This window comes from Passer montanus, unplaced genomic scaffold (assembly GCF_014805655.1).
Source record: "Passer montanus isolate IOZ18808 unplaced genomic scaffold, ASM1480565v1 scaffold40, whole genome shotgun sequence".
NCBI classification, from domain to species: domain Eukaryota; kingdom Metazoa; phylum Chordata; class Aves; order Passeriformes; family Passeridae; genus Passer; species Passer montanus.
This window is the reverse complement of record NW_024368819.1, coordinates 286604-571930: the sequence shown is the minus strand read 5'-3', so window position 1 is coordinate 571930 and position 285327 is coordinate 286604. Positions and strand designations below refer to the sequence as shown.

At 47.1% G+C, this 285327-nt stretch overlaps 5 protein-coding genes across 31 annotated transcripts; 3 read left to right on the top strand and 2 right to left on the bottom strand.

Annotated features, from left to right (window-relative positions):
- The first annotated feature begins 85899 nt into the window (after positions 1-85899).
- Positions 85900-207456, top strand: SLC8A1 (solute carrier family 8 member A1). Of its 9 annotated transcripts, none has more exons than XM_039718904.1 (13): positions 85901-85978; positions 101357-101460; positions 102474-102542; positions 113555-115390; positions 193159-193265; positions 195808-195828; positions 196571-196588; positions 196698-196712; positions 197348-197416; positions 198230-198360; positions 198970-199069; positions 202629-202904; positions 204951-207456. In XM_039718904.1, the coding sequence occupies exons 4-13, from the start codon at positions 113562-113564 to the stop codon at positions 205325-205327; spliced, it is 2943 nt and encodes a 980-aa protein (XP_039574838.1). In that variant the 5' UTR covers positions 85901-85978; positions 101357-101460; positions 102474-102542; positions 113555-113561; the 3' UTR covers positions 205328-207456. The 9 variants fall into 9 exon arrangements, with proteins under 9 accessions (XP_039574843.1, XP_039574838.1, XP_039574840.1 ...); XM_039718905.1 differs by lacking the exon at positions 85901-85978 and adding an exon at positions 99649-99665; XM_039718909.1 differs by lacking the exons at positions 193159-193265; positions 195808-195828 and adding an exon at positions 193608-193711 and having other exon boundaries at positions 85900-85978.
- A 10846-nt stretch (positions 207457-218302) lies between these two features.
- GINS1 (GINS complex subunit 1) lies at positions 218303-220531 on the top strand. The gene is made up of 7 exons (XM_039719039.1): positions 218303-218502; positions 218591-218655; positions 218759-218854; positions 219021-219111; positions 219287-219403; positions 219764-219838; positions 220097-220531. The coding sequence occupies exons 1-7, from the start codon at positions 218428-218430 to the stop codon at positions 220163-220165; spliced, it is 588 nt and encodes a 195-aa protein (XP_039574973.1). The 5' UTR covers positions 218303-218427; the 3' UTR covers positions 220166-220531.
- A 745-nt stretch (positions 220532-221276) lies between these two features.
- LOC120506911 (ninein-like protein) lies at positions 221277-234944 on the bottom strand. Of its 11 annotated transcripts, none has more exons than XM_039719029.1 (15): positions 234900-234944; positions 233862-234036; positions 232958-233199; positions 232646-232782; positions 232430-232567; positions 232070-232208; positions 230864-230974; positions 230257-230346; positions 229800-229808; positions 228207-228303; positions 227570-227637; positions 224012-224263; positions 222769-222981; positions 222000-222116; positions 221277-221907 (listed from the first exon to the last, which is right to left on the bottom strand). In XM_039719029.1, the coding sequence occupies exons 3-15, from the start codon at positions 232994-232996 to the stop codon at positions 221719-221721; spliced, it is 1599 nt and encodes a 532-aa protein (XP_039574963.1). In that variant the 5' UTR covers positions 232997-233199; positions 233862-234036; positions 234900-234944; the 3' UTR covers positions 221277-221718. The 11 variants fall into 11 exon arrangements, with proteins under 11 accessions (XP_039574963.1, XP_039574965.1, XP_039574964.1 ...); XM_039719031.1 differs by having other exon boundaries at positions 233710-234036; positions 234849-234935; XM_039719030.1 differs by having other exon boundaries at positions 233800-234036; positions 234849-234935.
- Positions 234945-235463: 519 nt separating this feature from the next.
- Positions 235464-242003, top strand: EIF4A3 (eukaryotic translation initiation factor 4A3). The gene is made up of 12 exons (XM_039719002.1): positions 235464-235680; positions 235853-235925; positions 236683-236749; positions 237609-237671; positions 238056-238188; positions 238872-238952; positions 239242-239383; positions 240161-240299; positions 240758-240873; positions 241377-241484; positions 241564-241691; positions 241806-242003. The coding sequence occupies exons 1-12, from the start codon at positions 235515-235517 to the stop codon at positions 241820-241822; spliced, it is 1233 nt and encodes a 410-aa protein (XP_039574936.1). The 5' UTR covers positions 235464-235514; the 3' UTR covers positions 241823-242003.
- A 2507-nt stretch (positions 242004-244510) lies between these two features.
- On the bottom strand, positions 244511-284764 carry ATL2 (atlastin GTPase 2). Of its 9 annotated transcripts, none has more exons than XM_039718803.1 (15): positions 284246-284764; positions 264706-264983; positions 260086-260220; positions 258405-258509; positions 257628-257678; positions 255554-255610; positions 254878-254970; positions 254477-254615; positions 253510-253637; positions 251346-251402; positions 250452-250523; positions 248292-248723; positions 247031-247045; positions 246815-246925; positions 246269-246405 (listed from the first exon to the last, which is right to left on the bottom strand). In XM_039718803.1, exons 1-14 carry the CDS (start codon positions 284373-284375, stop codon positions 246818-246820), a joined length of 1800 nt encoding a protein of 599 aa, XP_039574737.1. In that variant the 5' UTR covers positions 284376-284764; the 3' UTR covers positions 246269-246405; positions 246815-246817. The 9 variants fall into 9 exon arrangements, with proteins under 9 accessions (XP_039574738.1, XP_039574736.1, XP_039574737.1 ...); XM_039718809.1 differs by lacking the exon at positions 284246-284764 and adding an exon at positions 282134-282158; XM_039718807.1 differs by lacking the exon at positions 284246-284764 and adding an exon at positions 282017-282096.
- Positions 284765-285327: the final 563 nt, after the last annotated feature.

Sequence of the window (285327 nt, the reverse complement as noted above, 5' to 3'; positions counted from 1 at the left end):
TCCTTCTGTCTCCCAAGGAAGTGGATGGAAGATTTTAGTACTCTCTAGATTCAATTTTAAAAGATGGTTATTCATGGTAGATGCTAACAGGCCTATTTTAATATTGTTCATAAAAGCAGAGATGAAACTTTCATGAAAATATTAGAAGGAAAGTACTAAAAGGGAAGAGACTAATGCTAATTAACGCTAAAGCTTTTTTACTTGCAAACAAAACTTGAAGAAAAAGTCTCATTTACGCACAGGATTTAATTTCAGCACAGACCAGGAGATCATCAAGTTTGCCCTTTTCTATAACCAACCCCAGGTCATCACCCAACTCTGCCTGTGCTAAAATAACTTGCCAGAAGGAAGCTATACAGCTGTAATAATTTAAAGGCATCAAGAGCTGAAGGAGCTTGGAGGAGGCTTTCCTACAACACTTACTCAGTACAGAAGATATGTGTTCAGCACCCAACCTGAATTTGCATAGCTTTGATGTTAGTCTTGCCTACTAATTTGAAGTATCATAATTTCTCTGCATTTTCTGCCTGTAATACATATCCAATACAATAACCAAATTTTAACAATGTTTGGTCAGAAAAAGAGCTGACTTACTCAGCTCTTGATATTTCTTCATGAAACACCCAAGACATCACCAAATCAGAACACAAATGTTGATGTACTCCATCAACACTGATACTCTGGGATGAGAGGCTAAGATTGAAGTTCCTAGAAGCTGTCCAGGAGATTTTAGACACAGGTCTAATTAAAGCAGGAGAGATACTTCTTTTCTCTCCCTAGTCTTCTAACTTGGAGGATTGACAGATTCTCACAATTAATATTAATAGTCACAGAGTAGCTTGGGGTAACTCTCAACTAGTCTTCCTTCAAAGATAGTTTTGAAACAGATTTATTTAAAAAAAATCCAAAGGTCCATTGGTGACTTAAATTTTTAATTCAAAACCTGATCATGTTTTAGGCATGAGTCATCCTTCTACCCTACTGTGGCCAAAGGCTGGCAAAATCCTGATGCATCCCACAACAACAAAGCAACAGAAGTGACCAGGGTTTGCACAGCTCCTGCATAATTTTGCATTTCCAGCCACAAACCTCCCATTTGCTGTGTGGCTTTTCATTCTATGGTCACCCAGACACATCTCCATAAGCCCCTCTGTGTATTCCAAAAAGGAACCCCCAGAAAAGGGGGGAGGTGTCTTCTCTGGAGCTTGTAGTGACCCTGTGGCCACTTAAACCACGTGGATCCAAGCTCTGTCTCACTGCTGATGATCAGTGCCTGGCAGATTCTCACAGACATCCCTTTTCAGCCTCCTCACACGTGTGTTGTTTCACCTTTGCCCTAGCAGGTCTTCACCGATTTTGAGAGGTGCCAAACCACCTCTTCAGATCCTTCTCCCAGGGAATGCTCCCCAGCACCAGTTCCCTTTTAGCAAAATTTGGATGTGCTGTGAAACAAGGACAGCCACAACGAGAGAGAGCACAGGGTCACTCTGCTGTAAGTCACAGTTTCTGTTGTGTTTGTATCATCTCTGGTGGCACTGGACATGTCAAGAGAGGACAAGTCCCACAAGACAGAGGGTGACTACACTCTTCCACATAGGACTAGAAAGTACTTGGACAATGAACAGGAAAGGTGCACATTTTTGTAGGGAATTCTCCTCCCCGTTCTGGTTCCTTAACAAGCCAGTTTGCCAATTAGTGGAATTTCTCCCAGCATGTTTGTACTCTTGAACTTTTTCTGTTCTACTTTTCCCCACTGCAATACTCACAAATTCTCTCTATGTTTCACAAGATATTTGCTGCTAATCTCTCCTTTCAGCTTGCCTTGATGCTTATTTGGGTCAGATGCAAGCTGAGGCACCAAACTTCTGAGTCAGTCAGGACTGTTCCTTTGACCAACAATTTTCCCAGTATTTGCAGAAAATTCAATAACTCTGGGAACACCGCTCATTCAATAGATTGATCAAGTTTGTCAGCCAGGGTCAGGAATTACTGGGAGTGGAAGAAAAATCAGACAGAGGTAATGATCGTGCAAACCTTATTCCAATAGGAAACTACAGTACTGCTAAAGCTGGGGAGCTCTGCTAATTAATGTTATCCCATTAAACCTCGAAGTCCCTCTGCACCACTGCAGGAAAATACAAGGCTTGCTTCTAGCAATGTGCTGGCAGGGGTACCCTGGGTGCCTGATTCAGCAGTCCTGCTGCAGAGAGCCAGCTCCAGCAGGCTCAGTGCATTCACTCAGGCTGGGAGAGCAGCGAAGGACTCGCTCACACCTCTCCTCACCATCCATCCCATCACCCTGCCAAGCACGCTCCAAGTGACAGCTGTGCAGGCATGACACAAAACAAGAACTGCTGTGTCATTCTTAGCTTCCAGAGGCAGATCTAAAACATGGAGAAAAACCTAAGGTGGAGCTGTAGAGAGGTTACCAAGCACCCTCTCCAACAGGTCTGCCTTGGGTTGCCTCCTGAGAGGACAAACACTCCATGAGAGACACACACCCCTGGCTATTGGGGTGACCCTGCCCCGCTGCTCTGCCCTGGTGAGATCCCACCTGGAATGCTGCATCCAGCTCTGGAAGCCCCAGCACAAAAAAAGGCACAGAGCTGCTCAAGCGGATCCTGGGAAAGCTTCAGAAACCTACATGTACAATCTACTGTGGTGAATAATAACAATGCAATTAAAATAAAAACCTAGTCATTCCTTCATCAGAAGCTTCAGGCCATTTTACAGAGTTATCCTGTTTTTTTGTTAAATTGCCCTTTCACATTTCATAAGAAGTTTATTTACCCATTTTAACTGTCACAATGTGACAGGGTACTTGGGTCCTGGCTGAAGACCTTATTTTTCATCTTCAACTATTTCATGCAATTGCAGCATATTTGAGAAAGGGGCCAAGCCTTGCTAACACTTATGCACAAATTCAACAGGATCCATTTCTTCTTCTGCTTCATTATTTACAGAATTAGATTGCAAATCCCACTGTTTTCACTTTCATAACCCTTCCAGTTTGCAAAACATTTTCCATCCCATCCAAAAAATTGGGAGATTGTTACAGCAGTAGCTTAATTTCCTAATTCAGCAAAGGACAAGATTTGATCTACTTCCAGCACTTGATCTTGCAATAAGTGTTATGTTTTTATTAATCAAGGATATATTTTAAAAAATATTAAATCCTTAGTATTCCTTATCACGATAGTGTCCAGTGGCTGGAATGGTTATTACATGTTCTGCTACAATCTAGGCTCACACAGTGCACTGCAAAGCACCAAAATTCTCCTTGAGAAATTATCTGGATCCTGGAAGACTGCCCAGAAGGATAGTTTTGTATGAAGAATACGCAACTGCCTAACATTAGTACCTTTGGGGTTTTTTAAAACTCTGCTCATACTAAATCACTCCGGAAACAGAACGTGCAACTGCTCCACTTGCCAAAAAACTGACTCAAGAAAGGAGCAGCCAGAAATGGAAACCAAATTACAACACAGATTTTGCGCCACATTCTGATCAGAAGTACCACACCACAACACCAAATCCTTCCCAGACGAAACACCTGCACAGAAGTCAGCAGAGAGCTGAGACAGGGACAAGCATTCCTCAGAGAAGAAGTCTTGGCTGCTCCTAAATTTCACAACATGATTTCGAAGCCTCTAACTGAAGACCTGGACCTAGCCCATATTGTCTTCTTCTCCCTGCTCTGCTACCACCAAAAATATTCATATTTGTTTTCTAAAACCTGAAGGAATGCCCCTGTGGAAGGGACCCTCACTGTAGGATGACCATAGCCCATGGGAAGGACTCCTGTTGGAGAAACTGGTGGAGGACTGTCTCTCATGGGAGTGACCCCATGCTGCAGCAGGGGAAGGACACCTCTCCCTGAGGAGGAAGCAGTGGCAGAAACATTTCATGAACTGACTGTTCATTCCCCATCTTCCTGTGCTGCTGGCAGGGAGGAGGCAGAGAGTCAGAAATTAAGTTAAGCCTGGGAAGAGGGAGGGTTGGGAGGATGATATTTTTAGGATTTGTTTTACTTCTCATTATCTGACTCTGATTTTGATTGGTAGTAAATTAAACTAATTTCCCCAAGTTGAGACTGTTTTGCCCATGACAGTAACTGGTGAATTATCTCTCCCTGCCCTTATCTCAACTCATGAGCCTTCCATTGTCTTTTCTCTCCCCTGTTCAGCTGAGGAAGGGAGGGATAGAGTGGCTTTGGTGGGCACATGGCATAGAGCCCATATCAAACCACCACAATCAGATAAGAGTCATACAAAAATACCTGCTCCACACTCAAAATCCCCCCAAATGACCTGACTTCTTGAGAGCTCTGGGGTTGTTTTCCACAGAACTGATGAGCTGGCAATGAAGATTATAGATAGGAGGGGGTTTTAGTCTCAGGCCTTCAACAGGATAAATCAGAAGAAAAAAACTACCGAGCAACTGTGCTGAATCAGCTCTGCCTGGGTAGAAGGTAATTCTTGCAGGGGAAAAGCAGATGCCTGCTTTCCCAGCCCTAAAATGGCATGATCTTCTCAACACCAGTCCCAGTCAAAGAGGTCCTGATGATTCAAACTGCTTGCTTTCCTCCTCTCACCCGCTCCCTCCCCCCATTAAGGGCTAGGCACTGTTACTGCTCACACTTAGTTATCAATAATTAGGATAAAGTGCATAAAGGCACCCACCATATCACAGAGCTACATAATTTGTCAGCAGGGCAATGAACAAATTAAATCAGGCTGAAACATCCTTCAATTAACATCAAAACATTTGCAGCTTTCCCTGCTCAAACACGACTTGTGCTTTTAAAAGTCTCTTAGGACACTAAAAATCGCTGTCCCCCTTTTCTTCCAGAGCTAATTCTGCCAGTGTGAGCTTTCTGAAGAGGGAACTAACAGGACCAGCTCATTAGTCCAGCTGAGCAGCCAGAGCTCCCCATGCACCACTGCCCTGCCTTGCCTGCAGCCTGCCCTGGCTGCTCCTGTGCTCATTCCACAGCAGCAGCTCTGCACAGCTTTTGCCTTGATCCACACATTTTGTCTTGCACCTTGGCCATTCCTGAACCTGTTTACTGAGTGGTTCTCAAAAAGCATGTTCTCAGTAAAATGTGTGTCTCTGCCAGCAAACATCTGGGCACCAGATGAATCTCAGCGATGCGAGGAAAAAAAAAACCAAACCAAAACAACCCCAAAACCAAGCCAACAAAAGTAAAACAACAACAAAACAAGGAGCATGGGGAATGTCAGGTTTTGGCTTTTCTGCCTGTAGAAGCAGCTGATCAGCCACACTCTTTGGTGGATCAGTTCTGGGTAATTTGCAGTTTCCTAGATGTCCCAAAGCCCTGTCACTGGCCTGTCCTTCCCACAGCTCTACATTGCTCTGTTTCCTAGAGGTCAGGGCAAGGGCTGTCCAGGTCCTGCTGGCAGAAAGCCCTGCAGCTCTCTGGGACACCCAGGCACTGCCAAGGGACAGGAATTTCCCTCTCCATCTTTGTGCTGCCAATATGACAGGACCAATTTTTTACCCATCCTCCCTCTTCCCCAAAATGAAAAAAATTGTTGAGACTGAAGAATTCCATCGGTGGACTTCAAGGGGGGAAAAAGGGATTTCTAGATCTTCTCAAGGACATGTCCCGAAGCAAGGAACAAGTCCAAATTTACTTTTATTTATGCCCATCTGGGGGCAGGCAGAGAAGAGACATTTTAGTGAGGCCTGGCTGGGTGATACACAACGAGTTTTTGGAAAGACTGTGGATCTGACTTTCCTCACCAGCACAAGGTAACAAACCTGTCACACACATGGGAGTACATTGTTGACAGCACTCTCTCTACAGTGTGATCAGGCTCATGAAAGATCTTCCAACTTGTTTCTAGTCAGCTACAAGTAGATTTAGCAGGTGCCTGCGTTCTGCCTTCCTGCAAATTATAGCACACATCAGAGGGTGCAAAATCAGGCAAAGCCTGCAATATTTCAGTGTTAGGCTTCACGCCGCTATATTTCAAGCTGTGGCAGAATTGCCTTCCCTCAGCATCCTTATTCTGGGTCTGAACTAATAATATCTTGGTCATTCCTGCAAACCCATGGAGCAGGAAGCATCAAAGCAAGTCGTCAATGAGAGCATTTTTGGAAAAAAACAGGGATAATTAAGTCATTCATTCTACCTTGAGTGGCATATTCCACACTAGCCCAAGCAGGACACTTCCAATTTAAACATTTCTGACTCCTTATCCTTTAAAACATTTACAGAAATACAAGACACACTGACTAATTCTGACCACTTTCCTTAACTGGTCTGCAGTATTTTACATGTAATCAACAACCTATCTTTAAAATCCTTACAGAACCCCTGGAGACTCTCTGAAGATGTGTCTATAACACTTTTACTTGGAAAAATCTACACATTAGCATTCAATGCACATTTCTATATTTAGTTTTCAGGAAATATGACATTCATTCCACAGGAAGATCGGTAAAAAATATAACAGCGACCTATTTCTTTATAATAAACGTGTTGCCAAGGTATTTCCATTGGTTTTTCTCTGCACAATATCTTTCTAAAGCACTGTAGGAGTAAATTTAGGATCCAAATAAAGAAGAAATAGTTTCTCAAACAAACCTGAGTTTGGCCCATCAGTCATTATGAAATAAAACAAGGAAAATAAAGTGCCCCCACAGTCTGTCCTTGTGTGTTGTCCACAAAAATAAGATTCACTACCTGGTGTGCAATAAGCCAATTATTACACACTTGAGAGAGACATAGATTATTTATTTCAGAGTTGTGCAGGCCTGGATGCTCTGTGGTATTCCACAAATCAAGCACACCAGCTATCAAAATTTCTTACTATTTATACATTTTAGCAAACAGAGGGGATAGGCTACAAGTTACAAGTTCTCTTGTTAATTAGTGTTCTGTCTTTGCTTAATGACTCTCTTGTTTCTCATGCTAATTAGTCCCCATGCTCAGGCTTTCTCTTGCTCTGAGCTGGGTTTCTCAGGTCAGTGAGCTGGTGCTTGTGATCTGCCCCTGCAAGAAATACCTCCTACCCAGGCAGAGCTGATTCAGCACAGTTGCTTTATTGGTTTCTTCCTTATCTTGGGAGTTCTGCTCAGTGTCCTTGGGAACCATAAATTCTGCATTCTTTGTGTCCACTATCAGTGGTGCATCCTTCTCCCCAAGCCTGGTTAACCTCCCCCTGGGTCTGAGATCATTGAAGCAAGTCCAGCCCTAAACCTTAACGAGGCAATTCTACTCACAAGTAATTTGTTTTTCTAACACATGAACATCTCTCAGAGCTTGTTAGCTGCTATCTGTTTCACTGATTAAATCTCCTTGTTGATTAGGCTTGAGAGCATGCAAAGATCAAACATCAAAGAACATCCTTTCTTAAAAAATTCAGTGGCTCTATCAAAAAGGTTTACCTACAGCCTGTTTCCAAATCTGAATGTATGAAAAAAGGTGAAATTTTTGCATCTATCCCGTGTAATTTTTGATTAAATCCCATCCACTGTTTCAAACATTGAAATTCAGCCTATCTTAATTTTACTTAGTGATTAATTGAACGTATTACAAGATAACAGATACAGCCTCATTAGTACTGTTTACAGTGCCCATCCATAACATGACAGAAGGGAGCTAGGAAATAATTTAATCTCATGTAAATGAGCAAAAATAACCACATCTGAAAGTTCAGCATAAAATCCTGACCTATGAAGCAAGCCTGTTTAGAAATCACCATAACAGAAGGTGACCATTTGACAAATTGCATAAAGTTCAGTTTTCTTAATAGACAATATTATTCCAACAGCTTTGCTTCTCCCCAGATGGGTTACACAAACAGCTTCCCTCATCTTCTCTATCTGGGGCAGTGGTTTTCCATCCAATCCCAAGGATCCATGGGTTTCTGAGGGATTGCAAGTGGTAACTAATAAAGAACTTACAAAGTGTATACATGATTCCCAATATTCCTGAGTGGTCTGGCCCTCTTCTGAGACACATTTAGCATTCCAGCAATTTGGATTATTTGAAAAATCACCTGTCTAAAGGGAAAACTATTAGGAGCAATGACTATAGTTTACACTGAAAATGTACCACATGGCATTTTATTGACTGTAAAGCAACAGAACAGAAGCAAACATGAATAATGTTGCTGGACTGGCAAGACCTGGTTGGAAATCATACATATAGTTTCTTTGCTGATTTCCATTTTAAATAAACAGTCCCACATTCAGATGCCCAGTCCAAATTCAGCATTTAGCAGTTTACCAGACCAAGTAAGCAAAAACTGCCACCCTTTCCCACAGAACTTTTATGCTGACAGCATCCTTCCATTCCCCTGAAAGTCAGAGTGGGAATAGCTGTCTGTTGATATTACCTGGATTGTCAAAACTGTATCAAAGCAAGAAAAGGTGTGGTGGGGGCCAGATGCTGTGGCTTCCTTGACTGTCCAAAGGGGCTGGTTTCCAGTAAAACGCTCCATCTTGGACCTAGTGGTCCCAGTCCCAGCAGAGCCAGACCAGCCTAGCATGAGCCTTACTAAGCCACTGATTCCAGAGCTTGTTTCAACTATTCACCTATTCTCAGTTGCCTGGAGGCTGCACCCTCACCTTCAACTCATGAAAATCTAATATATATCTCCTAGCTTTAAAGCACCTCATTAAGTCCTGGATCTCCTTTTAACTACACTCCTGTAAATCAACAGGCTCTCTGCTGCAGTCAATAAACCACATGAGCAGGGGTTAGTTCTTAGCATCTGGCTCAAATCCACCTCGATTTCGCCTAATTGATACATCTAAGTGAATAACTGTGTAGAAATGACCTTTGGTGGGAAGAGACTTAAATCTCAGAAAAGTGTTCTTGATTTTACTAACCCAGGCTGCTGTCTTCCCAGAAAAGCCAGTCTCTTGTTCCCAGCATGACTAAGAGCAGAGGTATCTTTCAACAACACTATTTTCTGGTTCCCTCTTTTCTATCAAAGCCTATTGCCTGCCAAAAAAAGGCTGGATGAAGTTAAACAGATTTTTTCTTTGAACAAATCTTAGCAAGCATCAGGCCTGAAACTCAGCAGCATCCTAGAGATGACCTTGAAAGGAAATAGTTTTGCTTTGCCCAGCTTTGATAGAAGCAATTAAAGCTGCCTACACACACTGTACAAAAGCTTATTAGCAGGCACAACAGAGCTGAGCCCCTCAAATGCCATGTTTTTGGCTTGCTGCAGACATCCACCAACACCACAGCACTGCACGAACACGTGACAGCCTGCAGCATGTGGATTGTCAGGACAGGTGACTGGAAAGTTTCTTTAGGCCTTAGGCCCTGTGATTGAGAAAAGCTTCTTCCAAAAAGCAGGCAGTCATAAATCAAGGGGCAGCTTTCTGACTCAGCAAAGACAGCATCACCTTAAGTGACACTGATAAACGAGGCTGAGAGGTTTGCTTTGCTACGCTACCTTCTGTTTAGCTTGCTCTGAAATTTAAATGCATAAAATAACGTTAATATAAAGAGGAAGCCAGGTGTGAAATGAAACAATTCAGATGCAGTGCTTCATCACGGAGTTGTTGGTATAAAGTGGAGAATAACAGAATATTCCAAGTTGGAAGGGACCCACAAGGATCATTCAGTCCAAGCCTGAAGTGAATGCCTGTACAGGGATCAAACCTGTGACCTTGGTGTTGTTAGCACCACGCTCTGACCAGCTGAGTCTAAAAAGTCATATCAGTTGGGGAATAAGTAGGTGTGATTTATTTATAGATCAGTTTGTTCTGAGCCACACCACCTCCCCTGCAGAGAACAATTTACTTGTATTAATTGTCATGAAACACTTGGGAAATCTTCTGTGCTGAAAGTCCAGCCCAGGCCCTGATCTCAGCAGAACTGAGTGATGGCCACTGGTGCTCACCTTTGCTGTCCCTCAGCTGGGAGCCACCTGGAAACAGCCAGACCCCTAGGGAGGGGTCAGTGGGATTCCATTCTGGCTCCTGGCAGCTTCCTGCGGTCACTCTGGGGAATCACAGGGAAAAATAAGTCACTGTTCAACTCTGGGGTTCAGTGGAAGAGAAGGAAGAGATGGAAATTGTGACTGAAATACAAGGAGAGTATTCATTAGCACTACTGCTAATAAATGCTGGAATTCTTTGTAGGTTTGAGATAAGCAGGTGAATAACCATGTCTCATTTTAAGACTACTCTGTCTTAATGAAAGTAAAAAAGATTATATGAAAGATTTTACCAAAATGCTTAATTTTAGGGATAAAAACTAAGTAGTGAGTTGTGTTGTAAAGGTGTCTTGGCTTTTGAGTTAGAGAGATATAAATTTGGGGAAGAACAAACAAAAAAAAGGAAAACAAAAATCTGTATTGAAAACGGGGAAATGAACTCAACTCAGAAAGCTTAAATGTAATTTACTTACACTAGAAGTAAAGGTTACACAAAGATTTAGAGAAAAAAAAAAGTCTTCAAAACATACATGAGCTTCTGATAATATCCCAAACATCTTGTAGTGGCAGCAAGCTGGGATCTCTGCCCAAATTCTATCTTTACTCCTTCTTTCTTCCATCTTCCTGACTCTTCTCTGGTAGCAGTAATGCCTGGCCATTATATCTTATCTTTGTGAAAGCAAAAATTCAACCCTACTTGCCTTACTGTGTTAGACCCTTCATCCAAGTCATTGATGAATAAGTTAAACAATACTGGGCCCAGTGCAGAGCCCTGGGGACACCACTAATGATAACTGGCCCCTGTGCCACTGATAATGACCCTCCAGGATCTGCTGTTCGGCCAGTTCTTAATCCATCCACTCATCCAGACAGGAATTCCTGAGCTTGCCTGTATAGGAGTGCCAAAAGCACATCTGAAGTAGAGTTAAACAATACCCACTGCTCTCCCCTCATCCATCCAGATGGGCTTTCATTGTAGAAAGCAACCATGTTGGTCAAGCCTAAGATAACTTTAGTGAATCCACGCTGACTACACTGATCTTGTCCTCCTCTATGTGGATAGAGATGGCCTCAAAATGAGATGTTCCATCACTTTTCCAGGGATTGAGGTGAGACTGACTGGCTGATGATTCCCTAGGTTGTCCTTCTTGTCCATTTTGAAGGCTGGGGTGACATTTGCTTCCTGCCAGTCCTCAGGCACCTCTCCTGATCACCACAGCCTCTCCAAGATCCCATCAACGCCCATGGATTTGCCTGTGTGATCTCTAACCCAATCCTCCTTGGCCAAGGGGAAGTATTCCTTCCACCAATCCTTTACCCTGGTCTCCTGGATCAGAGATCCGCAAGGGCTGATTTTGTCAGGGAAGACTGATGCAAAGAAGGTGTTCAGTAACTGCCTTCTCTGCATTCCATTTGCCTCTTACTTGTTAATTCAACAGCGTGACTGCAGAGGAAAGCTACAGGCCCATTGCTGGAATTACATCAATTTGTGAGTTCAGTGGTGTCTATTTGGAGGGAGCAAGCAACTATTTTAAGACTGCTGGCATTCTCAGAAACAATTTCTGGAGAGAATTTCTATTTACATTAGTGTTACTACTCTGCATGATTACTTCCCACAAGAAATATGGACTGTTTAACAATAAACCAGTCACCATTTTTCCACCAAAGGAGTGCTATGCAGTCATTCGAGGCTGATTCCTTTGGACCCATTTATTTTCTGGGTTCCTTGTTTTGTACCAGAGTTTCATTTTTCTTCCAGTTGAGCTCTGTGTTCCTTCTTGGCACTTTTAAAGATCCTTATAAAGTATTTTTGTACTGCACAAATTAAATCAGTTTTTAGAACAAAGACATGGAAAAATCAACTGTGGCTGGTTTTGTCCAACAAAGGTCCATGACAGTCTCCAGCTGCCTCTTCTACAATTTAGAGCTTCTTGAGATGAGGGTAGGGTGGTGGTTTTTTGTTGGCTGATCTACTTCTTCCCCCTCCAAACTCTTCTCTGTTCTGTGCCTGGTCTCTGGGTTCTCAGGCTGGACTGGGCAAATGAAGAAACCTGTGGAACAGACCAAGGAACGGTGGTGGAACAATGTTGAAAGAACAAACACCACTGTGGCTGGTGTTTTGGCTGTGTCAGGAGAACCCTGGGACACAGAACCCTGCCTGGCAGCACAGATCAAAGGGACAGTGACACTTGGGAAGCCATTGGCAGCATGCAGCCATCCTCCCTTGCCTGTGCAGGCCAAGCAGGTTACGGTTTATAACTTGTAAAATTATTAATTGGGGTATTCCTCTGTCCCCCTTTCATACAAACACACTCCAAACTCCAGGCTAAGCAAATCAAACCCTCCTGAAAACAAGGAGCAAGATGGGAGAGCAGAAAAAGGAGCCCATCAGAGCAGTTCAGCAGGCTGTTTGTGGTTATAAAATCCTGACAGTACAGGCTAGAAGCACCTTGCTTTCATTCTGTGGCCTATCTTTAATTCCCCCTTATACAACACAATAGTCCAGCCCCAGCAGAGAAAATTGCTGCACAGACAGTGAACTCCCACAAACAATAAAATGCAGCTCAGTCCTGCTTATTCATCATATCCCCATGACCTTGAGATATTTTAAAAGACAATGAAAACACCTGAGACCTTCAAGTCTGAAAAGCTCTATGCACATAGGAATCACTTCTTTTTCAAGAGGGGCTTTGTTCAAAATTAACGAAGTGTCTACTAGGCATACTAAAAAGTGAGAGCAACAGATAAGTAGCAAAGAACATTTCTTATCATCACAAAGTAGGTCACATCTAGAGTATTTTTCTTCCCTATCTTGAGATGCTTCTGTTCTCCTCCCTTTCTTCTCCAGATCTTTCCCTAAATAAACTTCTTGAGAAAACAAAAATCTCCTTTTCCTTCTCTAAATGAGGGAAATACTTTTCCCAGGTCACTCTTTCTCTGCAGATTGTTTAAATCCTCTACTGTTTGCAATGTATTTGACAAGAAAGACAGCATGCAGCAGCAAAGGTGATATAAATCATATTGCATGAGGTTGGAAAGAACAACACCCATCATTGCTGCCAGGGAATTTCATGGCAATCCACTCTTGCCCATCCTCACCTTCAGCTCTGCCAACAGGGATCTCCATGGCTAAAGAGGGATGCCCTTAAAGGTGGTGACATGAGTAAGGCTCTGGCAGAGAGGGTTCTGTTCATGCATGTTTTGTCCTTTCTGAAAACGTAAAGACATGAAAATGGTTTTGATTTTGAGCAAAGGCTGGTTTGTGTTACATGGCATGTGGGAGCACCTGAATCACTGGATTGGCTCCTGGGGACTGCTGCAGTGAAGCAGCAATGGATAGTTTCTATCTAGGGACTGACAGGAATGGAAAAGCCTGTCATTTAGGAGGGTGTGCTAATTTATGTCTACTGGATTTCTTCAGGGACCAATAATATTGATTTAGGACTTTGTTCTGACGACAGCTGAAAGGTGTGAGCTGGGAAAATTTCCGTGCCTTGCCAACTACTTCCCCTAATTACTTACTACCTGCAATAGCAGCCTGGAGTCCTTGCTCCTTTTTCACCTTGACTCTTAAGACAGGATGCTGCCAGGGACTGAGCCATCCCTCTTGGTATCGTGCACCAGGACCTCACTATAGGTCTTGACATGTTCTGAAAGTTAAAGTGGAGCTGCTTTCAGTGTAGAACTGAATACAAACTTAGCATCTGGGTTTTGCACAGCCTAGAGTACAATGTAGATGCTAATTGGTGGGCTGTGGGGGAAACCACAAAGAAACACACCAAAAAAAGAAAACCAAAACCAAAACCAAAACCAAACCAAAACCAAAACCAAACCAAAACCAAAACCAAAACCAAACCAAACCAAACCAAACCAAACAAAAAACCCAGCCCAAACCAAACAAAAAAACCAAAAAACCAAACCAAACGAACTAAACAAAAAACCCAACAAAAAACCCAACCCAAAACAAACCAAGCAAAAAAACCCCAAAAAACAAAACCAAAACCAAAACCAAACCAAACCAAAAACAACAAAAAACCCAGCCCAAACCAAACCAAAAACAACAAAAAACCCAGCCCAAACCAAACAAAAAAACCAAAAACCCAAACCAAACGAACTAAACAAAAAACCCAACAAAAAACCCAACCCAAAACAAACCAAGCAAAAAACACCAAAAACAAAACCAAAACCAACAACAACAAAAAACCACCCCAAAAAACAAACCAATCAATCAAATAAAAAACCCACCAAAAACCCCCAAATCAAAAACAAACAAACAAACACAACCCCAAACCCACCAAAATAAAAAGCCCTGAACCTCGTATTTCTCCTTTGGGCACAGAGAACTCATCCAATGGGTAGAAATAGCCAGAGACACTACCTTTCAGCACATTAGGTTGAGTTATGTCTGTTTGTGCCATATACAACCACACAAATTCCCTCTCTCCTTGCAGTTAAATGGGTTGATAGCTGTTCCCCTGCTCCTCTGAAACTTGTGGGCATTTTTAGTTCCCACCTGTGGTAAGACAGCACTGCCCTGGCTCCCCTCTACAGCCAGTCCAGATATTAATTGGTCCAAGGAAGGTGTCCCACTGAGAAGTCACCTGTGATAGAGCCTGAAATACAAAAGATGCCTTTCTTTCATTGTTTTGTTCTTTTGAGTTGTTTTGTATGTGAGAGCACAGTGTCATCCCCTTATGTTCCATTTTAATTATTCTTTTGTCCTGTGAAATTCTTGCAGCAGGAGCATTGGACACAGCACACCAATTTTCTCTTAGAAAATGAATAATCAAAGTTCCTAAGTTTCATCCTTTGTATTTGTAGGCAGAACTGAAGTGCATGGAACAGACACACCCACATTTTCCTGATGCTTTGCAGTGGTCCACCTTGCAAAGCACCCCTGAACCACAGGAGGCTGATCTTACAGCTTAGGAGGCATTGTCTGAGCAGAAGCAGCTACTGCTTATTTTGAGGATGGGATGGGGATGAGGCTTGATATTATAAACCTTCTCCTTAGGAATTTTTCAGATTTGTAGTATATTTTTTCCTTCTGAAATGAGAATAGCACAAAAAGAAGGCATCAGATCCTCTGCTAATATGTTTGATGTTTTCTGCTGCTCTTCCTGAAACTTTAACTCTTTGGAAATGGGAACTGTGCAACCCTATTGCATAAGAAGCACATCTTGCAGACATTGAAATAAGTGTAACTGGTGCAGTGCTACTTGGTTGATTCTGAAGAAAACCAGAAGCAGTGGCTTGCAGACAATAAATGCTCCCCTTTCATCTCTACTCAGAGATCTAAAGCTGATCTCTTTAATGCCACAATTGCTGACTGCTTTCTTCCCAAAGAAACCACCTCAGGGAGGAGAAAAATAAAATTTCCTTACACAGTGTGCTGCCCACAGAGGTACAGACACTTCTGATCACACTTTTTAAACCTCCCTAGTTGGTTGTGGGCAGCTCCTCTGATTTTAACAACAACAACAACAACAACGCTTTTGCCTTACACCATATAATCTTTTTAAAGACAGAGATGAACAAAAATTGGCTTTTTTCTTATTCTGTACAGTTTTGGATGGAATCAGCAGGATCCTAACTCTCAGATCTTCCTCATCAAACCTTCCTCATCCAAGATTCACTGATGATTACTCAACCACCTGCATTAGCTGGTGGAAGCTGTCTTTGCTCTAGAAACCCTCCAGAGCTGTACTGAGATACTGAGAAGGTGACTGGATTGTGATTGTACTGCCTAAAGGGGACATCATGGAGAACTTTCATGACCAAAGAGACAGCAGGGCTTTGTCTTGCAGGGCTCATGAGGCATCGCACTGACCATCAGCTGAGGAGCTGAAAAAGACAAGCTTCAGTTTTCCTTTGCTGTTGTGCAGAAGGTTGTAGAGTTTTATTGCAAGGCTCCCTTCTTGTTCCTGTCAACTCTGAAAAGTCATGAAGAGAAAAGGTGCTCAATGAGTGGAGAAAAGCCAATGTTATTTCCATCCTCAAACAGAGCAAGAAGAAGGACATAGGAGATTACTGGCCAGTCAGCCTCACCTCCATCCTTGGAAAGGTGATGGAGCAGATCATTCTGGATGTCATCAACCAGCATGGTTTTGAGAGTCCCTGTTTTGGCTCCATAGGGAGTTAGGGCTGCCCTATGAAGCAGAATTTCCTCCTGTGAAAAAGCGGAGTGTCACCAAAGCTTGAGAAGCAGTATGCTTGGGTTTATCTGGACCAAAGCAAATAAAGAGATTAGAAAACAATCCTAGATTTTCTCACTTTTCCCACGGTACTCTTTCATCATCACAGCATCTGGAGTACACTTCAACTCTTGAAGCCTTTCAGATTGCTCCATTGCTCTGATGTTTCACCATCACTCTTAGAAGTGATCTTGGTAGTGGGTCTTTGGTATAAAAGGCATTTAAGGGTCCATTTGAAGCTGTGGACCTCAGGATTTCACTGTAGAGCAGCAGAGGCAGGATGGCCCATGCCAACCTAGACTCTAAATCAGTGTGAGTGTTAAATCACCCCCCTAGGGGGGCCAATTTCCAAGGTATCAGGGGCACGTCTCAGGCAGGGTCAGGCACTTTGCTGGTGGGAACAATACTGCAGCCTTTCAATCCTGCACTCCATTACTGTGCTCAAAATCCAGCCTGAGCTCCCTTCTGCATTCTGCTAGGAAAGCAGCTCAGAGTCACTGCAAAATTGAAACTGTGCAACTACAAAGCTAGGAAATTAATATCTGGAATATCCCTTTAGGCTACTGGGTGCCTTTGCTTAGCTCTGCAGTAAATGCAGGGGAAAAAGAGAGGGTGAAACTCACTTCACTTACTTGAAAAAGTTCTGAGTAATTTATTTAGTTGAATGTTGCGTTTTGATGAATAATGTGCCTGTCTTGGTGAGAGAAGCACAATCACAGTCTGTGAGGGGAAGCCATGGAGCAGAATTCAATCATTACACGGGGTGCCAGCAGGGAAATTAACTACAAAGAACGGATTTTTTTTCAGCGACCCCGGTAAATCTGCCTGTACCTTTCAGTCTGTAACCACCCCTGGGTAGCCAGCCCAAGAGCATGGTGTGCCAGTAAACAGGGAACAATGGCAGCCTAAAAAGATAAATATTGCACAGTTCAGGACCTGCTGGGCATGCAGGTCCTGCCAGCCATGTCCTCATTCCAGGAGCAGCTCCCCATCCCACCTGCAGCCAGTCCTCCCTGGCAGCAGGGAACTTTGTGAGATGTACCTGCTCAAAGGGAGAACTCACACTGGGCCCATCCTGATGGGAATATTTACAGAGTGAAGTAATTGGCTGCTAATCAACAGCACAGACAAGAGAGATGTGTCTTCATTTTGCACCTTTGCTCCCCTCTCTGCTAGCCAGGAGCTCTCCAGGTTGCAGGGCATGAGGCCTATTGTTCCTTAGCCAGCCTAAACCAAAGCCCAGCCTGGGACAAAGCAGGGGCTTCTGTCACATCACCCCAGCCATCCAAAGGAGCTGTGCATTGCCCACATAGGCACAACAGGGACACAAAGGGTTTTTCATGCTCATGCCTAGCAATGAGCATTTTTCAAGAGCAGTCTGCAATGCCCTAAACTCTCCTCTGACTGACAGGGGGCAGAAGGTCTATCAAAGGCATGGCTGGAGCACACTGGAGCCCCACAGAAGGAATAGGGGTGGCATGTGGGGGCTTTTTCTCCTCGGTGTCATATCTTGATTTACAGCCAGACCTGCAAGACAATCCAGTTGATCACTACCTGACAAGTGTCAGCAGTTCTTGTCTGTGACCATTATCCCTTTAATACAAAACAGTGGGGACATTAAATAACCTGAAAATGCAGCCAGGCTTTGCTAGGTCTTGGAACAGCCCTTATGATGTCCTGGCCAGCTCTGCTTTATTCCATTTCCTCCACTGGCAGACAGCACAGTTCATTGTGCATGCAAGCATGTTCAAAAGTGTGACATAAATGAAATGCACTCATCTTGATGGAAAATATAAGAGCCCAGATGTGTCAGGGCCTTCAGATGTTTTACAAGGTCCAAAGCAGAGGGAGGAGGTGCCAGTCAAACCCTTTGGTTTCTTCTGTCTCTGTCTCTCTCATTTGCTCTCTTTTTTAGAGGTTTCTTGGGAAATGAGGTAAGGGAAACACTGAAATTCCCCCTTGGATCAGCTCAAACTCTGCAAAACCCCAGAGATCCTCCTGCTGACAGTTTCTCTCCCTGCAGATGCTTCTCTTCTGAAGCCTGCCCTGCAGAGCTGTGCTCTGCTCTGCTCTGCTTTGCCTGGCACAATCCCTGAACCCCCCGGGCGCCTCGGCGCTGGCACGGGGTCATCCAGCAGGACTCCCAGAGCCAGTCCCTGGCTTTCTGAGGAATAATCTGGCACGTGTCAGCATTCACTCAGCTGATCTGCTCCTCGTACACAACCTCACAGACCTACTCTGGATTGCCATGGCCTGCCAAACACCCACAGGGATGGATGAAGGTCACCTGCCAGTCAGTCCAGACTGGAGATGAGGAACAAAGGGAGGTTAGCTGCCACAATGATCCAGATGGAAAATGTTTCAGCTAATGTATGTTACCAAGGCGTCATACTTCTAAGGGTTTATTTCTTTTTAGCAATCATCTGATCACTTCAGGGCCTCGCTGCAGCACAGGTTTGGTAACAGGCATCTGTAGCTCTGAAAATGGTGTGACCTAAATATAGCAAGCAGAGAGAAAGAGGAGCAGGAAGCTGCTAGAGAGAACTGGACAATGTTTTGTTCACATTAACAACTACAAACAAAGTCTCATAACTCCTAGCCAGGCTCCTCATCCATGGGGGCTATTCACACTGCGCATCAGTAATATTTTAATTCAGACTTTTTTTATTTTTTAAATTTTAAAAGCAGGATCTTATCTAAAGTAACTTCATTTGTGTGTCATTTTTTTCAGAGAATCACAAATCCACCAGGTTTGTTGCTTGTTGCTGGGAAGAGAGGACCTATATGTCATATACCAGGGAAGTGCAATGTTACTGGAATGTAGAGTGTTTGAAAGTACAGACAGTTTCAGTTCTTGCTAACTCTGTTAGATACATTTTCCCTGTGATCATATGAATAAGATTTTCAGCTTGGAAGCTGTCACAAAGACAAGGGCCTGTAAATGAGAATATCTGCTAATGGAGCACATTTTTCTACCTCTCCAGCCCGCACTTGAGGATGCAGTTGCCTCTTTTGTCTTTCCTCAGCCTAACTGCTTCTCCAGTAATAAATCAACATCTTCTGCTATCTATCTATTTTTGCCTCTAGGATCTTGGTGTTGTGAGCAGGAAGGAGTGTATAGCTTTGTGAGCCCAGGTATAGGAATCATAAAGGAATAGGATAGAAAGTTCCTGCTGAAGTTAAAACTAAGTACAGATGGACCCACACGCCAGTTTGTCATCGTGAACAAAACCAGCATCAAGAGTGAGCTCTCTTCCTTTGGTTCCAGCTGACTCAGGAATTTCCTGAGGGAAAAACCCTCAAACATCATAACTTAGCTCTTGGAATTCATTGGATATTCAGGAATTAAAATGAGAGGTGTTGTGGTTTAGGAATGGTACTCCCCAGCTGATGTTCTCTTTTGTGGTGGGTTGACCTTGTCTGGACACCAGGTGCCCACCTAACCACGTTACCACTCCCCTTCCCAGCTTGGACAGAGCAGGGAAAATAAGGTGGAAAAATACTTATAGGTTGAGATAAGGCAGTTTAATAAAGCAAAAGCAAAGGTTTGCACATACATAAGCAAGGAGAAAAAAAACAGTTTATTCTCTACTTGCCATCAGCGAGCAATGTTCAGACACTTCCCAGGAAACAGAGCTTCAGCCCCTGTAGTGGCTGCTCTGGAAGGCAAACATTGTAAATAACAAATGGCCCTCCCTTCCTCCTCTTTCCTTGGCTTTTGTGTCTGAGCTAATGCCATATGGTACAGAACATCCCTTGGTTCACTTGGGTCAGCTGGCCTGGCTGTGTCCCTCCCCAGGATCCTGCTGACCCCCTGCCTGCTGAGGAGGGGAATGTTGGAAAGGCAGAGCGGGGTGCTGTGCCAGCACTGCCCAGCAGCAGCCAAAACACGGGGATGATATCAGAACCTTCCTTGCTGCCAGTGCAGAGCACAGCACTGGGAAGGCTGCTGTGGGAAATGAGCTCCAGCTCAGCCAGACCCAAAACTCCACTGAAACAACCCAAACCAACTCACTCACTCCCTCTCCCACTCCCACCCTTCCCCCCATGGGCTGGAGAGGAGAAGTGGATGCACAAAAGGTAAAGGTCAGGGGCTGAGATCAGAACAATCTGCTGGAAACAGCAGTGAAATAAGAAACAAATGCAAACAGCAGCAATATTAATAACAGTGTACAAGAGAGGCACATGATCCTCGAGTGCTCACCCCACAGAACATGATGTTACCCCAGCTTCTCACTGCCCACTACCCCACCAGACTGGACTCCTTCCTCCTCCAGCTGGGCATGATGTGAGGTGGTTCAGAATGGTTCAGGCCATGCTCCTCCTGGCTACTGCAAAAATTAACCCTTGTCCTGGCTGGAACCAGAACGAGATGTTGTATCTTGTATCATTGTGGCACTTCCCAGAACAGCTACCACATTGTAGGGTTTGTCACATGAATTAGCACCAGACAGATCAAATCAGGTAGACATCAAATAGCTCTTTTTCCCTCTTCATATGTTTCCATATGAACAGTCACACAGAGGAGTATTTATTATGGACATATATTTGTATGTGTAGTTTGCTCTATACATCTCTTTTTAAAGCCTCCTGAAATATTTGGAAACCTTACTTTTAAAAAGTATCCTTTTGCACCTCCCCATTAGAAAGAAAAGAAGATAAATTGCACAAATGTTTGTCATAAATAAACAAAAATTTCAAATTTTTTCCATGAATATATTACTTAGTTGGCTAAATAGAGACTGTCTCTTTCACCAGTTGTCCTTGAAATAGTTTTCAATGATCTGTCCAAAGTTTTCTTCAGTCTCTGTTTCTCCTTGCTGTCCCTCCAGCCTGCTTGTCAGCGGTATTTTTGCACTTTACTGGTTACAGTACAAAATTGCTGTGAAGTACAGCAAAATTTTATGTGTCAATCAAAGCTGTGACATTTTTGGTGTGGTAAGCTGGAGGGGATAGCAGTATTAGTTCTGGTCTACTCCCTGTTCTCCTAACTCCTGCATTTCTTCTGACATTTTGGTTTCACTCACTTCTTTCCAATGCTTTTCTCTGCGGAAAAAATTATTTTTTAGTGAAACATCTCCAACCTAAGCCTGTCTGTGTAGAATGGCTCATGGAAACTTCAGCGAGAACTTCAGCACAGTTATTTCTTGTGACTATTCCCCTTTTTGGGGCTCTCCCAGGCACCCATCAGACAGGAGGACACATCACTTCACCCTGGAGCCTTGTCTGCAGAATGAACCTATGAAGGTATCCAGACTGGAAAACCAATGAGTCACAGAGGTTGTGTTTTCAAATATTTCCATTTTCAAAGCAGTTGGGTTTTGCAAAAATCACCCCAGAATGTATCTTGTAAAAGCACATTTTCCCTTCTATTCAGTCCTGCAAAGTCCAGATGATGAGGTGTTTCAATCTGCATGAATTGAGTGTCCAAAGGAATGCTCTCCAAACCCATGCAAAATGGGACTTCCTGTGTTGCCCCCACTGGCAGAACTGAGAGAGAAAAGTGGATTAGGACTCATCTCAGGAGTATGTTTTACAGAATGTAGCAACTGTAAGATGTAAAACATACCCTAAATCATTATTTTAGCATTAACTGGCATCGGATGAAACTACAGGACATGAGTATTGCTGCATTTTAGTCACATAATCAACCAGAGAAGTGAGAACAGCAGTTAGATCATCTATATTGTAATAAGAAACAAAACAAAACCAACAACAAAACAACAACAATAACAACAAAAACCTAGAGAAAAAACTGGGAAGCAGAGTTGGTTTTCTAAAATGAGTTCCTACAAGGAGCATTTAGCTTATAAAGAGAGATAAATTATAGGTGTGTGCTGAGTGTGTGTTTATGGCTTAGCCCCCAGGAGACAGAAGGAAGAAAAATGGTCTCTGCTTTTTTCCATCTTTTCATCTAAGCTGCAGTAGAATGAGCAGTTGGGGCTGGTCCATAATTCACTGGGAAGTGGCTGTACAGAAAACCTTCTCAACATCTGCAAAGCTGCCAGGGGAAGGAAAACACCAGGATCCCTGTGGTGGAGTCACTGCCTGAGCGAGAGGCAGCGGGACGGGGACGACCCACAGCCAATAAAGGAATGCCTAAAGCCTTCTCACAACAAAGCCCTTGGATTTGTCCCGGTCTGACAGAAATTCCAGAGGTACTCCATCCCTGTTGTGGGTGTCTGGCTGGTGTGGTTGGCCTGCACAGCCCAGAGGAGCAGCACTTTGCTGTGGCCAGCTGCAGGGCTGGTGCTGTAGCTGCACACAACGGAGCCCGTGGTCCTGTTCCCCTGGGGCTGTTCCCACCTGGGCTCTGGAGCTGCCCCAGGATAACCAAAGGGCTTGTTCTGTTTGTCAGGTCTGGACCTGGGGGAGGAAGATTGGTCACTGCTGGTGAGAACAGGCACCTAATGACACTTTCAGGGGTAGCACATGCTGCTGACTAAAGAAATAGAAATAGATATGGGGAAGGCACAGCCTAGCGACGTGTCACAAATGACGTGGTTCCCAAAGACTTTTCCCTTCTGAAGATGCCTGCCCTGGCTAGCAGCATGCCTGGGGTGAGGCCTGTGTCTCCCCTGATGTCTCTCAGGGCCTGACCTTCTGGTGCCATGGTAAAGACTGGTCATTCCCTGCCCAAGCTGTTTCACAAATTCTGAGATGCACAGAGGCATCTGTCATGGTAAAGACTGGTCATTCCCTGCCCAAGCCGTTTCACAAAATTCCAAGATGCACGGAGGCCACTGTCGAATTTGGGTAAGACGGGTCAAGAGAGTTGAGTGCCTGACAGGCAGCAGGATCCCACGTGCCAAAGCCAAGGCTCCAAAATGGATAGATGGCAGCAGGAGCAATCCAGATATTCCTGGAGCAACACTCTTGCTGTACTTCAGGATGCACCAAGGAGAAAATGAAGGTTTTTCAGTCTGATGCTGCAAAGAGGATTTACTCCAAGCCAAGGGGATGTGCATGTGGCTGCAGGCTCTTGGAAATATGTGAGCAGATACTGGTTTTAGGAACATTCTGTAAGGATTCTTCTGTAAGGGGTTTTGAGCTGTTGAAGCTGAGGGTCAGGTATGGACACAAACAGGGGTAATTTAACTTACTGCTGATTACATAATCACACAAATACAGCAGTTCTACAGCTACATGTATAAATTGAGCCACTGCACTCAGCCAAGGACCACGGATATATATAAATATCTATCTTTACACAGATAGATTGTATCTTGCTCACTGGCATCTTCCTAGAAGCGAAGGTTTGCATAAAAAAAGATGGAAAGTAAGTAGGGGGATCTAGGGTGAAATCATTGTGAGGCAGCAGGAAGTCAATTTTCATGCTGCAGATGGAAAATCTGATGTATAAATGTATCTTAATGAACATGTTAGGCTTATTGCCAGAGTGGTATAGCAAATTCCAAATTCTGACTTCCAAATGTATTAAGGTCTGAGAAGTTTTAAAGCAGAAAGACAGAGACAAGTTGCTTGTTCTAGAATATAGCAACATTAAAATGGAGTTCTGTCAACTCAAAAAATATAACCAATGTATTTTAACCCAAAACATGAAGGAGAGAGATGGTGGAGGATAGTAAAAATATTCCAGATATTTCTCATTTCTAGAGAATTCTATCCTACATCTCTTTTCCTGCAGTGCAGAATATGAATGTAATGAGAGCTGTGTGCCTAACCCCTTTCAGCTGCTCTTATATCCCTGTTCAAATACCTTAACCACTAATATTTTCCCAGGCCCACTGATCTGACTTGGAACTTAAAACCTGAGTGAAGACAACAAGATAGAATCCAAATCTAGTTACGTTGTTGTGACACTAATATAATTCCTTAGGGGGGAGGGGATTAGAGTCTTTTAATACCCTGATTTTATAGGTTTGTGCAAAACACAGCATCAGTTTAGCTGGAGACATCTGGGCTCTCACTCTTAAATGAATAAAGGCTTTTTTTTTTTAATGCAGTGGATGCTCAGAGAAAATAAGTTCACTGCTCAGTGAATAAAACATGGAATAAATTTAAAATGCTCATGAGGGAAAGAAAAGCACTGCATAAAATAAATAAAAAAGATGTGAAGTTCTTGATAAAAGAATAAATAACAGAATATAACATGTGAAAGGCTAGGCAGCCATGAGTAATGACAAAAGGTGATATTAAACATTGCAGAACCCTGATTAGTTTTGTAATAGTGTATAAATCTGTGAATGTGCAACTTCAAAAAGAAGATTTAAATGTTCTTCTCTAAGCTGCTTACTAGAGCTCCATTTTTAAAATCTTCATTATTGTTTCTTGCTAATTTTTTTATTCCAGATTCTCCTGCTACCTCCTGTGCACTCTGATTATGAAGCGTTAAAAGGATTAGGAGGCCATGGATTTCAAGAGCAGTTTTCTACACATTCTATCCCAGGAAACAAAAGCTTTGTTGCTAACTCAAAACTGTCTAACACAGGTTATCCTTTCAAAAAGTTGGGGAGAAGATGCAGGCAAGCAGCTTTCTCTGCTGCTGCCGACTTTACTCCAGGGTGGATAAAGAAGAAATCAGAGGTATGGCAGATTCACCACTTCAGCAAAAATGCTGCCCTCATTTCAGGATTACTGTGAGATCAGGATGCCCACCAGCACTAGTCGGTTGCTTGACAAGGAATATCAGAAAGCAAAATAATTTCATTCTGGAAAAGCAAAATTTAAATCCCAGTTGCCTTTATTATAAAGCCTGATGCCACTTGCACAGCTTCCAGTTCTGCTCTGCCCAGGTTTTATATCTGAGCTCACAGCAAGGAATGCTGTTTCCCACAGCACAATGACTCCCTTGGCACACATGTGGGTTGAAGGACTGCTCCACATCTGCTGTGGACCTTGGAAATTTTCTGCTGGTTACTGAACCTGCAAAATCAGGTTTTTGCAAATGTGGTAATTAGTTTATGACATACACCACCTCCACAGTCACATCAGACCCCAGACTGCCAGTCCATTTGTGTCCTACCAAAATGATCCAGGCCTGGAATACATGAAATACAAGGATCAGTGCAGGGCAGTGGACAGGATTAATCTGGAAAAGCAGGAGCCAAAGGGACATGTAGCTTGAGTGGACAGCTGCAGTTTGGGTGGAAGTACCAAAACAACAAAGCCAAGTTGTGCTTGGCAGGTCCAGGTGGTGGAACAAAGGCAAAGGCCACAGATGCAGTTTGGGATGTTCATGTTGGGCTTTGGAAAAACTTCTTCCCAGGACGGTGGTGCATGCACAGACACTTGTAAGATGAGGTATCATCCTCCTGGAGTGTTTCAAAACTCACATTAGTAAAACCAAGGCTGCCCTGTGAGAATCCTGCTCCAAGCCCATCCCCTCTGACCAGCATCTCTGTGAGTCTGTGAATAGCTGTTTCTTTTTCCGTGGTGGAGCAGATATCCACCTGCAGCCCACAGAGTATGCCCTGATGGAGGAGGCTGTGAGCCCATGGGAAGCCCAGGCTGGAGCAGGCCCCTGGCAGGACCTGTGACCCACACTGCAGATTCTGGAGGACTGTGCTCTGTGGAAATAACCCACACTGCAGCAGTCTAGGAAGAGCTGCCGTCATTGGGAAAAATGCACATAAGAGAATGTTGTGAAGGATTCCATCTCATGTGTAACACTCTGGAACAGGGGATGTCCTGCTGGAGCAGGGGGAAAGCAGGAGAAGCTGAGGAAGCAGCAGAGACAAAGTATTACAAACAGGCCATAACTCCCATTCCCCATCCCACTGCGGGGTTTGGGGGGAGGAGATGAGAAACTGAGAGTGAAACTGAGCCCAGGAAGAAGGGAGGAGTTGGGAGAAGATATGCTTATATTTATTCTTATTTCTCATTATCTTATTCTGCTTAATTGGCAATAAATTAAATCAATTTTGCCCAAGCTGAACCTGTTTAGCCTTTTAAGATCCTTGGTAAATGATCTCTCTCTGTCCTTATCTTGACCCATGTCATCCCTGTGCTATATTGTCCCCCTGTCCTGCTGAAGAGGTGAGTGATAGAATGGCTTGGTGGCAGCTTTGCTTTCAGTTCTGAAGAAGAGCTTGCACACCGCAAATGGAGTATGTTTCCTCTGAGAACACTTGCTAGTCTGATAGGACATATTTGTTTCCATGTAAAATTTTTATTCACTCTTGTGTTGGCTTTGCAGGGCCTGGTTTTTTGGTAGCTTGGGGAGGACAGAGGTGGCTTCTGTGAGAAGCTTCTGAAAGCTTCCCCCACGTCCAGGAGAGCCAATCCCTGATGGCTCTGAAGATGGATATGCCTCTGGCCAAGGCTGGGCCAAATAGAGATGATGGCAATGCCTCTGCGATGACATGTTTACGAAGAAAATCAAAACAAGGTTAATTCCAGCCAGAGAAGAGGAAGAGGTGAGAACGTGTGAGGAAAACAACCTGGAGACACCAAGGTCAGTGGAGGAGAAGGGGCAGGAGGTGCTCCAGGGGCCAGAGCCAGGATTCCTCTGTAGGCTGTGGTGATGCCCATGGTGAAGCAGCTGTGCCCTTGCAGCCTCTGGGGATCCACGGGAATGCAGAGATCCACCCACAGCCTATGGAGATACACAGGGGGATGCAGAGATCCACCCACAGCCCATGGAGGAGGTGCCCTGCAGCCTCTGGGGATCCACGGGAATGCAGAGATCCACTCACAGCCCATGGAGGAGGTGTCCATGCCAGGGCAGGCAGGTGCCTGGAGGAGGCTGTGATCCAGTGGAAGATCCAGTGGAGGGAGAGGGCCCTGCTTCCAGGGTGGAGCAGCCTGTCCTTGAAGGACTGCACCCCATGGGAGGGATTCATGATGCAGCAGTTTTGGGAGGACTACTGCTCGTGGGATTGGAACCATGCTGCAGAAATTCACAGAGAACTGTCTCACATGGGAGGGACCCCACCATGCAGCAGGGGAAGGACTCATATTCCAAGTGGAAGAAAACCTTGGGTGATGAACTGACCCCCAGACTCCCAAGCTCTGTCTCCCTGCACTGTTGGTGGGAAGGAGGGAGGGGCTGGGGAAGAAAGGTGTTTTTAAGAGCTTATTTCCCATCTCATTATCCTGCTCTGATTTTGTTAGTAATAAATTCCCTTTGTGTCTCTAAGTTGAGCTTGTTTTGCCCTTGGAGTGTTTTTCTCCCCATCCTTCTCTCAACTTATCAACCTTTCATTAAATTTCTCTCTCCTGTGTCCAGCTGTGGCAGGGGAGGGTGAGTGAGCAGCTTTTCAGGATGCCTGGAGTTTGGCCAGTGTTAAACCATGACAGCTTTTGGTGGAGATACTGGTGAGTCATGAGGACTTTGAGATAAGGTATTAATTGGGAGAAATACAGGCAAAACAAGTATTAAACCATGTTACCAAGTGGGATGATAGTAGAGAATTTGTGCTGTAATTGTAGTGATGAGTCCAGCAGCAGATTTTGTGTAAATTGTCCATTTTTGTCCTGTATTGTGATTATGTTATTCTTGGATTTGGTGTGGGCACCTTTTCTTCTGTTTAGTTCGGTTGTTTTTTGGTTGTTCTAAGTGAAGATTGTATGCTGAATGTTGATTTTAATGATAATTCTTAAATATGTGATTCACAGCAGCGAGGAGTGGAATGGCTCTGGTGGCTTATAAACTCCTGGGTAAAGAAACATGGCCTTGAGTAGATATATCACATTCTCTGTCATCCACAGGCCTCTGGGAGGACTGAAAGATATAATGGGCTGCTGAAAGCTATGTTAAGGGCATCAGGTAATGGGACATGGAAACATTGGGATGCAAACTTAGCAGAAGCCTCTTAGCTGGCCAACACTACAGGATCTGGTGAGAGCCCTGGGAGTACTTAATGTATATTTGGTGTAGAGAGGGATTAAGAGTGTATTTTTAGCTGTGTGGATAAGAAAGGATTCCAGTAATGAAAAATAAATACAATGGAAGAGTTGGAAGGTACATGGATGATGTGGGTTCCACACCATTTGTGGGATCACACAAGAGTTGGAAGGTACATGGATGATGTGGGATCTGAGTATGACACAAATGGTGTGGAATAAGGGGTGGAGCTTGCCTTGGGCCTGACTGAGGCATGGTCCACAGCCCTCCCAGGGCTCTTCTTTGCGTTGGTAGCTGGAATGGTGTTGATAACAGACCAGTTTTTGGCTAGTGGCCTGACTGAGGCATGGTCCACAGCCCTCCCAGGGCTCTTCTTTGTGTTGGTAGCTGGAAGGGTGTTGATAACAGACCAGTTTCTGGCTGAGCAGTGCTGTCCCTCTGACATTCCTTCCCCATCAAGGGGCTGGGAGTGGGCAGGATCCTGGGAGGGGGCACAACCAGGCCAGCTGATCCAAATGAACCAAAGACATATTCTGTCCTGTAGTGACACTGTACTGTTTCTGGTAATGCTTGAGCATGTTCAGAGGAGGGCAACGAGGCTGATGAGCGACTGGGAACACAAACCCTGTGAGGAACGACTGAGGGAGCTGGGGGTGTTTAGCCTGGGGAAAAGGAGACTCAGGGTGACCTTATCACTCTCTACAGCTCCCTGGAAGGTGGTGGTAGCCAGGTGGGGGTTGGTCTCTTTCTCCAGGCAGGGCTGACAGAACCAGAGGACACTATCTCAAACTGCACCAAGGGAAATATAGGCTGGATATTAGGAAAAAGCTTTTCACAGAAAAGATGAAAAAGTTCTGGAATGGCCTGCCCAGGGAAGTGATGGAGTCACCATCCCTGGATGTGTTTAAAAAAAGCCTGGATGTGGCACTGGGTGCCATGGTTTAGTTGAGGTGTTGGGGCATGGGTTGGACTCCATGATGGTGGTTTTGATCATGACACCCCCTTCAATGATCTTGAAGGTCTCTTCCAACCTAGTCATTCTGTAAATTCTGTGAATTCTGTGAATTCTGTGAATATGGCATCAGCTCAGATATATAAGCTAAGAGAGTGAGGAGGAAGGGGGGACATTTGTGATTCTTCAATGTTTTTCTTCCAGAGGAACATTGGAAGAGGAACATTACACCTGCTGAGGCCCTGCTTCCCAGGAATTGTGCGAATATCGCTGCTGATGGGAAGCAGAGCTTGACTTTTCCCCTCACTTATGGATGCCCAAACTCTCACTTGTTCCTTTCTTTCACTGTAATAAAACTGCCCTATCTCATCCTGCTAGTTGTTCTCCATCTTATTCTCTCTCCTGTTCCACTGGGAAAGGGAGGGATGGAGCAGCTTGGTGGTATCTTAGGCTGGAAATGGGTGCGTGTATTCTATTCTTATCTGTGGAGCAGTTATCTTCTGTTAATTGGGCAGATTTATTTATCTCTTCCACAACCAATCCTCCCTCCAAGAGATATCTTCTGTTACTGGGCCACTGAGTGTCACTGCATGGCTGATAAAATTACATCCTCCCATTGGGAGATGCTCCACCCAGAGGGAGGAGCCAATCATTCCTACCTGGATATAATCAGAGATTTGGAACACCACAGGCAGCTTTTTCCCACTGTGTTCCCAGAGGAGCAGCTTTCTTCTCCACTGTATTCCCAGGGGAAGATCAGGCCCATCGATCCCACCACTGGACATTCAGGGGAAAACTGCACCTTTCTACAGGATCACTGCTCCAACAGAGCCACACCTGGCACTGCAGGAGGGCTGCAGCCACTGCTGCTGGATAGGACTGTCACCAACACTCTGACACACAGGGTGTCAGGTTGTATTCTGACTCTGTCAGTGTTTGTTTTTTTTGTTTTTTTTTTTTGGTGGTTTTTTGTTGTTGTTGTTGTTGTTGTTTGTACTATTGCATTTGTATTTTTAGTTTTCCTAGTAAAGAACTGTTATTCCTAGTCTCATCTCTTTGCCTGAGAGCCTTTTAATTACAAAATTATAATAATTTGGAGAGAGGGGGTTTACATTTTCCATTTCAGGGGAGGCTCCTGCTTTCCTTAGCAGACACCTGTCTTGTCAAACCAAGGTGGGCACCTGGCACCCAGCCAGGGTCAACCCAGTACAACTCTTCAGCAATCACTTCCTGAGACTCTAAAGGCTCATCCACGCTGGAATATCTTCAACATGTTAACCTCACAGGGGTGTTGTTCAGAGACAAAAAAAAAAGTGTGGAGTTGCAATGACCTTCCAGGCTGATCAAAGAATAAGCAGAATAGTTTTTTTCTTCCATCTAAAGGCTGTATGATTGAATCTGACAACTTCATACTGAATTGAAGCATGTCACTTCAGAAAAGGTCAGATCCAAGATTTCAAGTGGTACAGATCTTCCGCTTTGCCTAAGAAGGTCAATGCAATGTCTTGTTATCCACCTCAAAATCAAAAAATGCTCATTTCTTGCACTCTCCCCTGTGAGTTGAGCAGACTCATACTGCCAGATACTTCCCACATCTGTAAATTTATACAGACCCATTTTTAAAAGTGAAAGAAAACCCAATTTTTCATTAGGTAAACTGAAGTCTGTCAACTGTTGTTTTTTTGAACCTCATGTAGCCATGTGGCTGGGACTTTCCACATCAGACACTTCCCTTGTCTGCTGAGATCAATGCACAGATAACAAAAGAGGTGTGAAAGGAATCTGAAAGGTCCTTTTTCTGAGTGACTTCTGGAGACAAATCCTGGCAGCCTTTAGAACAGCTGGGAGCTGCAGAAAGAGCTGCTTTTGTCATGACTACACTGGGTGGCATAATCAGAATTTAATAAGAATTAACTCAGTTATTAATTAGCATATAAATCCCTTAAAAGTTTTATTTCATCAATAATTCATCCAGTTTTCATAAACTCTGATTCTCTGTCTCACTGAGGGATTGCAGACTCTTTTCTTCTCTCTCCCCAACTCTTCATTCATTTATTTCTTCCCTCCTTTTTTTTCTTTCCTTCTCCTGTCCGTCTCCTTGAATTTTATTTCTCATGGTTGGCTCTGTTGCTCTCCATAAACAGTCAGGAAGTATCACTGACTGTTAGTCAGAAGGATGACAATTGAGCTTGATTTCTGAAATTTGTTTGGAGGCACTTCATCTCACTCATGCACATTTAGGCAGAGACAGAGAGAGAACAACAGCACAGCAACTTGAGTAGAGCACATAAAAATGCAGCAGGATGGTTAAAATATTGATTGGGGTGGAACAAAGGGGATTCAGAGGGAAAGACAGAGAACTACAAGACCCATAAATAATCTCTGCCAAAATAGCTTTAATTTGCCAAGCAGAGGAAGACTTGCACAGCCAAAAGGAGCTTTTTAATGGATGAACGGGACTGAAAGAAGAAATACTGGAAACAAAGAGGTCTGGGCCAAATAAGACTTGCAGAGCTACAGTTTGCAAAGAGACTGGAAAAAGATGGAAATGGTATCATCTGCTTTGGAAAACCCTTCAGCAATGCCACAGGGTAGGAATGAGCCTTCATTCCAAAGGGAAATTGAGCATTTGTTTTAAGTGAGTTGGTAGCAAACAATACTTTGGGAAGATAGACTTAGTGAGATTACTGGGAAATGGTGGGAAATGATAGGGGGGCAGGGTCATGTCAAACATTTGAGGCAGATGAGCTTTCAGTAGGTTCCAATTCAAAGCCTAGGGGGCCTTAACCAGAGTTTGGAGCTCTGGAAAGAATCTCTTTGCTCTTTGATTATGTTGGTGTCCTTTTCCTCTAGAAGTCATAGGAGTAGACAAATAGGCTGTCCTCACTGTCTCCTGACCCTGCTGAACTTGCACAGATTTGTCCAAAAGGGAAACAATCTGCTTATTCCAAGGGAAGGAATTTTGGAAAGGTATAAATTCTGGGCTGAGAATAAACTTGCCATGGCAATTTACATATCTGGGTGTGTGCAGGGAGCTTAGCAAACCCTGGGCAGGCCGTGACACAAGGAATGGTAGCAAGGATGTCAGCAGTGTCCAGTGGGAAAGCTGGGCTTGGCTCACATCCTGCACCAGCCACTCAGGAGCAACACTTGCACACCCAAGGGCTGTGGGATGCCAGATTAAAAGAGACACCAAGATGCCAAAATAAAAACCCCTGATAGTGTGGCAGGGAGGTTTAAACTTGCCTGCCAGCTTGAGCTTCACAGACACTGCTCATATCTGTGCAGCTCTACACACCACAGGTAGGCAAATGTTATCCCTGCTTGGCCAGGTTGCATCCCCCACGGGCACAGAAAAAACTCATGGTTCTCTGCACTAGTCTGAGCAGCTCCTGCACCTCAGGGAGGGGCCTGCCCTATTTCCAGCTCTGGGACTTCTCAGCTGACAGCCCAAAGGTGCTGTCCTGCCTAGCCAAGCCCTGTCATCTGTATCAAACAGAGCGTGGCATTTCACCCAGGCTGCTCAGTGCAGAGAGGGGCTGACCCCTCCCCAGGGAGCACACAGGCTGGGACCCAGCCAAGTGAAACTCCAGTGTCTTTGCAAAGGATATCTGCCCTGGCTCTGAGGGAGTGGCTCTTCCAGGGGCCACACTCAGCTGGTGCAGAGCCCCAGCTCCAAGGATTCACTCCCAGCACAGCTTTTCCCTGCCTCCTGCTCAGGGTTAACCGGAGCAGAGCATGAAGCCTGCTCAGGGTGGCTTTGGGAGCACAACACACTGTGAAGAAAGGGCACCCAGGATGGAAAAACCCTGACTATAGCTGAGAGGATCCATCCCTACTTTTTCCCTGATTTTTGGCCGGCTGCAGGCAGGAAATTTCTTGTTTAAATTCTGACCTGACAAAATCACTTTGGGAGTTGTTTATCAAAAGGGATTTTTTCTCAGGAGGAATTTATTTTGCAGTGACAGGAAGATGCCATTGCATGCCCAGCCAAGTTTATTTGGAAAGGTTCATTTGCTATGAATCAAAGCATCTTTTTCTCTTACCATAGGCAGAAAAGTCTGTTCCAGAAGCAAACTGAAGCTTTTTTTCTCTTTTGCACTACAGCTACTCTCCTGACATCCATGCCTAAGCTCATTAGACAGGCATTATGAATTTCAGGGCAGAAAGAAAAGCCAGAAGTCTGAATTGCAGCACAGTGAAGTCCACATTTGTAGGGCTGACAAATCAAAGATCAAAATTCAGCTCATAAATTCAGGAGAGATAGATGTGTGAATTTGCCTTCCTGTCCTGCAGAACATCGTTTTGTCACTCTTAGAGGAAGGATAAGATTTAGTAGATCTAGATATGTCTGTGTGTGTGTGCTGTTATCAACTGCTGTCCTCCAAAAGACTGAGCAAGGACCAGTACAAGGCTCCAGACAGGCTTCACAAGAAAGACATGTCCTCTGAGCCTTTCTTTGAATAAGAAAAGTGAGTTTTAGAGAAAAACCTGCTCATCAACAGCATGCATGTGCACCTCTAAACATGTGTTCAAGACAGAGAGGGATGTGTACCTAATGTCAATACACAGGACTGCCTCTGTTGTCTAAAAGTTCCAGCATCACCTTCACAACTTTGGGAATATGGCTGCTGCCTGAGATTTTTGGGAGGTAAGTGCTTGCTTGATACAGAACACAGCTACAATTAATAGAAGTTGAATGTATTTTTGTGGAGGAAGAAATGGTCTGGGAGTTTTATGTGTCCCAGGAGGGGCAGGTGAGGATGTGCTGGAGCCACTGGCACTGCGTGGCTCACTTTGGACAGTGCTGAGCCCAGAGTACTGACAGCAGCTTTGTACTGTTGAATTATTCAGGAGTCCTTCACAGATGGCTGCAAGCAAGGGAGATCTGGGAGAAAGTTTAGAAGAAAATTCTCAGTATTCAAGGAAAAAGTTGAGGATAAACCAGATTTTCAAAGGACTTTGGGCCAGTAAAGGGTGGAAGACTCTTGATGGGTACATGGGCTGTACAGGGAAGGCAACTTTTCCTGGTTACTGAAAGTCATTGCAAGTGAAACTTTGTGAAAATGAAAAACCTTATCCATAAATTAACCAAAGCAAATAAGGTGGACGAGACCAAGTTAAACATTGGTGAGATCAGAGCAAGGCCACATGTTGTAATATAGCATTTATGTGGCACCTGGGATAGTGTTATGGGGCTGTTCAGACATCTCTGAAGAGGTGACATTTATTTATCAGTATAGCAGAGCTTCTACACAGGTTGCAGATTAGACACATCCCTTCCTTCAGACACATAAATTTTCCTTTCAGATGTGTGAAAGAAGCAATAGCAATGTACCAAAGTTACACTCAGCCTGCTGCTCGGACAAAGGCTTAGAACTGAATGTCCCCTGGAACTTTCCAGAGGTGTTTCCCAAGAGAAAGCAAGCTTTTAAGTCCTAAAAACTCTCAGAGCTGCTAGGACAGAGTTTGTGTACAAACAGTGAAAACACAGTGCTGGGACCTCAAAAAAAAGACACCTTTCCCAGAAGCAGCTCATCATCATCATCTTCCTCCTCAGGAGGTACCAAGACAGGCAGCAGTGCAGAGCACGGAGTGGCCCACAGCTAACACAACCCCATCAATGCCACCAAAGCTCCTCAGGGACACAGTCCAGTGGGCCAGGGATGCCTCAGCAGGGTGTTCTTGTCCCCTCAGAAATCCAGAGGCCCCTCCAAGGACAGGTGGCAGGAATTTAATGGTAAGTCAAGTGTCAGAGATAACCTAGGAGTGAAGCACACAATGGTTGAGGGTTATCCCATCTGTTTATCAGGATATCTGCTCTCTGCCAGGAGAGATTGGGAAATCTGTTTGGTTCTTTTTTCACTATTGTTCTTCTCTATTATCCTACTTGGAGCTTTTGCTTCTCCTTTTTTTTCCATCTCTGCTGCTCTCAGGAGTGAAAAAGCTTAAGAAAATCTGGCTTTAGGGCTAGATCTGGTCATCAGGACAGGGAGCTGATGTTGGAGAAGGCAAAGCATTTGTTACATTTTCTCTGAGGCCTTCAGGAAAGCAGCAGCTCTGTGTTGCCAGTGCCAGAATTATAACCTGACAGTACAGATGCCAGTAAAGTCTGGCAGGGAGCTGAAAGCTCCAACAGCCTGAGCTGGTCTGGGATGTGCAGGGCATATTCATCTTTGAGAAAGAGCCACTGAAACATGTTCACACCAAATTCGGTCTTGATGAACAATGGATTTGCAGGCAGCAAGCACAGCATCCAGAAGTTCTCAAGCAGCACTAATTGTAATAAGCTTTCTTTTCTTTAGTCACCTGGTGTTTTTCAGACAGAGCATTAAGGAAACTTACCCTGTGACAGTGTTCCTGCTGTGACTATAAATGTCCTCATTATCCAAATGACAAGAAGGGTAAGAAATTGTGCTGCACCTCAGTATGCCACAGGATGCGTTTATGCCTAATTTTATTTTATTTTATTTTAGTTCTCAAATTCAAGTAAGCCAACACCCTCCTGGATTTTCTTGTGTCTTGAATATGCAGACTGAGAAGACACATCTGAAAAGTGTCTTCTTTGTTAACCAGCTCAAGAAGCAGGGCTGACTTTAAGAAACAGCTCAAGCAACTTCAACAGGGACTACATCATGTTTAGAGATTCCCAAGCCAAGGTCAAATCTTGGTGCTGTGCAATAAAACACAGCAAGCTGGCTTCAATTGCCTGAGAGATGTGAGGCTGCTGCAGCTCCACACCCTCAGCTCCAAACTGCAGCAAGGCTAAAAACATTTTTTGCAGTAGGCACATGCCCACAGACCACGTTTCTGTATCACAAAATCACAGAATTTCTGAGCTGAAAGGGACCCCCAAGGATCTCAGAGTCCAGCTCTTCAGTGACCCCTGGTCCCACAGCTCCCTGTCCTTGCTCCTGGGGACACAGAGGTGCTGTCACAGCCAGAGCTGACCCCGGGGACACACACACACACACACAAACCCCTTGCTCCCAGTCCGTGTGCCCAGCTCCCAGCCTGTTTTGGCTGGATCTGAGCTCAGTATCACCCACACTCACTGCAGTCACAGCCTGAGCCATGGCCAGCTCCAGCTGCTGCACTCACACCCTCACATGTGCAAGTGCCCACAGGAACATTCTCCTGCCTAGGGAAGGGCTAGAAAGCCATTTACCAGGGGTAGAGGCAGGCTGTGCTGGCTGGGTGCAGAGCACACCCAGAGCAGTGCACTGAGCAACAAACTGTTTCCATGATTGCCCCTTTTATTCCCTTTTATACCCCTCTACTCCCCCATTCCTGCTCCTCCTTAAATCCCGTAACCACCACCCTGCTCCTGCCTCTTCCTCCCTTTGGATGCCACCAAAGCATCCCACAAGCCTTGTGCAATTCCAAAACCCTTCTTGCTTTGCATCCCATAGTGTGGCTGCCTTCTTGGAGTGGGAGGTGATCTGGAGAGCTGCTGGGTTCCACCTCTGGACACTGGGACTGATGGCAAACACCCTTCAGGCCTTGGAGGCTTCCTGGCATCCTGCAATGCATTTGGGACCAACCATATGTTTCGAACAGTGCATCTCTGGTGCTCCCCAGGCTTTTCCCTTGTGCTGCAATGGGAAAAGGTTCCACAGCCTTGCTGCCTCTCTCCCCACAGCCCCTCATCCATCTCCAGCTTGCACAGCAGGGCCCCCAGCAGCACTGCCAGCATTAGCCCATCTCTCCTGGCCAATGAATTTGGTGAAGCTGGCATCAAATTTGATGCTGAATTTGATGCTATTTAGGATAATGTGGAAGATGGATGTGTTAGTCCTGCTTGGAGCCAGGTGTTGGAAAAACCAGACTCAAGCAGCTTTTTAGCAATGCCATCTCCCTACAGCCTAAATTGTGAGTGCCACTGGATGTGGCTGCACTGCTCCCCTCTGCAGAGCCACCCAGGCAGCTCCCCTGCTTGTTAAGCAGCCATATCCTAGTCCATGCTGGTTTTACCCCAGGGACTTGGGGTGCTCCTGCCTTGCCTGCAGGAAGGAGACCCACCAGTGGGGTTTCTGTGGCACCCACGTTGGTATTTCTCTGGCTGCAGAATAATAAAGGTTCTTTTCAGGCACTGAGTGCTTCAGTGCCCTTTTGGGACACAATACTAAAGAGCAATGTTGCAGCCACAGGGGACAGAGCAAAGCTGATTAGATGGCCTAAAAGCCAGAAATGTGCAGGCTTTGTTTTCAAAGTGTGGCTGTTCCATCCCTGCTATTCCTTATTCTTAGTTTTGATGTCAAGATTTAATGTCCAGGGTTTGTTTTGGTTTTTTTTTGTTTTTTTTTTTTTTTTTTTTTTTTTTTTTGTTTTTTTGTTTTTTTTCTTTCCCTCAACAAAAGCTCTGCAGAAAATACTAATCTTGCTCTTACCCTCTTACTAAATTTTATTGGAGATAAAACTTAGCTCCTCTGCGGAGTTTGCTTCTCTGGCACAGAATTTTTTTGTGTTTGTTTTCTAAAAGAACTGAGCAAGGATTTTGTTGGATTAACTGGCTTTATCACAATAAAAGCCTTGAGTAGCTCTAATTGTATACTTGGCTTTGTTTACAACAATTATATCAGCTTCTCTTTTCTCTGTAATTTATTTTCAGTGTTGTTATCCAGCACACGTTTATGTGATTTTTTTTCTCTAAATGGGCTGAATGTTTCCCAAATGCCTGAAGTTGTTGCTGTGCTAATTCCTTGGCTCATTTTTCTGTGTCCTGTGCTGCTGTCCTTCTCACATCCCTCAGTAAAAAGGTGGAGAAGCAGAGCCCTACCTGTCTGTAGAGCTCTGAGTGGCAGGTTGGAAGCAGCACAAAGAATGCAGAGGATGGATTTCCCAGATTTTGTGGTAGCAATAGCCCATTCTTTTTTCTGTTGAAATGAAAACTTTCCTCAGACTCTAACAGAGGGCTTCCAGGAGTGGAAACCTCTGGATACAACTTTGTGTTTTTGTTGAAAGACCAACATTGTGGCATTGCTTTAAGCCTAGAAATATGTCTGGAATTACGAAGACAGCACAGGTCTCTTTATTGTGGCATTTCCCTTATCTCATATACTCATGTGGGTGGATTAAGCTTAAATATCTGGGTGCTATTTGAGTGTGTAGTGAAATGTATGATAGTGTCTATATATAGAGGGACATCTGTAGGTACAGATGCATAAATATATTTTTTTTTTTGAGTGGGGAGGAATGAGAATGAAGACATTTGACTTTCCTGTTCCACTCATAAAAACCCACAAGGCCATATTTTAGGCCTGGTGGTCTGGATAGTGTCAGTTTTACGAGCAGAATTCAATTTGATGTGTTTATTTCTGTCCCAAAGATCAAGACCCTAAGAACACTGCAGGTCTGAGCTCTGAGTCAGCTCCTCACACAGGAGATGTCTTAGCAGTACAAATAGCTGATAAAGACTGAGACAGGAGTAGGAGGAAAAAAATCTCCTTGGCAGAGAACAATTAATGGCCCTTCCATGGGAAAAGAGAAGCTGTTGCACGAGTGTAAGGCTCTTACCAATCCTCTCCAGTCTTTTCTTTTTGAAACTGTGCCCTCCCTGTTGAATTCTTGCACAGATCTCTAAATTCTCTAAGACGTTAAATGAAAATAGCACCTAGATACTTCCCCACAATTTCACTGAGTGCTCCTCACCAATTTCCAGTTCTGTACTAAATGCAAGAGGTCTCTGGAAGAAAGTGTTTCTCCTTGTGTTTATTCCATGCCCTGTAATCCCCATTTCAGGGTTCCTATCCATCTAACAGAGCCTAAACACTCCAGATCCTGACTGAAGGATCTCCTTTCCTGGATACAACTACCACTTTTAGTCTCAGACTCAAACAGGCCTTGTGGAGTTGGAAATGAGAAGAATGGGATGAAAATCACTCCAGATGGTTGGGAACACACAAAACAGACAATCCTTAAGCAGTCAGATGTCCTCTAAGGATGTTGTTTAAACAGCTAATGCTCTTCTAGGGCATTGAGTCCTCTTCCAAAGCTGGTTTTCCCTGTGGCACAGATCTTCTCTTCCCCCTCCAGCAGCACATCTTTTTACCGGATGAATTCCAGGATCCTCTTCCACAAAGCCATGGAGAACGTGAGCTGCCACAAAACTTTAAAATAGAGATAAGTGCTGGGGAAAGCTCAGGGGAAGATCCCTGTGACTCCTGCCCTTTTGAGGTGACAACCTTGTGTGTTTAAACACTCCCAGACCTCCTACCTAATTACTCCATTTTCTCATGCAGACACGTAGACAGGATTTTGGGTGACGCACAGGCACAGAGTAAATCAGAGGGCAAGACAGACTCAAGGCTCCATTTGTAGAGCTGGATGAAAATCCAAGCCTGGAAGATGGATGAAGGACACTGCACTGCCTTTCCCTCCTCAGCCTGGAAGTATCAGGCTCATCTCTGTCTATGAATCAAAGTAATCAGTACATGAAAAAGCCCCAGGATTGTAGCAGAGCAAGTAAATATTGCTGTGAAGGTTGCTTACACTTAGAGATGGTCCCAGGAAATGTCAATTCCAGTGTGAACTCTTATAGTAGTAAAAAAAAAAAAAGCATAAATAATCACTCATTTTCTGGAGAAAATGATAGGCAATAAAAATATTCCCAAAGCTCACGGCACACTGTAAAAACTGACAGATAAGAAAATGGGTGCATTAATCTGTCAAGCAACTCATGTTAACAGCAGGGAGAAAACATCAGGCACAGGAGCAACTACCTCAGTACTTTGGGAGAAACAGCAAACACATGCAGTAGGAACTTCAATTACCCTGCAGCTTCCATGAAATCTGTTCAGCTTGGTGAACCACGCTAAACACAGGAAAGGACTGAATGAATAAAGCTGGACAGAGCGATTGCAGCTAAATTCAAGAAGTGCCTGAGCCTGAAAATATTTATGCAGGTTTACCTCTTTGCCTACAAAACTCCTGTGAATGTTATCCAGTAGTATTTCCTGCTTTTAGCTTTTCTGGCAAGGCTGCAATCATAATAGAAGTTTCCATGTCAGAAGGAAACAGAATAGTAGTGAAATATGCAAACAGGGAGAAAGAACAATAATTCACAAGTTCATTTTTAAGTTCATAAGTTCATCCTTACCTGTTTTTTTTGGTAACAATTTTAACTATTTCCAGTTTATCTGATCTCAAAACTCATTTGGCAGCACAAATACTATAATCTCAGAGGGGGAAGAAAGCAAAAAATGAATGGTTTTAAAGGAAGAACTGTTCAAGTACTGTGTTCTGTCAGCCTGGCCACAGTTGCATTGTTACCTGGGGAGGGGAGCTAGGATGTGTGTGACTTCTTTCTTCCCCAGCCAAGTTGAGAGGGGATCAGAAGAGAAACTTTCAGAGCAGTCAGGGTTCCCCCATGCAAACATTCAGAGCTCTGAGCTCAGATCTCAAGGGAGAACCCCCAATGACAGATTGCAGAACAGCAGAGCAATTCAAGAGTTGGTTCCTCTAATTAGCAAACACATATTTCCCTGTAGGGCAGAGGGCCCAGGGGCTCTGCTGGTTTGCACAGACATGCTGGCTGTTCTCATTTGGGAACCCACTTGTCAGGTAAGCCCCAGTCTGGCTGATCTGAATTTCAGCCCTGTACCTCAAAACTCCTGCACTCAAAGGATTTACTTCCAGTGTGGGGCTGCAAAGCACTTGTTTGGCTGTTCAGGGCTGAGCTCTCTGAGGAGGGAGAAATGGAACCAAAGAGAAGATTGTGAAGGACACAAGCTCACCCCTCAGCTGCAAAAGAAGCCACTTCAGCCTCTGCAGAGCCCATGAGGCAGAGGTTTTCATCCTTCATTGCTGGAAACTCCCTTTACTCGCTGCCATCTGTGCTTTACCTGCATTGTCTGTAACTCTTCCTCCACAGCAAACTGGATGACGCCGCCATTTCACTGCACTGCCAGTTTCTGTTGTGTTATTTATCTCTCACAGATGATGCATTCGTGTGACCAAGGCAAACAGAGCAGCACAAACCTCCTCTTTCTGCGTGGTGCCTGTGCCTGGCTGCGGATGGCCACACGTTGTACTGAGCTGTGACAATGCTGAACAGCAAGAGCCGCTGTCTCTGCCTCACACACTCCAACAGAGAGGATCAAAAGAATGGCAACTAAATGGAGTTTGTCCTTTTCCAGTCAAAATGACTGCTTGTAGGACTCTGCCTCACTTTTGTATTTCACCTTTCACTCGACCACAAAAGCCACTTGACTTCTGTGGTGCAAAAGTTGGCGCCATGAAGGCACTGCAGTGAGGAGCCCTTTTTTTGTACAAGCTCTGGAAAAATCACTCACCTCTTCAGTCAACAGATGAGAACCAGGCATCCAGCCCCCAGAAACCTGCTACATGCAATTCTATCCATGCATCCTGAAAGCCAAGGAGGGTGGAGAAATGCTGGGGAGGAGCAAGCACCAAGACCACCAAGAGTGATCCAACCTGAGCGCTATGTGGATGGCTGCTCTGCTGTTATCAGTGACTCTTGCACAGCACGTGCTTCCTGTGGTGTCTAAATGCTCTTGACAGCCCACCTTGTCAAGATGTGATGCTGTTTAACGTTGCCCTGACAGCTCCTGGCTTTGCCTTCTCTCTATTTTCATTTTTGAGCATGTTCTCACTAATAACAGCGGCTGAGATATGTGTTCTCATTATGAATGAAAAACTGCTCTCCAAAAAACTAATCAAGCAATGCATTCTTGCCCGAAGCAGCATTTTAATGGAAGAAAAGCTTTATGTGCTTGTTACTAAATACCATCTCTGTACAGTCGCATACTGCTTCCATTAATAGACTTCCCTAACACCCAGCCATGCTGATAAATGTCATTTTTTCAGTATAATGAGAACACAGGGACAATTTGGAGAGGTGTTGGTCTGTTTCAAATGCCTATAAAATACATTGAAAAACAAAAAAAAAGGAAATCCCTTCTATTCCTTATCACTGTACCCTGGTCCTTCCACCACAGAACACAGGATTTTCCAGACTCATATCCTCACATTCACAAACCTGCTTCCTAATTAACACTCAGAGAAATGTTAAGTGATATGGTGATGCTGTCTGCAGAGAAGCTCATCATCTAGGGGAACTGAGGCTTGTTTCCAGCTGTGAATAGAAATGCATCAATCTTCTTCCTAACACCAGCCAAAGCTACTTGCTGGCAGGATAGTTTTATTTATAGCCATTTTGTTACTTGGAATGTGCTGGAAGATAGTAAAAGTGTAAGAGTGAAATACTTGAGTCCCTCTAGTGAAGCCCTGATTTTGTTGTGCTCCTTCCAGTGAGGAATGGGAGAATTCACTCACCCTGCCACATGCACCAAACTACACTTCTTTCTAATTCTGGGCACGGTTCCCTCCCTCTTCCACACAAGGAGAGAAGTGGTCCTTGGCCCTGGCACTGAACAGGAGTGTGTGTTATGGCCCACAGCATCCCCTCCTCTCCCCCAGCCCTTGGCTCTCTCCCAGCTACAGACAGAGACCAGAGCTACCCCAGGAGGCACTGACAGGGCTAAATTTAGAGCAGCAACATGCAGCGAGGTACAGTGGTGCTCCTGGTGCCCCAGACCTTGGCTTGGCAGCTGCAAATGGCACTGCTGCATCTCCTGTTCCCAGACATGGAGCTGTAGCTCTCCCAGCTCCAAGGAGGGGCAACCTCTCCTCTGCAGCCAGCCCTGTGGCCCCTTGTTCCTGCACAGGACACTGTCATGGACTGGCACAGGAGCTGCACCAAGGGGTCCCTCCTCCTCCCCTCTGTGCTCAGCAGAGAGACTTCAGTTCTGTGAAAAAAGAGAATCAGCAGCTCCCAAGCAGTGAATGTGATGCCTTGTGAAGGCTGACCTAGAACAGGGACTAGATAGAGCTAAAGAATAAAGCAGGGATTTATTAGAAGACCTCAATGGATACACCTTGTGCAGTACAAGAGCCCAGCCAGGGCTACACAGCAGACAAACCCAAAATGGTCACAAAATGCCTGACCAGTCATGGGATCTCACACTTTTATAAGTTTTGGTCCATTAGCATATTGGAGCTAATTGTCCAATTACAGCTTTAGCCCATGAGGTCCCACCCTTGTTTTCTCTCTTCATTCCACCATTGTTTATGCTCTTGGGCCTGAGATCTGGATCAGCTGTCCTTGGTCCCCAGCTAGAGAAGGAATTGTTTTGCCTACCTGCTCTGTGAAGAGAGCTTACTGTCCCCTAATATTAAGCCCAGACTCACACATTAAAGCAGCACAGAATCTGAAAAACAGAAAAGCCAAAACCTGAGGCATCAAATGCCTTTTTCTTCCGGCACCAGTGGCCTCAAATGAAATATTTCAGCTGTCAGTGCCATGTGGGATGGCAAATTGCAATAATGCTTTCTAGGATATCCACCTTGCAGACTTGTTTGTGGCACACAGCTCCACTACAACTTAGCCAACTTGTAAATTAGAAATTATGGTTTTACTCTTACTGATGACACTCTCCCATCTTGTGATGGATGTGTCTTTCTTTGCACTAGCAAAACACAAGCTACAAATGAAACGCTCAAAAATCAAATTTTTTCAATCCTTATCAAATTCTTGATAAGGATTTAAAAATTGGTTTAGCTTTTTAAAAACAATCTGTATATTAAAGCAAATAGACCTTGACTAAGGGGAACAGCTGAGGAAGCTACATATGCAAACTAACAAAGCTCAGGAACTCAATGAATGAGAGGGTACCACATGGTCATGGCATTTACATATCTGATGGCCAAAACTGGCCAAATCAGACAAGTCTTCACATACTGAGCTCTGAGCTACTCTGTGTTTGCTGTTGTGGGATTTAAAAAAATTGTAAAACTGGAAATACAGAATGGGGAAAGGAACTTCAGTGCATTTTCTCAATTTCTTAATTCTCACAGTCTGGTGCTGCTTAGCCTTGGCAGATGGCATAAAGCAGGATGCATCACAAGGAGGAACTCGCACACTGGGGATCAGTTGTGCAAAGGCACACCTGACTTTAAAAATATCCTAACCTGCTAAGTGCTTAAATCCATTTTAAACTTCACTCTGAGGCACAAAAGGAGGTGTTTGATTGTGTTGTAGTGAAACTCATCACCCCTCCCACAGCCTGTCTACAGCTAATCACTGCACACTCTGATTTTTCATGGCATGATAAAGGAAACCTGCTGGAGGTTCTGTCTGAAGGGGAGTGTTTCAGCACTTGTGGAAACTATTTTCTCAGACAAGACCACTTGCTAAATTCAACTCACAAACATTTTCCAGCTGCCTGAAGTCCCTTTCCTTTTGACCAGTTTACCACTGATCAAAGTTTCTCTGCTCAGGTAACCCAAACTGCCCCTCAGGCAGCAGAAAGAAGGAAGGAGCTGGAGTTCAAACCTGTCTCTGCAAATTCTCTCTGGAGGGAGGGAAACTGGCAATCGGTGTTGGACCTGCCAGAAAGCTACCTGAAAAAAACAGAGCTAGAAAGACAAGTGGAGTAAGAGCTGGCTCTGGGGAACAGTTTGATCTTTTCCAAGAATTTTTGCCATATTGCCAGCAGGAGGAATGAGAAACAAATACAGCAGGATGTTTCAGTGAAGAGAGGGACAGTGATGGCAGCCTGAAAGTCTGTTGGTCCTTCTTTTACATTTCCTAAACAAAATATTACTGATTTCTATCCAAATATATTTTTTAATAGTACAGGTGAGTTTTTCTCTCCAAAAAAAACTGGAAGGAAAGGACATTAAAACATAAACTATTATCTTGACTTCACATTGTAAAGTAGATTTCTATTTTCTATGCAAAACTGCAGCCAGACAGGAAGGTAAATCTTGTATGAGATTGTTCATAACAAAATTTGCCCCAGTCCTCAAGCAGAACAAAATCAGCAAAGAATTCAATGGAAATGGGGACTGATACAGGTGAATTCAAAGTCAAGTCTTTATTGCACCACTCCTCAGCCAGGCCAGGAATATGTTGGGAAGAAAAACTTCCAGCACAACTGACACTAATGTAATTTCTGTCTCTCTCCTAACCCTTCTGGGTGACAGCAGCCTGGGCCGATTGTGGGCTGACACCAGTATGTCCATCCATAACTCTTCCCTGTGCCCAGGATTTCCAATGCTGTTCCCTGTGTTTTGCAGCCCAGCTTTTCCAGGACTGGGGAAGAGCCAGCAGGATCTGCAAGTCAGGACAGAGAGGCAGAACTCCTGAGCCCCTGGGATGTGCAAACACAGTGTGCCCAGCAGGAGCAGCACACACAGAGCATTTTGAACCTGTCATCCAGGGCCAGCTCTAGCACCACAGCTGTCTCCTTGGAGATAGGACCTAAAAGCTGTCATGACTCCATGCTCTTGATTCCCTGGTGCACAAAAAAGCAGAGATCCCCAGTTCTTTCTGCATGTTCTGGTCGTGTTCTTTCTCACGTCTTTGTGGAAAAAACAAAAGAATTCAATTCAAAAATTTCAAAAAGCAGGACTCAGAGTGAGAAGCCCTCTGGAGACCTCAGCACACAGTGTCAGCAGGCCTGGCACAACCTCTGGCTTCTTCCAGGAGTATCTGATTTTCTAATTTCCAAAAAAACCTAATCCTGCATCCCTAGCTGAGACTGCTCATGAGATGAGACAGTCTAGATTTTGGATTGTTTTGCCTCACACGTGAAATGCAGTGAGACAAGACAATGAGGAAGCAGCAGCCACTGTAAAATCTCTTTCCCTGGTGTTCACCATCTCTGAGGCTTCACTTCATGGCCACTGGATAGAAGATGAATTACCAAGCAGACTAAAAACTACAAACTCTGTCTGTAACATTCTTTTGTCAGCCATAGACATTTATCTCAAACATAAATAGGTGCTACAAATGCAAGGAAATGTCAGGAACAACATGATTAAATCATCTGGAAAAAAACCAGAGCTGCTGCTGAATTTGGTGTATAATAAAAACCAAGACAAACACTTTTCAAGGGAGCTGAGGTATCTACTGCAAATTAAATGTGAGAGACAAGGGGAAAAGAACCAGAAAGAAATTAGTACAGGCAATAACCAACTCCTTCCAAAGACCAAGAAACAAAACCCAACAAATTTCTGAGAAAGATTTACAGAAGAACTATTTAAAAATGTTTGAAAACCTAACTAAAATATACACAAATCAAGACATCATACTGCAAATGTATTCATTTCATATTTCAGTGCAGCTAATTTCCTGTCTTTTAAAGGAAAGAGTCTGTCTGAGAAAATCAGTGGTTCTGGGAGCAGAGACATGAAAGGAGTCTTTACATGCATTCCCTGATGTCTAATAAAGGATGAATCTGTTCTCCAGTCTCCAGGAGGAACATTAGCAGGATTTTACCTTTCCACTTAGCCATCTATTTCTATCAGGTATGTAGGGCTATGTTATTTCTTCACCTGCTGCTCCAGAATCAAATTTCACTGAGATGGGTCAAGTATCAAAGTTTTGGCCTTTCTTACTTAGGAAAAAATCTGCAAGATTTCCCTAAAAAGCCTTTGGGAGGGCTGAAATTATCAGCCTTTCAAAATTATCATTAAGATGTCAAATGGTAGTATAATAACTGTCCCCTTCTTTTCAGTGACTTACTGGCAGTCTTTCAACCAAGACATTTTTTGACTGTACAAATAACCAAGGGCCACAGCACAAAGAAATCCCAATGCTTGGTCATTTGTATGTTTTTTAAAAATGAAATGGATAGCAGGCATGTGCTCCCAAACTTAGTATATTAATAGTGCTGGATAAGATATCCTGCAGTAGAAAGTGGGCTGCTGCCAAAAACAACCAAGAGGAAAGCCAAGACATCAATTAAACCATTGGTTACTCCTGGTAGGATTGTTCTGATTTAAAGCAATCCTGTCAGAATGCATCCACTATCATAACCAAGGCAAAGCAGATAAAGAAACACAGCTCAAAGTCAGGCTCCCCTTTCAGTTTGCTGCTTCAAGTGTCATTGGAAAGAGCTTGAGACCAAAGAGAAAGCTGAAGTCCATATAATCAAGTGTAGAGTTTATCTACTGCAGGAAAAAATGACCCATTTTGCTGATTTCCTTCAAGTATGAAAGCAGGTTTGACTTTGCATTGTTATTGGCAAATGACCTTTAAAAATAAAACACAAGTGACTTTTCCAAGTCATTTGCAGTCTCTATAAAGTGGAAAGATTTGAGATGAATGGCTGCTAACAGGAGATTGGTTTGGGCACTAAGTAAACATAAGTGGATGGAAAAAACCCCAGCAAAATGAAAAGAAAAATGGATTATCAGGCTGCCTGACAGGAATAAGGCAATGCCAAGAAAACAAATGAAATGTAATAATGAAATCAAATTTTGTCTGTGATATTTCAGTCTATACCGAAACAAGGTTTATTGTGCTTGGCAGTGGACTGCCAGAGAGAGGAAGTGTAGCAGTTTCTTTTTCCTCTGGTCTGGCCTTCATCAGAGCACGAGGAAGAAGATGTATTTCCTGGAAGTGTCTTATCTCCTAGCCAAAGACAAACACTGGAGGTCTTCAAACTTGCTCCTGATGAAAGTTCATCCCAAGTGCTCCCCCATTCCCTCAGCAGCATCGTGACAGCCTTGCAGGAGGTTGGTCTTGGCCATGAGGGGTGGGTGGTGGCTTAGTTGGCATGTGCACCCTGGTAGATCCCAAAATCTCCATCCACCAGCAGCAAAACCAGGAGAGTCACTCTCTGAGCACCACAACGGTCAGTGCCACCACAAGAAATATCCTGCTATTCCAAAAATCCAGGCACTGCCCTGATGGGCCAAAGCCATCAGGCAGAAGCCAACCTGTTACCTGTTAGTTGGCTTCAGCTGGTTTGAGTCCATTTTTTGCCTGGAGACACAAAAGGGACAGACAAGTTTGAGCACAGCAGCCTGCAAGGACTCCCCAGAGTGAAGTACCCAGGAAAGGCTGGCCTTACAAGGAGCTGTGCCATAGATTTTCCTGGATGAGAGACAGAGCTGCAGCAGAGACAGATGAGAGCAGCCACAGGGCACAGGCTGGAGATAAGGGATGTATTTTAAGTGCTGCACTGAAAATACATGACCTTGCCATTGCCAGGAAGGAAAGGCTTGATCCCACCCCCCTCCAAGTCAAGGGAGCAATCTCAGACCTTGCTGGATCATCAAAATGAAGAAAGCAAAAAGGTTCAGCTGTATCCTTTCCTCTGCCACTTCAAGTGCAGGGATGCTGTGACAAGACACCCACTCTCAGAGGATTTTAATCCTCCTATTTATTCTATCTATGATTGCTTATATAATTATGTATAATATATATAGTTGTCTAATCCTTAGAGGACATGTCAAGTCTATCTAAAACAGGCAGAGCAGTCACACTGTCTTTCAGGGATCACTTTTTTTTTTCCTTTAAAGAGCAATCTATTGCTTTAGCAGAACAAATGTAGAAATCTGCATATGTCTAAATTTGTTCAAAGGGATACTTTAGGTTTTTTGGGTTTTTTTCTTTTGTCTTTTCAAAATTCACATTGAAATATTTTCAGTGAGCACTGAGGCATTTGTCTTGAGTAAGTCAAACTTCCATATTTTAAAATTTTTTGTTGTGTATTTATAAGGCAAACTGTTATAAATCTTTCAGTCAATACTATGTTTATCAGCACAGAAGGGAATCCCCCAGCTCTGTGAAATTTTTGTTCTAAAGCAAATCTGAGTGACAACACTGAAACATGTCTTTCTTTCCTCTCTTGAGGTGAGATGGACGCCCTGAACTGAGAGCTTCCCAGTTCTGCTAAAGGTCCCAAAATGGTGATTCAGGCTGGCAAGAGATTTTTTACCCCTCTCAGTGCTCTGCATCATGCAAAGCTCATGTGCTTCTTGATTCTTACCAAGGCTGGGATTGTGACAGTGGCTGGCACTGGTTGGCAATTCCAGCTGTTTACAGCACAAATGGGATTTAGCTTTGCCATTGGAAACAACTCAGCTGGGACATCAGTTGTTCTGCAGTCAGGCTGAAGAGAGATAATGCACTCCTCATTACATACACAGGGAGAGCTCTCACACCACCCTTCTACATTTGCCAGAATTATGTGGTTTTGACCTAATGTGTTACAATTAGACACTAATAACACTTCAGGGACTGACACAGTTAGTTAGACTCATTTAACCTCTATTACAGCTGTACTCTTCCCTTTCATCCCAAAGGCACTCCTTAGACAACCAAGTGTACTTATTTGTGCAATTGGTTTACAAAATAAGACTGAAAAAGTACATATTTCAAACATGATTCTGCTCAGAGAAAGGAGGATGCTTTGTTTGTCTTTGTAATAAAACAAGACAAATTATTTTGTGCTTGCTGGACCCCACAAGCAAAAGCTAAGAAGATGAAGACACTTCAGGAACTTCAAGAAAAGCTTGAAATTACCAAAGTTCAGCAGATATTTGCAATAGTTTCATTGAAAGAGAGAGAGTTCTGACATTATTCAGGAAAATGGAATCTAACTAAATTTTTTTTTCCCATCTTTGCACAAACCTACCTGGTTGTCAGCTGATTTTGTGAAGACAGGCGCGAAAACTTGTGATTTGAAAAACTACATTCTTTGTTCTTATCCACGACTTTCAATACATCCCTAGCTATTAGATTACACTCTGCAGTGGAAAACAAAACACAACATGTGTTCTGAAGCCCATGATAATGGGCACCAGAAATGGAACTGCTCATGGTTTAGCTTTGCTGGCTTCTTTCTTGCTACATCATGTACTCTAACTCAGGACTCAATGTTTTGCCTAACTCCAAGACATGGTATTTATAAACATATCCTACTGGCATGAAGCTCTCTGAAGATCTTGGACTTGACCACAAGCAAATTTCATGCATATTTTGCAGCAATTTGCAAAATAAATTTAAAATTAAATTCAAGAAAGACTCTGGGGTTTGGGTGTGAACCACATGAAGCATCTGAACATCCAGTGGATGAGTTAGGGTATGTGATGTGCCCATGAACAGACATCAGATGTGGCTATGAGTGCCTCACACAGAGGAAAAATCTTTAGACAAAAAAAAAATCACATCAATTGCAACACAGTGCAAGGCAAGGGATTTGCCATCCAACCCTTTAAAAGAAGCAGTCATGTTCTATGTAATTAGTTTTAAATTTCACTGCAATTATGACACACTAAATCACAGCAGTACTGATGTAAGTCTTCATCTAGATTTTGGTTAACTAAGAATACTCTATAATCCTCCAGAGAACCTGTATTTTGCTGATCTATAATGAAAGGCAACTTTTGTAACACCTGCTGCAGGTCACTCACAAGTGCAACTTGCATTTTAGAGAAGCTGAGAGGAGGGTAAAAAAGTGACAACATCCTTGCAAAGTGTGCATTTAATATATTTTCTGCAGCAGGAACACTAAGTGAAAACATTAAGTTAGGTTCTGATTCGTGATCAAAGGATTATGGAATTTAAACTATGTTACATCAAATCTCCTGTAGAGAGAGGAAGGGGATAAAGACACAAGTAATCACTTCTGATTGCACATGCTTCTCTTCCCTTTTGGCTTGGTTCCTTACATCCATGATGTTTAAGAGATTACATTGTTCATGTATCTTTCAATCCTCCACTAATAAATATTAACTCACTAATCAACCCCAGTGAGCAGCTGATGCTTCCAGGATTTTATATCCCTACAGTTTTTGTGAAAACTGGCATCTGGCTAGAGGAATGCAGTCCAGAAAATGTTCCTGCTCTCTGCTACAACTGTGCTTGGCAGCAGCTGGCAGCCTGTCAGCTGGCTGGCTAAGGAGCAGGGATGTCATTTGTCACTACCTACAGGCATCATCCGTGACAGAACAGAAACTGTCCGTAAAGGAAACAGAACAGGAACCGGATTTATGGAGGAAACGAGTTTTAATTAGTTCTGCTGCTTATTCAACACCTTGTTCTATAGGACATTGACATCCTTGTGGTGTGTCCTGCCTCCTCAGGCAGCAGCAGTCAGAAAAAAAAGGAACAAGCAAAATGGTAAGAGAGAGGGAGTGTAAATGTGAATTTGTGATGCCCAGCTCTACTGGCCAGGTCCTGAAGGGTGGGAGTTGGCCCATTGCTGAGGAAATAAGGACAGAGCTAACACCTGTTTGTTTTCCAAAGCACTGGTTTTCCTTGAAAGAATTAAAGTGTATCATGTGAATGAGGACTGTACAGAGAACAGGTTTTATTTGCTTGGGTTTTTTTTTCCTTTGAGTGATGTGATTAGGATGTGACTTTTTAATAGCTTATTTATTGTCATGAGAGCCCTGATGACCAGACATTTTCATGGGCAGGAATTTTGATGCTTGCCTGGAATGGAACAGATTGGAGGAGTCTCAGAGCAGCATAATTGCCCTTACAGGGCAGGCATTTCACAATTCATTTGTCCATAGTCTCAGTGGCAAAACTGGGAAAAAAAAACCATAATAAGTAATCAACCTATAAATGTGCCAGCTATGGGTCAAAATGGGGGCTAGAGTAAATTCACAGGAGGGATTCAATAACATGTGAAATACTCAGCAGTGAATTTTTTTTTCTGTGCAAGCAGAGATCATATTAAAAGTATTTTTGACTCAGAGAAATGCTTTCTAACAAAAGCTTTGGTGTGAGTGATCAGAAAAACTAGCTGTGTTTAGTTAGGATCACTCCCCCATTTGATTTAAAAGGATGCCATGTGCCTTATGTCCCTTCTCTCTTTAAAGCATCCTCAGCCAGAGATTTCCTCCCGTGTGATCCCGTGCTGTATCTCAGGAAGCAAATGGACAAAGTTACTCCTCAGCCTGTGAATCAGATGTGCCTTGGCCCTGGAGCATGGTGGAAGCTCTTGCATTCTGATCATGAAATAGTTTTCCCCTCAATAGGATGGCTGAATCCAAACTGACTTCTGGGGTAGCAGGGAACCCTTTACCAGTATGTGTCACTGTGTCATAACCCAGGACAGGAATTCTTCTAGTGAGGATCTCTTTATAAATTCAGGAGGCCATCAGAGCGAGCAAGCACCAATCACAACTCCACCACTTATTCCACACAGCATCAAACAAAAAAAAGTTGTGTTTGTCTTTTCTTTTTCTCCTCTGTGGAAATCCAAAATGTGTAGGTCCAGTGTGGGAGGGACGCACTCATTATCTGTTTCTTTTCATGGATGAGCCAGAAGATATTATATCTTTAAGTAATTGAAAATAACCTCCCTTGCTTCACTTGCCTATTGTTTTGTGGTTTTTTCCCCTGTGTGTGCCAGAACATTCATTTTGCCCATGGTAAGTAATACCACCTTGGTCCCTCTTAGGAAGAAAGGTGTATCTACTGTCACACAGAGAAGCTTTTGACCTTTGCCCATGCAGGTCCAGCAAGCAAATAATGGTTTAATAAACCACAGTGCCCCACAACCATTGCTGAGGAACAAACACTACTGCCCTGACAACCAGGTAGGGCTGATGCCCAAGCAGATTACAAGGCCAACAGACAAAGGAGTGGAATGAAACTCCTGAGGATCTGGGGGAAGGCTCCAGTTAGAAGGATTATCCCATGCAGTCCTGGCTGTGCCATGCAGAATCAGGCACTGCTGGAAGGCAGAGCAGTCTCTGACAGGCACAGCACAGCAAGGATTCCCAAAGCAGCGCAACCAAGCAGCCCCTCGGCAGCAGAGCCACCTGGGCACCTCACCAAGCCTTGGGTGCACAACTGCTTGGAACCTTTGGAATGGAAATGCAAATGCCAGCCATCTGTCAGCAGCTCCTTCAGTGAGGCACGGCAGGGGGGCTCATTAAATCACAAAGGCATTAAAAAAAATAACTCACCAACAGCCTAATACTGCACCAGGTCAAAAGAGATGGTGAACTCAAAACACACAGGGAAGATTCATGAGCTGCACACAAACCAGGGAGGAGGCAGGGAGCCAGAAAGGAGGCAGAGGAGATGGATGCCAGCTGGGTGCCAGAGCCACGGTGTGAGCAGAGCTCTCGGTGGAGTGCAGAGGGCTCAGGGGTGCAGCCCAGCGATCCACAGGGAGGATGTGAAGGGACCTGGACAGCCTCTGGAAAACCTGAACAGCCCAGTGATCCACAAGGAAGATGTGAAGGAAACTGGACAGTGTCTGGCTTTGGCACATGACAAAGAACCCAGAGAACTGCAGAAGGAACCTGCAGCCAGAGACAAGGAGATGCTGGTACACAAGGAGATCCTGGGGGATGATGCTGAACAGCCCAAAGGTTTACTCACATCCCTGCTCCACGTAGCTGTGGGGCAGTAGCAGGCACAGCTCTTGCTCCAGGTATTGAGAAGGCAGCTCCTTCCACCTTAGCAGGCATGAAAGGTGCTCTGCTCTGGCCAGGGCACAGCGAAGAGACATCCAAAGTCCTTCATCCCAGCTCCTTCTGGAAGCAGCAATTTCCCCAAATTTCCCAACTTCCCCAGGCAAGCCATGTCTTTGTCTGCAGCATCCTGGGAGCTGCCAAGGTGGAGCATCCTTAGGCCTCTGGTCACCTCTTCCAGCAGAGCAGGGGAGAATGAGATTGCCCCAGGGTCTTTCTAAGGCTAAAGCCCCAGTGTCCTGAAACTGGCTCTGCACATTTTGGAGGAGATGGCAGGGGGGGTTGTGAATTCTGATGCACGTTTGAAGGGATAGGCACTTTTAGTTACGGATTTACAGCTCCGCACTTGAAAATCTTCCCAGGCCTGCTAAGCACTGTGCTGAGCTGGCACCCACATGCAATATTCGAGTTTGCAAACTGTGAGGGGAAACTGGAACTCTGAAACCAAACCAAGTTATATTTGGGAGCATTTTGGTTAAGTGCAGTAATGGTCTGGAGGGACAGTTGAGACACCAGCCTCCATAAGGGGCAGTGTGGAAAATCATCTCACCCTGTTTCAGCTTAATTCTTACTGTGTCTTCCTTTTGGTTGCTGAAGTCTGAGTCCACTCACTGCCAAGGGGGTTTGGATTCACCCCTTGTGTGAATGAGCACAGTTACAGGAAAGCCATTTATGTAAGGCTTATTCATAATAGCCACATTAAAAATCCAAAGTATTACTAATATTTATTTGAATAGAATTTGCCAGTGTAACAAAGTGCCAACAAATTCTTCTGGTCCAAGATGTCACAAACTGGGAGAACTGGCAGGAGGAAGAGAGGAAGATTTTAGGAGAGTGAAAAACACAGTGGCAAAGGTCAGCCCTACCACGCTGAACAGTGCTGTTCAGCTTTCCTCTCTGCTCTCACAGATTTTCCAAAGGTCAAAAACTACCTGATCATGACCAAAAACCAACAGAGGGAGATGGAAATACTGTGTCTGCAAATAATAATAAAGATAAGGCAACAGGACATAATGAATGTAATAAATCAAGGCAATAGGAAAAACGCTTTGAATTTTATATTAAAGAGCACTTCTCTTTGCATTGAAAGACAGGCTATGAGCTGGCTTAAGCAGACAGTACCCTGACTGTGATTCACACCAGCCCTGGGGTTAGGGAATCAGCCCGGTTAGGGTTTTTAGCACCTCACCGAAGGCTCAAACAAAGCTGCCTTAGGCAGAAAAGAGGCCCATGGCACCCAGTCCCTCAGAGGAGTCCCTGGAACCCACTATTTAATCCCAAAAAGCCAAGCCTGGGAGCACCCAACGTGACTGTCAGGGGCAGCCTAACCTTGGCCCTCCCTTCTCACCTGGAGAGCAGGGAAAGTGAAACAAGCTGTGAGGTGACATTCCCCTTTTGTCATTTCCTTGGGCCTGCACCCAGCCCAGTGAGACCCAGGTTTGTGCCTGAGATCTCCAAGCACACTGCAATGTAAATAATGGATTAACATAACAATGCAGATTGCAGACAGTGCTTTTGGCTCCAGGCAGCTAATATAGCAAATGTGAATTTTTCATAAGAATATAACAATCCCAGCAGTCTATAATATCCTTTCCTCACTTTTTTTTTATGAAAAGGTACGAATATCTACACATCATTTTCAATCATCATCACTTTCTGAAGGATTTTTTATTACCTCTAGCCATGACTCATAAGAGTGGGAAACAAATTACTCCTGCTCCAAGTATAAACAGTGACGATTCAAAATGCCTTCAGTTTCTGTCTCCTGAACTGTCTGCCTCTCAATCAATTGGAGAATATCAGAACATATTTACTCTGAAGAGTAACAGATGTTTTCATCTTAAGTTAAATTTAAACTCAGCATCAATCTCCCAGAGAGAAATGAGATAACACAGGATCCCTTCAGACTTTTAGATATGCTGAATAAAACCCTGCATAAAACAGCTCAGAGCTGGGACTTGGCTATACCTTGCCAATTTAACTAAATCAGTATCACTCTTGTTCAGGAAGTTTTCCTGTCTGACCATGCAGGACCACTCCTCTCACCACCCCAGAATTCCACTGCTGGGACCAAAGCTGATCTGGGATTTGCTCTGTATTTAAGGAAGATGTCCCTGAGTCTGAGAATAGTCTGATTTTATATTCCTAAAATATTGCAGTAGGGAATTTTGCACCAAGAGTTATAAGAGCAAAACTATCTGAGCCCTGAAACTGCACAGGAAAAGTTTACTTTCTTGCTTCTTGTCTAGCAGTTTTCTACTTCACAGCATTTTTTGAAAGCATCCTATAGTATCCCAGGGCAACAGGAACATAAACTGCCAAAGCTGACCTGGACAAGACTTGCTGCTCTAGGATAAATTTTGCATTCCTGGCACAGCACAAACAGAAGCAGCACCAGAGTGGAGGGTGGAGAAGATGTGGAAGCAGAGGGCAAAGCTCCCCATACTGCATCCCCTGAGCCAGCTGAGGAAGCAGCAACTTTGGTGTTAAAAGTCAGACTTTGGAGAGCTATTCTCCAGGCTTTGCTCAGCACTTGGGCCCCATGGATTCCTCACTTTTCCTCCAGTTCACCTCTGTTCAGCCTGCAGTGTCCTCAGACCTTCTCTCCTGAAGACCCCTACAAGCTAACCCAGTGCTCCTCCACTGAGGAAAAACCTGCTCCTCTTCCCATGTGGACAAACCTCCTGCTTGGACAAACCTTGGCTCAGCAAGTCCTGACTAACCCAAGAGGCTTTGTCAAAGGAACAGAACTGAGAAGGTGTGTTGGGACACTCAGGCACTGAATTTATCCCAAAATCACATTGTGTTTACCTCAATCTTCACGGTAATGGGGGGAGACTTTGGAAGAAACAGGTGAGCTCAGGATATCAATATTTGATTCTGGGACTGGTGAGTCTGCCAAAACTGTGAGCTTTTGAATCATGGAAGAGCCTTGGAGACACGAGGTGTGCTGAGGCCTGACAGGATTAGCCTGAACTGATGGGAAAGAAACATTAGGGGCATAAGCTGGGGGTCTTGATCGAGAGAGCTTGAAACTAGAATCCACGAGGGAAGGGAATGCCAACAGCAGGCAAACCAAGAGCTGGCATGGCATTACCTGAGAAGGGAAATGGCAGTGGGCACATTTGCACTGCTCACAGGAGCACAGCTTTCTCTGGGGTGTGAAATTCTGGTACCTCAACACATACAGTGTGATCAAAACCAGGGTGGACTGAAGGCATTGGTCAGTTCCCAGAGTAAATATGGTGTTATTCCTCAGAGTATGGTTGCTGTTAGTGAGACTGGGTGGGATGAGTGCCACAGCTGGAGTGCTGGGTGCAGGGCTAAGGGCTGTTCAGCAGGGACAGGCAGGGCAGGCAAGCTGGAGGCAGCACTGTGTAAGGGAGAGGTTTCATTGCACAGCTCTTAAAATCAGTGATGATGTGATAAAGAAGATTAGGGGGGTGTGAAAACAAAGGAGATGTAGTGGGTGTCTACCACCAATACCCCAGCCAAGACAGGTACTTTATAACTCACTGATGAGTTATTCCACAGGCAATTAGGAGAAATTCCTGGATCAGTAGCTTTCAGCTTGCCAGGCACCAACTGGGAATACCATGCTGCTGTGATGAACAGGTCTTGGAAAGCCTTGGAGTTTGTAGAGGATAATTTCTTGTCACAAGCACTCAGTGATCCAGCTAGGAAAGATGACCCCTGGACTTGCTTCTTGTGAATAGAGAAGGACTCATGGGGGATGTGATGGCAGGTGGCTGGCTTGGCCATAATGATCAAGAAATTATTAAGCTGAAAATTCTCACTGTGATGAGAAAAAAGAAAAGCCATTGGAGTTGCTACCCTGGATTTCAGGAGATCAAACTTCAATGCATAAATAAAGACATGAACTGTAATACTTGCTCCTGCATGACTTTTATGGATAAGAATACTTGGTCTGAGCTCACATAAGCCACGTGGTATCCTGTGGACCACGATAAATATCTGTGTGCCTAGCAGGAGCTCCTGACTTCTGGTCAGAGTTGTTTACCTGTGACACACCTCTCTGCTTATCCTCTTTGCCACCCTCCAGGCAATAAGCAAGGATAATGTCACACATCTCAGGTAACCAACAGCCAGGATTCAAGCTGCTGCCTGAACACCCACTCACAAGTGACTTATCCAGATAATTTAGCAAATAAATTAGTCCAGCAAACAAACAAGGCAGATTCACTCCTGCAGAAGGAATCTGTCTGCTCTGGAAGGGACTAATTGGCCAGCAACATTATTTCTGAAGCCCACCACTCTGAAACCTACAGATAAATGCACAGTCTGCTCCTGGTTCAAGGCAGGTTGAATATTTTATTCCTACTGTGGTGTCAACATTGCGTGTGCTTCCAAAGCATTGCAAAAAAAAAAGCTGAAAGATATGGCTGGGAGTCATTGTGTCTCAGTTCATCTGGTTTTTGCAAGTGTTTTCTGTGCTAACACCATTAAGAGCAGCTACTGAGGCCACATGGAGGTCCTGAATTCACAGCACCCATCACAGAGCAGGAAATTCAGCCTTTCACTGTTTGGGTGACACATCCACACTTCTTCCTAGCAGGGAACAAAACCTAAGCCCACCACCTCTCCAAAGCAAGCACACAGAGCTTTGGGCAGCTGGCAACCCTCAATCACAGGGCTTTGCAAGAGCTACTTCAATTTTTATTTCAGAAATGCTGTGAGCAAGAGGCCAATTTGTGATCTATTCTTCCTTTCATTTCACAAATAATTCCTATTGCTATTCTGTGCACCAATCTTGTCTGCCTTTTCCACTCTGAAACCTCTTGCAGTGTTTGCCTTCAGCTGGAATTGCTCTCACAGACACACAATTTAGGCTGGGGATGGTCTCCATCACTAAAGCAAATCTCCCTGTTGCCAGCATTTCTTCCTGACTGTGCCAGGCTGTTTTTAGGAAGGGGATGGACAAAATTTGGACACAAAACCTCAGAGCAAAGTGGTCAAGTCTCTCATCTCCTGTGAGCTCACAGCTGGTTTGGCTCCACACTCCTGTGGTCCCGGTGGGCTGGGGAAATAACCAGCTCTGCATTCCAGGTGGAGAGAGCCAGGGAGGGGAGGGAGCACAGCTCCTGCTGCCATATGCTGACTGCAGCAGGGCATTTGCTCTCATCAGCCACAGCCTGGGTCTCTGTCACTGCAAACTCCTCAAAACATCTCCAGGTCAGAGCAGAGACACTGGGTGCTCACATCACCTTCAGTGGCTTGGAAAATTTCTGGGGCCCTACGTGTGGTACGAGGATTTACAAGGAATTTGGGGATTGACGTGCTCCTGAAAATCTTGTCAGTTCCACTGAGGGATTGGTTACATAATTCAGATAAATGCCAAGCTCCCTTCTCTGCATTTTCAGGATTAAATGTGTCTGTTCAGTCACAACAATTTTTTCTCTATTTTTCCTTCAAGCTAATTGTTTCAAGTAAAGAAATCACTTGCTATCAAAGCAAAAAACTTTTTATTTTACCGATGAAAGAATAATTCCAATTTTCTATTTTCCAATTTTCCTCCTTTTATGGATTTAAAATCTTCCATTTTGGGGGGGAAAAATCATTTCACACAGCACTAGAAGGAACGCTGGTGATTTCCTAACTGCACTTAACCTTGCTAGGGTAAGATGAAAATTTTCATCACAAAAATTGCACTGCTTGTGAGGTAGGCTGGAGTTACTCTGTTTTAGATTAAGTATCTGGGAAGACAATAAATAAATAACTGGTAAAGCTTTATTGCAGCCACTGTGCTGCTGCAGAAAGTATCACAGCTCCTTTTGCAATGCCAGAGTGCAAAGATGTCTGCGAATGGCACATTCTGGGCTGCTTTCAGCATGAAAAGCTGACATTTCTGGTTTGCAGAGCCTCCCTGGAGACTCTGTGATGGAAGGGCCCTTCCCAGATGGCATTCCCAAATGCCCTGGACATGCAGTGATGGCTCTCAGCCCCAGGACAATGGAAAAGCTTGCTGCTCTGCAGCTGGGTGAACCTGCCCTTACCTAAGAGAATTCTCATGGCAACATGAGTTCTGTTGGAGAGTAGGTGATGAATGGAGTTGTTCTCCTGCAAGGAAATTGTGTTACAGCTCCAATGGCCGAGCTAATGGGAGCTCTCTGTGGATGGGGTCTGCCTGACACGCTGTGCCCTCGTCAGAGACCAGCTCAGTGCCACACAGGTGGGGGCTCCCAGTGCCTGAAGGGACACAGCATCCCCTCCTTTACAGTTAAAAATGTAAATTATACCTCAATTACACCCAAGTGCCTTTCTGACTGGGGTCATAATGAATGCACCTCCTGGAGCATAGCAACGTGCACATTCCTTGTGGGCACATCAGGATGCTGCAGTCCTGGCTGGCTGCAAGCTCAGCCCTGAGACCTCACCAAGAAACCAACTCTTCTCCTGGAGAGATTGTCTTCTACCTCCATGCCTTCCATGCTCTGGCACTGCAAAATCCAAATTAATAGATAAAAATAATGCATTAAAAAAAAAAAAAGTATGACTAATGTTTTCAGATTTTTTTTTTAAGTATCTCTGGAAACCAAGAGAAAGTTGCCTTGGCAACATTGTTTTCTGTTCCTCCTGTGCTCAATGTTTTCTTGTGTGCCTGTTTCTCTAGCTCACATTTCTCACAGTACACACAATAAATGCAGCTCTGGGAAGGAAATCAGCATTCAGCCAAAAAAAGGCCTTTCTTCCTTCTCACATCACCAGGGTGGAACAGTCCCATCTATGATTAAGAGCAGTCAATTACAAAAGCTAATTTAGAAATTTTCAATGCTGAAAAGAATTTATATTCATTAAAAAAATGTTCTGAATAGCTTCTGTAGGACAGACAACTCAGATTAAGTGGGAGGGGTAAGCACTGCTCTGAGCCTTTTTTTGACTGAGTATGAGCCCAAAAGGAGCTATTACCTCTATGTAAATGCCAATTTTCATTAAGCAAACAGAAAGTAGTGTAGCAGCTATGAGGTAACTGGGATATAATTCAAGCTGACAGCTTTGAAATCTCTTCCCTTTGGTCAGATCTCATTGAATTTGGCAAATGGATTCAAGAGCTGTGAACTTGCAGGTGAACAGGAAGAAAAAAGTCATTATGTCCTCTTGCTTCCACCCACCAAAAGCTGTACTAAAAATGTTAGATAGTATTTAGAAAGACCAATCATCCCCATTTGAGTTTCTTGAACTTTCTGTATGTCATGAAAAAAAAAAATTGTTTAATAATATATAAAAGTAAAAACTATAACTTAAATGTGACTAGAGTACTTCTCAAAATCTATTCTCTGCACAGTGCTGTCTTCTCCATCACACCTCATGGAGTGCATTGACTTCCAGCTAATTCAAAATTAATATTCGAGACCACAGCGCTGTATTTTTACCACATTTATGCAGATGTTTTAGTTAAAAGGTCCACTCTGTCTTCTCTCATCTGTAAGTTTGCAACCCACTCACCCTGCCAGGAGAGGTGCAGAGGAGCTTCAAGAGGACAGATCTCGGTGTCACAAATGTTGTGTCCCTTCCAAGACTTTGGCCAAACCACCTGAGCTTCACAATATGGGGACAAGCCATTTGCACAAAGCTTAGAGCTGCTCCAAGGCTCTGCTAATGTGTGACCTGGCAGCTGAAATGCCTTCCAGGTTCATGTCTTTCCAAGACAGGAGATGGATTGCCTTTAACAACTTCAGTGCTTCATCCTTCTCCCCTTCATGTAGCCCACGTTTCAGAGTTCAAAAACATTTATTGCTCTCTGTAATTACTTACCAAGAGGCAACTGACAGCGTGTTGACATAATTTTGCCAGAATTAAAACCTTTAGATTTTCTGAGAAAACACTTAAAACTTTAGACTGCCAAATATCCCAGGGTTTCATATATCTAAAACTCTATTTTATACAAAGTTTAAGGTGTTGAGTTTCTTTGCCTTGAAATTTTCCAATACCTTCATGTGACCTTGCCTCAGGGAAAGAAAAAGAAACAGAAAGTTAATTCAAAACAGCCTCAGTCAGCAGAGATATGTTCATTTCCCTGCTTCCTTTAGCATTGACAGGTCTGGCAAAGTTCTCCATCAGAGCAAACAGAGTCATCACAGGATCTCGTTTGTGATGTATGGCTCCAGCCTTGCTGCAGTAGCTGTTAGGAGCAGATCATCTGAGTGTTTCTGTCTGTAGCGAGAGAGATTTGCTTCTCCTGTGGTGGACTTTGCTATCACAGCAGCAAGGTGCAGCCCGAGGTGAGGACGGACGGATGGATGTAGGTCTGCAGCCCAGCTCCCACCTGAGACCAGCAATTCTCTTCTGCATTACTTGGGTCCCATCACTGGATGGGAAATTCCCCTCAGAGATAAGCACAGGCCTTTAGGTTAAACTCTAAAAACACTCAGGCCAAGGGAAGAGCAATTTGCCTTCAAGAAAGGCAGGATTTTCCACATCACGGGGCATATCAAGGACAGATCAAACTAGCAAGACAGGACCTTAGTCATAGCAGTAACAAGAAAGACCACAGAGATGCACATGTAGATGGACAAGAGCAGATCCAAAACATGATGGAGGGGAAAAGTGCTGCTGGGCTGGAAAAACTCATGGAGCCTGATGCCTGGTTTCACATTCACCTTGCTGTGCCTCACTCTCTGACAACCCCTGGGGGACAGCTTTAACAGAGGACCTACAACCACAAGTCACCCTCATCTTCCAGACAATGCACATGATGATGAGCCTGAGAAAAGCCTGTGGATCAAAGCACCCTCCCTGCTCTCATTGCTCCTCTGGGGTGTGGATGCTCCATTCCCCAGTGCCATTAAGCTGCTGAGTTACCAGCTTTGTGAACACTCAAGATTTGGGAACACTCAAGATTTCTATCTCACCCCCCCCAATGCTCAGATCAATTGGCACTTTTAGAGTTGTTTGCCACGGGAGTTTTGCCCTCCCTGCTTCTCCCTTAGCACTGCCTTCCTTACACTTCCAAGTTACAGCTCAAAAATCTTCCTCAAAAATGATATGAACACGTCTTGAGGAACAGAGGTGGTTCAGCTTTCAACTAACATTCCTCACTACCCCAAAGCTGGCAGGGAGTCTGCAGAAAGCCTTTGGTCTTTGGAATGAGTCCGTGTGTTTTATTTGCAAAGTATCTGTGGATGCTTCTGGTTGGATTTGCAGAGCTCAGGGAGTAGATGTGGATGACTCAGAAAATATTCATCCCTCTGAGGAACCCCGTGGGTCACAAATGAAAGAGGCAGAGTGGGACATCAGAAGTGCCTGCCTTGGCACAGTCAAGCATTAATTGATTTGCACTGAAAAATTGGGGTTTCAGTTAAGGAGTGTTTTTTTTTAAAAAAAATCTGGTTTTCAGCTAAACGCATTGAGTTTTCAACCAAAGCCAAAGTCTAATTTCTGAAAGCTAAATGGGAGCCAAAAGTTGGTAATAAAACATTGAGGCTTGTTTTGGACAGATTGTACTATGACTTCATTTTAAACCAAGACCTCCTGAATCCCAAGAGGAAGGCAATTTGAGTGGCTTATCCACTCAGAGTATTACAAATTGGGATGTTTTATACCTCCCTCAGCAGGTTTTTCTGCTTGAACAGGGCTTCCAGTTCCAGCTGTACCCACTCAGGAACCTTATGTGAGAAAGCATTGATGGGGTTTTTCACATATTCAAAGGCATCCACATGATCTACCCTGCACTGCTTTCCACCTGCTTCCTCTGAAGGTACAGACACCCAGTCATCATGAAGGCTCATCTTTTCCTCATGAGAAAATCAGCTTTAGCAACAGCCTTGTGGAGATCCCTTCTCCTTGAGCTTTTACCTCAGGATCTTTGGTGACTGCGATGGCAGCACTCCCAAAGTTTCAAGAAGAGCTCACTGACATCATCTGCAAGACTGGCAAACCTGTGTGTCCACAAGCAGAGCCTGAGGAGAGGTGAGGATCCATCACACTACCGTGGATGTTTCCAGAATTAACATCCTGGCTGTTGGAGCCTTTCCCATAGATGTTTCTGATCCTGTTCACCTTCAGGACTCATTAATTCTATTCCTTTAGGAATTAAATTACAACAGTACCCAAAAGCACTGAAAATGAATGTGTATAAAGAACTTTTTCCCCCCCTATTTCTCCACTGATCCCAGAAGCAAAATATTAAACAGAGGCTATGAAAATGAGATTGGGCTGCTCACTCAAGGAACCAAAAGCCATAGTCATCTGAAGGCTGCCCTGTACAAATTAGAAGTTGTCATTATGTGTCTCAGTCAGCTCAGATCTCCTTTCCCTGAAGTGTGAACACCCATTCCAATTAATTTCCCAGCTTGTGCAGCAGATGAAAACCCTAAATCAAGGCAAATTACTCTTAGCTCTTTGTATTGGATGTCTTTGCGACTTGATGGACCATAGCAGGAACTGGAGTGACTGCAAAATACATCTAGAACAAAAAATAAGCTTTCATGTGGTGGGATTTATTACTTAATTTAGGTTGAAAAATTATTTCTTAGTTATGCAGTCATTTAGTCACAGCCCTTAGGAACTGAGATAATTTTGAGCATCTTAGGAGTCACAATTACCCTTTGTAAGTGCAATTTTACGTGCTCCAATATCAGTGCTGATCTCTGTGCTATAAGAGGACATTTTTGTTGTCCTGCTGCTCCTCCTGGAAAAAAATCCTGGGTCATTACAGAGTAACAAAACCCCAGGATGGGCCAGGCTGGAAGGGACCACCATGGGTCATCTGCTCCAACCTCCCTGCTCAGGCAGGGCCATCCCAGAGCACATGGCACATGAGGGTGTCCAGATGGTTCTTGAATATCCCCAGTGAAGGAGATTCCACCACCTCTCTGGGCAATCTGTCCCAGTGCTCGGGCACTGCACAGGGAAAAAGTTCTTCCTGGAACTATCATTGAGGCAAAAGTTCCCATTGCACAGCACCACAGCTGCTGTAGATTGCTGCTTCCAGGACCACATTTTCAACCTTTCTGGCAAAGCAGTTCAAACTTTGTACTTTCAAGTGCTTACACCTCATTCTGTGAGAACAAGGCAAAAAGGGAGGGGAGGCCTGAATCGATCAAAAAAGGTTTTGTTTTTGAAACGTATCCATTTAAACAAAAATCCAGGATTGAGAAGTAAGTTTCCTGTGTGTTTTGCACCAACATGAATGAAACCACTAATATTTTTCATTCACTGCTACAGAATTCACTCCAAATTTCACCAAGGAACAACATCTTGTCTCGAGCATCAGATCCTAAAACTGCACAGAGTGTTTGGTTACATGACTGGGGACTTTGAGCTAAACCTTACTTCACTCCAAATTTCACCAAGGAACAACATCTTGTCTCGAGCATCAGACCCTAAAACTGCACAGAATGTTTGGTTACATAACGGGACTTTGAGCTAAACCTTATTGCCAGTTTTTGGGGCTGACCTTTCTCAAAACAAGTGTGAAATTAAACAGCTGCAGAAAAATAATAAAACTTCCTGGGGAAGGCAACACTCACAACCCCCTCCATCGTGGTGGCCAAGCAGAAAAACATTGCAAGCTGCATTTTAGCAATCAGGAAAGAGACAGAGGAGACTACTACATCCTGAATACCATGAGGAAATCAGAGATGGCAAACTCAAGATAAACCTACTTAATTCAAAATGACACTATAGGAAAAAAAAACCACATTAGTTCAAAGATTAGAGAGGCCTCTTGGGAATTGGGAACGAGTTTGCAAAATTATTTTAAACAATGAGATTTTGTGCTTCTTAAAGGCTTCTCTAAAAGAAGTCGATGCTTTGTTTAATTGGAAATAGGAAACCTACAAAGCTCACCCTTAAATATATTTAAAAGCTTTGTAAATGGATTATCTGAGCGCAGCAGGCATCATGCTTTTGGTAAGTGCAAGATGATATAAGCCTTAGGGAACTTTTGAAGATAGTTCATTCAATAATTCATTCACTTCCCTCTAACACTGTGTTGAAGAAACATTAAACACTGACTCTGCTTTAATAAGTGAATGATCACTCAAAATGTGGTTTCCTCACAGGATTAATTCAATTTGCCACCTTTTCCAAAGTAACCCTTTGCAAGGCAGCATCAGGAGCAAGGCTCAGGAGCAAAGGACCGTGCAGGCACCACCAGATAACTTATTGCCATACCAGCACCAGTTCTTTCTGGGTACAGATACTGAGTTTGAAGTGCAGATATTGCAGATGGTGACACATTTTCATGTCTTGGCACAACATCTGAGGCTCTCTTCTAGACCTGATGACTTGATGCAGGCAGCCTCTGGCATAGGAGGGAAGGCTTTCAAACATCCTTCAAGATTTTTATTTTAGGAACCGCTTGAGTGATCCTAGGCAAAATTCAAGGGAATTATATCGTCTGCAGGAAACCAGAAATTTGAGGACAGGACACACCATTGTGTTAAGTTTTCAAGTCCCAGCAGAACCCCTTGAAGAAGACAGCATAGGAAGGGCAGGAAAGCATCCCATATTCCTACTCTGGGAAAAGGTGTACTTCACAGATGGAAAAGATTATGTGTAAAATGCCATTAAAAAGGCAAGACTGACACTTAGTAGGTAAAGTGTTTCCGAATACTTCTCAAGTGTGAAAAAAAAAATCCAGTTCAAGTCCCAGCAGAACCCCTTGAAGAAGACAGCATAGGAAGGGCAGGAAAGCATCCCATATTCCTACTCTGGGAAAAGGTGTACTTCAGAGATGGAAAAGGGTATGTGTGAATGCTCTGCAAAATGCCATTAAAAAAGCAAGCCTGACACTTAGTAGGTAAAGTGTTTCTGAATACTTCTCAAGTGTGAAAAAAAAAAAAAAATCCGCAACCCTAGCCTACTTTGAGCCTTTGAAATTATAAGAGGAATTAAATAAACCAATTCAGATTATTCAGTAAATTGAAAGTGTCTTTTTCTTTATGAGGAACAAGCCCAAATTTTCAAGAAAATTAAGAAGTGCTCCATTTCATAGAAAAAGTCTTAAAATCTGACTTCATTTGGGATTAACTGTTTCGGAAAAGTTGTTCTTTTGTTCATTTAGAGACTTCTCTTCAACTTCCTGAAATGAGCAGCGAAGCAACACAGGAAAATTGGGGTGGCTGGTATTCAGTGGAGGAAACAAAGTGTGAAGGTTTTGAGGACGTGGCAGGAGGAATTGTTCCCTAATGTTTGGAGGCTGCTGCTTTCTCACTCTCTGCATAGCCTGGTGGCCTTGGCATGGTTCTTCTTTCACTTCCACATCCCAAACAGAGCATTTCCAGCCTTGCACAGCTGACCAGGCCATACCTCTATTAGTCACCCAGACGTCACACTTTGACTGGGCTGGAGCTGTTTGAAAAACATGACCCACCCCAAAGGCACCAGAGGCCTTTCCTGAGCACATTCAGAAAGAACTGCTGGAGTTCCTGGGTATGCTTTGCCTTAAAATGAATTTACACATCTTGATTATTAAACTGGTATAAATATATTCTTAGGCCTGAAAATTTATTCAGCCAGGCTGTGTTCATGCCTTTGCCCTCTACCTCCAAATGCTCTTCTGAGGGGCAAGTGGCCTCTTACACTTTCTGCACAGCCCTGTGGATAGTCAATAATCACTGCTTCAAATCCTTGGAGCACATCCTTTGTCTTTTGGTGCCATGTGGCCCTTTGAAAATTGCATTGTATTTAGAGATCATAATCTTATATCTTCCCTGTAAAAATATTATAAAATATCCTAAGAAGTAAATTAGACAAGCAAAGGTGCTCCAGTGTGCTGAAGAGCTATCATACCTGCTTGGGTAAATCCATCAAAGTTCCTGAAGAGATCAGTGCCACCAAAAAACTACAATTTAGCTCAGACTTTCCTTCCTGTAGACAGTCTTCAAAACAGTGTGGGCTTTGGGAGGATTTAGAAAGAAAAAGACTGAAAGAATTGTAAAGGCACATGTTGTATGGCCCATATTCCCTGAGATCTTCTCCCAGGCATTTTACAGATTCCCTGTACAACCTCCAACTGATATTAAGAATCATTAACATGTATTGTGGGCTGCTCACAAAGGAGCACTTTTGATGCCCAAGTCAAACTTCATGTGGATGTTTATGGGTACATTTCATTTCCAATGCCAGAAATTCCAAAAGTTACTTTTTTCTTAGGGCCTACTTTAGCTTAGCTTTGACAACTCCATTATCAATGTAGTTCTGATGATATCAGGTTAATAAGGTTTGCTGTTCAGGTTGGGCTGCTCTTTATTTGCAAGGTCTGTGGATCATTTGGAAGCAGGAGCACTGCTGTCTTCATGCCAACTATGGATCCTGCACAGCTTTGACCCAGCCTGGGAAGTAATTTATGAAAATTTGCAGAATCATTGAGTAACTCAACCTCAAGAGTACCAAGTCCAGCTCTCTGCTCAAAGCAGGGAAACTTCAAACTAGATTGATGGATCATGTCCTTGTCCAGTTAAATTTTGAAAAGATCCAATGCTTACTGTTCTCTACTGCTTTTCCCCCTTGTTTTCTTTGAATGCAGGAATTTCTCAGGCGATTTCTCACTAATGTGGTGTAACTAAGCATAACAGGCAGCTCAATCCCAGCCTGTAAATCACTGACCCTGTAAAATGTGCTGATTCATTTGTAATTAGTCATATAATGCTCCCATTTCTCAATTTCTAGGATTATTTACGATAATCAAAATGGATATTAAGGGAAAAGTGTCCAATTCAGTTTTCAGTAAGTAATGGCAATATTCCAAGATGATTCTATATGTGTCAGGTGAGTTTCCAACACTGGAAGAAAAACAGGGGGTTAAAGAAATTCCACATTAATTATTGCAATGCCACAGCTTTTACTGTGCACTAAGGAAAGTTCCAGGAATTCTCACTGCCAGGCTACAACTCAACACTTTGGTGAAAAAACATCATTTTCCTATTTGTTGTGTCTGTCCTTTCTAACACCTGAACTCAGAGGGGTGATCCAAGGACAACAGATTCCAGCACAGTTTGCTTTGCTGAGCTTGGCACAACATTAATGAGAAACATCAGCATTCAAATCAAATCAATTATTAGAGCTGTTCACACAACAGCAAGAAATCTGATCATTAAGGCCGCATTCACCTGACTCAGTTTCCAGTGACAAATCCCAAATACACTGGTCCTACAGCGACTTTCCATTTTTATCCTTTTTATCCTTTTTATCCTTTTTATTGTGGTCTGAATCAAAAGGAAGTGCAGCTTTATAGAAGCACAAAACCATACAATGCTTTGAGTTGGAAATTACCTTAAAGATGATCAGGCTCCAACCCTTCTGCTGTGGGCAGGGGCATCTTGTCTAGACCTGCTTGCTCAAAGCTCTCCAGGAACACCTCCAGGGATGGGGCATCCACAGCTGCTCTGGGCAAGCTGTGCCAGTGCCTCACCACCCTCACAGTGAAGAATTCTCTTCCTATCATTTAATCTGAACCTGTCCCCTTCCAGCTAAAGCCATTCCCCCTTGCCCTACAGTCCTTTGCCTTCAGCACAAGTGGGTACTTTTAGCATTAGTCCCTGCTCGGGAATTTGGCCGTACTCTGGTGGTCACTGATCAGCTGTAATCACAGAAAAGGAAACTGGGGACACAGTGAGTGATGAATCAGCCCTTGCAGCTCCTGGAAACCTGGATGCCCCAGGGAAGACAAGCTGTGAAAGTGGTCCCCAGCCTCACTGGTTAGAGGTGTGACTCTCACCAGAAGACAGTGGGTATTAATGTGCTCTTTCTTCCACTGGGAAATGGAAACAGAAGTGAAATGGAAAATAGAAACAGAAACTGATGCTGTCTTTTTGGGGTTTGGGTTTTCTTTTTTCCCCACCCCAGCAGATGGTAATGTCAGAGTAACAGATAACTCTACAGTGCCTGGCATCTTCAAAACTACCTGGTATGTCTTGCTGGAGTCACACAGAGCTGTTGCGAGGCCAGTATTTGGTAAAAGGCTAGATTTTGGTGGCCTACATTGCATTGCTTTTTTTTCTGATGTACACAGGAGTTTCTTGAGAATTTAGAATTTTAAAAAATGCTATTTCCTGAGTACACCTCTGTCTCCTCTATCACTGACCCGTGCTAGCTCAAATCCTGAAGCACTGCAGCTCCACACACATGAGGAGATGGAAATCAGATAAAATCTTTGTTCTGTCATTTGGATAAAATTGTTATAATCATCCATACTAGCAAGAGAAATCTAGCAAGTTTACCAAAAGGCATAGATCTGGGAAATACTCCAGCTAGCTCACGGAAGATGCATGCTTGTGCTCAGAGACAGCAGCATGACAAAGCATCAGGTTAAACGTGGTATTTGAGAGAGAAAAACCTTACAGTGACACGACAAAGGAAATACAGCCATTAAACCATCCCCCTGCGCTGCCAGGGACAGGCCACAGCATCTCTCACCTCCCACTGAACCTTTCACCCGTCAGTGGAAGGAAAACCTCCCTGGCTGGAGAAAGAGCATGGCTTCTGTCTTCCACGGGCAGCCTAAGGGATGTCACCCACCGAGCATCCCTCCAGCAGAGGGGAGTGCAGCCTGTACTGCACGAGCTGTCAGGAGCTCCAGGAGAAGGGAAGAGCGTGGCATTTCCACCAAGCCTGGAGCGATGACTTCATCTTGCGCAAATAGCAGCAAAAAGCACCGTGTTCCTCCTTCTCGTGTAACTCAGAGCTGCAGGAAGAGCAGGCTGAGGTTAGCCTGCTTTCAGAAGTAGTCAGGTTTGGAAGGAAGCTGGTGATAAATGAGAATATTGCTACAGACCAGTTCCCTGAGCACAAGGATTTTCAAACAACCGGTAACATATTTTGGTTACAGTGCCAAGTGAATGCTGAAGTGCATTTCTAAACTTGTTTGCTGGGTCAGACCCACAGTTCAAGCTGATTCTGCCCATTTTACTTTTCCATCAAGTATCTGCTCTCTACTCTTGCACTTGGACACATTTTTAGTGAGTTTTTATGTGTGAGCTGTAATGGATTCACATTTTCCTCTTCAATACTGCTAAGCGTGTTCCAGAATATTTTCTCTTCCTCTAAAAAGATACTATGCAGCAAAATATACCTTAACTTCCAGCCTTTTGGTATAAGCAGGTAAGCTCATTTGTCACAGCACAGCCTTCTGAGGGAGTAATAATCCACATCAATGTGGTTGAGGTCACTGCTAAAAGTTTTGCAGGACAAAAGCCAGACAAGTCTGAGAGAGTCAAGCACACACTTGCATGATTTTTCTTGCAATTTTGATCTCAAAAATTGATTTTCAAAATGCATTTGCTGCAGTATTGAGCTATATTGTCTCGTTATTGCTGTTTCAAGATCACATTTGTCCGTATCAATCACCATAATTGCTGTACTGTAAAGGAAGTCTATTAGAATTATGTCTGCAAAGATTTCACAATTCAGTGCTAGGAAGAGCCTGGACTATTAACAAAGTGTAAGAGTGGTCTAAAATCCAAATGTGTCTTGGAGTGATTGTCTTTGCCCTTGGGCACATTTCACCTGCTACCTCCAAAGGGGAAGTGAAGAATCCTTTCCCTCGTGCCAGTGAGATTGTGCTCTTATTTAAAGCCTTTTTTTCTACTTACCACACAGCATCATGCTTTGGTCCTGCCCTGCCCATTTCCTGGCCTGGGCTCACCTCTCTGCTTCACTTGCTCAGTAGGGACTGAGTAAATCAGTTTGTTCCCAAGGGAATGCAGCGTCAGCAGATTCAGACACCAGCTGTGGTAACTTTAGTTTCATTTTGCTCTGGAGAACTGGCATCTGATCCAGTGCATAAATATGTTTGCCAGACTTCTTCACTGATGAGGGTAAGAGGAATTGATAGCTCTCATAAGAAATACATGTCAGAAAGGCAAGGATGTTATTAATATGGAAAAAGTAGTAAAAGTAAGAAGCCATATGGAAGAGTTACCAGGCAGAAATCAGTCCATCAAAAGAAAAGCAGAAACAACACAATTTGTTCTTCTGTCTTCAGGCACAGTTAGTAAATTACTGTACCATGAAGATAAGAGGTATTTAGATATTCTAAAGTGTTTAACCTTTCTTACATCTAGAGCATCTTTTAAGATAAATTTCTAACACATCTTGTGGAAACAGGTCCTTGGTGTCTCCCCCTGTTCAACGTACACATAAAAAGGCCCCAGAAATGAATTTGCAAGTCTGTCTATCACTAATTCACCACCTCCTTTGTGTATTACTTTTCTTTTTTTTAATTAAACATTTATTTTGCACATGAATACACATGTTTTCACCACACCACTGAGGTGATACTATTCCCAAATTATCAAATGAAAGCTGTAATAGGCATTTGGCTCCAGACAATGAAACAGGGATTAGGGATTTCCTCTCAGGCTAACAGAGAAAAAACACATTTGAAGTGGCATGGGCTCACATGCCTTGTCTCCTCTTATTTGATCTCTGTCTGTGATACTTTGATTCATTCTCTTTTCTCAAACCATGCTAACCTCCCTCCCAACTAGCTGGGGTATGCCAGTCTCCTCCTCTACCCATACACCCTTTTCCCAGCTCTCTCTCCTCACCTTCACCTCAAAGCCAGACCCTTCCTTTGCTTCCCACCAAAATCCTCTTCCCATCCATTCCCAGCCTATCCTCTCATCTCCACCATCCACCTTTGGTAAAACAGTCTCCCTTTCCCTGGGGGTCTGCAGGGAATTTGTTTTCCCCACCTCCCATACCCACACTCATGACCAGTGGAAGGATGTGCTACCTGCCCCCTCAGCTGGCTTGTACCCAGAAACACAACCTTTCAAAAATCTGGTGAATATGTTAAGGCAAAGGGATAAAATAAAGAATGCAAAGTTTTTTCCCCTTTCCACCAAATGGGCAAACAGCAAACAAGTTTGCTTTGCAAGTGAAGCAGATCATAAAACAGATCAAAGCACTCCCCAAATCTCAGCAATAGTACGGATCATTTCTGAGTAACACATCCCATGGAGAGAGCTCTTTGCAGGGGCTGCACCAGCCAAAACAGGATTAGCAAGTGGTAGAAATAAAAAGAAATTTTCACACTTTCACTCTAGCAGTGAAAGCAGTCACTGCTAGAGTAACTCAAAATGTGCAAAGTGCTTTCACTATAAAAGATACCAAGACTGAGGAAAAAAAATATATGGGATGGGATCCCATGCCACCAAAATGCTACCACTTCTGAGAACAAGCATTGAAACTGTTAAAACACGTTTCACATTCTTGTTCCAAGTCATTCAGGGGCACGTGGAAAATGCTGACTGCAAGGCACCTTGTACTTGGGCTCTGGAGATTATGTAGAACAGAATAGATTTATAGTCTCAAATATACTGCAGAATCTGACTGTCACCTGTCCTTGTACTCTACACTGTTGTTATCCTTTGGAGGAATCCAATCCAAACAGGGTTCCCCATACTTATTGCTGTATTTATTATTCATAAAGTAGCACAGCCTGAAAACTCAGTGGCAGGGAGGAAAATACACAGGGCAAAAAGTTATTATTCCAGCAGATGCATAGACCAGACACAGTTATTATATCTCTGTCTCACCTTGTGTGGTCACATGCTGGGGACAAATTCTAGGGGAGACACACAAACACCTCTCCTTGCCATATTTGCCCAGCATATTGGTCAGAGTGCAGGCCATAGGAGTTATTATCCTGTTAGACAGCCTTTGACAGATCATCTCTGGAAGAGTTTTCTAATTATTTTCTTAAGCTTTCTCTCATTTATAGCTTTAGCTTGTGCAGCACTCTCTGGCAGGGAGCACCAAAGCTTCACTATGCAACACAGGATTCATGGAAGAGGGTCTTCTCTTCAGTCTCTATATATCTCTTTAAAAAATCTTTGAAGGTTTTTCATTGATGAAAAGCAGCAGCTGCTGTTTCTCTGCTCTCACCCTTGTTCATGGACCTGATCACAGCCCTTTCAGTTGTTTTCTTTCCACTTATATTTAAACTCTTCTTAAAGAGCGTTCACCCATACCTTGGTTATGAGACTGCTTCTTCCTGTCTCTCCACTGCTTCCAAGGAATTCTCTGAGTGCACAAAGCTTCATGCCATGTGCAAGTCTGAGGCACATGTGGGGTTTATGCAGCAGGATAACCATGTCATCTGGTTTTCCCTGGATATCTTTCCTAACAGTTTCTCACATCCCATTTTCAATTTTGACCATGCTGAGCTGCAAATTGACATTTTCACAGTGATTTACAGAGTCTCACAAATCATCAGATCCTCTTTGTAATTGGTACATGATAATTTAGAGACAAACAGCATATATGCATATTGAAAGCTCCCCCGCATGCACAGATACAATTTTGCAGTTTAACAAAATGAATTTTATTGGCAAGTTCATTTTTTCTGAAGCTCCTAAGTTAGTTTAGAGAATCCAGAACAGGTCTGTATCAGCAGCAAGCTTGGCCATAATCTCCTGAATCCCATGTAGGAAATTCCACAGGCAAGTTCTCTCCATGGAGAAAACAAGCATTAATTCCTCCTTTACCTTTTGAACCTTTTGTTAATATGCCTTCCTACACAGCTCCATTTCTTATTTCTATGTCCTCTCTAATTCTTTTCTTTCTCATTATTTCTTATGACTCTGCTTGGCAGATCTAACCCCCTGCACCACCATCAAGTTTGCAGAACATTTCTGAGGACTCTGCAGCCTTTGGAGATTTCTTCACCAGCCTAATGTAGCTCCATCTAATTTTTCTCCCTCTTTACCATGCAGCATGGATGCCAATTTAACAACCTGACAATCATTAAGATCTTTCATAGCACTGCTCAAGTTACCAGTTATTGAAGTTTTCTTTTTAGGTAGGACATGAAAGATCTCATCAGTTTCATCAATGAAAGCTTCTGTCACGCAGCATCTGCCCTTCCTTGCCCCCCACAGGGAAGGGGAAATTTTAAAAACCCTCAAAAAAAAAAAAAAAGCTGAAATTCTTAATTTAGGCAGAGATGGGGGGAAGGAAATCATACCATAAAAGTTTATGAGGGAAGAGCAAATGAAGGGGCTGCTCTGGAGAACATATGTTCCTTCTGCAGAGACACCCCAGCTGACGCCAACAGAGCACCGGCTGCTCCCAGGCTTATCTTAGCTCCTGTTGACTCAGTTCCAGGCAGAGAGGGAACCTTAGCACGATCACACTGCAGTTTCACTCTGCAGTGGGCTTGGAATTATTAAGAATCTCTCACTGCTTTCAGATACACTGGAAGCACAGGCTTAAAAATGCTTGGATATTCTAAAAGCAGAATGCTTGCACTTCTGGCAACCTCAAGAGCTTAGACCATTAAGAATAACTGTATGGGCTTGAAAAGAACAAGTTTAATCTAGAAGACATAGCTAGAGTTTAAGTTAAGGCTAGAGTTAAGTAAAACCATAATCTTGTTGCAAAAATATCCTGTTGGGGTTTATGCGAATTTTACAATTGTATTACTAAATCCACATCACAAGGTACCACATCTCCTACTGTGGACAGACAAACCTGCTGCTGTAGGAAAAAACATGTTATGTGGTCACTCAGGTCTCCAGGAGGATTATCCCATGGCCATAAACCTGCAGGATTGTTGACCAGGGCTGATTGTGGGGAGTGGACAGGCAGGAAAGGTGGGCCATTTCCAAACCTAGGGCTACCTTTTATAAAGAGGTTTCGTTAACTAACATCACTTTCATTAGTGGAAACAACATACCCAGGGAAAGGGAGGCCAGGACACTTACACAAGAACTCACTGATGCGAAAGTCTCAGTTAAAAGGTTTTTCAAGTGCTATGAACAGGGCATGGGTACCCATGGCCTACACTAAAACAGAAACACTGCTGGTATCAGGGAGGCCCAGGCATTTTTCTGAAAATTTTACACTGAGATATCCCAGTTCCCTGCCCTCTCCCAGTCATGGGGGTGATGCCTGGGCAATGGAGAACACCAAAATTGAGAACAGGCATTGCATGTGCAGGAATGGGATAGTCTGGGGCTGTACCAAACTATTTCCCATGTGACTCCTTGGAGTTCATGCTTGATGCAATATTTTTCATGTGCTTGTAAATGTGCCACTTCTGGCTGCGGCTGGAAGAAAATCCATCTCTTTGGAGAAAAGAAGAACTTTCCTGCCACTTTGCAAAGGTTATCCCACTGTCCTTGCCATAGGAGGGAGGGTAAAATAATGCCTCTTATTGCCCTTCCTCCCAAAATACAGCTGTCTAAAACCCTCCTCGGGCAGAGGCACAGCACAGAAAATTTTAGCCCCAGAGATGAATGTCGCGGAAGGTTATGGGGAAATGAAAACAAACGGGATTGAATGGAATCTGACTTGTGACCTCAGTGCCAGTGGTTGCTACTAGAGCCCAGAGCAGGGATTGCTTGTGACAGGCTGAAAGCAATCTTCCTCACACCACTCACACAGATTAATCAAAGACCTTGGAAACTTTGATTTATAGATCATATATTCCTAACAAGGATGTATTTATTATTATACATCAGAAAGCATCCATACAAATGAGACATGGCTAAACTAGAGCTGTCAGATATTTATTTTTGCAGTCAATAGAAGTAATGTTATTAAACTATCCAAAGGCAGCCTTCAAAAGGAAGAAAAATAAATTCCAAATTGGTTTTAATGAATGAATTCATAGTAATCACAGCTGAAATATCAAGTGATCAATCTCTGTCTCCACTGCCTTCCAGTTCTGAATATTTGATAAGCAGAAGATTAAACACAGTGTGAAGGTTAGGGTGTCTGATGGGGAGGTAAATCTGGAGCCAGCCCACACCCATGAAAGAAGCACCTGGCTCTCTGCTCTGGGCCTCCTTCTGGGTAAACAGCAGTGATCAGTGCCAGAAAAGTTCCTCTGTTGAACTTCTGGATCTTGGAAATACAGGGAATTAAAGGATAATCAAGGTGGGAAGGGACTGTGGCCAGGCTCAGATGAGGTTGCTCAGGACCATGTCTGGCTGAGGTTTGAGGGTTCCAAGCAGGGACATCCTACAGCCTCTCTGGGCTTCCATGCCCATGTTTGAACACCACAGAGAAAGAAGATTTCCTGGCAAATCTTGCTATCTTCCTCTGGCTGCTGACATGTCCCCTTTTCTATGCCTCAAGAAGAATGGGGATGTTTCTCACAGTACAAAAGGAAGCAGCAGGCAGAATCAGCTCCCTCCTTCTTCTTTCTGCCCTCCAACTACCCCCAAACAGGGGGCGGATTTAGATCAGGTATAAGGAAGACATTTTAGAGGGAAGTTGTGGATATACCATCCCTGGAAGTGTTCAAGGACAGGTTGGATGGAGCTTTGAGCAAGGTGGTCTAGTGGAGGTGTCATACTCACAGCAGAGGATTTGGAACTGGATGATCTTTAAGATCCCTTCTAACCCAAATCGTTCTTGTGCTTCTGTGATTCTATTATTCCAGGCAGATAATCTTGAGGAAGGGATAAAAAATGAGGACACTTAATCAATGATGGGACATGCCGTGCAGGATTGTTGCTCTGCCAGCCTGGAGCTCGCTTTCAGACCCCTGAGAACATGCAGGAAATTATTAATGATTACCTAGTAATTATTTTAATTGCATATTAAATCTGTCCTGCATTGTCTGAAATGCATTAACAGCATTAAGTAGCAGCTTGTGAAGTATAAGCAGCAATAGCCAGCAGTAAGAAATTTTGCTTTCTCCTCTGCTTTCCTCTCTCTTTCCAGGGAGGTGGTAAAGAAGGAAGCTACTCATGGAGGCTGAAGGTAGGAAAAGAGAATTTTGGGTTGCTCCAGAGCTGTGCACTTGCAGCTTTATGATGCCAGCACTGGCAGTGTAAGTAATTTCATGCTTTTTGAAGGGAAGTGATACTTTTAGTCTTTGTATTTCTGTTTTATAGGCCAGACTTTCTGAAATGTTTCATCCTTGACAGGTTTATGGACCTGATATCTTTCTTTCATATTTAATCATGTTCATGCACAAATTACCTAATTCCAGTCACACCAACACTGACATTACACCCTTGCTTTGCTCTCTGGGTTCGAATATTTATCTACTCCATTTTATACTGTTGCAACAGGGAGGTGCAAAGAACTGCCTTTCTCCAGCCCCCACGGGAGAAGCTGCTGCTCTCAAGAAGGCTTCAACATATCCAGGAGAGTCTGGAGACAACCCCTTCCACAGGGAGACCAATAAGGGACATCAACATTGTCACCCCTGGACCCCTCTCCCGACCCAGCAGGTCCCTGAGAGCCCTGGAACATCTATGGACCACACAAAGCTCACAGCACCAGGGAGAAAATCTGAATCTCTTCAGCAGGGCAACAAGATCTGGAATGAGGGTCCTACAGCAAGACATGGGCAGCTTGCAGTTTCTCCAGCACAGGCATGGGCCAGGTTTTCTGCTTCTGCACTGCCTTCCAGGAGCCAAAGGTGTGAGAGAGTCTGGCCAGAGGACAGCATAGGAGGGACAGCCCTGGCACACTGAGGAAAGTTCCACTGATGGAAAAGGTGAGAGATGAGGACCATCTCTGCTGGGGCTCCACAGAGGGGCCAGCCCCTCTGACTGTGAACATCCCTGGCTTTCTCAAGCTAGCATGGAGCTAGTGGATAATGGTGGCTTTGGATCAAAATGCATTTTCCCAGTGAAAGCGATTTTGCTGAATTTAGACTCTTTAATTTCAGCAATACTCATCAGAGGCTCTTCATCCTGATTACAATGTTCATCTCCAAAAGCACTATTTCCACAGAAGTGCTGATTAATGTTATCATACCAACAAGGTTTCAGAAATGAAAACACTCTGGAGAAAAGTTGTCAAAATCCCATCACCTCAACATGACTGCAGATGCAAGGGAACCCCTGAGCTACAGGATGGGAACTCCTCCCTAATCCCAGAGGGCTAGAAATTATCTCTGTGATTCCCTGGATGACAGATACCTTCAGGCAAAATTCTGTGACCAAGCTTTCTTCAGATAAAGCACCACTTTTATCCTGGCAGCTCCAGTGGCCTGGGTGAATCTGTTCATGGTTTCAGAGCAGGGGAAGAAATCAGAATATGGGATCTCCTTTCTATTCAGGACAAAGGAGTATCAGGCCATAAGCAAACTTAAAGATGAGAAATTTCTGAAATCCACAATATCCAACCATTCAGGGCTCCAAAATCCCCTCTGGCTGCAAGGACAATTGGCAGAGCTATGCTAGTGACGTTCAGTTGTGGCTGAACCAGACCTTCCTCTGGGTGGTTTGCTGTGATTAGAAGTGTGAATCTCTATTCTGCCTGCCTTTCTCTTGCCTTCATCCATCATAAGAGTGTGAACATTTTGAAACCTTCGACTGTTGTGTTACTACGCTTCTGTCATGTTTGCTTCTGTTTTCTGGGACAGGTGCCGTTTCTTTTTTGCCATAGCAGTTTTGCCATGTGCATCACTAGTGAGAAAAAGAACTGCTTTCCCTCACTGTGTTATAGTTGTACCCAGAACCCAGCAGAATCAGACACTTCTATCATAAGTGCCTCCATACCTCCACTGACAGACAGAAATTGTCCCATCAATCCAAAGAGACACAACCGCAGAAAACAAACTCACATTTCTGCTTTGCCCAGGAATGAACAAGAACAGAACAAGATCAAATCCAGTTTCTGCTTGCAGGCTGAGGTTCCAGATGCTAATGCACCAGGCAGCTGTGCAGATATGAGGTGATTTCCATAGGAAAGTCTTTCCCTGCACTGTCCTTGTGTGCTGGCTGTATAAACAACTGGACTGCAGGATCAGCCAAGGCCTGAGGCTATGAGCTGGACAGGGTTTGTAGGCAGAGGCCGTGAGTTGGGCCAAGCCAACAATTCAGCAGGAAAGCCATGCAGAGCAGAACCTTGATCTTTCCACTTTTTGCAGGTTGAGAATGATTTTCATTAATTACCCAGACTCATGCAAATTAGACATATTAGAGAGATGGGCAATTGCAAACCATGTGAAGTTGAGTAAGGGCAAGTGATGGATTTTGCACCTGGGGTGGTGCAGCCCTGGATGTACAGACTGGGGAATGAGAGGCTGGAGAGCAGTGCCATGGAAAGGGACCTGGGGATCCTGGTCCATGGCAAGTTGAACCTGAGCCAGCAGTGCCCTGGCAGCCAGGAGGGACAACCTGTCCTGGGGGGCATCAGGGACAGCATCCCCAGCCAGGCAAGAGAGGTGATTGTCCTGCTCTGCTCTGCACTGGGGCAGCCTCACCTCCAGTGCTGGGGGCAGCTTTGGGTGCCGTGATATAAAAAATATATAAAGCTGTTAGAGAGTGTCCAAAAGAGGCCACAAGAATGGTCAAGGAAGCTGTGTGAGGAGTGGCTGAGATCACTTGGTCTGTTCATCCTGGAGAAGAGGAGACTGAGTGGAAACCTCAGTGGGGTCTTCAACATCCTCACTGGAGCAAGTGGAGGGACAGGTACCAATTTCTTCTCTCTGGTGACTGGTGACAGGACTTGAGGAAAAGGCATGCAGCTGAGTCGGGGGAGTTTTGTGTTGGATATCAGGAAAAGTTCCTTCACCTGGAGGGTGGTTGGGCACTGGAACAGGCTCTTGCAGGGCAATGCTCACAGCACCAAGCCTGACAGAGTTCAAGAAGCATTTGGACAACAATCTCAGGCACAGGATGTGACTCCTGGAGTGTCCTGCACAGGGCCAGGAGCTGGACTCAATGACCCTCATGGGTCCCTTCCAACTCCACATATTCTATGACTCCGTGGTTCTAGGAATTTAAGAGAACAGGGTGGTGTTTGGGCAGCACACAGGAGCATCAGAGAGGAGAAAGGTGAAGAAGTGACTTAGACCACAGTGGTGGTTAGGGCAGAATATAAAAGTGTGGTGCTTCTCCCCAGGTCCCTCAGGGGCATCTGGACAAAATTCCTGTGCACCCTACAACAAGCAACTCCTGTTTGCCAAGACCCACTGCAGGTATGAATTTTTGCTCCTAGGCTCATCTTTTGATGTCATGTTTGCAGATCTCCCTTGATGATCACGATGAGAAAATGAGAAACAAAGGGACTGTTTAATGCAGAATGTTCCCTCGCTGGTAACCAAGTGTGCTGCCCTTTACAGACTGTTTGTCTCTGTTTGTGCTATTGTACCAGGGTTTCTTGGCTTGCCTCGCATAGTTTCCGTGGTGCGTTGGGCTCTTTTGAAGCAGATTGTGTTACATAAAGCAGCTCGGTTCAATGGCGTATGAATGGTGCCACCGTCCCCTGCCCTGTGCTCAGCTATGTGATATGGAGAGAGATGATGCGCCTGTCACCGGCAGCTCCCTGCAGCCTCAGAGGGCTTTTATCAGGCAGAGCATGGGGCTATCAGCACCTGATCAGGTGTAAATGGTTGCAACCCCTCATGACAGGCTGTTCTAGGCAAACAGATTAAAAATAAAATTGCAATAAAAATAAAGGAAAAAGACAGGAGGATTTTTTTCTCCTTGCTTGGCAACCAGCAGTTCATTTTTTTTCCAGCTGTGGTTTTCGAGCTTCAGATGACAACCCAAATATTTTTGCTGAAACAAAACTCTCAGGGAAACCCTCTGTCTCCTTTACTTTTTTTTCCAAAGGCAAAACTTTCAACAAAATTGTTGAGCACATTCAGTGTTAAAACATTGTCTGGATCCTCTGCTTGCTTCTGCTGGCTGGGATTCTGGCCTGTTGAGACCTGAGGTTTCTAACAGAGAATTTCAAAATTGTCATTTCTCTGATGTTTTAAATAAATGTAGGCAGCTGTCTGAGCCATACATCTCCCCTAGCCAAAATATTGCTCATTCCAAGTGGATTTGCTCCATTATAAGTTGCCTACAAATAATTTTTAAAAGTGACAGTGTTTCTTAAATTATCTTAGCTCTTTAAATATTGAAATGCATCAAATATTAATGCTTAGCAATTCAGAGTATCCTAAGTCCTGGTTCCTGCAATATTCTGATCAGCATTCGAGCCAGGCTCTGCCAGCTCTGGGATGTGAAGAGGTGGTCCTACCCAATGGAAGGGTCATGCCCACCACCCTCAGGAGCTGCCCAGCCCCAGGGGTGTTCTTTGGAAGAGGGAAATGGGGAAGGCCAAAGATCTGGGCTGGTTTCAGCAGGACTGAAGCCAAGGAGTGAGCAGGCACAAGCAGAGCCAGGAGCAAACATAGACTGGTGCAGGCACCATCCAAACATGCTGCTGGTGGCATGTCTGGTCCCCAAGGCCAGCAGTGCGGGTCTGGAGTGAGCTGGTACCACCAGAGCCATGCTCGTGGGCTTTTCAGTCCTTGTTTGGCCATAGAGCTCCCAAAGTTACATGCAAATTGAAGCCCACGTGGCTGTCTCTGAATTCACGAGCACCACAGCACTGTGATCCTCATCTCTCCCCCTGCAGAGGCAGCTCTGTCAGAAGGCAAGGCAGTGTGAGATATAAAAAAGCACTGCACACATGATTTGGCATGTCACAGTTGGAAAAGCTGCACCTGCAGAAGCCTGAGTTCAAATGAACACAGATACTATCAGAGCAGCTCGTCCTTTTCTCCCAGCAGAAACCCCTGAACAATATTCACGTTTTCTTTTTTATAAGCTGAGGAGAAGGTCTGACTCAGCTGCCTGAAGTATCTCATCTGGGAATGCTGATATGCCATTCTGCTTGCACGTTCCCAGGCTGGTGTCCAGTGGAAGGGAGCTGGGGAGATGAGACTGACTCCCTGACTTCTGTATTTACAACTCCCATCCAGGAAACGGGAATTTTCACAACTTGTTCATCAGCACGTTTTCTGCATGGCAGATTGCCCCAAACTCTGATCCTTAGCAGTGCCACAAGGCTGGCAGCCAAGCAGATGAATTGTCAGGGAATCAGCAAGAGGCTTTTGATGGATTCCCTCTTTCCTTACTCCCACCCCACCTCAGCTCACCCCGTGGCATTTGAGGCTCAGCAAAATCAACATGTTCTTCTGGAACATTTCAACTTTGACTAATCAGGAGAGTTTCTGACAGAAAAATGTTCCACTGGAAAATTTTTGACCAGCACTAATTAGCATTTTTTCTATTAGCTTTGTCCTGAAGGCACAGTAATTTATGCCTTGGTGAAATAAACAATCACTAAGAATTGGACACTCCCCAGGTTCAAGGCATATTTGCTTACCCTAAACAGAAAAAGTCTTATTGGCTTGCAAAACTTTACATACTTAACACAAGGAAAGAATGACTGCCTGACTTTCTTGTGCTTTACCTGGGCACAGGCCCAACTGCATTTTAATCACTTTGCTTTAAAAAAAAAAAAAAAAAAAAAAAAAAAAAAAAAAAAAAAGGGAAGTAGTGGATTTTCACTTGCAGAGCAGTAAGGTTCAAGCAACACTGGAGACAAGCCATGGATGTGGAACAAGAGCTGAACCACACTCAGAGAACTTGAAGGTAGCCACAAGAAACAAGAGGAAGACAGAAAATGTCACAGGTGCCTTAGGAGTTCAGGTTTCCTTGCTATTCCTCTACCTTTTGGTTATATCCTAAACTGAATTTCTCACTGAACCCCAGGATACTTAAGGTTGTGAGGGACCTCTGGAGGTCCAGCCCCTGCTCAGAGCTGGGCTGGCTTCCACGTTAGATCAGGTTGCTCAGAGCTGTGTCCAGCTTTCCCAGTGCATAATGCTACATAAATGCACCTGAGCTACACATCTGAATGTGCTGAATCCTGCCCATCCATCCTTTTTCCCCAGAAAGCCTTCATTTTGGAACCCTGTGCAAGCCAAATGCAGAGTGACAAGTCCCTGGCGGTCTTTGTGAAGCGGTTGCGAATGCTGGGCAGATGGTGCAGCTTTTGCTGCAGTGAGAATACAGCTACAGGGTCTCCCAGGAAAGCAGGCAGCTATATTTAAACCACTCTTACGAAATCCACATTGATATTCATAAAAGACACTTCAACACCTCTTTGGTGGCTCGAAACTGCAGCACACAGCATGGGGAAGAGCACACGTGTTTCTGGAGACCAAGGCCTGGTTCCATTTTGTGGCTGCAGTGTTGATAGCAGCAGGCAGAGAGGACAAATAGCACAAAAAAGCTCAGCCTCCTGGAGCACAATCCTGGAGAATTGGCATCTAAATGCCGTGGGAGAGCCTGGGGAGGATTTTCCCCAGGAAGGTGTATGGCTTTGGGATGGGACTCGGATGTTGGGGAGATCTCCAGGGGGGCCAGGCTTCAGCAGATGAAGCCCCACCACCCTCCCCTGGCACAGACACGGGTCCTGAGCCAGCCCTGCATCCACCAGTACTCCTGCAAGTCCAGCTGGTGCCAAGCCTGGCAGAGCTGCTGATGTCCCCTGCATGTCTCACTACCAAAGGTGGACTTTATCCTCCTGCTCTGCTTGTTTCGGGGAGGAGGAGAGAAGTCAGTGGGCACAAAGGTCAAAGGTGCTTTATTTCCATCTCCCTGAGGCCCTCTCGGTGCTTGGCAACACTGCTGTCTGCTCTTTCTTTTGCTTTAGGAAAATGCCTTTCACCTTATCACCGCCCTGATACAAACCTCACCTCTCCCAGCAGGGAAGAATGGAAAAACCTCTCGACGGAAAATCTGAGAAGCTCTTTGGCCACTCTCTGTGGGGAGCAGGGTTTAAAGGGGGTGGTGTCACCCATCTAGAGGGTGACACGGCCACTGTGCCAAAAGGCAGATCAAAGCCAGAAAACAGCCTACTCCCTTGTTCTTGTAGCGACTGAAATTCTGAGTGCAGCTTTGTCATGTTATTCTCAAAGCCACCTAGGTTTTTCTTTGGCACTGAAAACCACAGACACCGATGGCTTTCAACATTTCCCTCATGGAAAGGAGGACACATGCAATGAACTGGGGTTTTTCTCATCTTAGCCCATTTTTACTGGCCCTTAGACCTCCTCAGAGCAATACCTAAAGTTAAGACATTTGTGAGATGCAAATACACTCATGTGTGAGCGCCAAATCTTGTTTATTTTTTGTGCTGCTTCATGGCAGCTTCATGTCCATATGTGGGCAACATAGCAAAGCATAGAATGAAAATCACATGAATAACCCCAGAGGAATCAGATGCATTATTCAATATTTAAAATTAAGCAGGAATTTAAACACTTTGCTGAATCATGTTCTCATTTGCATTAGAGCATAGACCTCCTGAGTCACCAGGCGTGTCTAACATGCAATGGTGATATTCCTGCTCAAGCACCTTCCTAGGATGAGCTTGGCTCCTGCTCTTGAAAGGCTGGAGAAACTCTAGGGCAAATTTCCAGAAGGATTTTTTCTCATCCCATTCTCATTCTCATCCCTGCACAACCCCAAACAACAGGGGACTGTACACAATACAGCCACTTGGAAAATGTACTGAAAACTAGAGGGTCCCCTTTGTAACTACTTATCTTTCCCAAAATACTCCTTTTGCTGCCTCTTGCATGCTTCCATAGGCCTTCAGCTTGCTCTGGGATGTGCTCCCAGGGAGGCTGCCTGCTCTGGATGCTGGAGATCTCCCCAGATCCCCATTCATGCACACACTCCCATGCACATTCCCTCCGGTCTCTTAGACAGCAAACAGCAGGAGTCAAATGTGCCACTTGAAGAGGCATTTCTAATTGGGCAATTTGTTAACGTAGAAAATGTAGTTTATCGTTAATTGTAAAGGTGGAGCTGGTGAGCTCTTTTGAAAACTTTTCTTCTGCCTGGTGTTCAACAGATGTTTAGGAAAAATCTCAGACAGTCAAGGTCATTGGTGTGTGGGAATATACAAGGAATTTCTATCTTCTGCAACAAATCAAAGCCACCATATTTGAGGATGCCATTTTCCATGCAAGTGCCTGAATAGGCACACTTACATTCAGCCTTAGATATCTTAAGTCTGTCTGAGTATGACTTTTACCAGTTTTCTTTCATTCAGAGAGCCCAGTATGAAGCAATTGATTAGCTCACTAATATCTCTTCTACTCCCAGCTGCCACTATAACAAACAATAATAAAGACATCTATTTAGTGTTTCCCTTTCACTGGAGCCCTTAATGTTTCCATTTGCACAGCAAAGATTACAAAGGACAGAGTTAAGGGTAATAATTATATGACTTCTTTCCTGACCTGTACCACAAGGCTCCCTCCCATTTTTGTTCTTTATCAGCCTTTTCTGAAACTGAAATCGAGGAAGCAGAAAAGTACCTAGAAAGATAGGGAAAAGAGCAAGGAGTGATTTATTCATAAATAGACCTGCAGGAAGCTTCCAAACTGCAGCTTCTCTCTTCAGAGTTTCAGGCATGTCCCACGGTGGCTACTGTAATATCAGAGGAATGCTTACTCCTGCTACTGCTGCTAATCTGGGAGCAGTCACGTGGCTCAGCTGTATTCTCTCTCTCCAAAAATTTGACTTTTAACCTTCCTTTGCTACAGACATGATGTATATTGCTTTGACATGATTCCAAGTAGCAAACATGCAAAACTATGACCTATAAGCAAAGCAAATGGAAAAAAAAAAAAAGATATTTATGAGAATAAAATTATGTGAGCCTGCGGGAAGGGGAGAGAAAAATCTGCCTGGGTCATTTCTGTTTGCTTTCCCCTAGGAATAACTTTGGGAAAAATAGCAAAATGTTAATCTAGGGAAAAGGAAAAAAAGAAAAGGTGTCCTGAGGTGCAAATAAAAAAAAAAGGAGAGACAGCAGAAAACGTAATTATTTATTCGCGCTCATTTACTTGTCAGATGAAGCTGAAAGCTGCCAGATAGCTTCTTTTCGACAGCTTGGAGTTACTGTTGGGAACAGATCCATGTATGGAAGCGAAAGCAGAAAAGCATAGATAAGCTGAGATCCAGCTATGCAAACCATCTTTAGAGACACTTAAAGGACAAGCACCCCGGCTCCTTTCTTTCTGGTAAATATAGAGACACTATCATATGAGGGCTTTTTTCCATTCTGCATGACCCACAACTGCTGAGCCTTGGCTGGGGTAAGTGAAGAACGACTCAGGCATTTCTTGGGAACACCTGGGGATTCGGTTGGACTGACATCCTGGGAAAAGCCGTAAATCAGGGGCAATGGGATGGCTCCAAGAGCTGGATAATGGTTAAGCTCTCTGAGTAGGAAACTTGACATAAAACAGCTTTGCCGCTGGAGCGACAGGAACTTTCCAAGTGTCTGAAGGAGGAAAGAGAAAAAATGTTGGAAAACAAGAGTTTTATCACTCAAGAAGTGGATTCACAGACTGGGTGATGAGAGAGCTTCAGTGGGCAGGAAGGATCAGTGGTGGTTGCCAGTGTCAGAGTCTCTCTGTGTTTCTATTCAGAAAAATTCATTTCAAATGTCAAGGGCTTTTTCTTCCCTGCACTACTTTCGTTTTGAGAAACATGTTTCACTTGGGTTGAGCTGACTGGACATTAGGAAGAGCTCGTTGTAAACGACTGTTGTTTTTCTTGGCACTTAAAGGCAGTTTCCCAATGTTTCTCTGTGGATTTGAGGTTGATTACATCCTGTGCAAGGATTTTTGGTACAGTTTTAACTGCCATTACAGTGTTGTGAAAGTCAGCTCCAGCGAAAACAGCTGTGTGCTGTTGTGAATATTTCCAAAGTACTGAAGTAATAGGTCTCCTTCAAACTAGCAGAGAAATGTGTCAGCTCTGGGAATTGGGCACTGTCACAAAAACAGAGTATAGCCTTGGCAGAGAGGCTTTCTTCACCAAGTGTTTTGTTAAAAAGAACACAAAAAAGCTTTTTATAGCCTTGGCTTAAAATCTGGTTGCTATATGGTGGTACAGTTAAATGTGAGGTTTTTCTTTAAATGCTACTGAGTGGCTTTGGGTTAACGTTTCATGTGTTTCCAGGTGTTATAATATTGTATTCATAGTCCCACTGCAAAGTTCTAGTTAAAGCATTGTCATTTTTCAGGTGGTTAATAGACTGGGAAAAAACCATCAGAGCAGGTGAAGTGAAATTATACAGAAAGAACTGAAAATAATATCAGGAGTATGATTGAAATTGTAGAAGATTTCCAGAAATATGAAGGATGATCGCAAAGGGAAATCACTCGACCACAAATGTCATAAACATTTCCATTCATGAATGAAAATGCCTTCCCTTGTCCTTACATAAGAAGAACATAATGGAAGTGTTTGCTTGTAACCCCATAGTAGAGTTTGCAGTTGAAAGGGCCAATGCCCTCATCTTCCCTTATTTGGCCAGCATCTCCACAGATATTCCCACTTTTCTCAGCTTTCACCCTCACTGAAATACACATCTTGTCTTTTTCTGGTTTCCTTTGTCTGTGTTAGGCAAACTTTGATTCTTTTGAGAGGTACCTTTTAAGCACATGCCACCTGCCTACAGGAATGCTAACACAGAAATCAATCTTTAAATAATTGGGGTCAATAGATAGCTTTTAAATTGCTAGTGAGTCACTAACCAATAAACCTTTTAGCTGCTAATGTTATGAAATAACATTTCTGCATTTCACTCTTACTCAGATTGCTTCCATTTCCAACTGAATATGGTTCTGGTTCATAGCTTGTTGTGAACCTGCTGATATATAAAAATTCTTCCTCCATTTTTCCTTCTTCTCCCCACCCTCCCCTTCCCCAGGTTGTGAGCTTTCCTTTCCCCAAGAGACACAAAGACCAGCGGATTGGTGTGTGTCCCCTGAGCAGGGCGTTACCCACAGCTGTGCTGGGCAGGCCAGGAAGAGGATGGCAGGATGGAGCTGGAAAAGCTGGGACTTATTTGATTTGCTCTTTCCATTTGGTCCAGGGCCCGGGGCAGTGAGGCCTGATAGACAAAGCCCTGGTGGCGTGAGTCATCTCTTGGTTGCTAGCCCCAAGGCAGGCTGCCCTTTGTGCCCCCCTCCTCTATCAGGAGCATTTTCAGGCATTAGCGTTATCACTAATATTTATGGCTACTATCAGTGTGCTGGCTGTTGTTAATATTTACTATTGATAGCCACGGGGCCCGCTGGGATTTGTTCAGCCCCTCGTGTGCAGAGGATGGGATCTGGCTGAGAGACCCCAGCCGTGAATACAAAGAGCCCCACGAAGCATCAGTGATAGTATCACTAACATCTTTTATAAGTGACTAGTCATTATGAGCGCTGCAGTCTCCGAGCATCCGCCGCGAGGTCCTCCCACGCTCCATTCTCTGCCAGAGTGCAGGCAGGAGAGGGGGAAGGGGGAGCTCTGCTCTTTCTCACCACCAGCCTCAGCAAGGCTGCCGAGCTCACTCGGGGCAGCACACACACCAGGAGTGAAGGATGAAGGGCAAAGCTGAGCTCTGTGCCTATTCCTGCCGGCCTCTGGCAAGGGTAAAGCTGTCCTCGCCCCGGTGGCAGCTGGAGGGAGCAGAAATATGTCCTGTGCCTCATGAAAGGAGCCAAAGCACACAGGATTTCTAGATGCACTGGTGGCTTGTGCTCCCGAACCTTAGTGACTTTAAAAAAAAAAAGCCAAACACACCTGGGTGTCAGACAACACATCTGGAGAAAGTCTTTGCACCAGGCATCCACAGTTAGTCCCTGAATTCAGACTTTCGTGTGAGAAGGCAAAATCACCTTTGTGGTTTACAGTGTGCCCAAGAAGAGAGCATCCCCAAAAAGAAATCAGCAAGGAGAGCTACTCCCTGAATTCACTCAGTAAGGACTTTACAAACTGGCTCTGACTCAAAGTAAGCCCACTGCACATTCTCCTCTTCCAGTCACCTCAATGTTTTTATGGAAGGATGGTGTTTGGACACCATCTCTGTCTTTTCTCTAGGAAGATTGGAGCACATTCTGAGGACACGCTGACAGACTGATCCACTTCTCTGGCCAGATACACATTACTGCCCATGTCCTAGCAAAATGGGCTTTGTGCAATGGCTCTGCCTGCTCCCAGCCTAGAAACCTGCAGATCCATTTGCCAATTGAAATCTGATTTGGCCCAGGATTTGAGGCCTCTTAAAAAAAATATCTGAAAATGTCCAGCCCTCTTCTTTGGTTTTCTTGTAAAAACATAATCTTCCTATTCTTACAGGAAGAGGAAACAACATGACAGCTTTAAGTAGTGGTGGTGTTTTCTGACAATTTACAAGTAAAGCAGGGAATTTATGAGTGGACATTCATTCTGGAGTTGATCCTTTGGGGAACTCACTATTATCCTGGCAGCATACAGGGGAAAAACAGCAACAATGCAGTAAACCTGGAGGTCTTCAAAACTCAGTTTATTCCTATTTAGGGCTCCAGCCATCACTGTTATCTAATCATAAATGTATTCTTATTGCATGGGGTCACTGCAGGGCAAAGCTTAAGTTATTTTGATTTCCATTCTTCAATATATTTGGATTTCTCTTATATTTAATGCTGAACTTCCTCCTGAGTTTGGGATGTTTGTTTTTAGGATCTTTCTCAAATCCTTGGAATGTTGAACTCTGACTTTGCTATCATAAAATGCAGGTTTCCATTTGTAATGTCTCTTGCTGAGTCTTTTCCAGAGACGAGGGAGAGGGAGAGGGAGAAGAGAAGAGAAGAGAAGAGAAGAGATTTCACTCTGGAGGATTCCACATCAGTTTATTTATGAAGAAAGGTGGGCATAGGAGAAGGAAAGTGCTAACATAATTGGTATTCTGCAAAATGTATTTGGTAAAGGTACAATGGGAAGACCAGTTTGGATTCCACTCAGCTTAACAATGATTAATGGCTTATCTCTAAATAACCAAAAAGGGCGAATGCTCAGGAACAACTTCTGCTACAGGGAGCTGTTAAGGTACAGATTTTCCTCTGCCAGGCAGGAGATTCAGCACTTGGGTTGCTCTACTCCCCATGGGAATAAAGTGCACTGAATGGTATATAAAATCATTTTCTTGCCATCAGTCCCCCAGGGCTCTCAAGCTCTGCTTAAGATGAGTTTTACCAGAAGTTTTGTCCTTGTGGTATTTCCCAGGTTATCCCACAGACCACAGTGTGCCCTGGAGGTTGCAGACTAATCCTGCATGACACCACCACACAAAATTTCCTGCTCTTCCAGAGAAATGTTCCTTCTTTCACTGGAACGTCAATTTGGAGTTTTTTACCTTCTTATATAAGAAAAGCGGGAAAACAGAGGAAAATGTAAAAATAACAAAACATGGAAAGTGCAGGAAGGGGCCTGCAAAACTATTGCTGCCTTTCTATGTAGGCAAGGTTTAAAAATAACAAAACATGGAAAGTGCAGGAACGGGGCCTTTCTATGTCCCCCCAGGCAAAGGTTTCCTTGAGTCCCTCTTGGAAACGGCACAGGAAATGCTCCCTTGTTGTGGTTTAGGAATGGTATTCCCCAGTTTAATACAGCCATTAAAATCACTCTGTGCTGCTCCCTCTCCCCTCCAACTGGAGGCACGGGTTGGCAAAGATCACGGGTCAAGATAAGAACAATTTACTGGAAACAGCAGTGGGATAAGAAAATTAACAGTAACAGCAATAATACTGAATGTCAGAGGAGATAAAGAAAATAAACAATTCACACAGAACTACTCCCTTGATAACATTAGTATCTGATGGCTCCCCCAGCCACATTTTCTCCATCAGGAGGAACCCCTTCTGCCCCAGACAGTTTCCCTTCCCCCTGCTCCTGGCAGTGATGTGAGGGGGTACCAACCATGTCCCCTTCTGGCTACTACACCCCTGCAGGTACCAAGGTCTCCCAGGCCACAGGGAGATCTCCTGTCTCAACAAGCCTTAGGAAGCAAGGGCCAGCACATGAGCTCAGTGGAGGTATGAAGGCCCACAGTGACTTGGGCATGGTTTCAGCCTCAGGCAGAGAAGCCTGAGGAGTCATGAAGCAGCTGATGGGTTGTGCATGTCCACCTAAGGCATCCCTCACCACCCTCAGGGCTTCTGCAGGGGCCTAGGGTTTTGTGGACGAAGGCATCTCTTGCCCTACACCCCCTTTGCCCTTCCAAATCCGCTTGGTTTGACACCTGTTTCCAAAAGAGGCAACCATACATCCAGGCTTTAGTGTGGGAACAGGGATCCCCTCTCCTTGAAAGAGCCCCTCCCAGCACCAGCGTTTGCCACATCCGCACACTGGAGCAAGGAAGCAAATCCAAGGTGACAACTGCTTTCCCAGCCTCTAATTCCCAGCTTGCTGCTTTGCTGCAGCCTGGCAAGCAGGATAGGAGAATGATCCCATGTTATTTTTTGGCTTACGGAAAAGGCTCCAAGCAGAGATCTTATGCTTCTGCCCCAGACACAGCAATAAACTTCTGGATTTGCTGCTGGTGTGCTGAGACTGCCAACATGTACACAATAAAAGTAAAGCCTTCCTGTGGCCACAGACCACAACATGCTAGTGATCCATGGTATTATCCTGTTATTTAGTGAGTCATCCTTGCTGCTGAAAAATACACACAGCCCAGAAAGTTGTTAACAATAATACTGGATGTGAGAGACTGGTGTTTGTTTTACTCCAGTGTAACTTATTCCATATGGTCCTTTAAAGCATGCTAAACGTTACATCGCTTTGGGCTGCCAACTATTATTTCAAGATGAACTCACAGATCTAGAACATAGCTACTTGAAACAAGGCTCTGAAAGCATTCTCTGTCCAGGAAAAACGCCCAGTGCAGCAGCAAGACAGATGGTGTGGATTGCCCTGTCTTTATCTGGATAAGCAGGTCCCCACTTTTATGGAGTGGCCACAATAGTGATGTTTACTGCTGCTCTGATGCCTGCTATGACAACTTTCAGATGTAAGCCACATGCACAGAGCAGAAACTGTATCCTGACCAAGGAGATAAGTTTAACTTCTAGCATTTACCTCTTATGCATGTTTTTCCAAGTTACTGATGAACCAATTATTTGTGGAATCCTGGTATGTTTTCCAAATCTCCTTGGTAGCCTTAATTCATGAGAAAAATACTGCAAAAAGAGAGACATGCAGCTGCGAGAGGTGTCCTCGCTTTGCTCTCTGGCTACATTTAACACAAAGGTTTAACACAACAAGGTCCAGCATCACAGCGTCCTTGTGTTCCTGCCGTGTTCTCTCCTGGACTTAGCCCACAGCACTGCTTGGAAAGCAAACACATTAAAAAGTTTCTCTTGTCACTAGGGGTGTTCCCCAGGCCTCAGTATCAGGATGAGTCCTGTTTATTTACTTAGGAAATGGTGGAATCACCATTCCAGAAGGTGAAAAGACGTGTAGACGTGGCAGCTGAGGGACATGGTTTAGTGGTGGACTTTGGTGTGTTAGGTTAACAACTGGACTTATGATCCTAGAAGCCTTTTCAACCTTAAACATTTTGTGATCCTACTTTCTTAGCCACTGGTTGAAGAAAAAGGGTGTTCCACAAAGCATCTTTCTTGATAACTTGCCCTTTGGCTTGAGTTGATGTTATCAGAAATGAAGTTTTGAGAGCAAGAGTAACCGACACTTAGAGGTTTTTAGAGCCTTGCTGATAACCTCACCCTTCGCCTGAAGTGTGACATGTGTCCAAATTAATCTTGACAAAATAGTTAATATTGAAGGTTCTCTGCTGTGAGTGTGTACGAGGACCATGGATATATATATGGGGATCATGTGAAGGAGAATGGTGTGTGCAGGACGTGAACCTTTCATTGTCAGAGAAGAGAAATCTTTGTGCTGCTTGGCACTGAAAATCTGCTTAGTGGGCAATGGTTTGTCTGTTAAGTTATCAGTCATTAATTAAGATTCAAGACAAATAATGACTATTTTAGAAAAATTACTCAGACCCTTTCTAGATTCTTAAAACCTCCAAAATAAATCACCAAAGACCCACCTGAGGATCCATAATTTGGTGAGAGTCATTGCATTTTTAGAGGCCAGGACAAGTCTGTCTATATGTGCACCATCTTCAAGTGTACCTGGAAACGGCCTTAAGGAGTTAAAATGCCTGAAGATGTACCTCTACAATAACAAACTAAAAAAGTATTTGGCCTTTTACCCTTAATTTCAATGTTCTTACCTTAAAACTAACCAGGCAGACTATTTTGAGCATGCCTTGAGGCACAGACTTAGAAGATTGCTACAAAACAAGACAAGTTTGTAGGCATTACAAGCTGTGCCACTACCAATGTTTTCTAGACATTTTCTGTCCCTGTTGATAAGAACACGGCAATTTTAACATCCTTCTCTTTGAAAAACATTCTGGTTATCTTGAAACGTGCCTTGATGTACGCAGATTACAGAAAATCACACAGCAAGACAAGTTTGAAGGCTCTAACCTTAATAAAGTTGAAGTTTTGCCAGCACAGGCTCCCTGCCTCCATCCCGAGTTGTAAATTCATGTTTTGCCTTTGGCGTGGATGTCATTCAATGCATGTCCCTTCTTTTGTGGCAGTGTCTGGTGCAGACACTTCAGCAGGGTCTTGGCCATCTGCAGGAAAGCCCTGTGCTGAGTCAGGCTCTTTGAGGAGCTGGGGATGTGCTGGATGTGGCAGATGTTCGTGACCTGGCTGACTTCAGGTACAGCCTCACACCTACATTGCTGTGTTGGTTTTGTATAGGAGGTATTTATGGAAGTGATGTAAAATTTTTGTGGTTTTTGTGTTTGAACTACTAAAAACTTGTATATGCTTTTGTGAAAAATATATGTTAAAGATGGAAGAAACCTGTTACTGTTTTTTTTGGTGTTTTTTTGGGGTTTTTTTGTGGTTTTTTTTTTTTGTTTTGTTTGTTTGTTTGGTTTTTTTCCCTGGACGGTAAAGCGGTAACATGGGTGGCCCAGCCCTTGTTTTGGTTAGGTTAGGCTGGGCAGCCCCTGCTGTTTTTTTTTTTCTTTTTTTTTCCTTTTTTTTTTTTTTTTTTTTTCTGGATGGTAAAGAAGTAACATGGCTGGCCCAGCCCTCGTTTTGGTTAGGTTAGGCTGGGCATCCCCTGCTGCGGGCACTTGCTGGATTTTTCTTATTAGTCGCTGAGTAAAGGGAGAGGAGAAGTCATTAGTTTCTTTCCTTAGTGTGTTACTGCTGAGTTTTAGTTTAGTTACTAAGATCTTTTTTACTTTTCTTTCGTTGTAACTTTGATCTGTAAGGTACTGAGCCTGGCTAGGGTTAAGTGACTATTTGTAAGCCCTGGGTAAGACATTAAATTTTTTCATGCTTCAATCTTGTTTTGAGTGAGAGAAAATAATAGAATCTAGGCATGTAGAAGAACAACATAAAAACACTAAAGTCAGTAAAGAAGAAGTCCCAGATAAGAAGGATGAAGAAATGCCTTTAGTTTTAAGTTAAAATCCTCTTGTAAAAAATAGGAAGAAGACTCTTTTTCCCTATAATGCATGAAGTTATAAGGAAATAAAAGTGTTCAAATTATAGATATCAAACAAATGCCTTCAAGCTAAAGAAAGCAAATATTAAACTAAATGTAACTAAATGTAATCCTATGAGAAGTTTGAACAAAGAAAGAGAGAAGAGTAATGAAGGTCCTGTAACCCCAAGAAAGAGAAGAAGGAATCTCTGTTCCTAAAGATTAAAATTATTTCAGAGATAGATAATGAGAAGTTTTACATTTAAACACTAAACAATACCCCATACGTTGACACAGCCCCACAGCTGTAAGAAAAACTTATAGAAAATGGGAGGGATTTCACTATTACAAATCTTCCTGGGTGGCTGCTATTCATGAAAGTTAAAAGCCACAAAAAAACTGTTTTATTGTGGAAGAGTCTCCATAACATTAACAAAAGAGACTTCTGTCCCTAAGCAAACTGAAGAAAGATTATTCTAAAAGTAGTAAACGAACTGAAATTTTAGGCATCATTTCTTTACATTGTCATTAGCAAAAAAAAAAAAAAAAAAAAAAAAAAAAAAAGTTGTAAGGAGAAGAAAAGTGTCCTAAAAGTTTTGTTCTAATTCTTATTACTCTTTCTCTTAGTAACTAGTAATAAATTTTTCTTTTTACCCTTTTAAAAATTTAAACCTTTTACCTTTCTCCCAGTCCTATCCCACAATAAGAAGTGAGTAAGTACATTCTAGTAAGTGCAGTAGCGATCGGCAAACACTAAACCCACCACATTTTCTCATTTGTCACATTGCCATAATTAAGCACGCAGCTGACCAAAGGCCCCAGATCAGTCCTGGCTGTGTCACTTCCTTTACCTCATATTTTGGTTTTGCCTCTTTTTTTCTTCCTGGGCTCTGCTCCTTTATCCAGTCCCTCTCCCCCAGACAAGCCAGTGATTAAGCTGGTTCCCTGCCTTTGTTATCAGCAATGTTTCTCTTTCCTGCCATTTTTCCTGCTGCTGTCTAGTCAGCGCAGCTACTGATCAGACACGATCAGCTGCATGCACATCACCCCTCTTCTTACAATCTGCAGGTTCTGGTGGCTTCTCATACCTTTATTTCACGTTGTTAGACAGCCAAAAGTAAGGGTTAACCAAAGATACTACTTTCATAGAATCATAGAATCACAGCACGGTTTGGGTTAGAAGGGAGTTTAAAGATCATCCAGTTCCAGCCCCCCTGCTATAGGTAGGGACACCTTCCACAAGACCAGCTGGCTCCAAGCCCCATCCAACATGGCCAGGAACACTTCCAAGGATGGGGCATTCACAGCTTCTGTGGGCAGCCTGTGCCAGTGCCTCATTGTCCTCACAGTAAAGATTTTCTTATTAACACCTAATCTAAATATCTTCTCTTTTAGTTTAAAACAACTAGCATTGTTCTATCACTATCTCCCTGTGCAAAAAATGGCTCTCTCATGAACATATTGGCATGTGAATCACTCTCTCTCTTTTGTACACTTTTAAAATGAATACTGTTGCTGTTACTGTTAATTTTGTTATCTCTCTGGTGTTTCCAGTAAATTGTTCTCATCTCAGCCCATGATCCTTGCCATTTGTGCCTTCAATTGGAGTAGGAGCAGCACATGGCTTTAGTGGGAGTATTAAATTGGGGAATACCATTACTAAACCACTACAGCCTGGAACAAACCTTGGCAGGACAAAACACAAGTGGGATATACCATGGGCTTCAGAGCAGCAATCAGCTCTCTTCCCTGGTGCCCTATGAGCTAAGTGGCTCATCCACCCAGGCAATTGGCTGCCAGCCTGGAATGAAGGTTGGTCTGCTCCCAGGTTGTGTGAAATTGGATAGTATTGCCACCTAGACTTTGCTATGCTCTCCCAGCATGTCCTAATTTCCAAAGTTCTGACTCTTCAACAACACCAAATTTTTGTCCAAAGCCTAAAGGCATGTCTTCTTTCCTTTCAGCCTAATCACAACCTCGGTTTTGTCTTTGTGATGTGCTCACTGTCTTCTGATTATTCATCTCTCAGATTTTTCTGGTGAAATGATGTTGAGAACTAGGTCATCTACACCTGATCTGAGGTTTGCTCTTCCTGATCTTAAACCTTTCAGTGATAAATACACACTTCTCCCTCTTTGCAGACAACTCAGCTGCCTACACCATTCCTCTCATGGCTATAGAAAGTTCTTCCTTGTGCCAAACTTCGGTGTCCCTGCCTACAGTTTAACCCCCTGACTTCTTATCATGTCAACAGGAAGAATGGAAAGCATCCACTCTTTCAGATGTGCAAGGATATACGTCTCCTCTTGACTTGTCAGTTTGCATTCCTGCAATGTTTCCTCTTGAATCATGTCTTCGAGACCTCTCACCCCTCTTATTTCTTTCTCAGCTGTTGCCTGCTTCCCTGATGCCACTGGTCATACAAATACAGCTGTTAATTCTGGAATCCACTGATGGCAAATAAAATCCAGGTACTGTTAGCAGTCCTGGCACAATTACCAAAATACCACATTGGTATCTTGAGGTGCAGGGGGCAGAAAGTTTCTGAGCAACTGAGGTGCAGTGGAAGGGAGCTGAATGAAAAGGGAAAGCCTGTGTTTCCATCAGGCCTGTAAGATACTGCCCTACCAAACACACAGCTGCCTGCACACCAGCAAACTGCTTCGGCAGCCTCAGAACCAAAACAGATTTCAGAGAAGCTGGGTACAGCTTCCCATAAGAGCAGATTTCCTTAAGGGACTTGGGGATTTCTAACTATGAGGCAGGTGGAAAAGAAGCATCTTCAATCATTTCAAAGAATCATCACAACCCAGAAAGACATGATAAAAACATTCAGCTCAGGACAGCTTTTAAACAGGCCATGTTTGAAATTTCAAGGATGGAAACAGATTAGCATGTGAGAGCATGGAAATTTGAAGGGAGAATCCAGTCTTACGTATGGTGGAGTTTCATATCTCCAAAGTGTCCAGCAAAACCCCCAACCCCATAACCACTAAGCAATCAGGAAGTTACATCTGGTTCTCTTGTTTCTTGTTTCTTTTCCCTTTTTTTTTTTTTATTTTGGTAAATTCTCTTTACATGCAGGGCTTCAATTCCTAGATTTAGGGCATGCAGCAGTGGTTTCTGCCTCAGTACTGCTCAAGCAGGCAGCACAGAGAGGATAAGCATTTTTGGTTTATACATCTTCAGACAAAAACAGAAGAACTGGAGCAGTCTGTGCCCAAACAGCAAGACCTGTGTGTGCACCAGTGTGAGTCCCTGGCCAGCAGACCAATCTGTGGGGAAGGAAACTGGGAAAAGAACCCTGCTGCTGTCTCTGCTGTCCCAGGGGGGAAGTCAGCCAGGAGCAAGGACACAGGATTTCTGCAAGGTGCCTTGGGAAGGCCAAGGAGCATAGAAATTCCAGACACATGGCTCCTTGTGGCCTAGAACTGACTGATAACAGCAGACAACATGTTCCTCTGTCCCCAGGACTCGAGGACTCATCTCTGGCAGAGCTCTTCTGTGCTGGAGGGACACCTCGCCAGGCAAGGCCACTTGGAGGTGAAACAAAGCAGAACTTGGTAAAGTCAAAGCAGCAAGAAGTCAGGGAACATTTCTGACCACCCTCAAGGACAGCAGCTTAAAGCCCCCTACAGAGAAGAAAATTTTTCTTTAGGAGAAATCATTGCACAACCTCTCACCTAATGGGCCTGGCTTTTGCAAGGTGTTCCACCAGCTTTCTTGATCTGGAAGACATAAATAAAATATAAATATGGTGCTTTGTGCAGCTGAGGCCAGTCACATCTCACTTTTAATGAAAAAGGCCATTTTCTCTGGAATACCCAGCCTTGCTGAAGGCTGGCAAACAGATGATACAGAGGAGGCCAAATTACTTTCACAACCAGGGGCCACAGCCAGAACCATGCACTACATCTGATTTGCTTTGTGCTCCCACTGGTAACTATGGGAACCCTGCTCATGGATCAAAGGAGGAATAGGGCCAGATCTGTTGGGGAAGCCTCACAATCCCCAGTTTGCAGGACACGGCTCTCAGACAGTGCCACATGGTACTTGCACTTCTGTTTTTCTGGAAGTCCCAGCTCCTGGAGTCATGTGATTACTCTTTCAACACTCTTATGGTTTTTTAACTTGCTTCTGGTTGCCAAGTAAATTGGAAAGCACCAAACTCTAGGGCTCAAGAGCAGAAGACAAATCCAGAGAACATGTTATTTTTTACTTTATAATTCTGTACTTATGGGAGATTTTTTTTTTTTTCAAACAAAATTTTTCCAGGCCTTGGAATGGTGGTGAAGGGGGCTGGAGTGTCAGCTGGAGAGTGCTAATGCCTATCTGATGGCAGTGCTGCCCCAGGGCTGGCACACTGCCCTTCCACGGCCCTTTGCAGGGAAGCAGCAGAGTCACTGGGCCATGGCTTTCACTGGGAAACAAATTTCAGTCAACCTTGCATCTGCATTTTGAGTCCCTGCCTTGTGAACTCTTGTAACAGCAAAACAAAGCTTCATTGGTGTCATGGTTTTGCTAGGGAAAGATGCTAAGGGACAGCCAGTTCAGCAGGGGACATCTGGTCCTTCATTTTCCAGTGACTCCAGCTAGGAGCTGGTTTTTGCCTGCAAAGTGTAAGTGAGATGCTGGTATTAGCATGCACTGCTGGTGAGACAACTGACAGCTGCCAGAAGGCTTCTTTGTTTGCACCCCTTTGAGAAGAGTGAGGAGACAGTTTGCACCTTGTACATCTCTCACAATAAGCCCAGCTGCTGAAGTCATTCTGTGCACATATTGAAGTTTTCCTGTACATTCCTGGTGACCAGAAAACGAGTATTTTCCACAAAGAAAAGCACAACTATGAAGCAGGATTTGAAGAGAAGAACATGCCGCTTGTTTTTCAGCTTAGATGTTTGCAAAATATGTGCAACTCTCCCAATTTCCAAGCTTCCTAAATTCAAGTCCAGCCCCTCTAACTACTTTCAGTCCCCATGCAGCAGGTGGTTTCCAGTGCAAATATAGTTTTGTGTTTGCTACACATAACCAGTGCTCTGCAAAATTTGGCCAGTCAATACTTCTTCCAGGAAAGCTCTCTCCCAAGCTGTTAAATGCTATGCTCACAAATTAGTGTTCTGGATTTATTGTTTAAACATGCATAAAACACAGCACAGAGCAAATATCCAGGGGGAAGCTCTAAAGTGGCACAAACTTGGTTTCTCCATTTACATCTGCAGTCTCTCAAAGCAGGGGAGTGACAGCAAATCACACACTACCCATTTTTCACAGGTGTGCCAAAACATTCCATCAAACACTGCCTCCTCCCCAGGGTGCACTCTGTACTCTCAGTTTTCCAGGGGAGAAGATACCTTTCACATCCAAGCCCCCCGGCTGGCTGATGGACAACTGTGATGCAATCAGACCTCCACGGGATCATCGGGATTGAGACTGCACCAGGTACTTGGAAACAGCTACAGAGGCACTGCCTAGAGAGCTCAAAGAGAAATATATTGATGTCCAGCACACAAAATTGGCCTTCCTACTCACTGCTGTGTCCCACTCCATCTGCCACATTTCTAAATGCCTGATTTATCCTCCTAACAGCAAAGGCTGGTTTGAAGGTGTCAGTGAAAGGAAGTGCTCAAATTGCTGGAAATGATGTTTCTAAGCATCTTTTTTAGAAACACCACTCTCCAGAGATCTCCAGGTCTCTGCCAAGAACATGCATTGGAGAGCCAGAGAATGTTCAGGGAGCGCATGCTCAAGTCTGCTGCAGCAAGGAGCAAAGACAGATGGATGGCAAGCAGAGGTGACAACCCATCTGCTTCTGCAGGACCTCTCTGGCATCTCCTGAGGGACTCGAGGAAAACCGTGACTAGAGATAACCAGACAAAACAGACTCACTGGTTATCCCCCAGCACCATCTGAGAGCAAAGCATTCCATGGAGGAGATGTTCCAAAGAGAGACAAGAAAGGGTGGTAGGACAGCTCCTCGGAGATGAACATGCTTTGGCTGGGCTGAGCATCGTCCTGACCTCTTGTCTCTTACAGGGAATACAAGGCAGAAATTTTTCAAGCAAAAAGTGCCTGAGGCTTTGTGTCCCCCTCCTCTAAACTGTGCAGCAGTTCAGATGTCTGTTTTTCACAAGGCACAGTGCAGAGAACTGGCCTGCACCATTCTGTCCTGTGCTCAGGGCTCCACAGCCCACTAACCCCATTCTTTGCCAGGAGGAATTGCCTTTGTGCTCTGCACATGCAGACAATACCCAGAAACCTCCTCCAGCAACTGCAGAGAGATGCAGGCTGCTGTCGGAGAGAGCTGTGGGTGGGCATGAATGAATGAGGGAATGAATGAGCCATTCGCTACTACTGGCATGAGAATCTCCATGATTTGGAGAGGAGTATTCGGAGGTTGTAAGCATGGCTGCAGTGCTAGGTGTTCTCTTGCATGGCTGCAAAGAGTGACAGGTAAGTAGAGATAGGTGGAGCAAAGAGCTGCCTCTCCCAGCATGGTCCAGGCTGCAGTCTGGGATGCTGAAGCATGGATGTGCCCACACGGTGACAGAACTTGCTGTGTCAGGACATGAGCAGTCTGGTTGGGTTTTTGCCTAGAGCATCGGGTTTTTGCCTAGAGCATCAGGCAGAGCGCAGGAGCGTTTGCTCAGCTCGCCCAGCAGATTTCACAGCCCATGCAGAGCTCCATTCTGTCACAGCCCCCACTTCAGCTAGCTTGGCTGAGAAAAAGCAAGGGGAGCCATGGCCACTGCAGTGGGGAGCAGTCCTGGAACACAGCATCTTCTCTCAGCAACTGGACTCACTGTCTCTCCCACTCCCTGACGTCCACCCTTTCCTTCAGAGCCCATCTCCGCCTTTCCCTTGGAGACTGTAAGAAATCAAGGTCTAAATGTGCCTGGAAAGGGGTGTGTGAGGGACAAGGGAGTGGGGCACATCTTCTCCAAGACTTCCAGCCTCATATTCTTCCTAATCAGTCTGTTTTGAAGCAGCCAGAACAAAGCTGCTCCCATGTCCAGATGGGTTAGTGCTGCTGCACTTTTCTGTCCCAGTGCCATTAGGGCTGGGTGGGTACAAAGGGTTCATGCACTAATGAGCATCACCACAAACACTGACAAACTCTTTGTTTTCTTCAGCTCCCCTGGAATGTCACACAAATCCCGCAGCTGAAGCAGCCTCTCTGAGGGTCTCAGCAGGAGGCACTGGGAGACAGGAACACCACTGCAAGCTGCAGAGAGAGGTGAGTTTGGAGGAGCCGTGGCTGTGCCTGGCTCTTCAGAGGGCAGCTCACCAGTGGATGCCCATCAGCACAGTCTTGGTGATCCAGAGGAGCTGGGTACTGCATTCACTGAAAGAGCTGGGAAGTAGGTCAGCAACATTACTGAGGGAATTAGGGAGTTTTAGGGAGAACTCCATGACTAAAATTTGAGTTCCACTGCTTACTGGTGCAGTGATTGGATTTCGGTGTGCAGGGTGAAAAGCACCAGCAGGGATTGTGTTTGCTGTGGCCATGCCAATTTCTCCTGCTCACACCATTTCTCCTTTTGCCATGCCAGCTTGTGCAGTGCCTTGCATCCTGCAGCCACTGCCAAACCAAATGCCTCTGACACACATCCACTGCTCTGCTCAGCTCCTGAGCCCAGCACAGCACTGGGCATGCTGTACACATTTAGCTGTGCTCATTTTATATCAATGGCCCTGCTGGGAGAATTGAGTACCATCAAAGCAGCACACATGGCCAGATGCAAACTTATCCCTCCTCTAAAGAGTTTTAAATCAAAAGAGGTGAGGCAGAAAATCTGAGTTAGCTATTGGACACAAAATCCTGTTTTTTTCTAAGCCAAATTCTTATATGGAAATTCCTTTCATTCCATATATAGGCAATAAGCTCTTAAAGTGAGACCAAAACGAAATAACACCCATAACTGCTGCAACACTAATTGTAAGTAGCTGGTTTGTTGGTTGGCCAGCTCATCACAAAGTGCTCCACAAAGGAGTTTTGTGACAGTGTCCATGTCTAACCCCTCATGTTGAACAGAGAAATTTAGTTTTCCAACTCTGCTGAAAGACACGGTGGCGCAAAATTCTTCCAAACTTTTTTTTTTTTTTTTTTTTGAAAGCAAGTAAGAAAAGCACAAATGAAATTCACAGGTAAAATTCTGGGTTGCTGTCTTGCCAGTGGTGACCAAAATTCCAGGCTGACACGGTGTAAGAGGGTGCAAGAGCTAAAACAGTGTTTCTGCTTCCCCACAGTTCTTGTTGCACCTGAGGATCTGGGCACAGAAGGTTCATCAAGGTCGCTGGGTACTTGCACACCAGTGTGTGAGTTATTAGCTCTGGTACTATTTTAAGTTCCCAAAGTCACAGAGTTTTGCCTGGAGGGTGGGACAATGGGTTCATCTGCTCCTTGCTGGAGCCAGTGAAGGGTGGAGGAGTCATTCAGGCATGGTGAAAGGGGAATTGCCCACAGGAAGGACACTTTGGTCAGCCTGAGGTGCAGCAAGTCCTTCTGCGCCAGGCTGTGCCTTCCTGCAGGGAGCGCGAGGACCCTCCAGTGGGGACAGGAGACTGTGGGTTCAGGGGCTGACCCAGCTGCCAGATGTGAGACCAGCTCCCAGGAGGGTCCCAGCTGATCCATATGCTCCTTGCCTGCCACCCTATGTCCCCTGCTGACCCTGGCCACATTCTCTGAGGATGTGAGAGGGGGGTGAACATCAACCCAGGGCCCCCTGGGATGCTCCTGACCTCCTGCCTCCCTTCAGCTGCCATGGGCAACGCTGTGGGGCACGGGGACAGACACAGCAAGGCACTCCTTGTGGCCACATTCTCTGAGGATGTGAGAGGGGGGTGAACATCAACCCAGGGCCCCCTGGGATGCTCCTGACCTGCCTCCCTTCAGCTGCCATGGGCAACACTGTGGGGCAGGGGGACAGACAGCAAGGCACTCCTTGTACACACACACACAGAGACACACACACACGGACACGGACACGGACACGGACACGGACACGGACACGGACACACACACGGACACACACACGTTTCCTTTCTCTCCACCTTCCCCAGGGCTCTCTCCCTCCTGAAGGGTGCAAATGGGTTCAGGATCGCCCTGGCAGGCTGCAGGTCGGCCGGGGGGATGTGGGCAGGAGCTGACCGACCAGGGTGGGGTGGGCTGTGCTGGAGACAGGCAGGGCATGCATAGGGACTGTCCCGGGCAGGACGGGCAGGGCTAGGGGCAGGCAGGGCAGGACTGGGGACTGCCCCAAGCAGGGAGGGCAGGGCTGCTGGGGGTGGGTCCGCAACCAGCCCTGCCTTTCAAAGTCCCTCGATCCGAGGAGGAATTCGGGAAATATTTCCAGCAGCGAGAGGACGAGGAGGAGGGCTGGAGCTGCTCCCCGGGAGGAGGGACGGCGGCTCTCTCATCCCACCGCGGCGGAGGGATGCGGAGGGAGGGCAGGCTGCCTGCGGGGCGGGCCGGCTGAGCGCATCCCCGGGGCGCGCCCGTGTGTGTGTGTGTGCGCGCGCGCTCCCTCCATCCATCCCTCCATCCCTCCCTTCCTTCCTCCCTCCCTCCCGCCCCGGCGCTCCGCCGCCCGCCCCGCCGCGATGCCCCGCCGCTGCTGAGCCGGCCCCGGCGACGCCCGCTCCTGCAGCCCGCCAGGTAGGACCGCCACGACCCGCCCCGAGCCTGCCCAGCCTCTCGCTGCTTCCCGCACCGCCGTCCGAGCGCCGGGGGAGGCTGCCGGGGGGGCGGCACGGGGCTCCCGGAGCCGGGCGGGAGCCGATGGCCGGGCGGCGGTAGGATGCTCGCACTGGCAGCACACGCCCGGAGCGCTTCCTACAGCCCAGCCGCCGCACCTCTAGGCGGGCGAGGGGGCTCGCCGCCCTCCCCCGGCGGCCAATCGCGACATGTCGCGACGGGGGGCGCGGCTGCGGCGGGGGTCGCTCCCCCGCTAGCCCGAGAGGCGGGCATTGCCGGGCAGGTGGGGTCGGGCAGGGGGCTGAGGCACATCTCCTTGCCGGGGGGCTCGGGGCGCATCCCCCCGTGCGCGGCGGGGTGCGGTGCCTCCGCCTGGCGGGGCTGTGCGTGCCTCCAGGCAGGGCTGCTTCCCCTGCCGCGAAACGCTTCCCGAGGTGAGTGGTCGGAGGCACCTGCAGCCACGCCGAAATTCCCATTTTTGTCTCGAGCAGCGTGCGTTATTAAGGGCTGGCATTAAGCAGCGCTCATCACGTAGGCTTTGTCTAGGTGAAAGCATGGCTGGGGCTCTTCCGTCATCTTGAGTTTAATTCTTTATTCACAGCCTTGTTGCTTCCCTCCCCGCCGAGCCATGCAAAACAACTCCACGCTCTGCTCTGTCTCCGAGGCGAGAGCAAACTGCCAAAATGTTGCAGAAATGCAGCAAGCACTAGGGAGGACTGGAGTCTGAAAATGAAAGCTGTAGTAAAATCACAAGGTCACGGGTGTGAGGGTGCGAGCGTGTGCTTTCAGGGCTCCTTTTCGCTTGCGCTTTGCAGGAACCTGTTCATTCCTCCAGTCCCAGATGTTGCGAATTCGCAAGTCAGGCGATTGAAATGAAGGCTGAGAGAGGCTGGGGTTCTCTGTGTGCTCCCCTGGCACCTGCCTGGGAATTCACGTGCTGTTGTCACCATCGCAAAGAGAAGGGGTGTGCTTTTGTGTAAAAAAGGGAAGCTGAGACACTTGCATATTGATGTGATGGTGGCATCCAGGAAAAAAAGAGCTGGGACATATGGCTTTGGTCAGGGACGTGGCTATCATCAAAGAAAGGCATTTGTGATCCTTCAGGAGTGTCTATAAGCTGTTCCTTTCTCCCCTTTTCCTTCTGATTTGTTCTTCAATAGAAGCTTTGCCCCTTGTCCAGCACAGACATTTAAGGCCAAATAGGGAAATAATGTAACATTTCTAGGACCATCACCTGCCAGCCAAGCCATGAACCCCCACCACCAACTCCTAGGAAAGCTGTCTGACTCCTCTTACGCCCCCACCAGCTCTGTTGACATGGACAATTCCTAAGTCAGTGCTGAGGAGCCACGTTGGTCAAACCTTCTCCACCAGGCTTTGCATTCAAGATTCCTGAGGAGGTTGGCGTGCTCTCTGTGTCCAGCACCCCTGAGTGTCAGCAGCAGCACAATTCTAACCTGATGAAAGTTCTCTTGCTTCTTCTTCCCTCACTTTCTCTAAGGCTTCTGTAATCTATTGGCTGTGAATGGCTCCTGAAATTGAAATGTTCACTGTCCTGTACCTGCCCAGGCTGTGCCTTGTCTTCTCTCCTGGCACTGCTGCACATGACATGGCACAAACTTTGGTTTATGTCCTTGCTCTTGGGAGTCTCTACAGCACCTTAAAGGATGCTGTATAGGCACAGCCACTTCTCTCCCTTTTGTAGAGTCCTGATACTCTCAGGGCTTTCAGGGTTGCGATTTTTTCTGGCGTTGCATCTGGGACAGAATTTGGGGTTTTGCTGTGGCTTTGAGGGGATACAGTCTTGATTGCTCCCTGGGGAAAAAAAAAAAGCCCCTTTTCTCCAGCATCCTAATGAAACTTAGATCCTGTAATAAAGCCCAGTGCCCTGCAAGATACAACATCACTGGAAGATCAACCAGCAGATTGGTCATAGACAACACAAGTGACAATGGCTGTCCTTGTGACTGGCACGGGAAACAAGCTGGAGCTCTGTCCAAGCTCAGAGTGCTGGGATCTGCACGTGCTCCCAGCTCCTGGACATCGGTGCACACAGCTGTGCAAATCCTGGCTGCACCTGGGGCTGCTGCAGGCTGCTGTGCTCTGGATACTCTGGCATCCACTGTGGGCTGAGCTCCCTGACTGAGCTTTCCCTTGCCAAGGGTGTGAGTGGTATCTCTCCAGCTGCTTTCAGGAACCTTGGAGGAACTTGGCTTTTGCTGTTATCTCTATCCCTCTGGTGATTTCAACTGAAATTGGAAAGAGGGGGGAGCGATGTGAACAGACAGACAGACATGGAAACTGTGATTTCATGTGCCTGGCTTCCTAAGGAAACCTGGCTACAAATAGAAGTGAGATTTGGTGCTGCAAAGAGCTCCTGAGGAGACCGAGAAGGAGGGGGAGTCTGAGGAGAAGGAAGGGGTGGCTAACCTTGGGTGTGAGATTGATAATGAAGACCTGGCACACACCTGGGCTTAGAATCCCTTGCCTGAGGTCTGGGGGTCTAAAAGCTGGCTCGGCACTAGCATCCAGCTCCCTCTAGAGTCAGCTGTGCCCGAGCTGTGTCTCTGGACGTGGCTCTGCTGGGAGGTGCTACCACCCTTCCCCAGCCAGGAGCAGTCACACAGATGGATGGAGCATGCCAGGGTGAGCCCCCAGCCCAGCCCAACTTGCCCAGTTCTTGCCTAGTACCATGCCTGAGTTGTTCAGGTCAACAACCTGCATTTCCATCCATCTTCCCCCACATCCATCCCGTGGACATCTCCACCTCTTTATCCCTGGATGGTCGCAGGGATCTGGGGATGGAGATTCATCTCCTCTCCCTTGAAGCTTTCTGTTCCTGCAGGGCCCAGGGGAGCATCCTGCTGCACAGAAGACCCACACACAGCTACAAACCCAGTGCAAAAACAGTCCCAGAGGGGAAGAGAGGACACAGGCACAGGGGAAAGCAATAGGCCTGTTAATTCCTCCTTCTTGGCCCCTTTGGGCCACCTCTGGGCAGATACTTCCTCCCCAGGCTTCCCAAGAGCCTCAGGCTTATTAGCAGTGTTTTATTCTCCCAGCACTCACAGGAGATGCTCTACCCATTTTACACAGGGACATGGAGCACAGGGAGAGGCTGGGCTGCCCCGAGATCACACAGGGAGTCTGCCAGCCAGGCAGGGCCAGCTCGTGGAGAGCAGGCAGACTCTGCTTAAATCAGCAAGGGAGATGCACAGGCACAGAGGAAGGCATCAGCAACCCAACAGGAATCACAGGAAAGAGCCTGATGCTGCTTGATAAAGAGGAAACCAAAGGCAGGTGGAAAGGGTAAAGAAATGGTCGGAAGACAACAGCAAGTAGGAAGACAGTTGTTTGAGAAGCAGACAAACAAACAAAAAAACCCCAGTCCCAGAGAAATGTGGCATTTCCCCCTTGCTTCTTACTTCCTGGCACATTCCTTGCTGAGATCTTGAGTCGTGGGAGAAAGGGACAACTTGACACTTGGTCTCCATGTGTGAAAAGCAAGACTGTAGTCTCCCTGGCAAATGATTCCAAGCTCACTTTCTGCAAGCTGCCCCCAAATTCATCCAATGCGGTTGAAATTTTATATCAGGGATGTTTTATTTTCTCTATTTGTCCGTTTATTTTGGAGAGTTGCTGGGGAAATTGTGGAAGGAGATTGGATGTTTCATTGAAGAGATAGGATGCTTGGAAAAATCAGTTGCAGACTGATAATTATTCTTACTTTTTAATGTCCATTACAGAAACCAGGGTGGCCTGATATGTGTTTTACTTGATCAGCTTCATGGAGGGCTTGTGCCTCTGACTATATTTGGAAAGGTTTTGATGTTTTTTTGTACTGATGCAATCAGAATGCTGATGGCCTGGAAATCATTTTCCTGATGTGGAGATCTAGAGGGTCATGGCTAGGGGATGCCAACAGGCTGTGCCTGTTTTGGAGTGGCAGAGCTGGGTGCAAGGGAGCAGGAGCCAGGCAGAGCCAGAGCAGGGAAGCGAGCCAAGGGTTTTCCAAGCAGTGTTTAAAGTGCCGTCACGCTATGCAGCCCTGAGTGGCAACACAGTCTTTGGACTTAGCAGCTCTCCTGCACGGTTTGGATGTACAGCCAGTGCAGCAGAAGGGTCCTTTTCCTGCCCTGACAGGTCAATCTCACAGCTGTCCGGAGCTCTGTTTTACCAGAGCCGTGCCACGGGGTCAGCACCAAGATCAGAAGCGAAGCCAGCGGAGCCTGTGTCTGCCCAGACACATCTCCAAGCACCCTGTGCCTCCTTGCAGGGCTGCTGGCATCTGTTTTGTGTCCCTTGGCTGCAAGAAGCTGGACCTGCGATGGTCAGAGACCAGATGGCTTGTTTGGATTTTTTTTTCCCTACAGCCATATCTTTTCCCAGACCAGGCTTTGCCCAAGCTGTCTGCTGGAGAGCAGGCTGCTGATTTCAGTGAGGCACAGGTGTAAAGGCATGAGCACAGCCAGGCAGGGTCAGCAGCAGAGGAGAAGTTCACTATTCCTCCAGAGATGGGGCCACGGCTGTAAGTGCCATGCATGGAGGCAAGGCAAGCAGTGCTTCTTCCCAGGAGGATTGCAGTAGATTCTTCTTCTCCTGCAAGAGAAACTACGGGACAGCTGCTGTAACTTGGGGACTTGAGGTTTGACCGTGGGGTAGGAGAGAGTCTGCCTTTTTGGGGCTTACTGTCTTTTCCCCCTGGGACAGGGTGGGGAGCAGCTGAGTTGCTTTGAGCCTCTGTTTCTCTATGATGCAGGCTGGCTGTTCCTTGCTGTGATCACCAGCTGCTTCTTCGTCAGTTTTTGGCCCCTGTGGTTCAAGGGACACTGTCTTTCTCCAGCCTGTGACACCAGAAAAGCGTGGCTTGCGCTGCCTTCCCTGTCTCTCCCTAGTGCACTCTTGCTAGGAAAAGGTCTTCTTTTGTCTGGCTCTGACTGTAGGATGGGAAAAGACTCTTTGGGAATCCCTGTGGTGTTGCAACACGCTCCTGGTTGTGCTGCCACATCGAGCTGAGAAGCAGCCACACTCATGTGAAGAGCAAACTTTAACTGGTCCCCAGCAAGCATCCAGGCACCCTGTAGGGAGAGGGTGCTGCTCCAGCCTCCTGCACGGTGGTGACACAGCTGTGGGGACACCTCCCATCCAAGCTGGCAGTAAATTGGCAGGAATGATGTTCATGATGAAGATTATGGTGTCGCAGCGGGGTGGGCACTGCTGGGTAGCACCGGCGGTGGCTGTAATGGTGTGAACACTGCTGTGTGACAGCTGCTCTGTACACATTTTCTGTGGGATGCTGGGAAAAAATTTCCATGTGGAAAGCCTCTCAGTCTTTCTTTGTGTGGCCACTCGTTCCTCCTGAGCCCAGGCCGTTTCCTTCCTTACCCAGTCCTTCTGTAATTAAAGTGTCTGGACCAGCAGTGGTTTTTTAGTGCTCTTAAAAATAATGGTGCTTCTAGTGGGTTGCAAATGGTCATAGATCCGTGTGTGCTACAAAGCTTTAGGAAAATAACAGGGAGGGTCTTACAGTGGATATTTCAAAGCTGAAGTGCCCTGATGGAGATGGGACTTTTGGGAGGCTGCTGCAAAGAAAAAGCTGTGCTTTGTTTAAATGCAGAGCAGCTTTCAGGCTCGCTTTGCATGCAGCAACCAGCCAGCCTGAAGGATCGATGCTGCCAGGGAAAGATCAGAGCAGAGTCTAAAAGGCTGTTTCCTCCCCATCTGGCAGCTCCTCAGCTGGGGGGCAGGAGCATGAGCTGGCAGCAGGAGCTCTCTCCTACGAATCTGTAAAACCTAGAGCTCCCATGTCCAGCAAGGAGGCAAATATCTCTACAACCCTCCCAGCCCTGCTGTGGGCAACAGCTGCCCTCCTGGTGTTTCACAGCACCAAGGGGTGGAAGAAAGGCTGGATTGACAACCTTTGTCCAGAGCTCCACCTAAACTGAGCTTGTTATGGAGCCTCTCACAGGCTTTCCTCCCTGAGTGAGCAGAAACACCTCCTGGCACCTCTGTGGAGCTTGCCTGGAAAGGGAAAGGGGCTCAGGAGAACCCAGGTTGGGCTCTGTCTCTCCTGGTTAGTTTTAGCTCTCCCTGGAGCTCTCCAGCAGCACCAGGACAGTTCCCCTCCTGCAGTGGTAGAAAGGGCTCAGGGTGGTGTCCCTGGGCATCAGGTAGTGCTTGTGGGCAGGGCACTGCTGGGATTTTTCGCCACACGTGGCCAGCACCGAGCCTGAGAGCAGCCTGTGCCCCTGCCTGTGCTGCCCTGATCCCTCTGTCCCCAGAGGCACCGGGGCAGTGCCACCAAGGCCACGAGCACTGGGGCAGGCAGGGTTTGCCAGGGCTGCCAGCCCGACACTGCATCAGCTGCTGCACACGCTTCTATTGCTGATGGCCAGGATGGGAAATGCAATTGAGACCTTAATGAAAAGCTAACAAAGTTCGTTTGGAGGGAGGGCTGCTCTTCAGGTAGCCTTGCTTCCCCTTCCAGCATGTTGGAAATTATTTCTCTGGGAATATTCCTACACTATGCCACAGTGCTGAATGTGAGCTGAGACTGTAGGCAAATGCAGAGCAAGAGGGTCTCTGGGGACCAAGCTGTTTATTTTGGATTGTACAAATAAAGAAATGCTGATGATTTAATAGCAGGTGCTTCTCAGAGATATTTTGAGTGTCAGGCTCTGGCTGCATGTATGCAACTAGCATGTTGTGGCCAAGCATTTTCTAGCCCTTCATAATTCCTGAGCCTCACTGTGAATTGGTTTAAGTAGGAAAGCTGGTCATGATGTGCAAACCTTGCTTGATGACCACACCACAAAATGCTGGAGGAAGTACAGCAGAGTTGGGGGACGCTGCTGCTGCCCAAAGGATGAACATTGGCATGGCTGGTGGATATCTCTTCCAAAGCTCCAGCCATTTCTTATCCCTCTCCAGAAAAGCTCCACATTTCTTACCTCCTGACATCTGAGGGAAAGATGTTATTTGTACATGGAGTGCTGGTTGGGAATGCCAGAAATATGGATTGCTCAGATGCAAGCCTCTAGGCCTTTTTTCCTCCTGTTTAAAGTAGTATGGGACTTGATTTCAAACAAACAAAATAAACAAACCAAAGCAAAACCCAACTTATATTAGAATGTTTGAAAGGGGAAACACATGGTAAATAAAGTTCAAATTATTTATTAATTTGATTTTGTGGCTGTCTTTTTTTTTTCTGAATGAGACTTCCAGTATCCAAATCCTTTTAAGGCTGGAGAGTTGGTCCAAAGTGTGATGGGACTCTCCTATTCTTCATGACCTAAATCAGTGACCCAAAGCATAATATTTTTTCTAGAACCATCTGTTTTCTCTTCTTGCCAAGGGGATTTCACAATGCCTGATTGCTCTGAATAATTGTACATGTGCAGGGATATGACTTGCCACAGGGAGAAAAATTAACTAAACAAGGACAGGTGAATGTTCTTGAGTTTTCTGAAGAAACTGCTACCCTTTAGAAGGAGACAGTGAAGAATCATGCAACTGAGTAATATTTTATGCCCACCATGAATTTTTTTAAGCCTACATATTTTAAAAGGAAACAAAACTATGCTTAGGAGCTATCTGGGATTAGCAGAGTAGGTACCAAGTCAGCCTGTGTTCTGACAGCCCCTTTATCAAATGTCTCAGTGACTTGGTTTGGAGCAGTGTGAAACACAGGAGTACAGATGTTGGGTGACTAATTCATGCTTCGGCTATATTTCAGTGACCATGAATGCACATCTGTTTCAGCTCAGCCATCCACTGAAGGGTGTGCAACAAGGTGCTCCTCTTTGCAAACATCATGCTTGTATTTTTTTCACTCTGGGCTTGTAAGCGGTGGCTACAGCTCACATTTGGGGAAGCAGAAGGTACCCAGGCACTACAATGAGGGGGGCAATGAGTCTGGTAGTAAGAGCTTTTTTGTAACATTAGCAGGATTCCCAGTGCAAACAACTTTCTTTAAAATCTGTCTTCCTACAAGAGACTTGCTTTTTCCTGTGTAGTTTATCTGTTCTTATCACCCAGCTCTCTGATTTGCTCACATCCTCCACTATGTATCTTTTTATTTTCTTAATTGCAGTACCAGGGAGTGGGGGGTTGGAAGCAGACCAACAGTTCCTGGTGAGAAAATGCCATTTGTATGAAACCGTCTCAATAAATTCTCAGAATTACCCTCCCAGACCAATAACAGTGCTACAGCATCCATAAATAAAAGCAAATGGAGGAGAGGGCTTTGATCCACCATTACAGTGTCTCTTTGCGGAACAGATCCCATAATATGGGTGTGGGATGGCACCCATTTATTCCTCCAGCCAGCTATTCCCTTGCACACAGCTCTATCCCTGCATGATCTGCCCCTGCCCTAACTAGGAGTTAAAACCTTTCATGGCAGAGCTTTGTTGGCTTTTTCTTTCAGGGATGTGGGGTTTTTCTGAGGGAAATCAGCTCAGTTTTTTGTATTTCCCAGTGAAGTCGAGGTATTGACGTGCTCATTTTCCTCTCTTCATAGAAACATTTTTAAGTACCATCTGATTAAATTAACTTGGATTAGAGAAGCGTGGTATAGCAAAGGCTCTCCTTGAGGAGAAAATACAGCTTTAATAACTAGGGATCTAGCTTTTATTGGCTAGTAAATTTGAGAATATGACACTGAGCATGCTCAGGGTTTTGGTTTTTTTTTTCACTAAGCATCTCTTTGTACTTAAAGGCATCTGTTCTGTCGGTTTATGCACTGTTAACTAACTGCAAACCTCTTTAACAGCTCCTCTACATTGCTGGAAAATCCTGAGGCAGGACAAGGGCAAGAACGGCTGTCATGCCTGATGACTGATGTTGTAAATGGAGTGAGAAAGGCCCTTGAAGGGGAAGCCGTCAAAGCTGACCTAGTGGGAAAAGAGCGCAGGGACACGTTTCGTCTAGAAGCATGCCAAGAGAGCCAGGCTTCGATGCATATGCGGCTCTTTCCAGTTTTGGGAAGGTGCAAAGTGATGCACTGTGGAAGGAATGGCTCCAAAATCATTAATTACAGGCTGCCCTTCTGGTGCACCTTATGACCAAGTTACTGTTAAGAGTAAGGTTTTTCCAGGGCTCCAACTCACTTTGCGCAGATTTCCGATGTGGAGTAGATGTTGGGAGGACCGTGAGCAAGAAAGGACTGTGAAATACATAGCTTACAATGATTTAGAAGTAGAAAAATATTTTTTAAACATGATGAGGGGATAGTAGATTTCCCTGTCCTCTCCTGCTCTTACCCTGAATTCCAGTGAGTGAGTGAGTGCACTGTAATTTTGAAATGGGAAACAGTTCTGCCAGCTGTGAAGCAGAATGATGGGCTTTAATTAGATTAGAGGAACAAGAAAATGCAATTGAACAAATAGGTTTTCAACAAAGAGAAAGAAACATCATGGTAGCTAAAGGGGGTAGGTGCTAGCTCACTGGTACCATCTGAATCCATCCTGCTTCAGATGACTGAGCTAGAGGATGGAAAATATCACTAATCATAACAAAATGGGCTCATCAGCTGCATCTTCTTGAGTAACAGGATAACTTGACCATATCTTTGGAGGGGAAAATCTGTTATCTCTGGTTGGCCTCACTTAATTTTTCCTTTTTGCCTCTTCAGGTTGAGGATGTTTGGGACCCGTCTGGTGGAAGTGGCCATGTCGCGAGTAACTCACTCACACGCCTTCCCAGTGAGCTTCCCTCTCCTGAGCCTTGTCCTGGTGCTGCTCTTCCATGCAGAGGGCACACATGCGGAGAGCCCCAGTGAACTGCCCACCAACGACACCGAGGAGTGCGCTGGCTCCTACATCTGCAAAAAGGGGGTGATTTTACCAATATGGGAACCCCAGGACCCCTCGTTTGGGGACAAAATCGCTCGGGCAACAGTGTATTTTGTAGCAATGGTGTACATGTTCCTGGGAGTGTCCATCATCGCCGACCGCTTCATGTCCTCCATCGAAGTCATTACATCCCAAGAGCGGGAAATAACCATCAAGAAGCCCAACGGCGAGACCAGCAAAACCACCGTGAGGATCTGGAACGAGACTGTTTCCAACCTCACGCTGATGGCCCTGGGCTCGTCTGCTCCGGAGATCCTCCTGTCTGTTATCGAGGTGTGCGGCCATGGCTTCACGGCGGGGGACTTGGGGCCGAGCACCATTGTGGGGAGTGCTGCCTTCAACATGTTTGTCATCATTGCAATCTGTGTGTACGTGGTGCCAGATGGAGAGATAAGGAAGATCAAGCACTTGCGAGTGTTTTTTGTTACAGCGGCCTGGAGCATCTTTGCCTACACTTGGCTTTACATTATTTTATCTGTGTCTTCTCCTGGGATTGTGGAAGTTTGGGAAGGCTTGCTCACCTTCTTCTTCTTCCCCATCTGTGTGGTGTTTGCCTGGATAGCTGACAGGAGGCTTTTATTTTACAAGTACGTCTACAAGAAATACCGAGCTGGCAAGCAGAGAGGCATGATCATTGAGCATGAGGGTGACCGGCCCTCCTCCAAGGCTGACATCGAGATGGACGGGAAAGTTGCTAATTCTCATGTAGAGAACTTTTTGGATGGGACACTGGTGTTGGAGGTGGATGAAAAAGACCAGGATGACGAGGAAGCCAGGAGGGAAATGGCTCGGATCCTGAAGGAGCTGAAACAAAAGCACCCAGACAAGGAAATTGAGCAGCTCATAGAGTTGGCCAACTACCAGGTCCTGAGCCAGCAGCAGAAGAGCAGGGCCTTCTACCGCATCCAGGCCACTCGGCTCATGACCGGCGCTGGCAACATCCTGAAGAGACACGCTGCAGACCAGGCCCGCAAAGCCGTCAGCATGCACGAGGTCAACAGCGAGGTGACTGAAAACGATCCCGTCAGCAAGCTCTACTTTGAGCAGGGCACCTACCAGTGCTTGGAGAACTGTGGCACCGTGGCCCTGACCATCGTCCGCCGGGGAGGAGACCTGACCAACACTGTGTACGTCGACTTCCGGACAGAGGACGGCACGGCCAACGCCGGCTCTGACTACGAGTTCACTGAAGGGACAGTGGTCTTCAAGCCTGGAGAGACCCAGAAGGAAATCCGTGTTGGCATAATTGACGACGACATATTTGAGGAGGATGAGAACTTCCTGGTCCATCTCAGCAACGTCCGTGTGAGCACCGAGGCCTCAGATGAGGGCGTTCTTGAGGCCAGCCGTGTCTCAACACTTGCCTGCTTGGGATCGCCATCTACTGCCACCGTCACCATTTTTGACGATGACCACGCCGGCATCTTCACCTTCGAGGAGCCAGTAACACACATCAGTGAAAGCGTAGGAACCATGGAAGTGAAAGTGTTGCGAACCTCTGGAGCACGAGGAAATGTTATTGTGCCCTACAAAACCATTGAAGGCACGGCCAAAGGTGGAGGAGAGGACTTTGAAGACACCTGTGGGGAACTGGAGTTCCAGAATGATGAGATAGTGTAAGTCAAGGTTTTATTTGTTTCTTACAGTCTCTGTTTCTCCTGAAATGAAATGCACTTTGATCCCAGAGCTGCACTGGAGGTGTTTGGGTGCCAGTGCATTGCAATAAGCCATGAATGGCCTTAGGTGCTGTGGGGAGCCTGAAACACTGTCTTTACAGAAGACTGGAGTCTGTGTCCCTGCCTTGCCAGCAGACTGGAGAGTGATGCCTGGTCAGGGGCACTCCAGCCTTCCAGCAGCAAGGAGGTGGAGCTGATCTGGGAGCTGTACCCATGTGCTGAGCAGATCTCTACAGCCTCAGCTCTGCAGCAGAGCAGAGAACAAAACTGAGGTGGCTGTGAAACAAAACCAAAACCCAGGCACGAGGGCCTGTCCTGCAAAGGGCTTAAACTGAGTGTGTGAATTGTGGTACCTGCTTCCTGTTTCCTGTTGAGGCTCAGATCATCCAGTACTGGGTCACAGCTGTCCTACTGATGCTCTGCTCAGGGCTTTGGTGAAGGTTGCTTCACCTTTTCGTGTTCTAGAGGGTGCAGGTCTGGGTCACTGTCCAATACACATGTTGAAAAAGTGTTGTTAAGCAGGGAAGCTTCATGGTTGGGATGTAACTGCAGTTACATTCAGCTGCTTGCAAGTAAAAAAAAGGAGGCTGAAAGCTGTTGGAGGCTAGTCCTGAGTGTTGCTATTTGGATGGTGCAGAAATTATTAGTGCTGTAGCCTTATTACATTATGTGGAGAACATAAATTTGCTCAGTAAATCATGGCAGAAAACATCTATCCTTGGGTATGTCATGAAGACATTTCCTTGCCCAGCTGGTGATCTGGAAGGAGTAAGGGTTGGGAGCTGTGTTTTTCCAGCCTGAGTCTCTTCCTACAGTGAATTCTGTGTTTGCAGCCACAGGGACTAAGTTCTGTAGCACAAAAACACTGCATTAGAACTGAAAGAAGTAACTGGTAAAGGGCACTGCTGGGTAAAGGGAGAGCGAAATTTTGGCTTGGGTGTTATTTATTGTGCTGCTGGTCTCCCAGGAGCTGAGACAAACTATGATGAGTGCCCAGAGAGGTCCTTCTCTCTGTCACCGGTATCTGCTGCATCTGCACCTGGGTAAAGGGAGAGCGAAATTTTGGCTTGGGTGTTATTTATTGTGCTGCTGGTCTCCCAGGAGCTGATACAAACTATGGTGAGTGCCCAGAGAGGTCCTTGTGTTCTGTCTGTCACCTGTATCTGCTGCATCTGCATAGGGAGAATGAAACTTCTTCATAAAGCTTCTTGAAGTAGATGGCAGGGGGGGAAAAGGTGATTTATAGCTCTCAGGCAGTATTTATACCAGTTGGGATTTTGACTTCCCAGGAAAAACTGAGCAAAAAGTTCACAGATCTATGATGTTGTAGCTCTGGAGGCTACAGCAGAAGTGTTGCTCAAACAAGGGTCAAGAGCACATAGCTTCTGACTGCTGAATGATAAATGTAGTAGAGAGGAATGCAGTTATTTGAATTTTTTTTAACATTTTGGGAGATGCAGGAAATTGTCTGCAGAGATGCAATGAACTAGGCTGTAAGGATATCTCCCAAAAGCTCTTTTCTTTTTATCCAGGTCACTCAACACTATCAAAACTGGGCTAGTGGCAGTTAGACTTTGACATTTGTTCCCAGCTCCCATGGGATGTGACATGTTTACATGGCAGGCCAAACATATGGCCACAGCCTATGTAACATTGCTCAGAGGGGCTTGGACTGTGCCTTCCCATGGATCCACCACTGTGGCCAGGATCTCTGTGCTGTCCTTCATCCAAGACCTGTGTCTGTGCTGCCTCTTGGTGCTGGGGCTGTGATGAGGCAAGGTGTGCCTCCCTGGCACTGCTGTGCCTGCTTGCCTCTTGTGGTGACCTTCCCTCCTCTGAGCTGTTCACTGCTGACTTTTGCCAACAGCCCAGTAACCAAGGGGTGTGCTGGAAGTGGGCTGACCACATCCTGTGGGATCTGTGCTGGTGTGCCCTCACCAGGGCTGCAACCCTCCTCCTTCCTCTTCTTACCAGCTGCCAGAATGTGCACAGCAAGCAAGAAACAGGGGAAAGCAGCTTTCTTAGAAACCTTTTCTGTGCAGATGCCATTGTATCTCTATTGTCTTTAAACTGTCTCTCCCAGGAATCACAGGGAGTGATGGTACCTCAGAAGTGTCCACAGCCTGGGGCCTGGGTGTAAGAGAAAGATGTTGACCAAGGGGCTCTCTCCATTTAGGTGGGAGAGGACCTTGACAGAATGAAACCAGTGGTACATATTCCAATCTATCTGTGTGCCTGAAAGGCAGTAGGTATTAGTCTAAAACTCAGATGCTGCAGTCCATGTTCAGGTGCTGCGTGGTACAATCTGACTGGCAGGTTTCCTGCAGGTCCATGTTTTACCTGGACACAAGTTTAGGACAACACAGAGGCAGAGTGTTCCTGATGCTGAGCTGCTGCTTACAGGCATGCTCCCTTGGAAGAATTTGCTCCAATAAAGAAGATATACTAGCACAATATGTGGATTATGGAGCTAAAGACTTTTCGCTCTGTCGTTGCTTGACAGCACTGTACTTCAGTTCAGGTGCAATTCCCTAGCACACTGGATTCAATAAAGTTCTAAAATTCCAGTTTTTTTCATGCTCTGATGGCCAAGAGATGTCTTTGCTGCCCTTTCTAAAGGTCTTTAGTGCCTCTTCAGTTCTGCCATTCAAGTCTGAATGAATCAGTTTGATAAAAGTGAGTAAGATGTGTTTTTCTGGGGCAGTAATAACAAAGGTAGGGCAGTACAGGGAGACATGAAGATGAAAGAAAAGTATGCACAAGCCTCTATTATTAGAGGGCTGGCTTGCTGGTAAGTCCCAGTAAAATTAGAAAGCGCTGGGAGGGCCCTGATCTTCTGGAGACCTTCCCCTGGTTCCCAAAAGGCCTAATTACGTAACATGTTGTTTGTTTGCTGTGTCCAGAGAGACTTTCCCATTTTGCAATCTGTTGATGTCCCCCCTTCCCAGAATACACAAAATAGCAGTTTAACTGCTGAAGCCATACTGCTCCTGTGCATTTAATCAAATATCTCATTCTGATGCTACCAAAAATAGATGTGTAATGGAGAAGATGTTGGTCCTCCTGTGGAACATTTAACCCAGCACTGCCTCTTCGAGTGGTACTTTTCTGCTCCTTGTTCCTGGAGCACAGCTTGTGTGTTCAATGGATGCATGTTAGCAGGTGAAAGAGCCAGCTTTTAGATGGGGTTTGCATGACACATTGCTCCAAGGTTCGTGGGAAAAGGTGTCTGGCTGGGGTCTCAGCAAGGTCAGTCTCAGTCATGCTGCACAGGTACCTGGGGCTCTGAGATAGCAGTGTAGGTGCTGTGATTTAAAGTGTAAGAGGGCCTTCCCTCTGAGCCCAGCCTCAACAAGGTGGCTCCAGCCTTGTCTTGCACCTCCATTAATGACTGAAGCTTTCTGCATGAGAACATGGAGAAGATGTGCAGTTGTAGGCCCTTCCTGCCCTCCCGGCTACTACAGCTATTGTGATCATAGAAGAGGTCACTGGTTCATCCAGTCAGTGTATTTTTATCTGCTGACTGAATACTAAATAATTCAAAAGAAGTCCAGCTTCCTATATTAGAGGAGGAAGCAAGCTTTCCCTCAGCTGATATCCCATCAGCTCTTCTCCTTTCTGTCTCGAAGCATCAGGAGGAGCACTTCTTCCAGATGTGACTGCAAAGCCCTTTGAAAACAATGTGTTCTTTCATGTTCAAAAAACACAGTTCTTCTAGGGATAACATTGCAACTAGAGAGCTGTTACAATCTGCACTCCAGATGTCTGCACATACACCCCAAAAGAAAAGATTTTACTGCATTAATGTCAGTGATGAAGATGGTACATATGGACAACCAATTAAACTCATATTTCACCTATGCAGTCACACCTGTAAATGCTTGGAAAATCTTATGTCAAATGGTCTTGCTGTTCATAATATACAGTTCAGCTGTTTTTATAAAACATGCCTTCTGCAGATTTAGGAAGTGACACTCTTTGCCCACTGAATTTTACTTGTCCAAGTCAGTTTTGGCATTCCTCTGGAAGCTTAAATTTAGGAGCTGAATACTAACAGAGACACAAACCATCAGCTACATGCTCTGATTTTTTTTTTTGGGAAAGTGTCCTCGGAAACCACATATGCTCCCTCCCAAGAGCCCTTTAAAAAATGTCAGTATCAATAAATAGAGATGGTGGCAGGAGGGCAACCAAGTGGTACTGCTTTTTTAAGTGCCCCTTTTCTTCTCCAAAAATAAGTTGGATTGGGTATTTCTAAAGAAACAGCAAAAATAATGTCCTGATTCAGCCCTGGAACCCCTCTATATCAGTTTTTCATCTGTGGCCTGCAGCTTCAGAGGAAAAAAGTAAAGCCTCCAGCATGAGCAGCCTTGCAGTAGGATGCAGTTGAAGAGCAGGATGTCTTCTGATGTGGCAGAGAGAATGCTGTAAACCAGGCTGGAAGGGAAGCAAAGAAACATTCCCTTTTTCAAGTTTCACTTTTGAGTACATTTCTCTTCCTCTTTGTGGTCCCGCTCTGTTCCGCTGGGCCGATGTGCATCCCCTGCCTCAACAGCCCCAGCTTGCACAGGGTTAATGTCTGGCAGCACGCTGTGAGATATCAAAGGAGACCAAACAAAGATTAAACTCTTGTTTGGCCTGCTTCCAGGGCCCAGCATGGGGTTTGCAGAGTACTCTCCCCTCACCGCTGGAAGTCTTGCCTGGCCCAGTGGGATTTGTAGGCAGTACAGATATGGCCAGCTGGACCTAGGGCTTGGAGCCTTGGTCCAGTGGGATTTGTAGGCAGTACAGATATGGCCAGCTTGGATCCTTGGCAGAAGCATCCAGTTTTCCTGGCCCATCCAGTACAGATCCCTCTTAAGGGAGCTGGTCCTGGCCAAGGCCCACAGCAGGGGTCTGAGCAGGTGTGTTGCACCACGCTGGGGCATAGATGGGGCCTGTTTCCCTTTTGAGGAGGAGAAGTTCTGTGGGCCTGAAATGTATCATTTCTTTGGCTCCTGAAGGCCAAAAGCTGGTTGCTGCCTCTTCAGAGGGGAAGATACAGCTCTAACAGGGTCAGCTGTCTTTTCTTTTTCTCCTCTTCATTCAAACAATGTTTAGTCTTTCCTGAACACTCTTAAAATATTGGCCTTAATATCTCCCAGGCATGGACATCTCTCTTAAACTGCTGTGCTCCTGCCTCAGCTGTGTGGTCAACCACATCTCTTAGGAGACAGAAAGGGAATAAGGCCACATGATGTCCACAGACCTTCCCCTTTGTGCTGTGCCCAGCACATGGCAGGTACTGAAAAACTCATTCCCAAGTGCCACCTCACAGCTGTGTCTCCAAGTGTCCCATGCCTTCATTTGCTCCCCAGGGTGAAGCCACTGAGGGCGCTCCTGTGGCACTCATCATGGTGCTGTGGGACAAGTCCTGCCCATGGCTCTCAGGGAGGGTGAGCACGGGATGCAGACTGTGCTGTTTGCCCAAATAAGTCAGGAAATCCAGGAACTTGATTGCATGATGTCCCCTGTGGAGGGGATTAGGCAGTGAAGTCGTGTTATTGGACAAAGCAAGTTGTGCCAGCACATCACTGGGGGAGAGTGGCGGGGGGAGAAGGGTGAGGACAAGAGTTAGCTGAGGAACTGACACAGTTTTTGTCCTTGAAAAACCAATGTTTCCTTATTTGTAATGAACTGTTGTTGGCAATTTACTGCTGCCAGCTGCATCTCTGTGGTTGATTAAAGGAGCTTGGATCTTAAATATGTAATAACTCCCTGAAAGCCATTGAGAGGTAGTTATTAGCTTCATCAGGGCCTGTGCACACATCCGCTGCGCTCCTTTATGAAAAGGATACCTATTAAATGCATTGTAGTGATTCACAAAATGTAGGATCTTGTTTTAAGAAATTGAAACAACAGCCATAGCAAAGCTTGTTGGCACAAGAAAGTTATCTCAGAGGCACTGCTCCACAGCTCCCTGATGGGGATACAGGAATAGGCGGTAGGAGAAGTCCTGTTCATTTTTGCAGATCCTTCTCTCCCTGGCCTGTGCTTGAGCACCGCTGGGAGCAGCATTGGTACCAGCAGGTTTTTGCAAGAGAACAGGCATCGATCCCTATCCCAGCTGTGCACACAAGATCCATGGCTGTGGCAAGCCTTGAGCAGGGAGAGGTAATTCATTGTTAAACAGGATCCCAATGCAACTGGAGTTCAAGTTGGGCATTTGCCTTGGGAGTAGATTTCTTTCCTCTGACACTTTGCCCTTGGATTTGAACTCGGTATTCTTCCAGCAGCATGGCTGAATCCTTGGGCTCAAAATGGGAGTGACAGGATGAAAAGCAGACAGCTGACCACAGCCAGCATCCAAGCATCTGTACAGATGGGCAGAGAAACATCTGCTGCCATCCAAAGCCAAACAGAGAGGAGAAGCTGGACCTGGCAGACTGAGTCAGAAGCAGCCCCTCCTCAGAAAGAGAGGCTGAGCCTGGAGGCAGCATCCCGCATGCTGCAGGGGAATGAGCGTGATCAGCCAGCTCTTTGCTCTCAGGGGGATGCGATGTTGCCCTGCCCTTGTCAGATGCAGTATTCCATGTCTGGAGCTGGTTTCTGTGTGTCTCCACTGGCTCTGCTCACACCAGGGACAAAATCACGTGTCCACTATCAAGGACATGCACATCACTGCCATGCAAGGCGAAAGTCACCCATCCTATGCCTTGTCTCTGCTCCTTCCCCTGTTCTCCAGCACCACAGGGAACTGTTTTAGCTTAACCTTCACAGTCTGGTCTTGCTGAACCACCTGTGTTTTCCCAGTACTCTTGGATGAGGAGCTTTGGTTAGCAGTCTCTCACAGCCACAGTGCTTGCCATGGTGTGTGCATGGCTTTGCTGCACTGGTAATATGGGGTATGTCCTCCTCTTTGCAGTCCTGAGCATGGCTGGAGTTAGGGTCAGTCCTCTCCAAGTCATAAATGCCAGTTAGCCTGAGGACATCTTGGGAGATATCAAAAACTCTACTAATAAAGTTTCTGACAATGACATTAGAAGCACTGTGCTGGTTTCCAAGAATGGCAATGCTGGATCCTGGGTGACAACAAACAGTAACAGCATTCTCTGTTTTAAAAATATCTTAGTGTAAGAGAGAAAATATTCACACTGCTGTGTAAGTAAGAGGGTGACCAGCATGAGCCTCCTCTGCCCAGTCCCTATATGGTTCCATTTCCATAATGTCTGGACTGCTTCCTACACAATCAAAGTAACAATCAAATGTGTCTGGCAGTGAGAAACAAAGCAATAACAAAGGATGGGGGGCATGGCTGGATCCCTGTGAAATGGGTGCTGGAAGAAGAGAGATGGAACTGAGGACATATGCCTGCCCCCTCAGAGCAAAGTCCTTTCCAGGGAAAGGCCCCCTGAGTGCAGATAGCTGGGGCAGGGATAGGGCACAACTGAGTGGAGTCCAGCGCAGAGACACTACCTTTGTAGCTTTTCAAGGGATGGTTTGAATTCTATGGCATTGTTATCAGGAACCTTCTTTTGAGGGTTTGAGTGATTTCTCTGGTTATTTGCTCCCATTAAAACACTGATGTGTGGTAGTCACACACTGTGCTATTTTGGGGCCATGCAATATGGCTTTAATTCAACCACAAGCCCAGTACACCCTGCAGGAGACCCTTGTCCCAAGGGCCAGATGCACTGTCACCAGGTGGCAAAGCTGTTGTCTCGCTGGCTGGGACATAAGAAGGACATGAAGACAAAAAAAGGATTGATTTGTTCAGAGTTCTTTTCCAAACTTGGTTGCTTGCTTCCTTGTGAGAAACTAATTTTGAGATGTGCTTGCATGCTCTTGGTTTAATTTGTCAGTACACGTGATCCTAAAGAACAAAATAGTTACACGTGGGTTCTTGCAAACAATTTGGAGTAGAAATCTATGGATTCATGAGCACTCAGCAGCCCCCAAAACTGCCAAGCAGGCTCTCAGCATCCCCCCTGCCTTGCCTTCTCCCTGACCCTTGCCCTCCCATCTTTGTACTGCTCATGTGGCCGTGGCTGTGCCACCCTCTGCCCCAAAACCTCCCCCGTGCACCCTGAGCAGCAGCGTTGTGACAGATGACTTATTCTGGCATGCCTTTGGATGGGGGCAGGCAGCACTCCTGTCTGGAGACTGTGGACATGGTGCTCCGAGGAGCTGTGTGTCCTCGGCCACAGCCCTCCCTCTGCCCTCGGCGGTGCTGCTCTGCAGCCCAGGCTCCGCTGTCCTCACAGGCACAGCTCTCACTGAAATTCACAGCCCTGTCACAGCATGTAAGGCAGGAAAAAAGCCAGTTCTGCAGGGAGTCTGGGATGAATTGAGCTGCAGAGAGCAGGGGAGAGACGCCCTGGTTTCATTGAGAAGAGGAGGCTTGATCTGAAACAAAACCTGTTACTTTGGCTCAGGCAGGTAGGGAGCAGGTTTTACCTGCACAGGAGCCAAGTCTTCATTTGGTTCAGTAGATTTCCATTCACACTTTAGGTCCGCTTATTAAAATTTATCTTCCTCCTTAGTGACTGGCTGTGTGACAGGACCAAGGGAAATAAGGTATCACCCCTACACAGGGCAAAAATAATATAAACATAGTCAGGATCAATGCCCCAGGCACATATCATCCTGGGAATAAGGAGGGAAGTGTAGCAGGAGATTCACCTGACTCATGAGCTCTCTGGTGACCTGGAACTCAGAAAGACTCATACAAAAATCTGAAAATGGGTCAGTTTAGTAGGGAGGATTGTAACAGAGAAGTATGGGAGGGTTGGGTCAGAATCAGGTTGAGCATGAACTGGACAAGAATTAGATGGGAAGGAGATGTTCTGGACATTCATGCCTTAGCAATGCAGAGGGAAAAGGGGAAGGGATCTGAACAACAGATTCTGCCAAGACACAGGTCCCTCTGTGATGTCTGTGGTCATGAGGCCAGAGGTGTAGGACAGAGACATGGTGTGCCTGTCCCCAGAACAGGAGGCACATGGAAATCTGGCCTTGTGCTGTAAGGGGAGTGCATGGGGGGCTCTTAGCAGACCCTGTGGAAGGTTTCCTGGGCAATAGGTGACATGTGCAGGCAAGCTCAGAAGCTGCCTTCAAAAGCAGCTCAGCCAGATTAGGTCTGCTTTTGTACCTAAAAGAGCCTAGAATAAATCAACACGTTATTTGTAAGTACCTCAAAGATAACAAGGAGATGAATAACAGCCAGCATATATTTGTCAAGAACAAATCTTATCAAGCCAACCTAATTTCCTTTTATGCCAGCCTTTTGGGTAAAGGAGAAGCAGTGTTGTCATATCACTGAGCTTCAGAAGGGCTTTTAATGTCATCTTATTTAGCACTGTCATAAGCAAGCCCTGGCTAAATAGGCCACTGGGGTGAAGGGGGCTAATCTGTCTGGAAAGAGAAATGTGTCACTGGATGGGGGTGAAAAGGTGTTCAGTAGGTGGTTGTCCTGAAATTGAGTTTGTTGGGCATGGGAAATAGAAAATTGGTGTTTTAGCTTGCAGATAGAATAGTCTGAAAGTGTTGTCAGAGGTAGGATGGGGATTTGCAGAGTGTGAGTTAGCCTGAACAGAAGCAAGACACTGTAAAGTGCTTGTGTAAGACCAGTCATAAAAACAAATTCAAGTAGGAGGGGAACAACCAAGTCAGGAGGTGCCATTATGACCTGGCAGCCAAATCTGAGCTCAGAACACTGTGCTCTTGCAATGAATGAGACAGATGCCATCCTGAAGATATTCAAGAGGAGGGTAACCATCCTCGTGCCACTCTCTTGAGGGAGTGGGTGGCCTCTGTCAACAGCAGAAGACAGCTTAGAAGGCAGTGCCCAAAAACTGACTGAAGGTATCAGGTCTATTGTCCCTTTTAATACACCTTGGGTCAGATGAGGCCTTGGGAACTCCTTCTCTCCTCTTGCTGTGTGCTGGCCAGGCAAAAGTGTTCCTCGTGTGAGCTGCACTTCAGTCAGATGGCCCCTTGTCCTGCAGGGTCTTCTGCCACAAACCTGTGATGGGATTACACGCAAAGCAACCCACAGATGGAGCAGAAAGACCACATGCACACATGGCACAGCTTCCCTGTGGCCACCCATTCTGGGCTCCTTGCTCTCAAGGGACACCTGGGGCAGGGGCAGTGCCGCCGTCTGTCTCCTTTGCTAATAATTAGATGCAATCCGGGCTTCCCTGTAGGAGAGCCCTGTCCCCTTGGGGGAAGAAGCAAGGCTGCACACATTAAGGAAGCTAATTAGAGAGGAAGAGAGCATTGGTACTGAAGCCCCAACAGTAAACTTTGAAATCTAGATAAGGGAGCAGTATTTAATTATATACAATTAAAACACCGTATCTCAGCCCCCTGAGAACTGGCAGTCCTAGAAAGCCCTCCCAAAGGTGCTGATGAACAGATCTGAAGGCAGAGGTAGGCTAGGGGCTATGCTTGTCAAACTTTACCTGGGAAACACACCTGAAGAGAAGAGCTAGGAAAATTCCCTTGGACCACCACCTCCTTATTGCTGCACAATGTCCTCCCTCTCCTAGAGCAGGTAATGGGAACCCAGTGCTTGGGAACAGGAAGGGAGATTGCTCTGCTCTTACATGCAGCTGAGCAAGGCCATTGCAGGCACCTATGCAAGGAAAGGCAAACCTGAGAATGTAGAGAAGTCAGGGAAGGTTGTAAATACTTGGTCTGAGAAACAACCTTTGTGCCCTTTTCTCCCGGTGCACAGGAAAATATCTCCTGCCCCCGTGCCTGCTGACCAGGGGTATCCTGGAATCTCCAGGGAGCACCATGCCAGTGTTCCCCTTTGCTCCACAAATCCTGCAAAGGTATCTAAGTTCTTTTCCTACAAGTTCCTCCTAGCCACTAAAGCAGCCACTTCCCTGCTCCTTTGCTGCATCACGTATACACTTCCTGACTCCTAATCCTTTCACCTGTCCTCTTCAAGCCAGGAGGGCAGTTTGCTTTGCCTTGTGTTCAAACATTCCCTGTCAGCTGAGCCAGCAAACTTCATGGACTGCAGCAGCAGCTCTCATCCCATGGCTGCTGCTGGCTGTTAATGCAGAATCACAATGAGGGAAACCTTGGATGGATTCATGTCATCTGACAGATCAGAACTGCAGAACCAGCCTCAAGTTATCCAAAATTCCTCTTCCTTAGCAACTTCAAACCCTTAAGGAAGGCTTTTAGTTCAGCCTTGGCTGCCAAAGGAAGCGGTTCCTGTTTTAATTTGTAAATATAAAGTGCCAGAGGGCTTCTGCCTTCTGAAGGCAGTGGCTTGAAAAGCACAGGTGAAAGCCCAGGGCTCCTTTTCCTGCATCCTTGAAGCCTGGCCTTGTGGAGGAGTACACCTAGTGCAGGTGTCTTGTTGTGCAGCTGCAGTGGGAGCTGCAGGTTGTGCCCGGGGTCGGAGAAAGAACTAGAACTTCAGGCAAGGGGCCGTGACCTGGCACCAACCCTTTGTCTGACAGTGGGGACGGGGACCTGCAGCACTGCCTGGGGGTGGCCAGTCCCCTGGAGACTCTATAGAACCCAAATAAACAAGCAGAAGACCCCAGACAGATATCAAGGGTAAGGGCATAAAGAGCACGAGGGGAATGGGTGCACAGTCTGTAAGGGTGCAGAAGTCCAGGGATTCCTTCACTGACCCTGGAGGCATCATCTCAGGCTGTTACTGTGTCACTGCACCTTGATTAAATTAGAAGAACCAGACCTCTAAAGGAAACTGGGACTGAGACAGTGTGAGAATCTGAGTGTGTGAGTGGGGTGTGAGGTGGGAACCAAGTTGGGTTCACTGGAGCCTCCTGCTGCCAAGGAGCTTTGGTCCCAGCAGTGGAAGCCTTGGGTGGTGCAGTTGTGACTCCCAGAGTCGCTTCTGAATGGTCAAACAGCAAAGATTCCTTAACAATCTTTTGCCTTTGCCCCCACATTCTGCCCACAAAGTACCTTGCTCCTTTCAATGCACAAAGCCCATGAGTCACATCTGTGATGTTGTCACAAACAGCTTCCTTCCCTGGTGATACAGCTGCTTAAAGTGTTACAAGACCCAAAAGTGATGCCAATGCCATTGAGGTTCATTTTATTTGTCTGAGCCTTTCTGGTGATGTTTTCCTCTGCTGTGCCAAGAGCTAAAAACCTCAGGGCATTCTTCACTCATTGTGTTTTAGGTGAAAATTAAATTTGTTGTTGAATCCCAGGGCTCCAAGAGCTGTGGTCATAAGAAAAATGCTGACTAATATCTAGTGTACCCAGTCTGGTCCTTGATGTGCCAGGGACGAAGTTGCCATGCTTTGGGAGAAGAATTGCTCTTAATTGCCAGTCCTCAGAACTGGAAGGAAAGGTGGAAGGCTTAAGTTGCTTCTCAATTCAAGCATTCCTGCATTAGTATGAATGAGCATGTTGGTGTCTTGCAAATACACAAACAGATTTCCACAAAACACTTGCTAATGAACCAAACCAGCAGTCTGTCCTTTCAGTGATTTGTGGGGAGTCGGTAAAAGACTCAACCTGGGGAGCTCATTACCCTGCTGAAGGAGTGCATTTTGAGGGCAGATGCTGGGAAGCTGTTTGCTGCCAGCTGTGAGGCAGGGCCAGAGGCTTGGCAGTGCGGGGAGGAAGCCTTCGAGAGGAGATGTCCACTGCCTTGGTGGGCACGGGCAAAGGGCTTGCTCACAATGAGAATCATTTCTCTTTCTGTGGTTGTGGGGCACAAGAGGGGCTGATTTCCTTCCCCAGTCACTGTAATCTCAGGGCCAGGCATGCTGATATTGTGCTGGGGTTTCTGGTGTGAAATGGAGAAGAGCAGAGTCAGCACCAGCGACAAGGGAGAGCCACAGCACCCTACTTAACCACACACACAGTACAAACCAGAGGCCTTCTGGAAAATACAGCCACACTCCCGGGGCTTAAAAAACAGGCACTTAATCCTGTATATCCGAGGGAGTGTGGCACTGCTCTGCCTCACGGGCACAGTTCATTTGTCACCTGCAGCTATTGCACAGCTCAGCCAGCTAATGCACACCATTGCCCTTTCCTCTGGGTGTGAGTGGATGGGCTCAGGCAGAAGCTGCAGCCACCTCCAAAAGGGATGCAGATACCTCAAGGTGCACATGTACCTGAGGGCTGCACCTGCCCACGCCTCACAATTAGGACAGGTGAAAGGATAACCAGGGAAATGCATCTGTGGGGATGAGGTGGGCTAAGGTAAAATATGAATAACTGGAAAAGAAGCGGAAAGAAAAAGTGAAAGAGGAGTCAAAATCACAATGGTTTTTCTGAATGCCTCCTCTTAGCTGCTGCTGAGAGCTTCAGAGCTGCAAAGTGCTTGGTTCCCCTCAGAGCCCCCCTGTCCCATCAAACCTTAGAGCAAGGTTGTGCTGCTCAGGTTGGCAACAGGTATTTTGAAAAAGCTATCAAGTTTCATGTTCATTGTGTTTGCAGGGAGAACCCTGGCTTGGCACTAGGCATCAGAGGTAAAAGCAATGAGGAAAAGAGAGTACTTCTAGCCTTGCCAAGAAAAATCACTTGTCTGGGAAAGGAAGAACTAAATTGATCTGAATTTTCCTGCTATTCATCAGCGGTTTTGTGCCAACGCAGTGCATGTGAGAGAGGAAAGAAAAAGGATAAGATGAAGAGCTCCATATTTAATATTGTGTTAATCTCTTCCCTCCCAGCTAGAGCAGAGGTTTAAAATACCTTTCCTGTACGTGAAGGAAAATGTACTGATCTGTGTGAGTGTTATTATTTACGGAAGGAAGATTCATCTTTCAGGAAATCTGCACCCTGAATAAACCAATTTGAAAGTCTAAAGAAATTAATTGAAGTTTAGGGTTGTCAGATTTTTTTTTAGTTATTTCTTGCTTCACAGAAGATTCATTTTGCATTTTGACCCAAGCTTTCCTTCATTGCCTCTGGAAACTGAAGCAGGGGGGATACATTTCAGGCCAAGTGTTTTGGGAAACCCTGCTAACAGCAACTGCGACAGAAGGTGAAGCAACAACACTTCAGCGCCTCGACTTCTCTGTGAAAACCCATACATTGGGAAGGTATAGATTGTCAGGCAGCTTGTGCAACAGCTCTTTGCAAGTAAGGATTTGCTTCTAGCACCCCAGTTACGTGGTGGGAAATCCTGCAAAGGAGCAGGTGGAAGTGGCAAAGCCACGTGCCAGTTTTGGACCTGGAGCTCAACGTGACAGTGACCTCCCCCAACCCCCATGGGGAGTGGGGAGCAGTGCCTGCCCTCCAGCCCTGGCTGGGTGCAGGGCCCTTTGATTCGTGGCATAAGTTTTATTCATTTCTTTCTTTCTGAGCTTAGGCTCATGGACTAATTAGAGGGGAACTGGTGAGCTCAGCTAACGCATTTGAACACTGGTAGCTTTAGGCTTGCATTTGGGTCATTAAAAATGAAGTAAAATGATGTTCTCTTTGCACCAGCTATTGTGAGCAGGGGCTTTGGTTTGGCAGCAGTTATCTCCCCTACACCACTGCACTAATGACTTCCAGCACAGAAAGAGCAGTGTGTCATTAACACAACAGGGTGGTGGGAATCTGCTGTAGGCAAAGTGGGATCTGGGACACGGCAGTTTATGTCACACCTGTAACCAAGCTGGGACCAAGTGGCTGGGTTTAAACCCTTAGGAGGCTGGAAGGCAGCACGAGGGGAAGCCCTTCCCTCAGGGACATGCTCCCAAGGGTGTGGGCAAGCTGCAGGGGGAGTGAAGTGGGTCTCCTGAGGGCCTCTTCTGCCTGCTGGTGAGTCCCAGCAGCCTGTATGATATTGATATTTGAGCAAGGTTTTCTTCATTGTTCTGTGGGATGTCTCTGCTGGCTGCAGGCTGGTTTTGGTTGAGGTGGAGGCCATCAGTTTATAACATAAAAGGCTGTAGAGAAAGGCTTCATCTCAAATTTGTCTAAACTGGAAATGCAACATAGCTACACGTGCCAAAGCAGCTGGGGATGGCCTATAAAGATAATTTGGCTTACCTCCCTGTGGGACAGAGGTTGTATATGTTTGTTGGTTGTCATTCCAGAACAGCAGAAACTGAGGAAATGTTAGTTTGAGGATTTCCCCCACAAGTACCTTGCTGTATTTTCTCCCCTCAGTGAAACTTAGGAAAATTGGGAACTCCACAGAAGCATACCTGCTTTTCATTAAAAATGCTGGAGGAGGATAAACCATGTAGATTTAGAGGTGTTGTTTGCTTGTATTTTAGAGTAAACACCTGGTACGAAAGAAAATGTCACTTTTGCCTACTCAGTCTCTGATGACAGAAACCTGCATTGCAACACTAAGGATGAGTGACCTGCAGAGATTTACAATGCTGGGAGGGCCCTGGGCCATGGTCCTGCTGTGGGGCTGCAGTCACATCGCTCCAGCTTCCATTGAGAGGGAGGTGGAGGTTTGCTTGCATGCTGTGACAGTGGAAATGGCTCACATTTCTTGAGCTGCTGAACAAAATTACCTTCAATTTCTTCCTCAGTCGTTCTGTGCCTTGTAGCAATGCTCTCCAGAGGTGGTTGCAATGCAGGCATAAATAAAATTTGGCATGCACTGGGACTACACATACCTGGAGCCATAACTTAATGAGTTAAATCAGAGCTTTTATTATCTAATTTCTCATTGTCATCCAGTTTCTTGCATCTCTGTAGATAATTGACATGGAGAATAGTTCTTGCCTTCTGGAAACTGGCTGCCTTTTGAAATGCTCCCATCAGAGATGCTTTATTCAGGCTTGTACTTCTTTCTTCTCATTATCCTGTTAATAGGTCTGACTGGGCCAAGTGGAGGAAGGGGAATGTATTGGCAGGGCACACGGGGCCGGTGTGCCTTTGCCTTGGAGATGTGGGCACTAAGGCCTGGGAGCAGCTTCTGCCAGGTGAAGGGAGGATAATTCCTCTTTCTGCCAGAAGAGCTGTAAGGGTGGCTGCAGCCCGGTCGAGGGAAGCCAGCTGAGCCACAACTGGGGCTGAAAATGCCTCAGAGCAGGAGGGCTAATCCCCTGGCCACTGCTCCTGTTGGGAGGCTCTAGGGCTGCTCTTTTGGCAAAAGAGCTCTTTTGAAATCTCAAAAATCCCAGCTGCAAAGGCAGTGCATCTCTGAAGTCTAGATGAGTATAAAAGACTGCAGATAAACCTGAAGAGTTTTCCCCAGTCGCTAAACCCCTGGGTTATATCTGTTGAGATTGTCGAGAGAAGATCCAACAAATATTTGTCACAGATTTCTGCCGAGGACGCCACGTATTCACATGAAAGAGTGGAGACGGCTGCTCCTGCAGCTGGGGAGAGTGAGCCTGCATGCAAATATCACTGTGCTCTTTTGGGGACAGCTCCTTTTCCTTTCCAGCCTTGTGCTTGGGCATATCTGGCAGATGTGCCTTTCTTTTCAGATTTGTCCTTCCACGTTCGCTGTGCAGTGTTTGGAGCACCACGTGTTGGGCTGTGGCACGCGAGGCAGGGAGCAGCGCGCACTGGGGGACAGAGGTGGCCAGGCTTCCGAGGCATGTGGAATGAGGGTTGGCAGCACAGAGGCTCTCACATAAGGCAGCAGGCATCAAGGTCTCTCCTCACCACAGCTCATCCTCCACTGAGGTTGGAAAACCCCTTCTTCCCACAGAGTCCTCTTGTCTTTCATCATAGGGCCACTTGTTTCAAGCTCAGCCTTACCTCTGTCCTGCCATTCCAGTTTCCTTGCTCGTCTTCTGCGTGATGATCTCAGGGTTAGGAGGCTTGTGCCTGCCCCAGACCATGGGTCATCCTGCCTTAAAATGTGCTGTGACTACCTACACAGGTGAAATGCTGCTCCTGGCTTGGCTTTGCAGGCTCCCTGCAGAGAGGATTGGTGTCTGTCAGGCCTAGTACTCAGAGGTCACAAAAGAATAAACGAGCTGCGTTTTACTGGGATATAAATCAGGATAGCCCGGTGCCCTCTGGGTGCCCCGGGCTGCAGTGGGATGTGCGGTGGTGCATGTGAGTCCAGCCTGGTGCTGCCTGCAGGATGAGCTCCTGCTGGGAATGCACCAGCACTGGTTGGATAAGCCCAACAGTGCCCGCTAATGCAGCCCACACAATAAAAACTAGCACAAATAATAACTACCAGCAAGACCCCCCTGTTGGGGAGGTTCTGTTTCAAACTATAGTTCTCAAGCCTGCATATCCTTATTTGCAGTCACTGCAAAGAGGTTTGTTGTGTCCAGGGGTTGTTTCCACCCTGGGAACTCACAATTTGCTGTGTCACAGCTGGCTGGTGTTACTGCTGCTTTGGCACTGAGAGAGACCAAAATTTGGTTGGTTGTTCAGGGGTTTAATGATCACGCCCTGTGAGATACAGCATGAGTTACAGAAAGAGAAACAAAGAAGGGTTGGTATTGAAATAGAAGTGGTTCTCATGGTTTTGACACCCCATATGGCAGGGACATACGCAGAAATGGATTTGCTGTTGTTTGCTTAATAACAATAAGCAGGTTGAGACAGTATGTTAGATCTCACAAAAGGAAACGTGACTTCTCGGTTATAATCTCTGCTTTTTAATTGAGATGTTCTCTGCTGTTTTCTTGAAATTCAGCTGCGAGTAGTGGGAAGGCATTCAACTGCAATGAAAAGGAAAGGCTGCCCCAGAGGCACATGCCTGTCAGAATGCTCTATGAGATGTCCAGTGCAGAGGCTGATGTCTTGATGAGGACCAAGCATTGTGAGCTCCAGCTCAAGGCTTAGACATGTTGGCAAACTCACTTGACTGGTTTGAGATTAACATTATGGGTGAGCTGTTAGAAGCCTGCATGCAGCAGGCTGAGAGCAGCAATGCCAGTTCCTTGCTTTTGAGCACGGTGCCATCTCTGTGCTGAACAGCAGTGTCTCGGCGAGAAAAAGCTTTTAATATCACAGGGTCAAAGCTGTTGATTCTTCAGGGGCCACAAACCTGTTCTTCCCCCCTGTAAGAAAAGCCTGCAATGCTGTTTTTCAGGCATGTCTGGTTTTGAACATACATCACAGAACCGTAGAATCATAGAATGATTTACTTTGGAAGGGACCTCAAAGATCACCTCAGTCCTACTCTCCTGCTGTGGGCAGGGTCTCCTTCCACTAGCCCAGGTAGCTCAGAGCCCCATCCAGCCTGGCCTTGAACAATTCCAGGGATGGGCAGCCACAGCTTCTCTGGGCAACCTGTTCCTGTTAGCAAATGCTTGGGTAAAAGCAGAGGAGGACAACAAGGAAATGCCTCAATCCCACCCATGCTCCAGGGTGCAAGAAGGACCTTGTGCTCTATGCTGGAGGGGGACACAATGTGGAAGCACCTCTGTGAGTAAAGCTCTGCAGTTCATTTCCTGCTGCTGCAGAAGGAGGTGTGCTGGGAGTTCTAAAACAAAAAAAAAAAGTGTAAAATGCGGACTTTTGCTATCAGAAGAACTCCTTCAAAAAGGATAAGTCATAATCACTAGTAAAGTCTGAAGCAATGCATTTCAATGCCTTGTGATTTTCTGGGTCCCTTTTCATGCAGGAGTTGGTTTTGCTCTCATTTTTTGCCAGCCTGAATACCAGAAAGCACCACTCCTCTGTTCTTGTGTCTTGCAGAATGCCCTGCCTCTGCCTGGCAGTGCTTTCCCGCAGGAGTGCAGGGGCTCACCCCATAACTTTGCAGGAGTTCACAGCGCTTTTCAATTCCCAGCTGCTGTCACAGGCACACGAGGCTGGGGGACGTCTCAGCATTTCGAGAATGCTGCGCCCTGCCGTACACGTGGCTGTGAGTGTGACATGCTGAGACATCCCTGGGAGAGCAGAGCTCTTAATGCAACAGCGTGACAATCATACTTCAAAGCTAATTGACGATACGGGCTTGCTAATTTTACAGAGGTTAATGGATCTTCCTGGAGCCCTGTGTATGAGGAGCGCTGGGGACTTAGCATCTTTTTCTCCCCCATGGAGTTCTTTGACCATATATAGCCAAGGTATCAACTTACAGGCCTGGGATTTCAGCTTTCTGTTTAGATTTCAGATGAAAGGCTGCAGTTGGAAGTGATTGTTATAAATATTTCCTGCTATCTGGTAGCAGGCTGACTTCAGCCCCTTCTAAGGAATTTGCCATAATTATCCTTTACAAAACTGCAATGAAAACACCGCTGCTGGCGGAGGCCGGTGAATGGAGCGTGTGCTCTGGCTGCCCCAGGAGGATGGAGGGGCACCAGCACCAGAGAGCTCACTGGGGGCTGAGTCCCGGGTGAGGGGCTCACCAGGATTGTTTCAGCAGTCCTCACCCTACCTGGCTGCTTTCTGCTGGCTGGCAGGGTGCTGCTGGCCAGAGTGACCAGGGCTGGGCTGGTTTACAGAAGCTGGGGCTTGAAAGGCATCCTGAGGCTTGCAAAGGAGATGGAAGTGCTCCGAGCAAAGGGCAACCTGCTGCTGTGGCCACACAGGGCACAGGAGGTGGGATTGGCGCTCTTCACTTTGTGGGAGCCAAAGATTCACCTGGGCTCTGCTCTCTGTTGGCCACCAGCAATGAGTTCCCAGTGGAAGGAAGTGTAAAATGTGGACTTTTGTCATCCAAATGCTCAGAGTAATAGGGATGAAAAGTGCTTCACCCTGCCCAGGACTCTTCCTTTTTCATTTTTCTCATTATCTCTTCCTCTCACCTATCTCTTTGAATCTCTTCGTGTATCAGAAACCCACATGAAACCAGCCAGAGCTGCCAATACATGCAGTAGGGCTAAAAATAATAAAAATGCAGCTAGATCAGTTAGAAATCCTGACTCCTGGGGCCCCTGAAAATTTGTGCCACAGAAATGCTGCACAGTTGTGCAATTTAGTGCCTCTGAAGAAGAATAAATTTGCTTTAAAAAAAAATCCATCAGCATATTGCATATATTTATAGTTAGCTGCAAGCCTTTCCAGTGAGAACTTTTAGAATTTATTTTAAATTAAAGTGACTAGCATGACATACCAGTACTTAGCCTTTTAACAAAAACATTTTAGTCATATAAATACAGTTGCTATTATTAAACTCTAGGGAAAGCCAGCAAGCTGCTCCAAATAACATCCCTCTGGCCTGCCTGTCCAAGCTCTTCTGTTCATACCCAGAACCAAGACATTTGAACACCTTGTTGAAGAGCAGGGGTTCATTTCATTTTCTGTTCCCTTGATGGCTTTTTAAGCTTGTTTTAACCTTTGTTTCCACTTTCTCTTCTTTAGTCCCTTCTCCATTCCATTGTGTTGCTCCTTATACTCTTTTTCCTTTTCCTTTGGACTTTTTTTACCTTTTTCCTCCTCATCTCTCATTGCCAGGGAAGCCTAATTCTCCATGGTACTTTCTGTCCTTTCTGAAACCTGTTTGCTAAATCATTTGCTGGAACTGACTTTAGGGACAGCACAAATTGCCCTCTGGGTTAGCAGAGGGTCAGGGTGTTTCTGTGCATTGAAAAAGAGCCTGTAAATGAGATTTTCAAAAATGTCTGCCCACTTAAACTGTCTGTATTTACATCTTTCAGAAGTGCCAAGCCAGAGCAAGTTCTGATGCTCCAGAGTAAAGACCAGACACGTTGCCAAGAGAGTGGTGGACAGATTTTGACCTGAGACCAGCACAGTGGAGGGAGGACTTCCCTTTTGGGGACCCCTCCCCAGCAAAGAGCTGTCTACTGTTAAAAACCAGGCAGGCAGTGTCTGGGGTTACTCCCATCTCCTCCACGTTAGTCTTCACCCTGCTCATTTCCAAACAAAAGCTGAGCAGCTATTCCTCATGCAGCTTTTAAGCCTGTGTGGCTGCTAAGAGAGGGAGGATGCAATAAATCATCCAGTCAATTAACGAGAGACTTTCTCCTTATTTGTAACCTCCCTTCAAAGCAAATGAGTATGACTGCTAATGAAAGGAAACATATGCAATAGTTTAAAAATAGGTGTCTGAGGCCAGTGGGGGAAATCTTTGCCCTGCTGCATGTGGCATCCAGCATCTCCAGTGTGCCTGGATCACCTCTCCACTTGCTCTCTCCCAGCACCCGCTGTAGCTTATTCCTTCAGGTGATGGAGCAGCATTTCCACATCCAGTGCCATGCGAGCACCATCCCATTCACAGAACTTTGTAGACTTTCTACAAACCTAAACCCCCTGCAAGTCTTGCCCTCGCAGGTGGGAAATGGAGGCAGCAGGGTCTGGAAGCAGCCGGCAGCATTGCAGCAACTCCCCTGCCAGCCCAGGGCCTTTGGGGTGAGCTCTCAGAAATCCAGCGGCCCACAGGTGGAACTGGAGTCTGCTGGGAGGAGAAAAACAGCAGCTGTGTCCTATTCACAGCCTTCTTGCTGGCTTCAGTCGAGTGTCTCCTGAGGGAAACCACCAGACCTTCCCAGGGTTTCTCATGTGCTTCAGCATTTGCTGGGCTGAAAGGCTGGCTTCAGCTCTACACACTGCATTTCAAACCTGGACTAGAACCTCACGGGTTTGGGACATAGTTTTTTTTGTTATTTGGTGGTTTTTTGGTTTTTATTTTAACAATTCCTTGAGGTCTTTCATACTCCTTGGCACCTGCCTCCTAGTCACTCTGTGTCCCTCAATGTGCATTATGAGGGAAGAGCAGGGCAGCTGCTCATGGCTTGGAGGTCCTGACCTGTGTACCTGGGAGACACAAGGCTTTCCAAAAATGTAAGAGCATTGATTTGATGGCCCAAACAAGGGCACATCTGGTCAGGCTGGGTGGGCAGCAGGAGCATGGTGTCATTGTCCAAAACAGTGTGGGTCTATGGTGTTCCCCTGCAAAGCCAGGATTTGCTGGAAGTAGGAGAGCTTAAGATTTTGGCATTTATCTTCCTCTCCAGCATGAGAAATTGAAAGGTATCAGGAGTGTTCTCTGAATGTTAATTTCTGTTTGCTTTGTCCTTATTCCAGGGTTTTTTGTTGTTTTGGGTTTTTTTTACCTCTCTTACTTCTGACAGTTTAAAGGACTCCAAGAGTTATACTTCAGAATGAAAAGCAGACAGTCTTAGTTGTGCTCTGAAAACAGCTGAAACTTTGCAATTATGAGGCAGTGATTCCCTCTGTCCCTGTCTGAGCTGGTCACTTGCCCTGAATTGCCTTTCCCCAGCTCAGCAGCACCCACCTGCTCACACTCCTCTGCTCCCCTTCTCACCACAGAAAACAGGGCCAGCATTGATAGGGCAGTAATCCTTAAGCAGTAACCAGGAAAAAGGGAAACACTCAAGGAAGTATGGGGGAAAAAATTATTTAATCCCTGTAACAATCACTTTATTGTTTGGTTTAGTTTTTGATTTATGGTCGGGGATTTTTTTTTCGCCTGGAGGTTTTCTGATGGTTCAAGAGATAAAAAAACTCTTTCTGCCATAATCTGTAGCTTTAATAATCACCCAAGTAATTGCATTGTTTGTAAACTGTGTGGTAATGAGCATGTGTAGAGCTGTGATGCAGAAAGCAGAGCTAAATCTGGCCGAGGGTGCCAGGCAATATGCAGTGCAGAAGTAATGATTATTAATAGTGTGTGTTGACTTAGGCTGATAATGCCCCAGAGTTTTTGTGCCGAATCACCAGCGGGAAGCGGATGCTCTGTGCAGAAGACAAATACCTCGTAACCAGGAAACTGCCTGTGCCTGGGCTGCCTGGGGCTGGACTGACCTTGGAGGCAGCATTTCCCCAGGACACAGCCTTGGGGTGGCCCTGAGCAGCCACCAGGGCAGGAGATGTGACCTGTGCCTTGCAGGTCTCCTTTCCCAAAGGATCACAGAACTGTGTTTGGACACGATGCACGACACAGGTTCGCCTGTGGGGAGTTAATTATTCCCATAACCAGAGATAATCAGTGCTGAGCCCTATTTTTGGAGGCAAATGCCAGGTGAGCTGGTGAAATATTAAATAGGAAAAGTTATTACACAGTTTGAATTGCATAGTCCCTCACTGAAATTTAACTGAAAAAAACCAAAACCTCAGAGTATTGAAATAAGAAAATGCTAGATTAATCCAGGAAAGATCCCTAAACCAACCCAAAACCTAGAATCATCGCCTTTTTTTTCTTTTCTGGCTCTTATTCAACCTTTTCAAATAGGACCATATGTGACTGTCAAGGCCCTGGGAGGGGTTGGGAAGAAACTCTTCATTTACTTTCTTCTTTAAACATCTCATTTTCTACTCTCCATCTTTCCCAGAATTCCCTGCGTTTATGGGAAGAAACCTCTGATATGGCAAATGAAAAGTTAAACCACGGCTGTGGTAACTTGTAGCATTTCAGAACCTAGGAAACTGTGTAGCAAAAAAAATTCAAACAACAGTTGTTCTTCCTCTCCACTTTTTGACACTTTTGAATAATTAATGAAATGCTGAAAGTCAAAGAAATTGGTAGGAATCAGCAACATTGAGGATGTAAAGTAATAGCAGAGAAAAATAGTGTTCTTTTAAATTCCTATTATTATTATTATAATACCTAAAATAATGCAGTAAAAAATTGTCAGGGGAAATGTGGTACTCAAACATTTTGCTTGAAGAATAGAGAGGGCTTGACATTTTCAGAAAATAGTTCCAAGATAAGTTTTGGGTGGGAAAAATACTTCTAGCAAGACATTTTTGGGAAGGTCTGATAGTAAATATTATTCTTCTAAGGAGAATTGTGGACATTTAGAGGAAATAAAGAGATTTTCCTTAAGCCAGAGCTGCAAGTGGCGTCCACTCAAATGTAGTGATTCATGCTGCCTTGTTTAAGGATCTGAGATCCCTTATATTCAAAAGAAAAACTGGGGAAGGCTCCAACCATAAGGGCAATTAATACTTCAGATGTGAAATTTAGAGCCAAAATTTTCACAAACAAAGGTGCTTCTCATTGTAGGGCACTACTTCTCGTATCACGTGAGCTGGAATTCCAGTTGGTAAAACAAGCAGCTAAAATGTCACCTATGATATTTAGAAAAATGATCTCATTGCACGAGGTGGTGATTTTAAGGGGTTATGCCAAACACCAGCATGCAACTTAACATTGTCAGAGCCCAGGAAATATCAACTGCAACCCAAGGCCATTGGCATTGTTTAGTGAAAGCTCTCATAAAGATTTCTCCAGCTATCCATCTAGGCCTGGATAAGACCTCTGAGGGGCATTTTCTGGCAGCAGAGAGCTGCTCCTTCTGTTTTCACTGTAGGACTAAGGGGGACCAGAAACCTTGGCAGCTGAGATCTGCCAAACCTGGTCTGTAAGAGATGGAGGACACAACCACAGATGCAACACAAATGCCTCTTTCCTTCTAGATGTTTAACAAGAAGTGACTAAAAACCTGTGCACTAGAGAGTGGGGCACTAAATAGCTAAGAATTGCAGTAGCAATAGTGGGAGGAATTGATTTTTTTTTTCATTACTTAGACTTGTAAGCAAGTTTCTTCACTGCCCATGGAACTAAAGGATCATTTGGGGACTTGGGGTTTCTGCTAAGAAACATCATATTTGAGGATAGGTGATTGATCAGGCATCCATGGAGTTCTGTCATGGCAGGCCTTAGGAAGTGGTATCATTGGTTTCCTCAAGCTGGAAACAACTAAAATCGCTTTTGTTGCAGAGTAAGTGGTTTGGATCCTATTTTCCCACTGCATATTGTACTTTGCAGACTAAAAAAGACATGAGAAATAGAAGTGACTGATTTTTCCATTCCTTAAGCTGCCTCCATGTGGGCTGATTGCTCAGGGGATTTCAAGGCAGACTGAAACACAGACAAACGCTGGCTTCGTGTACGCTCTTAAATATTGCTGTGTTTTGAATTTTATTAGAAACTTGGCAGGCTTCAGCTTGAGCTCTAACTGCCTTTTCTGCCTTCAGTTTATCAGCTACCATAATTTTAGATGCACAATCATAGTGTGCAACCGTGTAGCCCAGCACGCATGAGCAAGGGAAGCACTCTAAAAACATGTCTGGTTAAAGTACTTGTCAAATTAGTAGCTGTCAGCCAGGATGAATTAGACCCAAAATGGTACATGCACAAGTGAGGAAACACGTTCTCCAGCACGCCTTGTACCATCAGTCCTGCTGTGCTTGGACAGGGAGCTCAACCCAGGAAAAAGCCAGGATCTTCTCTCTCTCATATTGCCGGAGTTCTGCCTGAAGGCACCTTGGGTCTATGTACTGGAGGGGATATGTATTCAAAGGAGAGGATGTGATAAACCCATACATCTGTCAGAAAGTAAAGGCAGCCTCGTGATCTTTCTGAGCTGGTTGCAGCTCTAAATCCTGCCGATGAAGCAGCCATAATTCCTTGTGCGAGACGCTGAAGGCAGATGTACAAATCCTGCTTTAACAGGGGAAGTAGGTGTTTTTCCATTGCTCCAAAGAAGCATTTCACTCGTGGAATCAGTGCCCTCCACTTAGTTTTGCTGCAGTTTGTCCTGTCCAGGGTGCAAAATGCAGCATAGCAGATGCTCCTGGGTCTGGCTGATCAGGTTTCACAAACCCAGAGGGACGTGGAGGACACAAGCAATTTGGGAAGAAGAGATGGGTGCAAAACTCGTGCGGAAGGAACCCAATTCTTGGGAGCAGCACCAGCCCTCAACACTTTGATAACCCAAAAGGCAGGAGAGATAAAAAGCTGATTGATAACTAATAATGCTGTTTGTGTGATGAGATGCTTTCTTGAGCATGGTCCAGGCCACAGCACGTCTGGGTGGCAGCTTGCCACCTGCAAGGGAGATCTTTGTGGTCTCTATCAGTGTGAGACAAGGAAACTCCCTGCTTTATTTTGCTTCCCACACAAAGAGATCCTGTGCTGGCTGGTGTGCAGATCCTCTGCTTGTGAGGAGCTGAGGTGTGCCTCAGAGGGGGGGACTCAGTTGTTCTTCAGGGCACTGCAACACAGGCCTGCCTTGGGGACAGCAAGGGCTTTGCCTGGCGTGGCTGGCACAGCTCTCTGAAGCAGAGGTTTCATCACACCACGGGGAAACACCAGGGAAATAAACAAGGCTTCCAGGTAGTCTATCAAACGCCCACATCACCCCGTCTCAAGGTGGAGTGATAATGAAGACGGCGTGGGGAAAGGCAGTCTGTACTCAGGGAGGTTTTCATAACTGAAATTGGAAATAAATCACTGCAGATGTGATGGCTCATGCCAGCTCTCATCCATGCTCATCCGCTCGGTCTGCTTTCCTTTCCATTTGCTAATTCCTCTGCTGCAAAGCACTGTTATCCTGGTTTACTACCCAGCTGGGATAGTCTCTGAATCTGCCTTGTAGAGGAGCTGCACAGACACAAATCAAACACCTCAGCCTGGGAGAATAAATTAGGAAATGAGAACTGGAAAGCCTGACACATTTGATGTTGCAGAATTAGGTGTGCTGAACTGATTAGCAGCAAAGCCCACAGCACTTTGTCATATTTGTGTGCCCCCTTGAAACTGAAAGCCCACTGTCATGATGCCAGAAAGCAGCCCCCCAGAAAGGAGGGCTCCATGGCCTGCCCCTCCCCTCCCATCATTCCAGAGAAGTTAGAGCAAGGTCTGGGAAAGCAGCCGTGTGCTGGAGACCTTGTGAGATGTGGCTCAGAATAGAAACGCTCTGCCTCACCACAGCCCTCTTGGAAGCCGTCTTTCAGCCAGAAGGGGTTTGTTCCCATCTCCTTACTGACAATGCCCCAGCTGTAGAGCAGGAGAAACCAGGGTTTGCACACTTCCCTGGGTAGTTTTTGTGTTCTTGGTGAAGGGCAGCTGTTCTTGCCTTGTTTCTTGCCATCCGAGATGTGGATCTTTGTTTTGGAGCAGATGGACAACGGCAGACATTTCATGGTCGTGAATTAGGAGGGAAGGCTGGACTGTGCTTATCTTACCATGCTTTGGGAAGCCAGATTGCTCCCCAAGGCAGCTTGGTGTGTTCCTGGTCTCACGTCCAGCCAGCCTGGCTTGCACAACTGTGCCTCACACAGCCCTGTGGCACAGTGAAAACCAACCCTTCAAGGTTTAAAATCAGCTCTGGGTCGCGCCAAACCATGCAGAGCAGGAGGTGCTGGAACAGCAGGGCTGCCTGGAAATGTCAGAGAATGGAGAGTGGCACTTCAGGGCTGCTGGTGAAATCTGCAGCCTGCAGCTGCCGAGCAGGAGGCAGATGAGCTTGGGGGGGCTGGAGGGTGTTGTCTGTGCTGCATCAAGCAGCAGAGAGCTGGGAGAGAGATGGATCACTTTCAGGAAATGGCCATCCTTGGGGTAAGCTAGGACACACTGTTGCTGTGCCTGAGGCATATCAGCCATGCCACAGCCCAGCCAGGGGTTTTGTCAGGCAGTGGCAGTGGTGCCATTGCACACAGGGATGCAAAAGGGAGGGTGGCTGGGGTGGCTCTCCCTCAGCGCAGTGGGCTGAAGTGCAAGGCAGTGATACGAAGCATTTTGAAGATGTTTTCTCCTGATATCTTCCCATTTGGCATGAATCCAACTCTGCTGGCAAGAGCCCAGCAGTGCATTGTTGCTTAGAATCACAGAACCATTAAGATTGGAAAAGACCTCTGGTATCATCGGGTCCAGCCTTTGACCAAACACCACCATGTCAACTAAACCACAGCACTGAGTGCCATGTTTGCTCTTCCACCACTTCCCTGGGCAGCCTGTTCCAATGCCTGGCCATCTTTTCAGTGAAGAAATTCTTCCTGATGTCCAAGCTGAATGCTTGAGGACATTTCCTCTTGTCCTGTCACTAGCTGCCTAGGAGAAGAGGCCAACCCCCACCTTGGATCAAATCTCCTGTCAGGGATTTGTCGAGAGTGATAAAGTCTCCCCTGAGCCTCCTTTCTCCAAGTTAACCCCCACCCCATCTCCCTCAGCTGCTCCTACAGAACTTGTGCTCCAGACTTTTCAACAGCTCCATTGTCCTCTGGACTTGCTCCAGCACCTCGGTGTCTGTCCTGAATTGAGAGGTCCAGAATTGGACACTCAGGGTGTGGCCTCACAAGTGCCAAGTACAGGGCAAGAATCACTGTCCTGCTGGCCACACTATTCCTGATCCAGGCCAGGCTGCCATTGGCTTTCTTGACCACCTGGGCACACTGCTGGCTCATTTTCAGGTGCTGTGAACCAGCACCCCCTGGTCCTTTTCTGCCGGGCAGTTCTGCAGCCACTCTACCCCAGCCTGTAATGCTGCAGGGGGTTTTGAACCTTCTACCATTGGCCTTGACCCCTCAGCCTGGCCAGATCCTTCTGCAGAGCCTTCCTACCCTCCAGCAGAAGCTCAATAACAGCAGGACAAGCAAGATTCACCTCTCAAGTAGTGTGGGGATGAGCTGGCTCATGCTCAGCTGCCCGCTCCATCCCACACTGATCAGAGAAGTATCAGGGCTGAAGTCCTGTCAGTCCTGGTGAAAGCTCACTATCACTCTGACTCTGGGAGTGCTCTGCAAAGAGCCAAGTGCCTTTTGGCCACATCAGCCTTGCTGTGCATTTCCAGGCAAACCTGCCAGGAAGCATGTGCCTAGGATGTAACACACGTGCTGGTTTCCTTGTTGCAGGTAGATGCAAAGCTGCTGACTCAAATCTCTCAGGCGAATTAGGCAAGTTCTTTGCTGACTTCTCCATGTGTCTGAATTATTCAAGCAATTCAAAGTAGAGAGTAGGTTACTCAGGGACCCTCTGTGAGAAGCCAGAATGGAGAGAGTCTGGTGAAAAATGCAGGGAGATTAGGAAAGCTGAAGCAGTAGGATCCCCTGGGCAGATAGCCAGGGAGGCTCTGCTGAGGAAGCAGGACTGCTAACACTGGAGGTGGTGATTGGATCAGAGAAGTGGGTGCTTGTAGCTCCTGCACCTGACAGTGTGCAGGCTCACTCTGGGTCCCCCTTGCTGGAATTTTGTCCCCTGAATTTCAGCAGCATTGCACAGGGCAGAAATCAGTGCAGTTTTATAGGATGTAAGACAGTGGCTCCAGACAAATCTGGTTTTAAATTCGGGAGCAGCAATCAACCAGCATGGCCCCCTTCTTGAACTTTTCACAGTTGTGTGTCCATGTCAGGCTTTGCACATCTGTGCATATCAAGTGCTCCCCTATTACAGAAATCTGGCATACAGAATCACTCATCTCTTTCAGGAGCAAGTGAAAAATTTGCCTTGTGTTTCCTGGTTTTGGCAGCGATTCTCACCCTTTTATCCGAAGCCCTTGAGATGTGAGAGGCAGGGATGGTTCCTTGCACACTGCAGATGGGCTGCTGCATGACAGAAATGAAATGATTCGTCTTGTGTGTAATCCAGAGGCTCAGCTGAGTTACTCATCAAGCCCTTTATAAACCACTTTGTAGACTGCCACTGCTGCTTATTACTTATGATATCTTACATTGTCTGATGAGTTACAGGATTTTGCCTGCTACTTCTTCCATCACATTGAACTCTGAGCAGCTTTAGTGTCTCAGGCAGCTTCTGCTGACTCAGAGAACTCAGCCCTGCCGAGGAGCACTGAGTGGTTTGGAAGTGCACTGTGCAATCCACTGGAACCTGGAAGCTGAAGGGTGAGGGCTTCCAACAGGTACACTTGGAAATGTTCAGCATGGAAGCTGAAGGGTGAGGGCTTCCAACAGGTACACTAGGAAATGTTCAGCCTGGTGGCATTTGGGTAAGGAACTTTCTCCAGCTCTCTGTGTTTTGCTGCTAAGCATGCAGCCACTGGTCTCGAGGAAGCACATTCTCTGTCTGATCTCCATGGAGTTTGGGTGCAATAGGATTTTACACGCATTTTCTGGAGTTTTGAGTTTCATTTCCTCATCAACAAATACAAGTCTGTGCAGGAATGGAAAGCACTGAAGTGCTGGAGAAGGTTCTGGTGGAAGTTCTGTGGAAGAAGCACTGATATGAAAGTGTCCAACTTTGGCTCATCATGGTGTGGTGGAAATAAAGGGATCAGCTGAAAGTCTCTTACACTGTGTGCTGCTGGCTCTTGCTGGAAACTTCTTCTCTTTTTTTTTTTTTCCCCCTTGCTCTGTGCAAGGGGAAAATACCACAGCTGCTTTCTGTGAAAAGTCATGTTTCCTAAACAGCTCCTGAGTCTGGGAGGCAGGCAATGAGGTACTCTGGATGCATCAACACGAAACCCCCTGGAAAACATTGTTTATGTCCCAGCCATCCTGGTGGCATGCTGGGAGACAAGCCTTATGCTGGTGGCATAGTTCAGGAGCTCACTCTCTGCTTGAGAGCATGATTCCTGCTATCAGTATTTCCAAAATAAAACAGCCAGGACTTTCAGAGATATGGGGGGGCCAGGGACAGCCTGCCTGCCTAGCCCTGAGCCATGGGGTGGTTTTGGGCATGGCAGGGCTGGATTTGGGGCAGCCTGGCATAACCCCAAGAGAAAGCTGCCACAGGAGGCAGGGTCCATCTATGCTCCCAGCAGCAGCACAAGGGTAATGGGCAGACATTAACCATGTGAGCTGATCCTCAGGTTCTCTGTAGACTCCTACAAATTTGGCCAGGGTCTGAACTACTAACCAGCTAAGAGAAAAATGCTTTCTTCTTTCAAAGAAGCACTGCCTGGGGTTGGATCTAAGGCTTTGGTAGGTACGTTTAGTTTTGACTCACTTGTATTTGTTTGGCAACCCAGCTCTGTTTTGTAACCATGTGAAATGAGAGGGATTTCCAAAGAGATCTGGAGTTTTCCCCACCGCCTCTATGAAGAATCCCTCCCTGCAGCCTCTCAGTCCTGTTCCCTTCCCAGAGTCCGGGATTCCTCTGCACTCACACCCTGGGTTGCTGAGCTCCCTGTCCAGCCTCTCTCATCCCTCTTCTGTGTTGATGTCACAGTCCTCTTTTGAAATTGTTTATTTCCCCCCTTGCTGCCTTCACCTTGTCAGAAATCAGAAAAGACCACGGGCAGGACATTTTCCCCATGGTTTGGGTCAGGAGGGAGGGCATGGAGAGCACCATTCTGTGGGCAGAGCTGGCTGGCAGGAGGAGGCTGGGGAAAGAGCCCCAGCCACAGCCTGGCCCCAGCCCCAGGCTCCACTGCAGCACCATGACCTACATACACCCCTGCTGCTGGTGGATGCGTTCCCAGACTTCTAAAGAGTTTGTTCCCCTTGGCCTTGCTGGGAGGAGCCAGGGACGTTTTTTGGGGCCAGGCTGGGAACACTGCTCTCCTCAGAAGAGCTTCCTTAGTGTGCGCTTTTGTGCGGTGTAAATAATGAATCGTACATTTAATATTAAACATCCTGTGCACTTAGCAGACCTTGCTGCGCATGTGAAACTTGGCAGACAAGGTGCACAAAGGTGGTTTGTCTTTACAGCCATGCAGGATTTCTAATGTGCCCCATTCTTTTTTTGGGGAGGAGCAAGGTTTGATCCTTTGCTCTTCCTTCTGCTGCTCCAGTCACACCTCAGTGCATCTTCCACTGTGCTGAGCACAGTCCTCAAAGTTCCTCTGCCTTGGCCATCCTGCCCTTTCAACCACAACTACCCACATCTCCTCATCCTTCTGCACTAAAACCTCAGCTGCCTGCATGGGCATGGTTCAGTGCACAGCCCAGGAGGACCACAGACATGGGCAGAGAAAGCCTGAGGGATCTGCTTATAGTGAAACAGCAGAAATGTGTGTGCAGAGCCTGGTGGATCCAAGGCTGTTTACTGGCAGGAAACTCAGCAGGATGCTGGAGCTGAGCAAGGGAGATGGAGCAAGAGAAAATTAGTCATTTGGGAGGGAAGGACTGTCAGTACAGTGGGTGACGTCTGCATGGTTAGCTCACAGCCTTCCAGGGACATGCTGGGAACCCCTCCTCTGGAGTAATTTAAAATCCAAATGTGCTCATCCATAGGGAGGGATCCTGCACGGGCAGCAGGAGTATATAAGCATGGATGCATCCATAAGTGAGGTGGTGAACAGCAGCAGGATGCACTTGGTTTTTCCATCCCAAATTTCTGTGGCTCAATGACCATTGATCATTTTGGAAAGCTAACCACATTACTCCACAGCTTCAGGTGAATAAGGAAGCAAGCAGACTCCCTGGGGACGTGGCACACTGTAAAGCAGGCATCCATCTGGGAGAGCATTATTGCATTAGCTCAGCATTCCTGTTGGTATTGATGCATGTTCTGCTCTTGGGTTGCTCCTTGCAAGTGAAGGCTGCGTGGGGTGATGAGACAAGGCTGGGCACTCTGATTTTTTAGGTGCTGTTGTTTGTTTGTGTAAAATTCATGGGAACCAGAGGGAAGGGGAAAAAATTTGGATGAAGATGAAAAATGGTGCTGCACATAAAGCTAGGTCTGAATCTATAGAGCTGGCCTTTAATTCAGTCGTCATAGTCTGAAAGCAGCACACACACACATGTGCAAACCCAGGCTGCAGATAATGAATTTTGAGAAAATGAGCCCTCAGCTGCCTCCTCCCAAGCTTTACTTTTTAGAGAATGCCCTTCCTTAATTTTGGAAATGATTGCATTATCTCAAACTGCTTGTAAATCTTGTTAGCCAAGTAATATAGTTTGGACTAAATGTCTGTTCCTACATGAGCCTCAGGGGAGTATGGAAAATAACCAATGCAGCCCTGTTGCAACCTCCCACTAGCTCTACAAAAGAGACTCCTTTTTTCTGATTAACCTCAGTTCCTTTCAGCAGTGAGGCAGAGAGAGGCAACAAGATTAATGAAAATTAGGTCTATTAAAGCCAGCCTTGTTTTCCAGTCGTGTGTAGAACCTTGCCACAAGCTGAACACGTCACCAAATGCACAATTAATCAAAGTGGAGTGCAGGCACTTGGTGTCTCCGTGTGCATGTGTGTGTGTGTTTGTGTGAGCATGCACTAAGGTGGCTGCTCCAGATTTGCAATTGAAAGGAGCAGAGGAACAGAAGCAAGATGTTAGCTTTCCTATTTATTATTTATGTGGTTGAGAGTCTGCACCCAGCAAAGCTCGTGGAGCTGTGACTGATGAGTTAATTGGATACCACACTGGCATCTCTGGAAGAAGCTGTGGAAACCCAGGGACAGAAATAGTAGCTGGGACTGCAGGAGAGCATGTCCAATGTGTGTTGACGTGCTTAGTGACACAAAGCCACAGCTCCTGCTCCTGCTCCTGCTCCAAAGGGAAGGGACTTGTCACCATTGGCTTTATTCCCCAAAGGACTCCGGTGTAGGGTTGGAGCTTCTATAAGGATCAAGATTCCTTATATTAAAGCTGTCTGATCCCCAGCTTTGGGGGAATTTCTGGGGACGTGCCAGAGACAGGCCCAGCTGCATTTCTGTACATCCCAGATGAGTCTTAGACTCCCACTGTTGGCACTTTTCTCCTACCAGCTGCTGCCATCCACCCCCTTTTCCTGCTTTTCTGACGGGGTTTATGGGGTGGGGAGGACCCCGAAGCCACTGGTGGCAGCGATTTCTCTGGCCATCCCTCAGTGTGTGATTGCCCAGCTGACCTCCTCGGATGTGTGTCTGTGCACCTCCTCTCTGCCCGTGCAGAACCCAGAGCCTTCTCTCTGTCTCGGTGGTGGTCCAGCTCTGAGTTTCCCTTTACCATGAACCAAGTCCAGTTTCTCTCCATGTATCCTCCAGGGGAGCTCCCAAGGCCCCATTAAATTGCACAGGGCCGTGTTGCATCCATTCTCCTGGCCCCGGTGCTGTGGTGGAATTGGGTCTTGGCCAGACAGGATTCCCCTTGTATGGTCCTGTACCAAGGGGTTGTTTGGATCACAGGGACAATGCAAGGGGAGTGAAGGGACTTGGAGACTTTCCCACTGCCCCGATGGGGAGCAAGAAGGAAACCCCTGAGCCCCTCTGCAGCTCTGCTTGAAAACTGCTTTGGGGCTAAACACCTCTAAACATTTTTCATGTGATGCCTTTGGGAGAAAATCACAAGCTTGATTTTCTGAAAGCCAGTCTAAGTCTGCTGATGGCAAACAGGATGAAAAGTGCTTTGGGGCTAAACACCTCTAAACATTTTTCATGTGATGCCTTCAGGAGAAAATCACAAGCTGACATTGTCTGAAAGCCAGTCTGAGCCTGCTGATGGCAAATGGGATGAAAACAGTCCAACAAGTCCAACACTTTACAGAGAACCTGGGCAAATGTAGATCTCCTCATTCTGGTAGACCTTTGGGAGCATTGCCTTTGGGAGCAATGCAGCAGCTGAAGATGGTGGGTGTTACCTTTCCAGTCTCCCTGTAGAGATTGTGGGGAGCTCTGCAGTGGAGGTTTCCTGTGGGCATGTGTGCTCAAGCAGTCCCAGAAGGCTGGCTTGCACATGTCACCCATCTTCATCACCCTGTAGCAAACAGGACAAGAGATGGTGGCCCACTGGGCTTACCAAGGTCAGAGCAGGGGCATTAGGGTCATTTTTCCCTTTGGTGGGACCATTGAAAGGGAAGTAGTAACCAGTTCTAGTGACCAGCAGGCCTCTGTGCACCCCTCTTTTGCTGTAGGCAGCACCATGCCCAGGCCCTGGCTGCACTTGCTCAGTGCCAGGCAAAGCTCCGTGTTTTTCTGTGGCTGGGAAGCCCTGAGCCAGAAGCAGTCACTGCTGGAGAGCACTGATGGGGGGCCAGATGGGCAGAGCCCTCCAGCAGACTCAGTCCTGTGCCCAGCCCAGGTGCTGAGCAGGACCTTGGCAGAGTCACGTTGTTCCTGTGTTGCTTCTCCTCCCTATCCATCATCCCAGAGCTGTTCCACATGGAAGATGTCAGTGCTTCTATGGCACAAGAAGAAAATATCAGTGTGTCCAAGGGTACATAAAGATCAGCAATTAAGTTGTTTCATTCTGCAAGCGTCCCCCTACCACGGTGAGTGGTTTGATTTGGCTTGGTTTGTGGATCTTGCCAGGAGCTGTAGTTTCATTCCCACCACAAAGCTGAGCCCACTGTGGGAAAATCTCATCCCTTTCTGTGATAAGGAGCAGCCCCTTTGCTCACTCTTTTCTCAGGGAGAGTCACTTTCTGACTCTGGGGGACACCATCAAGGTCCCAGCAAAGACAGAGAGAGGAAAAAGCCTTTTGTTCCTGCAGCAGAGCAGCCCTGCCCGGGGTACCCCACTGGAGAAAGACATCACAGGCTTGTGACTGGGTGGTCAGCTTTGGGCTCTGAACTGTTGGAGAAGGGTGTGAGCAGATCTAGAGAGCACTTTCCCATAGGAAAGGACAGGAGGATGTGACCTCTGGAACTACACCCTGGGCTGCCTGTTTGCCCTCTGCATCTCGCAGTGATTTCATTTCCATACCCTTCTCTTCCAACCAGGCACTCAGCCGTGAAGCACAAGGTTGAAAGGAGTCAAGCCAGGGAGGGAGCATGGGGAAGTAAGGTTGCTGTAGGATAAAAACAGCTGATGGTTGAAATCCTATCCACTGAGAGCCAGGGGAAACCTTCCTCCACGGGTTATGCTGAGTCCTACATGGCTCAGAGAAAAGGGAGTTAAATTACCCCTTTACCCAGTAAATTCAACCCTTTTTGCTTTCTACAGACACAGCAATTTTATTTTTTTTTGTTCATCTTACTGCATGCAGTTACATGTTTCAGAATTATCATCTGGATTCCCTAGGATTCCATTATTACTGTGCTGTTGGCCATGCAGGTTAGGTCAGACTCTCCCAAAGGAGCAGAACCTGCCCAGAACCACTGTTCTGGGTCCATACTTGCCTGGTGAGCTTTCCAGACCTCAACTGCTCTTCAGCCTTTACCAGGGCCTTGAACAACCTAGTAGAGAGGTGGCCGTGGGAGTTGAAAGACCTCTTGGTGGCCTCCCTGGTGCTGAGCTGTGGTGTCCCTGACTCCCTGCCCATCATCCTCTCCCTTTCTGATGCACCCAGCTCGGGACACAGAGAAAAGTGGACGGAGAGTTGCACCATTTCCAGAATCACTGGTTTGGGGCTACCTTCCAGCATCTTTGGGCCAATTCTTTGTTCCTAGCTGTTTGGCCTGGACTGAATAAGAAAGCCTATTTGTTAATGTTTTCTCATAAAAATACAGGGGCTTGCATGGGTTTTTTTCCTAAACTTTCATTTAGGATAACTGTATTTTCCTCCTAAACATCTGATTCTGTATTTAATCATGCTAATTTTCTGATCTCAACATGTCAGTGCCACAATTTGGTGCACTGTAGGTAAGAATATGAAAACCCTTTTGTTTCTTTGAAATACGTTGCTTTTTCATTTCACCGAGATCATTTATTCTTGTGTCAAGGAAGAATAAATGAGAAGTGTCAGGCAGACCTTTTATATATTGTTTTATCTTTAAGCTAAACAAATCCTCTGTGTGCAGCCTGGCTTAGTATGGAAATCTCTGCACTCCTTTATCAGTTGTCACCCTGTTACTTGATGTTCTCCCTTTCTGAAGAGGAATAACAGAAACCTCATATGTGCCCTTGCTGCTGCTTTACTGAATGTTATTGTGCTGGTTTGATACTATTTTTTTTTCAATCTACTGTTTGCACAGCAAAAGGTTGTATTTTGTTTTTATGATGTCAGAGTTCTTCGCCGGGCTGGCTGCTGGGAAGTCGTTTTCAGGAGCAGCTTCAGCTGATTTACAATGTAGGGCATGTAGGAGTAGTTTGGGTCTTGTGCCATTGGTATGTGTGCTGCTCTGCATTAGTTTCTTCAGACTTCATCTTCCAACTCCCTTGTCCTCCTGGGGTGCCCTTAGAGGTTCTCACAGCTTTCTCTAAGCTCGAGTTAAATACACATACACCTGTTTGTTAGCCCATTTGTATGTGTGTACATCCATGGACACATCCAGACGTTTTTCTCAGCCTGTCCAAGGACTTCTGCAGCCCTGTACATCCTCCCACGCACCCCACAGGTGAGCTCATTCCTTTGGAAACTGACCACTTATTCTTCCTCCTTGTTTTCCATTTCTGAGATATTTTCAAAGCCTCGGCCTCTCTCAGATCCCTTAACTATTGTCAGTGGCTTTCACTGCTGTCCTTTCATGGGAGCTGGACCAGGCTGAAGCCATCTGAACTACGCACAAGATACGCACAGAGTGCTCTTAGATGCTTATCCTCAAATTTCCTGCTCTGACACCAGACACCTCTGGTTGATGGCTCACTTTCTCTTCAAATTTAATTCAGTTACTGCACAAAGCCACTTTGTACCCTGAAAAAGAGGTTGGAAACTTTTCGTGCTGCACGTGAGCTGGGGGCAGGAGAGGAAGACAAAACATCAAAGGCCTTTTCTTAGCTCTGCCAGCCAACCAGCAAGGCAGATCCATTGCCACTGGCCACTCACCCCACACAGCAGCTGCCCCTCTTGGTGCACTGAGACCCAAATAAGCAAGCACCTAATCAAATCTAATTCCCATCCAGCAACCCATCCAGAAATACAGCCAGCTCCTTACAGAGAGTGAATCACCACAGCCTGCTGAATCCAGCCAAGAGTCCGTGCAGGACCTGGGCCAGGCTCTGTGTTTTCCAGGTGGGCCATGAAGTGACATCACTGCTGCAGATCCAGGCAGCCTCCCTCAGCAGAGGAAGATGGACAGCTTCTTTGGGAATCCTTCAGGAAGCCAGGAACAACATGAGCAAGTTTTACATAAGGCAGTGAGGCTGTCTGGGCCCTCTCCACCCTGAAATAAGATGAGTGGTGCATTCTCTTGGGTGAACATGAGGACAGCTACTTCCCTGCTTGCTTTTGGTGTAGCCTTTCAGCTTTAGACCCACCTTAAGAGGAGCCAGTTTTCTTCACTTTATGAAGGGCTTTTCCTTATTATTTTAAATTTAATCTAACCTCACGTTCACTAAGTCCCTTTGTGACAAATTTCCCAGTGACAATTCAAGGGGAGAGTGTTCCACTCTGTTGAGGTCTGGTGTCTCATTCAGCAAGGGGAGCGGCTCTCTGATACATAAAATTTGGGTTCACCATGCTGGGAGAAATGGACCATATCATGCACGCTGTTATTGAGTCTCTGTGAAACAATGTTAAATAGTATAGAGGAGAAAAAGAACATAAAAACAGTCCATGAGCTTTTTTTATCCCCAAGCAGCACTGCAATGTGAGTAGGGGAGGGCAGAATTCACAATTGTCGCTTTTCAGTGAAGTCTCATTTCCCTTCAGATGGGGAAACCAGTCCCAACAAAAAAAGTACTTTATACCTCTTGAACTTTGCAAGGAGAAATACCAGCAGAGGCCTAAAGTCAGCAGCTCTGGTTGAGCTGTGTATTGGAACAGCACAGGAGATGGGCTGGTGCAGGCTGTACACGAATTAAGCCCGGAGACAGTTCTGCACATAACGTGATTGTCCTGCCAGGGTGGTGTCTGCTTTCCCCACTGGGTGCAGGTGGCTTTCCACTGCTCCCACAGATCCCTGTCTCTGGCTGAAAAGGAGGCAAAACCCCCCCTGTGGCTCCCATCCTGCATTTATTTCACGGGTACAGATGCCATGCTGCTTTGCAAGGCCATGGGGATTTCTATTACCTTTAAGAGGTGACTAAGAACTCCTGATTAGACCCAAATTGTACATAAACCTTCTCTATCAGGGCAAAGCCTTAAGGCTGTTTCTCTTGCTGATTTGGGAACTGAACCTACCCAAGGGTTTAAATAGCTTTGAAGCCCATCTTCACATGGCTTGCCCTCATAACCTCAAGCGAGACACTGGAACAGGCTGCCCAGAGAAGTGGATGCCCCATCTCTGGAATTGTTGAAGGCCAGGTTGGAAGTGGCCCTGGGCAACATGCTCTAGTGGGTGACATCCCTGCCCATGGCAGAGGTTTTGGAATTAGATAATCTTCCAACACAGAACTATTCTATGAAAATATGTTTATAGGCATGGGTGTACATGGTTGTAATGTCTCCATTGGGGTTGTGTCAGTGTCCTTAGCAGGGGGGACTCAATCAAACTTGGCCAACGTCACTGACTGAATTTACTGAGGCTCTCTCATTTTTTCATCATCCTGCCAATCCACACAGCTGAGCAAGTGATGAAAGGCCATGTTTGCCACCACAGGAAAAGGAGAATATGGAGAAATACGGTTGTTGCTGAAAGGGTGTCTCCCAAGCTTGCTACATGAGGTTTAGGCAAAAGTGAGTCAAATTTAATTCAGTTACTGCACAAAGCCACTTTGTACCCTGAAAAAGTGGTTGGGAACTTTTTGTCCCACATGTGAGCTGGGGGCAAGAGAGGAAGACAAGCCCTGATCTGTCATTTGAAAATGAGGCTTCAAAATCCAGCTTAGGGCAAAGGGTTCTTGTCCTGCGTGGTGCTGTGCTTCTCACATGTCTGCACTCCACTCAGGGACTTACACTCTCACCTCTTTACTCAAGCACTGTAAATAGCTCCCCAAAACTGTGCAGAAATGCTTGAGCTGTCCTCAGGAGCCCTGGCCTGACATCAGGAAGCAGGACTCCATCTCTGACTTTCAGTGCCAGTGGGGCAGGGGGTTGCTAATATCAACATTAACACTTGAAGTTTCCTGTGGTTTAAGAGCTGAGACCTCTGGTCTCAATTGCACTGAAATGAAGAGCAGATCAAAAGGAAGAATTTGGCCAAGATTCTGATGTGCCTCTGTGTTTATGAGTGTGCACATGCACAAAACAAGTTACAAAAACCCCACTTGGGTGTGATTCACCCAAATATTGTGTGGGGGAATCATTTTCCACCAGGGAGCTAATTGCTAATTACATGAGTGTGAAGCAAATTCATTTGCAAAGTTTTGCTCTTTGCATCCAAAGAAACCAAATTTTGCAGAAGCTGAGCTGATGGGTATTTAGGCAACAGAGGTATTGTTATTTCTGTCAGAGCCCTGACCTGAAGTTTTTAAGAAAACTATTGCTCTTTAAAATAACTTCACTTTATTTATTAGCTCAAAACTTTCCCAGAGTGAATGACAAATAAAGCCTGTGTTATTTTTCCAGGGCTTATTTTGAGATAAGGGCTATCTGATATAAGGGGTCCCTCTGGCAGCTGCACAAGGAGACCATACATCAGCATCAAGGGGCAGGGAGAGCCTGATGGATGTGAGATGTGCTGGAGGCTTTCTCTGCCCTGGCTGTGACCTGCTCAGGCTGCTTGATACAGAGGTGTGGGGCATGAAAATGGTGCAATGAAAATGGGACATGAAAACGGTGCAATGTGGGGAAAAAATATCCCCTCTCTGTTCTCCTGTGCCCTCTGTGGTGGGCACCTCCTAAGCAGAGTGTTGGTGTGGTCGTGGGGCCACAGCAGAGTGGCAGAACAGGGCTGGGGGCTGCCAGGGATGATTCCATCAGGAAATGCAGCGTGGCTGAGCGTGGTGGCAGCAGCAATATCGTGGTTACATGGCAGTGGAGCTGCTAATTAGTGATCATAAGCTCAAGCAAATGTGGCTTATTTCTGTGTGCCTCTACAGAGAACTCATCCTCCCCTTATGAGTCCTTTAGTCCTCGCAGCCCAAGTCCCTTTAATTTATCCAGCCAGTGCTGGGGTGGCTCCCGGCAGGAGGAATGGAGAGGGCTTGGGTTGCAAGAGCCAAGGGAAGCTGAGTGAATCATTAAAAGCAAGATAAGAACCTAAAAGCCTCCACCAAATGCCCTTATTAATGCTGATTTGATTGTTTATGCCACTTGACAGGGATGAAACCAGAGGCAGATGCAACAACTAAATCCTGGGTCACTGCAGCGCCCTGCCCGTGGTGCCTGGCCTTTGCTGGAGACGTCCCTTGTGCATCCAGGCACGAGCTCATGTGTTTGGGGGAGCAATTCTCCTCTCTCCTCAGGGGCTGGCTGCTGCAGGCCAGGCAGGGTGTGTGGCTGCCCAAACATCCGTGGCCAGATGCCGAGCAGGATTTCTCACAGGAGCGGAGAGCGGCGGTGGCACAGCTCGGGGCGGCAGAGGCAGTGGCAGGCTTGGTCACTGTCACCCATGGGGCTGGGGGCACTGCTGGTGTCCCCCAGGGGCTGCTAGTGGGCGCCTCGGGGTGCTTGCTTGCTGTCCTTCCTGTGCCTGCAGGCTTTTTGCTTGCAGCCAAAAAAGGAAGCTGAAGGGGAGATTTGAAAGGCTTTTTTTCCATCTAGGTTAAAAGAGGAGCAGAAATCAAGCTCGGGGTCTTTGCTGCTTACCCCAGGGTAAGGCAGATGATCATTCTCTACAGGCGTGGGGAGCAGGCTTTGGGCAGCCTGGCAGAGAGGGGCTGAGGGGGGACATCTCCCATCCCCAGGACTCACACATGCCATCCACACCGGCTCCCCACCTGCTCCCAGCAGGCAGTAGCAGCTCCCTGTATTGCAGAGAGCTGGTAAAGCTTGCAAAGTGCTCAAACACCATGGCAAAAGTGATAAATGCAGACAATTTCAGGCAGATTATGTGTGCTAGATAAGCTGCCAGTACCTGGAAGAGTCATTGAGGGACAGCTGCTGTACAGCGGTGGAAGATGTTTCCTTTTCCTGCTGCTCCTGCATAAGCAGTTGAGTTTAGGTGCCTTTTGAGCATTCTGAACTCTGTTTTCCAGTGCATGTTGGAGACTCTCCACCATGGAGCTCTGCCTTGCTTTGGTGTCCTGCAGCTGAAAGCAGAGAACTGAAAGGCAGGCCACCAGCTCCACCAGGAGCAAGTCACCAGAGGGATGTCCTGGCACATGTCAGGACAGAGCTCTGAGGTTGTTGAGGTCTGTCCTGATCCCCACAGAAGACAATTGTTGGCAGTGCTGTTAAACACATCTCCTCTGTGTTTAACAGCATTTCTCCAACACAAAGCAGTGCACAGTAAGAAGCATGGAGGGTTTTAGAGGAGGGTCTGAGTATGCACCAAGGAGAAACATGCCAGCCTCTTTGCAGCTGCACACAGGCTTTGCTCGGTGCTTGTGCTGCTCTGAAACCTTGCCAGTACCCAATGCAGCCCTGCACAAGGCCAGACAGGATCAGGTGCTGGAAGCTGGAGAGGTCCCAGAGGCACAAAGCAGACCTTTTTTTTGATCCAGGTCTTCGGCATGTCCTGCATCTTGCTGTTAGTGGCAGATTGTCATTGGCAAACCTTTAGCACCATCCAAGCCAAATCCACCCCTGGGAGCACTGGGAGAGGGTTGCCCTTATTTCTGTGAGGTCTTTCCATGTCCTGGATGCCTTGGATGGCTGGGCTGGCTGCTGAGCGGGCGTGCTTGAGGTATCTCAGGATAACCGCGGCTGGCTGCACGTGGGTTTCACCCCCTGCAGCATGTGCCTGCTTCTTTGGCTCCAAGGCCTGAATTCCTGGTGCTTTTCATAGCATTGTGCTTCCTGCAATCTTCAGAGCGAGCCATGTTTCCCAAGGATAAAAGACCAGAGCTAAACCAGGCTGAATTCAGAGCTGCTGCGTTTGTGAAGCGGAGCTGATCTGGATTTAGATCAGCAGAGCTCAGCTCACGGCACAAAAATAGACAAAATTCTTCAAGGCATACTGGAAATGTTAGCAGCTCTTTGAACAGCAGCTCTTTCAGTCTGTCTTCCTAACTTTCTCCCTAAAATGCTGCTTGTTGCACAGAATGGGCCCTGTTTTCTCCTCAGTCCTGCAGCTGTCTGCAGCTTTGCTGGCATTTGGAGCTGTCCCTGTGGCAGGGTCTCCTGGGGTTGTGTCACCCTCCAGCTCGAGGGTGATGGTCTCCCTGGGAGTGCCAAGCCAGGGATATTTCTTCAGTCAGTTTGAGAGGAGGAACCCTCTGATCAGGTAAATCCTTGACTTTGGTGAGGCTGGGCTGGAGAGGGAAGGGGATCCTTTCTGAATCTTCAAATGCATCAGACTTCAGTCTCCTTGCTTCCCCCAGCAAATGTCTTACTGGGAGCTGTGTGTGCACACTGCTGAGCTGGTGTAGCTGCATCCCTCATGGCAGGAGACAGAAACTTTCCAGGGGGAGCCTGCATGGCTCAGGACATGAGAATCAGTTCAGGCAGCCCCAGTGCTGCAAGAAAACCCAGGGTCAGAGCAGCCCTGAATTAAACATTTGGTTTAGGAGGGTTCTTGTGTACGTCATGGCAGCTGCCACGTTGTACCCAGTCCACACTTCCAGCTTTTCCTCTGCGAGTGTACAAGGTGAAATTTGGTTATGTTTGCAAAAAAGAAAGTAGCTTTTTCGTCTTGGGCACCCCCTGATGCAAATAAGGTCCCTTGATGGTGATGCCATGCCAGCTCTGATCAGTAAATGCCCAGCTATTGATGGCAAGAGGTGATTGCCCTGAATCAGCAGCAGTGAGTGTTCAAAGATCCCTCTCTGCCCAGGCTCGGCTGGCCCCTTGCACACATTGCCCTGAATCAGCAGCAGTGAGTGTTCAAGGCTCGGCTGGCCCCTTGCACACGTGGAATTGGGGCACTGAGAGGCTCAGTGCCTGCTCTATTTTTCCTGATCTCCATTTTTTTTTCTCTGTTTTTCTCACATCTGCCCTGTGCATTTTAAATCACATCTCAGGGCAGCTGCAGCATCCTGCCTTATTGCAGTGGCATGTCTGTGTATCGTCCACGCTTGCTCTCTTCACAGCTGAAGAAGCTTTTCAAAATAAAAATTCCCTCTCTTGCAAGCACCACGCAGATGAAATATGCTTTCCTTAGTAAAATATTAAAACAAATCTCTTCCACACAGGCACAGCCCATGAAAATGTCTTTAAAACACACAGGGAGGCACGGATGCAATATTTACAATCTTGAGCAAGGCAATTTATAATCTGCCTGAGCTCCCTGATGCTATTTGAGGGGTTTGGGGTTTTTTTCTGAAGTGTATCAGAACAAATTAATCAACATTTTCCTAACTATATGCATATGGACTTATAAAATTTTTTGGCTGTAGGTTGTAGCACTGATTGCTCACAGGGCTTATCCAAGTGTCTGGGATTTGATGAGCAGGAGAATGCACCAGCCACTCCAGTGAATTTCTAATGCAAACTGACCAGCCCATCTCCCCTTCTGCAATTATTAAAGGTCAGCTCAAAATGAACCAGGGAAGGGGAGGGATCTGGTTGCTTTTTGCTTTGATACTGAGCTCTTATTTCTCTTCCTAGGACTGAGGGTGGGGGGAGGAATGGAGGGCAAAGTGCCCTTCTCCCCTTGTGCTCTCGTGTCCTCATCTGGGCACAGCTGGCCAGAGACCTGGACCCTGCCAGTGCTGGGAGCCCTGCCCACAGGGACTTGCAAAGGATCTCTTACACCACTTCCTTTGGCTTCCTGCTCATTTGCCCCTCTGTGAATTTTCCCCTTAAAAGAAGTGCATAAAAGACACCATCCCAGTGCTCTTCCAAGCTCTTCAAAGCCCATGAACTCAGCTATCACATGCTGAACCATTTCTCACATGGCAAAACACAGCTCCAGGCACCTGCCAAAAGACTGACTTTTATTGTTGCTATTAAAAAAAAAAAAAAAAAAAAAAAAAGTAATAAAAACTGTCTCCACCAAAATGTCAAATTTTATTGCCAGGCTTTGCCAGAGCTTGAGAGATCCCAGTGCTGACCCCTTGGGTATTTCACCTCTGTGTCCCCTGCAAGCACTGGTGCTCAAACTGCATTGGCACAGCAGGAGCTGGAGCAAGGTGGAGCCTTTTTCTGGTGAGGTGGTTTGGAAAGGCTTGCTCCAATCCCCTGCCACTGCCTGGATGCCCATGGAATGCCAGGGATTTCCTGCATGGGCTTCCTGCTGAAGCTGAGCAGCACTTCTACTGCCTCAATGACTTTTCCTGCACTTTTCTCTCTGACAGCTGCAGCTGGGAGAAATAAGGAGAAGGACTGAGGAGAGGAGCAGAAAGCTCCCTGAGGAAGCCAAAAGCATTTCTGTGTGGCCCTTTGCTGCCCCATGTCACAGGGTGCTCGTGTCCCATGGTTGTACACAGCCAGACCCTGCCAAGCATTCCTGGGGATGGGCTGAAGCATTGGGAAAGGCCTGCTCCCTGCAACCATGTTGCAGGAAAACCAAAGCTGTTTTCCACGTTTCAGGATCCATGCTTTAGGAATCTGCTTGCTGAATTTTAAGATGCCTCTGATTTCTCATGTGGAGACCCAGAAATGCACAGAGCTATGAGGAGGCAGCTCTCTCACAGCACAGGTCTGAAACCAGAGCAGACCTGGATCACATCACATCAGGTCAGGACATCTGCAGGCAGAGAGGGGCTGACATTGCTCTGGAACAGGTGGCACTGCCTGCACACCCCTCTGGGACCAGAATTTGCAGAAGTCCTGGTGAATCTGTAAAGCTTTCAGCACAAAGCAGACTGCTTTGCAGAGGTTCAGAACCTGCTGATTGCCACTGGAGAGAATCCACTCCAGCACCTTCCAGCAGGAACTGCCAAGCCTTTTGTACCAAACACTTGGAATTGACTTTCTCTTTGCCACCATAAATCAAGATTTGGTGTTTCCTAAGTTTGTCCCAAGTTGTGTGCCTGGTAGCCAGGAGGAGAAGCTGACCGTGGAAGCTTTGCAGCCCTGCTGACAGGCTCCCTCTCCCCCAGGGTCCTGAGGGATTCTCCCAGCAGAGCTGAGTTTCTCTGGTGGTGCACTGGGGCAGGCTGGCCAGCCCGAGTCTAAAACCACAAAAAAGAGTTGCAGCCAGAGCTGGGCTGCTGTTTTGGGCATGCCATTGCAAACGGTCAGTGCTGTGGCTGAGTCCCTGCTGCAGGAATGGCAGCACCCAGCAAACCTGAGGTTTGGAGGCTCCCCGGGGTGGAGCCCTTCTAGCCATGGCACCAGGGTTCTGGGCATTTCACAGCTCTGCTTTTGGCCACCAGCAGTTTGCAGGGCCTGTTGGGTAGCCCATCCCTGATCCTTCATCCCCAGAGATCACAATGCTCCAGTCCCGTGGCAGGAGAGCTGTGGGAGCTGAGAATGGAGAGGTTGGTGGTGAGACCAAGTGGAAGCAGATGAAAGTCTCTTGGATGAAAGTCTTTCACAGTGGGCCAATGTCTGGTCCCTGAAGAAGCCTGGCAGAAAAGTTACACGTGGTAAATCCCTGCTGCGCAGCCCCTCCCATGCCTGTCATGCTCTTACCATCCAGCTAGGCATTTGTCAGCATTTCCTGCAGATAAGGCTTCTGGGTGCTCCAGCAAGCAATCCTGCAATATTTGAACTAGGCATACATGTCCTGCAGACCTCAGTGCTTTTTCTGGGAAGTGGGGGTCAGCAGAGAGCTGCTGACCAAGATTTAGCAGGTCCCTTCTGCTCCAATGCAGCTCTCTGCTCCCCTGTACTCACACGGAAGGGACAGGAGGAATAAATGTGGAGTGGGGTGCAGCCAGCTTGTAGCCTCACAAGAGTGTGGGGAGGGCTTCCTGAAATTGTTGCATCCTTGGTTTCATTGCCTTTCCTAGAGCATTCACTGGCATCATTGTCCCTTTTCCCCTCCACTGAAGTGCCACTTTTAAAGGTGCTGCTGAGAGCTGTGACATGCAATGTCCAAGTGATTGTGCCAAACCCCGTGGGGTGACAAAAGCCTGTCCTCCCTATTCAGTGATGGCAGCAGAGGCTGGAGTTTCTGCCTGACCAGCAGAGTTCCAGCACAACCTTCAGGAAGACCAGGATTTCTCTGGCTGCCCTAGGAGCATAAAGATGGTACAGCAGGAGGTCCTGGGCACTTTGCCCATGGTGCTGCTGACACCCTTGCAGCACACTGGGAATAGCAGGGATGGGTGTCCAGCACTCACTGCCTGGACAGAGTCAACAGAGACATGGGTGTGGGGCTACTGAGACTCCAATGAGCCCCTGAGAAGTTTTGGGTGAGCCAATGCTTTGATGCACCTCTATAAAGCCAGCTGGGCAGCTGTGGAGTCACAGCTGTTGGCAGAGGGACTCCAGAAGTGCTGAGCAATGTATCACCCTGGTACTACCCACCAAAAGCACCTCCCTGCCCTGGGTACTTCCAGGATCCCTGTGCCAGGCACCCAAGCCCCATGATGGCTGGGAGAACCAAGAGGATGAGCCATTTGGTGAATTATTTATCCATTATTCATTTACTCAATATGCGTATAATGCCGTGCACTGAGTGAGCAGGCGCAAAATTAAAAACCAAAATGATGGATGCTGCCTTATCAGGCACTCCTCATCCCACTCTGGAGACTCATTCAGCTTTAAATATTGATGGTGGATGGCCTGTTGGCAAACAGAGATTGTGTAAATCCATCCATCTCCTCTCGGAGGCAGAGCTGCAGCCGTGGCCGAGCCGTGTGGTCTGTGCTGCCTGGGATGGAGAGGGGGCTCAGAGTCCCTTTAATTACCTCCTGAAGATGGCAATTAATCTGTGCCTGAGTAGTCACCTAGGTGGCAATACAGCATGCTGCAGTGTTTAATAAGCTGATCCCTGGAACATCCCTCAGGTGCCCGGGCCACCTCAGCAGGGACTGCAGCACGGCTGGAATCGCAGCGCTGCCGTTCCCTCTGCGGAGCTGCTTCAATAGCTGCTGCCTTCAGCTGCTCTCCTTTTACTTCAAAACCTGCCAGGCACGCATTAGTATGGAGATTAACTAAAAAAAAATAAAAAATTAAAAAGCAGATCCCTGCTGAGAAAGGTGGTGTGGTGCCAGAGGAGCTTTGGGAGCCACTGTGTTGAGGGACGAGTGCAGTGAGAAGCAGCTTCCCAAGTGCAGGTGGAGCTGCATTACTGCCCAGGCCAGACAGTCTTTCCAAAGACCCCTAGGACCCTGAATTTCCCTGATGGATCCTGACCCTGCTACTCTCAGGCTTTCTTACACTTTTAACAGGAGCTGGATTCCCAAAAGCAGCCACAAGCCGAGCAGACCAAGAGGGGCTGCCTGCACAAGGATAAATTCAGGGCTGTCCCAGGTGAATCCTGACGGTGGGGATTTGCTTTTTTCCTCTCTCACAGCCTCTTGCTGGGCCCATCCACGTGGTCCAGGCTCCTCACAAGAGTCATTTCTGAGACGAGACCGATGGGTGCTCAGCTCAGGAGGCAGCAGGGCCCATCACACGTGCCAGCTTCATCCACAGCACGGAGGGGGGAAGCAAACACCTTTCCAGGCTGGCTTCTCTCTGTGCTGGCAGTGTGAGAGCACGGGGGAGATCTCCAGCCACAGGCTCCTCTACCCTGCCAGCGTTCCCACTGCGTTTCACACCGTCCCCTTCCCTCCCTTTCCCAGCTGTCAGGAATGTGGGGAGGGATGGGGGCTGTGCACAAAGGGCAGGGATTTATCTGCTCCTCAGCAGTCTGGAGGCACCCTTGGGACTGAGGTCGCAGATGGATGGCCTGGGGGAGATGCCAGCAGGAAGCACACTGGAAACATCTCCTCTGGCTCTCCTGAGCTGGAGGCATGTGGCAAGGTGCCTCTCTGGGGACGCTGTCCTTGCACGACTCCGGGGCTGGATTCACCACGTGCCGCAGTGTGACTCCCACGTGGCATCTCCTGCCTGCTCCTGCCTGCTCTGGCAGCGCTGTGCAGGCAGCTCAGGGCATCGCAGGGCTTTCAGGACAGCAGTAAAAAGCAGGTTTTGATGCTGGCAGCATTTCAAGGGACAAAGCAGCGTGACTTTGGGGTAAAGGCCTAGAGGATATGCAAGCTGAAGAAACAAATGCCATCAACCCCTCTCATCCTCGCTCTCTGGAAGAAAGAGGTGATATTCTTTGCACATTTGAAAAGCCCAAGACAAGTATCTAAAACATGGAGCATGGCCAGTCCAATTACTTCTCTTGGTCTCGTGCCCAGGGTTTATTCCGTGAAACATCTCAGTGACAAATGTTCCCACTGAAGAAACTTTCTAGTACTTCTTTTTTTTTTCCATTTCTTGACACTGTAAACTTATGAGAGGCTGCTCAGAACCAAGGTGTAATTCAGATCCATCCAGACCTCGGCAAAGTGCAGCTGGAAAATATCTCAGGAAGGAGATAATCGCTACAGCCTTGAGAAACAGCTTTGTGTAAATGAACCCAGAGATTTCTTTTGTGGGAATAAACTTCTTTTGGAGATATGTCCTTTCACTCCTTTAATCTTTCCACTGGGATTTCCATATCAGCAACCTAAGACCCAGCCAGACTGCAGTGCTCATTTTCAGTGTGTTTAAGCACAGATTAATTGCAGATACCCAGCTGTCCTGCTCTAACTAGCCATCTCATACCATTAAACTAAATAACTGCCAACCCATCTGAAAGCATGCATGAATAACATTTCTAATTGCCATTCTTCATCCACTAAAAAGAAAAATCCTGGTGGCAATTCAGGTTCAAACCTTTGCCTTGGAAAAAAATCAGTGCCTCTCCGTTGAGCACACTTGGCCATCTTGTGCTGGCAGAGAGCTGCTGTGTGTGTTGCTGCTCGAATGCAAATTGTTTACATAAATGTTGCAAGAGGATTGGAGAGCAACGGGAGCTGCCATCTCCAGAGGTTAAACTCTGCTCTGCACTTCTAGGCTGGATCCCAGCTTCTAAACGGGGAAGAAGCTGGGAGGTAGTGGTGCATTTTGGAGGGACAAGAAGTGTGCTAGTGACAGAGCCACAGGCATGGACGGCAGTGCCAGGCTGAGAGGAGCAGGTCACCGTCCTGGCCCTGAATTGTGTCTCAGCATTGGGGCTTTTTATTCAGTGCAGGACTCTGTGCAAATGTGTTGCCAGCTCTGGCTGCTTAGCCAAATTAATAGTGCCAAGCAGGAACAAGATGTACTGGCGAGTTTCCTTGGGACCAGGTGGGTCCTGGCTGTCCCTCCAGGGGAGCCAGGGAAGGGAAAGGCTCCCCTCTACCAGGCAGAGTTCAGCCCTGATGGCCTTGCTCTCTCACAGCTCCAGGAGCCCCAGCATCCCTCAAGCTCCACTTAAGGGTGGCATTGGTTGGTCAGGTAGGGAGTTAGGGACAGGCAGCTTGCAGAGATGTGCACCTTCTCCATTCCCCACTCCAGCCCTGGGTGCCACAAGCCCTCCCAGCCATGGCTGACCCCTGCATGTGGCTCATTCCCTCCAGATATTTCCAAGCACTCATGGCACAGCAAGCACCAAAGTCCCTCTTTTTTCATTATTCTTGCAGTAATCCAGTGCAAGCCCCCAGTCTGCAGCCACTGGCTTGACCACAAACCGCCTCCCTTTGGAAAACACAGGGACAAATGGACTCCAGGGGGGCCTGGGGAGCACTGTGGGTAGAAAAGCAGCAATACCTGGGACAAAGCAGTCCCTTGCAGCTCACAGAGCAGCTGCTGTGTGATGAAGTCACAGACCAGCAGGCTGTTTGTCCCTGCCTTCCCTTTTATCCCCCCAGGGAAACCTCATGCGCTGTGTGCGCGGTTTTCCCTGATAGAGCTCCTGGATCTTCACAAACCCATCCCTCCCCATGCCTCTCTTGAGGTCTCACTAGAAAGTCTGGAGTCTTGGCCATCCAAAGGTGCAGACAAAATGGGAGTTTCCATTTTGCAGCTGTCTGAAAGCCCCAGGGGTTGCACACACACAAGGGCTCCCCAGCTCCTGTGCTGCCATGCACCACTGGCAGTGCTGGCAGGTAGCAAACCATGTTTGGGGCTTTTTACAAGCCATGGACTTACATTTACTTCTTTGCTTGCTGGAAGGGAGGCTGCCTATGGTTCTGGTCCTCAGCATCTCACAAAGGCTTCATTCACAGTTCAGTTTGGGGTACAACAAAGCTTCAGGTTTGTGGGAGACTGCTGGGAGCTCTGGTTGGTTTTTAAAATATTCCTGGTATCGCTTCCACTACCCTCACCCTAGCAAAAGGTGCTGGAGGATGTGAACAGTATCCTCTGCAGCCTGCAGAGGAATGGAAACCTCCTCAAACCAAACCCAGTGACTGAAATTCAAAGCATGGCATTGAATTTTTTTAACAAAATGCTGTCATTATCCTAAATATAAAAATGTTTGATTCCAAACCCTTTTTTCATAGTAATATTAGACAAAAGCAGCTTGTTCTAAACATGTCACTTTTGACAAAACCAGCATCTTTGTGGCTGAAAATAAATACACTGCGAATAAATCTCTATGCCAGTACTAGTGATAAGTCTTTCATTTCATGCTCTAATTGAACATTGGCTTTACAACTTAAAAGCAATCATCCTAAATTGCCTTCTGCTAATATTAATGCTTCAGACAAAGGGTAACAGCCAGATTATAGGTTCGTATATTATTCAGGCAAATCTGGGTTCCTCATACATCACTTCTAAAAAGAAAATTAATTTTTCCATGTGTCAAGAATGAAAATAGTAATAATGGATGATACACTTACATCACCCTGTATTGCTGAGATTGGCAAGAACATTGCCTCTGAACAAAGTGAGCGTAGATAGCATGCGTGCCTCCATGCCAAGCAGGCGGGTGAGCAACCTCAAAAGTGCCACTGCCTGTGACTTAAACCTGCACTTCTTCAAGTGACAAAGTAGATCTCACATGCTGCACTGATCCGCAACACCCTCTTCCCCTGTTTAATGCACAAAATCTATTTAAATTCCCCACCTGGCAGGTGGCTATGTGAATTGGCAAGGACTCGCCCCCTCAGGCAGGGCTGAGAGCAGAGCTGCAGGGGGTGTTCTGTCACACCAGCAGTGCTGCCATGGGTCTGGTTTTGGGAAAGTTGGGGCACTGCTCCAGCCGAGTGACCAGCAGCACCCATGCAGGGCTGACACTGAGTCTGGACAAATTCCAGCCGTGGTAGTAGAAGTTTGGTAACAGTCAGGGTCTTCCAATGGGAAATAAACAAAAGCTCAAACCTTAGCCATCACCTGAGGCTGTGGTGTCAGGACTAGACCTGTCTTTGAAGCATCTGGATTCTCCACTGAATGGGAGTCACTAATCATTTGCACATTTTCCTCCTGCTTTATCCATTTCCCAGCCCAGCTCCCCCACAGGGGCAGTGGTGGGTTTGCAGAGCTGCCCCAGTGCCACTGTGCCACCCTGCATGCCCTCTGCTTTTTTGGCTGTGCCATGGGAAACCCGCTCTTTCCCAGGCCTCTGCTGGGAGTGGGGTATTTTTAGCTCTGTGTGCTGGGGCCAGGTGTCTACATGGCAGAGGAGTCCATGGATCCCTGGGAACTGCCTGTTCCCTCTGCAGCTGCTGCCCTCCACTTGCAGGCACAAGCACCACCATCACCTCCTCACTCAGCAGCTTCATTCACTCACACCTTGTTGCCTCTTGCAGGAGCATCTTCCCCCTGTCAGCTTCAGAGAGCTACTTGTGCTCACCCTGCAGTTTGAGATCCTGTCTGCCTTCTCACTCACCCCTGACACGCTGACCCCCTGATCCAGCCCAGCATGTTCAGGGATTCACTGGCACCTCAGTTGCTGGGGGATGTCTTTTGCATCAACTGGAGCAAGTCTGTGCTTGTTGCAAGCTTGGACGATGAGGTGGGATCACAGCTGGTTCCAGCCATCACATCAGCAGTGCCAGATCACCCCTTTGCCCTCCTCAGGTGCTCTGAACATCATGCAGGAGATTTGTGACCCTGGTAATGATGGTGGGAGCTCAAGGTCCCCCAAGCTGCTGGGAATGGAGGTGGCAGGTGATGAAGGGAAAGTGCCACATTCAAACCGTGCTGTCCTAGCACTTCCTTCCTTCCTTCCTTCCTTCCTTCCTTCCTTCCTTCCTTCCTTCCTTCCTTCCTTCCTTCCTCCCTCCCACATGTGGAAACAATTGCCCAGAGCATTGATGGCTCCTTGGGCAGAGACAGAGTGGAAGGTTGTGTGACCTGCAGGGGCATCACCCAGTAAAACCAGTAACCCAGTAAGGAAAACCAGCTGTAGCTGGGAGCTGTGCCTGGCACTGAGGAGCATGACCCCAGCAGGGGACACATCCCTGTGGCAGAGGCTGGAATGCCATGAGCAGACACTTGCAGGATGGAGTGGTCCTTGCCCTTGTTGGAGCAAGGGGCACTCACTGCTCTTTCCTTGCAGGAGCTGAGGCTCCAAGGAGAGCTGGGAGGGATTGTGTCATGGCTCAGGGCTTTCTTCTTGAGATCAAGATGCTTGGACAAGCAGAGGGTGTAGAGCAGCTGCAGCCCTGGGGAGTGCACTGTGCCTGGCAAAGGATTTCTCTTGTGCTTACTGAGGAACATCTGATACCAGCAGGGCTGAAGTGGTCACACAAGAAATCCTGAGCTTCTTTAGGCTCAGGAGGCCAAATCCCAGTTGGTCCTGCTGCCATCCATGTCCCATACACCACCCAAGGATGCCATGAATGCCAGTCTGCAGTAGCTCAGCAATTTGCAGCAACATCCAGAGTCTCATGCAGCACTTCCAGGGCAGAGGTCCCCAGGTGCTTCACAAAGCCTGGCTGCCGTCGTGCTGTCACAGAGGTAGGGGCCACAGAGGGGATGTGTGCTGGAGCAGACCACAGAGCTCCCCAGCACGTGGCTGGCAGGCTGAGCACTGCCCTGGGCTGTGAGAGCACCTCGTGCAGGCAGAGCAGCACTTGGGGTTATCTGCTGGCTGCTGTTTACTCTGCACTGTCTCCTGTACAGAGCAGTACAGGACGAACATGCCTCTTGTTAATGGCCTGTTATCAGGGCTGGTGCAGCTATGTACAAGCATTATCTCCTTGATCCCATCTGTCTCAGGAAATGTGGTTGAGGGGAGAGCAAGGGTGGAGCTCAGTGGCTGCAGGAGTCCAGGAGAGAGACCTGGGCACCCCACGGCTGCATCGTGGCCATCTCTAATTCATCCCCGCTCAGTGGAGCACTTGGAAATGTCACTGGGGAGCTGCAGTGGCCATGATTGATCGTGTCTCTGCTGCATGCTGACGGAGGAGAGCGGCTTCAGCAAGAGGAGACCTTGGCTCCTGAGCCTCCCCTTGAAGTGCAGGAATGAATTATGCAAACTAATCCGTCCCTTGGCTCCTCTGGCAGCTGCTGCCTTCCCAACACCTCCTGCCTTCACATCTTTCTTTATCTCTGAGCAGTTTTAGAGCCATTGAGGCTATATATTTTTTTTAGTCTGTTGTTCATGTGTGTCCCAGGATGCCTGTGGAGATGGGGGCAGCTCATCACCTGTTGTAGGATGTTGTCCCATTCACAAAGATAAATTGCTAAGCTAGCCTTGAGCAGAGCCTCTGGGCTCCCGGGTTCATGAGGAAATCATAAACCATATTAAAATATAACCAGTTTCTCCTGGCAGCCTTCTTTTGGCTCAGCTAGTGGATATATAAGGGCTCCTCTGCTGGGGACACACACACACTCAGGCTGGGGATGGGTTGTGGGGCTCCCTGCATGGACTGATGCTGTCTCCAGTGGATGGGAGGAGGGAAAAGGGTGGAGACAGAAGTGGGCCAATAGAGAAGGGCATTGCACAGAAGTGTTTGGTCAAGCTTTTGTGTCCATGTCCCATTGCAGAGGAGATTTGGTCCTCACTTGTCCAAGCTAAGCCAATGTCCCCTCCTGCCTGTGACAGCTGCTGCACTGCTTGCCCTGGCTGCTTGCTGGGATTTTGGTGCCTGAGAGAGCTGGGAGCTGAGGCAGGCAGAGAGGGGGACAGAGAGGAACCAAGTGGGAGCAGGATGGACGTGTTGAAGAAGGTGGACACAGGACCCTCACAAAACTCCCACCTCAGCCACCTCTTTGCCACATGCCTGCTGTGCCTCTCGCCCCTGTGTGACATGGCCAAGCCACAGGCTGCCAGGAGAGCTGCCATTTCCCCAGCTGTCCTCCCACCCTGCTGAAAGCCACATTTTATGGAGAAGTGAATTGGCAAATAGCCTGTCTCATTTTGATTCAAAAAGCTCCCAGACTGGAGAGCTGCAGTGAAAGTGGATGTTTTAATCTGTCACTTGCTGGCAGGTGGGGGAATGGGCTGACCCAGAGACAGGGAGGTCATCAGCTTTTGGGGGAATTAAAATAGGAAACCTTATTTTTTTATTCCAGGTGTTGGGGAAAACACAACCTAAACATCTAAAATGTTACAGAAACGGCCCCTCTTGCTGTCTGTAAGGCAGAAGGAATATTTCCTTCCCCCTGCTCTTTGTCCATGCAGAGCAGGGGCAGGCAGGGCTCAGCTTTTATGCCAATATTGTCAGCCAGAAAAATGTGTTTTAGTTATGGCTGAATCTTGGAAGTGATGCTGAGCTGGGAATGCTCCCAGTGATGGCAGCTCCGAATGGAAATGGTTTAAAAGGACTGTTTCCCTCCTGCTCTCCCAGGAGCACTCAGGTGCACATGCTGGCCCTGCTGTGTGCTCAGAGAGATTTGGACAGGCATTACCATCACACTTGACTGCTGGAGGATAGTATGGGAATACTGAACATCAAATTTATGGTGAATTTTTACAGAATTAAGGTTGTAGGGACAAGCTTTGCTTTCCTGCCTGTGGGCACTTCTGTGCACAGGTAGCTCTCAACACTCTCCATGCAGTGCAGTGGCTGCCAGGCCACTGAGAACATGGTGTGAAATTATCAGGGCACTTGCTCGAGGCAAGACAGCACTTGAGAAGGCCATGGGGGCAATGCTGTGTCTGCATGGTCACACTGTCCTGCTGCTGGGCAATGAAAGCATTAAAATCCCACAAACCACTCATCAGGAATCTCTCAGCAAGTGGATGCTAACAGGTTAACCCTGCTGAAATGGGCTGAGGTCATCATTCTTCCAAGCAGCTCTTGAACAGTTTGCATTTTTGAGGTACAGAGTTTGAATTTTCCCCTTTGCTTTCAGCTGTCTGGAGCACCAAGTTTTCAGCACACAAGATAATGAAATCCAAGATTATTAGCTTTTGTGGTTTGCCACTGTTTGCAGAAGAAAATAATAACTAGCTTAAATACCTATTAGTCACCCACAGCTCTGCATGTCTGCATTGTGAGTTTAGAAAGTAGATGCAATTTAGAAGGTGTGGGGATTTTTTTTTTTCATTTTCTTTATGAAGAATCTCTTAAAAGTGCACTTGGGAAAAATCAGCTTTTAAGTATGGAAAACTTGATACAGCTTGGCAGCTCTCACCAATTAAAAAGCCAATGTTCAAACCCATTTTGAAAATGCCAGTAGGAAACAAATTATTCCTGCCAGAGTTTAGAGCCCAGCTTAACCCTGAGCCCAGCTTCAGGAAACAGATGCAAAATGTTGTGTGTGGTTTTGTGGTAGGCTGTTGTCTAAGGCTGGTTTTGTGTCACTGGTTGGGGCAGGGAAGTTAAAACTCTTTGCATGGAACTTTTCCCTTCTTAGTGTTGTTTCATTTCACTTTACAGATGAAAGCATCTTCCTCTGAGCTAGGGAGCTAGGGAACCCCAGAGCTCCTCTCTGTGTCTGTGGGATTCCTGGCCAGTTTCTTCTCAAAGGCTTTGCAGAGAGAGCATGAAATAACCAGAGGGCGCTGGGAAGCCTCCTTCCTGGCTTTGCCTGGGAAAAAATCCCAGCAAGATGGGCCATGCATCCACCAGGGAAGCCCTGACCTTACACCTGACCCTGCTGGCCAGGTGTAAGGGGGAAGGCAGAGGTTGGTGGGGAGGATGAACTCAGAAAAGAGGGAAGATGATTTTTATTTGGCATCATCTCATTTCCCTTGGCTAAGCTGCTTTCACCACCATTTCATGGTCTGCAAGGGCCTCACAGAGATTTCAAAGTGCTGTTCCCAAACCCTTGCAGAGGGAAGGCTGGGGGGATGGTTTTTAGGTTTGTGCTTGTGTTATAGACAGAAAACCAGGAAAGCAAGATTTGAGAGTGGATTGGAGATGTCAGCAAGGGTGTGTCCAAGGCTCAGGGGTTACCCTGTGCAGCCCACATCACCAAGGCAGGGCTCAGAGGGACCCAGGCTCAGCCATGGACAGTGCAGAGGGCTCAGGGAGAGTCCCAGCTGTGCTGGGCTGAAGCAGCCCTGCTGCCTGTGCCTGGGGAGCATCCTCCATGGATATCACACGGCACCCCTGGGGCTCACAGAACAGTGTTTGCCACCAGGACTTCTCACTCTTTTGCAACAGCAGAGCAGGGAAAGGCTTTTTCTGTTGCAAGCCAGGGCATTCAACCCATGGCATGCTGCAAGCATGCTGCAGTGCCTTCATCAGCCTGGAAATATCCCAGGGAGGTGACAGACCCTGCTCACTGAGCCCTTTCTTGCAGGGAGAGATGGTGCAGGTCTCTCCACTGCTGATAAAACTCCACTCAAAGAGGCAGAAGGGAGCTGAGCAGATATTCCCACTGCAGGAGCTGAGAGCCCCTTGCAGCCTTTCCCACTGGTGGGGGAGTGTGGTAGAGGGGGACAAACACCTCTCTGTGCCCTTTGTCCTCACCAGCAGCACCAGTGCAGCACGCAGGGCTCAGGGGATGAGCTGTGCTGAAAACTAGGGTGCATCTGATTTCAGACTGCTCATCCAATCTGTCACTGGTCTGGGGAGAAGGAGATGCCCTTGCTACTCAAATCTAGGAGAAGTTGCAACTAATGGGTATTGATCAGAGGAGAAAGCGGATCTGTGGGCACAAATTTATGTGCGAGCTTGAAAGAAGTGTGTTCCCTAAAAGAGGAGCAGTGTGAATAATCAGGCTTTGAGACAAATGCTAATCAGCATTGCATCTTGCCTCTGAATCTCCAAACACAGTGTTTAATCTCCGAAATTAAAAATTTCCCTAGTGAGAAGTTAGACAACTTCAAGAGGCTCGTGTTTGAAAAATTCAGCTTGGTGTGCGTTGGTTTCAGATCTTCCTGATTGTGTGGAGTTCAGTCTGTCCAGAAGCTGGGCCAGCCCCTGGGTCTCTGAGCAAAGCAAAATCATCCATTTCTTCCCTGCCTTATTGAGAGACCAGCAGAGAAACATGTATTAATCAAAGGCTACCCAGGACAGCTTTCAATCAGATCTAAAGGCACAGAGTTCTTCCTTGTGAGAGCCATGACACAAACTTTTTCCCATTGGGAAATATTTTATCAAAGATTAAAGCTCAGATGATTTTTATGTGGAGAAGTACCTCCTGCAAGTGGCATCTTGGTTTTGGCAGTCTGTGGGACTATCTTGCATTGAATACAGGAGCTTAGCCACAGGAGAAGAATGGATTTATAGGGACTTGACTTGGACATTTGGCAACTGTAGGTCCAAGCAGTTATTAATCAATAACTGGTATCCACCCCAGCTTTTCACTGCACTAGTGATTTCTAGTTTAAAGCAGTCTCAGATGGATTCACCTTTTGTTATGTGCTCTGAGAGCCTGGAAAGTGTTTACCTGCATGCATCTATACAGAAACCCATGTGAGCACCCTGCCTTTGCTTGGGGGTGGGCCTTGCTTTCACCAAAGACCTCTTGTGGTCCTTGCCCACCTGTGAGTCCTCCTACAGCTCTGTATTTCTGTCCAGGCTTCAGCAGAGGGTGTCTGTGCTTCCCTGAATGCTGTGTGTCCATATATGCACGTATATGATGCTCACTACAGCAAAGCAAGCTGAATGAAGTCACAAAGAAGCAAGAATAAAAACTGTGCCTTGCTAATAAAAGATTAATTATTAAAATTTAAAAAAAACACACTAGCAACAACAATATATAAGGCAGAGGTTTGTTTGTTCCTCTTAGGAATAAGTGTTCTGGTATTACAGTACTTATTTTGGAAATTTCATGACAGTGATTTCATCCTTTGTAGCCACGTGTGGCTCAGTACATTTTTACCATGGTTGCCAAGTAACAATCACTAAGCATTTGTGTCTAGATCAGTAGAGGCAAGTGGAGGGAATGGATAAAATCTATTTTCAGAGGCATAATCATCCTTGGCTCTTTGTAGGTTAATGGTTAAGTTCACTCATCAGGGACGGTGTTTTGAAGGCCTTGGGATTTACAAACAAAAATAAAAAGCAAAGAGACTAAAGAGGGGTTTTTTTATCGTTATTATTTTTCTTTCAGAGCAGAATGGCTTATGAGTGATTAAGAAGGCATTAACTATGTGGGACGTCAAGTCCCGCGTGCAACAGGAGCTCTGTAATCCCCTCCTTGGGGCCGCCCTGGACCTGGTGGATTCCTCCTGTGTTTACTGTGCCAAACCTCCAGCAGCACAGACCCCACTCGGGCCTCCTCCTGCTCCTGGGTGCAGTTCTGCTCCTTCTTCACAACTGGTGCAGGTGCAGGAATGCTTTTCCTCACTGCAGAAGAAACGTTGGAGCAGTGGGGTGAAAACAGGGAGGGAGGCCAGAATATCTGGCTAACTGTGGCATAGCAGAGGCACTGCTCCCTGCTTGGCCAGCCTGGGCCAGCTCCTGGCGTGTCCCCAGGCTCAGCTGTGTGACAGCACCTTCATTGCACTGGCAGGGCTGCTGCTATCACACAACTCCCCTTCCCTTTTCTCCCAAGAAGGAAAAGTCAACCCTGGAAAAAGGGCCAGGTGTTAATTATGTTTCATTATTCTTTCTGTGAAGGTCAGCATGTGGGATGTACCTGGAGAGAGGGTGTGGCTTCCTTGCTTCTGCTTCCATCAGCTGTTCATTCAGAGGAAATAAGCAAGAGGAGCACCTGGATGCATTTCCAGGAGCCCTCTGTGACCATCCTGGGTTTGTCTTGGCAGATCAAGACTCAGGGATGAGCCAAGGCGGCAGCACTCACTGCTGACTCTGGCAGAATTCAGCATCCTCTCCTGGGAGGAGAGTCAGGGCTGCCCTGCAGCTCCTGCTGTGACAGAGGGAGTGATGAGGGAGGGCAGCAGAAATGCCAGGGAGCAGGGGTGACCTCAGCTCGGGGCACTGGGTGGTGAACACGCTGGGGGAGGGAGTACAAAGAGGGGCTCCCCCTCCCCTATCATTCGTGCTTCTTATGTAATGATACCTGGCAAGTGGCACTGCCCTGTGCCTGGATCACAGGGATAACAAACCAACGTTTTACTCAAGGGGATGAGCACTCTGTGAGATCTGACTGATCTGCTCACTCAGGGGAAATCCTGCCCGGTTTTGTCAATCTGAGACACCCACGGGTGCTGCCTGCTGCCCACAGCCCTGGTGCACCAGCAGCCTTTGCCCTCCTGCTTTTGACATGGAATGAAGAGCCAAATGGCATGGGTGTGTTTGGCAGGAACAGGCTGTGAGGAAGGACTTGGAAGCGCTGCCATACCTGGCACTGGCAGCACATTTCCCTCCGGTTTCACAGGGGCATGAAATTCCTGCCTGGCGTCCCCAGGCCTCCCGCACACAATTCCCACCTGAAGCCAGGTTGTCAGCAGGCAGGAGCAGGGGAGAAAAAGGGATTTGCTAAGTGTTTTTGCAGGTGCCCTGGAGATGGCAAGCGTGGAGGGGATCCAGCTCACACACGCTCTCCCCGCGGCAGGAAGGAGTGGTTCCTGTTTAATTGTGGGATGCAGGATCACTGTTCCATACTGCTGAACGGGCTGGAAACCAAGCAGGGCTGGACCAAAATGTGCCAGAGCAGAGCTGCTGGCACTCTCCCACCCAGGCCCTCCCCCTTGTGAAACAGCAGTATTTTTAGAGGATTGGTCGTATCACGGAGTTCAGTTCATGTTTGTTGGCTGGGATTGCTGAGTCCATCTGTGATTAGTAAGTGATGTAAGAGGGGTGGAGCTGGAAACCACCAGGATGAGTGGTGCAACACAAACGGGAGTCCCAGAGTTTGCCTTGGATGTGAGGAAAGGTGTTGGAGATCTGTAATGTGGGCCAAGCAGTTTTTGTGATCTGCTGGACTGGTGTGTGGTTTAATGAGGATATAGGGACAGCTGGATTTAGGGCTGGGAAGTTGCTTTCATAGAAGTGAGAGTTCAGTCACTTTGAGGATCTTGTGAGTGTGTTCATGGGAATGTTGTGGCCCCTATGTGATTACAAACATGGAAAGTAAGATTGTAAATGAATCAAGTAAATGCATAAGCATTCAGCTTATGCAATACCAATATTGCATAAGCTCAGTATTAATGCAAATGCAATATAAATATTGCATTCAGCTTATGCAATACCAATAGCATAAGGTACATTAAATGGATCCTCAGACATAGGGAAATGCGTCATTTTTAATACAAGAGGCATCTACGTATTTTGGGTCACAAATACCGTATTTGAGAAAATGAGTCTCCAGTGATCTCCCATCCTTCAGCATCTTTTTCCTCCAGGGCAAGATGTTTTTGAGGATGGGAGAGGTAACAGAGCCAGTTCAGCCTTCAGTGTCAGTGAGGGCATTGTCACTTGTACTGCCAAACCCCCAGAGATGGGGACAGCCACTGCCAGGCTGAACCAGAGCAGAGCTTCTCTGTGTGCAGCCCACTGCTGACCACGGTCCTGAGCAGGATGAGACCAGATGTGTCCAGGTGTGGGCTGTGTGTTACTGCTCCTTGGGGAGTTACAGTCAACAGCTGCAAAGGGAGGTGCAGAAAAGGCTTAGTGCTCAGATCTGCACAACAGGGCCCCATCTGTTCTGCAGGAAATGCATACTTGTAATAAATTTACATCTTATACCTTATGATAAAAAAAAAAAAACCACCACCCTGCTGAATTCAAATGGAAGAAACTTTCTCCTTCCACTTACAAACTCCAGTAACTAGAGCAGCTCCCAGTCCAGCACAAATTTCAGTTCACACTAAAGAGTTTCAGGGTTGGGTTGAGGATGTTGTTTTCAAGTAGATTTTGATATCTAGATCCAAACTCAATTGTCCTCTTCTGATGGACTGAGATTTGGGAAAAAATAGGGGTAGACCACTAGTTATTTCCTATGCTTTTAAAAACCCTGCCTTCCTCTGAGAATCACAAGTGGGGGGAAAAAACCACACGGCCTCTTTTTCACATCTTCATCTGACTGCATTTCATGGAGCAGGAGAGATAAGGAGCCCTGCAGGACCTTTGCTTTTTAAACATGGGCTGACTGCTGGATTCCACACCTCGCTATCAGGGAGTTTCTGCCTGTGCAGTGCCTTACCTCTCTGGGAAGAGGCACATGGCATTCCTGCCTGGTGTGCCAGCACTCAGCCCTGGAGGTGTTGAGAGAAAGGCAGCTGGAGCTGTTTGGCTTGGACCCAGCCGGACATCACTTCTCCAGCATGTTCCAGGCAGATATGGACATCCTGATGTGCCAGCAGCCCTCCTCGTGCCACCAGCTGGCTGGGACATTTCACTTGGCACCTGCCAAGGCTGCTCGGTCAAATCCAGCGTGGCCGTGCCATTCCTGCCTCACAGCCACTTCAGTCCCAATGGGTCTCCTGTCTGGTGAGGTGTTTGGGTGCATGAGCCCCAGCAGCTGCTGCTTGCAGAGGTGTGTTTTGTCATGTTTTCGGCAAGAGGAAGCTGAGAGGCAGAGTGTAGAGCAGTCTGTTAGATCAGCAAAGCACCCGAGGCTCGGAGGAGACACCTGGGCAGCGTCCCACTGGGCCTGGCAGCACCACTGCTCCAAGGCAGCTCCTGGGGAAGCACTGCACTGACGTTTGGAGACACCCACTCAGTCGTGTGGATGGAAACACAGCCTGAAGTGGGCATGGCATGGGGAGAGATGGCAGATCAGCACCGTGGGGATGTTGGGGATGAGTAACAGAGACTGGGACACTAGTGTCAAGCCCCTTTCTGAGTCAGTTCAGGCTGAGAGCTTTCACAGGCAGACACGGTCGGGCAGCACGTGGTCAGGCTGCTTTTGGAAGCTGAAAATAGCAGCAGAGAGGAGTCAGTCCTTGGTTAATCTGGGCTTGTTAAGGCCAGACATCCTGATCCAGTTCAATACTTTTGTTTAAAAGGCTGCATTTGCAGCGCTGCCGGACTGGCCCATTGCCCACTAGGGTGACACTGGCCACTGGGCACTGGGCCAGCTTGACTGGTGACTTCAGCATCCTCCTCCAAAGGCTGCAACAAAATGTTGGCCTGGCTCATTCTCCTGAGACCTCATAGAGTCCGTCACAAGCAGAGCTGGGATTTCTCTGCTGGATGTCTCGGGCCCGGGCTCACAAACATCCACTTCTGTCCCCAGAATTCTGCTCCAGGCCAGAGCTTTCTATGTCTAATAAGAACACTATGCCAAAATCCATTTTTGAATGTGGCTAAAAAGTCCAGGCCATCATGGGTGTCCCAAGGAGAGGGGAGGGAGGGAGGCAAGGCAGGAAAACGAGTGTGCATTGGTGGTCAACTGTGTTTGGCTTCACAACAGCCTGAATGTTGTTCCCTGGACATTCTGAACTGTCCAGTGATGGAGGGGGATGCTGGGAGCAAATCCATCGGTTCTGGAAGCACTGGGATGAGTCCTGTGCCTCTTTTCCCAGAAGAAATTATCACTGCAAGGGAGAGGGAACCATAGGAGAGTGAATGGGCATACAGCATATCCTGGTGTCTTCAGGCTGGCTTGGCTTTCCTGGGAAAGACCTGGGCCATCCAAGTGGCAATTTATGTCATTTCTGATGCTGGAACAGAAGGTCACTGGCTTAAAACTGGGAGAGAGATTACTTTGTTTGCCCACAGTGAGCTGATTAAAACCATATTTTCTGCACATTTGAGTAATGATTGGTGATGAAATGCAAATTTCATGTAAATTGGTGCAAATGGCTGGTGTGCACAGCCAGCTCCAAAGTCAGTAATTTTTCTTTCCTCTGAGGCATTTGGGCACTTTTAATGTTCACATAGAGGAGCTGGACAAACCTACTTGTGATCCAAGCATGTAGCTGAAGCAAAGAGTGTGGAGAAAGTGGGAAATCAGCTAACACCTGAATGCACTCACCAAATTTGTGTGGCACCTGGTTTGGGTGCATCAATACATGGATCTTGTGCAAAGATCTTTATTAAACAAGCAGTTACAAACAGCTCAAACAGGCCTTGCACATCTCTCACTTCCCAGCCTTCTTTTTCTTGTTTGCCAGGGCCTTCCTGCAATTCTGTCAAATGCAAAAAAAGTCCTAAACCCTTGCCACAAAGAATAAACACATATAGATATATACACAAAAGTATGTGCATATTTTTAACTTGATTCCTGTTTTCCTTTGGCTTTCAGATCCAGAGCATTGCTTCAGTCTGAAAGGCAGTGAGGCCAAGTTTCCTCACTTCCAACATCTCTCACTGCCCAGCCTTCTTTTTCTTGTTTGCCAGGGCCTTCCTGCAGTTCTGTCAAAAGCAAAAAGTCCCAAACCCTTGCCACAAAGAATAATCACATATAGTTATATACACAAAAATATGTGCATATTTTTAACTTAATTCCTGTTTTCCTTTGGCTTGCAGATCCAGAGCATTGCTTCAGTCTGAAATGCAGTGAGGCCAAGTTTCCTCACTTCCAGAAATCTCACCTTCTTCAGCTTTCAAGCCAGCCTCCCTCTGATGTTGTTCATGGCACAGCTGTTTCAGGTGGGAAACAACAGCATTTTCTGCCCCCCTGAAAAAGCTGTGGTGCCCCCCTTGCCCAAGGATGTGGTGCAGGGTTCTCTGCTCTTCAGCTGGAAATCATTTTTGTTTGCTGCTTTCCTGGCAAATCGTTGTCCACTTGGAATATACTTTGGGCATTTTTATCTGGGAGCTGGGAAACATGTTTTTCTGCCTAATTCTAGGATTTTGACATGCAGCTGTTTATTTGAGATGTAGAAATGGAAATCTCATCTTCACGAGTCACTCTGGAATTTTCCTCCAAAGATCAGTGAAAGCAATCATTAATATGGGGCATCATTTATAGCTCTGTGCAGAATAATCCTCCAGGCTCTCTGGCAGCTCTGAATTGGAAAACAATAAAGACCATTGCTAGAGGGTTCTTTAAAAAAAAAATGAAATAAACAAAACAAAACAAGACCAAAACAAAACCACACAAAAACCCCACCCCAAATACGTTCTTTGATATATTGTCTAGCTTTCAGAAAAGGAGGCAGCAAATTGAAAATCTCTCTCAGAAAATGCATGCAGCACCATTCCAAATTCTTACTGTTTGGGGGTTTGTTTTTTTTTTCCATGCCCTGACATCTTCCCTGTGTAGTGCCAATAAAATTAGAGACTTTTGCTAACGTGCTCTGCAAAGGTGCCTCTGGGGAAACAGCAGCCATGAGCAAATGTTCACTTCCAGGGGGAGCTCCGAGGCTGCTGTAGCTGCCCCTGGGCTCCCAGGCTCAGCTGAACATGAGCCCTGTGCACGCAGAGCTGGGGCTCACCCCGGCTCTCCTGGTGCTGCCACACTCAGAGCTCTTCTGCGGGTTCAGCCCCTGCTTGCTGCTGAGATTTTCCCCATGCATTTTGAAATGCAGTCAAAACATGCATTTCAGATGCAGATTGAAGCAGGGGGAAATTTGACTGGATTGTGTCTTCTCTTCAGCTTTGGTTGGGGTCCCCACTCATTTTGCTGCCCATGATGGTACCATGGGCTGAGGCTTTGGGTGCACTTGCAGCTTCTGGCCCATCCCACTCCAGCACATGGCCAGGAACCCTGACTCACCATGCCTGAGCCCTGCTGAGGTTAGGGTTTAATTTAACCTAAATAGCTTTAAAATGTGAACGCTGGTGAGAAAATAAAACTTAACTGTGTGTGGCTACTAGAGGATTCCTACCTGGCTGTAGTAAATAAATGTGCTCATGGTCAGTTCCACATCCTGATATTCAGTGGGGAACTAGGTATCATGATGAGATGATGTGAATTGATGTGATAAATGGCAGCAGGGGAGCTGCACTGCAGAGCATTTGGAAGGGCACCTCAGCCTGTCTTTGAATGGAGTCTCCAGCTGAGATTTCATTCTCTTCTTTGAAAGCATTAATAGCCCCACACCAGCACTTGTCCATGCTTGAAGGAAAAGCAAATGAGTTTCAGAAAGGAAAAGGGGCAAGATACAAAAGGCAGCTTGTATTTCCTGGCTGGTTGTTTTGGTCAATTTGGTTTCCTCTCTTACTACACTTTGCTACGGTTTCCTTGAATCCTGACAGTGTCTTCAGAGCACTTCTTAAAAGCTACTTTTACAATACTGCAGTTGCCATCACTAGGGAGGCTTTCTGGAGCCAAAGGCAGCTCATGCTAGCTTTGCTTTTATCTGTCTCTCCATCCCCAGCTTTGCACTGGATGGACTCTTTGGGAAATCATTTTTCCCTTGGCCTCCCTTGCACCCAACAGGTCCTAAACCATCCCAGTGGTTCCCACCAGGCCCACACTAGGGAGAAACTCCTGAGCACAATACTGAGGTGTGTTTCCACTTCTTCATGCTTTAAACGCTTCTAAGTCTCGCATTAAATTGCCCTCCCCAGGAGCAGCAGGGTTTTTTGGTAGCACCACTGCTCCTGCAGCTAGTGAACACAGCACAGGGAGCAGGTTCTACTGACCCAGCCAGGCACTTTGGACAGAGATAAACTCTAGCTTTCCCCAGCAGCCCTGGCTCACTAAGCCAAGCTCAGGATCAGGATGGACAGAAAAGGAGAATCATCCCCTGCAGATCCCAGGCTGAGTATGAGGGGGAAAGTGTCTGTGTCCCAGCAAGCGTCATCATCATTTACCTCCACAAGCTGGTAAAAATACTGCAGAGAGCCTGTCATCCTCACAGCAAATATGCAAGGCCTGTGATGCAGAGTCCTTGTGCCTGGAGGCATTGGTAGCTCAGAGGCCAGCAGTAAAGGAGGAGGAGGAGGAGGAAGGCATGGCTGTGGAATTTCTCAGGCCCCATGGTTGCCCCTGCCATGGGTACCCAGGCCAGCCAGCTTTCCTGCTGCTGCCAGAGCTCCCAGCTCCCCAGCAGCTCCAAGGCACAGGAAAAGCCCTGCTGAGGGCACAGCCTGTGCAAAAACAGGTTTGGCACTGGGAAAGAATGGAGCACTTCCAGAGCAGATTAAATCTTCCAAGACTTTGAGCTGCCAGTTTGAAGAAGCCTACGCATTTTGCAAGTTTTTAGAGTCTTAGGACTTGGTCTAATTTAAGCAAATTGGCACATCCTGAGCACTAGAGAGAGATCCTTCTGCTAAGTTTTATCCTCTGCAGCAAAGCATAAGGAAGAGAGAATTACTCAATATAGTGTTTGGGGGAAAAATGTTTGCATGGGCAGAGCAGCATTTCTTTTTTTTTTCCCAAAGCTGAGACTGTGGGGCTTTTCATTACTCTCTCAGCAGTGGCCACTCTATATGGAAAGTTTCATTCTGAATGGCTAAAGTCTGGCAAAGCACCAAGCAGCTGAGACAGACTCTAAAATAGTGGAAAGTCGTGGGCAGGCTCAACAACAGGCACTGCCTTTAACTCACAGCCCTTGACTGCATCAGGCATCCGGATGAGCATGTGTAAGATATGAGGATCTGCTGGAGAAACAGCATCTGGGAACTTTTCTCTCTCCTTGTCTTAACTAAGAGTTGCAGAGAGATGGAAAGCATCTTACAGGCTCTGGGGTTTGTGTGGGAATTGCCACTTCCATGTAACATCTGCAGTTCCCAGCACAAGAGAAATGTGCAGCTGGACCTGAGGCAGCCCCTGTGCAGCCCTGGCATGAGGTGGGGCTGGAGAGAGCCCTGTCTTCTTGTACAGTGTGGTGGTACTTGTCTTCTGATCTTTAATGGTGGATCTTGATGATCTTAAATGTCTTCTCCAACCTAAATGATTCTGTGATCCTGTGACTGTTACAGGAGCAAATCCAGCACGTGTGTGTCCATGGTGCTCTGCAGTAGGAATTTTTCATCCCATATTCCATGTACCTGCCAGCCCTCTGATCTTATAGACAGACACTGAAGCTGCTGAGCTGGCCACAAAGGGTGGAATTTTCAGCCCTACACACAGATGGATTTAGTTTGCTCCCACAGGGAGCTCTCCTCTGAGAACCTGAACACAAAGGTCCAGGCTGAGGCCATCGAGTGCTGTGTCCTGCTGCCACAATTGCCATAAATGGGGCTGGCACGTGGCTAAAACCTCTGTGGGCAGGCAGTTTTCTGTATTGCCATTTTTAAAAGCTCTTGGTCATTTTCACACAGGTACATGCAAACCAAGATATGGAAGTTTTCCCCTGAGAAAAGAGGAAGAGCTGCTGGCCAAGGCTGAGCCCATCACAGGCACCCTGCCCAGCAAAGCCATCACAAAGCATTCAAGTGGCTCTTCCACTCTCACGTTTCTCTTGGCCACTTGGTTCCTCTTATTTTAGCTTTGTTTGAACAATCTCCTTGGTAACTGGAGACAGAAGCAGAATTTTTTCATGCTCCTCATCCGATTGGTTTCCTGCCTATCTCAGCGCTGGGAGGGATCCTTGGCAAACCTGTGTTTGCCTTTTTGTTCCCGTCACAGGCTTTAACCCTGTTGATCACTGGGGACTTCAGGATATCTGGTGTCTCTTTCAAAGGGTTTTTGTGCCCAGAGTTTCAGCTGAGAGGCACGTATTTCACAACTGAATTTATTTGGCAGTAAACAAATAAAAACAGGTGGTGTGTCAGTCACAGTGTGAATGGTGACTCCTGAAGTTGCCTACATGCTCCTGATCTCCAGAGTGTCCAGCAGCAGGGAAGCTCCACTGGAATGGAATGCAGAATCCTTGTCAGAATGCTGCAGCCCCCAGAGTGGCAAAACCCTTCAGCAGGGGCAGGGAATGGCTCCTGCTGTGGCAGCACCCTCCAGCCAGGTCCCACACACCTGCCTGAGGACACTGGGGTCCTTCAGTCTTTTTGGAGCAGTTTCTGTGGGGTAAGGGCATTAATCCCTGGCAATTCCTAGAGACCTGAAGATGTTTGAAAAGGCATAGGAAAAATCCCATTTTAATTGACATGCTTTTTTCATCTCAGCTCTGGAGATGTAAGTCATTGAAAAGGAAGAAAGGAGACAAACCAACAAACCAAACAACTACCAAGCTGTCTGAAGATTTGCTGGGCTGGGGACAAAGAACCCTACTGCTGGTACTCAACCCTAGCACATGCTTTTCCTTGGCTAAAGCCATCCCCAAAGGATGAAAATAGCAGTGTGAATACATGAGGCAGCACCTTTAGTGCATACTTGAGATTTTGGGGTCATCTGTTGACTTATTGGTCCAAACAGTGTCCCTGCTTAAGGCAGCATTGTCCCAGCAGCAGCCCCTCTCTGGGCATGGCTGAATACTTCATGGGGTGTTGTCTGAGCTTGGTGGCCTTATCCCTGGATGGAAAGGACAAATGCAGGATCTGCATCACCTCCCTCACAGGGCTTTCCTTGTGGCATAGTGACAGCACTGGGGCATAGCTCTCAGCTTGGGTGATGGTTTTCAGAAATCCCTGCACAGCATCCCAGCATCCCTGATGTTTCAAGCCTATGTAATGACAGCATTTCATGTGCTGGTACCCAGACACTTCACTTGGTCTTTTATAGCATCAGGTAGCCTCTGATACTGTCCCAGCATGGGGGACTTGCCAAAGGGAGTCCAGACCAGGGGTGAACTCTGTATCCAGTCACTTAAAATGCTAAATTGTGAGCATTCCACTTGAGCCTCCCTAGAACCCTGGCAGAGGATAACTTACAACTTCTTATAAAAGTTCAGTGTGAGTCTACTATCCAAGTCTTGAAATCCTTCACTGGTCAGGGGATGATAAATGTAGTGATGGCCAAATGTTTGTTCCTGCCACACCATCAGGAGGCTTTGATCCTGCTGCTGGGTCACCAAGCCAAGAATTTCAGAGGAGTGTCTGGAAAAGCAGGGCCTGATCTTTGGGGCCAGCCATCAAATAAGAGGAGTCAGACTCATGCCTGGCTGAGCATGGAGCTGAGCATGGATGCTTCTCTTGAAAGCAGACCTGCACATCCTGTATTGATGTTTGCCGTTTGAATTTTTGTGGCATGCCCTCTGCTGTCACTGAACATTCCTCATATTCTCCTTCTTTTCCCATGTACAGCTGCTTTTCCAGAAGCAGAGCTGGCTGTCAGCAGCCCTAGCAGAGTGGCAGGGCACAATCATGACTCCTTGTCAAGTGTCTTCCCAAATAAGAAGGGAAATTCTCCCTCGCCCTGAAATCCAGGCAAGCAGGAATTGAAATCTGCCTTCCCTGGGAGGGAAACACTGCCAGGATTGATACAAAGTCTTGCTGTAGCAGCTCATGCACAGCACATTATTTTGGGCTTCCTTGAATCCTGATTCCTGATGCTGAAGTCAGGTTGTTAGATATTGACCTATTATTTCTGGTGGTCCTCACTGTTTTGTTTAGTCAGGTTTAATTCAGCAAAGTTTGCTAAATGATTTACAGAACTGCAAAAATGCCCTTTTTTGCTGGCAGTCACTCATTGAAATTCATTTTGTGGAGGCCAAAAGCCATATAAATAAGAGTGATGTCTTCTGTTTGAAGAGCATTGTCATGGCAACTATCCAGGTGCACAGGGGAAGAGCAGTCATATTTATTTGAAAGGTGAGAGCAATTATTGTCATGAGGGGGAACCTGGCTGCAAAGAAAAGCTGGATGTGTATTTGGGTGCAAGAAGCAATTGTGTGCCAAGTTTCTGTCCCCTTATTTACCTGCCTGGACAACTCACAGACCTGACTGCCCAAGCCAGGTCAGTCAAGAGAAAAATCCCAGAAAGGCAGACTAGGGGGAAATGCCAGATTTTGGCTCTTAACCCTTAGGCTTAGAAGTGGGATTTGCAGACTTTTGTACTGAGCAAGGATGTTGGGCTGGGCTGAGCTCTGGGCAGTCAATCCTTTGCTTGCAGCACAGGCTGGATTTTTCAGCACTAATGCAGTTTTCAGCTGGCATGGGCAGGGCTGTGCACAGCCAGGGGAGAAGTTATTTCTACTCTGTCAGCTTTCCTAGGTACCTTAAGTAATTGCTGCTGGGGGTGTTTTTGATCAAATTCACATCAAATGTGTTTTCCCTCCTAGTCATCAGTGGTATTGCACTCTTTGGGCAAGCTGTCCTTGGAGCTGCAGACACTGATTTAGATTGGTCTCTTCTGTTTGATCCCTCAGGGATCCTGCCTCCAGCAGGCACTCTGGGAGCTTTAAGGGCTGTGGATCATTATCACTAGACATGCATGGCAGTGAGACTGGGGAAAAGCAGGAAAAGAGCTTTTTCCTGGTGTCACCACATCCAGAGCCATGGAAAAGGAGGCCACAGCTGGAGCTGAGGAAACATTTAAGCATGACCGAAGGCTCAGGCACTGGTTTGGGGCAGATCAAGAGAGTGCATGGCAGTGAGACTGGGGAAAAGCAGGAAAAGAGCTTTTTCCTGGTGTCACTACATCCAGAGCCATGGAAGAGGAGGCCACAGCTGGAGCTGTGGAAACAATTTAAGCATGACCGAAGGCTCAGACACTGGTTTGGGGCAGATCAAGAGAGCCCCATTCATCTTCATCCAGCTGGTCCCTTGCAAGATGTGACACTGGCAGATGGATGAAGTGCATTAGTCAGAGCACAGAATTCACAGTCACATCAGAGCAAACATTGAGGATTTGCCAGAAAAACATTTCTGATCTGACAAATCCTTCTCAATATGGTCTTCCTAGGAGGAGAGTCAAGCAGCATTCAGTCTGGCATGTGAAATCATCTTACCTGGCAATCGTTGCTCCTGAAAAGTATTTTCTGAGACACTGAGCATCAGCTGTGCCTGTCATCTCCCAGCTATTTGAGCAGCAACAGCCCTCAGTCTTCCTGTCTCTGCAGACCACCTCTCATGCCTTGTGTTTCTGCAAGGGCAGGGAAGAGCAGGCTGGATCTTTTTCCAGGCTTTTCCTGGTAGTGATGCTCTGGAGCAGGACGGTGTTATGTATTTGAGCCGTATGTTGTCATTTAAACTCAGCACATCCCGAGGCCAGGGGAGCAGTTGGTTTATGCAGACATAGAAATGACAACACAGCCCTGCGGTCTGATTGATGCAGGAGACCTTGGGGAAAGAGGCGGAGGGCATACAAGAAAATGAGAGGAGCCAGATGAATTTTGGCTCCAGAGGTGGGGGGAAGGTATAGAGAGACCATTTCCCAATTTCCACTTCCCCCTCCCCTTGTCTGCAGTGTCCAGGCTGGTTTGCTCGATTGTTTTGGGAGGCATTGGAGTGTGAAGCCCCATGCAGACCTGGGCTGCTGGACCAGCACACCAAGCTGCCACTTCAGATCAGCTCACATCCATACTTCCCAAAGCATGCGTCATGCTTCGTTTCAGGCAGGTTTTCCTTTTCCCTCCCTGTCATGTTTGCAGTGTGCTGCAGGCAGAATTTTCATTAAGTACAGACATTTCATGTCAGCAAGGCTTGGTTTGGCAAAGGATCCTGCATGGGTGACTCATGGGACATCTTACACAGATGGGAACCCATCAGCGGGGACAGAAACCCTGACAAACCCTCTCCTCTGCCAAAGACCGCTGTTGAACAGCTAAAAACACGTGTGGCACGAGGTCTTTCACATAATCTGGCCCATTTCTGCCCCTCTTTTGTCCCTCAGGAAAGTTTTTCCCTGCACCCTCACCTGTGTCCCCCACCACACACACACACGCCCTGTGCCTGGCACAAGCACATCCACCATGGACCTGGGTGTCTCTCTGTACATGAGGCTGCCACCTCCTCACCATAAGGTGAAATTTTGTTGTCAGCTGGTGAAAGAAAAGCCCCATCACCTCCTTTTCTTCCCAGCAACAAGCAACTTCCTTCCTCGAGTATCTCTCAGGAATTTGCGCAGGGAAGCTGCTCTTGGTGGTTGGTTCCAGCCATGCCCGGGGGTCTGGTCCAGGCTCCTCACTGTGACTGGGGCCCATTTATGTGGCCCTGCCCTCTGGCTCAGGTGGTGCCCAGCTGTGATGATGATGTTGATGATGATGATTTTGGAGTTTTCTTGCCCCAAAGCCCCTCTGCACAGGCACTGCCCAGTGCCCAGTGACCTGAGCAAGGCTGGGATCTTCCCAAGCCACGTGCCCATCTCTCTTGGCAAGCTCTAATTTCAGCTGATGAAGTGACTGGCTGACAGGCAGATGTATGAGAAATCAGTGTGGCAGGGTTCTGTGGGAGTCTGGGAGCCCGTGCTAGGACAGGCAGCACCGATGGACGTGGCTTTGCAATGTCACCTCCAGAACACGTGTCCCTCATGGCTATTCCCTCAGTGTACCTGATGGCCCTCTTGGGTGGGAAATGCTGGTCTGTTGGGACATCAGGGCTGGCAGCACCAGGCTTAGGCAGCACAACCCACTCCTGACTGCCCAGCCTGGATGTTGTAGCTGTGAATCACATCCTCCAAGCTACTCCTGTGGCTCTCCTGGGCAATCAGTGGAAGCTGGATGGGTGACAAGCTGCAGAAGTGCATCATTCCCTCTGTTGATTCAGGAACAAGTGTCTGTGCAGACAGCAGCAGCGTGCCACGTTCTCATGGGCAGGCTTGTTACTGACTGCTCTGACAGCTGCTTGTGTGTTTGTCGTTTTCCTGGCCCACTGGAGACACCACCACTGACTGTGTGCAGAACTTCCTGGCCATTCCAGCTCTGGCATGACTGTGGTTCTGACAGAGAGCTGAGGAAGTGAGTGCTGGACTTGTGACATCTCTGCTCCTGGAGATCTGGCCCTGCCAAGAAGTGCCCTGGATGATGTCCCCTGTCCTCCAGGATGTCCTGCCTGAATCTTTCCAGAGCTGGCTGCTGATGCCCTCCAGGCTCCCGTGGTCCTTGCAATGCTGTTTGCTTGTCTGGGCCAGGAGAGGGTTTCTGCCATTTCATTGAGCTAAGCAGTGCAGTGCAGATTGGGAATGGCAGGATTTTTGCAAATACACTTGGGATTTCTACAGGTATGTTATGACTGTGCAGATGTTTTGGTTGAAAAGGAATGCAAAGGTCCATGGAGATCCTCACCAATCATTTCTGATGCCATTTGATCCCTTGAGGGAAAAGGCCAGTGCAGACAGGAGAGCTGGTTGTCCCTGATCCTTATATCTTTGCCTCGTGCTGTGCTCATTTTCTCTCCTGTGGTCAAAAAAATACTCATAGAGAAATATTTTGCTGTTGATCTCTGTCCAGCTCCTGGCACCCTGTGCCAGACTGTTCTAGCTCATTACATATGTACCTGTCCCTGCACACTCATGGGATTGCTCTCAGGGTGCCTTCCCCAGCTGGCATTTTGCTCTAAGCTTTGTTTCTCTTCTTGTCCTGCTTTTGCCATTGTACATTGCTGTAGCAGCTCTTCCCTAGAGCATCACCAGCCAAGAGGACTTTTCCATGGGCTGTTGCAACTAAGGGTTATGTGTGGGAATGCTGTGATAAAAGACCTCTTCAGTTTGAATGAAGTAGCATGGTTTGAAATGAAAAGTAAGTCCTGATGGAGAGCGTTGGACTTGGAGCAAGGGCAGAGCTTTGTATGACACGTCCACAAAGTCACCACCCCTCTCCTGTTGCTGCTGCGTGTCTGCAAGAGAAGAGGTGGAGCTGAAATTCTGCAAGACCTGTTTACTCTTTGATTTCCAGTATACAGAAATGAGATTAAATTCCTTCCCTCAGCAATTGCTTGCACTGCAGACTCAGGGAAGTGCAGTTTCTGGCACAGAAGTGCCGACAGTCGGATGGGTCATGGATGCCCTCAGTCTCCATGGCAGAGCAGGGCTCCTTAGCTCAGGTGAGATGGACCCAACACCAGTGCAAGGAAAACCCAGCAGCACCAGCCCTGGTTTGCTGCTAACTTGCTCCATGGTATAACTGGAGGAAGGAACAGGGAGGTGTGTCAGGACTGGTGATTTTTTCAACACAGGATTCCCTGTAATTCTTCAGAAATCGTTCCTTCCCATATGCAGCATGACTGAGGGTCAAAAGAGGAAAAAACCAATCCAGCTGTTTCAAGGGCTGTGGTGTTGTGCACTCATAAGATCTTGAGTGTTTGGCTTAAATACCCTTGAATCCTGCAGACATTAGGTTATGGCAGAAACACCACTGTCAGCCCCAAATCAAAGCTGATTCTTGGCCTCTGTCTACAAGGGGCAGCTTGGAAACACCCTCTGTATGGACTCCAGATTTCCACGAGGTGAAGAAAATGTGTAATGGTTTAGAGGCTGCTTTTATCCTTTGGTTTTTCCCCTGTGTCTTTTGGCTTTGGGACTCCTGGATCCTGGCCCTGCAGTGACACAGCATGAGGGGTTTCAGGGTGCTAAGAAGTGTCCCTTTGGTTTTCTGTTATGCACTATCATAGCTTTTTCTGGAAGAGCCCCTGAGGCACAGGAGGCAGAGATCTTAAATACAAATTTCAGCAGGCACTCGTGCTGTGGGGCCTCTGGTCTCCCCATCCTGCTGTGTCCAGCTGGGAAAGTCCAAGGACAGATGCTGCAGACAGTGCTTGCTCTGTGAGCCTTCTGGCTCTGCCCACACTCCACCTCATTCCCACCACGTCCTGGACCTGGGAGAGGAGTGAGAAGAAGGGACCACATGGAAGGGTCCAGCAGGAACAGGGGGACATCAGTGCATCAGTGCCTGTCCTAGACTGCTGTAGCCAGCAGTCCTTACTTTAGTGCAGGATGAAAGGTGCAGTTGCCTGGCCCTCCTCCTTTGCACTGACCAAGCCCTGCCAGGTGTGTGCAGGACCCTGGAAGGGGCTCTGCAGCAGGCAGGAATTCTGATGGAGATCCGGCACGCTCTAACAATAGCCTGTGTTATTTTCACATCCTTGCTGTTCCTCAAACACCATTAAGAGGTAATCCTTTCCTCCAGGATTGCAGTCTCATCCCAGGGACAAATTTGCCTCAGCAATTTTTGCTGATTGGAAATTCACCCAGAGAGCAGACTTGCCATTTGTTCTGCCTAGCCATTTTCCCAGCAGCCTTGTGCAGCAGAAACAGCAGCAGCACACAAGTCTGCCCAGCACAGGGCACTTGTTCACACCCTGGAATGATCACTTGGAAAACTGCATAACACCACCACCTCCTGGCAGTGGCACTTAAAGCCCCGTTATTCTGCTTTATTGAAGTCCTATTGCTGTTGCATCTAAGCATCAGATTTTTTTTTTTAATTGGCACACAGATTTCTTTTTGTGAGGGAGAATTATTTTGTGAGGCTTTGAGGCGTGCCACACATGGCAAGCCAGAGTACACCCATAGGAAGTTTGTGTCTTGATGTCTCTGCTGCCCTCAGAATTTAAGAAGGCACCTCTCTTAATTAACTTTCCTGAGGGGATTTTTCCTGCATGAGGCCAGGATGCAATGTACATTTTAATGGGAGCTGTCAGGAAAATTATTGATTTTGTTAGTAATGTTTCTGAAATTGTGCCATTCTGGTAATTCTATCAGGTTCTCTTTGAAAGCTTAACTGAGAGCATTTTTATATCCTTCATTAGTTTTTTAATACATGATAATTTCCCCTAACTCATCAACGCAAAGCAAGATCAGCTGCCTGCTTGGTAACCATTTTTCCTGTGTACAAACCTATTGCAGCAATAATTACAAACTGAACAAATTATTACAGATATTCATTATAAAATACAATTACACTGAGCCGTGCTGCATTGTTACACTTTTCACAGCCATCACTTGCTCTTGAGTAAATGGTTTCATTAAAAGCATGAAGGGCAAACTTAATACACTTCTGACTCACAGCAAACAGCACAAGAAATCATCCTGGCTGTTCCTCCGAGTGCTTGAGGTATTTACCCTGAATGAGTAGAAAATGTTGACTCTGCTGCCAAATACTTGTCAGCTTAGCAGAGGGGCTCTGGGTGGCCAGTGCAGATGTGCAAGGAGAGGAGAAAGCCAGAAATCACGGCAGTGTGGCCTCAATTCCACTCCCCTAGAGCGTGGCTTTCTTCCATGTTTATGGGTTTTCAGTGCTGGGACCTGCCAGGAACAGCAGAACCTCCTTCATCATGTCTTGGAGCAGCCTTGGGGCTGCTTCAGCTTGTGCTGGGTGCTCGTGGAAAGTGCAGAGGAGCCAGGGGTGGGATGGGAGACTTTTCTTTGAAGGACAGGGCATTCAGGCTTGGGCAGGGAGAGAACAGTGGGAAAGATGGTTTAGGTAAAAGCATTCACAGGAGGGCAGTGCTGTCAGCTGAGTGTGGGGGGAAAGCAAACACAGGCAGAAGCAAACACAGGACTACAATCACTGCCTTGGCTTTTTGTTTTGTGCTGTTACTTGTCTGGATCGAGATGAGAGCCAGGAGGAGGTCCTGTCCCCACGGCAGTGCCAGGACAGTGAGCAGAACCTCCAGGGAGGAGCAGAGGTGCTGGATTTCTGTCTGTGTTGTCCTTGCAATGGCTTTGCTGTAGGAAGGATCACGGTAGCACAGGTCTGCCACCCCATGTTTGTACCCAGGTTTGGTCACCTTCTGGTGAGCAGCTTTCAGCCAGCTGTTTCTGTGAGTCCCTGAAAAGAGCTGAAACACCTCTGTGCTAATTTTCTTCCTCTGGAAGAGCAGTTTTTACTTCATTGGGTAACTCAAGGAGCAAATCTCTCTCCTGGTGGCCGCAGCCTCCTGTGAGGCTTTCAGCTTCTGTGGTGTGTGCTTGTGGCTGTGCTCTGAGCAGTGACTCTGCCTTCAGACTGTCCTGATGATGTTCCAGGGGCAAATTCAGCAACCCCTGGGTCATGTGAGAGAGCATTGCTGCTCAGCTCTCTAATGGGAGAGGACTAAACCTTGAAGGCTTGGGAAAGGGTGTGCTGCTTGTAAAGTAAAATTTAAGAAGTAAAATCCCACCATCAGTGACGCTTTCCATGTGCCTGCCCTAACCAGAAAGGCCATTTTTCCTTTGCATTCCCTTCGCAGAAAAAGTCCTGACTCCAACATCCCTTTCGAGCTTGTAAATCAGAGCCTCCAAAGCCCAAACTGAGCAGCTGATCATGATGTTGTTCATAAATCTGCTGAGCCTGGGGAGACAGAGCCTCTTCCACCCCAAGCCTGAGCAGTGCATCATGCTTCCAGGGGTTTGGTCTGTGCTGGTTCCCAGTGCTTGTGCCCGTGCAATGTGTGCAGGCTGCCAAGGGGCTGTTCTATACCACAGGTTTTTGGAAAGGGACATGTCTTGCCAAGACACCGCTGGGGGAGGTTGGCCCAGCCTGGCCATGCCAGGGAGGATGGCACCTGCAGGCTGCTGGTGCTCTGTGGTCCATGCCCATCCTGAGGCAAGCTTGGCCCATTGGCTCCTGCCCTTTGCTTTTGACTGTGCTGTCCCTCCAGCCTGTGCCAGCAAAACCACTGTTTTCTGTCCACAGCCCCCTTTTCCTGCTCTTTTCACCTTCCTCCTCTACCTTCTTCTCCTTCTCCTGTTGTGCTCCCTGTTTCTCCTCCTCCCTTTTCCCCCCTTACTCTTGAATCTCTATTTCTTCTTCTCTGTTCCAGCAAAACGATATCAATCAAGGTGATAGATGATGAGGAGTATGAGAAAAACAAGACCTTCTACCTAGAGATCGGGGAGCCCCGGCTGGTGGAGATGAGTGAGAAGAAAGGTGGGGGATGTGCTCCGGGGTTGAGCCCAGCCTGTGTGTCCCTGTCTGGCTCACTCATGTCTGGCACCTGCAACACCGAGCTCACATCCCCGGTGCCTATGGAAAAGGGCAGGAGCAAGGCCACTCCCCGTCCCCCCTGAGCACAGCCTGTCCCCAGGCCACCAAGGCACGACCTGGGCCTGGTGCTGAGGATGCTCCTGCCCTTCCCCATATGCCCCAGGGGGGATGTGCAGCCCCTTTCCCCCAGCCAACCATCTCTGTCACCACAGCACCCGGGCGGACGTGACCTGCATGCGTGTGCGATGCCAATCATGTGTTTGCCTTTGTCTTGTGTTCCCACAGGAAATTCATTACCCTTAGAGTACTTGACCGTGAGGAGTATGAGAAAGAGTGCAGTTTCTTCCTTGTGCTTGGGGACCCGGTGTGGCTACGACGAGGAGTGAAAGGTGTGAGAGTAAAACCAGACCAGCTCTCGAGGCGCTGCCGCTTTCTCTGTGTCTCCCTACTCTCACACTCCTTTCTCCTCGCACTTTGGCTCCTGGCCGTTTTGCCCTCCCTCCTCTGAAGCTTGGCCGCTGCACCTTTTTGCTCTGTTTTCTTTCCTCTTTCATTTGGAGAGGACTCCATCCCACCCCAGGGAGCGAGGAGTGCTCCTGGCACCACCCTGGAGCACCCGGGCAGGGGACGGGGAGCATCACCAGCCCCCACAAACATTTTGGGAATGCTGCCCTGCTGTGCCTTCATTTAATCAGAGAGAACAGCCTCGACAAGTAAAAAGGGCAACGCTGCATCATTTTTATCAGAAGATAAAACAGCTTTCACTTGAGATAAAATGCATGGCCAGAGCAGTAATTTTAGCCTTTTTATGCTGGCACTAAGATCCGAAAATAGACGAAAATCACAGCCCAAGTAGGTAATACCATGAGATGCAATCAGTTTAGGTAAATCAGGTTATGCTCAAATGAAGTTTCATGGCTCTGCATTGGATAATAGCTTCTCACAGGAATAATAAAAACAATTTCCTCTTTCATCACATTTCTAAACCAAAAGCCAAACTTCCCAAAAAGACAGAGTTCACCTATTTTCCCATGCTTTTTTTTTTCTGCTAGAAAATTAAATGAGGATTGATGGCAGCAGCTGGTTCTGTGCACTACTGGTGGCTGAGCAAGAAGCACTTTTAGAGTTACTTAAGAGATGGACCATTGTTAAACCTCTGCAGAAGATTTGGTCTGTCTGCTGCTTTCTAGTTTTTGGGACATCAGCTCTCCCTCCAGAAGGCATTAGGCTGTAATATTTTTTTGATCAGAACAGAGAGGGCCATCAGTGGTCCCCATATTGAGTGGGAACATGCCACATTCCTCTTCAGCTCAAGTGCTAAGTGAGCTGCATCATTCCCTGCATCAGCTTCCCTGCTGGTTGACGTGACTACCTAACAAAAGCTGGGCTAAAAAGTCAGACACTGGCATGACTCAGGCACTGCAGGTGGGGTCTGTGTCATTAAATGGAGCTGGTGGCATCTGTGGAGCATGGACAGTACTGCCAGGATAAAATTACATACACATGGACAACTCAACTCAGCAGCTCCATCCTTGCCCACAGGGACCAGTGTGGGCTCAGCCTTGCAAGTCCAGCAGGAGCAAACATGCTTTCCAGATCCAAGGTTTAAAAATTGTGGTCCCAGCTCTGAAGATCCCAGATGAAAGTTTTATCTAAAATTAAAAGGAAAAGGAAAAGGAAAACAAATTCTTATCTTCCTGGTCACAAAGATAACCGGGGAAACCTGAGAGAAGCTCAGGCTTGCCAGCTCACTAAGTGAAAGGCAAGACAAAACTTTAAAGTACTATTTAAAGCAGCTATTTGCTGCTTTGGCCATGTAATTTTTAACTTTTTTTTTCCTTTTAAACTTGTTTCTTTGTACTTGGTTTGGTACAAGAAGCAGTGAAGTACGAGGAGCAGTGTGCTCAGAGAGACGAGGGCATCTCTGAAATGTCACCCCTGGGCTGTGGTGGGGCCCAAGAGCCACCAGGGCACTAAGGGAGAGGCGTTTTCTTTCGTTTTGGAGATTTAAAATGTTGAGCAACAAGACCCTTGAGCCAAGCCTTGCCACAGACTTTTCTTCTCTCATTGTCTATGCCAAAAGTGCAGCTGCCACTGGAGCCATTGCTCCCCATCAGGCAGCTGGAGGAGGTCAAAGCCAGTAGCTGCTGCACATGGGACATCTTGTGTCCCCTCCCCCAGGGCAGAACTGCCTCTGAGACCAATGGAAGATCTTGCACATACAATTCAAAGGGGAAAAATGAATTTTTTGGAGTGTGTCTTTTAATCCCATATCCACCCCATGTTTGCAGTGGTTTTTATTTTAAATCCACAATCCCATGAAGCATTTCTGTTTAGTGTCTTTCTCTTAACACTAACGGTATCCTGCAGCTTTACAGATCTGAAATCTCTGCCCTGGGATCTGGTGTCTTTCTGTGGATATCCCTTTTGATTTCATTATTCATTTACTTTTCTTCTTCTGTGTTTGTCTCTGTCTCCTTCACAGCCCTGTTGTTGAATGAGCTTGGTAAGCGCATTCATTTTTCCTTTCCATTTTTCTGGTTTGCGTATCTTTGGAAGACAGTCAATTTTGCTTGATGTTTTTCTTTGCTCACAGCATTCTCTTTTAGGGTGGTCAGCACTGTTTAAGCCAGCTCAGGTACCTCATACCCCATCTTTCCTTGGAGTAGAGCCCCAAAGTCACCAATATTAAGAGGTGGTGCAAGGAGCATTTTTGGGGGGGTTGATGCTGTTACAGCCAGAGTAAACCTGCCAGCACCCCAAGATACAAACCTGTGCCACACAAATGAACCCATCACCTCCAAACTGGTGTGGCAAAACAGGATTTCCTGGAGACTGAGAGATGCTTGTTGCTGGGCAGGAAAGTTGGCCAATCCTTTTTGAAGAGTACAAACTTTGCCTCCTATCTTGGGGAGACTTAGAGCCTAAGCAACCTTTAAATTTCCTTCTTGGCCACCTCCACAGTGGGGAGTGGGCACCCTTGTTCCCCACGCATTGCAGCCCCAGGACAGATTTCACCACTTCCACAACATATGTTGGACACCAAGGGGTGGCAGCTTGCAGATGTGGGTTGAAAAGCCTGTGCTCAGGTCTCCCCACACTATCCCTGGGGTGTGTGTTGGGGAGCAGACCCCATGTCCACAGTGGGGCAGGGAAGGACCACCATGTCTATGTTGATGTGCAAATGCTAATCCTCATTTATTTTCTCTCTCTCTCTCTCCCTTTTTCTCATTTTTGGTTTCATCTAGGTGGCTTCACCATCACAGGTATGGATTTCTACTCTTCCCCTGTCCCCCTGTTCCTTTCTCTTAATGGCCATGTGCTCACCCTGCTCTTTCCTCTTGGTTTCCTCTTTGCTTTGGTTCTGTCCTGGAGGGAAACTCTGGAGCGGTAAGCAGGCGCTGAGCCGCGGCCTGCCCGGCGCGGCCCGTCCCGCTAACACCGTGTCCTCTCACAGAGTGCTCTGCCTGCCACACGCCTAACCCGCCTCGGGGAGGGTGGCCTGTCACCCCCCAGGCGACAAGCATTTGTCTTGGAGCAGGGTGGGCTTCTCCGTTCGGTCCAGTTGTCCCATCCATGAGCACAGGGCTCTTCCCTCACTCCCCAGGCCTGAGCCAGGTGCCCGGGCACTGTGGGAGGTGCAGGACCCCATGGCTGCTTCAGATGAGCAGCCCCTGCCCTTCCCAAAAGCATGGCTGGCTCCTCTGGCATGAGCCAGCCAAGCTTCCCTCCTTCAGCTCAACAACACGGGATGGGAAGGTCCTGGGTCCCACACATTGCCCCTCAGGAGCCCTGGAAACACAATTCAGATTTGGGAGGCTCTGGCTCCAAGGCAGGTCTCTTTGGCCTGAAGGAGGAGAAGGGCTTTCCCTCAACTCCATGCCACCTGAGCAGACAAGGGGCATCCAGCAAGGAAGCAGCACTAACCCCGTGTGACATAAGAATGGAGTTCACTAACTGCACGGGGACAGCTTGTGGAGTGTTTGCAGTCCCCCCTGCTGATCTCCTGCTGATCACTTTAATAGGCAAGCCTGTCTTCAGGAAGGTCCAGGCTAGAGATCATCCTCTTCCTTGCACCGTGGTCTCCATCCAAGGTACCTGTGGTGTGGCACAATGTCAGTCTCACATGGACTGACTGGGCTGTTTGCCTACTGACAGATTAACTCCAGTCCTTTATAGCCCTGATGTTCCTCTGCCCATCCCTCAGGTGGACTGGAAGGGCGTTCAGTGGGCTCTGCACAAGGGACGGTGACAAAGGGCGTGCTGCCTGCAGTCCCCATGCCCCAGAGGTCGCACAGATGACAGTGGAGGTGCAGACCTGCTTCACTGATCTTGTAGTCCCTCTGCTGCCTCCTCTTTTAGGGTTTGGAGCCAGGCATTGGCCTGTGGATGGCTTCTTACATCTGTGCTCTTCCCTCCAGCCCCACCATCACAGCAGGCATTGGCTGCCAGCCTCCTCTCCAAGGCAAAGCCCTGCTCAGAAGGAGGCACAGCCAAGATTTCATCTGTGTCTCAGCCCAGGGGCTGCTGACAGAGCTCTCTTACTGTAACAGGCTGGTGGAATTGCCCTGACTGTACTCAGTGCTGACCTGGAGTGCTGGGGAATGGAGCAGCCTTAGTGCTGATCTTTCCCCTTCCCAGCAGTCCAGTGGGAGAGGCAGCAATTGCCAAGCCATAAGCTATTCCCCAGGTTCAGGATGAGCAGGACTCCTCTGAAATTGGATGAGTTGCAGACTTCTTAGTAGCATTTCATAGAACTATCCTGTCTGTTGCTCCATGAACTCCTTCTCCACTGTTCTGTCGCTCACGCTCCCACCCAGAGGCCTCCTGACCTCCACCTCTGACAGGAGGCCAGATCCAGAGTGACCAGCTGGGCCTGGATCACCCACGGGCTCTTTGCTTTGCAGAGGAGAATGAGGAAAAGCAGCCACTGACCAGCAAGGAGGAGGAAGAGCGTCGGATCGCAGAGATGGGGCGCCCGGTCCTGGGGGAGCACACCAAACTCGAGATCATCATTGAGGAATCCTATGAGTTCAAGGTACTGCTCACATCCTGCACCCCTGTTCTTCTTCCCCCCTCCTTTTGGGTTGGCACAGCACTGGGAGGCACACATTGATGGTATTGGAGCAAAGTGAGGCAGTGTGTGGAATCACACACAGGAAACAGGAGCTGGGGAATGCTGCAGGTTGCTTTAAAACATGCCCCTGTTCTCACAGTGAGTTCTACACACTGCTCCTACTTACAGGCAGCCTTGAGTGAGCCCCAAGCCTGGCACTCCCAGTGCAAAGGGCTGATAACCCCAAATGTAAGTAATGGTTGTGCAGCTCAGCTGCTGTGAATGCATGTGCCAGGCCAAGAGCTGAAAACTGGCCATTTCATTATCTTTTCCATTTTTCTGTAGTATAAAAATCTAATAGACCACCCTTACTGTGTCTCTGAGATGGTTCAAACTCCCACCCATGAGCAGTTTTCCAAAGGTCTTTTTTAGCAGCAGCAAAAGGAATTGCAAGTACTTACATTTGGGTCTCGAGCTTAAAATCTGCTAAGCTTGTTCCATAAACACATGCCCATAAGCAGTGGCACTGGTTTTAGCCCGGTATCTCCAATCTCCAGCCCCTAATTGTCTGCTCTGCGTCTCCATCCACAGAACACGGTGGACAAGCTCATTAAGAAGACGAACCTGGCCCTGGTGGTTGGCACAAACAGCTGGAGGGAGCAGTTTATTGAGGCCATTACTGTCAGCGCGGGTGAGTTTGGGCCACGGCTCCAGGTGAATTACGATCACCCTCGCGCTCGGCTCGGCTTGGCTGCATCAGTAACACAGACTGTAGTGGAGCAGCAGGAGGCAAAGCAGGTGGCAGAGTTATTTACAGCGTCTGCATAAATAAGGCAGCTGATTAAAGCCTTTTGTGAGGGCACCTTGTCTCATGTGTAGGAAACCTTCTGCGTGAAGTGTGTCTGTAGCGCCAGGCAGAGCAACACCTTGGCTGGTAGCAGACGGCAGAGGGGGAAAAGTCAGTTCAGTGGGAGAGATCTGGGAGGAGAACACAGTGTGGAAATTTAAAGTGGCATAAATAAGGCTGGTGTGAAGCAACAGTGCTCCCCTTCCCTGGTTCTCCCTGTACCTCTGTGGTGAGGACAACGCAATAGTGAGGGTGCAAACCCTGAAGGAACTCACTCTCTCTGAGCCAAAATTTTCCCTTGACAAAATTTTCCCTTGCCCTGCTTTCTGGAACTCCTGCTGCCCCAGCCAGCTGTGGCTGGAGGATTATGGCTCAGCAGCCCAATAGCTGCAGCAGCACATCATATCTCTGGCTGAACCAGATCCTGTGTGATCTTATCTTCCCTCCCTTGCAGAATTGCCTTTCCCTCAATTGCCTTGCTGTGCCATTCTCGCCGGTGCCAGTGCCATGTTTACCAGTACAGGATATGTTATCATTCCCATACATGTGGAAGAAGGAAGAAAGAAGGTCACCTCCAGATGTTGTTTTAACAGCTGGAAACCCTGTTACTTACTGGCTGGATGTTACAACCTCACAGCCCAGCCTGGGCTGTGTGTGCACACATTAGGGCAAAATCAACCTGCTTAAATTAAATCCCTGGGGAAGGCAATTACCTCTCATCTGGCTAATTGTGCACTGAAATGCATGGGGGAGCGTTCAGCTTCCTACTTCTAACTCTGCTATACAAGGTAACCTCTACCCATCACCAGGTAATTAAAAATGATGGCAGTACTATTTACCCTCTTCCTCTGGAAAACAAGGGCAGGACGCTGTGCAGCAGCTTTCTCCTCAGATTGTGATCCCTCCTCTTGTAGCACAGTTCTGCCCTGAGCCTCCAGGCAAGAGCCTCCCATTATTTTGGATTCAGCATGAACATATCATGCAAGACAATCCTTGCTGCAGGTTTTGTAGCTAATATGGCTAAACTAATCTATGCCAGAACCAATTATGTAATTGCATCCCATGCTAAAGCAAAGATAGTCACTGATGGTTGGATCCCATTTCTGTGACACACATAAAGACTGCAGTTATGTGGAAACCCTGTTGCCCCCATGTCTTGAATATACAGCCATGGTCAGAGCTAACAAATGATTACCAAGCATTTAATAAATGGGATGCATTTTGGTGGACATGAGCTGTCCCTTGCAGTTGTGGATCTCAGTAGTAGTTTGTCTCTGACCTCTGGAGGTACCCAGGCTTTACCTCCTCAAGCTTTGTGCCAGATAAGTTAAAATGCCTTAAACACTGGAGGTTGGGTTTGAGTTTTTCCCCCACAGCTCACCCTGGACACCAGGTGAAAGTCCGCCATCACCACTTCAAAATGTACCATCCCAGCTGAGAAAAGCAACATTAAACCCGCATTTCCCACCCAATGATGACTCAGGGCAGTGTTTGCAGGGGGAGGGAGCAGCAGAAGGTCAGGTCTGTGGAAGGGCAGTGCAGGTGCAGACAAGGCTGTGCCACGCTGTGCTGTGCCATTCTGGGCTGTCCAGAGCCTGTCATTCAGCTCCTTTAGTCTGCTCCCAAAAGTTATAAAGTTTCTTCCACAGCAAAAACGTTCTGGGGCTTGCAGGCCTGATCTGAATGCACCCCTGGGTCACCATCCAAAGCCATTCTGTGTTTCAAGTCACCTCCACAAGATCTGGCCATCTCTTCAAAACAGAGACATCATGGCTGTTGACAAAATGATAGGCAGGTCTGGATGAGTGCTATGACAGTGGCATTCATGTTCATTTTTCAGTCTGTTTCATCATCTCTGTGAAGATTCAGGTCCATAGCAGTCCTGATGCCACCCTGAGCTTGGCAGAGGATTGAAATACCTGCTGCAGAATTACAGCATGAGGACAGCATGGTGTATCCTGCCATTAGCAGCCTTTGCACATTGAGGGAAAACACAGGCCAACACAGGCTTTCCAGGCTGGAAAACTACTCCTTATCTTCACAACAATGCAGAGAAATAGATATTTATATCTACCAAAATAATAACACTGATTAGCTGCTGTTTCTGCCATAGAAAATTTGAAGCTCCAAAGCTTGCATCTTCCCACTGCTAAGGAGCTTCTTTCTACAGCCATACAGGGAGACCTGGTGGTCCACATCCTTGGGGGGAAAACAGAAAGCATCAAAGACGTGGAAAATCACCACACGAAATGCAAGGAATGTCTTTAGTACGACTTAGCCTTGGAATCTTGAACATTCTTGTCTTAGAAACTCTTCCTTGTTTTTTTTAAGGGTATCAGGAAAGCTCCCACTGGCTTAGTTGGAAAAGTGTCACCTCCCCTTCAAGTCTGGGAGTGGTTCCAGTGTGAGCAGGAGGAGTTTTTGACTGTGCCCCAGCAGTGATGCTGTGCACTGTGCCAGGCTGGGGAAGCCCCACGGTTGCCATGCAGTTTGCCCGAGGCACAGGCTGGCCACAGGCTCTCCAGACAGCTCCTCAGAGCTGCAGGAGTCAGGCAAGGGGTCAGCAGCCCCAGTGGGCTCCCTGGTGGGGTCACCCCCACACCGTGGGGACTCCCTGTAGGCTGAATGCCAAGTGCTTTTGCAGAGACAGGTGAGGTGCCAATGCCTGGAGCAGGAAAGGGAGTTCCCACTGACCGAGGAGAGACCAGACATCAAGGAACGGGCAACCAGAACTTACAGGGAAGCATGAGAAGGGGCAGAGAAATGCAGCAGGGAAGCACAGCCAGCAGTGATTGAGCAGGGAGGCTTTAGGGCAGGCAAAAATCCATTACTTGATCCTGGTTTGCAGCAAAGGTGAGGTGAAGCACCAGAGCAGCTCAGCAGCCATCAAAGCCAGCTGCCTTTCCAGAGAGCTGGAAGCGACTGCAGGCACTTGTGGAAAGCAGCTCAGAGCAGCTCAGAAGGGGCTTCCCTGTGGGAGTCTCCACAAGGCAGGCCTTGCTCTCTGTGGGTTTGCCTGTCCCAGTCAGCTCCAGCCAGCACGAGGTTGGCTTTTTCCCACTTCTTCTGAGGGAAGAGCTCTTGAGCAGGAGCTGAGTCCCAGAAAGCCTCTGATGGTTAAACTCAGGCAGAGGTGCTGGCATGAGGCTCTGCATTTTCTGAAGGGCAGGTTGGTTTTTTAAACCATTGCCTCTGGAGTGTGTGTCTGTGCTGTGGAAAGAGGCAAAGAAAGGCCATTGAGTCACTCTGATGATTGCTCAGAAAATAAGATATTTGGAAGTCAAGGCCTTCCAGGGCCCAAATAATGAGACACAGCATTTTGAGGACTGCAGTTTGCATGGGAGCTTTGCCCAACCTCCCCCAGGATGAGCAAATCTGATCAGGCACTGCTGGTTTTCTGCAGGGGAAGATGATGATGACGATGAATGTGGTGAGGAGAAGCTGCCCTCCTGCTTCGACTACGTGATGCACTTTCTGACCGTCTTCTGGAAGGTCCTTTTTGCCTTCGTGCCCCCGACAGACTACTGGAATGGCTGGGCTTGCTTTGTTGTCTCCATCCTCATGATTGGCCTCCTGACAGCTTTCATTGGCGACCTGGCATCCCACTTTGGCTGCACCATTGGCCTGAAGGACTCCGTCACTGCCGTCGTGTTTGTCGCCCTGGGGACATCAGTGCCAGGTAAGCACAACCACGGGGCTTGTTGTGAAGGTCCATCTCCACCCAGGCTGGGGCTGGGGCTGGGGAGGGCTGTGCTCTGCAGGATCCCAAAGCACAGGTCTGAGATATAGATGGAAATTGGTTTTCAGTCTCAGATGGGCTGAAGGATAGAACCAGGATGCAGATTCAGTCCCATGGGAATTATTTCAAGGCCTATCCCACTGCAAAGACTGTGAAGTATCTATTTCTGTGGGCAGCCTCCATGGTATCCACTTTCAGAGTTGGAATTGGTCTTCTGCCTGCATTGGCAGTCCTGCATTTTAAGCATCTGCTGCTTTCACCTTGCTCCTGGCTGAATTAAGTGTGAGTCCATACTCAGAGCACACTTTCCAGCATGGGCATGTTTGTGTGAGATGAGGTTCAGATGGATCAAGGTGAGGTTGCTGAGCTGGGGGAGCTGCTTGAAATGCAGCTTGTGAAGCTCTGGGGATTCCCGTGTCAGCTTGTGTAAGAGAGCCTGTGCCTTTCACTCACCTTCTCCCATGGGCTGTGCAGGGCAGGCAGAGCCTGATTTCTGGACAAGGGGCTCTGACCCACCCCAGCCATCCCTTGCATCAGTCACACCTTCCCTCACCACCTTTAAACTTCCAGTTATCAGCCCCCAGATGCTCAAAGATCCTGAAATTGTCCTAATGCTAGCAAAGGCAAGGAAAAGAAGCACAGAACCAAAAGAGAACAGATCTGGGGCAAGGAACAGAATAAGGAGCATTTTTTAGACCTCTGGTAGTAGAGGCTTTAGCAGAAGGTTTGCAGAGCTTCTTCACATGTTTGACATGTGAAAATCTTCCCTCCTGCTCTTGCTGGCATAAGGTGGCATTTAAGAAGTTCCTTTTTAGAATACATTGGGCTACTCTTGTTTCAGTTGGCTCCCAGGCCGTGCTGTGTTAGCTGGGTGCTGGATGGGCTCCTTCACACCTGCTTCCCAGGAGATGGGCAGGCACCAGAGCGGGGTGCAGAGAAATCAGCACTGACAGGGACCTTCCTTCTCTGCATTGAAAGCACTGCTCAAACTTGCAGAAGTGCATGTGGTTGTTTCTACACTCATCCCTTCTCCCCTGGTGGCAGCTGCAGAGCCATGGAGGCATCAGCACTGTCCCACAACTCTGTTACTGCATCATGATCAAGGCCTTTTCCTTTCCTTATGTGCATTTCCATGGCAGCTTTTTTTTAAAAATAAAGCAGACTTTTGATTTCTTTGCTGCAAATGGACCCTCTCGCTGTGCTTCTATGTGCTCATCCTCTCCTGTTCCATGGAACTGGATCTTTGTGCCAGGCTGCACTTTGCCATCTCAGCTCAGGGCATGATAGGGAGGAACAGAAAGGAAATTCTGTAGAATTAAAAAACATGAAATATGACCTTGTTGTTTTCTTTTCCTGAGCCACACTGGGCTGCCTGTACCCAAGGGGATCTGGGTGTGTAGATATGTTCAGGACTCATCTTCTCATTGTCAGCTGAGTGTGCTCACCTGAACCAACCCACGGACTAATCCCTCCTGCTCTTCCTTCCTCCTGCAGATCCAGAGTGGGTTTGGATGTAAAATCAGCGCTTCCCTCTGGTGCAGAGCAGTGTCATGCTGGTCTGCCTGAAACAAGGTTTCCCATTAAAATGGCCAGCCAAGTTTTATCACTGGTATTAAAGCTGGCAGAGCACCTGGGCAAGCATGCACCCACCCACATGGTTTTTCTTCCCAAGGGACGGAGGATGACCTGGTTTACCAAGGTTTCAGGGCCTGCACAAGGCACTGGACTTCAGGGAGGCAAAAGGTGCTAGAGGCCATACCCTGTATTTCTGACCATTGAGATTCCCCCCTGTGCATTTTCAGACCCTGATGGTCGAAGGAGAGCCAGATGGTCCCCCAGTTCCCTGGAATTTCCATCAGAAGGGGCTGTACCCTCTCCCCTTACCCATTATTTTCTTTCCCCAGGTGTTGCCATGGACATTTGTCCCCAAGTTGCCCTCTTTTCCTGGGTGTTTCCTGAGGTTTTCTCCCCACCTTTCCTTTGCAGACACATTTGCCAGCAAAGTAGCAGCAACGCAGGATCAGTACGCGGACGCCTCCATCGGGAACGTCACTGGGAGCAACGCTGTGAACGTTTTCCTGGGCATTGGGGTGGCCTGGTCCATCGCAGCCATCTACCACGCGGCGCACGGACAAGCCTTCCAAGTCTCCCCTGGCACACTGGCCTTCTCCGTCACCCTCTTCACCATTTTTGCTTTTATCAGTGTGGGAGTGCTGCTCTACCGGCGGAGACCCGAGATCGGAGGTGAGCTGGGCGGGCCGCGGACTTCCAAGCTGCTCACATCCTCACTCTTTATCCTCCTCTGGCTCTTGTACATATTCTTCTCATCTCTGGAAGCCTACTGCCACATAAAGGGCTTCTAAAGGGACAATCAGAGATAGTAAATATGTGTATATCTATATATATCTATATAGAGTGATATATAGGTATAGATATAGATATAAAGCTGTGTATAATGAACAGAGAAAGAATAAAAGAGATTTGCCATGTTCACACACCTGCTGATGGAAAGCGGCTTTGGAGCATCCTTTGAACTAGGCAGGACCCCAAAGCCAGCAGGACCCCTCCCCAGGCAGCAGCCCCAGCCAGGAGCCAGGGGCAGGGCCCTTTCTGCAACTCGACCAACAGGAGCGGCCGATGGCCTCCGAGCCCCTTCCCATCGCTGACTCCCACCGCTGGCCCCCGGGAAGACGGATGAGAAGGCGACCGGGGTGCGCCGGTGTGGGGAAGGCCAGAGTAGCTGGTGAGAAACAGAGCAGTGGGCAAGGGAAGGAGAGGAAAGCAAGGGTTCTGATCTCCCACCGCCATCCAGCTGCCTTCACCACTCGGGAACAGGCCCTCTGGCCCTGTTGGAGAGGAGCGAGAGACCGAACTGAAGACAGGGGAAACTGGGAGCTTTCTAAGGATAGAACACAAACCGTTTTCGTCATTGATTTGGGGTTGGTTTTTTTGTTTCGTTTTGGCGTGTGTACAACTAGCATTTCCCACCCACATGCCCCTCACCTTTCCCTGTCCATGCTTTGGGGGTGCACAGCTGCAGCCTCGTGTCCCGTGTCCCAAGCCGAGGCTGCGCGGAGCGGCGGGAGCCTTCCTCCCACTCCTCCGCCTCCTCGGGCATGCTGTCGTGGTACTTGTAACATTTGCATGAATGAAATGAAATCTATCTGTATATAGCATCCTATAGCGATAGTCCTTCCAACCATGTGGGTTGAGCATTGCAGATTACAAGCATTTTCTTTTCACTGGGTTTTATTTATTTTTAGTTAGTTCGGTTTTGCCATAGGGTTTTGCTCATTTGTTTGTTTGTTTCCTCTTAGCGGGGGTGGAAAGGATGGAAAGCTGTCCCCACTTACTGCTCGTGGCATGGGTCCATGAGAAGCAATAACAGCCATGCAGTTGTAGATTTTCAGGCGGGGAAAACCCACACCCCAGAGACTTCAGGCTCTGTCCAGCCGTGTGGATGGGGTTCTCTGACATGCTGAAGCCAGTGTGAAGGCCCCTCTGCCCACAGGAGGTGTTACACGAGGTCCCAGGGAGTGGGGTGAGCAGTCTGAGGGGAACAAGCGTGGCTGACTCCCAGCAACTCACATGCTTCTGCCTTCCGAGTCGGTGGCTGCCTCAAAGCCCTTGGCACCCTGCTATTCCCTGTACCCCCAGAGGTGTAGTGACAGCCCCTGTTTCTGAGTGTTAAGCCATCAGGACCAGTCCCCAGAGCTGGTCCTTCCCCACAGCCATCTGGAGGCAGGGCTGAAGGGCCGTACGGGATCTCCCACTCCACTGAGCGCAACCAGGACGCATCCCCCAGGAAAAGGTCGTGTTTTGCACTCTCCAAATCCGAAGTCACTGGACAGGATGAGACAGGGAGGTGTGACTCAGCATCACCCCCCTGGTGCCAGGAGTGCAGGCTGGATAGAGAGCTGAGCCAGGGAAATGTGGGTGTAGAGCTCCCCAGGGCGCAGCACGGGGCAGACACTGGGCACTGGTGTTGAGAGAAGTCTCCTGACCCCGATGCCCGTTGCCGGCTTCCTGACATTCCAGCCAGGCAAACTCCCAGCCTGCATGTCCATGGTGAGCTCTTCCCACTCAGCTGAAAACCATGTCTGATGCTTGTACCATAACCAGCTGGCTGGGGGTATTTGTACTCATCTTGAACTATCTGTGGAAATTTTAATTAACCTGCTGTAAGGTTTTCTCTAAGAATATGAAGTTGTGGGTTTTTGGGTTTTTTTTCTTCTCGAGCCTTGTTTCACTTTTGATTTGTTTTAGGGTTTTTCTTTTTTGTTTTTCATTGTTTTGGGGAATCAAACACAGGTGCAGGTTGTTCAGGTTTATGATTACCTTTATGTGCAATGATTTCATTTTCATCTGTTTGGCTTCATTTTTCCTTTGTGTGTATTGCCCACCACTATAGGCAGTGAGTCCACTAATTGTGATGATCCTTATCAATGGTACACAATGCACAGAGAAATAAAGTTTGTAATGATTCCTGATGGATCCAGTACTGCTCCTGCATATTCTCTATGGAAAACCCTTCTCTCCCCTCCAGCTGTTTCCCCTTTGTGGCCATCTCTCCTTGACTCACTGGTTTGCCTTCACCGTGTTTCTGCCTCTGGCAGGGGTAGTGGTGCCTTGGCACGGCCGCCCCTGCCCCATCCCATGCCCTTCCTCCCTCTCCATCTCCATGGTGCTCAGGCTCGGTGTCCGGGGCTCACAGCCTGCTCCACTCTCAGGGGGATGCAGGAAACCCCCCAGGGACAAAGCTGCAGGACAACCCACCCTCCTGGGGCCAGGAGCTGCCCCTGTGCATCCCTGGTCAGTGCTGGCTTGCCCTAGGCTTGGGGAGAGCCCTGGGTGTGCCCCCAAGGTACCAAGCAGCTCTTTCTTCTTGTGTCCTCTACAGAACTGCTCCTGCTCTCACTGCAGCCTCACAATAACCTGTGCTGGGTTAAGCCATGAGCTAACTGAGGGAGAATGCAAGAGGTGCATTACCAGGGCAGGGCCCATGGATGCCAAAGCAGATCTGAGGCACCCCATGAGGCTGGGCTACTCTCAAAGGGTGCCTGCCCTTGCCCCAGTCCAGGTGCTGTGGGCCATTTCAGACCCATCCGTGCCTCGACACAGCTCAGCCAGCACTGAGGAGGAGAGAAGTCTCTCCATGCCCAGGGATGTTGCTCCTCCCTGTGTTTCATCCAGCATCTGTTGAGCTGTCCCCAGATAAACCCTCCCTGCAACGCCTGGGAGGTCCTGCTCTGGCAGCTGAACCCAAACACCAGCCCTGGAGATGGGCCCCAGGCAAGCACTGCCTCCAACACTCCCCAGCAGACAGCACGGCCAGCAATGCCCATGTGCTTCTCCCAGGCACTGGATTGTGAAAGCAAAGCAGCTCTTCTGACCCAGTAACTGCATCTGCTGAAAGGTGATGTGGGTGTTTGCCCCTCATCATTTGCTTCTTCAGAATGAATTGCCTTTGCTGAAGTAATTAACAAGTCAAACGGGACTTGTGTGGCCACTCAGGTTAGCAGATCGTAAATTACTTTTCTGCTCACAGAGCTTTCCAAAGGGAATGATGGAGCAGTGCTTGCTTAGGACAAGGCCTAAATCACAGGCTGGACACCAGCCCTGTTCATGCAGTTGCTCTCTGCCAGCTGTGTGCTTTTGGGCATCTCAAACAAGGCTGTGCACAGTGTGATGTGAGTGTGCTCGTGGAGGGGTCACGGGGGAGCAGCCAGGGGAAGCAGTGTTCCCAAAGGTGCCAGGCTGCTCTCCTGCACAGCCTCCTCTTCAAACCACACTCCAAAGGCAGAAGAGAACTGCCCTCCCCGAGAAGTGCTGGAGGCAGCAGGAGGAAGCCCATCCCTGGCACAGTCACGCCTTGTCACAGCTCAGCTCCCTGGATCCCCTGTGCAATGCCAGAACTCTCCCATCTCTTCTTGTCCAGCCTCCCCACCCTTGCCTGCACAGGGAGAGCATCGAGCACTTCTGATAAAGGCCTGGGTTTATGGATGTTGCCAGAAGCAGCAGTCCAAACCCTTGGTCTCCATCCATTTCCCTGCCCCATTTGCTCTCACTCCCTCTCATCACCCCACCAGCCAAAGGCAAACCTTTCCATGGAAAAGGATGCGGCCCATGTCCAAAGGACATTCAGAGACAGGAGACACCCAAATAACTCCACAGGCCACTGCCAAGCACGTGGGGACAAGCAGAAGGAACACACTAGTGACAGCCCCAACCACCTTGGACAAACCATACTGCCAGCTCTCCAGGGCTCAGCGGGCAAATCCCAGTCACAGCCTGAACACTCGGAGAAGAAGAAAGGAAAGAGCCGCAGATCTGCAGTGCCTCGTGGCCGAACCCACCCCAACTGTGCCAGGGCAGCCCAGGAACTGCTCAATGCCAAGCTGTGAACCTCTCATCTCCAACCAACGACACTCCTGTCCCTATGTCACCCCATGCCAGGCAGCCTGCAGTGCCTCTGGGGCCAGGGGCGATCGCAAGGCTCGCTTGTGCATCTTCATCCCAGCTCCCTGGAAGGACAGAGGGGACAAGGGAGGCATGGAGCCCGCCGTGGTCACGAGCCTGGCTGTGAACTCGCTGCACTATTTCTGCTGCGGGCAGGGACTGGGGAAGCAGAGCCCCTGTGTTATTGTTACAGCTATTTTTAAATTCTCGGGTAAGAATCGTCGGCGTTGGTGGCCATATACATAACTCAGGAGGAAGTTCAACTACATTCCTGGAGGGACAGAGCTGAGCATAGACAGAAAGTGAGGAAAACTTAATGCTGGATGGTGTGATGCCAGGACAAAGCCTTGCATTATTTTCTGTAAGCTTTGGCACCCAAGCCCACCTGGAGAAATGTGTTTGCAGAGCACCAGGAACCTCTCTGGCCTCTCTGAGCAGGCAATGACCACCTACTGATGCCTGTACACGTGCTCATCACAGCTGTGGAAAAGTCTGTTTATCTTGTAAAAAATTGCCTTGCACAGGAAAGCATCCAGAGGCATCCGTATTCTTGCAAAAAGCACCGAGGGACAATAAATACAGTGAGATTCCTCACCTTTTAAGGACTTGAGCCTTTCTGCTGTTGGAACTGGAGGTGCCAAGAACCTCTTGCCAGCCAGCAGCACCCCTCACACGGAGGGAAGGGACACTGCAAGGGAAAGGGGCCTGCCTGGCCAAGTAGGAGCTGTTATCAGCAAAGACAGGCAGGAGCTTGCTGCTACCAGCAGGATTCTCTGCCTGTGGGATGCCCCTGAGAGCATCCAAGGAGACTCCACAGGGCTTTGCTCTCCCTCTGGAGCATCTCAAGAACGGCCAGTCCTGCCCCTGGCACTCAGTGCCCCCAGGGTGGTTCACCACCCTCTCCTGCAGGCTCTGCACCCTCCCTTGGCTCCTTCCCCTTTCCCAGAGGGAATGCCAGCTTGGGGCTGCCCTCACCACAAGTGTGGCAGAGAGCACTGGGGCACCCCCTGTTGCCACAGCAGGTGCTGTGGAGCACTGCTGGAGCTGGGTGTGCCAGTGGGATGCCCAGCACCACAGGGCATGGGGAAGGACAGGTGCCAAGGGCTGCCAGCCAGATCTGCAAGCCTCGTCCAAGCACTGCCACAGCATGTCCCCTGCCCTGGCTGCCACGGGCACGGCATGCACCTGGACCTCTGCACAGACACAGCACAGCCCCCAGCTCCTCTGGCTGTCCAACCCCAGACTGGGTTTTTATCTCTTTGAGTCCAAACAGCCCTCGGCCTGGTGCTCTGCCCCAGGAAAGCTTTCTGCCCCTGCAGTGCACAGCCCCAGCCCAGTTCAGGTGGCAATGGGAAGGACCATTAGTGACCCACCATTAGTGACCCCACCTGATGCCAGGATCCTCCACATTCTGCCTCGAGCCATCTCAAGGTCCCAAAATCTACACTCGGTGACAATCCAGCCTGCAGCTTGCTCTGTGCTTGCCTCCCCTGTGAAGCCTCTTCACGTTCCACCTTCTCCCAAGCTCCCTGTGGAGGAGCAGCCTCTGTCCCTCCCTGCTGCCCCACAGCTGGGGGTTTCCTATGTGGGACAGATTTCCTTTCTCACTGCACTTAACTGTTAGCTCAGCCTTGCTCTTTGTGTCCCAAGGCAAAGATGAACCACCCCACATCATGGACCTGAGCCCCTACAAACCAAGGAGCAGGCACAATTCCACACAAACCCCACAAACCCTCCTGCTCATCACCCAGGCACCGTCACAGCCACTACCCACAGGCACAGTTTTTATTGTGCCACTGTCCTTCACTCATTAGTCTGTGGACACCATTATCAAGTCCCACAGATGCTCCAATTCCACCCCCCAACCCAAACATCCTCTATGCTTCCAAAACAAGCTAATTTTCTTTAGCTGGGGTTTCAAGGCTTTCCTGCCCTTGCTTAAAATGAGCAGCTGAAGTAGAGCAAGTTGCAGTGGCTTGGGATGATTATCCACACTTGGAGCTCCTAAACCCTTGCAGCATGTGGGAGACTGCCACAGGGCTCTCTCCCTGCACCTCCCGACCTCTTTGCGGAGGTGGGATTTATCTCTCCTCCATTTCTTCCAGCTCAGAGGAGTCCCTTTACAGATAGGAGAATGAGACCTGCATGGAACACAGCCTTGCTCTGCTCTCCTGATGGAAATTGCCTGTCCATGGCACTGCCATCCCATGAGGAGTGTGTGCCCCTCTGCCCCAGCCCACGGCCCCTGGCAGGCTCCTCACTCACAGAAATGTGAGATTCTGGCAGATGAGCTGCTTTGCAGTTAGAAACATGCAGAAGTTAGAAACATGCAGAATTTCTAAGTCCCTGTGAAATTGCTGTGCTGGCACGGGCCAGGCTGGATCCTGGCAGTGCAAATGTGTCCCAGAGCTTGTTTGGGAATATCAGTGAAAGGTTTCACAAACCAGTAACTTTGTGACTACTGAGAGACGTAGGGATGTGCACAAGTGGATTTCTCCTTGTTTCATGTAATGCCAAGATGCCTCCCTGGCTTCAGCTCCAGCCCTGTGCCCTGCCCTGCCCTGCCTTGCAGTAGGAGCTGTGATGAGCTGGCCCTTGGCTGAACTCCCCCTGCTCAAATGAGAACAAACTCGTGCCTGTTTGTGTCTTCATTCGCTTGCCCCACGTTGCCTCCTTCATCTTGCAAGCTCTTGAGAAAAATGTGCCCATGCAGGGAGCCTTGCAGGAGCCCTGCTTCTCTTGCTCTTTAATCAGGAAACACACACTACTTTCAGCAGCTCTAGAGAACAAAAGATGGCAATAAAATCTCTTACATTACAGGCACTGTGTTAGCAAGGAGGAAAATGTTATTTATTTTTTCCATGACAATACTTGTCCTACTTCTTCTTTCCATCATGCATTAAGCATTAGGAGGCACAGCTCTGCACACAGTCCAGCTCTCAGGACTACCTGTTGAGGACATTGCTCAGCAATCCAGCAGTTTTATTTGTGGATGAAGGGCAGAAGGTGGTGAATTCTCCTAGGATTCCTAGCTCCTGCTGGAAGACACACAGCCTTGCTGGCAAAACCCACAACACGCAGGGTTTCGTGACATGCAGCCCTTTGTATCCTGGGTCTCTGTGCCAAGAAAACCTGGCATGAGGTTGTAAAATCCAAATCACGAACTTCCTGAAGACCACTCAGCAGGGTTGGGCATCTTTGTCCATCCTGCTGTCTCCAGGCTGCCCGGGGAGGTCTCTGGCACAGCCAGTGTTCACCACCTGAGAACGTCACCACTAACCAAGCAAGAAGAGGACATGGAGCAGACAGACCACGTTCCACCTCCCACCCCAAATACAAGCCCACAGGATATTCCCAGCAAAAAGCAGTCAGAGTGCCAGGCAGTCCTTGGGAACCTCTCCCCTCTCAAAGGGAGCAGGTTCCCCACAGTACTCACTCCCCACATCGCTGCCAGGAGGGAGGGGCTGCTCGCAGCTCAGCATCCTGCAGGCACAGCCAAAGGAGACACCTGGGCTTCCTTCTGGGACCATCAGCCAGAGGGGCCTGCAAGGAGTGGCCATAATATTCCAAAGGAGAGATAAATGAGATGAGAATGAGTTAAAAACCCCTGCAGTAGGGGTAATTTAGATCCATCACTTATTTCCTGCTGTAATGAAGTGGCCCAATTATCTTGATGCTTGAATGACCACTCCAGTCCTCAAAAGTAATTTCCATACTTGAATGGCTGCTCCTCCTCCTAGAGAAACCATCTCAGAAAGAAACACATCTTTCTTGGCAGAGATGTAATCCATGCCAGCAGCTCCTCCCACTGTCCCTCTCAGGAGAGGAGGGACACTCGGGCAGGGAGCTGCCTGCACAGCCTGTCCCAGGATTTCTGGACACTCCCCACAGCAGGGGTCCCCTGGAACAGTGGGATGCAGGAGGGCAGGAGCTCAAAGTGGCTCCTGGGCCTGAGAAGTGCTGGGGACAGCTGGTGGCTGGATGCAGCCCGTGAGGGGAGGCAGGCAGCAGGCGTGTGGTGAGTGTCCCTGCAGGCACCCCATGCCAGGGTGGTGGCTGGGCACAGCACTGCCAAGGCAAGCTGTCCGCTGGAATTTTGGATGTGCTCCAGAAAGAATGGCTCTCACTTTCCTGCTCTCTGACAGCCACCCGTCTCTGACAGCCAGCAGTGTGCCCCTGCTCAGCAGCCCGGGGGAGCTCCCGTGGCCCCGCAGCAGCACGGGGCAGGCAGGCAGGGAGGAGGCTGTGACCACCCTTCCTGACGCACCCAAAGCCACTGCCACCGCCATCCTGTCACCCATCACCCTGTGTGTGTCCCCCTCACAACCACGCTAGGGCAGACAGACGTCTTGTGCAAACCTTGACAGAGAGAGAGAGAGAGAGGGAGGGAGAGATCTCGGAGAGCCCCACCAGCCCCCTGGTCCCCCCAGCAGGGACAGGGCAGGCAGACCCCAGCTGGACAGAGCCAAATTATCCCAAAGCTGGGCTGAGAGCTTGCAGGAGAGCTGGTTTGCCTGGAGACAGAAACCAGAGCATGGGTCATAAATTGAACTCCACCTTCCCTCTGCCACCTGCGCTGTGCTTGGTGCCAGGAGCTGGCCCTGCCCCAGCTTGTGCCCCAAGCTGAGGGTCACCCCCAGGCTCAGCAGCTGGAGCCCCCCCAGTCTCTCTGTCTCTGTCACAGTTCCTCACAAATTCAATGGCACAATGCAGCTACACTATTTGAAAAGCCATAATATTTGTTGGTACGACTCTTTTATTACTGTCAATTTATATATATATTTGTTGATAAAAGAGGTCATCTTGGGAGACACTTCCAGTCTACTGGGAAATAATTGTCCGATGCTGTATATTCTGTACATGCTGTATAAACAAAGCAAAATATGTAAATCTAAGTGTTTGGTGGACTCGGTGGCACGTGCTGCAGGGGGAGATTGGGACCAGGCAGGGCCCCTTCTTGGGCCACCACGGCTGGGCCCTGGGGCTCCCAGCAGAGTCCCCGTCCTGCTGGGCTCTGGACACGGTCTGGGGCAAGGTCTGGCCACGGGCTGCGGCTCCCTCGGTGCTTTACCCCACATGAAGGTGGAAAGGGGGCAGCTGAGTAGTGAGGAGCTCCTGCCAGGGCACGGCACAGGGCCGGGCACGGCCGGATCCATCCGGAGCTCGCAGCACGCCCGCTGCTGCCCACCTGCTCCCCAGCCCGCAGCCACCACCCAGCAGGACATCTCGAAGCCTTAGGGGTCCGAGAGAGACGATTCCCCGTGGGAAGACGGCCGGTGAGGGCAGAGACTGGCTCCGAGCATCCGGCTCCTCCAGCTGCTCCCCGCGCCAAGGCAGCCGCCCTCCCTGGGGTGTTTTACAGCAGCCGCGAGCTGTGACCTTCTAACCCGACACACGCTCTTAGAAAACCTGTTTCATACTTTCCGTGGTATCGATCTACAACTTTTGAAATTATTGGACACAGTCGTGGTAGCCTAAAAGTTGTGCTGAGCTCATATATTTTTATATTTGTGGTGTTTTCCTATCAATAGAGAGTAGTGAACCCTATAGCTGAAAGTGAACTATTCAAAATAAATATATGACTGCAGAAAATATTTGTAAAAATAATTTATTTTAAATATTCTGCCAAAGATAGCTCTCTAACGATCTGTAAGATGTCGTTTCTCTCTTTTTGCTCTGAATGTCATTGTGAAAGGACCTTTCTCCCCATATCTTTTGAAGATTTTTTTTTTGTATCTTTAAGGGCAAAGAAATATTCTGATGATTTTTTACTAGAGCAGTAAATAGAATAGTAGGGAGGCACGAGACAACTCTGCAAAGGTTGTAAACAGGATCCAGTAACAATCACTTTGAAAATCCGGTTTCTCCCGGAGTTCCTCTGGCTGACAGATGGGGTTTGAAGCCTGGGACAGCTGTCCAGCAGGAAGACCTTGGCTGCTGCTGCTGCTGCTGTGGCTGCTGTGTAGCTTACCCAAAGGAGGGAAATCTCCCGAGAATCCCATCCCCAGGCTTGGGACATTTGGATCCCCTTGCATCCAATCTTAGCCTCTTCATTATTTATGGGCGTGATTTATTTATTAGCCCTCAATAGGCCCTGTGGCACATGGGGAACCCTCACCCAGAGCTTTGTGAGGCTTCAGTCCAAAGCCATTCCCTCCACACTCCTGCCAGCAGCCCTGAACCGTGGCACAGGGAATCCTGCTGGCATCCAAACCTGTCCCCTTCCTCACGTGGGGACAGGGCAGGGGACAGCCAGCCACCAGGGGACACCTTAGCAAGAGGATCCATCCCTGCAGGTATCCAGTTAAAACAGGGGGAAGCATAGCCTTTTACCATGGAGAAGCTGCCTAGATTAGCCTTTGAGAAATGACTATTTTTTTTATTATTATTGCAGAGAAAAATCTTTCCCTTCTTCATTTCTCCCTTTTGAAATGACTTTTCAATACTAAGGAAAGCCTTCATTATCTTCTGTGATCCCCAGGTCTGCTGCGGAGGAAATAAATCCTCAGCCATGTCTGTTAGGCTCCACCACTTCAAAGAGATTTTTGGCTCAGATTTCTTTCCCTTCTGAGCAGATTCACCATTTATTAAATGTCTTGGTCATAAAGGTCTGGAGGAATTAACTGGTAAAAAAAGAAATAAAAGCCCTGTTCCAGTGAATGTGTTTCCACAAGCGATTCAGCTTTTGGCTCCCCCAAGGTCAGGCACGTGTGTAAGTGTTTTATTGGGAAGGGAGGTGGGAAAAGCAGTTTCCAAGCCATAGGGAGTGATGGGTGTGACGGGAGGACTGCTGTCCGTGGGTGGCACACTCTGCAGCCGTGGGGAGCACGGGAGCCTTTGTTCCTCTGGGCTCTCTGGACCCGGCGCTGCGCAGCTGCTGCGCCACAGGGAAACGCCAGCGAGCCAGGGAAGACAATGGTGAGAAGAATTGGGTTTCTGATCACTGTGCATTTTGTTAATTAGTGAATTCAAATAGTTTTATTTTTACCAAAAAAACAGATAATCTTTATTCCAGTAAAGACAACTGTTGACTTGAGATATATATAAATATATATATATTATTTGAATGGTTTATATCCTGTTGCTCTAACTACATAAAATGGAAACATGTTGCAAGTTGTGTCATTTCAATATACAAAATAAATGACTTTTCCCTGCATGCTGCCTGGGTATGTTGTGATTTGAATTAAGAGTTATATTTGAATTGCCTTATTCAAGAGGTTGTATGTTACCTAACTGGGGAATGACCTGGCACTGTTCATCACATTACATGTGTACTTGATGCTGTATTATGTCAAATTCAGATGAGTTGTCTGTCATCTATGTATTTTGTGGGAGATCTTTTATCTTGTTAAACTGTGATATGTAAACCTTCATTGCCTGAAATAGTCACAGTTGTATAAATCAGTGTCTTCAGCTGTTTTCCTAATTTTAACACAATTCCTAACACAAAATATAGATGTTTGTAAATTCTTCATTCATTTGGTCTATTTTTATGTATGAGGCTTTTTTAATCTGGCAAAGCAATAAGATAAGGCAGCCTTCCCGGAATTTTTCAATCAAGGCACAGCTACATTTCTATCCCTCGGCAAGAGGCAACAACCAATTTCCAGCAGGGACAATTGGCATTCGGGATGCCTGTTTATTGCTATTATCTCTCCTGGCTCGGATGGGCCATTATCCCGGCAGAAGGCGATGATTAATGCCGAGCCAGCCGTGCGGCTCCGCAGCGCCTTCCGCAGCGCCGCGGGGCCCCGGGCTGGCAGGGACCGAGGGGACGGGTCCCTGCGGACCCCCAGCTGGCAGACTGGAGCATTTCTGGACGTTTCCATGCCTAAAACCCCCAGTACAGCAGTGGCTGGCATCACTAAAACACTCCTGCCAGAGTCAGCCGCGGTCCCTGCTCAGCTGTGCGGGTGCCACAGCGTCCCGAGCACGGGCAGCAGAGGTGGCTCGGGCACACGAGCCAGAGGTGGCACACGAGCCAGAGGTGGCACACGAGCCAGAGGTGGCACACGAGCCAGAGGTGGCACAGGAGCCAGAGGTGGCACACGAGCCAGAGGTGGCACACGAGCCAGAGTGCCAGAGGTGGCACACGAGCCAGAGGTGGCACACGAGCCACGCCGAGGCGTCTCAGCCCCACCGCGCTCTCCCCACTCTTCCACTCTGGACCGCAGCTGCACAGCAAACGCTGCTCGCTTTTTACGTCTAGTGACCATAAGAAACGCATGGCCAAAGGAAAAAAAAAATCCTGGAGTAGGACAAGCTGTGGTCCTGGGTTGTTGAATCTCGATCCAGGACTTCGAGTGCTAAAAAATTCCCATCCCATCCACAAACGTGCCCATCTCTTTTTTCCTTTTTCTCCCTTTACTTTTGGCATGGTTCGGGTTGGAAGGCTGTCAGAAGGGACGAATGCGCTGGGAAGGGCTGGGGGAGCGTGGGGAGGAGGCTGCCAGAGGCAGGGCGGAGCGGCAGGGAACGACCCAGAGGACTGGGGGAAACAGGTTTGCTAGAGACGAGTGTGCGGCAGAAATTCCAGTTTTTGCTGCAGCCCCTGGGGGCTCTCAGCGTGCCCCGGGAATGTCACCGCGGCCGGAAGGGCTGGGGGAGCGTGGGGAGGAGGCTGCCAGAGGCAGGGCGGAGCGGCAGGGAACGACCCAGAGGACTGGGGGAAACAGGTTTGCTAGAGACGAGTGTGCGGCAGAAATTCCAGTTTTTGCTGCAGCCCCTGGGGGCTCTCAGCGTGCCCCGGGAATGTCACCGCGGCCGCCGATCCCTCAGGAATGTCACCGCGGCCACCGATCCCTCGGGAATGTCACCGCGGCCACCGATCCCTCAGGAATGTCACCGCGGCCGCCGAGCGCGGGGAGGGCGGGGCGGAGCCCGAGGGGAGGCGTGGTCCCGCCCCTAAGCCCCGCCTCTCGCGCCCCATTGGCTGCCGTCGGCCCCGCCGCTGCCGCCATTGGCTGGTGCGCGGGCGGGTTTCCCGCGCGCGGCCGGGGCGATGGCGGCGGAGCGCGGCATGGAGCTGGTGCGGGAGCTGCACCGCGCCGCCGGCGGGCACCTCCCGCCCTTCCGGGTGAGCACCGGCAACTCCGGGAACACCGGGAACACCGGGGCGGGCCCCGCCGGCGGCCCGCGCTCACTGACCGTGCCCGCTGTTGCAGACGGAGGAGATGCGGCAGGCGCTGGAGGAGATGCGGGCGCTGTACGAGCGGAACCAGGCCGATGTGTGAGTTGCGCGCCGCTCCCGGCGCGTCCCGCACGGCTCGGGCGGCGCTCCCCGGCCCGCAGCTCTCCTCCTACTCCTCTTTCTCCCTCCCCTCATCCCCCAGGTCCGAAGCGAAGGCGGGACGGACGGACCTGATTTTCCTCATCCGGTTCCGGCACTGCTGCCTGCTCCGGAACCAGCGCTGCCTCCTGGCCTACCTGTGAGTGCGGCGGGGCTGGCCGCTGCCTGGCTCCGTCCCTGCAAAGAGAAGGCTCTGCTTCCTCTTGCTCTTTAAAAGTTTAGATTAGTGGTGTCACTGCTGTGGCCTGGGGATGCCAGCACTCACCTCAGCAGAGGTGTTGGGTTTGCCCCATTTCTTCCCCCAGGTATGACCGGTTGCTGCGGATCCGAGCGCTGAGGTGGGAGTACGGCAGCGTTCTGCCCAGCACCATCCAGTTCCACATGGCAGCTGAGGAAGTGAGTCAGCCTCGTTTCAAACTCTTCCCACATGTTCCTCCTGATGGATTATTTAGTACAATCCAAATAGGGTAGTCTTCCCCTCACTATAAACATGACATTTAACATGTCTTTCTGTAAACACTTACTGGTGTGTATTCATTGTTTGTGCGTACAACCCTGTTAATGCCCACAGGTGGAGTGGTTCAATCGGTACAAAAAGTCTCTGGCTACCTACATGAGGTCAGTAGGAGGAGAGGAGGGGCTGGACCTCACACAGGACATCAAACCTCCTAAAAGCCTCTACATTGAAGTAAGTGCAAGATTCTATCCGTGAATAAACATTTCCATGACTATCTCTTTCCGAGCATTTCATCCCCATCCCAAGTCAGTTCATCAAGCAAGAACCTTTCAGAGCTCCAAAGCTTTCACAGGTTTCTGTGTTTTACTCTGCCTGCCAGCATTTTACTCCTACTGAGAGCACAAAGTATGTTGAGAGATGGCACTTCTAGTCTGCAGGGAGTTTGTGGTGGGGCAGGTTATCCAGTTTGCAGCTTTTTGCAGAAACTTAACTAACCAAACCAACTAGAAACCACGTTCCTGTGCCAAGGACTGTTGCCTGGAGGGGGTGGTTCTCACTGGACTCTTACAGAGCTGTGTTTCCACTTTGCAGGTGCGGTGTTTGAAAGACCACGGGGAGTTTGAGATTGATGATGGCACTACCATCCTATTGAAGAAGAACAGCCAGGTACCTGTGGCAGGAGTGTGGTCTGTTCTCTTCCTTCCCTTTCACTCCCATGACATCCCCCTGCCTATGCTGGCCTTGCAGCATGTCCCAGTCCCTGCACACACAGCTCCTTGCGTGTGCTGTCTGTATGGTCCTGAGTGCAGCTCTGCCTGATCTGGTGCCATGAGGCTCTGGATGTACAGCACAAGAAACAGAGCTGGTTGTGTGCAACAACAAATCCAACAAATTCGAGGAGGGTTTTTCTGTGTTTCTGTGCAGCACTTTTTACCCCGCTGGAAATGCGAGCAGTTGATCAGACAAGGAATTCTGGAGCACGTTCTGTCCTAAGTGTACAGGACAGGAGGGACAGCTTGGTGACCTGCCCATGATGAGGACTGAGTTCTGGTGTGTGCAGGACTTCAGAGACCTCAGTATTTCTGCAGTGGCACCCTGCCACTCCTCCTAACACCTCTGATGCCTTAAAACCATGTCTCTTCATGAGCAAAGGGTGCAAGCTGGTAATATAACAATCCTGGGAGTCCAGGATAGTGGGGGGGGGCATTATCCAAGCCCCACAGCTACACCCATGGTTCATGAATGCATTTTTGTTTGGAGTAGTTCTTTGTTCACACTGTGCAGGTAAGACACCAACTGGCTGGGTACCGGAAGCCAGGAAAACTTCATGGTTGCAAAATAAAGAACTCCTTCAGCCTCGGTCTCTTGGGTTTTTAAGAGCTAATGTGGTGTTCATTCAGCACTGTGATCTGGCTCTCCAGCCAATCCCATCCTGACCCTGCAGTGTGGTGGTTATTTAAGTATCTCAGTGGAACTCAGATAAGGCTGCACAAGGTTCTTTCCAGGATTACACATGAAGCCTTGTCCCCATCAGAGACCCACAAATGTTGTTTCTAGAGGTGCTGTGTGAATGATCATTGCAATCTGGGTCATGGGCCTGGGTTTTTCCCAGTGTGCTTGGCCTGTGCCTCTGTTCCTGTGTAGAATCTCTTATCCCAGAACATGGTCTTGTAGGGCTTATGGGCTACTTAGGGTGGGAAAGGGAGCAGAGGGTTTTAAGGATTCTGGTTAGCACAAAACCAGAACAAAGCTGAAGAGAGCTGAAGAGCTGCTTTCCCTGTCTGGTTTTCCTAATGGAGCTCCTCAGCTCTTGCACTGTGTCTGGGAAAACACTTGCAAGAACATCAGCCCTAGATAAGACCAGAGGTTTGCTTAGCCCCCATCTCAGACTGGAGCTGAAAAAGCAAACAGCTGGGGAAGAATGCAGGAACAGGACAAATGCCTGGGGCATTACAGCACTGCTCTGTCCTGCTCACTGCAGCAGCAACAATCCGGTTGGTTTTGGATCCTAGGCTCAGGCTGTAGGAGGAGCTGTTGGGAATAAATGTTCAGAGCAGTTGCGGAAGGTGACTGAGGTACAGAGCAAACTGGGAACAGCAGGAGGTGCTGTAACATTACAAACTTTTTAATGTCACAACTCAGCTTTCCTGCTTGGAGTGACCAAGCACAGGGTCCTGCAAGCCCTTCTGCCCTGGCTTTCGAGATTAACTGTGGCTCCAATATCGACCTTCTGCAGAGAGGGAGCATCTGCACCAACACCAAACACTGCCAAAATCCTGTGAGCTGGCTGCCCTGAGACAGACATGACATAACAACACTCTGCCACTGGGAAAGGCACCAAGGCTGCTGCTCTCAGTTGGAAAATTCAGCTACCCACAAGACCAGTTTCCTCAAAGGACTCTAGGCTTCCCATTTGGTATTTTCTGCACTGGAAAATCCTGGCAAGACCAGAGAGGACAAGGCTGATTTTCCAACCCAGCCGTATCTCCCATTCTGCACCTGACCAGGACCAGGAAGGACCAGGGGCTGCCACTGCAGATGTCCCATCACCCATTCAGAGACGCTGGTGTGATTTTACCAATAAGCTGCTTCAGAGCTGAGGCTTGTTCCTCCAACAGCTGGTTCTTCTCCTCCATGCCCTTCTGCTTCAGCTCAGCAGCCTGCAGGGCCATTGCAAACCTCCTGTTCTCTCCACGGAGCTCTTCAATCAATAGTTTGTTCCTGGAGAGTTGGGCCTAAAGCAGGGACAGGAGGCTTCAGGTTCAGCATCCCATGCAGGGGTACCAGACGGGCAGGGACACACAGCACCAGCCCCTCTGGCACTCACCTGGGCATCTCCAAGCTGAGCTGCCCTCTCTGCCAGCACAGCTTCAGCATTCCTCAGACTCTGTTCCAGCCCCTCTGCCTGCTCCACAGCTGCCTGCAGCAGCTGCTCGTGTTCCTCCTGCAGTGGACAAGAAAGTGTCTGTGGGTTGTCCCAGCAGTCTCCTGGCCTCTGGCAACCCTGGACTGTACATTTCCCCAAGGCCCTCTTCATGCTCATGCTCCTTGAAGCACAGCAGGTGGGTTCATCAGAGGTGCAGGATACAAAGAGCAGGAGGACAGATGTCTAGAGCAGTACAACCTTCCCTAGGTCTGCACCCAAACAGTTTTAAGACAAGGCACAGATTTTCCAGCAGGGTTTTCTATAAAAAGAAGCCATTGGCCTCCCCTCTCCCAGCCATGTCCAGGAGAGCTCAGGGAGAGACAAAGTCTCCTTGGATGCAGTCCTTGTGCCTGCTCATTATAATTCCTTAGGCTATAATTTGCCCTATCTTTGCCCAGAAGACAAACTCACAAAAACCCAACACCTGGTTGCTCAGTGCCCTAGAGATAAATCCACCTGTTTGAGTGCAGGCTGGTGACTGGAGGATTCATGAAGAATTAAAGTTGCAGCTGAATTTGAAGGTAAGTGCATTTTCCATGTGGGTTCTTTATATCTACCATCTTCCACCCAAACCTCTGGTGGCTTCAGTCACAGCTGCCTTCCAGGTTGCCAGGCCAGCAGTGTTCCCTTCACAGTACCCCTGACTGAGCTCCTGCAATTCCCTGCTTACCTGGGTCCTGACCAGCTGCCTGCATGTTTGCTCAGCCTGCAGCTGGAGGCTTTCCTGGAGCTGCTGAGTCTTGCATTGTTCCTCTCTCAAGGTGTTTTGCAGCTGCTCAAACTGTTTCTTTGGCACCATGTTGTTTATCTGGGCCTGGGCCTGCTGCAACTGCAGAGCGTGCTGGGCCTGGGCCAGGCTCAGGCTGGCTTTGGCTTCTAAAAGCTGTAACACAGAAAGGTTGATAGCTGGTTACAGCTTTGAGCCAACAACAGGACAGGCCCAGGCTGTGTTTTGGGGGAGAGGAGAGGTTAGATAGTGCCCTCAGCTCTCACCCCAGCACAGGCACAGCAGAGCTGCATGACCATGGCAGTGGTGCTCACTGGGCAGCCTGCAAAGCAAGGGAGTGAGAGCACTGAGAGCTGCAGGAGGAGACACAGAGACCCTGTGCTGAGAGATGCTCCCCTTGCTGAGTAGTGAGGAGAAGGAGTTGCTGGAGGGATTCTCTGGGAGGGAGTTCCAGGACCAAGGGCCACAAGAGCAAGAGACAGAGGGGGCTGTTGACTTGGGTTCTTGGATACATCCCAGGCTAGCTGTGATGTCCTAAATGTCCTGTACTACATGTCCTCTGCTTCCTGTCACCAGCAAAGGGCAAAACTGGTAATGGGAAGCAGATCTGGTCCAACTTTGCCTTTGGGCTGCCTAGGGATGGCTGGCATGGGTAAGCTGTACTTTGGAAAGCCAGTCCTCAGGGCAGAATGCAGGAGAGGAATATTAACACATTGGAAGGTTTCTCACATTGGCTTTCCTCCCTCTGTCCTTGTGATCCACATTACTCTGTTCTGACCACCTCATTTCCCATCCCTCAACAATCCCTGTCTGGCTGCTGTCATCCCTTCCCAACCCTTATCCAATTCTACCACTGCTCCAGCTCCTCTGGCAGCTGAGCCATGGGGAACCACAGCTCCTGGCACCCCTGTGTGAGCCACCTCCACTCAGCCCCATCCCCTCTGCCCAGCCAGCCTGCACAGGACAAGCACAGGGGGTATCACAGGGACAAGCAAGCAAGGGCCTCTCCCCAGCTGCACCTGAACTGGCTTCAGCCATATCTGAGAAGGAGGGAGAATACTTTGTCCCCCACAAAAAAGGACATCTTTTATCTGCTTGGGGAGGGTGTCCAGCACAGCCCCAGGCAGGACAATACCAACATCACAGAGTCCACTCAGCAGCCTGCTGCTGAATGAAGGACACTCACCTTTTCCTGCGAGGCCTGGAGCTGCTGTTGGAGCAGCTCCATCTCCATCCAGCAGGCTGCATGCCTCTGGTGGTGCTCCAGCCTTGCAGTAATCTCTGCTCCTCGTAGCCACTCAGCCTCCAGAAGGCTCTGGCTCTGCAGCTGGGCAGTGCCAGGGCCATCACTGTGACCAGCCTTGTGCCCAGGGGGCTCACAGCCCAGCTGAGGCCTCTTGACATCTGGGTGAGAGAGCTCCTCCTTGCCCTTATCACTCTGGAAAAGGTGGAGAAAAGAAACAGCAAATCATGCACAGGAGGCCTGGGGTGGGAACACAGGCAACAAAGACTGACTGAGCCATGTGGGTTTGAGACTGGGAGTGAGAGACATCTCAGGGAGAAAGAGTGAAAGTAGTGAAAGTTCGTTAAGTCATTAAAGACTTTCCCCTTCTGTAAGACTTTCAATGTCACACAAGTTTTCACTGCTTTACAAGTTAAAAGATGAAGCTGGTCCTTCAAAGGAAGACTAGGTTTGAATGTTTGAAACAAACATTTTTGCTCTTCTCTATGAACACGTGCAGTTTTTGTCCTTCTAAATCCTTCAGCCAAGAGCCTGGCAATTAGGGTTAATGGCTTCTTACCAAAGCTGTTAACTCTGCTATTTCAGCCAGCTCCTCCAGCTTCTCTCTACCCAACTCACTCCTGTTTTTCCTGCTGGGAAGAGGGACAGGATCAGCTTCAGACCAGAGGGCAGCAAAGCACAGCCCCCCCAGAGGGGAGCCCTGTTTTGGGTAGTCCCACATCTGGTTTTGGCCTGCAACATGAAGCAAAGCCAAGCCAAAATAGATATGGCCCTGAATTGATGCAGGAGGGAGTCAGGTGCCTGTGTCCCAGCAGGTGACTCAGCTCAGCCCAGCCCAGGGCAGACAGCCTGGGGACATCCAAAGTCCTGCAAAGCTGTCAGAGACCTAAAACCAAGGAATGAAGAACAATGGGAGGGACAGTTTACCAGACTGGGATCGTCTGAGACACCAGAAACCTGTCTCTCCCCAGATTTATGGCTCAGTGGGTGACCCCAGTACCTATCTACAGCTTCCTAAGGAAGAAATCCATCCCATGTTAACTCTTCAGCAAGCTGCAGCCAGCACTGTCTCCTGTGCAGGGAGAGACAGCAGAGTGAGAAAACCATGCACAAGCCCCATTTACTCTGGCATTCTGTGATGGTTCCCTGATCTTTTCCAATTTGATTTCCAATGGCAGCTAAGGGCTAAGGAAAACTGAAAAAAACCTTCCCATAACTCAGGCAAAAATGTGAGGACAATCAAGAGATAAGAGTAGAGACGGAGCAGGTTTTCAAGGGAAGGGAAATAAAGGGGAATAAAGACAAAGAGCATCAGACTGAATTTATGTGGCTTCCAGCTGGCTGAAATTATTTGGCAGTCCTGTGGATACAAGTGATTTGACTCATCAAGACACACCAAGACTTCATTAGAGGGTAACAGGTGGTGAGACCAACCCCTCAAGTGAAATAAAGCCACATCAGGAGAAATCAGCTTGTTTGTGAGGCTTCTGTGATTTTACAGTGCTGGACACAAAGCTGTGACCCCCAGATCCAAGGTGTCCTCCTTCCACTTCTGTTGGTACTCCCAGTCTCGCAGGAGGCCATGAATACTGGCACTTGTGGGAATGAAGCTCACTCCTGTGTTGGACAGTCCTGTCCAACAACTGCTGCTGAACACCAGAGCCATATAGGACCCAAATTCCTCAAGGAAGGCACAGAATAACAGACCACCTATCCTGGCAGGGAGGGCAGCACTGCAGATTGTGGCAGTGCCTGTGGCACGCAGAGGAGCTGTGTGAGGAAGTTCTTCCTCTCTTCTTGAAACACAAGGACCAGTCCATGGGCTACGTGGTGTTTGCTCATCTCAGTGCAGCTGCTTTTGGGAATTTTACATCGAGTTCACATGCTGTGCTGCCTCTGGCATCTCCAACATCCATGTCCAAGGCAGAGGAGGTGAGTGTGCAGTCAGCCCCAGCCACAGGAGCACATCCCAGCTCCCTGACCACACTCCCATCATCAGTAAAAGACATATCATAGCTTTTGCATTTGTCTGCATGTGCTCAGTAATATTTATTAATTGGAAGTATCCTAGTTCATAGTCCACTTCATGAGAGCAGCAGAACAAAGCTGCTGTTGGAACATCCAAGAGAACACAGCTGCTGTTACAGCCTTCAGCACCATCGTGGTGTTAAGCAGCCTTGTGTCTCACAAGGCATCTGCTTTTTCTTTGCAGCAGCATGTTGGATCTTCAAACTACCTTTGTACTACCTGACACTCTCTTGAGCTCTGGGCTCATTTTCCAAGTACTGCATGACATCTTTAAGCTGCTTCACCTCCAATTTCAACCTGTTCCTCTTCCTCTCCAGCTCTGTATTGACAGCCTGAATGTCAGGTTTCCTCCTATGTTGTTACACCACTGTCTCACAGAGCTTTTTTCCTTCTCTTCTTGCCCTGCAGGTCAGGTCTATCTCCTGAGATGTCTGCTCTTTGAAGGCATTTAACTCTGCCTCCTTCCCAAGCACATCCCCTTGTCTATCAAGATTCCATTTCTCCCTGACAAATGCTTTCCACTTTGCCTCCAGCTTCTAGATTGAACAGACCATTTGTTACAACAAACATCTGCACTGTTTGCACAGTGTGTGTCCATCATACAATTGTTCACTTCTTCCCTGTTCCTTCAGTGTTGAAATTGCAACAGAAGATTATGGTCTACCTGCTCATCTGAGTCTTAGGGGATCAGCTCATCTTCCCCCAGAGAACAGCTCTTCAGTCTCCTTGTCCCTTCCAACAGCAGAGCCCTCAGCTTCACTGTCTCTGCAGGATGTGGTGGTGAGAAGCTGCTGCTCCCCACAACTCCCCTGTGAACACCAGAAACTCCAGGATTTGGTGTGCACAAAGGCAGGACTATAAATCAGGCAGAAGATCTGTAGGCAGCTTTGTGCTCCTTGAACTGTTCTGTCACCTATGTGGCAGTTTAGGATTTTCTCTTGCAGTGCTGCAGCACAAAACCCAGCAAGCACCACTGACCTCTCAGTTCAGCAGCAAAAGGAGTAAATGTGGAAACTGAGGCCTCTCCCACGGACATTTACAGCTGTCTGAAGAGGAGGCTGCGCTCACACTGTCACCTCAGAGCAGGCAGGTTAGAAGTGTGCTGCAAGCCAAGGGTGACAGGCTCTGATACAGCCCCTACCATCAGGAAACACCTGGCTGCTTCTCCTCTTGGTCCTGTCCCTGGTTTTACTGTGACAACACTGAGTGATCTCCCACACAAACATTTCATGAGGTGACAGTGATTTCCACAGAGCCTTTGCCAGCCAGTGAGGCGAAGGCTCCAAACCCTCCTAGCAGCTAAGACAACCTGGAGAAGCACATGAAGTAGCCCCACAAGAGTGATGAGGCACCACCCTGCTCCCCAGCCTGACCTCTCTCTCCAGCAACCCTACTGGAGCAGATGTCTCATCAGTCACACTGTGGCAGCTGTGCTTACCAAGCAGCCAGGACATCTCCCCCCACCCCACTCACCTTGGTTTCCAGCTGCACCTTCAGGTCCTGCAGCTGCTCTTGGAGCTGCTCCACTGGGAGTGACATTTCTGTAAACACAGAAGTAGGAACAAGAAGGCTTGGAGAGGGGTGTGATGGCAGAGAGGAGCCCTTTGAGGGGAGGCCTACAAGACAGGACTGATCAGGATGGCTGCAGCTTCATCCAGTCCATAAGGAGTTTGAGAGGTTGCATACAACCCCAAAAGATGAACATTCCCCATCTATCTGGCAACTAGTCCCACGGCTGCATCACCCCTCTTGGCCAGAAGCTTTTATCTAATGCTCAACTTGAATTTTTCCAACCCACAGTTTGGGGCTACTTCCTCTTTATTGCATTGTTTCCTCAGCATCTTCAACACTGAAAATCTGCCAGTTCACCCACAGCTGCCTAGTTGACAGGTCCCATCAGCAGCTCTCAAGTTGGAAAACCCTTCTCTCCTCCATCTCCCTTCTCCCCACCACCCATCTTTTCCTTCTTCCCACCCATGGCTACTCAGTACCAGAAGTGGCAGCAGTAGTTCAGGCACAACAAGCCTCCCCACACTCCCATGCAGACTTGGATGCAGAGGGAACTCTGTTGCTGCTGAGAGGATGGGCACTGGGCCCTCCTGCACGTTACCTGCTGCTGGCAGCCCTCCCTCAGCCCTGCTCTCCTGCAGCTGGAGGCGCAGCCTTTGCAGCTCCCTTCGCAGCGCTCCGTTCTGCTCGTGCAGCACCTGAAACAAACACTGCTCAGGACACAGGACAAAGCTCCTCCAAAGCTCCTGGCAGGGCCTCCCCCAGCCCCAGCACAACCTTCCCAAACTAAGGAAGGCATCACAGAATTTGGAGGAGCCAAAGAAGAAATACAACCCCAGATTTCCAAGACCACCATCACTACCCAAAGCAACTTCCCCTGAATGCAAAAGCCAAAACCAGGAGTCTGCCAACACCTCAGGGGCTGGGCCTCCTGAGACCCTCCTGGCCTAAATAACCATTGGTGGAATACAACACAGATAAAACATCATGATCTCAGCACAAGGCCAGGGGTTTGTGTTTGCATCCTCAAGGATCCTTGTGGGCATACGGGCTGGCCAACAAGCACTACTCTGTGCAGAGATGGCAACCAGGATTCACAGTGAAGCACAGCCCACAGGCCTCTGGGAAGGAACTTTTCCAGGTTGCAGAAGGAATAAAACAAGGGAAGAAGGCACTGATCCCATGGGAAGCACAGCATGAGGAAGGTCCTGGTGGTCTCCTGGTGCCAGAGACACCCTAAGGCCAGCACAGGAGTTTATCCCATCTCCATCAGCAAGGAGTCCCAGAGCTGAACACCAAGTAATGAGCCACCACACCAGTGCAATGAGCCACTTCCATGGAGGTGTCTGGAGATGGGCAGCTGCTTGCTTCACTTCACATCCTCTATCCTGTACTGGAAGCAACAGCATACAAGGCATGCTGGACTGTCCACTTTGAGCAGAAATCCAATTACACCCCATATGCTGCCACCCAGGAAACTGATGTGCTGCAGGAGACTATGAACTAGGACACTTCCAGTTAACAAATACTACTGAGCAGATGTAGACAATGCAAACCCAGTTTGTTTCATCTCCATTCTAGACAGGAAAGGGGGGCTGAGAGCATTCAACAAGGGTAAAGGATAAACCCCAGTGGGTGCCTTCACAGGGGCAGGTGAAGCCTGAAGGTCAAACCTTTCCATCCATCAGCATTCTCATAGACAACTCTGGGGCTGCTCAACCAGAGGAAAAATTGCAGCACCGAGCATATTCAACCCTCTGGTGCCACCTGGAGCAATGCTGCACTGGATACTGCTTCAGAATGTTTGCCTTTAATTGCAGCTTGGAGAAGGGCTGCCTGATGCATCCACAGAAGGCTTTGCTGAAAGTCTGCATTTCAGCCCTTGCTGCGGGGATGTGACTGTCCCTGTCCCTGCTCAGGGGTGCTCCCCAGCCACCCACACAGCATCTGGGAACAAACAGGCAATGTGACAAGCACAGGACTCAAAGAACAGAGCACCCAGCACGAATTAAATTAAACACAAGTTAAAAATGCAGGATACACACATTAAAAATGGGAGAAGGGAAAGAGAGTTTGTGCTCATGCCTCAGAGAGCCCCAAGCTCTGGGAAGGAGCACAGCTCCCTGCAGGAGTTACAATACACACAGCACCAATTTTTGGACCACACACACACCAGATATCTGGACTGGCTTACCTTGACTCTCTAGCAGAGTTCAGCAGTAACAAGATTTTTAGGGTTTTTTTTAAAGTGGGGGCAAGAAGGAAGGGAGAAACAAAAAGATAGAAGACTTTAGCTGTTAATATGGTTTCCAAATTAGGAGAACAGCTTTCTCCTTTGCTCAAGAAGAAATCCAACAGAGCCCAGGATCTGTCCTTAACAACTGAGTTACATGGTTCCCTAACAAAATAGTCCATGGCTACAAGCAGGAAGGAATTTATGATCCACCCCTACTCTCTCCTACCAAAATCCTAGCAGGACAAACTACCCATGGAGGGCTTCAGGAGTGAGGAGACAGGATTCTGATCAAGGTTAGAGGGATCCCTCTGCCCCACGGCCAGGTCTGCCTCCTTGCACTCCCTCAGGCCCCAGTGGCCAAGAGATGTGCTGCAGAGAGCAGTGCTGTGACACCAGCAGCACTGTGACAACGTACCTGGCACTGCCGCTCGTACTCCAGGACAATCTCGGCAAAGCGCTCGCTCTGCTTCAGGAACTCCGGGCTGTGGGGCTCCCCCTGCTCCAGCTGCACAAAGAAACACTTCTCATCAGGAAAATCATCTCCAAATGGAGTGTCAAAAGCTCTGGGGTCATGGGGCTACACCCATGCATTCAATAGAAGGCTCCCTAAGGGGCCCATTACTTGTGCCATGGGTCAGAAAGAGGAGGAAAAACAATTTTTCTCCATTTAGCCAGGCTTTCCTGGCTAAAAAGATCACAGGCTCACTTCTTTTCACGGATTAATTTTAGGACTGGAAGATACTAAAACAAGCCCTTTTCTTCAATACTAGTGAAAAATAAAACTTTTCTGGAAACCAAACTCTACAAGTTTTCCCTTGAAGACTGCAGATTTGCAGAATTCTCTACAACTGGAAAATTTCCTCACACCATTTTTTTTTTTCTTTTCCCCAGTTTCCAGGCTGTCATTAAAGCACAGGAGAGCTCACAGAGGGGGAGATCATAGCAACTGAACAAAATATGCAAGATCAATTTTTTATGAATTCCTGAAAAGTTCTTATTTGGCTGCAACAAGGAAAGGTTACCTTATCCTTCACAATGTGGTTGAGTTCTTTTTGCAGCTCCAACACCATTTCCTCAGAGGCTGACAGTTTCTCAGCCATCTCTGTGACCTTATTTTGTAGCTGTGTGTTCTCCTGCAGATAAAATGGAGATTTCCCTGATGCAGTAGGTCCTGACATGGCAGGATGGGTTTATCAGCCACAGGTCCTCAGCAAGGAGCTGTAAAACAACTGGAATATCAGCAGGCCAAACACAGCACAGCTCCCAGGAGACCCTGGACATGGCCTGCTTTTAGCCAGAACAGGGTTGACTTTTTGCAGCAACCAGGAGGGGATGTGGCTAAGGCCCAGATGTTATTCTGTACCACCTCATTCACTGGAGACACAGGGAAGGCACTCTCTCTCAGTTCCAGGGAGAAGGAGATGCCTTCCAGAGAAAACGTGGCTGCTCTGCAATGAGCATTTGGCATGTAAATCACCCTCTCTTTTGTACGCTTTTGTTGTTAATATTGTTGCTGTCACTGATTGTTTCTTATCTCACTGCTGTTTCCAGTAAATTGCTCTTATTTCAACCCATGGTCTTTGCCTTTTGTGCCTCCCATTCTCCTCTCCAGCCACTGAAAAGTGGGGAGAGGGAGTGAGTGAGGGATGTGAGCAAGCAGCAATGTGGTTTGGGGGGTCTTGGTAGGAGAATTAATTGGGGAGCATCATTCCTAAATCATGACAGAACAGCACATTGCTGACACCACATGGACTCCAAAGGACAGGAGTGGATTTTGCACAATGAGAGCGAGACAGCCCCACAGGATCATCTCTTCCTCTGCTCACCAAAATTGTGGTTTCCCTCACAGTTAACAAAGGCAGCAAGTCCTGAGCTATCTCCATCTGTACTTCTACACTGACCAGAACTGGGGTAATCCCAGCCATGCAGACACCACCATCTCTGTCTTTGACATGGTCCCTGGCACAGTTTTAGCTTTGGTCATTGTGTTTTCAGGTGCTCCCAAGGGCCAAACCACTGCCAACAGGCAACACAGCAGTTTAGTAATGGCATGGCAAGGTAACAAGTTCTGTATTTAATACAACTGTATGGATGTGGCTGATGATTCTTCTCCACAAAATTCCTGCTCTTCCCAACAAGAACAAAGTGAACCATCTATATTTGTCACCACCTCTGCTTTGCCACCTCTGAAAGAGCGAAGGTGTTTCATCCAAGGCAGTGGTACTTACATTCATCACATGGTTCAGTCTCCCTTGCAGGTTGGCCTCTTTGCCCTGGAGGAGCTGTGCAGCAGCCTCCAGCTTCGCCTGGTGACTCACTGCTTGCTGCAAAAGCAGCTCTTTTGCCTCTATTTCTGCCTGAAAATTCCTGGGGAAAAAAAAGCAACATGGTTGGGACAGACAGAGTGCGTTCCTGGATGGCCACAAGCAGGAGATGAGAGCTTTGTTGGAAGGATGCTGAGATCACAGGGGTGGAGAGGGGTCTTCAAGGACTTTCCTGCCACTGACACATTGGGAAAACAAGTGAGAGATTCAAAAGGGATGTGCAAGCATCCCTTTTGTCCACCCCACCAAAAGAAGCTGTTCTACCTGAGCTTGCTCTGGGTGTGCTCAAGAGTGATGTACTGCTCATCCAGCTCCCTGCCCAGCTGCAGGCAGTGTCTCTGTGCCCTCTCCAAACCGAGCCTGGCCTTGTCCCTCTCCCTGGCGATCTGCCTCACCTGGGTCCTGCAGACACAGCGAGCAGGGCGTGGAGACCCCCTCGGGCAGCCCACAGGAGGCCCTCACAGGGAGCAGAGCCCTTACCAGAGGCACTGCAGTTTGTATCTGTAGGAGGTGCCAGCTGCATGCTGGAGGCCACTCCTGGGGACCATGGGTGTGTTGTCCCAAGCTGCAGGCAGCCCTGCCAGGCTCACCTGCTGCTCCGTGCTGCTGCTCCGCCTCTGCAAGAACAGACTGAGATCACTTCTTCCTCCCTCTTCCAACAGCTCCAACAGGATTGCTGCTGTTACACCATCTGACCACCCTGCAGTCTTTCAGGGATGCCCCCCATCTCACAGATAAGCCTAGATCACATCCACCCCCACATTCCCCCAGCCCTGGGGTGACCCAACCCACCCTGAACCGGGCTGCAAGCGCTTCTCCCACTGTGGGCATTTGCTCACTTCACCCACCACCACCGACCCAGCAGAACCAGGGACCCTGAGGATCTCCTCTCAGCTCTTCCAGGGCTCAGCTGGCAATGACAAGTTGAGGCTCGGCAAATCCAGTGTCTTTGCTGAGGCTGGAGAAGTGATGTGGGCCCAGGTAGCCTGGCCAGAAGGACAGGCTGCTGCTTCCCTGAGTGCTCCCCTCTGATGCTGAGGAAAAAAACAGCAGGAATAAGTCAGCGGGGCCAAAGTGGCAGAAGAAAACTGATGGTTTTCAATACCAAACTTCAGAGACCAAATCAATACCGAAGAACATTTTAGAAACAAACCCAGGCTGCCAGGAGGGCAGCAGGAATAAGTCAGCGGGGCCAAAGTGGCAGAAGAAAACTGATGGTTTTCAATACCAAAGGCAAACTTCAGAGACCAAATCAATGCTGAAGAACATTTTAGAAACAACCCCAGGCGGCCAGGAGGAAGATGTCCTGAGCTGCCCTCATGGCAGCTACAAGAGCAGTCTGGGGGCACAGACCATTCAGTCTGGTCTCCTGCTGACCCACCAACACCCAGCATCCACAGAACGACAGCACGAGATGTCCTGAGCTGCCCTCATGGCAGCTACAAGAGCAGTCTGGGGGCACAGACCATTCAGTCTGGTCTCCTGCTGACCCATCAACACCCAGCATCCACAGAACAAGCAGCACTGAAAGCTGTGTCACTTACAGGGTCTTGTGAAAACTGTCAGATGGGGACTGACAGCCAGCATTTTGTTTGACCAAAGAGCAGAACCCAGGAAGCTGATACAGAACTCACATTTCCAAAAGCACCAGTTTTGTACCAGGTTTGGAAGAAGCCTGTCTTCAGAGAGCTGTTACCTCAAAGTCTGAAGCCAAAAGAACGATTCTTATTTCTTTTTTTTTTTTTTTCTCAAGATCCTGGATGGAGCTGTCCTTGCTGTCAAGGTAAGCAGAGACTCACTTCCCCCTTAGCATATTCACATGGTGTCACTTCAAAAGCAAAAAGCACTGCCAGTCCTTGGAACTGAATGCACTAAGGAGAAAGAAGTATTTTACATCAAACAAAAAAAAAACCAAACCATGGATGAAGCTTGTTCATGCACTAAAAAGAGGACAATCTGTGTCACATGTGAGGTGCAGAGACGTCAGCACTTCTGAAGTCAACATGAGAACTGGGGTGATGTTTTTCCTCTCCTAGCATGTGCATCCCTCTCCCTGCCATAAAAAGACCAGGCTCAACAGCTCCCTGTTGTTCTGCATTACAATCCCACACCTCCTAGGCAGGGATTGCTCCTACTCAGGCAGTTCCCAAGGGAGCCTTTCAGCCACCATGCAGTGGCTGCAGTACCGACCACATCTAAAAACTGTCTTGCAAGTGAAGAACCCTCCCCAGACCACCACCCACAGATGCCTGACTGAATCCTGTGGGATCACCCACTTGTGAAAAGCAGCACCTTGGCCTGAATTGTTCTCAGTAAACCCTGATCTTTAGCCTCCTTTTTTATCTTGTTTGTTTGGTTTTTTGTTTTGTTTGCTTTGGGTTTTTTTGTTTTGTTTGCTTTGGGTTTTTTTGTTTTGTTTTTTCCTTTGTTTGTTTTTTTTTTTTTTGGGTGGGGAGGTGGGGAACACGGGGAAATGGATGGAGAAACATCTTTTGAGTGTGTGATGTCTGGACTCGTGTCTGGATTCCCTACAGGATCGTTTTAAAACACCAAACACAAACGAACTGTCCCGGGCAGGAGACTGGCGAGGACTTAATTGCTTAATTCCCCTAACGCGAGGTTAGTGTTAATCACCTCATGGAGCTGCACATCAAGGCCATCAACCAGGATCCTTTTTACAAACCTCATCCCATGGAGCTGCTGAGCCTTGGCTGTTCAAAGGACACTGACATACCGTGGAAAACGGGGTTATGCATCCGCGGGGACGCAGCGGCTCGGCTCGGCTTGGCCCGGCTCGGCTCGGCTCCTCTCGGCTCCGTTCGGCCCCGCCGCCCCGCGCATGCGCAGGCCGCGCGCACATCCCCGTCCAGCGCCCTGGATGCATTTCCCGGGGAGAACTGGGAAGGGCAGCGGCAGGAGGCGGAGGGAGCTGATGTCGCCTCTTTACTCAGCTCCTTCTGCAGTGCCGCGTCCAGTTCTGGCTCCTCAGGGCAAAAAGGCAAGGAGCTCGTGGAGAGGGTGCAGCGGAGGGCGACCGAGGTGATGCTGGGGCTGGCGCACCCCTCATGAGGAAACCATGAGGGGGCTGGGCGTGCTTAGTCTGGAGAGGAGGAGACTGAGAGGGGATCGCATCAGTACATTCAAATATCTCAAAGCCAAGAGGATGGTGCCAGGGTCTTTCCAGCGGAGGGACGAGGAGCGGTGGCCATAAACTAACACGCGAAGCTCCATGAGGAGCATTGAGCGCGGCGGGGCTGCTGAGGGAAGGGCGCTCAGGGCTCCCCCCACCGCCCCTCCCCGCGCAGGCGCAGTGGCGGAGCGCGGCGCGCGCGGCGGGCGTTGTGCGGCCATGGCGGGGTCCGCGGGGTCTGCGGGCGGCTCGGCGCGGAAGCGCCTCATGAAGGAGGAGGACATGACCAAGGTGGAGTTCGAGACGAGCGAGGAGGTGGACGTGACGCCCACCTTCGACACCATGGGCCTGCGGGAGGACCTGCTGCGCGGCATCTACGCCTACGGTGGGCGGCGGGCGCGGAGGGGCCGGGCTGCGGGGCCGGGCCCGCGGGGCAGCGGGAGGCTGAGGGCTCGGAGCGGGCCGGGGGCCGCGGCACGGCCCGGATGGGGCCCGGCCGCGCCTGCGCCGTGCGGCCGGCGGTGCGGCCTGGCCTGACGTGTTCCTTGGCCCCGCAGGGTTCGAGAAGCCGTCGGCCATCCAGCAGCGAGCCATCAAGCAGATCATCAAGGGCAGGGACGTGATCGCCCAGTGAGTGCGGCTGGGGGTGGGGTGTCGGGCGCATTCCCTGCCTTGAGGCTGGAAGCGGGATCGGCCACCCGTGGGCCTGGCAGGGTGTGGGGAGTGACCTGAAATTGGTGGGACGAGGGGACAGGTTGGTCAGAGCAGCTGTAGGTGTCCCATCCCTGGAAGTGCTCAAAGCCAGGCTGGATGGGGCTCTGGGCAGCCTGGTCTGGTGGGAGGTGTTCCCTGGCACGGCAGGGCGGGAGATGGAGCTGGATGTTGTTTAATCCCCTTCCAGTTCAAGTTGTTCTGTGGTTTTATGGTGTGACAAGCAAACAGTGAAATTGCCCAACTTGTTGTAATTCTCTGCCAGTTAATGTGAAAGTTTATTAGGTTTAGTTACTGTAAAAAATATGTCTTAGAGACAAAGAAGGATATGCATCCCACTGAAAAAATCTTTTCTTGGTCACTAGCACAAACTACTGGCCTTACAAATTGCATTGGCTTATCTGTTATTTACTTGGAAAAATTGTGTGGCAGATTGCAGAAAATTAAACTGCTGATCTGATTGTGAAGGTGCCAGAGCTGGGGACCCTGAAGTGTCCCTGATACTGCAGTTCTCAAAGCTGCTTGACAGCAGATCACACTCTGACCATAACAAGCCTTTGCTGGCACTGTTGAGTTCTGTGCAGGGGGTGGGAGAGAGCGGAGGGGTGGAATGTGTTGGAATTGCTGTGCTGTTTGTCCAGACATGCAGAGTGTTCATCAAACGTGTGTTTCTCAGGTCGCAGTCGGGAACAGGGAAGACAGCAACATTCTCCATATCTGTTCTGCAGTGCCTGGACATACAGGTAATCTCAGAGCAGCACATGCTGAAAATAATTGTTATTAAATCGCTGGTTTTCATCATAAGTTGTGTTCTTTAAGAGGGAAAAAATGAAGTTTTACTTTGAAATCTTTTAATTATGGGCAGTGAACTTCAGACAGAATTCTGACTGAGAACTTCACCAGACTCTGTAACAATTTAACTCCTAAAGCCAGTCTGGCAGAATAACTCAGCCCTAACAGTGAAAGAGGTCAGTTGTTAAAGACAACTTTATCATTACAAGACATCCTCTGAACTTAATCTCTCAGCAATCAAATTGTCTTCAGACGGTGCTAGTAGCATCATCAGCCTATCTGAACAAGTGCCACAGATTGCACAGAATCAGACCTGGGTTTCTGGCTGACAGCTGTTTGCTCTTGTTCTGCTCAGGGGCATCGTGTCCATCCAGCAGCTGTGGGGTTTAACCTGGATGTGCAGCTTCAAGTGAATAAAAGGGTGGTTCTCAGTGGGCTGGGATTGTCACTTATCTGTCACCATCTGGGGACATAAAAATTGAGGTTGCATGTTCTAAGTGGAAAGGACAGGCTTTGATTTATTTCTGTGGAGTGCTCATAATACTTTCAGAGGTGACACCTCAGAACTTTGTCTTGGAGTCCTTGAGCAATGCAAGGTGTTTATCTGAACGAAACACACAGAGCTGAAGGACTTGAAATTTGGTTCTGTTTAGCAAGAAATGTACACACCTTTTTTTTTAGCACAAAATTCTGTGCTAAAGCCTTCAGCTGTGACGTTTCACAGCTTTGATTCTGTGAGCTCCATCCCCTCTTGCATGCCTGGCTCTCTGGCCTGTGGTTAACTTCCATGTGGTTCCCTGCTTTAACCAGGTTCGCGAGACCCAAGCCTTGATCCTGGCACCAACCCGGGAGCTGGCTGTGCAGATCCAGAAGGTAGGAGCATTTCAGTCCTTGTCTGGAAAGCACTGGCAAGGCCTGGGGCCAGTGCTCTGGTGTTTCTCTAGCAGAGCTCAAAGCTTCCACTTTTTCTTTCTGTTCCTGAGAGAAATAACAAAAGTATGACCTGATACGGGGCCATTTGCTCCTCGGCATTAAATTCATTACTTTGGCAGTCTGAGGTTTTGCACAGCCCTAGCTGAGTTTTTAACGCCTGCTGTTTGTGGAGGTTTGGGTAACAGACATTTAAAAAATCCTTCTTGCTCCTTGTGCTGAGATCTCTTCAAAAGCCCCCCAGCACGGCTGCACAGACCAGCCTGCCCTGACAAACGCAGCCCGGGCAGAGCTGGGGCAGTGAGCCCATTCCTTCTACCCACACAGGGCCTTCTCGCCCTGGGAGACTACATGAACGTGCAGTGCCACGCCTGCATCGGGGGCACCAACGTGGGCGAGGACATCCGCAAGCTGGATTATGGGCAGCACGTGGTGGCTGGCACCCCGGGCCGCGTGTTCGGTAAGGAAATCTGACCTGCATTGTAACACTGTTAATGTAACATTGCCCTGAAGTGTAACAAGGTAACAACTGAGTGCTGTTGCGCCTGGAAAAGACTGGGGGAAATCAGTGGTGATGGTATTTTCATTTCCTCTGTTAATGCTTTGCTTTCCGTTGTTGAGGTGACTCTTCATGTGGTGGCTTTGGAAAAAGGAGAAAGTATTACAGTCCTTGAGTCTTCAAGGAGATAGGAGCCAGGCCTACACAAATGCCAAAACTAGGCCCACATTTTCTGTGTCCTGGTGGTTGCTCCATCTTTGTTAAATCAGGTCACTTGCAGCTGGTACCTTCTGGTTCCACTGCATGAAGAGTTTAACATTTACTGCTCGTGGCAGTTACCACAAGGTAGTGTTGGCCTTCAAGCTCCCATCTTTTGGGTGTCTGAGAAACACACAGCACTTAGACAAGCTCCTGTCACTGGGAGAACATGAACTGGTCCCCACAAGTGGAAAAAAAACCCACCAAAAATTAGCAGCTGCTGAGCTGGGCTGACTCTCAAACAGGATTTGTGGATTCTGTTGACATAAAGTTCCTCTGGCATTTTGTGTTTCTCACATCTGTCCCTCCTCCACCAAAATGCCCTGACAGTAGTGAGGCTCACTTGCTTTCAGAGCATTCTCATCTCACAAAGTGAAATCTTACAGATATGATTCGCCGCAGAAGTCTAAGAACTCGTGCCATCAAAATGCTGGTTTTGGATGAAGCAGATGAAATGCTCAATAAAGGTAAAACATTTGCCTCCCTTTCTCCTTACTTCTTTGAGATTCTAGGGTGTCCCAACTGGCAGGCCCACTTCTAAAAAGATAAAGTTTAAAAAGTTAGACTATTACAGTCAGTTCTAGGCTGTAGTAGGTTAATCTAGACAACAGGCCTTGTCTGATGTTACTGATTCACACATCTGTGTTCATCCCATAGTATAGACCCAGTACTGAATTCCAGATCAGATTGTGAAAGAGGAGGGTATTTGGGAGAAGGATGTGCTAACTCTTCTGTGTGGCTTGACTTGCACTGCAGGCTTCAAGGAGCAGATTTACGATGTGTACAGATACCTGCCTCCAGCCACACAGGTGGTTCTGATCAGCGCCACTTTGCCGCATGAAATCTTGGAAATGACCAACAAATTCATGACAGACCCCATCCGCATCCTGGTGAAACGGTCAGTGAGTTTCCTCGGAGAGAACAGGGGCTCTGGGAACAGGGTTGGTCCAGCCCTGGGCAGTTCACAGTGTTAACTGGTTTAAATGTACAGGGAGTCTCCTGTGTTCCTTGTCATCATTCCTGACTGTTCCAGATGTGCTCATGTCCTGTTTCCCAGCAGGGGCTGAGTTATTTCCCTGACTTTTTCCTTGCCCAGTTCTGAGTGCTGGTGCTCAGCCTGGCTGTCCCCTCATTCTCCCCATGGATAGCAGTCTCTCCTCATGGAAATCTATCCTTCACACTTACCCAGTTCCTGGGCTCCCCCAGAGGATTTTTTTAGGCTTCCTGTTAAAATTTCCTATTACATAGCAGGCAAAAAAACCCTTTTTTTTGATCTGATCCTGGGTGTTCTTGGAAGCACCGTTTACATCTGGTGGTGTCACGGGTCCTTGTGCACTGGGACTTGGGAGGAGTCTCCCTCTTGCCTGAGCTCTTACACTGCCCCATTTAGTACATTCAAGCTTCTTGAGACTGAAGAATTCAATCTGTCTTGTCAAGAAGCTGGAATGTAAAAATGATGAGAACAGAAATGGAGCTGTCTGGCTGGAGCAGAGCAGCTCCAGCCTCTGCTGAACGGGTCATGTTCAGGGCCCTTCTTAAAGCTGAGTTTTCCCAGGACTTTCTAGAACAACTTGGATTCCATCTGGACCCAGCAACCCACAGCACATGGGGCAGAGGGGTGGTCTCTTCTGAAGCACACAGCCCTTCTAACTGCTTGTGGTGTTCTTCCCTGCAGTGATGAGTTGACCCTCGAAGGAATCAAGCAGTTTTTCGTGGCTGTGGAGAGGGAAGAGTGGAAGTTCGATACCTTGTGTGATCTCTACGACACGCTGACCATCACCCAGGCTGTCATCTTTTGTAACACCAAGAGAAAGGTACAGGGCCATCAGGGGAGCATGGTGCTTCCTGAGGGTGACTCAAACAATGCTGGACTAGTTGAGAGGTCTGGTTGCTCCTCTATTTGGAAACAGTTCAGTAGGACCATAGGTTAAACCTTTGGGATGTGCCTAACTTAAAACAACAGAGGCAGACCTGATACACTGACAGGAACTGCCTTTGTAGAGAAGTAAGAATATGCTCAATCTAACTGCTTATAATTCCTGGAGCAAAGACACACTTCCTAAATAAATGCTCTTAATTCCTTTCCTTCCAGGGCTTGTGGAGCCCTGTATCGTAGAGCTGATGCTTTCTAAGGATTATTTACTTCCCTTAGTCTCAGAATGTTTGTGGAAGTGTCTCTCAGGCCATACCAGCTCATCTCAGCAAACATTCTGGAGCTCAGCTGCTGTGTTTGGCTGTGTGAGCAAAGAGCTAACCCAGGCTGTGTTCACAGGTCGACTGGCTCACAGAGAAGATGAGGGAAGCCAACTTCACAGTTTCCTCCATGCATGGGGACATGCCCCAAAAGGAGAGAGAGTCCATCATGAAAGAGTTCAGATCTGGTGCAAGGTAAATGCCCTAAATAATGTTGCTTACATCAATGCTGCCTCGGGGCAGGGAAACCCTAATGCCTCTGTCTCGAGGATTCTTTCAGCTCAGGTTAAGGAGAACTCTGATTTCCATCTATCTCCTTTGGTGTGGAAGGGTTGAGAGTGTGCAATTTTCCAAGGAGGGATACTCATACCTCTGGGTGTAGAATTAGTCTGTTCTATTTTGCTGAAGACAAAATTTGGTTGGGAGTTTCTACGTTTAAAATTCAAGGAAAAATGTTTGTGCTCCATCCTCAGTATTTTAAACACTTGGGAGCATTATTCCTTCTGAAAGATCCAAGCTGTCTTGGTCCTGTCTGGGCTGAAGTTTGGTAGTAGTGCAAGGGACAGCTTTCTGTGCAGCAGAAGTGTGGATGCTGCTGGTGTGCTGTGGGCAGGGAAGAGCCTGGAATAGCAGGGGATGCTTTGTGCTGGAGACTGGGGGTTCCCAGAGAAGTCCTAACTGTGCTCTTCTCTTTGCAGCCGAGTTCTTATTTCCACGGACGTTTGGGCTCGAGGCCTGGATGTGCCTCAGGTGTCTCTGATCATTAACTACGACCTGCCCAACAACAGAGAACTCTACATACACAGGTAGGCCGGGGCTTCCCACAGGCCACCGGGGCTGGGGGAGCTCTTCCCGCAGTGGCTCCATTCCCTCTTCCCTCTGCAGAATCGGCCGCTCGGGCAGGTACGGCCGGAAAGGCGTCGCCATCAACTTTGTGAAGAACGACGACATCCGCATCCTGCGGGACATCGAGCAGTACTACTCCACCCAGATCGACGAGATGCCCATGAACGGTGCGTGCTGCCTGGGCAGAGCCCGGGGGCAGCAGTGCTGGGCTGTCCCGCTGGGCTGGGGCTTCCCACACACTCAGGTAACACTTTTAATTATTTCCTTTTCTCTCGTTTCAGTTGCTGATCTGATCTGAAGGTCCGTGGTTAGCAGGAAGTTGTACCATTTGGTACCCTCCATAATTCTGTTTTGGACCCACATCCTTTTATCATATTTTTGGTCATATGTTCTTGAGCTGAGCTGCACTTGAGAACTTGTGTAAATATTGTCTGTACTCCCGCCCATGTTTTTCAATTAAAAAGGAAGTTTTACCATAACCTGTGCTTAATTACTTTAACCCAGCATAGTAACAGGCAGGGAGTTTTGAGATACTGCTGTACTTGGCTAGTATAATGAAACAAAACCCTGGGCACTCCCCATATCTGGGTTCATAGAACACAGGGCTTCCTGTTCTCTACCCTTTTGTTATTGTTGTGCCATGCCACCTGATGTACTTTTAGTTTCCTTAACTTAACCTTCATGGATCAGACATCTACAGGAAAAATCTGTGACTTGGCCCTAGTCTGCTGTAAGAAAATTAAGTTAGGAGATAGCCAGAAATTTCCTGCTGGTTACGTCTTTCTGCAGCCAGAAATCACCACACGTACTGCTCCAGATGAGGATTTCCCATCCCAAGGAACTTTGGCACACACTTCCAGAACAGAATGAGCAAGTATCCTGTCTTGTAACCTTCTCCGCCTCTTTCTGCTGCTGTACCTCATTACATCTGCCCTGTCACCTCTGCTCCTGTGTCTCTCTCTGGCATGATATTGTACTTTCCCAGCTGTAGGATCTTCCATGCAGCTTTCCTACCTCGCTCTGCCGTGCCCCTGTGTGAGGCAGGAGTTGGCCAGGGTCAGTTACCATCTTCTGTGTGCTTTTTCTGCTAAATTTGGCTTTTTGCATGCTCAGGGAGGACAGGGGAAGCAAGGCCTGAGTACACCACAGTTGGCACAGAATTGGATCAGCTCTCAGACCTCCTTTCCTGATCAGCAGTGGAATATCCCAGGGTAGAGAAAGCAGCTGTCAGCTTCTTTAAAGCCCTGAGAAACTCCTCAGTTCCCTGAGGAATCCACTCCAATCCCAAGGAACTTTGGCACACACTTCCAGAACAGAATGAGCAAGTATCCTGTCTTGTAACCTTCTCCGCCTCTTTCTGCTGCTGTACCTCATTACATCTGCCCTGTCACCTCTGCTCCTGTGTCTCTCTGTCATGATATTGTACTTTCCCAGCTGTAGGATCTTCCATGCAGCTTTCCTACCTCGCTCTGCCGTGTCCCTGTGTGAGGCAGGAGTTGGCCAGGGTCAGTTACCATCTTCTGTGTGCTTTTTCTGCTAAATTTGGCTTTTTGCATACTCAGGGAGGACAGGGGAAGCAAGGCCTGAGTACACCACAGTTGGCACAGAATTGGATCAGCTCTCAGACCTCCTTTCCTGATCAGCAGTGGAATATCCCAGGGTAGAGAAAGCAGCTGTCAGCTTCTTTAAAGAGAAACTCCTCAGTTCCCTGAGGAACCCACTCTGTGCACCAGCCTGATCTCCTGAACAGTACCCAGACAGAAGCTGAGAAGTGCTAAGCTTGTTCTACAAGGAATACTGATTGTGAGGGGTTGCCCATGGAGCTTCATGCCCCCACGTGCCACCAGCAGCAAGGCTGAGCCAGCATTCCCACTGGACACACACATGGAATGTGCTCGCTCATCCATCCAGGTCAGTGTTCAGCACTGGCACAACAGCACCAACACCCTCACCCTGCCCCTCCACCTGGTCACCAGGAAGGACTGTTGGGGACAATACACATACAGGCTCTGGATCCCTCCAGGAACTGGGCAAGGAGGCTCAGCTCATTCAGTATCCAGCCTTGGGATCACCAGTCTGCCCCAGCAACCAGCAGTTGGACATGGCCCACAGTGCAGCTGGTTGAGCCCACCCTTGCACATCCCTGCCGTGCCTGTCCTCAGTAGCTGGCCTTGAGACTCAAGTCTGTCCTCAGCTGGCCCCTGCAGAGCCTCTCTTGTCCCCACAGAGGGAGTCACATGAAAATGGAACCCCACACCCTCCAAATCAGCCCAGACCTTGTCCCTCATGCCAAAATAGATGTGTCCAGCCCAGACCTAGAGCTGCTCCCACCCCTGGCTTCAAGGCCCCTTACCCTACTCGCTGGCTGAATCCAGCTCCTTGTCCCTCATGCCAAAACAGACGTGTCCAGCCCAGACCTAGAGCTGCTCCCACCCCTGGCTCCAAGTCCCCTCCACTACTTGCTGGCTGAATCCAGCTTGCTGTTCAAGTGACACAACCTCACTCCAGGCTGCTGCCATTCCAAACATGCAGCCCTTGGGACCCCAAGTCCCATTCCAGTCCCTGCCACTTTGACCTCCATGCCCACAGAATGGAGTCCCCTCTTCCAGGGAAGGGTGAGATAGAGTTAACAGTTAACACGGCCGAACAAGGACACGGCCGTTTCCCAGACCCGATTAAAAGTCATCTTGACCCTTCCCCTTCCCTACCTTCAATCCCTCCCACAAGCTCGAGGGGATTTTGCGTTCATGCTGCGACTTGGTGGCACAGTGTTCAGGAACTGCCCCCAGAAGGAGATTCTGTACAAAGCCTCCCAACTCCTCGTCCACGTGCTGGGAAGAGTTCTGCTTTTGCCACCTCCACAGGGCACAGCCTCAAAGCTGACCTGCACCTTCCTGGAGACCACGAGCATCAAGGGCAGGCGTGGCCCTGCTAGCCCCCGTGTGACTCATTTGGTTAGTAAGAGATTAATCACCAAAGCACGGGCTTGTTTGAATAACAGTATTTAATCTGTACAGGTTGAGATATCATAAAATGCGACATTCCTACCTCATCTTTAGCATCATTCCCCTGGAGCTGAGCCCTCACCTGCAGAGGGCAGGTAACCACCACTCCCCAGCAGTCCTTTGCAGTGCAAAAGTCACAGTGCAATTGCTTTAGTCCTAGACAGATGACTTCCCTCACTCAAGAGAGGGGAGATGTTAAAGCTCAAATGTTGATGAAAATTGTTACCATTTAGGAATGCAAAAAACCCAGCTATTGCACACAGCCATTTCCAGCTGAAACTACAGCAGTTAATTGTTTAGCTGCCTGTACACTCCACACAGTTGATACTGATTTAGCCAAGAATGAAAGTAAAGCCAGTAACAAGATTTCAGAGTGATACAATTGTTGGAGGGCAGAATCTGACAAGCAACTCCACAAGTCAAAAGCGTGCTTAAGAACAGCAGGAGGTTTTTCTGTACAGGGAGGGGGTATGAGCTGGACAGAGGTCACCTTCCAGAGACAAGCATGAGAGGAACATCGGCTTCAATAGAAAGCTATGAAGTACAATAGAACAAATCTGTTCATATAATTGTCAGGATAAGTATTTGACATAGTTTATGTAGTAGAATACAATACTTGAACATCTTTTAAAAATAAGCACGGATTTCATTTCATATATACACAACTGATTTTAATCATGTACTGAAAATAAATTACAGGAAATAACTTTAAAATGCAACAGAAGACAAGAGTTTCACAACAAACATTCCCATTGATTTTTCCAAGGGGGTGAGAGATTGCAGTGCTCAAGGCAGGTAAATATCACAAATATATCAAAAAACTTCAAATTGTTGATGCATTCACACATTTACATGAGCCACAAACATTCCTTTACAGGAACTGCACTTAGCTACCACAGAACCAGGTTTTGCCATAAACTACAAAACTTTGATACAAAATCGTATTTATATATTTATATTTCATATACATGCCCTATCTGTGATTTCTTAAAAAATAAAAACTAAACACACTGTACAGACAATCCTAACTCATTGCTTGGTAGCTGTAGGCAACATTTTTGGATGGAATTTCTTCCCCAGTAGAATTAATGGCAATATTATATACATGAAGGCTAAACTGCAGAAAAAGACAGCTCAGTTCCGATATGCACCTCCCTCGGGACCCGGTCTGCGAGTTCAAGGCAAGACACCCTCGTGCTGAGCCACTGCCTCCCTGACACCCCAGTTCTGCACATGCATCTGTGTAACACTGGTAAAAGGCAAGAAAGCAAGAGACGCGTTGCAATGGAGTGGCGGCTCCGATGGCTCCAGCGGCCGCGGGAGCTGGCGAGGGCGGTGCCGAGCTGGGGACAGCGGGGGAGAGCACAGCTGGAGAGGGGCTGACCGTGACACTTCCCTGAAGTCAGCTGCTGCAGGGGACAGGTTCCCCCGTAAGCCAGAGCCTGCACGGACTCACAACGCTGGGGAAGCTCCCCTCCCTCCCCCACACACGGGGCACCAGGACCAGGTAAAACTGAGCCACTCCCTCCCACCCCAGCGGGCTCCATGGCACCAGTTTGTCTGAGAAGCTGAGCACTGACAAATGTAACTCTTCCCCGGTGATGGCAGCAATCTGTGAAGCCAATCACACTAAACTACTTCTACAGTTGATTGTAAACTTTGGTTTATTTTTATTTATTTTTTATTATTATAGAGTTCTCATGGTACAGCAAGCATGTCTAGGATGAAAGGGCAGAGTTGAAGAGGAGACGAACTGTCAGTCTGTCTTTAGTCTGGCATGGTGAGCCACCTGCTCGGTCAGGCCTGCTTTGATAGAGTTTTTTACAGACTGCCTCATATGATCCTCCATCAAATTATCACTCATGGGCTTCAACACCTGTGGAATGAGAAATGTGCAAAAGAAACAAGAAAATGAGGGAACAAAGGAAAATAAGATATAAAATCATATAAAGAGATGAGACTTGAAATCATGAAAAAACTTAGAATGATGAAGTCTGACACAAAGAGGAATGAACTGAAAGAGAAATGAATTTTGCTGCTAGAGTAATGAGGTTAAAGCAGTCACATGCTATGGACACAAGTGATACCCCTCCTACACAGCAGTATTTCACTGAATTCAAACCACTTTACAGTTCCTAGAAGATGGATGTGCAATTCCATACCCCATATGCAGCATCAGTCTGGTATGGTTACAGCATTTATGCAGACCGGCCCAGACGGTCCAGCTTATTGTCCTATATGTGTAAGTGTGAACACTTCAGATACAGAAAGAAAGTTAAAAATACTGGCTAGTTTTTCTTCTTGTTATTGTTGGATGAGAGTCGCTGTCGCGGCACTGATGTAAGAGCACGACGAACGGTTCGGCGTCTAAGGACTTCAAAGAGTTTGGAAAACACCTAAAACACGAATTCAGCTGTTAGGAAAAACGGCTCTCACAACACAGCAGAAACTCAATCAAGTTCAGAAAAACAAAAAAAACCTGATTGCCAGTAACTTCTCACCTTCCTGGGATTCCTCTGAAGCAAGGAGGGAAAAGAAAGGCAGAGATTCAGAAAAATCAACAGCAAGAATGAGTATTTAATCAGAGTGACTCAGACAGGACCTGCAGTGCTTTGCATATTACTGGTGATGTGCAGCTCTATCAGCAACACTGCTGAGGTCTTTTGGAGACCACCTTCCTCCAGCCCACAAATGGCAAGCTCCTGCCAGCACAAGCCAAAGCTCTCCCCCTCCCAAGAAGGCAGCAGCCAAACCAAGCCTTCTGTGCTTGGGGTATCCTGCAGCAGCAGCTCCAGCAGGACTGCACAGCCTCAATTTTAACCACTAGTGAGCGGTGCTAACTCCAGATTTAGTTACTGATTAATTTACTGATGCTCATTTCCCTATTTTTAAGAATCCGTTTTTTCGGCTCCAGTGTAGCTCACAACCTGACTGGGAGCCTCAGCAGGTTGCTCAGATAGGCCTCGTGTACCAGTGCCTAGGATCAGCCTTGAACACAGGAATTTCCCAGCTGTGGAAGCAAGCATCTGTGCAGAAGGCTCCAGTTAGTTATCTGCTCATGCCTTGCAGGACACACTTTAATGTCACCCCAGACAAGCTCAGTGCACCCTTTATTTCCAGTAACAACAGCAGGAAAGTGCTTCCCTTCTGCTGGCACTGGACAGAGCTAGTCAGAATGCTCCAAAAACTACTGGTCAGGAATTCTCTACAATGACCTTACTGGCACCACTGTGTCAATGAGTTCAGGCAGCAAAATCTCTATGCATAAAGTTTTCTCCTCCAGCTCTACTGTCCTTACACTCACATCTTCTTTCAGGAATTTGTTGAATATTCCTTGCAAACAGCAGTTGCACCCACTGAAGCTGTCACGGACAGCGCAAGTGTCCCTGATGGACAAAACCTGCTGTGCACCCTCTGGCAGCAGCTGCTGAAAGCCATCACTCAGCCAGCTCTCTCCAAGGACTAATCAATTCCTTGCTCTGAGTAAGGAAAGGGAGTTTTGAAGAGTCCCCTTCACCATCTACGTAACCTTCTCCACCTTAAGTAGCACTTCTTTGACAATATCCTAAGCTTAGTTAACATTCCTTGTGTGCAGCATCTGTTCCTGAAGAGAGCAGTCACACTACTGAGCAGATTTTCCCTTTGGCAGCACTAGCACTCTCTATTAGGTCTAGACCAGCTTTTCCCTCTCAGCACTGAACAGAAACTGTTTGATTTGTCTGCTCAAGACAGCAAGATTTTGCAATAAAAACAGATACCAACCTGTTCCCATATAGCTTCAGCGATCTGATCAATGGCTGTTCCAACTTCTCTGAATTCCCCAGAGTACTTAACGTATGCCCAAGTACAAAACGATATAAGAGCCATCCCCAGCACGAGATTACACAGGGCAGCTATGGAGTTCATGCCAAGGAACCCAGTCAGTCCTGAGATTATGTACATGGCAAACATGACTGCAAATAGAGTGGCAGGGGTACGAGCAGAATAGAAGATGTTTTTGCCATCGTTGTGCTTCACAAAGTTTGCATAGATCTCTTCGATTTCCACTTCCAGTTGCTCCTGGTAGCGCCGGCAGAACTCCTCCCCTCCCATCTTCTTGACGGAGCGGAACTGCCGGATGGCGCTCTCTCGGAAATCCTGGTGCTTCTGCTCGAGGTCCGACGGGGCAATGTAAGGCTTATCTCCCCCACACACCTGTGGGACAACAGATACCATGGAGTCACAGCCTGAGTGTCTGCTGCTGCACAGAGAGCACCTGCCCCTCGCTGCCCCCGCCCCTGCAGCTCCCTTGGCTCTGTGAGCCCCAGGCCCATCCAGTGAAGCAGCCTGGGGCTCACAGAGGTATTCTGGATCCTGGCAGGGCAGGAGCCTCACCTGTCCAACCACAGACCCACAGCACAGCACAGAACTCATCCTTCCACTGCTCTCCTCAGGCAAACCCAAAAGGACAACAGCCACACACGCACACCCCTGCTTCTTCCCAGAATGAAGTCCTCCACATCCACCAAAACTCCCTGGAAAATGCCTATCAGTCTCCTCCTTCAGAACAGTTTTTTCACATTGCCCAGAGCATGTTAAACACCAGGAGCTACTGAGGGATCAAGAGGCCACCACACAAATAACTGGCACTGTTTTCTTATACTCTGTGACACTGCACCTGTTGTTCCTTACGTTTCAGGTCATTAGTGGGACAGTATTTTGGTTATGCACACTCAGCAAAGGAGGGCTTTAGTTCATGAGGACAACTCAGAAGCTGCAGCAAGAACTACCTTTACATAATCGAGTTTTAAATCCAAAGAGTTCCCACTTCTGTTCTTAAAAATAGAAGTTTCAGAGCTTGTGTCAGATCAAGAACATCATATGAGACATCTGGATAAAAAACTATTCCATAATTTGTGCACATCTCTACAGTGCTATAAAAATATACAGTACTGGGGAACATTACTATGGAAACAAAGTCTGTTTAAAAGAACATCTGTTTCTGTTTATTCCCTGCTCCAAGTTAGGAACCTTGCAGCTACAGTATCTCAACAACCACTGAAGATTCAAGTTTGGAAGGCAGACTTGGCACTTAGTATAAACAACACATTTACTATTTCAAGACATTTTCCAAAATGGAAATAGAGGAGTTCCCTTAAACCAGCAGAACATTCTCCAAACAGCCTGCTAACAAATGGAGCTGGCTTATCTGCCACTAGCACTAAGGTCTTACTTTAATCTCAAAACAGCTACTTCAGCAATTAAGACCACAATTAGCCTAATTAATGGGGAGCTATGTTTGTAGCATATTCTCACACCTACTGGTCTTTCTGGTTGTACAGCTTCACAGTAAGCACAGTCCTGTTAAACTTTGAGACATGTAATGGTTTCCAGAATTTCCTATGATAAAACCTTGCACACCACTACATTAAAGTAGGAAATCCATCCAGCATTCAGCTTAGAATCATAGAAGATCACTATCTTCAAGAGAAGAAGCAAGTGGGAAATTACAGACTCAGGTTTTTCAAACTAATTACTGTATTCCAAGGGGTTTGTTTAAATTTTTAAATCACTTCAATACTTGCATTTTACAGCTAATGAATACCACAATTCAGAAGCATGAAACTACAGAACTAGAATTCCACTGCTGTGCAACCCTGACACAACAAATGTCTGCTCACCTGCTTGTGCATTTCATGTCACAGGATTCTGAGATGCCTGTCAAGAGCCACAGAGGGAACTAACATGTGGGAATCCTGCCAACACCTCCATTCTCATACCTCCACAACATCACACACCCAAGCTCAGAGCACAGTGCAGAAAACACACAAGTCCTGGCCCTGAGTTACCTTCCCCCACTGAATGCTCACACCCAGAGGACAACACAGAAGCTGAAGGCCTGTATTTGCATGTAGGTGTTTAGGAAAGGTTGTGCCATCATACCTGCTCCATGCCTTTGCTGTACAAGTCCTTTGCTCCTGCCACAGCAGCAAGATTGTTCGCCTCAGCTGTTGCCTAGAAAACATGAAGCACCCTTTGTCATTCACAGCATTCCCAGGTTTTACACAGCACTGCACTCCAAACATACCCCCAAAACCTCCAGAGTTCCTGATGGCCAGGAAAAGGCCACACAAAAACAAGTTTAGCAATATACATTAAAACATATTGCTGCCTTTACTCAGCTTTCCAGCCCAGCTGCAAACAAACCTCAGCTTGCTCATACAGGCTTTTCATCATGAGCAATCTCCTCTGAATGCTCTACTGTTAAAAAACACATAAGGGTCACTAAACCATTGTATTTTAATCCTGGCACTGGATTACTTTCAGTACCAGAGAGGAAAGAAGGAAGCTGGGATTATTTCTACATTACAGATGTACAGTTCTGGTATCAATCATAATTGTGGGATTATTTCTACATTACAGAGGTACAGTTTTGGTATCAATCGTAATTGTCAAGTTTGTTAAGAATTTAAGTCTTATTTTCTACCTGCGTCACGTCAGGGACAATTATTGTAGTTAAAGCTGCAAGATGTAATTTTCTGGATATCCCCCAGCAAGTTACAGGAAACCAATGCTTAAAGAGTAAAGCAGCTAAAAAACCCAATCAACCAGACAGACCCCAGTTCTATTTGGTTGATTTAATTTCATTTGATTGATGAAACAGAGGGAAAAGTACTCAACCAATCCAGTTCAGGTGGCTTTCAAAGTACACAGATCCTTCCAGAACTACAGCTATGAGGGGTAGACTCAGGCCCACAGCAGTCATGATTCTTCAGTTGCAAAGAACTTATAAAACACACATATTCTAATCAGATTATTTGAAAGAAAATAAAATACCTGCAGCATAGATTTCGGATGAGGTAGCTCCTCTCCTTGATAGATTTTAATGTAAGCCTAAACGGGAGGAGGAAAAAAGGTTTATTTTTCTAAACATTTATGTTTAAGGAGAGTAAGAAATGAGGTACAATACAAAGACAGAGCTCAGATTATTTCCCTGTAATAGTGCTAAATACTAAATTATGCAATTTTCTTCACAGAAGTCTGGCAATTTTTTCCCCTTCATTTTCCTATGCCTGAGACTGCAGCCCAGCAGGGCACCCTGAGGAGACATCACCACTGTCCCAAGATGTGACAGGTTTTGACAGCAAGTTTCTACTCCCTCAGATGCATAAGGTCTTTGCTAGATGGAATCTTCACCCATGACAAAAGAGTGGAGATGACTATCCCAGCCTTTCTGGCAAGAGGTCTGCCTAAACTTACCCCAGTGCTGGGAGAACCAATACTTACATTTCCCCACATGCCTTGATCTACTGAAGTGCAGGAGGAAGAAAACAGATCAAGGCACTTTCTACAGACAGAGCTGAGCAGACAATACACTTCCAGAAGCAAAGCAGGCAGCCTATCCCACTGTGCCCCACCCCACTTATCCTCAGGTGTCCTTTCCTTCTCCAGGGTTTCAGGGGGCTGGAAAAGAACACACACTTCACTTCTTGTCCAGCCCCCACAAGCTGGCCCATGGCACAGCTCCTGGGGACAGGGAAGTGGGACACAGCAGGGCTCTGGACAAGCTGTGCAAGTTACACCAGCAAGGCCCTCTCAGCCTCTTGATGGGGGTCTGTCCTCACTCTCCTCACACCACTGCTGCCTTCCCTCCCTGCCCTGTCTGCAAGCCCCAGGCCTGAGGAGTTTTTGCTCCAAAGAGGAGAGAACAAGGTTATCAGGGTCCCCATGTACTCGATGCTCTTGGTTGCAGAACAACCTACAAAAACATATAGAGTTATACAGGACTCTGTTCCCTTGACACCCTCCTTGCTTCTGTAGCTATTTCCTCCAAGTAAAGCCCTACAGTTTCCAACTCAGGCCTCACAATCTCAGCTTCAGATGCACAGCCCCAAGGGAGCAGTCCTCTTTAGTTACATAAGCATTGCATTTCTGCAGCACCCCACAGCACTGCTTCCTGACTGGATACAGGATGCCAATCAGCTTTCCAGTAGAGGTTTTACACTTGGGTTTTTAGGATGCAGTCCTTTCTAAACTGCTGCTGAACACGCACTCCCTGCACTGTACCTGAGTGGGTCCTACCAGAGAAAAACTGGAGCAAAAAGCAGCGTGCAACAACGTAAACAGAGAGAGTGAACCTCTGTGCTCCCCTGCTGATTTTACACTTGCCAGAACATCCATCACTTCTGCATCCCATATCATGTCTTTCCTTCAAAAAGTTACTACGTTTTACAAGTGAAGTTAAATGAGCTCTGGTCTCAAATTCCTTCCTTGCATAGTTTGTTTCATAACATCAGCCTAACTTTTCTACCCCAAAAGTAGCAATGCAAAATTTGTCTTGAGGAGACAGCGGCATCATTCCCACCAAGCCAACTGTCCTTCCAATTAAAAAAAAAAAAATAAGGCTCCACACACCAGACCAATCCCTGGTGATGCAGAGATTATGTTATCACATTTCTGCTGGTGTCACCATGATACCAAAAAAGCTCAAGACTAACAGCTGTGAGTATCCTACAAAAATATTTCAGAGCACAGTGGTGCTACACATGCAAGTGTTTAGAAAGCACCTTCCTTACATGTTAAAAATCCAGAAGGGAGTATCTGAAATTTTCATTGCATACCTAGCAGTTTAAGAGCTGCTTTTCTATCTGTAAAAACTACATGAGACCTACTTTAATTCAAAATAACCAAAATAAAGAAAAACCCAACTGGGATTTCAAAAAAATAATCTAATAAAGCTTGAGCTATTTCATCCTACTCACAGAGAGGAAAATAAAAGCCACCAACCCACAAATTTTGCTAACAGTAGCTTGCAAAGAGCTGTACAGTTAGGAAGTAGTGTGCCAGTTCTGGAAAGTCAGAGTAATGAAATGAAAATAAAAGTGAGCTGATCAACGAGTGTCAGCCTAGATATCTTATCTTCTCTGGGAACAACATGGCCTAAAATTAGAATACTGTCTTTTAAGCTATTAACAGAAATAATTAGTATGAGTTTGCTTACCTTGAAGTATTCTACAAGATCTCTACAGGTCACCTTGGATCCACTAATCTCTTTTTCTACCAAGTTTTCAGGGGCAAGCAGTAACGGTATCAAATTCCGCAGTTCATTCTTAAAATCCTCATCTATATCTAGTAAAATTCAATCAATTTCAAGAAAAAGGTGGTTAGTTTTCAATCTTGCATCTCCTAAAGGAACACTGATAGCCCACAATCCTTCTAAATCCACAGCATCACAACTCTGAACTGCATTTTTAAGGTATTTAAAGGCTCACATACATAATATAGCTTTAGTAAGTTCCACCTACTCTTAATCTATCCATCTTAACTCCAGACTGGAAGAGCAAGGTTCCACTGTCCTTTCAACATTTTAAGTGCATTTCCCCAATCACACCAATGCACAATGACCTCACAGGTGTGTGCCCTCAGCACAGCAGGGGCTGGCATCCCACCACTGCCACTCACTTTTATAGCTTTTGCCATTCTGACACATTCCCTCTGTTGGGGGACACACACCCATTGGAGGAATCCTGACTGCCTCTCATTCTGCAGGAGCAGAACCCTATGGCTTTTATTTCAGCCATTTCAGAGCTGACCTGTGGTTCAGCAAGTTCTCAGAGAAAAGCCTTTCCAGAAAGTTGTCTTTAATCTTGGGAATTCTGCCCTCTGGAGCCCCTAGTTATCTTTGGAATCTCTATTTAATGACCTTTAAGCATGTCTCAAGTTATCAGATTACAATGAACAGCTAGACACAAAGACATCCATTCCCTCTCCCTGCTTAATTCCTCTACTTTTAAATCACTAAAAAGAGCACACAATGCACATTTCTAAATTCTGCAGCTTCACCTTTTAGCCTTATATTTTCCAGTCAGGCATTTCAATAGCTAACCATTACAGTGCTTGACTTTCATCATATACAAAAACAAACTCAGTGTTCTGAATCAAGAAACACAAAATGAAAAGCTTCCTACCATTCAATCTCCCATCAAAATTTGGATTTGTTGCAACTTTAAGACCAGGGTGGGGCAACAGGAAACACCCAAGATTACTGAAACAGGAGTGAATATGCTTCCTTACATTCTGTAGCTCTTCATGTTGGTTTTGCTTTACCTGAAGGAAAAAAATACGGCATTAAGAACTGCGACCAGTTCTGCTATACTGCAGTCAAGATTAACCATCATCTTAAAAGCACTAAGAGCACAAAATTGTGTTTAAGCTTTTATTTCTGAACCTAATAATGTAAACTTTGCCTGTAAGTAGAAACCCCACAGATGTATTTTATTAGCACATGGAGTCAGCTCATGATGCATCATTGTCGTGACAGCAAGGTGTCACTTAGAAGATCAGAACAGGACTATGGGAGATAACTTACCTGCAATCTTTTCTCTAGGAACTTTTTTCCTCCTTCCAAGCCATATGCATGTTCATAAGGATAACTCCAGTCTCTAATTAAAAACATTAATGTCTGCAACAGGAAGAACAACAGCAGTGAATGGTTTGCATCATTCCTAAGGTCAAAAATTCTATCACACATGTGATTATTTTAAGTATTTGGCTGTTCTAAAACTAAATATAGATTACAAGCAAGGATTCTATTTAAGTTTTTTTGTATATTTGGCTGCTCTAAATGTAGCAGTCTTGTAGTTCTGTGGTGCAAGTGTTTGCTCGTTTAAAAAACCAACTAAACAGAACACCCACCACCAAACAGGACCTTTTCTCAGAATCATCTCCCACCAGCAAGGACCAACCATATCTCAGAGTAATAAAGAAGAAGGCAGCACAAAATTTTTCTCATGAACATCTGCATATCACCTGACATTTTGATTCCTTTTACGCCTTATAACTCAAGAAAAAGCTATACTTGCTCAAAATGTGAACCTCTTCAGCATTTTTCCATTGGGTTTTTGCAAAGCCATGTGGCAATAGTGAAGGAAAATTAGTCTTGCAAAGAACTGCTTACCTTCAGCCCAACTAATTTATCTGCAGGAATTATCCTGAGCTCATTTTCTACACATTCAACTGCTTAAATCCATTTAACACATAGTTACCTGAAACGGCTTTTGGTAGATTTCTTCCATAGCTAGTCTTCCATATTCTGTAAACAACTGAGAGAAAGAGCAGTGTAAGGATGTGCCACATAGAAAACACATTTTTCTGCTGTGAAACATTATATTATGTCTTTAAAAAATAAAGCATTCAATCTTACAGCTTACTATAGGTTTCAATTTTATATCTTACTATTGGTTGAGAATGGCAAACAAACCTCAATAATGAGTATACCAACCCTCAGTAAGATTCAGGTAGGAGACATGATTCCCACAGGCTTCACAGTGCCATTCCTGAACTGTCAACACACTGCAGTTTTAAGTGGGTGGCTTGTGGGCTATTCTCAGAGAAAAGCTGGCTGCATTTCTCACCAAGTCAGCTTCCAACACTTGCTTCCTAGGCTAAGAAGGTAAGCCTGTCTAACATTTGCCCCTTACTTCCCACAAAAGGTTTATTCCTGGAAATCCCAGGCAACTTGGCTCTAGCCAATATATCAGACACTTAAATACAAGCCAAGTTCAGCAGCTTCTCAGATCTCTGCTTCACCTCATGACCTTAACTAATAATTGTTCCTTCCCTCCAGCACAAAGGCAAGTATCAGCTGTCCTCCCCTGACTGTTTTCACCATCTTTAACTCCAGCAGCAGCATTCCTTGCTGGCCTGAGCAGGCCAAGCCACCCACAAGAGCAGGAATGAGGGACTATGCTGGCTGCTTTAGCACAGGTCAGTACTGGCAGGGATCCATGCCAGCCTCCCTACAGATACTGCAGGTCAAGATGATGGAAGCACACCAGAACTCTCCAGTACCAGGCAATCATTACTCTGCATTAAACTAACTCCTGGAGGCTCTCAGGTAGATTATGGCTCAAAGGAGCTCTGGTGTTGATCACAAGAGCACCTGGGAACTTACAAGACTAATTTAACACAGCTTAACTTCCAAGCCCTTGTCAGAGACTAATAGTATTTCACAATTACATAAATTTCTGTTAAAACAGAAATTCAGAATTTCTTTCCCTCAGATCATGATTCCCTGCTGCAACTTTAAATGCATGGGCATCCCCTACCCAGTGGTGTTTGTACTTCTCATCCTTCTCTTCCCTTCCTTCCTTCAAATCTCACCATCCAGTAGAACAGAGATGGATTGTTTTATTCAGATTACAATGAGCCTGTTAAAGGACCAAAATCTTGAGGGAAGCCTGGCTTTCAAGTAATTACCTACAGATTTTTTTGTTTTCACTGCTTGGTTGGGTTTTTTTGGGGTGTGGGGGTATGGGCCCAGTGATACACCCCTGCTAATTGAGAACAGTTTCATAAGACTACTTTTAGTCAGTGCTCTTCTACTTCCAGCACTGGCAGCCAGTCTGTTGCAGCACTGAAGACACACAGAACAGTTTTAAGCTGTGACAAGGTCATGGCCTTGGCATTTGGTAATACACAAGCTATTCTCTAAAGCTGCAGGTTTTAAGTTAAGGAGATAAGGTTCTTGCACCATTCACATGAAGCCATAATTCAGTGGCCTTTGACCCCGATGTTGCATTAGAGGATAAAAACCCCATGGTGAAGAGAAGACATTCTCCTGCTTTTATTTCTAAGCAGGATAAAACTCTGAGGACGATTCTCAGCTGAAAAAACAGAGATGGCTTCTGAGCAGAAAACTCTGGCCTGACCCGAACTCCAACATTTCTTTACAAACTGGTTAGGAAATAACATCCATTTTCCTATTTTAGGAAAAAAGTGAAACACTGGAATTTCACCATTAAGGATTTCCATAAATTATTTTCATTTCTCATTTCTTCAGGAGTTTCAGAACTTGCAATACAGAGAACAGACTTTAAAAGAATCATCCAGATTAGAAGCCTGTACTATTTTACCTCTACACTGGCACAGTAGAAGCATCATGGAGTTGATGCAAACACAGTTTTTACAGACTGTACCAGTTTTAGTATCAGGTCAAATCTGGTGTTTTACACGAAGCAACAAACAGCTCCCAAGTCAGTTACATCGATAGTAACTTCTAGAACATTGTCAAGACTATCAGTTCAGAAGCAGTTTAACATAAATTCACCATATTCCTACCTGCAAGTGTTGAAGGTCATCTTCCTGAATATTCTGAGACAAGTTGTATACCTGCAAGAGACAGTCAGAATTACAGTGTCCCATGAAACCACCATCTTACATTCATATAGTCTCTTTCACATTGAGTAGTTTTGTTCCCTCCAGCAAAAGTGTAACTACCCAAAAGTCAGCAAGCAGAAAGGTGTCACAGAACACATCTCAAATAAAAGTCATCTCCTTATTAAAAAAATTATTCACCAGAGCAAACTCCACAGGACAGAAGTAATGCTCTACATATTCCTGTTCCCTTTAGGTTGTGGCATGTCTGAAGAAAGCCACTTGTCACCCCTCAAAAACCTGCTCACTTTTGGCACTTCTAAGGCACGAGCTTAGAAGTAGTTTTGAGTATAGCACAATTCTCAGGACCTTAACTGACACTTGAACAGAAGCAGCAATTTGAAGTTTGGCTGCTCACAGCATAATGTCACCCCAAAGTGTATCTACAGCCTTAAAAAAGATTCTGTAACACATCTGTAAAGAAGCAGTTGCTACTCTGACATCTTGGGGGGAAGAGGATTTCCCAGTTCTATCAGCAATTTAACTCAGCCTGGCCTTGCATAACCTTGATTCCACCAAGCAACTTGGGTAGTTTATGTACCACACTGAAAATAAGAAAAAGTGTGGAATTTTAAATCGGAGTTGGAAGAAGATATGTAGGTGAACTTTCCAAGTGTGGCTCAATAGAGCATATTCAGGACAGAGGGCTCTGCCATTATTTGCCAGCATGGATATTCTCACCTGGACAGAGCTCGTCATGGTGCTCAGGGCAAAAACTGTTGCACAGTCTTTGATAGTGGATTGGCTATCAAAGGCACCTTGGGTATCCATGAGTAGTACAGCAACCTGCAGAGTTGGAAAGAGCAGCAGCAGTTAACCACATCAGGGACACTTTCACACTCCTGGCCACTGGGGTCAGTCTCTGCCTCAGCCAGCTCCCTGCACACAAGATTACACACACCCAGAGGGCCCTGCCTCAAGCCCCTGGCCTTGCCTGCCTACCTTCTCCCAGAGAAACAGCCCTCCTTGGCCCAGTGGGGGTGCCATGCAGACTAACTGACAGCTCTCCTTCACTGGAACAACATCAGCCTCAACTGCAGATCTAGCATAGTTCATTAGAGCTAAGAGTAAGATGGTTACTTATAAATACACATATATATCTTAAAATAATTATTGTCAGCAGAAAACAAGATAATTGATATTGTCTGCTGGAATTACAAGGAAGGAAGTGATATTAATGAAAAAAGTTTATCAGTCCAACTCCCATCTTTGGCATCTACTACACTTCCCTTCTCTTTCCCACTGACAAGCAAAAACAAGTGACTTGTTCCCAAAGCATAAGCAGATTCACACTACATAACTGGTTTTTAACCAAGAAAATGTTTGGTTAGCTGTAAAATTTGTTAAACACCACTAAGCCACTATTTTTAAAATCCATGTCCCACAGATTGGGCATCAGATGTTTCCTCAGCAAATGCAAAAGGTACGAAATTTAAATAACCTAAAACCAATGGTTCAAAACACAAATAGTTCAAGATCACCACCACTATTGTGGACCAAATATTTATTAATGGCATTAACACTTCATTTCAGCATAAACACCTCCAAGTAAACTTTGCAGTTAAACTGACTTGAGAGTTAAAGAATCAAGTTAGTGCTTTTTTCCCTACTGTTAGACTTAGTCCTTTTTTACAAACTGCTTGCTAAAATTCTATGGAAGGACCAGCTTCCAGACCCTGAAGTCCTTACAGCCAAGCACTACATTTCACTAGAACACAGCTAGAAGCTAGAACATATTCTCACCCTTCCAACAACAGTGTGTGTTACAGAGCTTTCCCCCAGGCATTTGTCTGTAGATGGTATTTATAGCCATTACAGTTTACAGCACTGCCAGGATAACCCACCCATCAGCCTGGACAGGGTAGACTTTGCCAAAACAAAGTACTCTCAGAATGAGACCATTGCTGAATTTTTATGCTGGGTTGTAAGAATCAATCTCCATCCTTACAGTGATAACAGTTTCCAGATATGTTACACAGCTGCTCAGGGCAAAGGAAAGCACCCAATGCTCAAACAGCCACCTTGGAATCCATCCATGACATTAAAAGTGTACACAGAGCCAAAAATCCTACTTAAGTTTTAGAATGACAAAAACAGTTCAGGCTGAAAGGGACCTCTAAGGATCATCTTGTTCCAATCCCTCTGCCAAAGGCAGGGACACCTTCCACTTGCTTGGAGCCCCACCGACCTGACCAGGAACACCTCCTGGATGGCACATCCACAGCCTCTGTTTCATTTTTTAAAATAAACAAAAAACAACAAACCAAAAAAAAACCAAACAACCCGCCATACAACCAAACCAGGAAGCCTACAACTCCTGCAAGGGAGACCCTGAGTAAATGAAGGTAAGTTAAGCACTCACCTTTGTTCCATTAGGTTTTTCAATTACAAACACTTCACTCCAAATCTGAATGCCAGTGGTTTCCCGTTCACATCCACCTCTCCATGTAAACCCAGTCAATGGCTCGGTGTTTCCACCTATCCAGCAAGGAGAAGTCTACAAAACAAAAGGAAAAACTTATGTAAAACCAAGGAGGAGATTTCTATTTTTTTTAACATGCTATGTTTTAGCAGACTTCCACACTTATTACATTTTCCTCAGAGCCAGCTGACAATACTACACAAAATATTAAAACAATGCTATTCTGCTGTGTTTCAAGATCATCCACACAGCAACCCCATGGTATCTGAGTAGCTGCACAACTTCTCAGTCACTGAAATGTAAGTGTGCACAGTTTTTGAGTCTCCAGCACTCAGAGGTATTGAGAACAGCACAGTTTTGTCCACCAGTTCCACTCTCACAGCTGAGAAAACTGCTCAAACACAATGGCAGATATTTCAGCTCAGGAACAGCCACAGGAATCTCTGCAAGAGACAAAACACCTGATCTTAACTTAATCCTCTCCCTTCCCCCTCACTAACAGCTGGCTAAGCATTTGAGTCCCCACACTGACAGAAGCCAGTACCAGACTCCCAATGCCATCTCACAGAAGCCACAGAGAACAGACAACAACCAGAAGATTCACAGTCTACACTTGCCAGTTACAGAGAAAAGGTCAGTGTAAGAGTTTGATAGATGCCAATCAACCCACCCATATTAGAGCTGAGAAGCCATCTGAGAGGGGAGTACAGCTGGCAGCTAACAGTCCTGGCTGATGGAATTGTAATGAGGTCTTCAAGGACAGGCAATGCAGAGCAGCAGCTCACCCACAAGAATCCAGCCATCACATGAGCACATCTAACCCAGAAATGTGGCTCATGCACTGGCAAGTAAGGAGGATGAGCAGGCACCCCAAGGAAGTTTCACTTTGATAGGTTTTTCTGTAGCTCCTTCATCAGTTAAACTGTTGTCTGCCTGCCACTTCTTTCATGGAGGTTTTCAGCGTACACAAAGCTTTCTTTCACAGGCTAGAACACAGCAAGCTGGCATAAGAGACATTTAATGAATTGCCTTGAACTGCCCAGAGTAGATTACCAGCCAGGAAAGAGTCCACTGAGAAGGTCAAAGTGGAGATTTCTCAATTCACTTCTGGGCTCTACCTTGCTGACTCCACACTGGCAATTTTCAGATAACAGCTCAAGACATTTCTTCACATTTCAGAACACAGCAAGAGTACCCAGGGACTGAACAGAATAAAAATATTTGAAACAACTAAGTGAAACTGTTTATTTCTAAAGGGGGATGGGAAAAAAACCTGCACGTTTTCCTCATGCTAGCAGCAAGCAGGCAATCCAGCAGTTCTGTACTAGCATTCTCCCAAATGCTAACAGTGCACCACTCAACTCTGCTACTTGGATCAGACAAAGGTGAGGTAAGCAGATAAAAATTCAGAAAATGAGCACAGGTATGCAAGTAAAGAGTTCTACAGGGCTTTACAGGTGAGTTTGGGTTTGGTTGTTTGGGGATTTTTCCCCTTTGCTTGTTTATTTTGATAGGTATATACACCTCTACCAGAGGCACGACACAAAACCTGAACAGCTTTTCCCTGTAGTTTTAATAACCCAGAAGATGCTTATGCTTCCACAGACCACTCTAGAAATGAAAGCCCCAAGCCTACTTTGTGCTGCTGCACACATCAAGATACAGTTTGACAATGCTGTATCGTACCTCACATGTACATGTCAATGGACTACAGCTTTTTACTTTTCAAAAAGAATCTTTTATTCAGTATGTTCCATTTTTCTTTTATACAAGAATACTTTAGCCCATTTTGGTCCAAACATTATTCCTATTCATATCCCTCCAAATTGTAACAAATCAGATCAAAAATACACAGACAGTTTGACAAGTCCTTCAATGAGCACTAGATATGACCTCATTTGATCTCACAAGTGATTCATATCCCAGGAGACTTTGGTGTTTTAACAGGCTCAACTTCACCTGAAGTTGCTTCATCTTATGGATGATGCACTTAAGCCTGCCTTTGACAGACCTCTGCATCACTTTGAAACACTCCTGGCTTGTTACCTGCATCTTTCCTTAGCTGAAGCTCAGTATTTTACGTACCCATCCATCAAGCTGGCTTGAAAGATATTCAGGAGATGGGAAGAGGAAAAAAGGCTCTTACCTGAAATCAAGCTAGAAGTTGCTCTACAATTTTATCTCAGTCACCTAAAGGGCAACTTCTCTAACTTTACTCCACACCAAGGAAAAACCCAATGCGGCTTTATTTGCCTAATGCATTAAATCACCTTGAGGATTAATTAAAAATAAAAAGGTGACACTCCTGCAAAAAAAATAAACTTTAACATCTAAACCTACAGGTATTGCTGCACCCAACTCTTACTAAAGCTTAAGGCCACTGGATCCTTGCAGCAGCTTGCTGAGTACACAACTGCTGCTGTTCCACTTCAAAAGAGCAATCACAGCACTAAGGATCAATGCTTGAAACTACACATCCACCTCCCTGAAGGCAGTGAATTCTACCTGTGACTGCAGCTGGCACCAGTGAGATTTTTACAATAGCAACTTTCCACGTGACCTCTCGCACTCAGTTTAAGACATAAAAATAAGGTTCTGAAGGTTTTCTTGGCAAGTTTTTCATTATGCATGTTAGCATCCACATAAAAGGACATCCCAAAATTGCATGATTGGCACATGAACCGAATGCAGTTGTTTTAGTATTCTGTGCAATAATTAGTTCACAGAAAATACAGACTTGCAACTGAGCCTGACTAAAGATGGAGGGCTCAGAGTAAGTACTATAAAACTATACCAAGATCTCTCCTCCTGTACTAAATTTGGATAAGCAGAGGATATCATTTGACTTCATACAACTCAAGAGCGCTCCAAAGAGGAGGCGTTGCATTTATCCTCCATCACCCCCAGTTCCCATCAATCAGTTTGCAGCAGTTCTGATGCTTGTCAAACTCCTTCCCTAAGCCAATTTACGTCACTGGGCTGGCAGAAAAACAACTCAGCAAAGTGCAGTGTCTTCTGATGCATCAGTGAGTTGGATCAGCTCAACTAAGGGTCTGCAAGCAATACATCTTCACAATGGAAATACCTGGCCAGGAGCAGCACATGGAGAGCAAGACTTCTCTGCTCTTGGTAAGAAACAGTTGTTAGAGTACATGGCCAAGCTTGCTTTCACCTTCAGTTTAAAAAAAAAGGCAAATGCTATTTTGAAGGACATTTATAGAAAATTGAGAAAAGTGACTGCACAATAAAGGAAACAGAGCTGATACAAAAGGCTGAAACAGCATTTCAATCTGTTTGGCTATATGAACATTTGTTTTATTTCACAATCTGAAAATTAAGGGTATTTGTTTAAAGCCCAGCCCTTCTGTTTTCAAAAGGAAACTCGCACTACCTCTACCCAGCCTGGCACCTTGCTCAGATCATTGTATGTAGGAGTTTTCATTTTTCTTTGCTTGCAAGGATTGGTGGGGGTTTTATTGTTTGGTTAATTTTGAATGCCATCCATAACAAATGAAACCTTCTTCCTCCCTATGTTAAAAGAGTCTCAAGAAGTTAGGAGTACCAGCTTGCTACTCTGCATGCCTCCTACCCTGAGACCTTATCCTCAGGGTCTTTCTTCCACAGCTCTTGCAAAATGAGGGAGAGGAACTCAATAACAGGCACTACTGGGATTGAGAGAAGGAAGTCTTCATTTGCCAGCTACCAGCAGTTTTTCAGCTGTACTCTCCTACTTCCTGTAAATGCAGCATTCATCTTGATTTTCCCTCAAGCCAGCTAGCACAAATTAGCTCCAAAGAACAGTGCACAAAAAAGGAATCAGTTCTGGATTTCTAAGAGCTTCAAAAAGCAACAAAACACTGGCCTGTCAATATTCACAATGCAGACTAAAAGAAACACCTCACAACCTGTGACAGGCAGATGTGTATGGTTCACAGAACACCCTACTCCACCTTCTCCATGTAAGCCAAGGGTTCAAAACAAGACAACGCTAGCCAAAAGGTACAAACTAAAAGGAAAAATTAAATTTTGGGTCAGGCATTAATCAATCAATAACTTAAAAGCATTTTAAAGAGTTCCTGGACTGCATTCAGAAATGCATTCCAAGCAGCAAAAAGGAAACTTTCTCCTTTTTGCCATACATCATATTTAAGCAGATTTAGCTATCCGGTAAGATTTTCATTTTTGCAGCAATGGGCAAGCGAGTGCTGTAATATGGTTTCAGGAGATAAAAGGCAAAGCAAGGCTCCTCCAAGTCACTGCCTGGAAAAGCCCTTCCCCAAAGCTCAACTAGAAGGCCATCACACGTCATCATTCAAGTTCTTCTTGTGTCCACTTACACTGGGACACCAATAAATTCCCTTGATAAGTGCAAGATAGGGTAAATTGAAAAACTGTCACTAAAATACCCTTCTTCACAGTGTAGAAGCAGAGAAGCTGACTTCCCCTCCCCCAATATATCAGAAAATTTTGACCTGCTACATTTATGCTCAATTTAACAAACCCAAAGAGGAGTTACTAAAATACCACAGTTCTCCTGCAGGAAAAATCCAAACTACTCACCCTGTTATACATGTATCTAAGCATGAAGTCCAGCAAAAAAGATTTTCCTTTGCGGAAAGCTCCTGCTACAGACACAACTACTATGTTAAGATCTTTAATATGTTCCTGAAGCAAGATTTTTTCCAATGCTGATTCATCTAATTCAAAGTTATGGTCATCTTCATGAGCAAGGACAATCTGTATGGGGCGCGGCTTATCCAGTTCCACCTCGTCATCCGAGTCCGGCAGGGCATCTGAGTCTGGCAGGGCATCATCCTCTTCTTCTTCATAAAGCTTACCTGCAAAGTGACAGGTGACAGCACATTAGTAACTCACAGCTTAGGGTAAGAAACACTTTCTTTTATTGTGAAGCCTTGAGCTGGGCTTACATCTCCAGCAGCAAGGGTGATGTTCCTGGGAATGGCAAGAGGTCAACAGTAGCTCCCTGTCCATTTTCATCAGCTTTGTGTCTAGCCTGTATCTCAGATCTTCTCTCTTTCAGATACTCTTTATATATTAAGGAATCACAAAAAAACCCAACCCTGATTTTCAGCTTCAAAACCCCTTTTAAAGGCATCTTAAGCCAAGGGCCTTTTATCGGGGAAAAAAAAGAATCGTTCCAAAGAAGCCTGACAGAGGACTAAAAAAGGGCATTTTTGTATCACCACGTTCTTGCTGTGAGGGTGTCAGGGGAAATGAATGTTTTCTGTCAACAGGTTTGTTTGCCAACAGGTACAAGCAAGACCATGGAAGCCCAGGATAACAAAAACCAGATGAATAAGCTCCTCTCTAATTCCAACACTGTTTCAAGTCTCAATACAGCACAGACTTTAGAACACCTATTCCCTGTTTGCAGGACAATAAACTACTGAGCATGTCCATGCCCTAACACTTCTGGGATAAGAAAACAAAAAAAAGTTGAAGTAGTTTCTGGCTTCATATTCTTCCTACAATGCACTATTAAGCAAGATTTAGCAACAGTAAGCAGCAACTCTTTAAAAACAGTTGAGAGACTATTTTATACACAATTTAACAATTAACACCTTTTCAGGATAAAATAGTAGCTGAAAAAACTATAACTCAAAGTTATGTTACTAATGAATGACAAGGTAACACAGCCCTTCAGACACACACTATACCAGTACCAACATCCTATATTCCTGACTTCTAAAATTCAGGATTAGAGGCCTAAAAGAAAACCAAACTACCCTATCCAAGGTGAAGTCTCCTCTCCTGTTCAGGCACCACAACACTGAAGTTTGTCCCATAGCAGTAATCAGCTCTACCATTCCTGACTCTACTTTCATTGGCAAGCATCTGGAAAGCTTCTTTGTGCTTACTGAATTGCCACCCACTCCCAATTTAAATTTTGCCATGTTCTATTGGAAGCCCATGTGCAAAAACCTGACCACGGCACCTTCCTACCAGTTACTTATCTGGGATTATCACATATGATATTCAGTACACTGTCCCTCTAGTCATGTTTCCATTTCCAAGACAAGGCAGCAGCCACCCCCAATCCCTTGCTGTGTTGCTCACAGAGAGGTTTCCTGTGGAAGCAGCCCACTAGGAATGTTCTCCTGCAGGATGCACCCATGAGGCACCATGGAACACACAGCTTCATTCACTCACGGCAGAGAACCTGCCAATGCTCACAGGACCTGCCAAGTCATTCCTGCCAGACTTTGCATGTGAGATACCATTCTCAGTGAAAGTCTTATGTGCAGGGCTCCAGTTTTGTGGCTGTAATGCAGTTATTATCATAATTTGAAAACTGGTAACACAGTGACCCTGAAGTTTCTCCAGCAATTTTCTCCTCACCCAGCTCCAGCAACACCTCATTTAATTGCAAAATGACAGAGAATGTTTCCACTTCCAAGCATCAAAACTTGTGCTGTCCCAAAGCCCAATGGTATTACATCTTGAAAAAACTTGGTTTAAATATATTAAGCTTGCATGGTGCTTGGTTTGAACAGGAAGTACACTTGAGTGGTTAAATCCTAAGCAGCTAGAACTAAACTGCAACATTATCCAAGTGAGTGTGCAAAAGAGTCCCCAGCATCACCCTAACTCAAAGTGATTAATACAGCAAGCCAAAAAATTGATTATACTAGCAGGCCTGACAACTGGAAGGAGTAACTTTTAAAAGAAAATCCACCAAGAAGACACCAAACTATACAAACTACACTGACTGGTCACCACTTCAGAGGAAAGTCACTTTTGGCCTCAAGGTTTTGTATTCCCAGATATTAAACAAGCCCTCTCCTCTTTTTCAAAAGAGTTTCTATACAGGCTTTGCCTCATATAGGCAGGATCCTTTGGAGGCCAAAAAATGTGAGGATAGCCCAGGTATGGAGAGACAAAGATTTTGACAATTAGAAAGAAAGCTTCCAGCATCACATTCTACAAACGTATAGGGAATAATATTCTATTGATAAAAGTATTGATAAAAGATAGTTCCAAGAAGAGGTGCCTATGTCTTAGCAAACACATTCACACAATGCTTCAAAGCCTCTGCTTCAAGATATGTCCCTGGTAGTAAGTGTAACTTGGTTACTTGGAACAGCCTCCTATCCTTTTATTTAAATACACACTTCACTTAAATACACAGCTGCAGTAAGGGATTGGGTCTGTAAACTAGGGCTGATTGAAAAATGGTTTGAAGCCACACCTGCAGCTTCTCTTCATTCACTTGGAGCCTGACATTAACCATCCTGTGCTACCTGGAAGTCATCAAAACTTGTCAGACCTCAAAGACTTCAAGCTATAGCAGCATCCTTGTGCCAGGGCAGAGCACAGCCACATAAACCTCTTCAGGCCAAGGAGATTTCAGAACAAACAAGTGGAATGGACCTTTATTATTAGTTATTTATAAACAAGCAAATTCTCCCTATCACAAGGAGGTAGTACTATCAAGAGGTTACACAAAATATGCCCATTAAAAGTTCACATCTTGTTAACAGCATTCTGCACCACTGAAGCTCATCAGCTCAGAGGGAACAGGAGAGAAGACTCCTCCTAGACCCTACTCAACTCCTATTAGATTTCACTTACCAGCAGAAATTGGAAGTCAAGTCCAGAGCACCTAGTTGGGTTTGTTTGGTTGGTTTGGGTCAAGTTAGATTGCTGGCTTTTCTTTTTTCCTTTGACTAACTAGCTTAATATATTTAAAAGTTCCCAACCTACCTACAGAAAAGACCATCATAGCCATCAGTCAAGCACTTTAGAGGGTGGACACCTACAGTGCTGACAGCTGTGAAAGCAACTTGATCCACCCAGAAGAGCTGGTTTGATAACTTCATGCTTCAGTGGCAGAGAACACCCCTCCTTTCAAGATTCTGAACTAGTTGGCAATTAACAGGACACACATTGCACAGGTCAAGCATGTTAACTACAGAACAAGTGCTACTGCTTGTCCCAGCAGCATAATCAGCACATGCAACCCTGTCCGCTGTCCCAGGCAGATGTCACACCCTTTTTTGATCTTTTATCCTGCCTTCTGGCTGCTCACCCTGTCACTCTGGCTAGTTGCTGTCTCAGGCAGCACTTAGGGAGCCTTTCTAGAAGACTTCAGTATCATGGCCAGAAAGGTCACGTTACACTTCCAAGAATTACTTTCAGTACAGCCTCTGGAAACAAAGGTCAGGACAAGAAACACTCCCCTTCAGAGCCCGGTTTTCTGCAAGAGCACTGCAGAAGTTCTCAAAGCAGTTCATAAAATAAACATGCTGACAGCACTGTCCGGTCAACTCAGGCCAGAGGTTTATGCAATTCAGAACTCAAAGCCCTGTCCCTTGGCTGTCCCCCATTCCTCACCTGCCCCAGCACAGTCACAGTGTACTACTTAAAACTCAGAATTTAATCTGATTTGTTCTAAATTCCAGAGACTGCTCTAGGTTCTTGTAATAGTCCAGTCGCAGCAAATCAAGTATGAAAGAGATGAGTACTAACTTTAGAAGAGATGGCAATCACAGAATGGCCACTTCTACACTAACTACTACACTACTTCTACTTCCTAGCCCGCTGGACAGTGCTTTGGACTTGAAAAGTTCACAGCAGCATCCCTTTACAGGTCTCCATAACAATACATATCAGTACTGCTACAGAGGCAACCAAAACAACAGACTTTTGTTGGTTTGGGGGTTTTGTTTGTTTTTTATAGTACATTTTAACACTTTGCTAAGCCCAGTTTCATCCCAGTAATGGAGTTACCAACCCAATACATTCACACAGGGAGTGGTTGTTTCAGAAGAACGTTCCATGTCCTGCACACACAACAGAGAGGCAACACTGCCTCCTGCCACAGGATTAAAGACTGATCGATGCACCAAGCTCACTCATGGGGTTGATCACTATGCTGTTGGAAATTCCCATGTGCACAGAAGATATGAACCTCAGGCTTTTAGTACATATGTAAGAGTTGTCATCTGTCAAACCATATGGCACTAGAACTTGTAGCACAGAGCTACAGGCCCAGGAACTCACAGCAATATTTTCCTTTTTCCAAGATGTTCACCTGACCTTTGAAGTTCCTCTAGTACTGAACTAACAGACTCCAGACCAAGGTCACAGCTGCTGCTCTGTCTGGAGCTGATGCAAAATGATCATCAACGGGACTTGCCCCTGAAGTCTGCCATCCATGCACACCTACTGCTGTGGCTGTTCACCCATCAGTCCCTATGTCACCTTGGCTTCCTCCAACCTGAATTATTCCATTAGAACCTGTGGGCTAATGCATGGTTCTGACAGTCACAATCACTTCCTAACCCAGGTCCAACAGGATGGGACACGCAAGAGAAGCAACATTGTGCAGCAAGACACAGAAGCAGACAGATTTGAATGGGAGCAAATCTAGCCAAGGGAAGATACTACCACTCAGTTTCCCTATAAACTCCTCACTCCACTCAGTAACAACTACAGCAGGACTGCTATTTATTCTCACCAGCTAAGTACCCAGAACAAGCACCATTTGTTGAAATACTAAGCCAGATTTTGAGAACAGTAGCTTCTTGTATATGCAGACAGTATTTCAACTGAACAAACCCCACTAAATAACCCATTTCTTTAAGCACGAGGTAAAATGAAAAGCCAATTCCTGCTTCCCCTAAGTACACAGCCAGCAGCTGACCTACTTGTCCTGCAGTGCAGGAACACGAGTGTGAAAACACCCAGACACCTGCATGCCATGAAAATAAGAGACAGCCTGCTTTAAATGCAAATTCTTCTGTTTAAGCACTTTAATTGACAGAAAATACAGTTACCTTTGAGTTTCAACCTAAATACAGCTTGAACTCTTTGAACACATTATCTACATCCTTTTATTAAAAAAAATTTTAAAAGCACATACTAATTGCTAAACTCATTTGGTTTTAGATACAGTAAAAGTTTTTGATCAACAAGCACTGAATCACAATTAGTAACTGCTTCTGTGGACAGTGAGTTGAACACAATTACCCAAAAATGCAGCAGAACATTAAAATATTTTAAATCCCATTTGCTTTTTAGTTTTAAGTCACTTTCATTAGTGTAGCTGTCCCTCATCAGTACTTCCATTTGCTCTGCCACAGGGAGTTTAAAGAGTATAAAGCTGCAAATCTTCCACCTGGTAGTCTTAGTATCTTGCTTGCACAAAAACCTGCACTTTGCTAGAAGTCAACTTCAAATCAAGATTTCCAGCATCCCTAGACACTTCAGCTTTGAGCACCCCTGAACTCCTTTCCTGGTGCTCTACAGCACCACACATTTGCCTCCATTCAACAGCAGTTCAAGTCCCCTGCTCACATTTCAAAACAGACGCTTGACAGGCTCCCCCACCATCACCTGAACAATGAAAAGCAAACTGAAGTGAGCTACACTAAGCTCAAGCCATCTTGCTTGAAATTTTGTTCAACCTCCACACGCTAAGGGAGTTCATGGCTTGAATCAAAAGCTTAAAATAATTTATCATGAGGAAACTGCTGTACTGCATTTCAAAGTAAGGCATTCTCAGTGCTTCACGTAGGAAATTTTCCTTGGAGAGAAGGGAGACAAAGTGCTTAAACATTTCTTGTTTTGATGTAGTGAACGAAGGAAAGTGTAGGCATGTGTGAAGTGAGTTCCAGAGCACAGAAAGAAAATATGTTAACCTTCAAACCTTATTTGGACACATCTTCAGGGGAAAAAAAAAAATCACTAGATTTAAGCCATAAAATTGTCCTCCCCTTTTTCCAGCAGTGCTACTCGATGCAATAAACTCACACCAAACTATGGGGCTGCCACAGACCTTAATGCATCGCTGCTTTCCTATTGCTGACTAGTAAATAGTGCCAAGTAGCTCGTTTTAAGGCCAGAAATAATTAAATGTTTTGAACATTTCAGCTATAAATAGGACTGATGAGCTAAGTTCCAAAGACTTATTTGGACATCCAATAAGACCAATAGAGGAGTAGGGGCAGGGTACAGGGGGAAAGACATTTAACTCTCTGTGTTCCTTCAGGGCAATGGGATGTTAAAGGGACAGATCTAGAACTGTTACATAAACTGTGAGCTGAAGCGAGAAGCACCTGAAGCTACAATTCTGTCAGGAAAGAGGAAAAAGATGACATTCTGATGACCTACATACCTCTGAAGCTCCACAACTAATCAAACAATAGGCTTGTCTACTCCTAAGTGCCTTAAATTGCTTCTCTGCTGAATGGTGGGCATGCATGCAGGAGCAGACAGCTCTCCCCTACACAAAACACCGATAAGCTGGCATTTTGTGTTCTCCCTTTACGGGGACAAAAAAACAGGAGAGAAACTTCATACAATGAAAATGTGCAGCAAAAAAAGTCAACCCTCCAATTCACCTCCTCTCAACCAATACAGGTGAGAGAATGCCAATAAGCAGAGGCTAAGACAGAAGCAGTACAAACCCAGTAAGTTTTAAAAAAATGATATAAAATGACTGCTTTTTAGAAAGCACAATATGAACTTGGTAAGAAAGATGCTTCTCTGTAGCTACAAGAAAAATCATGCAGGGTAAGGACAGTGGCAAAGCATGCTTCCATCCTTCTTCCCCTCTGCCCAAAAATCACAGCTATTAATAGCACACTCACTCTAGGACCAACCAGGATCTCTACCCACAGTAAGATTCACCAGTACTTTTCCAGCCCCCTCAAAGAAAGCTGTATTAAAACACTATGGGCAGATTAAAGCATTAAAAGGCCTCTTGCTCACTTTTTCTCCCCTTTCTTATCCATCAGGCAGGCTCTTCAGGATGGGAGAGTATTCCAGATCTGACAGTGCCCTAGTTCACCATGAACTCTGGAAATGGCATGTGACAGTTCCTCATGAACACTGAAAGCTAACTGGATCCTTGCAGGCCACACACATTTAAACCAGGCAGACTTCTGCTTCTATCTCAGAGTGATTTCATTTAAGGTTGTTGCTCATTCAAGGAGTCAGTATTTTCTAATTGGTTTAGGCCATAACCGTGTTTTATGTACCTTGTACACATCCTCATGTCAACAGCCACTAATTTAAACAATAAGCAGCTAACCTAAATTGGTATTTTGAGTGAGAATAGGGAGGAAAAGAATGAAGTGAGGGATGCCAACTGCAATTGCCCCATGTTTGGTCTTTCAATTGCCAGTCAGAGGTGGTTTAGTTGCACCAGAGGAGCTCAGCAGAAAGCAGTGAGCGCTTCCTTTGGCTGTACAGAGGCTAAGCCAAAGGGTCAGGTTTCCTACTCATTTCCAGCATAAACAAGTTGTCACTCACAAACACCAATGTAGGGAAGCACAGTACGCCAAAGAGGCTCAAACCTTTCATTTTTGCTTTTAGCAAGATGAATAGCAGCAGCAGTGTGGCCAGCAGGATGAGGGTGGTGATCAGCCTCCTGTACTCAGCACTGGTGAGGCCACACCTCGAGTACTGGGTTCAGCTTTGAGCCCCTCACTGCAAGAAAGACCTTAAGGGGAAGGCTCTGCAGCACAACTCGGATCAGAGCAGCTGAGGGAGCTGGGAGAGTTTAGCCTGGAGAAAAGGAGGCTCAGGATGACCTCAGCACTCTACAACTCCCTTAAAGGAGGCTGTAGTGAGGTGGGGGTAGTCTCTTCTCCCAGGTGACAAGTGACAAGAAATGGCCTCAAATGGTGCTAAGGAAGGTTTAAGGTGGGTATCAGGAAACATTTCTTCATGGGAAGGGTGGTCAGGCACCGGAACAGGCTGGCCCAGAAAGTGGTGGAATCACCATACCTGGAAGTGTTCCAAAAAAAGTGAATGTGGCACTTGGGGACATGCTGCTAGCAGTGAACACAGCAGCACCAGGATAACAGCTGGACTCTGATCTTAGAGATATTTTCCAACCTTAACAATTCAAGGCAGCTTCCAACTAAAAGTGTTCTTTCAGCCCAACCTCAGTTCACACTCAGCTTCCCATCTCTCAGTTCCTGCAGCTAAGAGAGCCGTCCAGCCAATTTTTCCAGCACTGAACCCCAGAATTCTACATTTCATTTCAAAGAGTAAAGGGCTGTACAGAGAGAGCATAGGTTTCTCTAAAAAAACTGTCTTCTCTAGATCACACAGTCTGCAAACTACAGTAACTACCTGCAGACAACTCCATTAAATATTTCAAGTTCTTCTTCTCTCTTCTTACCTGTTCATAACTTGGTAGGGTCACTGACACCCATCAGATAAAAGGGAAGCGTAAACAGGGGAAACACAACATACCTCAACACAATTAACACCCAGATCAACAATGGGAATCAAAACAGGAAAAAAGTTCCACACAAGGCACAGTTAAAGAGAACTGAAGCAAATAAAAATTTTAAATTCACATTTCGCATGTCTTCACTTTATCTCCACTGGAGGAAGGGATTTTTCTCACACAGCTACAACAAAAATAGTTTTTATCTGGGTCCCTGCTACTAAGCAGGTAGAGAAATAGGCCTGGGCTGCCACATCCCTTTCCTGCAATTAACCCATAATAATTGATACAGTACCTAAGTCCATACACTTCAAAGCCCCACACCTACTGCCACAGCTCCTGAGTCTCTGCCAGGCATCACTGCTGCTGCTACACACAAATCCCTTGTTAAGGCAACAGCTCAAAGTACATTAATTCTGCCAACGGGACAGTGCCAGTGCGTGCCTCCTCCCCTCTCCCCGTTGCCTCTTCACGCCTGTTTCAATAGCACAGCTGAGTTTTAACCACCCACTCACAGGGGCTCTCCCACTCTTTCCCATTTCCAGCACCATGCAGCACCACACTGCCTTTCCTCCTAATTCTGCCACATATCCAACACTGCTTACAGTCAAGTCAGCTACTGAAGCCAAACCAGCAGAAAAAGCAATCCAATACAAGCAGTTTCCTACAAACTGTATCACCTCAAATAGAAACCCAACCAGCACTAGAACTGAAGACAAACAAACAGCAGAGCCACAGAGTCTCCTCTGCAGGGCACAGTTCAGCTGCACTGTTGAACACTCCAGGGCTGCTGCCCTCTGTGCTGGCACTGCCGTCCCAGGTCCAGCACCAGCTTATCCTGGACACCAAGTGATGTGTTCTGCACTCTACAGCCTCTGAAACAGCCACACCAGCACTGCTGAGGGGGAGGCACAGACTGCTTCACTGGGCACTGGTGCCAAAAGAAAAGTTCAGCTCTGTAACTACAACCCAGTTCAGCTGGAAAATTTCCCCAGACTCCCAAAACTCACAAGTACAGTTAAGAAGCATATTCATGTAGGAACTGACTTGGTGATATGTGATAACACTGCAAAGATGGGTAGACAACTGGGCTGTAACTGGATCTGACTGTGTGTTGCCAAAGATTTGTCTCTATCTGAAAGTTCAGATTTAGGCTGGGGTAGCCAACACATTTGTTAACCTTCACTTAAGAACAAGGTTTCCTTCCCTTACAAATGGAGGCTGCCACAGGTTTCAGTCTGTCAGTGTTACAGGCCAGGAAGATCTTGAGCTTGGCACAGTCCTTCCTGCACAGGGGGAATATTCCCTTGGACACATGTACTGAATACACTGCACCTGCTGAGAGCTGGGCCTACTACGGAGTAGATTAGAAACACGTTGATTTCAGTATCACTGGTCAAGTTGTCCCAAGGACATTATAAACACACACTTCAGCAGCTCAGCTCCATCCAAGCACCTTTCTGTGTTCAAAGGGCTCAAGGCTCACCCACTTACCCAACGATTTTTAACATCATTCACAACTCTTGTGACCACACAAACATCAGCCACTGCTACAAAACAAGTCTCAAGAACTGGAGCACTTTTGATTTTTAAAAACATTTTCCTGAGAGGGGAAGTGCCATTGTCATGTGTACAGTGACGGCTGCTGGCCAGGCAAGCCTAGAGGTATAGAAGTGAAAGAAGTCAGCAATCTCATGTGTAAAGCAAGCCACACTTCTCAAACAAGAACAAACACAGAGGGGGGCTGCTTCTACTCCACATCAAGTTCTCAAACTTGTCTAAATACATCTGGACAATCAAAGTGCTTTTCTGCAGGACTACCCTATGTTGAGGCCACAGTGGTTTAATATACATCTTTCACTTAGGTGAAGAAGAAAGAGGCAAATACAACTCTACAAAGTCTGTATGCTCTAGCACAACCCTCCAACCAACAGTGCAGTCTCTGTAGATCATACTTAATGTCCTCATTTGGTGGATTCATGAAATCTTTCCTTACAGTATACAGAGCAAGCTCTGGGGAGAAAAGGCTAGGATTGTAAGATGAACTGAAACAGAGAAAGATAGCAGTGTGCCCCTCTTCAAAGCTCACTAAAGCTTAATCTAGTCCTAATGCACCACAGAAATAAATCAACAAAAGATTAGACTAAAGAACAACTCAGTTTGACATTTGATTAATGACACAGTGATATGTTTGCAACTCAAAGTACTTAGAACAAGACTCTAAGAACAATATTCAATATTTCACAAGCCAACTTCCAACCTTCAAAAGCACCAAACTGCATTTCGAGGGTCTTCTCAAACAAGCAAGATTTCTCATAGCATCTCAAGGTTCTACAAGCATTTAATTACATTAGTTGTCCAAACATTCACAGTAGATAGCACATTCATTTTTCTATTGAAAAAAAAATTAAATTTAAAAGCAGAAGTCACATTTCTGAATGTATGTACCAGTATTTTATTTTGAAAGGGTTTCTGCCTTTTAAATCTCAACACATATCATGCAGGTCTTCAGCAGCTATTTGTACAGTACTATCAGGTTTAGAAAATACTCCACTTCTACATCCTAACCCTCAAAATCATTACTTACTGCACTTTTCCAAACAATTTATTAGCAACAGGCCTGACATACCAGCAGTTCAAAAGATTTCTATTTAAGAATTTTGAACTGCTTTCCCTTCCTACCCTAATGACAAGCTTAAGACTTTGCTCCCTGAAAGATAAGTGTTAACTGCTTTGAGGGCAGCTTCAAGGCAATGTTTAAAATCTTTAACACAGTTCCTTAGTTCAGGATTACAAAGTATTTAAGAAACTTAATTCTCTTAAAAGCAAGATGACTTCTTGCTTTAAGAAAGTGATTTGATTATATCAAGAGCCTTAACCTCATTTTCTACAGCAGTTATTTTCACTATTATTTTATGTCTAAGCAATACATTAAAGGAGGCCAAGCTTCTGTCTCCATGCCTAGGAGTTCACATACTTCAAGTGACTGTTCCTCCCCTGAAATCAGGGCTGTCACGATTCCCATATTAGGCAAAGGATTGACAGATTGAACCTTTTATTTCCCAAAAGTTTACAGTTCCCCAAGTAGATCACACCACACGCACCAAGGCAAATGAACACCTACAAGTAAAAGCCAGAAGATCTCTTCTTACTTTCATGCAGAAGAGGGTGAGGTGGGAAGGGAACAAGACAGCAAGTTTGCAGGCAGTATTATCAGAGGATTGGGTTTAAAGAAACAGCTAAAATAACGGCACTTACTCTTCCACTCAGCAGTACCACCCTGCTGGAGGAGATAAGAGGTGAGAACAACTTTTCCAAGTGTGCACAACACAGGGAAAGCAGTCCTAACACGTCAGTAGAAGCAGTTGACACATGTTCTCCAAAAAGTTTCCATAATTTTCAATCCAAGTGAAAATAAAAAAAGCCACCTTGTTATCCAGGCATTATCCAATGCATTGCTCAAAAAGACATTCCAAATATTTTACTGAGACCAATAAGAACTTGTAAATTCAACATGCTTATCTCTGAGGTGACAGTGGGAAAATAAATGCATTATAATTTGACACAAACTACAGACTGGAACCCAATTCTGATGTCACTGGAACAACAACTGCGTAAGAGCAAATTAGTTTCTACTCTCAAATATCAATTCACTGGAAATTGCATTCTACATTCCATGTCTACTATCTGTACAACATCTTATCAGTTCAAGTCTTCAACATTTTGGCTCCTATTCCAGTCCTTTGAAAGAAACATGCCATGACCTGCTGTAGGAAATCCCACCTTGCCATGCGAAAATCACCAATATATAGGGCTGGAAGTGCAGTCATCCTTTGCCCATCATCTGCACTGAAAATAAAGCTGAAAATACATTTAGAAAAAAATCCAAAACAAGAAACTACACGAGACATCTCCCCTCCTAGTAAAGCATATCAGGATTTCCTGCATACAAAGTATAAATAGAGGCCAAGTAACCAAGCTGTGAACAAAAAATCCTTCCCCAAAATACACTTTTAGACTTTTGCCAATCCTCTCACGTATTCCTCCACTACAGACAAGAGCAGGGCCACTCTCAAAAGAAGCTGTATTTTCATAAATCATTTCTGCAAAAGCCCAGATGACTTAACCAAGCTGTGAACAAAAAATCCTTCCCCAAAATACACTTTTACTTAGACTTTTGCCAATCCTCTCACGTATTCCTCCACTACAGACAAGAGCAGGGCCACTCTCAAAAGAAGCTGTATTTTCATAAATCATTTCTGCAAAAGCCCAGATGGACTTCTCCTTCACCTTATACTTGGTTTCCTATTAGTCCTACTCATAAGTTCATCAAGTGGGCATCAAACAGGAATTCCAACACCCATCTTACCTGCACTTACTCATGTAAGTTCCTCTGGACTGCCTTGGATGCACAGTAGTGCCATCTTTGGTGGCAAACATTCTACTAAATTTAAGTTTTTCCAACCTTAAAGAGAAGCCAGCTACTAACCATAATTAAATTAGCATAGCTTTTCTCTCTCTTTTCCTGTTTGGTTAATTGAAGGAGATACTTAGATAGCTTCAAAGATCTACTATTCTCACACTGGGATATAAAGCAGTCTTGTTACTTCAAGGAGTAACATTCCCGTGGAGCAGCCAAAATTCTCAGTGACAGATTCCAGACAAACTGAATAGACAACTTTAGGAGGATGTTCATGTTTACACATCCTGCAGAGATAATTATGGCCCTAGAACAGGGATATGGGCTCCCTCCCAAACACAAAAGGGGACAGTGAGCTCCTTGCTTTGCTGCAGAGCAAGAGCTCCAGTTAAACACCAGCTTGGGGAGTTGAAGGAAGGAACTTTAACAGTCCTTCCAAATTTTATATTCAAAGTTTTTCAAAAAGCTTGGCAAGCAAACAAACTCTTGTCTTGCTGGAAATGAACACTACACAGAATATATTATTTCAGAAATAAGCAGAAGCTAAAGGTCAGGCAAGTTAGTTACCAATGCTCTCAAAACACAAGTTCCTATTATGTATTAATTTGCTCCTAGAAATGCCTTGATTGTAATTCTTATCCTAAAAGACATCACTTATTTCTTATCAGTCATTTCTTTGCAGCTAACTGAAACAGCAGACATCAATGTGAGCCATGTTTTCACATGTATCTTAAACAGCAAGTTTTGCTCATTTGCTTGTTCTGGCCTTTCAGACACAAACCCCAACCCCAGAAATGTACTCACAAATATCAACTCCCTATGCAGCACCATGACCTTAAAATCAGCTACAGATGAGACAACAATTCTTTGTATCATATTGAGAACAACCTTCCAAAACCAAGGAAAGCTACTTCTATCTTTCCTCCAGGACATCTCAGGAAGTTCAAGTTGCTGAAAATGTTTTAAAAAAAGAAACCCAATCATACTTCAGCAAGAGTACAGTCTAAAGATCCACCATATATAAGTATTTCTGATTTTTTCAGCTGCTGACCAATGGCAAATACAGCACATCTGCCTATGCAGAGACTTAGAAAATATTTTTTATGCCTTGTTCACCTTAGATAGTTGAGGTTAAAGACAAAACCTAAAATGTTAACAACTAGTATAGTAAGTTTAAGAAATAAATGCAGCCTTCAGCAAAAAAGTTGAAAAAATGCACTCAGGCAGCTCAGAGATCACATTGTAGGCACAGCATGCAGCAACAGTAGAAAAAGAAATTAAGTAAATTAAAAATCAAGGCAACAACTCAGCCTGATTTTAAAGTTTAAAACTTCCCATTCAAAGACTGCCTTGAATATAAAAACCATCCCATGGATGGGGTCTGTTCATAATTGCAATACAAGAACAAAAGCAAATTCAAACCCAATTCACGTAAGGTAACATTTGAGTGAAATTTGGTAGTTTTCCTTATGAATGTCCTTGAAACTCCCATGGGCTGTGATAAGATGCACAACAGTCTACTGACAACAGGCACAAAGTTAAAAGTACTTTTATTACAGCACTGAAGTGAAGCCTGTGACCGTGCTGGTGCTGGAGATCAACACCACCGTGGCTCACTACCAAACCAACAGGACACAGAATTCACCTGCATTTCCATCTGTCTGTTTCATCTGCTTTGGAAGTTGGGAAACTCAAAGCTGGGGACGATGTGATGCAGCCACCAGGTGATAAGCACTGCTCTATGACACTGGAGGAAAACCCCAGCCCTTCTCCCCCCAGCAGACCTGCTCCTGTCCAGGCTAGCCAGCATGAGGCAGTGTACCTTCCATTATTAGGGCAGGAAGAGAAAACAACTCCTCATCTACCACAGCACCTCGCTCCATCAGTGCTACTTCATTAGCAGTAGGAAAATATTAATCACTGCTAGTTAAGCAAACCACAGGGACTGCAGTTAACACAAGGTACCTAAGAAGTATTAGGACTCTTGTAAAATGGCTCAAGCATTCCTCTGCATCCAACACAAACAAGAGCTGCCAGCTGCCCAGCCTCCTAAACCAGGACAGACTGTCATGTTTAAAAACAATGCTTTCTCAACAACTCAAGTAAAACTTTGCTGTGCTGGAACTATTTCTCTGCTGGGTTTAAAGCTGCAGGCAAGTGAACATGAAAAGGAAAGCATACAGCCTTCCTCAACTCCACTCCCTGCTTTCAAAATAACTCCAGCTGAAAAAACAAAACTAGTGCTATTATTTGAGGAGGTGCTGTAACACGATTATTGATTTTAGGGTAAGCTAGGAGGTAACAGCTGTTAAGCAACACTCAGTAATGGTGCAGGAGGAGTTAAAGGCCTCTCCTGTTTCACTGCTGCTCTTGTAACTATTCCAACCTATCCCTCTGCTTTGTTTCACTGCACAGAAAGCCCTTCTGCAGGCAGGCACAGATCACCCACACAGACCCTATCACCTAAGCTGTTCCACGAGTAAAGTTCAGGTGCAACTAAGAGTGACATGTACATGTTTCCACTGCTAATGATGACACAGCTAATTAAAGGCCACTTATTACAGGTGTGCTGGCACTTTTATGACCTTGAGAATAATCTAATGCTTTGAGATAATTAAATGACAGAGTGGCAAAAAACACAGAAAACTGAAATCAAAGAAAACTGAGCAGTGCTGGGAGGAAGAGAGACCAGTCATTGAGTAGTAAAGCAGTATCACAACATCAACTTCAATCTCCGGGCTCTTTTAAATTATTCAAATTGCAATGCTGCCAAACACAATCAAACTTTTCCTGATGCTTTTCCTCCCTGTAAATCAAGCCAGGTGAGTTGTCATTCTTTATCTCCCAGTTTATAGCGCAGCTAGACTTCCCTATCTCTAGTTGGCTTGCAAATCAAGCAATTGAAACCAATCGTGGCACACGGCATCTGCTAGGTTTAGTTTAATTGTGCCCAGTCCAATCGCTGTGCTTCCAAATTAACTGAGAGTTACACAACAAAGACGTTAAAATAGTTCAGTGTTCCAGTGCAGCGCTAAAAACCTCACATGATCCAACCCAGCGTCCGAGGCGGTACAACCCTCCCAAGCCCCAGGTGCCCCCCTCGCCGAGCGCACGGCAGGGCGATGCTCCGAGCTCCCAGCTTTTTAAGCCGCTCCCGAGAAACAACCACACTTTAAGAAACACAGTGCGCAGACTCCAGCACACCCGAGGCTAAACACCCAGCCAAAGCCATGTCCCATCCCCACCGGGGATAGATTACAGGCGAGAGCCGCGCTGACAGCGGAGCGCACCAGCTCCATGCGGGGCACGGGCCGGCAGGGAGCAGTCACCGCCTTCCCGAGCTGCCCGGGGCTGCTCCCTCCGCCAGCGGACGCGGCCCCGGCAAAGTCGGCGCCCTGCGAGCTGCCTGGCTCCGCTCCCGGCGCTGTGCAGCGCGAGCGCCCCGCGGCCCCCGGGCCCCGCTCCTCCCGGGGCCGAGGCACCCGCGGTGCGGCCCGGCCGACCGCAGCGGGGAATAAGGTCACCGGCAGTGGCCCCCGGGCCGCCCCCGCTCCGGCACGGGCCGCCGACCGCAGCGGGGGAGGCCCCGGCAGCAGAGCGGGGAAAGCGGGGTGACCGCGCCGGGGAGCGGCCGCGGGGGCCGCTGCCGCGATTTCCCCGCCGCCCCTCGGGGGCGGGCGGCCGCCCACGCCATTTTGAGGAGGGGGGAGACACGGGGGCCTTTCCCCCGGCGTCAGAGCTCCGCCGCCAGACCTTTATCGCCCGCCGGCGGCGCGCGGGGCGGGGCCTCGCGCGGGGCGGGGCGGGGCCGGAGCCGCCCGGGGGCTGCAGCGGGGAGGGGGCGGCGCTGAGGGGCGGGCGGCGTGAGGGCAGCGGAGGGACGGACAGGCAGACAAAAAACGGACAGACAGACACATACACACAGAGACACAGACATGCACAGCCCCCGGGCTGAGTGCCCCCCTCACGGCGTGCGCTGAGATGGAGCAGCGGGGCTCCAGCGGCGTGAGGAGCCCCCCCGGCCGCACAAGACACCTCTTCAGGCAGCGCATCCTTCAGGGCTCCTCCCTCGGCCACACTCGTGTAGAGCTCACAGCCGGGCCGACACCCGTGTGCTGGTGTCCGCCTGGCCCCTCTCCCTGCTGGTTCCCCTCTGCGGGGCCGGGGACAGCCGGGAGAGCGACCGGGCCGCCCTGCACGGCCAGCCGTGACTGCAGCTCCCCGCTCCTCACTCCTCGCTGCACCTGGAAACACGCGGGACAGCTCTAAATCAGAGCCAGCCACGCAAGTTTCCAAGGAACCAAACATCCCTGCTGTCTCTGGGGTTTGCAAGAGTCTTGTTCCTCTCCATCCGAACTGACCTTGCTTCATCCTTCTGAAAGGCCAGCTGTGAAAGTGAGCTGCCCTTACTGCATGAAGTTTTTAAGTCTGTGAGGTTTCCTATTGCTAAAGGTTGTGTAAACCTTCTCAGGCAAATTGGTCACTATGACCTTGTCACTTGTTAGAAGAACACAATGTCCAATAAATCATCATGTGAAGTGAGCAACAGGCTTGCAAAACCCCACTTCACCACGGCAATGCTCTCTGTAGAAACCATTTTTCTCAGTTTTTAGCTGTGCTAACTTAGTTCTGGAGAGGCAGCTTGTGAGTGACAGCAATTTTAAAAGCAAACAGAGTTTGGTTCTGCCAAAACGGAGGTGGAGGGAAAGCTCAGAAGAGATTTTCAAAGTAAAAACCAACTATCACAGAAGCACCTACAACTGCTTTCCAAACCTTGCTTTCCTTTACTACCAAAGTAGCACATAAGGGGTTTCCTAACACAGGGGTTCATGACACTCCTGCTGTGCTTTCGCTGGCAGCCCTTGTGTCAGAAAGTTTAATATCTGCAACACATGAAAAAGAAAGTAAAATGTCTAAAAGATGCTGCAATCACAGCAAGTGAGAACTGCAGAAGGATACAATGATCAAACTATTATCATATATTCAATTCTAGTTATGACACTTGGATTAATAAAATATGCAGTTCTGTAAAAGAACTTTATTATTGTAGATTTACGTCAGCAAAAATGGAAGCAGGAGTCAACCCCTTTGTACAAAAGCGTTCATAGGACTGCTAGGAAAAAAACAAAAATGTTGCCATTGGCCTTTTGCAGTTTAATATCCCTTATTTATGTGCTGAAAATGAGCACACCATTGCTTGTCCTTCTAACCTCATACCAAGTGAAGGAAAACCTTTCTTTCCATCGGGAGGAAGGCAGAGCACACTCTGTACACAGAGGTATTGCAGAGATATTCAGGCAGTCGGGCAAAGGGAAATAACTTGGAGTAAAACACATTGACACTGTTAGCTGCCAAATTTAACTTTCAGCAGCTCAATATGCAAACTAAAAAAAAAGAGGGGGAAAACACCTCAATACTAAAGAACATATTCAGGCAGTCGGGCAAAGGGAAATAACTTGGAGTAAAACACATTGACACTGTTAACTGCCAAATTTAACTTTCAGAAGCTCAATATGCAAACTAAAAAAAAACAGAGAAAAACACCTCAATACTAAAGAAGTTTCCTAATTCTGCTGTTAGTAAACAGCCTTGTTCCTGGTCAAGTCTGGAACAGTTTACGCAGAGAAGAGTTTGAAATAGTGCGTGTTCAGGCAGATAGATTTCTGCTTCATGCAACAGGATTTGCTGCTGCTGTAACGTGAGAGCACAAGTCAAGACCTTGGAGGTCAGAAAGCTCAGCCTTAATTCTGTCCTCTTATGTTTGCAGGAAGGAAGGAGACATTTTCTGAGCTGAGGATTTTGCTATCAACAGGTCTTTCCTGGTTGCAAAGGTCCCCATCTCCACTGCACTCCCAGCTACATTCCTCTGAGCCAGGCTAGGAAAGGAGCTAGGACTGAAACTGCTTAAGCTGGCCATGGATTTAGCCTGGAAGGAGCTTGGGAGCAACTGTGCAAACCACAGGCAGGCTGTGGTGGGAAGGGATTGCTGGAGCAGAAGGATTGAGTACCAGCAGGGCAAGTAGTCCCTCCAGCCCCCAGAGTCACAGTTCTGTACTACAGGCAGCATCTCCTGGGTTTGGCCATGCTGCTCTGAAAACTCTGCTGTCCCAAGCTTGTCCCAAACCCACCTTGGGCCAGCCAAAAAACACCACCAGTGTCACCCATGCAGTGAGACAAAGGCTGCTCAGCCACGCTGCTTGGACAGCTGTCCCTTCCTGCAGCTGGAAGGGAAACAGAGCCACCACAATGTCTCCTGGCCTTCAGGAATCACAGCATGGCATGGGACTGGCCAGTTCCCAACCCACACAGGCCAGAAGCACCCACTGGACACTAGGAAAGGCTGAATCAGACTGGGGACCTTTATGCCTTTCTGCATGAAGTGTTTCTCAATCCTCATCAGCCAGCCTGTGCAATGCAGCTGGGCTTGTTTAAAGTAATCCGTATGACAACAAATCCTTCAGCCAAACACCTACCTGAAGCATGCTGAGCACCGCTGCTGGGCTGGGCATCAGAGCCATGTCCCACCTTGGAGGGCTGAGGGTCCTGGGATGAGCTGGAGACGTCTCCATTGGTGCTTCTGCGCTTACGAACCTCTCTCCTCATCTGCTTCAGGCTGCCGAGTCCAAACTAGTGACCAGGAGATTCCCACTCCTCCTTCCAGACTGTGCTGCAGGCAGTCAGCAGCTGAGGACAGACAGCTGTGAGACAGAGGTGGCTCTGCTCACACCCGCCCTATCCACAGCAGTAAGGCACCTCCAACCCTCTGGCTGCAGTTAGGACCACCCAGGGCTTCCCAAGGAATAAATCTGGGGAGGCAAGGAGAGGTCAGCTCTGCCACGGTGAACCAGCGCTGGCACTGGGAACAGCCAGGGCAGGCAGGGGCCAGCTGCCCTCTCACCACACCCCACCAAGGAGCTGTGTCACTCAGGCAAATCTGAGATGTCCTAACACACTCCCACTGGGAAATCCGTCTGGATCTCAGGCTTGTTCCCAGAGGCAAACACGTGCCCTCCCAGAGTTTGGAAATGCCCTACAAGGCACCTCGTCCTGCTTTTCTCTGAAAAACACCCAGGCTGCCGTACCACAGCCCTACTACTTATGGACTTCGTCTACTCACAGCCTCCCAACTCTTCCAGCTGGAGCGCTCCTCCCTCTGCACCGTGCCAGCAGGCGCTGGAGGATGTGCTGCTCCCCGAGCCCCTGCCCACTCTGCAGCTGGATCCTCCCTTTGGCTCCCTCTTCCCAGCTCCCATTCCTGTGCCCTGCCCACACGCAGGAACACGCTGCTCGGTCCTGCCCAGGCCGGCTGATGTTTGCCTCACTACCTCGGCAAACATCTCAGCCCCGTAAACAGGCAATCTTGGTTTCCTGTGTATTTCTTTTTCTGGTGCTCGCCATTTCCCAGGGGCATCTCTCTCAGAGTCAGGGCTGCCTTCATTTGTCACACAGGTGATCTAAAAGTTGCTGTGCGTCATTGCAGAGTGCTCAGCACAGCCCCGGGCTTGTAGCTGCCTGTGTGTGTTGGCATAACCTGGGGCTCACCCGAGCAAAGCCA

Excerpts from the sequence above, each read along its gene's own strand:
- GINS1 (XM_039719039.1), top strand. The coding sequence starts at position 218,428 with ATGGCGGCGGAGCGCGGCATGGAGCTGGTGCGGGAGCTGCACCGCGCC. Across the intron at positions 218,855-219,020 it reads CGCTGCCTCCTGGCCTACCT|GTATGACCGGTTGCTGCGGA; the intron begins GTGAGTGCGGCG and ends TTCTTCCCCCAG. Across the intron at positions 219,839-220,096 it reads TATTGAAGAAGAACAGCCAG|CACTTTTTACCCCGCTGGAA; the intron begins GTACCTGTGGCA and ends GTTTCTGTGCAG.
- SLC8A1 (XM_039718906.1), top strand. The coding sequence starts at position 113,562 with ATGTTTGGGACCCGTCTGGTGGAAGTGGCCATGTCGCGAGTAACTCAC. Across the intron at positions 115,391-193,158 it reads TTCCAGAATGATGAGATAGT|CAAAACGATATCAATCAAGG; the intron begins GTAAGTCAAGGT and ends TCTCTGTTCCAG. Across the intron at positions 198,361-198,969 it reads AGGAATCCTATGAGTTCAAG|AACACGGTGGACAAGCTCAT; the intron begins GTACTGCTCACA and ends CTCCATCCACAG.
- ATL2 (XM_039718801.1), bottom strand. The coding sequence starts at position 281,824 with ATGCGCTGCCTGAAGAGGTGTCTTGTGCGGCCGGGGGGGCTCCTCACG. Across the intron at positions 264,984-281,691 it reads GCATGTCTGTGTCTCTGTGT|GTAAGCTTTATGAAGAAGAA; the intron begins GTATGTGTCTGT and ends GTCACTTTGCAG. Across the intron at positions 260,221-264,705 it reads TTAGATACATGTATAACAGG|ACTTCTCCTTGCTGGATAGG; the intron begins GTGAGTAGTTTG and ends TTTGTTTTGTAG.
- EIF4A3 (XM_039719002.1), top strand. The coding sequence starts at position 235,515 with ATGGCGGGGTCCGCGGGGTCTGCGGGCGGCTCGGCGCGGAAGCGCCTC. Across the intron at positions 235,681-235,852 it reads GCGCGGCATCTACGCCTACG|GGTTCGAGAAGCCGTCGGCC; the intron begins GTGGGCGGCGGG and ends TTGGCCCCGCAG. Across the intron at positions 240,300-240,757 it reads TTTGTAACACCAAGAGAAAG|GTCGACTGGCTCACAGAGAA; the intron begins GTACAGGGCCAT and ends CTGTGTTCACAG.
- LOC120506911 (XM_039719029.1), bottom strand. The coding sequence starts at position 232,996 with ATGCCCACAGTGGGAGAAGCGCTTGCAGCCCGGTTCAGG. Across the intron at positions 232,783-232,957 it reads CGCTTGCAGCCCGGTTCAGG|AGGCGGAGCAGCAGCACGGA; the intron begins GTGGGTTGGGTC and ends CTGTTCTTGCAG. Across the intron at positions 221,908-221,999 it reads CTCAGCTTGGAGATGCCCAG|GCCCAACTCTCCAGGAACAA; the intron begins GTGAGTGCCAGA and ends TCCCTGCTTTAG.